At 49.8% G+C, this 263,374-nt stretch overlaps 3 protein-coding genes across 15 annotated transcripts; 1 reads left to right on the top strand and 2 right to left on the bottom strand.

Moving 5' to 3' along the window:
* Window positions 1–6,984: 6,984 nt before the first annotated feature.
* Window positions 6,985–12,223, bottom strand: RNF222 (ring finger protein 222). The gene is made up of 2 exons (XM_045797190.2): window positions 12,197–12,223; window positions 6,985–7,632 (listed from the first exon to the last, which is right to left on the bottom strand). The coding sequence occupies exons 1-2, from the start codon at window positions 12,221–12,223 to the stop codon at window positions 6,985–6,987; spliced, it is 675 nt and encodes a 224-aa protein (XP_045653146.2).
* Window positions 12,224–28,858: 16,635 nt separating this feature from the next.
* NDEL1 (nudE neurodevelopment protein 1 like 1) lies at window positions 28,859–73,432 on the top strand. Of its 5 annotated transcripts, none has more exons than XM_087867602.1 (11): window positions 28,859–28,993; window positions 51,849–51,946; window positions 53,505–53,658; window positions 54,537–54,685; window positions 56,364–56,500; window positions 58,300–58,473; window positions 62,384–62,475; window positions 65,802–65,953; window positions 68,865–68,899; window positions 69,811–69,919; window positions 72,200–73,432. In XM_087867602.1, the coding sequence occupies exons 2-11, from the start codon at window positions 51,861–51,863 to the stop codon at window positions 72,291–72,293; spliced, it is 1,182 nt and encodes a 393-aa protein (XP_087723728.1). In that variant the 5' UTR covers window positions 28,859–28,993; window positions 51,849–51,860; the 3' UTR covers window positions 72,294–73,432. The 5 variants fall into 5 exon arrangements, with proteins under 5 accessions (XP_087723728.1, XP_087723727.1, XP_045653241.1 ...); XM_087867601.1 differs by lacking the exon at window positions 28,859–28,993 and adding an exon at window positions 43,861–44,028; XM_087867603.1 differs by lacking the exon at window positions 28,859–28,993 and adding an exon at window positions 44,465–44,592.
* Window positions 73,433–79,357: 5,925 nt separating this feature from the next.
* On the bottom strand, window positions 79,358–203,321 carry MYH10 (myosin heavy chain 10). Of its 9 annotated transcripts, none has more exons than XM_045797284.2 (43): window positions 203,298–203,321; window positions 195,723–196,098; window positions 182,815–182,971; window positions 175,873–175,900; window positions 159,847–159,949; window positions 159,207–159,236; window positions 152,645–152,737; window positions 143,430–143,493; window positions 141,680–141,778; window positions 139,107–139,250; window positions 138,744–138,839; window positions 137,699–137,817; window positions 136,936–137,088; window positions 133,414–133,587; window positions 130,410–130,583; window positions 130,057–130,171; window positions 125,957–126,019; window positions 116,899–117,092; window positions 116,685–116,806; window positions 115,080–115,149; window positions 114,832–114,992; window positions 111,501–111,609; window positions 111,293–111,424; window positions 110,302–110,508; window positions 106,886–107,023; window positions 106,388–106,511; window positions 104,818–104,989; window positions 103,601–103,813; window positions 100,298–100,442; window positions 98,846–99,052; window positions 96,802–96,906; window positions 95,624–95,776; window positions 94,995–95,243; window positions 94,533–94,745; window positions 92,552–92,764; window positions 91,278–91,439; window positions 87,868–87,996; window positions 85,217–85,305; window positions 84,292–84,415; window positions 83,988–84,196; window positions 82,651–82,759; window positions 81,585–81,757; window positions 79,358–80,870 (listed from the first exon to the last, which is right to left on the bottom strand). In XM_045797284.2, the coding sequence occupies exons 2-43, from the start codon at window positions 196,065–196,067 to the stop codon at window positions 80,726–80,728; spliced, it is 6,024 nt and encodes a 2,007-aa protein (XP_045653240.2). In that variant the 5' UTR covers window positions 196,068–196,098; window positions 203,298–203,321; the 3' UTR covers window positions 79,358–80,725. The 9 variants fall into 9 exon arrangements, with proteins under 9 accessions (XP_045653240.2, XP_087723721.1, XP_087723723.1 ...); XM_087867595.1 differs by lacking the exon at window positions 203,298–203,321 and adding an exon at window positions 202,631–202,919; XM_087867597.1 differs by lacking the exon at window positions 203,298–203,321 and adding an exon at window positions 202,685–202,918.
* Window positions 203,322–263,374: the final 60,053 nt, after the last annotated feature.

Below are 263,374 nucleotides of genomic sequence, written 5' to 3' on the forward strand. Positions count from 1 at the left end.
AGGTCTTACTAGCGGCCGCCAGGTGACGCTGGGCCCGCGGCCGCGGGTCACCCCGGTACGGTGGACACCGCCAAGTCCGCCCCGGCTCGTGGCGCGGGCGTATCGAGAGCGCCCGTCTTTCGATGAGCTCCAGCGGACACCGGCTGCCTTCCCTCCCCGCAGCGTGTGCTGCCGGCGCCGCGGGGACCGCCCGAGACTCGGCTCCAGACGGCCACCCGCCTTGCGAGGTCTGGGACCCGCGATCCCTCCCTGCCCCGCGCCAGGAGGTCTGCACCTGCGTTTCTAACGAGCTCGCAGATGATGCCCGGGATGTGGGTCCGAGAACCACACTTGGAAGGAGGCCTTTGCAAGCGGAGAGCTGTGTGCCTTTCTGAATGTCACTGCCCGCTGTCCTTCGGTTCAGGGTCTGATGGAAGCGGGGCAGGGGGGATGAGCTCCCCCCAAAGGGATGCTGGGTCAGGCTGCAGTGCGGGGGTGGGGGGCGTGAGCTCCCGCTGCTTGCCCGGGCCGCGCACCTGGTGGGGGATCCCTTTCTGTCGAATGAATAATGCATTGTCATTGAATGAATGATGCGGTGTCATACTAACGGAAGACACATTTCATGATAATTCCTAAGACGTAGTGAGCTTGCTGAGTCCTGGGGACACTCTTCTACTCACTTTACGTTGTTAACTCCTTTAATCCACCAAATAGTCTTGTGATGCTGGTACAGTATTATTGTTCCCATTATACAGATGGGGTCATTGAGCCACAGAGAAGTGAGAGGAACTCTGCAAGTTATGTAGAACCCTTAGGTTATAGATGAACCCATGCAGGCTCTTCCCAGCCCCTTCCGTATATGGTCCCAATTTCTAGGACTCCATTGGGTCAAGTCAAAGAGTGAGAAACCATGTCCTTGAGGACCCAGAGAAGAGTCAGTAAAGAACATGGGTTTTCAGGGGTGCCTGGGTGGCTCAGTCGTTAAGCGTCTGCCTTTGGCTCAGGGCGTGATCCCAGAGTCTCAGGATCAAGCCCTACATTGGGCTCCCTGCTCAAGGGGGAGTGTGCTTCTCCCTCTGCCCCTCACCCCGCTCGTGCTCTCTCTTTCTCTCACTCTCTCTCAAATAAATAAATAAAATCTTTTTTAAAAATTCAGTGATAATATCTCTACTGCAATTTTTTTAAGTTTATTTTTTTTTATTTTTAAAGATTTTATTTATTTGACAGAGAGAGAGAGCCAGCGAGAGAGGGAACACAAGCAGGGGGAGTGCGAGAGGAAGAAGCAGGCTCCCAGCGAAGGAGCCTGATGTGGGGCTCAATCCCAGAACCCTGGGATCACACCCTGAGCCAAAGGCAGACGCTTAACGACTGAGCTACCCAGGCGCCCCTAAGTTTATTTTTTTAAATAAATTCTACACCCAATGTGGGGCCCAGACTCACCACCCTGAGATCAAGATCACTCTAGGACTGAGTGGCCCAGACGCCCCTGTAATTCTTTTCAACAAACGTTTATGCAGCATATTTTGCAAGCATCCCTGATCATCTGGACACTGGAGTCATAAAATGAAATTAGTTAAAGCTTCTGCCCGCTGGAAGCTGATTGTCTAAGAGGAGACATAAACAGCGAAACTGACAATCAGGGGCCCCCCAGGAAAAGTGCTTGATGAGCCCACTGCCCTTGGTGCTTTTTTTTTTTTTTAAGAGAGGGCGGGGGGGGGGGGAGAGGCAGAGAAACTTAAGCAGGCTCCATGCTGAGCCCATTGCTGGGCTTGATCTCATCACCCTGAGATCACGACCCTGAGATCATGACCTGAGCCGAAACCAAGAGGTGACCACTCAACCAACCGAGCCACCCAGACACCCTGTCCTTGGTGTTTCTCTGCTTCAGGAGTAGGAGGGAGCTCTGGGGTCAGGGAAGACTTCTGGGGTGAGATCACCCTTGGCTGAGTTTGGAAGAATGTTAAAATTAGCTCCATGAGGCAGTGGGAATCACTGGAGGGAAGGCTCAGAGGTGTAAAGCAGCATGACAGCATGACGTAGTGTCTCCAGGAGCCAGGTCCTTGTGGCTGGAGGGAGGGACCTTCAGGGAAAAGCCCATGGGGCTCCGGGCTGAGCTGAATTTGATTTGGTTACTGAAAGTTACAGGGAGCCACTGAATGCTCCTGCCTTCCTACTTGCCTTCCTTTCTGGTCTTTGCAGACTCACCCTCTCTCTTCTTGTTCTTACTAGTTCCCCCACACCCCTCTTTTCTTTCTTTTTTTTCCCCCAAGTTTTATTTATTTAAGTAATTTCTACACCCAATGTGGGGCTCGAACTCACAACCCCAAGCTCAAGAGTCAAGCGCTCTTCCGACTGAGCCAGCCGGGCACCTATGAATCCCCTCTTCTTCAGGTGTCCCCAGTCCTCTTCCTCTCTCTCCATAAAGGCCTTCTCTGTTCCCCCATACTGCCCATCATTCTCTGCTGTCGCCCATCCCTCCAGAGGCCTCCTGAGCTCCCTCCCCGCCGTGCAACACTGAGTCATTGAAATTAAACCTTCAGGCCACCATCTGGACAGCACAAGCACTTTGTACAGTGCGAAGATTGCCAGGGTACAAATTGTACACACAGATGCAAATCATGAGTAGCCTAGTTGTAGAGTCGGTTAACCTGCATCAGTGTCTTGGCTCTGCCCTGCGTGACCCTCGGGCCACCCAGCCTGGCTGCTCCATCTCTCTTCCTTACGTGCCTCTTACGTGGTTTGAAAAAGGTCCTTTTAAACAGACCCTTTGGGGTTGTTTCGAGGCTGGTCTTTGTGAAGCCCTAAGACAAACCGACTATCCACATTCCACACCCGAGTCCCTCGGACTCAACTTTTTTCCCAGACGCCAAACCACCCCATTTATTCCTTCCTTCCTTCCTCCTTGCCTGCCTTCGCGCGGGCATTCTTCAACTATTTCTCCGACTCTTACCCTTTACCAAATCCTAAGCCAGGCACTGAGATACGAAGATCAGTAGGATCTGGCCTCCCCTCAAGGAGCACAGTGTCTGTAAGGAAGAAATGGCCCTCTGAACAGACAGGTGTAACAAAGTGTCCCTGGGAAGGTGATGGGATGGGTCATTCTGACTGAGGTGGCGCCTGGGGAAATCTTCACAGGTAATCCTTGAACTGTTTCTGGAAAGCCAGGGAGGCGTTTTCCAGGCAGAGAGAGCCCCCCAAGCAAAGGCCCAGAGGTCGGCACCAGCATGACCTGCTGATCTACAAAGAGTTTGTGCTGAGAATTAGTTTGTACCAGGAGGATGAGGCCAAGTGAGGATGGGGCCAGGTTATTTTGTGCCACAATGGGACACCTGGGTGGGTCGCTTGGTTGGGCATCTGCCTTCGGCTCAGGTCATGATCCCAGGGTCCTTGGATCGAGTCCTGCATCGGGCTCCCCGCTCAGCAGAGAGCCTGCTTCTCCCTCTGCCTGCAGCTCCCCCTGCTTGTGCTCTCTCTCAAATAAAGAAATAAATCTTTAAAATAAAAAAAAAAAAAAGGTTATTGTGAGAGAAGGTAGCAAAGTGTGTGTGTGTGTGTGTGTGTGTGTGTGTGTGTGTGTGTAAGGGGGATGCCCTTGGACAAGGGGAGGAAGAGATGAGCAACAGTTCATGTTTAATCCCAGGCATCCATCTCTCTGTCTGTCTGTCTATCTATCTCCTTATCTGATGGTATCTTTCTGTGGTGCCTTGACCTCAGGGGGGGTTGCTTAAAGCAAAAGCTTTTACTTGACAAAGAAAAGGAAGGGTAGAGAAAAACCAAAACAAGCACATTAAATGATCAGGCCCAAAGATGTCCAGAGGAACTAAGAAACACTGAGTCAAATACTAAGCTTTTTACCTTCCTTCCTGGTATGCCTGTTAGGCAGAAGATGTCACATCTCTAACCAGACAAACCAGCCCCACTGAGCTGGTAGCCGACACTCTCAGGCTGCAGGACAGGTAGTCGGGCAGCTCTCGAATGTTCTTGGGGCCAGAGCCTCACGGGGTAACCGGCGTATACACTGAAGATATCTTAAGCATCTAATAGCATTTTTCAATTTAATTTTTAATTATTTATTTATTTGAGAGAGAGCAAGAGAGCACAGAAGGAGAGTGAGAGGGAGAAGCAGACTCCTTGCTGAGAAGAGAGCTGGACACGGGGCTCGACCCCAGGACCCTGAGATCATGACCTGAGCCGAAGGCAGATGCCTAACGGACTGAGCCACTGAAGCGCCCCTTTAATTTAATTTTTGAATAAGTAGTATGTTTGCTTGTTTCAAAAAGTATCAGAGGGAGGGCTGCCTGGGTGGCTCAGTGGGTTAAGGGTCTGCCTTTGGCTCAGGTCATGATCCTGGAGTCCTGGGATCAAGCTCCGTGTTGGGCTCCCTGCTCAGTGGGGAGTCTGCTTCTTCCTCTCCCTCTGACCTCCCCTTGCTAGTGCTCTTGCACTTTCTCTCTCTCTCAAATGAGTTTTTTAAAAAAAAGTATCAAAAGGAAAGGGAAAATCACCTCCATCCTGTCCCATCAGTTTATCATCCCCTTGCCCAGTTCATCACTATTATTAGTTTTTTGTGTTCTCGTTCCAATTTCTTGATGCACGAATAAGCACACCAGAATGTGAATTCTTATCCCCCCCTTCCACAATGTTCCACACCACGTTTATCGCATTGGCCATTGTGTCTTGGAGACATTCTCTGGGTGTATACACAGGTCTATCTAGAGGATACGTTTCTAGGACAGGACTTGCTGGGTCAGAATAGACATTTTGATAGCTAATGTCAAATTTCCCTTCCTACGGGTTTTACCCATATCTATCCGCACAACCTCACCTGCTTTCTCTCAGCTTTGGAAGCAGAGTACGTTTTGAATCTTTCAGCGTTTGACAGGCTAATAGGTGAAAAATGGCATAGCTGCAGAAATGTTAATTTGCATTTCTTTCACAAGCGCGACTACATGTTTGAGACCCATTTGCATTTGTCTTCTCGAGCTGTCTCTTTCATCTTATGTGAACTGTCTGGAAGGTCAGAGCTCAGAGCTTCCCACATGCATTGGCGATGTCTCTGGAATCTTTGAGAAAATAGAACCTTTATTTAAAAAATGGCCGTTTGGCATTCTTTGAAAATAAAAGAAGTGCCATCTACAAGTCACTGGCGAACAATATGAAAATGCTACAGGTATTTTGAAGTTAAAACAGACTCATTAGAGTCTTTGTAAATTTAACATTTTTAGTCCTATAATAAATATGTTTTCCACGAATCCACCTGTATCCCCCCAGATAGCACCCATGCTCTTCTCTAGTCTTGAAAAGAGCATAAAGAAACCCATAAGTTAAGTGTTTTAAATCAGCCCTCCCTGTGTCCCAAATATCCCCTGTAGGGTGGACCCCATTCCCCAGTTGTCCCCACATGGACACCACTATGGGAATTTGGGAACCAGATAAGAAGCAGGGTACTAGGGGCGCCTGGGTGGCACAGCGGTTAAGCGTCTGCCTTAGGCTCAGGGCGTGATCCCAGAGTCCTGGGATCGAGCCCCACATCGAGCCCCACATCGAGCCCCACATCGAGCCCCACATCGGGCTCCTCCGCTGGGAGCCTGCTTCTTCCTCTCCCACTCCCCCTGCTTGTGTTCCCTCTCTCACTGGCTGTCTCTATCTCTGTTGAATAAATAAATAAAATCTTAAAAAAAAAAAAAGCAGGGTGCTATTCTTTCCCCACAGATATCGAACTTCGCTGAGAGTTGTGTAGGTTGTGGGGGGCTTAGCTGCTGGCACGCCTGGGAGCTGGTGAGCAATAGCCTATTTGAGCGAGTAGCTGAATATTTTTGCTGTTTTTTAATCCAAAAATTAAGATTATGGGCCTAAAGGAACAGCAAATGGCTGTTGGCAAGTGACTCGCCCCACAGGCAAGACCCAGTCCGAGGCTTTTCGAGCGGCCCTCCACGCCGAGCCCCAGCACAGTCCAGGGAGGGGTCTGTGGGACCTGGGGTTCAGCATTTGTGGAGACAGTGGCGTCCCTGACAAGTGCGGCTGTTTTCTTCCCCACCCATCGTCGCCCAGCCCAGCTGGGAATCCGCCCCGGGGAAACTGGCCCAGCTGGTGTGGCCTCTAATGAGTGGTTGGGTCATGAGGAGGAGGACCTGGGCTGGGAGGGAGGCGGGAGCCCCCAGGGGTTAATTGTGCCCACATACTTCTCTGCTGACTCAAGTCTCGGCCATCAGGCTCCCCCTGCATGGCCTGCCTGCCGGTCCATCCTTGAGAACCCCAGGACTCAAACTCTGGATCATTCCTTGGGCCTTGGGGAGACCTCCGGCTCTGTCTGTGGGTCACTTTGCTAGCCTCAGCCCCTGTTCCCCAGGATCAGCCTTTTCTGTTACGTCCCCCAGAGATCCTGGGCCACAGCCTCTGAGATCAGCTGCTCCCCCAGCGAAGACCTTCCAGGCGGGTGACTCGGGGGTGGGAAGGCATACACCTGCCCAGCTGTGAGGGTCATGGATGGTTGCTGAGATCATGGGAAGGGTGCTTTTGGCCCCTGAGCCACCCGTTCTATTGGCTCCTGAGAGCAAGCTAGAGAAGCCTGGGTGGGAATTCTGACCTGGACGAGTCCTGCCGTGGGGTCCCCCTCCAGCCACGACGGAGCCCCACCTGCCTTCAGGTAGCTCACCTGGCAGACAGGGATGGCGCCTCGCGGCTGGTGACCCCACAGGAAGAGGGGACCACCCATCTTCCCACCTTGCTCAGTGCCAGCCTGGAAGAAGGCGCAGCATCTGCAAAGGGGCTGGCACAGCTGTTGCTTCCGGGGAGGGGAGGGCACCCCATTTTCCACCCTGGCCTGGAACGTGGAGTTGGGGTCTGGGCCCCGAGCTCGGCTCCAGCCGTGAGATCATCAGCCCCCCAGCCTCCCCCACGGACAGGGCGGGGGCGGAGCGGGAGGAGACGACGCGCGGTCCAGGCTGCCCGCCCCCGCCGGCCTCACCCCTCCCAGCCCTCCCCCACCCAGCTCAGCGGCGGTGCTCACGCCTGCTTCCTCACCAGCAGCACCCAGGGCAAGATGGCGGCCACCACGGCCACCACGGCGACCAGGGTGATGAGCAGCAGGGCCCGCGAGCGGCAGCAGAAGGCCCGGCCCGCGCTGGGGGCCGGCGAAGCCTCGGACAGCTCGGCCAGGCTGCGGCGCGGCAGCACGCTGTCCTGCGCCCCCAGGGGCATCCCGTGGCGGCTGATGACGAAGATCTGCGGCTCCCGGGCCAGGCCGGGCGGCGGGTCCAGGGGGAGCGGGGCGCCCTGGCCCGCAGCCGGCCTCCACGCCTGCTGGGCGGCGCCCAGGGGGTTCGCGTGGCCCAGGGCGTCGGGCAGGCCGGCGGGCACCGCCAGGGTCTGCGAGCTGCGGTCCAGCACCGAGGGCCAGCGGGAGCTCTTCTTGCTGAGGAAGGTGACGTAGCGGCAGACGGGGCAGACGATGGTCCTCTGCACCTGGCCGTCCACGCGCGTGGACAGCAGGTACTTGACCAGGCAGTCGTGGCAGAACACGTGGCCGCAGCTCAGCGTGCGGCTGGCGCCCTCCAGGTCGCGGAACTTCTCGTAGCACACGGGGCACTCGCTGCCCGAGCTGTCCTTGCTCTCGCCTTCCGACATGGCCACGCTGCGAAGGCAGGGCCTGAGCTGCGGGAGGGGAGGGCCGTGAGCCGCCGGGCCTTTCCCTCCTTCCCTACGCCCTCCCACACCTGCTGTCGGCTGCTTCCCTCTTTCTTTTCCACCTCTGCGGCTCCTCCCTGGGCGCCTCCCTGACTTGTATGAAGACCAGGACCTAGGGCCCAGGCCCCTTAGGAGGGGATGAGGGGAAACTTCTGGAAGGGGGATTGGGAGACCGATAAGGAGAAACCCCTGCCCCGCGAGACTCTGGTTAGAAGTGCATGGAATGTGCTGGAGGTGTAGCCTCCCTGATACCTCAACCTCAACCATGCCATGCACACGGGGTGAGGTCACCACTTCACCTCTTCCTCCTTTGACACCGGAAGTGAAGGCAGGAGGACCCAGCCGTGCCCGCCAACCCCCCATCCCCCCCATCAGCTAAGCAGAAGCTCCCCCAGACTCAGCCTGGTCTCCAGTGTGCGTCTCTACCCAGAGTGGTCGTCTTCCAGAAGATCGTCCTGCTGCTCAGGAATTGGCTGATGCATTGGATCGGATCCAGCCATTGGATTGCATTCCTCTGTGCTAAGCGAGGCCATAAAGCAATGACTGTTTTGAAAATAAAGCTCGGAACTTACACATCCAAATGCCTGCTGGCCCTCTGTGTCCTCACGGCCAGGAGCTGTGGGCTCGTACCTCCAGCTGCCACAGCTCACTCATTCTTCAGATTCTTACTGGGCTGCCTAAGGCAGTGAGAGAACCTTCTGATTAACCTTGATAAAGGCAGATTTTCATCCTTTGAAAGTATGTGTGGTAGGCTGGAAATGGCCGAAGCTGGGAGCCAAGCCTGGTGAGAAAGTCACTAGGTGAGTTTTAAACTTTATCTGAGAGCAAACGAGGGACCCCAAAGATGTTCTCAGCAAAGCCAGAGCCGTTGGATGAAGTCCACAGCTCCCCGAGATGTTGACTTTGAAGGCAGAGACCAGCTTGGGAGGTCCAAGCGTCCTCACTTAAAAGTCCCCCATATCACGACTGTGTAGCCTCAACTTCTCTGGATCAGCCTCTTTAGAAGGAACTGTGGTCACCTGTCACTGGTATTTTCTTCCATCAAGGATGTGGACAAAATCACCTGAACACAGGTAGAACTCTGTGCCAGCCCCCAGACCTGAGCAATGACCTAATGGGAACAGGATCAGTTACTAGAAAAGACTATAGTTTCTCAAATCATACATCTTTTGGGACCTCTCTCCTCTCTTGGCTTGGCTCTAAAAGCATTTTGCCAAGTTGAAAATGTCCCATAAGGAATAAGGAGCAAAAATATGGAAAGATGGGCATAGGGGTCCTGGGACCCTGGAGTCAGTACAAAAACCTTTTCAAGCTTTGGTCTCTGGGTGATTGATGTGGCCCCCCAGGCTGGCGGTGAGGGTTTCCAGTGTTGAGACTCTGGAACTGAGTTCAAATCCTTGATAACACCCATTATTGTCTGTATAACCTCAGGCGAATTGTTTAACCTGAGCCTGTTCCCCATCTGTAAGACGGGGTTGATAATACTGTCTTCCTCTCAGAGTTGTTCAGAGTATTTTTTAAAAGATTTTATTTATTTATTTGAGAGAGACAGCGAGCACACGAGCAAGGGGAGTAGCAGAGGGAGAGGGACAAGCAGACTCCCCGCTGAGCAGGGAGCCCAACACAGGTGGAGGGGGGAGGGTCTATCCAAGGACCTGGAGATCATGACCTGACCCAAAGGCAGATGCTTAACCGACGGAACCACCCAGGTGCCCCTGGAGTTGGTCAGAGCGTTAAGCGAGCTAGTGTGAGTGAAGAGTCTGGCACACGGTATGTGCTTGACAAATGGTAGATGTCATTGTTAAGGCCAGCTGAATCCTCTCCCCTCCTACCTTCCACTTCCTCTCCCTCCCTCTCCTTCCCAATTGTTCTTTATTATGCAGATGACTAAAAAAAAATAACACACACCCCTGGCAGAGGGCAGCTCCCCTCAAATTAGAATAACAGTACAAGATGATGAAGATCTGTGGCTCCTGGGGCAGACTGGGCAACAGGTCCAAGGAGAGATTAGGTAAGTGATGGGCAATAGATAACAATTAAGATGGTGTTTCCAATGCTTCTGTCATTTCTGTTTCATAACACACCTGCCGATGTGTAAACTAAACTGGGATTTTCTCAAGGATGACCATGATTCTCTTAAGCCACCTGCTAACATGTCCCCCTACATTTCACAGTGCCCCACAGGCGTATGGCAGCAATTCCATCCATCTATCCATCCATCCATCCATCCATCCATCCATCCATCCATCTATCCATCCATCCATCCATCCATCCGTCTATCCATCCATCCATTCATCCATCCATCCATCCATCCACCCATCCACCCATTCATCCATCCATCCATCCATCCATCCATCCATCCGTCCATCCGTCCATTCGTCCATCCATCTATCCATCCATCCATCCATCCATCCATCCATCCATCCATCCATTCATCCATCCATCCATCCATCCACCCATCCACCCATTCATCCATCCATCCATCCATCCACCCATCCACCCATTCATCCATCCGTCCATCTGTCCATCCGTCCATCCGTCCATCCGTCCATTCGTCCATCCATCTATCCATCCATCCATCCATCCATCCATCCATCCATCCACCCACCCACCCACCCATCCATCCACCCGTCCACCCAATTATTCAACAAATAATTATTGAGCTCCGGCTGTGTTCTAGCTACTGAACTTTGGCATTGGAGATAAGCAGGATCAGGAAGGTCCTTCATGAAACTTAAGAGCCTAAGAGACATGCATAGCTGTTTTTGAAAAAGACTTTTTTTTAAAGGAGGAATGATGATTACTAGCTGAAGTTATTTGGGTAACTGAGAAGTAGGTATCAAGGTAGGCAAGAGAATGAAAGCAGATAGTTAAGAGAATGCTAGGAGAAGGAAGGACTTTTGAGGTCATTTAGTTAAATCTAGTTTTATAGGGGAGAAGACCCACCCAGGTCCAGAGAAGGGGAAATGAGTTGGTGGAGGTCATCCGGGAAGGTGACAGAGAGGGAGATGGCAGAGAGAGAGAGGGAGGGAGGGAGGAGATTCCGCAGATGACACAGAGACATTAGCTGAGTTGTGAGTAGCTATTTAGCTGAGTCAGGAAGAACCATCCTCCTTGGGATGAGCAGGGGAGGGGGGAGGAGAGCCTCTAATTTTCATGGGAGTTTGAGGAAAAGTAAAAGGGATCCAGGCATGCAGAAGACATCCCAGGTCCCCACTGGTGGCCTCCCTGGGCAATCCTTTCTTCTTCCTGGGCTTCAGGGGAGGCACGTCACTCATACCTGGACAGTGCCGCCCTCCCCCACCTTCTACTCACCTTCCTTTCTCACCTCCTTTTCTCACCTCCCTTTCTCACCTCCCTTTCTCAGTCATTCCCTGCCCTCTCCCTCTGTGTGTCCGCCCATTTCTCTTGATTCCATTTCATTCTCGATCCTTGGGTTCTCCTCATGGGCCTGCCTCTGTCTGGAGTGCTAGGACCGGGGTGAGGGCAGCAGAGGAAATGCAAGGAACGTGCTCTGGCTTGGGCGCACTCAAGCTCAGTTACAACGTGAGACTTGACGTGCTGAAAGGCATCCCCACTGGTGCTTTAGGAACCTGTGGGAGAGGAGGCCTGGAAAGTCTTCCTAGGTGAGGTGGGACCCGTGTCGGGCTAATAATAAATAATTATAACAGCGGCCATTTATTGAACACTAATTATGTGCTTGGCCTGGTGCATCCCTTCCTCATGCAATCCTGACAACAACTCGGGGAGGTAGACATTATCCCCATTTTACAGATGAGGGAACTGAGGCTCAGGGCTTAAGTAACTTGTTCAAAGTCACTCGGCCTGGCACAGGGAGACCCAGGGTGCTGGGGACCACCGTCTCTAGTGAGGGTTTGCATGTGCCTCCATAGACGGCAGTCCAGACCTTGGTCAAAGGAGAGCAGGATGATGGGATAGGAGACCCCAGCCCTATGCCTGTGCAGAAACACTGATGTAGGAAACATCCACGGGTGAAAATACCTTGTGGGAGCTCCAGAATCCAGCAGGATGTGTAAATATGTATAGCTTACCTCGTACAGTGGTTTAAAAAAAAAAAAAGGAATACCTGAAACTCGTTCCATCTTGGTTAAGTCCCTCCTCAGAGTGACTCTAAGACTCTGAGCAGGGGTGTCACTCCAGCCACCTGTGAAGCAGGGGAGGACCAGGCTGGCCCAAGGGGGGGCTGACTCATGAAGCCCCAGTGCCCTGGTTCACCCAGCCCACTGTGGGGACTGGTTGGGGGGTATCATCAGCCCAGGCGATTCCCGCCTTCCCGCCTCCCCACCTTGGGACAGCGAGCCCTGCGAGGCAGAGAGACACTTCTAGGCAGCTGGGCTTCCCTCCTGGGTTCCCTAAGCAAGGCCCTAGAGCTTCAGCTGTGACCACTCCCCTAGACAGCACACACACACACTCCCACACCCCTGTCCCACTCCGGTTTCAGTGCAGAACCTTGCCAGGCTCTGGCTGGATCCCGCTCCCTCCCCGCCACCCGCCAGGCCCCCAGACTCACTTTGGCCGGGACCAGGGAGAGCAGCATTCACCTCTCCGCCCCGTCCTCCAGAGAAGATCTGAGCCACCCACAGGTGCTGGGCAGACAGCACGTCTTCCTGCTGCTGTCACCGTGACAGCCGCCGCTGAGGCATTTCCTAATGACTGAGCTGGTCGGGAGGACAACGCAGGGAAGTGAATGTCGCCCAACCCGTTTGAGGCCAGGAGGCTCTTGGCGTTGCCCAGGGGTTTGGCAGCTGCTGGAGTCAGGTGATCTTGACGGGGATGCTCGGAGGGGAGCCCCCCGTCTGAGGGGGAGCCCAGGGATGGGTCTCCCAATGGAGGCGGTGACCCAGGACCCCTCTGACTGAGACTCCCCACAGGGGGGTCTCCCCAGTCCAACAATAAGAAATTTATCCTCACGGTTCTTCACTCTCTGGGACCCATTTCAGTGATCCTTCCCGTGACATGCACAGGGTGGAGGGGGTCACATCAGCCTCAACGAGGCTACGACACCCAACGTCGTATACAAATATTTGGGTGTTCATATGCATTTGCCATTCATTGAACACTCAAAGGGGCTCAGAGCTCCCAAAGACCAAACACCATGGGGATAAAGAATGAGGCAGAGTAAAACCAACGAATTGGAAACACAAACCTGCCTGGAAAGAAATCCCTGACGTCATGGGAAATAGGGGTAAGTTCCCAAACAGTCTGTAAAATATGATTCTATTTATGGAGGTTATATAATTTTTTTATAGAGAAAAATCTGGAATAAGATACATCAAACTTGGTAGTAGTTATCTCTGGAGGGACTTTCTAACTTACATGTTTCTGTGATATTTGAATTCTTTTTTTTTTTTAAAGATTTTATTTATTTATTTGACAGAGAGACAGCCAGCGAGAGAGGGAACACAAGCAGGGGGAGTGGGAGAGGAAGAAGCAGGCTCCCAGTGGAGGAGCCTGATGTGGGGCTCGATCCCGTAACGCTGGGATCACGCCCTGAGCCAAAGGCAGACGCTTAACGACTGAGCCACCCAGGCGCCCCTGTGATATTTGAATTCTTACCCTGGATGTGTGCTTTTTTCTTTTTTCTTTTAAGATTTTATTTATGTATTTGAGAGAGAGAGAGAGCACACAAGTGGGGGAAGGGGCAGAGGGAGAAGGAGAAGCAGACTCCCCGATAAGCAGGGAGCCCGATGTGGGACTCGATCCCAGGACCCTGGGATCATGACCTGAGCCGAAGGCAGATGCTTAACCGACTGAGCTACCCAGGCGCCCCTTTGTGCTTCTTTTGTGATCAGAAAAAAATCAAGAATAAGGCAGGAACAAAGAGGGGGGAGGCGGGGGGACAAAGGGAAACCATTTGAGGGATTCCCTCCCAGTTTTCTCAGGACTAGAGGGTCAGTCCTCAAGAAGTTAGCTTTCTTCTTACAAAAAAAAAGGGGGGGGGGCGCCTGGGTGGCACCTGGGTGGCACAGCGGTTAAGTGTCTGCCTTTGGCTCAGGGCGTGATCCCGGCGTTATGGGATCGAGCCCCACATCGGGCTCTTCTGCTGGGAGCCTGCTTCTTCCTCTCCCACTCCCCCTGCTTGTGTTCCCTCTCTCACTGGCTGTCTCTATCTCTATCGAATAAATAAATAAATAAAATCTTTTTTTTTTTTTTTTTAAAGAGCTTCCTGGACCCAAGGCACAGTCAGGAATGAGGGTGACTCAGTAGGATGCCCCAGGACGGCCCCTCCTTGACCTGTCCCATCATGGCTTGTCCCATCACGGTCACCCTGAGGCTGGCTGGGGAGGGCAGTCAAGGCGGTGCACCCGGCCACCTCACCCAGCGACACGGACATGGCTGAGTGCCAACTGTCATGACAGTCTCTCGTGTTCTTTCCCCAGGAGCTGAAGAGGAGGAGTTCCAGGCAGTCCCAGATTGAGCAAATGGAAATGCAGACTGCCCGGGAGGAAACTTGTATTTCAGATAAATAACAAATACTTCTTCAAGTATAAGTATGCTCAGTCCAGTATTTGGGACCTTTACTTACACTAAAAAATGATTCATTCTTTATCTAAGACTCAAATTTCACTGGGCATTCTATATAGTTCATTCTGCAACTCCGGTCTCAGAGGTCTCCCCAGATTTCTCTCTTTCCATCAGCAATTCAAGGGGCCATTCCGTAGCTGGGCTCATGACTCTGCCTAGGCCTTTTGGGGGTTCTTGAAACAGAGATTCAAATACTCATCCTCCATGCCCTGGGTGTCCCTGGGGCAGGGGACTGATCCGGGCTGGGCTGTCTTTAGACTAATGCGATGTGACCCTGGGGTAACGTTTGGTTCCCGAGGCCCCCAAATCTCTCCGACCAGCCCTGCCATGAAGCTTGACTTTGCAGATTACTTTGCATGTGTAGATATTTATGACCATAGCCTGTCATGGTTTTGTTTCACAGGAAGAAATCAACTTTAAAAATTAGATATACATATGTGTGCATAAATATATGTGTGCACATGCACACACACGTACACACACACACTTACGAGAGTAAACATATCAGCGGGAGAAACCTTAGCTTTACTTGATCAGGTTGGCTCTAGCCATCTTGCCCCTGAGAGAGTGGGACATAGGGCTGTTGGGGTTTGACAGGCAGAGGGGAATTAGCCATCAGGAAAGGTTGAGATCACAGGTGTAGGAGCCCGAAGTATCTACACTATAGGACTGGATAGTAGGGAGCTCTGGGAACTGAAGACCGCTCACTGCACGAGCTCTGTGTTTATATAAAGAGAATGCACCATGTACCTTTGGTTAAATTACTTAATCCCTTGGTGCCTCAGTTGCTTCATCTGAAAAATGGGGATAATATTACCTACTCTATAGAATTGTGGCGATTAAATGAATGGGTGCAAATAATGTGCCTGGAACCACGCCTCTTACACGTTAAGGGCTCCATCAGCATCCCCTCCCACTATCATCGTTGTGATCATCGTAGCAAAAACAGAAGGCCAAAACAAAACAAAACAAAACAAAACAAAACAAAACAAAACAAAACAAAACAAGAGAGAAGGCTAAAGAGGGATAAGAGGACTTGAATACCTCCTACTTCAAGGGGCCTGGCCAATCTGGCCCTGCCAATCTCGCCAACCCAATTTATAGTGTCCTGTCCTTCTCAGCAGAGAGGATGAATGGAGGCTGAAGGGTGGAAAGCTAGTTTTCAGCTCAGGAAGGGATGGGACCAGTGGCCCTGCTCTGATCAGGCCATATTGGAGAGTTGTGTTTAGTTCTGGGGACACACTAGGAATGGTGTTGCTGAGGGACTGAAGGGTGTTCTGGGGAAGAGCCCAGCTGGATTGCGGATGGGTCTGGAGATCATTGTGGCCCCATAAGACCTTCCTTGGAGGGACCTCTCTGAGGGTAGGGAGCTTCCAGACATGGGAGAATCCCGGCTGAGGCCGGCTGACTTGCCGAACGACTGTAGGGATAGTTCGTGTGCGAGATGAATGGCTGGACCAGGACAGAAGTTCTCCAGGAGCAGAATCCCCTGGGGGGACTGATTAAACATACAGATTCCGAGGCCCTGCCTGGGACATAGCAGGTCTTGGGAGGGGCCTAGGAAACTAGAGTCTATATTAATTTTTTAATTGGATGGATAAATGAGTGGATAGGTAGAATGTAAGGATAGCGCTTGCTAAATGGTGGTATCTAAGTATCGCATGTATGGGCTCTCTGTGAAATTCTTTGCACTTTGCTGTATGTTTGGAAATTATCATAATAAATGCAGGAAAAACTATTTCATTTCTTGAATAAGTCATACATTCAGATGATTTAAAAAATGTGGGGGTGGCGCCTGGGTGGCACAGCGGTTAAGCGCCTGCCTTTGGCTCAGGGCGTGATCCCAGCGTTATGGGATCGAGCCCCGCATTGGGCTCCTCTGCTATGAGCCTGCTTCTTCCTCTCCCACTCGCCCTGCTTGTGTTCCCTCTCTCGCTGGCTGTCTCTATCTCTATCGAATAAATAAATAAAATCTTTAAAAAAAAATGTGGGGGGCCTGTGTGGCTCAGTTGGTTAAAGCATCCAACTCTTGGTTTCAGCTCAGGTCATGGTCTCATGGGTTGTGGGATCGAGCCCCGAGTCAGGCTCCACGCTCAGTGGGCAGTCTACTTGCAGATGCTCTCCCTCAGCCCCTCCCCCCTAAAAATGAATAAATAAGACTTAAAAAACGAAAGAGTGTAGGGGCGCCTGGGTGGCTCAGTTGGTTAAGTGTCCCACTCTTGGTTTCGGCTCAGGTAGTGATCTCATGGGTTGTGGGATTGAGCCCTACATCAGACTCTATGCTCGGCAGGGTGTCTGCTTGAGGATTTTCTCCCTTCTCTCCTCCCCCCCACTTGCTTGCACTCTCTTGCACTCACTCTCTCTCTGTTTCTCTAGAATAAATAAATAAATCTTAAAAAAAATTTTTTTTTAAAAAAGAAGGTTTAAAACCCTTTAAAAAAAAGAAGGGTTAAAAGTCCTACAGTAGAGATTTCCTCCCCTCCTTTTTCCTTCTCTGTCTGCCCATTTTCTGTGTATCCTGAAAGGTAACCACTAACTCATACACATTAGAGGCTATTACAAAAAATAAAACAAAATAAAACAGAACACCTGGAAAATAACCAGTGCTGGTGAGAATGTGGACCAATTCAAACTTTTGGCATTGCTGGTGGGAATGTAAAATGGTGCAGCCACTACGGAAAACATTGTGACATTTTCTTAAAAAATTAAATGTAGGATTACCATAGGATCCAGCAATCCCACTTGTGGGTCTATACCCAAAACCATTGAAGGCAGGGACTCAAACAGATATTTGCACACCTGTGTTTATAGTTCACAAAAGCTGAAAGATGAAAGCAACCTGTGTCCACCAGCAGGTGAGTGGAGAAACCCAACGTGGGATATACATGGAACGGAATATTACTCAGCCTTCAACAAGAAGAACATTCTGACACACACGCTCCCACTTGGGTCAATCTTGAGGACTCGATGCTGTGTGAAATAAGCTGGTCACAAAAGGACAAATACTGTAGGATTCCGTTTATATGAGGTTCCTAGAATTGCCAAATGCACAGAGACAGTAAGTAGAATGGTGTGGCCAGGGACCAGAGGAGGGGGAAGGGAGTGTCATTTCTTAATGCGTCCAGAGTTCCAGTTTGGGAAGAAGAACAATGTTCTGCAGACAGACAGTGGTGGTGGCTGCACGACGGTGGGAACGTGCTTCATGCCACTCGGAAGTGGTTAAGCTGGTCAATTTCATGTCCTATGTGTTTTACCACAGTTCTTAGAAGAGATAACCCCTGTCATGGGGGGTGATTCTTGTGTGTCCTCTTAGCTTTAGATCGACGCGAGCAAATACAGATATTGGTTCGTATTCCTTCCCCACTTTTTTTTTTTTTTTTTTTTTTTGCCAAAAGACCACATTGCATGCACGCCTCTGCATTGTGCCTGTCTTACTTGAATTTACATCTTGCAGCTTTCTCCACACTCATACCCGTACAGTGTGTTTTTGGACTCCAAGTTTTTAGCAACTTCCCCGAGGAATGTCTGGGACCTTCTGGCCTGGGAGATGGCTGGGGTCCTGGGCAGCTTGGAGGTGTGCTCCTTCCTCCAGCCTGGGTGGAGGAGGACCAGGAACGGAGGTGGCTTTCTCAGACAGAGGTGCTCCTCCCTCCCCATCATCCCTCTGTAGCACCCCCAGGGAAGTGGCTCTCTTGCTCCCCTGGAGAGACGCCGGGGGTCCAGCTATAGGGATGCACCACGCTCTCTGCTCCACCTTCTCTCCACCTGCTGTGGGGACGGGGTGGGGGGTTCAAGACAAGGGCCACCCCAAGAGGATGGGGTCACTCCTGCCATTCAGAACCTTATGCTGGGGCCAACACTTTAATCAGAAAAGCAAAGGTGAGTCACCCCAAATATGGAAAGCCAAAAGGGATGGGGGGCCCCGGGGGAGACACTTGGAGCCAGAAACTGCACCCCGAAGCTGTGGAGGGTGGAGGAGGTGGGGGAGGGGAAAGAAGAAGGTGATTAAGGTGAAGGCCAACCTGTGCAAGGGCAGAGACTCTTGGTCTTTGTAGCACTGCCATCCGTGAGAAGACACCTGACAAGGACCGTCCTCAGCTGGACATGCTCCAGGGGGCACACCTGGATCACTGCCCGGGGCCTGATCAGGGATCCCGAGGGCTGCGTTCCACGAGGAGACAGGAGGCCGTTGGACTGAATGTCTATATTCCAGCAATGGAGGCTCGCTCCGCCCTGGGTCTGGGTGAGGCTGGGGCAGGGTGGAGGATGGGGGGCAAGCTGGCTGTGGCCCTGTGCGTGCTCATGGGGGCTGCAATTAAATGATGCCCATGGGCCCAGAGGCGGGTATCTCTTTGCCTTGCTTGAGTGTGTGTGTGTGTGTGTGTGTGTGTGTGCAGGACCCTTGACCCTCCTCCTGCTCTGCCTCTACTCATCAGCATCTTGGTTGGCCTGAGGAATGTGGGCGGATGTGAAAGCCTAGCCAGGGAGGGCAGAAGACCCCAAAGTATGGAGCAGAGGAGCCTCTGGTGGGTGCAGCCCTGATGCAGTTGTCAGGCCCTGGCCCTGCCTCGTGCCAGCCAGCTCCGGGACCTGCTTCGGAGTTTCAGTTCACCCACACTCCTGTACATTTCCTGGGCTCACCTCCTCCCCCCAGGGCTGCCCGGGGCCTCTGAAATCTCTGTCTTCCCTGTTGCTTTCATTCCACCCCCTTGGGCTCTCCCCATTTACTACATAGCCTGGGGCTGCTGGTAGCACAGGCGAAACCTGGGGCCTTCGGACAGAAAACAAAGATGTCCCTTGTCCGGTCAAAGGCAGCCCTGCACCGGGCTTGGTAGGGGGAATAAGGGCCTCTTTGCATTCCCAGCTCCCCCCTCGGCCCTCAGCCCCCTTAGCCCAACTGTACCATGGTACGCAGCAGTGAGCGTTTTCACACTTCTCTGCCTATCCTTTCCTCCCTCCCTCTGAGGGCGTCCGTGGCTCCCCACTGCCCTCGGTGCAAAGCCCGCACTCAGCCAGCCCACAAGACCCTCACTGCCCTCCCCTTGGCTGTCTCACACCACGCAGCGTGGCCACGAGGTGGCTTTCAGTTCAGATCCCTTGAAGGCCGTGGGCTTTTGGGGCTCTGTGATCTTTTTCATGTTTTTTTCCTTTCTGGTGTGAATGTGTTTCTACTTCATCACCCCCTCCTCCCACCTGCATTTCTCTTAAGACCTTGAAGGTGGGGGTGCTAACTCATCTCTGTAGCCAAGGGGCCTGGTATCCTTTGAGCCCAATAAATCAACATTGGTTAAATGAATAAATCTACCCCACCAAGCCTAGCTCAAGGCTGGGGGGGCTGGGGGCTGGGGCAGTGCGCCGGGCAAGTTTGGGAAACGCGGTTGTTTCACTTTCTGCTCCACGCTCTTTTGGAATCCGCACAAAAGTTCCCTCCTCAAAATCATAATGGGCTGAGAACCTCCCATCTGGCTGGAGTCAGGTGAATGAGCCCGTCACGCAGGCTTACTTTAGCCGATGTTTGCCAATATTGTCTTTAAAAAATCGTGGTCTCAGGCAAGTTCTACAGGAGGTGAGTCTGAGAAGGGGAGGGAAGATGGTCTGGGGATGAGGGAGGAAGGCCTCACGTGACCTAACGGTTTGTCTTCAGTGATTTTTGCCATATCAAAGTGCCCCATGTACGACTGTTTACTTGATTTGTCTTGAGAAAAGAAATAGAATCACCTTCTATTTTATTTTTTTAAAGGATTTTATTTATTTATTTGACAGAGAGGGAGACAGCCAGCGAGAGAGGGAACACAGGCAGGGGGAGTGGGAGAGGAAGAAGCAGGCTCCCAGTGGAGGAGCCCGATGTGGGGCTTGATCCCAGAACTCTGGGATCACGCCCTGAGCCTAAGGCAGACGCTTAACGACTGAGCCACCCAGGTGCCCCTAGAATCATGTTTTAAACTTAAATATTGACTCTCGCCTCCTAAGCACCCATACCTGTGAAATCACACTTCTGATACTCTATCCTTTTTTTTTTTAAAGATTTTTTTTTAAAGATTTTTAAAATAATAATTTCTACACCCAGCATGGGGCTCAAACTCATGACCCCGAGATCCAGAGTTGCACAACCCACCAACTGAGCTAGCCAGGCGCCGCTAATTATACTTTTAATAGACGGCACATTTAATACCTATGGTTGAGTGAAAAAACTCACAAGGTTCTCCTTGTCTACCACCTGAAATTGTGCACACAGACCTTGACACCCTGAGATGAGACCTGGGAATGAGGGATGGTGGCCTGGGGGTGGGGGGAGACAGAGGCCTGGGATCTCAGAGCAGGAAACAGGCCACCTCAGGCCAAACCCAAGGCTGGGTTTAAATGCTTGAGAGCCCTTGGGCCCAGAAGCCACAGAAACCACAGAGTAGGATCAACTCAAAGAATCCTGAGAGAAGGAGACACCTAGCTTGGACGTGAGACTGAAACTGGAAAGGACAGGGGCGCGGGGTGCAGGGTGAGGGCGGAGGAGGAGAAGCAGGGGTGGGGCAGCGGGCGAGGCGAGCACGAAGGCTGGGAGGACTGCCCCAGCCGGCTGCGCCCCGCGCGTGCGGGGCGGTGCACCTGCCGCTCACCTGCTCTGAGAACGCCCCGCCCCCTTGCCTCTCGCGGGTGCGGAACTCACACAGCTACCGGGCGGGTCGCCGACCCCAGGTGCGCAGGCGCTCTGGGACAGGTGCGGGAAGGGCGCCTGATGAAGCGGGCCCGGAGGTCTGATCTCAGGGCCCTAAGTCGAAGAGAAACGTCTCCCCACTTCCTGGGGGCGGTGGCAAGAGAAAGGAGGCTTTGATGGACGATTTACAGAGCGTTCGCTCTTTACCCCAGAACTGACAGCTGAGAGTCCTCAGGGCTTGAGACAGGTAAGGCCAGAGTGGGGGACAGAGTCGGGAGGGAAAAATTTTTATTATTTTTTCTGATTATAAAAAGAGAACCACCGTTGGGGGAAAAAATGAAGAAACTTCATAAAAGCACACACGAAGAAGAAAAACATAAGCTCTACAACCACCTCTCCAGGTAGCTCCCACAAATATTTTGGTGTTGTTCTTCCAGCCTATTTGTGTATAATAATATATTTACCATATATGGTTATGTTAAAATAATTATGTAGTATCTAATATATGATTATCATAAGATAATAAGTGGGATCGCATTGTATACTTTTAGGGCTGATTTTTTTCCGTCGTTACCTTGCGGTCCCCAATAAACAGTTTTTTTTTTTTTTAAGATATTATTTATTTATTTGACAGAGAGACAGCCAATGAGAGAGGGAACACAAGCAGGGGGAGTGGGAGAGGAAGAAGCAGGCTCATAGCGGAGGAGCCTGATGTGGGGCTCGATCCCAGAACGCCGGGATCACGCCCTGAGCCGAAGGCAGACGCTTAACGACTGAGCCACCCAGGCGCCCCTTTAAACAGTTTTTTAAAGACCTCACTTTTTTTTTTTTTTAAGAGAGAGAGAGGGAAGGGGGTGGAGGGGCAGAGGGAGAGGGAGAGACCCTTAAGCAGACTCCGCACCCATGGTGGAGCCTGAGGCGGGACTTGAACTCACCATCCTGAGATCATGACCTGAGACAAAATCAAGAGTTGGGAGCTTAACTGACTAAGTCATCCAGGCACCCCTTGCCCTCATTTTTTAATAGGTGTAATCATTTATTTCATCTATTATCTAATAGATACCTAATCGATATCTAAGTTTTTTCGATTTCCCCCACTACAAAAAATTTCTGCAGGAAGTGTGGGTGGTGTTTTTTTTTTTTAAGGTTTATTTATTTGAGAGAGAGAGAGTGTGTATGCGTGAGCAGGGGTGGGGCGGAGGGAGAGGGAATGGGGAAGCAAACTCCCCAGTGATTGTAGAGCCCAACACCCGGCTCCATCCCACCACCCTAAGATCATGACCTGAGCTGAAACCAGGAGTGGTCACTCGACAGACTGAGCCACCCAGGTGCCCCAGGAAGTGTTCTTACTGCAAAATCTTGGTGTCGTTTCCTTAAAATAATTATTTGAAATGGAACTGATGAGTCAAAGTATAATATAATTTTAAATACTTGTGATAAATATTGTCAAATTTCCTTTTGTAAATGTACCAGTTTAGGCTCCCTCCAGCAGCATACAGAATTGCCTTGTTACCCTCACTCACCTTGCCTTGCCTCCTATATCTTTACCAAAACAAGAAAAATCTTGAAATCTGCTGCCTCCCTGTGATCGCTATCCATATCCTATCTCAAGACACTATCAGTAACTTCTTTGGAACACTGCAATATAGACTCTTCATTTTCCCTCCTGCTTCCCCTCCCCTCTCTCACTTAGCCCCCCATGGTCTGTCTTCCACAGAATAGTCCGAATTCTCCTTTTTTTTTTTTTTTTAAGTTGGCTTCCTGCCCAGCATGGAGCGCCATGCGGGGCCTGAACCCACAACCCTGAGATCAAGACCTGAGCCAATATCAAGAGTCAAAAGGACATTCAACTGACTAAGCCACCTTGGGTTCCCCTCAATTATCCTTTAAAAGAAGCATACTAGTTGACTTTTGCTTCTGGTCAGGACAGGGTGTTTGTATCAGAGCAGAATTCCTTTAGAGAACAATGTAAAAATTAGATCACGTGCAAAAGCGCCCACACCCACCCACATTCACACACTGTTGTTTTAAGGCTTCCGAAAGCTCTGTGGGCAGAGCTTAAGGAAGCAAGATCCTGGAGAGAAAGAAATCACTTTGAGGGGAGGGGCATCTTCTCTACTGCTTTTCTTAGAGAAATTCCTTAAGGAACTTGCTGGTTTGCTTGGGAGGCATGATGGCTGAGCAGAAAATGGTGGCCTAATGTCTTGGCGTCATCACAGTGCTCAAAAATTGGAGTTCAGGATCTGACAAGAAAGAAGAGTGTGGTTGACACTCAGGTTTCAGTTGAGACACCTGCAGGGCTATGACCTAGGAGTAAGGACCATCCAGACATTGACCAGTCCATACAAAGCGAGAAGTCTCAATCCTGATTGGATCAAATGCTTTGACCCTACTCTAACTGCCTGAAAAAATGCCAACCAGAAACTGGTATGTCTTCTGGAAAAATAACATCATCCAGAGCCTTTGCAATTTTTCATGCTACCCAGCAGCCAGCATTTAACAGATAAACTAGAAGACAAGACTATATAAAGAAAAACTGTGAGAAAAAAAAAATGATAGAAGCAGACCCCAAAGAAGAAAAAGACATTAGTACTATTGTGCATGGACTCTGATGCATTCAAGAAAGTAGAAGATTAACTAGAAATATTTTTAAAAAGTTTTAGGGACGCCTGGGTGGCTCAGTCAGTTAAGAGTTTGCTTTCGGCTCGGGTCATGGTCCCAGGGGTCCTGAGATTGAGCCCCACATCAGGCTCCTTGCTCGGCGGGGAGCCTGCTTCTCCCTCTGCCTGCTGCTTCTCCAGCTTGTGCGCACGCGTGCTCTCTCTCTCACAAATAAATAAATAAATAGATAAATAAATAAATAAATAAATATCTTTAAACATTTTTAAAAAGATTTTGAGATTGATTGATTGATTGATTGGCAGAGGGAGAGAGAGAATCCCAAGCAGTCTCCATGCTCAGTGCAGTGCCTGACGTGGGGCCCAATCTCACGATCCTGAGACTGTGACCTGAGCCAAGATCAAGAGGCAGACACTCAACCGACTGAACCACTCAGGTGCCCCTAATTTTTTTTTTTTTTGAGTATAGTTGACACACAATGCTTCATAAATTTCAGGGGTACCACATAATGACTCAACTTCTCTATAGGTTACGCTACTCACCACTGCTGTAGGTACCACCTGTCACTGTAGAACGCTATTGCAATGTCATTGACTCTATATTCCCTATGCTATGCTTTTTATTCCTATGACTTATTCACTCCATAATGGGAAGCCTGGACCTCCCATTCCCTTCACCCATTTTGCCCATCCCCCTACTCCTAGAAACAATTTTTAAAGAGAACTGAATGGAAATTCTTTTTTTTTTTTTTTTAAGATTTTATTTATTTATTTGACAGATAGAGACAGCCAGTGAGAGAGGGAACACAGGCAGGGGGAGTGGGAGAGGAAGAAGCAGGCTCATAGCGGAGGAGCCTGACATGGGGCTCGATCCCACAACGCCGGGATCACGCCCTGGGCCGAAGGCAGACGCTTAACCGCTGTGCCACCCAGGCGCCCCTGAATGGAAATTCTAAAACTGAAAAATACAATTACTGAAATTAAAAAAAAAAACCAAACTATAGATGGGTTTAACAGTGGGTTAGAAACAACAGAAGAGAGGTTTAGTAAACTGAAAGATAAGTCAGGAGAAAATAGACAATCTGAACCATGACACGGGGAAAAAAAAGATGGTAAGTAAGAAAAGAGCATCAGAAGATATGGAGTGTGGTGTGAAGGTCTAAATACATTTAACTGGAGTCATTCAAGTAAAAGAGAGAGAGTGACTGGTTCAGAAGCAATAATTGAAGAGTTAGTGATTACAAATTCTATGATATTAATGAAAGACATTAAATCACAAATTAAACAAATGACACATCTCCAGCAAAATAAATACAAAAAATCCCCATTAGGCACATTGTAGTAAAACTTCTGAAAACCAAAGACAAAGAGAATTTTAAAAAATTGGCTGAGAGGGTGCTCCAGTGGCTCAGTCGGTGAAGCGTCTGCCTTCAGCTCAGGTCATGATCCCGGGGTCCAGGGATGGAGTCCTGTGTCAGCATCCCTGGGGAGTCTGCTTCTCCCTCTCCCTCTGTCTCTCCCACCTGCTTGTGTGTGTGTGTGTGTGTGTGTGTGCGCGCGCGCGCACGCGCTCTCTCTCTCTTGAATAAAATCTTTAAAAAAATTTAAAAATTTAAAAAATTGGCTGAGAGAAAAAGACACATTACTTTTAGAGGAGCAAGAACAATAGTGACAGTTCATTTGCAAGTTAAGTGATGGGATCCAGGAAACGGTGGAAGTCAAGGCTACGTGTTATAACCTTTACATGATGGAAGGAAAACAACTGCCAATCTAGAATTTTTTTTAAAGATTTTTTTAATTTATTTATTTGACAGAGAGAGAGACAGCCAGCGAGAGAGGGAACACAAGCAGAGGGAGTGGGAGAGGAAGAAGCAGGCTCATAGCTGAGGAGCCCGATGTGGGGCTCGATCCCACAATGCTGGGATCACGCCTTGAGCCGAAGGCAGACGCTTAACCGCTGTGCCACCCAGGCGCCCCTAGAATTTTATATAGAGAAAAACATTCTCCAAAAATGAAGGTGAAACAAAGAGGTTTACAGATGAAAACAGAGAGAATTCATTGCCAAGAGAACGGCAATAAAAAATACTAAAGGACACTCTTTAGTCAGAAAAAAAATGATCCCAATGGCAGCAAAGAATGGAGGCATGAGTGAATGACCAGAGATAAATGTGTAGGAAAAGTACATGAATATTGACTGTGTGGAAAAATAATATCTTAGGAGTTTAAAAATATGTGAAATGTTAAAATACTTGACAATAAAAACCATAAGCGGGAGGGAGATAGGTAGAGTGAAATTACAAGGTTCTCGAGTTATCTGGGCAGTGGGAAAAGTACATGTGATAGTGGATTAGTAATTCAAAGATGCACATAATTTATTGCTAACTATTAGAAGAATAGTAAAAGAATGTATAATTATGAAGTTAATGGGGAGAAGAGAATAATTTTATTTATTTTTTATTTTTTTTAAAGATTTTATTTATTTATTTGACAGAGATAGAGAGAGCCAGCGGGAGAGGGAACACAAGCAGGGGGAGTGGGAGAGGAAGAAGCAGGCTCATAGCGGAGGAGCCTGATGTGGGGCTCGATCCCAGAACGCCGGGATCACGCCCTGAGCCGAAGGCAGACGCTTAACCGCTGTGCCACCCAGGCGCCCCAGAAGAGAATAATTTTAAAAATCAAATTTAAAAAGATGTAAGAAAAGCTTGGGGCGCCTGGCTGGCTCGGGTGGAAGAGTGTGCAATTCTTGATCTAGGGGTCGTGAGTTTGAGCCCCAAGTTGGGTGTAGAGATTACTTAAATAAGCAAATAAACTTAAGAAAAAAAGGATGTAAGAAAGGTTTAAAATAGAGACATTTCTTTAAAATGCCCCTGCCTATTTGTATTTCTCCCGCTATGACCTTATTTATACCCCTTGCCCAGTTTTCTAGCTGGATGCTTTCCTTTTCTTATTGATTTTAGATGGATATAAATATAGGTAAATAGAAATATGTGCATGTGAATGTTGTAAGTACTTTCTGGTAGGGATCAGTTTTAAATCTTGATGCCTCGTTTGGAACACTAAGCGCCCCCTTTGACCACTTGCTCTGATGTTAGTGCGAAGAGAAATGGTTGGTTGAAGTCTTATGCTTTGCACCCAGTAGAAGCTCAAGAATTGTCTATTGAACTGAACTGAATTGAGAAGATCATGGGGCTGATCAAACATGGGGTGCCGCATTATTATCACGTGTAGAGTAAGGAGTTATCTGAACCAGTGACAGGAATAGTGAATAGTGAATAGCGAATAAACCGGACTGGCAAGAACTAAGAGAATCCCAGAAACAGCTCAGCCCTCTCGGAGGGGATGCCTGCAGCAGAAACGTATGCTGCATACCTAAGAAAAACCAGCAGGTGGCGCTCTTAAGACGTGCCGTGGCCTTCCAGACTCGCGGGGGGCCGAGATCGGGTTTGAGCGCCTACGAAGTGGAAAGTGAGGCGTGGGGAGCCTTGAGCCTTAACTTTTTGGCTCTGTGCTTCCTCCAGAGGTGAAATCCCCAAGATCAAGAGTCCGGTGGGTTTTTGTTTTTTTTTTTTCTGTTTGCTTTCCCCGTGGGTCCCTGTATAACACCATCTATTAAATTCAACTCGGACCACTGTGGGTCCAAAACTTTGATGCGCAAACCAGTTACCTGGTTCTCCTGTGAAAATTCAAGTTCTGATTCGGTAGGACTGGGGTGGGGCCTGAGGGTCTGCATTTCGAACCAGCGCCCTGGTGATGACGCATGCTCAGTAGTTCCTACCTCTAGAACACACGGCCTGCACTGTCCCATTTCTGCGCACTATGGGAGGGGAGAGGGCTCTGCCCTCAGTTTGCAGCTTCCTGGAGTAAATTCTCGCGCGAATGTCTGCACTACAAGTGAGAGTGTGAGTCCACTTCCTGGGTGACCTTGGGCAAGCTGTGTGACCTCTTGGGGTCTCAGTTTCCTGATCTGTAAAACGGGAAGAGGGGTGCCTGGCTGGCTCAGCCGGAAGAGCTTGCAACTCTTGATCTCAGGGCTGTGAGTTCGAGCCCCACGTTGTGTGTAGAGATGACTTAAAAATAACAACTTAAAAAAATGGGAAGAGTAACAGCCTCTACCTTAGAGAGCGGTTTGAAGGTTAGAGCAGGACGTCCTAGGTCAAACATTTAATACAGTCCCTGGCACATAGGAAGTCTCGACAAGGCTTGGGGTGCGCTAGAAGAAGCAGCTAGATGGGCGCCCTGGGGGAGTGGTAAGTTGGAGGGAACAATCCTGAAGAAGGTGCTATTATCTGAAAAGGAGGAGGTCAGAGAGGTGAGGGCGGAGAGCCAGGAGGAGGGCAGGTCTCCTGATGGGGTGGTGGGCCCAAGGATTGCTTTTGAGGGAGATGCGAGCCTGCTGCAGGCTAAGCAGGGATCCTTCTGGAAATGGAGAGGGTAGGTGGGAGCTGCACTCCCAGGCACGTCGAGCTTTGGGTTGTTGCCACATTTCACATCTTTAGGGGTCTTAGGGGGTTGTGAGCAGAGCTAAGAGGAACCAAGGCTCACCCTGGCCCTGCCCTCATGCAAGGCTTTGCCAAAGCCCGTTCAGCCTCACCCCACTGCTATGGGGTCTTTAGCCCAGGCTCCCGAGTCTGCCTGCGTGCTTTAAATAGGGTGGTGTTGCCACAGCATCTGGAAGGCCCGTGGACATTTATGGACCCACGTGCAGCGCTCTGCTGAATGTTCTGGGAACACAGAGACAGAGCCACGCGGCCTCCACCCTCACTGGGTGACCCTGGGGAGGTCACACATCACCACGGGAAAGGAATGGTCAGTGCAGGGTCTCAGTAGCGGTTCTCGTAGATGGGGGGCCCTGCAACCACGCCAGGAGGAATCTCCAGACCAGGGAGGTCCGATCCGATAAAGATTGAGGCGTGGGTCCGATTCGCAGAGGCAGAGGGGAGGAGGGACTCATGGGACCCGTGTGAAGCCAGTTACACACATTATCTCATTCAAGCATCCACGGACCTGGGAGGCTGGTACTGGTATCACCTCCATTTCATCGAGGGGGGAAAGGAGACTCAGACCCCACGCAGCTCGTTCCAGGTCTCCCAGCTATAAAAGGGGTGGGCGGAGGCCCTCTGCCTTCAGTTCACGTGCTGTGCCAGGGTCTATGCAGCTCCTACCCTCAGTAAGTGCTAGCTTTGCCCTTGCCCTTCCCCTCCAAATACAAGGACAGGGGCATGCACGCACACAGGGACAGTGGGCAGCCTCGAAGGCCTGGCTGAGGAGTGAGGACCTGATTTCTCTCTTCCCTTGTTTGGCATTGAAGGAAGTGTTGCTTCACTCCAGCTGAGCGAGGAGGCTAGCAGGGTTGCCTCACTTCTAGATGACGGCCCCAGCCTTTGCGGCTGAACCCACTTCCTGTCCTTGGACCTCTTTTGTCATATGGTGATTCTCACGCTTCCTGTTGACTTCTGCTTGGTTTCCGTGTGCGCGGCTCTTGGTCTGATCGGTGAGGCCCGGGACACAGGAACAGGTACCTCGGGATGGTGGGGGGCAGGGGGGCGGGGGGTCTGATTGGAGAAAGTCTGGGCCAGGTGAGGGCCAGCCTGAGGCACCCCAGAGCGGGGGGCTCCCGGTGGTCTGCAGACCCTCTCCGTCCGTGTGGCTGGGGGCACTCTCAAAGGCTGAGGGCAGTTCTGTGAGGCTCGTTTTGTCTCTGTGGGGGTCACACCAGATGATTGCTCTGGTGGCTTCCAGAAACCACATCGTCTATCCCCATCTCTCCCTAAGATCCCATCGCCTTGATTTGTCTTTCTGTTACTGGGCTGCCTGGCTAGCATTTTCGAAGCTCATAGAGAGGGTTTCTTGGGTTCAGACAGGTTTCTCTCCATGTGATGTTTAACAGCGTGCTGAGCTGACCAAGTTAGGGGCTTGCCAGGAGTCCAGCTCCTTCTCTCACTCACGGGCAAGTCACTCCCCTCCGAACGTGTTTTCTCGTCTACAAAATGGCACAGTGTCTGTATTTTGTGGGATTTTTTGTGATGCTTAATCACGACAGTGATTATGAAAGTGTTTTGTAAACTGTAAGATGGTATCCTTCAGAATTTGACGTTACTTTTAATTCATTTTCTAAATGGGTCTTGACCTTTTTTTTCCCTGGTGCGATAGTTGATAAAACCCCCACAGTACAGAGAAAGCTTTTGCATGATTCCGTCCCCGAGGATTACCATGGACACTTCGGCGGATAGATTTCTAGACTTCAAAAAATTTTTTAAAAATGTATTTCGGTAAAATATACATAAAATTTACCATGGGTTTGGGTCCACAGTTCAGTGGCATCAAGTGCGTTCACATTGTTGGACACCCATCATCGCCACCCGTCGGCAGAACTCTTATCGTCTTGCAAAACTGAAACTCCGTCCCCACTAAATACCACGTCCCCACTCTCCTTTCCCCCAGCTTCTGGAAACCACCATTCTACTTTCTGTTTCTGAGTTTGACGACTCTAGACACCTCATTAAGTGGAATCATACAGTATTTGTCCTTTCGTGACTGGCTTCTTTCACTCAGCAAAATGGTCTCAAGGTTCATCCCTGTTGTCACAATTGCCTTCCTTTTTAAGGCTGAATAGGATTCTGTTGTGTGACTAGACCACGTTCTGTTAAGCCATTTGCATGTTGGTAGACACTTGAATTGCTTCCCCCTTCTGGCTGTTGTGAATAATTCTGTTACGACCATGAGTTCACCAATATCTGTTTGAGTCCCTGCTTTCAATTGTTTTGAGTATATGCCCCAAGTGGAATTGCTGGGATCATATGGCAATTCTATTTTTAAGTTTTTGAGGAATCGTCTTACTTCATACGTAGTGGCTGCGTCATTTAACAGCCCTACCGGTAGTGCACGGGGGTTCCAGTTTCTCCATGTTCTTGCCAACACATGCTACCTTCTGTGTTTTTGCTAGTCGCCATCCTAATGGGTGTGCAGTGGTGTCTTACTGCAGTTTTGACTGGCATTTCCCTAGTAATCAGTGGTGTGGAACATCATTCCATGTGCTTTTCGGCCATTTGTATACTTCTTTGGAGAAACGTCTACTCGAGTTCTTCACGCATTTTTCAATCACGTTGTTTTTGTTGTTGTTGAGTCGTAGGAGTGCTTTATATATTCTGGAAATTAACTAGACTTTTAAAACAAATATTTCTTATGTCAAACTCTGTCCTTTAACCTTTTTTCACTTAACAATATTATTTGAGTATCATCTCTGGTTAATTTATAAATATCTACCTTGTCTTTCTTTCTTTTTTTTTTTTAAGATTTTATTTATTTATTTGACAGAGATAGAGACAGCCAGCGAGAGAGGGAACACAAGTGGGGGGAGTGGGAGAGGAAGAAGCAGGCTCATAGCAGAAGAGCCTGATGTGGGGCTCGATCCCATAACGCCGGGATCACGCCCTGAGCCGAAGGCAGACGCTTAACCGCTGTGCCACCCAGGCGCCCCCCTACCTTGTCTTTCTTTTTAAAAAAGATTTTACTTATTTATTTGAGAGAGAGAGCGAGAGAGCATGCGTGTGCATGCAAGAGCACGAGTGGGAGGAGGGGTAGAGGGAATGGGAGAAGCAGACTCCCCTCTGAGCAGGGAGCCTGACACAGGGCTCCATACCAGGACCCCGGGTTCATGACCTGAGCCGAAGGCAGATGCTTCTCCAACTGAGCCACCGGGGTGTCCTTACCTTGTCTTTCTTAACAGCTATGTGGGATTCCAGTGTGTAGACATACCAGAAGTTATTGAACCAATCTCCTACTGATGGGTGTTTAGGCTGTTTCCAATTTATTGGTATAATAACAAGCAATGCTGCACTAAACGTCATTGAACACACATCTTTGCAAACTAACCCCCCATTATTTCCTTAGTATAAATCCTTACAAGTTTACTGCTGGGCAAATGTTATACATGTATTTACAGTCTTAGTCCATTTGTCTAAATTCCTCCAATAAATGTCATACTTTTTATTCATGTTAAATTTCATACCCACTTTTTTTTTTTTAAAGATTTTATTTATTTATTCGACAGAGATAGAGACAGCCAGCGAGAGAGGGTACACAAGCAGGGGGAGTGGGAGAGGAAGAAGCAGGCTCATAGCGGAGTAGCCTGATGTGGGGCTCGATCCCAGAACGTCGGGATCACGCCCTGAGCCGAAGGCAGACGCTTAACCGCTGTGCCACCCAGGTGCCCCCATACCCACTTTTATTAAAGGAACACAAAGCAACACAAAAATGAAAAATAGCAATTCCCCTTCCCATCTTCCCACTTCCAAGTTTTCCTTATCAGACACAAACACTTTTAATTATTTTACTTGTGTCTAAAGTGCCTGTGTAACTATTTTTTTCTATTTTAGTCATTATCTACTGACTTATTATGAAAAGTAAGGGTACATCACCCCATCTATATTAACGCTCCCCCATCTTCCTGATACGGTTATATTACAAATTGTGGTTAAATCAGTGTTCATGTTTATGTGATAAAAGTATGTTATGCTCAACTATGTAAGTATTGTTCTCTGAGCTATCTAATTTATTATTATTATTATTTCCTTCCTTTTGTCCAAGTTTTTCCCCCTGGAGTTGATGGTTGCCTCAGTTTTTCATTTTCTTAGTTTTCACATACATATCACTGTTTCGTCTCCAACAGGACTTTTAAATTTCTCTCAATAGGATCAGACACATCAGATAATCTCGTAGTTTCCATCTTTTTTTCAACTGCATATTTTAATTTCAACCCTCACTGAAAACAAAAAGGCTCTTGTCTCATTCCTTTTTGTAGCACCATGTTCTTGTTTTATGAATGTAGTGATATCTTTATTTCTCGGAAGATATTAAAGTTTTTCTTTTTCCAGTTTACTTCTGCTTCGTCCACTGTATCTACTACTCCTGAATTTCTTTTATGTGATTTTGTTCTGTCTTTCACACTGGAGGCTTTTTAAATGTTGCTGGTTCCTTGCTAAATGTTCATTTTTTATGATCAAGGAGCTAGAAGCTGATTGGAGGCTGTGTGTGTGGGGGGGGGGTGGGGCATCTTTTTGGCTGTTGGGCTGCTCTGTGAGGTAATCCAGACCAGGCCATGTGGTTGGGAGACCTCTCTAGAGCTAGTTGGCTTCTGTCGAGAAAAACTCTCTGATCTCCTGCCTGGAGGGTACAAGTCAGGCTATAGGCATTCTGGGAGGCTGTCAGGGGAAGGAACCTAGGATCTCATTTCAGTGTACAACCGTTGAAGGATCTGCCTTCCTTCTAACCCCCTTCTCTTTGTAGTATGGTGACTTAGCCTTGCCCTCTGGTGTGGCCCAGTGTGCCCTAGTCGGGAGCTTTTCTGGTTTAGTTTCTCCAGAGTAAACATCTTCCTCCTGCTGGGGTGGCAGAGAGGTGAATACCTTGGCTTGTCATTCACTGGGGCTGTGAAGTCAGCCTCTAAAATGCTTTGTAAACATACCGTAGTTTCAACAGACCTTCCTGTTTTTAGCCCCACCCCACCCGGCCTTCTGACGTAGCTGGCACCTCCAATTCCTGAGCCCGTGTGTCGGTCAGAGGCACGACCCTGCTTGTTTCCGGTTGGCATTCGGTTACCAGCCTTCTCTGATCCTCTCCATCAGCTTCCACTCGCCAACCTGCTTTCCATTTTCCAAGATTCTGTTGACACCTGCGTCATCATTGTCTTCTCTCCTGTACTCTGTCCTCGTGGATTTCTCCCTTTTAGAATTTTTGTCCGGTGTTTTTCGTGGTGTTTCAAGAGGAAGTGAAGATACAAGTATTCAACCCATCATGGTAACTGTGATGGTTATAACATTTGCACTCTGATCTGTGTTGTACGAGAGCAGTGACTTTCTCATACTTTTAACAGCATATTGAGCGTTACCGTTTATTTTAAACTTTGCTAGTCTGATAAGCAAAAAGTTATATCTCGTTGTTATTCTAATTTACATGTTCAAAACTTATTCATGATATGGCTGACTATCTTCCTACATATTTATTGGCCATTTTTTTTTGTTTTTTCCTATGAACCACTTATTTATATCCATTGCTCATTTTTCTAGTGGGGTAGGAAAATTGTTAAATTGTCGATCTATGGCCAGCTCTGTAAAGAGGTGTAGGGTCAATCTCTTATTTTCTTGTCTATTCGGTCTCAGAGCACAGGCTTCGGAAAACAGCAGATCTTAATGACTATGTCTATATTTTTTAATGATATTTTTCCCTTCCTTGGATTAAGAAAATAATCTGTAGGGGCGCCTGGGTGGCTCAGTTAATTAAGCGTCCAACTCTTGATCTAAACTCAGGTCTGGATCTCAGGGCTGTAAATTCAAGATGCTCTATGCTGGGTGTGGAGCCTACTTAAAAAAGAAAAAAAAAAAGAAAGTAATCTGCGTTCACCGTAGCATTTTTGGAAAACACAAATAAACACAAAAAAAGAAAATATAAATCACCTTTTCTGTAGTTATGTACTTATGAAAATAAGAGTCATTTTACTTGTATTATACATTGTCGTATGACATGATTATTCATTGTAACTTGGTAGTCCATTGTGTGGCCATCGGGTCATTTATTTTGGGGTTAAAATCTTCATTAACAAGTTCCCCTCTGGATCATGACCCCGTCTAACCTTGTTTCCACTCTGTTATCTGCTTAGCACCCTCTTTTTGGGGGGAGGGGAAAGGATAAAAAGCAAACTTTAATCCTTTTCTGGTTAAAGTGTTACGAATTTCAAATCAGTGACTACAGACTCAACAGAGATTTTCTAGCACTTTCTGTCTTTTTTTTTTTTTGTCTTCCTGTGGGTTGGAGGAAGAGACGGAGAAAGGTTGCTCTGGGGTTCTCCTTAGATTCCTCCATGGCTTTCAACCCCAGGGTGAAAAGGACGGAGAGCAAGAGCATCAGGGAGGAGGGATGTCTGTAACGAGGAGAAAACAGAAGCATATCAGGCAGGTGTCTGCAGAAGTCATCCCAGAAATACGAGCTTAAGTGAGAAAATGAGAAAGAATGAACTGTCCCTGAGTCTGCCATCAACTGTGTGTCCTCGGGCAGGTTGCTCAGCCTCTCTGGGATTCCCCACCCTCCTTCCTCATCTCAGGTGGATTTCTAAGTTCTCTCGTGTCTTCCAAGGCGCTATGAATACAGACTTTGTCACAGCTGCCGTGCGATCTGGACAAGCTGCTTAACTTCTCTGAGACTTGGTTTTCTCCTCTGTAAAGTGGGGACACGAAGAGCTACCTCATAGAGTTGCCGTGAATGGGTGTTTGGCAAGCACTTATCCCAGGGCCTGACCCACACTAAGTATCCAATAAACGAAAGCTATTTTTATTGCATGCCGATTGTTATGTAAGACGAGGATAATTATATCATCCCACACTATGTGTATGGAACAGAACTCTGTCTTCTCAAAAGTGGTTTTCAAAGCTCAGCCTGCAGCTGGGACAGATGCCAAGGAGCCCAGTACAAAGTCACCACTGGCCACTGACCTTCCTTTTCAGTTCATTCGTCCCTGGGGCTTGGACACCGTCCAGATGCGGGCCAAGTAAACACGCGACTGTTTAGCACAGATAAGTGGGATACACGAGGGCTGGTCGACAGGGGAAGCAATAGGAAACGCCACTTTCTAAATATAAAATACCCAGGAGCGTAACAGAAGGGGACCTGAGCACTAGATGATATGAATCTCCAATGTAGGGATGCTGTGAAGAAAAACTGACATGCTCTCAAGTTGTGACGAGTGAGGGTGGAGATGGGGAAGAAGCTGTGGGTGGAGCTGAAGTTTTGCTCTTTGTGGCTGTGCATTCTTGGACAAATTACCCTCTTCTGTAAAACCAGCAGGCTGCATTCTATTTCTGTCCCCCAAAGGATGACCTTGGTACTCCTGGTGGCGTGCAGAGTGATGTTACATGGTACAGGCAGCCGCACTTGCCATTTGAATAGCTATCTGTTTATTTTATGGAATATTAGGGAAAACAGGACTGACGGTTAATTCCAGGATTTCATAGTTATGGTTGTTTAGGGCTGTTTTGTAAAGTGAGTCAGTACAGGGGTGCCTGGGTGGCTCAGTTGGTTAAGCGTCTGACTCTTGATCTGGGCTCAGGTCTTGAGCTCCGGGTTGTGAGTTCAAGCCCCGAGCTGGGCTCCACACTGGGCATGGAGCTTACTTTAAAAAAAAGGGAGGAGGGGAATCAATTCAAAGAAAAGTTCAAAGATGATATGGAGAAATGGCAAATATTGTGAAGGTGGTAAAATGAGAACATCAGATGTGGTAGCAAGAATAATAACCCCCCAAAGATGCCCACATCCTAATCCCCAGAACCTTATATGGCAGAAAGGGCTTTGCGGAGGTGGTTAAGGCTTTTGAAGTGGGGAGATTATTCTGGGATATCAGGGTGGGCCTCGTGTAATCGAAAGCGTTCTCCTGAGAGGAAGGCAGGGGGTCAAAGTCAGACGAGGTCATGTGGTGGCAGAGGCGCTGCTGGAGAGAGGCAGCTCGGGCTAAGAAGTCCCGGGGCATCTGGAAGCTGGAAGCGGCCAAAAGCCTCCAGCAGGAACCAGCCCTGCCACCACCTTGATTTTACCCCTCTGAGTCTCATTTTGGACACCTGACCTACAGAGCTGGAGGAGGGTACCCTAGTGTTGTTTTAAGCCACTCAGCATGTGGTAATGTGTTACCAGCGGCCACAGGAGACGAATACACCGGACTTTACATGCCCTTGGAAGTGGCCCATTCTGCAAGTTCAGAGACTCCCCAGGGCAGAGCAAACGAACTTGGCCAGAATAAGATGGTCCTCAGTCACCTGCCCTCACCGACCGACCAAGGAGGGACCTGACCTTGCCATGACTTAGGGCAAACTGGCCCCGGAGAGCCAGGGACCTCAGCTCCCCCAGTGAGGGTGTTCAGCACCCAGAGGGCTGGATGGGTCCTGACTCATGGGAGCTGCTACCAACCTGCTCTTTTTATAGAGGAAGAAACCCAGACTCAGGGGAGGGAAGTGATGGGCAAAATCACCTGCTGATGCGGCCAGAAGAAATTCCTGAATTCTGAAGGCGGCAGGAGGGAAGGGCTCCAGGCCCAGGGAAGGGCTCCTGAGTGCACGCTCGCACCAGGGTGGGGAGCCCTGAGCAGGGGTGGGGCTCTGGCTGGGGGTGGAGGGTGGGTCCTGCCACCCTTTGATCAACTCTTCTGTGTGTCCTGGCCTCCTGCTCTCACAGAGCGGCCTCTGATATCTTTTTATCACGATTTTAATAACTGTCCAACTAATACATGAGTTTTGAAAATCGTTGAAACAGCAACAGGCTTGGAGAAGGGACTTCCTGCTCCCCCACCTTCCCTGGGGTCCTGCCACCAGCACTTAGATCCCTGTCTTCTTGTCGGCCTGGCCTGCTCCCCTCCAAAGGGATGCGTATTTCCTTTGTATGGAAGGGACATTTCTGCCATGATTCACACGAGCCCTGGGACGTTTTGTTTCTGCACGTCAGCCTTTATGAGTCAAAACTGGCCTCTGTGGAACACACACTCTTGAAAAAAGCCCGATCTGATTTCGAGCAGAGAAGGTTTCTCATGTACAGGCCACAAAGCCCCCTTCTGCTGTTTTCAAAGTGGACATCAGGACCCGCTCTGTATTATACAGTGTAAGAATTGACAAAGGCTCGTGTGTAGTTTCCCTGAGAGCGCCTGGACTCCGTAGGTTGTGAGCCCATCTTAGGGTACAGTTATAAGTGGTCAGGGTCTGGTTCCCCTTATTGAGACAACGTTCTCCACATGTGTGACCCCCTAGAAGAGCAATCCTCACATTCCAGGTTAGCTGTGGTTGACATCCGAGCTAGTGACACACAGCCCTCCCCCCGCCCTTCCTTGCTGTTCTATTTGGAATGTTTTTGATCAGGAGAAGGTGACTATGATATGTCTGTTAGTCACCTGTATTTTTAAATGCTGTCAGCTGCTGCTTCTTGCTCATTTTGTTTTACTGGAGAGTTCTTTTACTGGAGTTCTTTTTTTTTTTTTTTAAAGATTTTATTTATTTATTCGACAGAGATAGAGACAGCCAGCGAGAGAGGGAACACAAGCAGGGGGAGTGGGAGAGGAAGAAACAGGCTCATAGTGGAGGAGCCTGATGTGGGGCTCGATCCCAGAACGCCGGGATCACGCCCTGAGCCGAAGGCAGACGCTTAACCACTGTGCCACCCAGGCGCCCCTTTACTGGAGTTCTAAAAGGAAAAAGAGGGGGCGCCTGGGTGGCTCAGTCGGTTAAGCGTCCGACTCTTGATTTCGGCTCAGGTCATGATCTCGGGGTCATGAGATCCAGCCCTGCGTCGGGCTCTGAGGTCAGCAAGCAGTCCGTGTGAGATTCTCTCTCTCCCTCTGCTCCTCCTGCTGCTTGCGTGCCCTCTCTCTCCAATAAAGAAGTAAATAAATAAAATCTTTTAAAAATATTAAAAAAAAAAGAGGAGGAGCAGCTGAGAGCAAGGGAAATATCTCAGAACTTAAAAGCGTTCGTTGCAAGGTATTTGTCGTTCGAGCTATATGTCAGATGGTGCCCTCGAAATATAAAATATCGAACGGTTCTAGCCTCTTTGTTTCTCCTCGGTGCTTCCCACTACCTGCTGGGCTAATGTTTCCTTCTTTTCTGTTTCCTTTCTTCTCTGTGAGCTCGTGTCATTAACTGCTCTATTCCTGGAGCCTAGAACAGGCTGGGCACTCGAGACGGCTTGTTGAATGGTTGCGGGCACGGTCATTCAGTCCTGGTAACTCCGACTCCCCGGCTTTGCTGGTAATGGGGACTTGGCTGAAACTGCCCGGGAGCGCAGCTCAGCCTGGTAAGAAACGCTCCGTTTCTTTTGAGCCTCGGTCATTTCATTAGGATGGTTTGGGAGTGAGCAAAACCAGTGCCACCTTGCCTCTGCGAAGGTACGTGAGCAGATCTGGTCAAGGGACAGTCACACTGTTTACGGAGGTGTGACGCCAACAGCCTTGGGGTTGCCAGGTGTCAACCGAGCTAACAATTAACAGTGTCGTGCCTTCCTTTGCTGTGGAAGGAGCTGTCACTCTGGGGCGTGGGTAGTGACACAAGGGGCTGGGTGGGAGCCAGGGCTGACAGAGAAGACAGAAGCTTGGGGGAGTGGAAGCTCTGGATTCAGGAACACCACGAGGCTGCAGGGAGTTCCAGAACGGGAGGAAGCCCACAGTTCAGGTAGGTTGCTGGGGAAGAAATTGGGGCAGCTCCAAGAGATTCATGGGAGCGTGGCAGGATTATCAGATTCCATTAATAGGGAGGGGAAACAAAGAGTTAAGCAAAGACTGAACTTCAGTTTACTCCCCCAGATAAGGACAAGGAGGGCCCTTTCCTGCCAGGTACCAGAGCAGAACTCTGACAGGGAGGCCTGGGATAGCCTCAGCCTGAATTGTCCTCGTTCTCACCTGCAAGCTACCCTGGAAGCCTGCCGCGGGTGAGGGATCCAGAAGCAGGTGGCGTCCTCAGACAGACACGGTGGAAAGGGAAGGAACAGCAAGGAGGTTTGGAACCTACACTGGTCGTCACACCCAATTCCTGCCTTTCTGTTGACTTAGAGACAGCGGCGAGTTGGGAATTGAGGGGACAGAGATCCTGACAGAAGAGCTGGGGTTTAGAAGCCCGAATGGCTTTGAGTAGTTTGGTGATCTCGGTGTGTTCAAGGAGCCGCTGAGGATACAACAAAGACATCAAATGTGTCTACCTTTCTCTTTGAGGTGGTGCCGGGATCCGCCCAGCTGTTCACAGCTGCCTGGCCCCAAGGCTCAGGGACCAAGCGGAAGAGGGCAGTTTTGAATCATTGGAACCATTCCTTATCTCGGAAGGGGAATTTATCATCTGGTTGAAGGCTGGGCATGCCGTAGACCACTTAGCAAGTCCTTCATCCAGTTTATTTATGGAATGCCCACTCTATGCCCGGCACTGTGATGGAAAGTAAGATCAGCTTCCCTATCTAAGGCATTGGCCTATATTATTATGTTCTTGATTTCACATCTCTGTTGCATTTTATATAGCAGACCTTTATCTTATGGGTCCTGACAATTTTATGGAGGAAGACAATCGCTCCCATGACATTAAGCCCGATAGTCACTCAGGGAGCTGCTCCTGCCGTATTAGCCTCTTGCCCTGGGCAGGTTTCTTCCTAGCATCTGTCATGATCGGACAGAACGAAATTGTCTATTTGCTTATTATCTGTCTTCCCCATTAGAAGATAAGTTCCATGGCGCTGGGAGTGCTTTTGACAGTGATGGGCTTGAATCCCCAAGGCCGAGCACAGTGCCTAGCACAAAGCAAGCACTAAATTCATAGCTGATGAATGAAAGACGTGCCTCTCTCTAGAAAACTATGTCTCACCTCAAGGTCCAAGAGTATAATTTTTAAATAAAAAACTCTATTTTTATTATGACTATTCTTATTTATTTGACAGAGAGAGAGAGCACAAGCAGGGGGAGTGGCAGGCAGAGGGAGAGGGAGAAGCAGGCTCCCCGCTGAGCAAAGAGCTGGATATGGGGCTTGATCCCAGGACCCTGGGATCATGACCTGAGCCGAAAGCAGATGCTTAACCAACTGAGCCACCCAGGTGCCCCATGACTATTCTTTTTTAATACAAAAGCAAAAGATGTTGCCCTGGGGATTGTAGATGGTATAGTCTGGGATTTAAGATTTGGGCTACAGAAAAGCCGTAATTGCCCATGACCTGAATTCCAGGTCCGCCGTCACCTGGCATCACCTAAGTTCAGCCTTTCGAACTAGCGAAGATCTCTCTATGTGGTATTTTTTTCTCATAATTTGGGGCATTTTCCAGAAAGTGCTGTCAGTCTTGCGTTTGGAGTCATAGCCACCAAACTACGGATTCTTTCTTTCACTTTTAATTGAAGCACATTTAACTAACTGTTTGCTAAACACCTGTTGCTGGAGAATAGTGGGGCAATCAATATTATCCCTGTGCTCAGCGAGCTTTGGTTCCTTTGCGGGGAGCTCAGACACCTCCATGACCAAAAGGCTGTGTTCAGTAAGTTTCCTGTGAACTATATGGGGTTCTGCTTGAACTCAGAGAAAGGAACACTCGTTTTGGGGCTTTAGGTATCAGGGAGGGCTTCCTGGAGGAGGGAGCATATGAATGAGACTTCAGAAGGCAGAGAGGAAGGTGGGCTAGCGGGGCTTAGGGAGCAGCTGTAGGACACACGGCAGTGGGAGTCAATAAGAGGCCCAGAGAGGAAGGGAACTGTTTGGGGGATGCAGTGGAGGGTCTGGTCGGATCCACATAGCTGAATTATAGGAAGTAGATTGTAGAAGTGGGTTGGAGTTGCTTTGGGAGGGCCTTGAATGCTAGGCTTTGTAGCTTGTACGTTGTCACAAAGGCAACAGGATGCCGAAACAAGTTTTGGAGCCAGCGATGCTCTGTACACAGAGGGACCCTAGGAAGGTTAGTCTGATGGCTGTGTGGTCTGCTGGGCTGGACCAAGATGAAATTTAGGGGGAGAGAAGTTTGGGAAGGGAGGGACGGAGAGATAGGAGACTGTGAACTGGGAAAATGGATTTTTGGAAAGTTCATGATGGGAGGGTCTTTCGGGTTTGGTGACCTCGAGAGTAAAATGAAAGCTGGGGAAGGGGAAGATTAAGGGTGACTCGAGGAGGCTTTTGTGCCTTAATAACCAGGGGAGTGATGACGTCATTGCCAGAAACATGAAACTCATTTTGGAAATTTTAACTGGGGCAAAAGGAGGATTTGTTTGGGGTTCAGACGAGATGGAGGTGGCGGTAGGACATCTGGCAAATGTATCCAGCAGGCCATTAGTAACCAGCAGCTTTTGGGAGTCCCTTGGCCAGCCTGGGTACAGGAGATCTAGGCCCCTAAAGGTCAGCAGAAAATACTGGCCCAAAAGATATGGAGAGATTAGGCTGAATCAAACCTTTGATTATGAGGTCTCTGCTCACCTGATTCAACAGAGGGTTCCATGGACCCCATCTCCTCGGAATTTTCAAGGCAGGCCCATACATACCATGTTACCTTTAGTGTGTGATGTGGCTGGAGTCCTGCATTCTCATTAGCTAGAGTTTACATTAGTGTCCAAACTTCTCGTAGGGCAGCTGGTCAACCCCTACCTCCCCCACCCCTCCCCAGTGGAAACTGGCCTCTGTTTCCTGAGTCTCTCAGTGCATGGCAGGGAAGGTGGGATGCTTGTGTGTGCTCTCAGGGACTGTGATATTGACTCCTTCGGCTTGACCCATGTCTCAGGAAACCCCTAGTAAAGAGTTTATGGAGGCAGAAGGTGGCACAACCTCACTCATCATTTTTACGTTCACAAAGCCGATTTTGTAACTTCTGTTCCCCTTGAGGCTGCTTTCAATCTTCACTTCCACTTTGCTCTCCCTGGATGGGCAGACTGGAAGCAGGGAGTGGGGCAAAGGTTGTTCACTGTTACGGCACAGAGGAAGGAGGTCAGGGGCTTTGCTATTATTGAGAGCCTTGCCAGGCAAAGCCCATTCATTGCGATGGGGCCAACGCACGGAGCCTGACAAACACCAGTTCTGGGTCCAGACTGGGTGGGAGGGGAGGTGGCCTGCAAGATGACAACAAGATTTTCTGCAGGGCCTGGCCTGCCATTAGGTGACTCAGTGTATTTCCCAGGACTTCAGCCAGGAGGCGGGGACAAGAGTTGCAGACTTTGTTTTTTCCTCTGGGGTGGGACCGCTGGGTCTTGGCAGGAGGTCCACAGGAAGGCCTCCCTGCCTAATTACCTCTCTGCCTGTGATCTCATCGGCCAGAGCACAGCTTCAGGACAGGGAAGCAGAGCCCCAGATCCTGAAAGAGCTTCCTCTGTGTCCCCCAGGTCACTGGGCTTAGACAAAGACCTGCTTGGGTTTAAACTCTAGCTCCCCAGGGCCTTGGTTTTGCAATATATATATGGCTTGAGGTAATAATTCCAGGCTCACAAGCTGCTTGTGTGGGCTGAGGGAGGTAATTTTTTAAATGCACTTAGCACAGTGCTCTAGCCCAATAAATGGTAGTTATTATTAATAGACCCCCTAACTGAGTGGGTATAGTGTGGTTTCTGGAATTAAACAATCCAGACTGGCTGGGTTTGGATCTTGAGTCCTCTTTTTTTCCTAGTTGATTGACCTTGGACAACGTTATTTTGCTGACTCTCAGTTTCCTCACTGGTAAAATGGGAATTTTAACAGTGCCTATTTAATCCACTGTGTGGATTAAATTATGAAAACCAAGCATTCTGCAAAATTACTAGTGCATACACATGGCACAAGAAAAGGGCACTACTCTTCCTGTCATTATCATGATCTTTTCAACCCTCTATTTTTCAGAGTCTAGTTCAAGGTGCTATCCTTCCTGCAGACCCCATTCATCACGTCTCCAATTTTTATTGATTGGGACATCTCTTACAACCCATCTTGCATTGTTCCCATTTAGGTCCATTTCCTCAAAAACATAACTGGACCGCCCAACCTCACCTTGCTTTCACCTTGAGGCCTGCCTTTCACATGATTATCCCTTCCAAAACACCCACAGATCCAATCCCGATAGCACTGACATCAGAGATAATTACACTGCACATTATGCAGTAAAAATTCCTAGAGTTGCTTTTTAAAACAGCTCGGTTCACGTTTCTGCTCCCCAAGCACTTGCTCATCCTCATCTCTCCCCTTTCTGAGCTGAGTAACCCCTCAGGCCTCTTCCCTCTCGGGTCCCCTACGTTGCCAGGCTTCAGGGGCCCCAGGGGGATACACCCACAAATAAATATACGCTTAGATATGCAAAATACGTAAGTGATTGTATCTGTATTCCCCCCACGAATCCATTCATTCTGATCAACAAGTATTTGAGCGCCCACTTTATGTCCAAGCTCCCTGCTGGGATGAGAAAGACCTAGAAGGGTCCAGCTCTCACGGAATTTACAATCTCCCGGAGGAAGACAAATCCGGGCATACAATGTCAGCTGGAAAGAGTGCCGTAAACTCCACGCAGGTCTCAGGGGAATGACGAGGGGGACAAGGATACCCCTATTATTCTGCGGGGTGCTCTGGGGTGCCCTCCCAGGTGAGAACAGAGCCCTGAGACAGACACTAGAGGGACCTCGGTGGCTGAAAGACGGGGAGGCGAGAGGGTGTCACCTCCACCCCGCCGGGGGCGTCACTTCCCTGACCCGCTCAGCGCTTTTGGGGGAACCGCGGGGTCCGGGGGCGCCTGCGCAGAGGCCGCCGCCAGCCTGACGTCAGCGCGCCGGGCCCGGCCCGTCTCGTCCCCCTCACCCCGCGTGACGCCATCCCCGCCGCAGCCCCGCCCCGGCCGCGCGCCCGCTCGCGCGCATGCTCCGGGCCCCGCCCCCGTGCGTCACAGAATGGCCTCGGACACCCAGGCGGCCCCTGACGTGTCGGGGAGGAGCCGGGCGCCGAGGTGCGCGGAGTGGAGCTTTGGGCTGCGGAGGGGAGCGGAGCCGAGCGGCTGGGCGGGCCTGGCCAGGCCAGCGGAGCGGAGACGTCGGTCGAGCGGCGGCGAACATGCGCTTTTGACACATTGGAGGTAAGCCGGCGGTGCAGGGCCGCTCCCGAGGGGGCCGGGCCGGTTGGCGGCGCCGAGGCCTGTCCCCGGGGAACCCGCCGGGCCCGCGGGTCGGGTGCGAGGCCCCGCCGGGCCGGGCCGGGCCCGGGCTCTGGGGGCGACCAGTTCGGGGCGACTGTTCCAACCGCTCTAACTGCCCCCCCCCACCCCTGCCCGCCCGGGTCCGAGGTGTGGCCCACGGGAAGGAGGGGCTGCCGGAGGGGAGTGAGCCCCGCGGCCGGGGCTGGAGCCGGGGCGGGGGGTGCGCGGACGCAGGCCGGGACGTGGCACCGCGGACCGGGGCGCTGGTGGCAGCGGCGCGCCCAGCCCTCCCCCGCCTCCCCCGAGCGCCCTCGGCGGGCAGGGCTGTCGGCCGGCTCGGATTCCCAGCTCTCGGGGCCTCTCCCCGCTGGGGGCGGCGGCGGAAGCGGCCCACGTAGGGCTCCGGTGGCATCCCCGTGACTCCCCGCCCCTCCTGGAGTTCGCAAAAGTGTCCCCAGAAGGGTTCGGGTTGCCTGTGCTCGCCGTTTTCTTTCTTTTTTGCTGGTAAGCAACGAAGTAACCTCTTAAGTTTTGCCGAGGCAGTGAGGGTTCTTTCGGTGCTGATAATTACATTCCAATTCTGCGGCGCCTTGACGCATTTCAGAACACTCCTTGTTATCTCTTGAACCGCATCACCTGCGGTTGCGCTTGCTTCTGTTACCTCCATTTGACTGATGGGGAAGTTGAGCCCGGGTGGGGTGGGTGGGGGAGTGATTTATAGAGTACTTTGGATTCTACCAGTTGGTGAATGGCTTCGTTTGGATCAGAATTTACATCTCTAGCCTCGAAATTACGGTGTGTGTGTGTGTGTGTGTGTGTGTGATTTTTATACCCTTCACAGCTAGAAAGCACAGCAGAAAATTTGACTTGCCGAAAATATGCCAGAAGCTAGTAGAAAGAAGATGCATTTGAATATTTTTGAGCAGACTCACTTGAGATAAGAACTGCTACTCGGTCGTAAGGAAAATCCTACTCTGTCTGAAACGTTCATGGATCGCTGGCTAATTGTTCTGTCTCATAAATTGTGTTGCTCTTAATCCACTTCTGAAGTAGGGTAATGGCTTTGCTAAATCATGAGGTGTGGTACATGCAGCATTAAGTCATGGGTTGAAGAGAAGTAAAGGGGAGCAGAGGAAGATGTCTCTTCTGAATTTTCATTAAAACTAATATTTAAAGTTGAGAGATTATAAGTAACAAAGAAAACCTTGGGCTGGCCCTAGTTGGAGGTTGACCTGGTCCACATGGCAGTTGCTGAATCTTCCGGAGCTGTTCTTTCTCAGGTCACTGTAGACTTATTAAATAAATTGAAGTTGGATAAGGGAAATTCAGAATAAGTGGAAACCTCAGTAAAAACTTACATCTGGCTTTCCTGACATCTGCAAAACTTATTTTTATGCTCATTTTAAGTCATGCTGAGATAAAAGTGGTTACTAAAGCTTAAAATGACTTCTGACATAAGTTCCTGATCACTTCCTGAGGTAGAAGAAGAAATTTGATGGTCAGGACTGAAAGGGAGATCGTATTTATGATCAACTTTGAAAAGGAAAAAAATTCTGTAAATGTCACCTTTAGAAGTAGATGATTTTGGTTGAGAGGCACGTATCACCTACAGTGAGTTCCAGAAGGACTCTCTCAATCTCATTAGTCGATACTACAACTATTAATAGGTTGGCAATACCATTTGAGATGGATTTTCTTAACCATTGTGCAAAAAGTAGCTTCTACGTAAGTATAGCATTTTAGACAGTCTGTTTTACCCCCATATGAGTTGATTTGTCAGTTACCATCTGAAGGTCACATACAGTGTGATAATACCCCATGTGAAAGTTGTACGTTTGAGATCCATACTCCTATCTGTATGAGACATGGTATTGAGGGGAGATTTGGGTAGCAAGGGAGAGTACATAATTATCTGCTTTCATTTCAGCCTCAGAAGATTATCAATCTATCATAAAAGCTTTTTTAAAAAATTTTTTAGCAGTGAATTTTTCCATATTGGCTAACTTTCTGTAGCCTTAATATCTCCAGTTACATAGTTTCAAGTAACGCAGTGAACACATCCTCCCACTGTAACCTGAAGCAAACTGAACAGACTGTCTTCACAGCCGGGAGAAGATCTTTTTGAGTATCTGCAGTGGTAGCAAATTTTGGTCATTCGTAAAAATTCTGATTTTTGGAAAGGGCATTTCTGATGAATAAAATCAGAGTGATAAAGCTGAATAATACTAATTGGAAAGCAGTAAGGCTGCTTTTTTTTTTTTTTATTTTTAATCTGCCTCTTCAAGGCTATTCCAGAAGGTTTTAAAAAATGTTTTCAGGACTGGTGGTGTCACTGGACTATGCGTATAGCTTCTGGAAGAGATTAAGGAATCATTTGTATCTTCTAAATTCTGAAGCACATTTATTTTGTAGTCATGCTTGAGGTTCACTACTGAACTAATATATTTTTTCACAATTTAATAAAATTTACGCTGCATTTACTATGTGCCAGGCTCTGTACTAAGTACTTTACAAATATTAATTCCCCTAATCATAACAGCCCTGTTTTAATTATTATCCCCATTGTGCAGGTGAGGCGGGGGCACAGAGTGGTTTAGTAACTTGCCCAAGGTCATCCAGCCCGTGAGTAGAGGAGTCTGGCCCAGGGTTCTCCACTACTACAGCTGTGTTGCTTCTACCCCTTGTTTCCAGGTCAAATGTTTTTAATTGGTTTCTTCTGGAAAAGATGATGGTCATTTTAGTAAAAGGTTTCAGTTGTAGATTATACTGTTTGAGGGGCCGATAAACAAGTTGTAAAGTGGCCTGTTAATTGGAAAAATTGGAGTCAACATTCAGTTCGCATAAGATTCAGCAAGAATAGGAGATGCACGTGTGAAATAAAAACACATATTAAAGTAGTTTTCCTAGTGTTATTTGGTACTGAACTAAGTAATTGGATAGGGAGGGCACAAGAATAGAGCTAGATATTGAAAAAGTTTTGCAGGGAAGTCTATTTATAACCCAAGTCATCAGGGAATATTGATGGAAACGTTCGTGATTGTGTTAAGAATATGGCCCTATTTAGGCAACAAAAATCAAGGACAAATGGATACTTTATAGTACACCCGGAAGTGTAAACAGATTCCTCAGGGAATCTACTTAGCTAAGTGCTCTTCAATGTCGTAACTACTTACAAGTCTTCTGATACTGAATAAAGGGCCAATGTCAACAGAGCAGTCTCACGCAGAAAAGTTTCACATTGGGCATGTGAATGATAACGTTTTTAAATTAAAAACTGTGGAGCCAATCCTTCTACAAACAAACTCTATTTGTAGAAGGATTGGCTCCATGTTAAAATACATTCAAATAAATGTTAGATGCAAGGACGGCAGCGGATAGTTATTATGAACTTCCGTAAGGACTCTGGCCTGTGGACCACACAACCCACCACTAGCAGTTGCTGCCTAGTAACAGGAACAGTACTGCAAACGTTGAAAGTATCCTACCCGTGAACAGAATGTTGAAATACTGAAGAGGCTCCAGTCACCCAATTCCAGAAAGACATATGTAATCTAGAGAAGGTCCAAAGCATGAGAGCAACGTAGTTAAGGGACCAAGATGGCTGCCACTTGACTATAAGCTACAAAGACAACAAATATTCACTTTGAGAAGACCAAGGCTGCAAAGTATTATCATCGAAGTACAAAATTAGAGAGGCTTAAAAAATAATACAGACCTGTACACCAAATCCTAGAACCTGCGGAGGAGCAACATACGACAGTTATGGCAAATTTAAGGCCAAAAAGAGGAAATCCACTGATGGCTATAAAATATGGAACTTGTCTCAGATGCATAAAGTAATATAAAGTCAGCTAATTAAGAATTTTAGACTTGAGATATTTAAATTAAAAATGTTGTGTATAAGAAGGCCTTTTTTATACTGTTTTCATTTCTCTGGAGTTTTCACTTGCTGTTTTTCAAGATTTTATTTTTAAGTAATCTCTGTACCCAACATGGGGCTTGAACTCACAACCCTGAGATCAAGAGTCACACGCTCCCCTGACTGAGCCAGCCAGGTGCCCCCACTTGCTTTTTTCCTTATTGACCCAAGAGCGATGTGTTTTCATCGCAACCTCAGGTGTATCCAGCTTCCCAGACTGTTACACGGGACTCCTCGTTTTCGCTGGAGCCACCCATCTGGCTGAGGGTGGGCTGGGCTTCATCTGGGGACTTCTCTTCCTTGCAGTCTTAAGTTGGAGTCCCTGTTTCTTGCACCCCATGCTGCCCTGCCTTAGTTTTCTCGGCTTCTGTAACCATCTCAGGAAGTGTGTGGGAGGTCATCCTCCTGAGTTCTTGCAGGAGAAAAATCCTCTCATTGTGAATTACCTGTTCCCTCTCAGTGCAGTAGGTGCTAGGATTTTCTTATTCACACTCCTGGATTTTCTCATTTGTCTGCTGCTTCTTGGTTGCCCATTTATATTTAAGACCGAAGGGCTGGACGGTGATTATTTTAGGTAGCAAGTGTATGGTGGTGTCTCCAAGGCTCTCCCCAGTGAGTCCCATCCGCTCCCTGTTCTTTGGGGTGGAGCCTGTATGGCGCTTTTCACGTGACTGTGACTGTGGCTTGGCGTGCATCAGACTGATAATTTTGTCTAGCCGGAAATGATAGGCTTTGTAATCCTGATTTAATACGTGGTGGTGCGCTGTGAGGTAGAAATAAACTGCCCACGAGGTTTTCTTACGCCATTCCTGAAATAGGAATTAGATCTTAATAAAGGAAAGCAGTGCTTTGGAAAGTAAAGACGGAATAATGAAAGAAAGGTTATAAGTCGTTTCAAACATTTGTTGAATTTCTACCATGTTCCGTGTTTCTGGTGATGCAGAGGGATTTATAAATAAGACACTGGTCCAGCCCTCAAGGAACTAGCTGGAGAGACTTACCCTTTCATTTTTCTATAAATATTTCTCATTTGAACCAGAATCAGTAGCAGCAAACTTTGCTTCTTGTGTCCCTGGGATCTTCGTAACATTTTATAAAACCATAATTGATTGGATTGTGTATCAAAAACGGAGTATTTGAACGGCTCATTGATATGTGGTTGCCAGTGTTCAGATGGAGAGTGCATCTACCCAGGTGTGAGGACCTGTGCCCACGAGGTTCTTCAGGGCTGGATTCATAGATTTCAGATGGAACCGACATTTTCCGGTGGGGGGGGGCATTTTTGGGAAAGACCTTATTGAGAGCATTCAAGGGGCAGTGATTGTTGCCTCACCTTGCGATGCCTCTCTGTGCTGTAATTAGAACTTCATCTGGATTGTTGATATGAAATCTGCCCCTTCCCTCAAGGAGACTGAGGCAGAAACTCTCCAGAGTTATTGAAACCACGTGGCGATGCCTTTGGGGGGTTTTGGATATTCTTCTGAGATACAAATACTTCTACTGGACCAGCCTCATCCTCACTGACACCTTACTACAAATTGTAGCTATAAATAAAATTAGCTCTACAACTGGGGAAATAGAGTAGGAATTGGAAACTTTGATAAAGGGGTAGGATTGTAAAATTGATTTGTAATATTTAGTAGTCAGTACGCAGACTTGAAGAAACCTGTCATCTGGTCCAGTCTCTCTTTGTTTTTTTTTTTTTTAAAGATTTTATTTATTTATGTGACAGAGAGACAGCCAGCGAGAGAGGGAGCACAGCAGGGGGAGTGGGAGAGGAAGAAGCAGGCTCCCAGCGGAGGAGCCCGATGTGGGACTCGATCCGGGTACGCCGGGATCACGCCCTGAGCCGAAGGCAGACGCTTTAACGACTGCGCTACCCAGGCGCCCTGGTCTAGTCTCTCTTTGGATGAGAAAAAGGAGACCTTGAGAGGTTAAGCAGTGGCTTAAGGAGTTGAATGGCAGAACCGGAGCCCTAGAGCCCGGTCTGGGCGGGACTCCCCGCTCTGCGTTGGGCCTTGACGGCATGTCCAAGAGTAGAGTGGCACAGCCAGGAGTGTGCCAGTGGAGGGCTGACGGCATTGGAGGAGGGCCCACCTGGGCACCAAGTACTTGTCCAGTACTTAGCGTCTGACACGTAGCAGTTGCTCAGTAAATGCTGGATAGCATTAATACTTTCTCTGAGCCAGCTGTTAGCTTGGTGCCATAAGGGTTGCCAGGCATGTCAAGAATTCTTCTCTTTTCAGAGAACTCTTAGGCTGATTATTAATTTCAGATAATTGGAAGATTGACTAACATGCCGAAAATCAGAGAAGGTGGGGTGGTCAGGAAAGACTTGGATGAAACAGAACGCGGCAGTCAGCCTCAAACTAAGTGTATCAAGTTATATGTTAATATTATTCAGCGAGAAATCACTCTCGTGCCTCTTTGGCATATCCACCCTGAAGCTGGAGTTTCCGGTCTGTGACTTCTTGCTCAGCCTTTATGAGTGGATTGTGCCATGTGAACTCTGGTTTCTATTAATTTACTTGTAAAGCTGGTCTTTAGTTCTTGCTGCCCTGTATGGATTAGGTTGATTCAATTTTGGTTTAGCTTAGCTAATATTATTGAGTGTCTGCTGTTGTGCAGACACTGTGCTGGGTCGAAATCAGAATAATACACAGCCTCACGGGGATACAGGTCGAAGCAAAGCATCATGTGTGGTAAGTCTATTCAGGAAAGCAAGTGTGGGGTATAATGATAGGCAAGAGTGTGGGAGATTTCAGTGCTGTCTGGGTGAGGGCAGGAAAGGCTTTCTGGAAAAGATGACAGCTAGGTTTTAAAGGACAAGTAGGAGCTTTCCAAATGCTCAAGGAAGGGAGAGCCATTCCAGGTAGAGGAAACATCCAGACCTGAAACAGAATGTCGTGTTGAGACAATTTTAAACAGTATTGCTGGAATATAAAGTGGGATGCTTGGGGAGGGGGTTGTAGGAGGGAAGGCAGACGTTTTGCTCTAGGCATGAACGCAGAGTGAGCCCAGTGTCCTTGGTATTTCATTTTCCGGCCAGCCAATTGGGGTTTTTAGGTGGTCAGTCCAAATGTGAGGTCATAGGTACTCCACCCCCCTGCCACGCTTTGGGAGAGCAGCCACGATGAGAGAACATCGAAGTTGGGGATTAGTGACCTTACGGAGGAAGCTTTGGTCTTGTAATTAAGTTTTTAGAAATGTAATAATAACAGTCCATTATTGAGAGTGTGGTCCCCTGGCATGAAATGTTTCAGATAGGTCTTTTGAAGCAGTTGTACAGCAGGGAAGGACACGCAGTAGGAGCGTCAGCTCGGACAGTGAACTTGTTTCTGTGACTTGATTCCCAGAAGACCAGCTGGCTGTAACCCAGCTGCTGGGGCCCAGGGCGCGAGACGATTCTATGGGGCCAGTTCACTTAGAACCTAGTGCCTCATGTGCCTTTATAGCCGAGCACGTTGGGGAGCTCCTCTCCTGTCCTAACGTCCTCCACGGTCCTGGTGGTCCCTGAGGTTGGGGCGGTAAAGTGATGTATGTGTCTAGTTACCCACTCGCAGAATCTGTCATGTTTAACTCCCTCCAGAATGCTGATTTAATATCCCAGATTTTATACTTTTATAGATTCCTGTGTTCTCTCTTTGTTTTTAATTTTTTTTATTTCGTGTGGTTTATTTCGTTTTTAATAGCTGTCATTGAATGATTGATTGAGTGTAAGCTCTCTGCCTAGTGTGGGGCTTGAACTCAACGCCCCCCAAGGTCAAGAGTTGCACCCTCCACCGACAGAGACAGCCAGGTGCCCCTGTTGTCTATTTAACTTGTCTTTAATATTTCACAGGCTTTCTTGATCATGGATGGTGAAGATATACCAGATTTTTCGAGTTTAAAGGAGGAAACTGCTTACTGGAAGGAACTTTCCTTGAAGTATAAACAAAGGTAATATTGAAAAGCATCCTGAAAATGGGGGGGGGGGCATTTGGAATATACCAACTCTAGCAATTTTATTTATTTCGTTTTCTATCTATCTATTTATTTATTTACTATAAAGCTAAATTTAAAGTTTCAGATTTAGGTTTGGGAGTCTGGAAATAGTCATAGCATTGCTGTATTTAAATAGTATGAAAATGCCATAAATCTTTATTACTCAAATTATTAAAACAGTAAGAAAACGTCATGTTTGTGATTTCTTCTGGTAGTTTACCTCCTTTCATGCTTACTGCGTTTGGCCGTCCTTGGCCTGCTGTGTGTGCCCTCATTCCGCCTCCTCGTGTGGTCTTTGGAGATTCCGATGAGCTGTGTCGGGCACACACAGCCGTCTCTAGTTCTCTCCAGGCGAGTGCTGTCTGTCAGGAGCCAGCAGAGCTGTGGAGGGGGCGAGAAGAGTTTCAGGCGTTGTGGAACATTTTATAAGCTCTCACTTATTTTGATTAGTTGGGGAAGCTTTTACATAATAACCTTTGAGCACCAAAATTTGTCTCAGATTTCTTTTTGAAACATGCTCTAACATGCACACACATTTTCCTGCTTTGTTTTACAGAGCTTGTTATTAAACCTTCTATCACTGTTTCATTGTTACTGTTGAAGGCCGTTACTGTATTGTGCCCGTGGATCTAGAATGGGTCTGTCTGTGGCAGTAGTTCTTAATCTTTTTTGTGCCATAGATGCCTTAATAGGCTGGGGAAACCTGTGGACCCCTTCTCAGAATAACGCTTTTAAATGTATAAAATTAAATAATAGAGGGACTCCTGGGTGGCTCAGTCAGTTAAGTGTCCCGCTGTTGGTTTTGGCTCAGATCGTGACCAGGGTCCTGGGATTGAGCCCTGCCTCGGGCTCCCTGCTCAGTGGGGAGTCTGCCTGGGACTCTCTCTTTCTCTCTCTCTCTGCCCCTCCCCACCCTACTGTGTGTGCGCTCTCTCTCTCTCTCTTTCAAGTAGATAAAAATTAAAAAAAAAAAATAGAACTACAAAGGAAAGCAACTGTGTTGAAAAATACTTACCTAAATATTAAACTACTTTGTTTAAATGTATATGTGCTTTTTTATTTACACCTTAAATAAGAAGGATCTAGGGGTGAGTATATAAAATGTGAGTCCTTTAGGCCTTTTTAAAAAAAAAATAGATTTTTTTTAAAAGACTTTATTTGAGAGAGAGAAACTGAGCGAGCGAGCAGGAGCAGGGCAGAGGGAGAGGGACAAACAGACTCCCGGCTGAGCAGGGAGCCCAACTCGGGGCCTGGCCCCAGGATCGTGACCTGAGCTGAAAGCAGACATTTAACCGACTGAGCCACCCAGGTTCCCCCCTTTTGGGCCTTTTAACTCACTTTCACTGAACCCCGAATATCACGTACGAGCTGCAGGACAGACTGTCTTTATCGTGTAGTGTATTTTATGGCAGTGCCGGCATTCAGACAGAATTATTGAACCGCTAGGTAATGCTCTTCACGCTACCCCCGTGGTTCCTGCTCTAACTCCTCTTCCCACTTTGTCTCTGATCAGCTTCCAGGAAGCTCGGGATGAGCTAGTTGAATTCCAGGAGGGAAGCAGAGAATTAGAAGCAGAGCTGGAGGCACAGTTAGTACAGGCTGAACAAAGAAACAGAGACTTGCAAGCTGATAACCAAAGACTGAAGTATGAAGTGGAAGCGTTAAAGGTAACTCTGGCTTATAGTAAAAGGAGAAATAGTTTTTTTTTTTTTTTTTTTTTTTTTAGGTGGAGCTTAAGAGCAGCAGGCAGCCGGGCAGCAAAAACAAAATAGAAAAGGCTTAAAGTGATTTTTTGAAATAAACTTTCCTGGAACCAAGGGAAAGGGGGCGTAGAGTTTAGGAGTTCACTTAGAAACTCTGTAGCTGTCAGTTTCTTAGTGATACTCGTCCTGCAATGTCATATTGTAAGTCCTGTCATTTTTAAAAGCTGCCTGATTTGACAGATTTAAAATAATATTTATATGAAATATGCATTTGTTTTGTTGTTCATAGTCTCTTTAGTTTTGAAGTTTAGTTGGGGTTAAAAAAAACTCCTTTTTAAAAAGGGATTTCCAGGAGTAGAAGAAAATCAGCCCCTTTTGCTGCTTTTCAGCGCCTGCTTTAGCCAAGGGCTTGAGCCGCTTCTGTGCCCGGGGGAGCAGGGTTTGGGGAAGGCAGGTGCGAGGGAGGGCATTGGAACTCAGGGCGATAGTCTCCTTGTTTGTGCTTGCCCTGGTCTGCGTTTAGCCTGAGAACCCAGAGCTCCTCCACCACATGTGGGGTTTTGGAGGCAATGGTTTCGCTGTTTTAGTTCTTTTCAGAGAGAGGATTATTAGATTTCTTTCTGAGTGGAGAGTGGTTGACTCTGTAAATTTATGAGTTACGGTACTTGGAATGAGCGTGTGTGTGTGTGTTTATATCATAAGGAGGAGAGGGCTGCTACTACTCCCATCAGCTCAGATGGTGGGGGAATTCCTTGGGGACCCCCCATTTCTTGGGTTACTTCCTTTATTAAGGAGAACTGTGTATTCACAACACGCTCCCCTTCCCGTGCGCACGCGTTCAGGAGAAGCTAGAGCAGCAGTACGCACAGAGCTACAAGCAGGTGTCGGTGCTGGAAGATGACCTGAGTCAGACTCGGGCCATCAAGGAGCAGCTGCACAAGTACGTGAGAGAGCTGGAGCAGGCCAACGACGACCTGGAGCGCGCCAAGAGGTAAACGAGGGGTGCGTCTTTGCTGGAGTAGCCGCCGCTGGCCAGCAGTGCGGAAAATCCGGCTGTGCAGGCTCGGCCTGTCGCCCGGATCTTGGTCCCACGGCATCTCCTTTTGGGGTTTCACGCCCCCTTGTAACTCATCACATGGACACTAACCCCAGATCCTTATCTCCCCAGATCAAACCCTTCCAGATTTTTCTTCCCCTCTGTCCTTTTCCTCCCCTTCGGGTCCTGTGGTTGCTCCTATTGGTTTTTCTCTCAAGCCGGTGTCCTCCAGTCCTCTGTCTTTCCCTCCGTGCTCTCAGTCCTCCCACGCTTGTCGTGGGCCCCGAGTCTCCTACCTGCAGTCTGCAGTTTCTTCCTCCCCAGTCCATCTTTACAGCCCTACTCCTCTTCATCCTCTTCAGCTTTAACACAAACCAGTGGATTTTCCCAGAACACTGCCTCCCTCACGGTTGTGCGGTGCGGCCTAGAGCGGCTCCCCGTTACTGTTGCTAAGCTTCACTGTGATTATAATTCGTTGTTTCTTAACCATTCCGAACTGAATTCCTAGTATTTTACTATGATTAATGTGTGAGTGACTCTTCAGTGCCTGACTCGATGCTAGAGTTGAGGATACCTTGGGTGTGACAGGTGTGGACATTTCACACCAGAAATGCGCTGGTGAAGAGAGTGTACCCGCGCTCGGGGCGTTGCGGTGGGAGCAGCTAGAGTGCCCTGGGGGAATGGGGGAAGTTCGCTGGCGTTCTGCTGAGTCTGCAAGGAGGGACGAAGCCAGCCAGGTGAGGAGGGAATGTGAAGGCAGGGAGGCTTGGCCGGCAGGACTCTTTCACTTTGACTGAAGTGCGGAGAGAGTGGCTGAACAGGTTGAGCCTGGAAGGTGGGCGGGCCGGTTGGGGAGAACCTTGCGCGCTCTCTTTGAAAGCCATTCCGGAGGCAATGAGGGGCTCTTTAAGGATTTTTTAAATGAAGGAGTAACATCAGATTTTGGTTTGAAAGGATAATCCTGAGGGATTGGAAGTAGGGAGGAGGACCATTTAGGAGTGAAGCAGGCGATGGATAAAGAATTAAACCAGGGCAGGAGGTTGGAGGAGAACAGATGGGGTTGAGTGACATTTCGACAGTTGATAGGACTTGATAACATTGGCCAGGGCATTAAGAGTTCTAGCTTGAGGTTAGGGAGCGTTATTTCTCTAGCAGGTAGCACACAGTGGGCGGGGGGGCCCGTAGTAGGTGCATGTTAACCGTTTGTTGAATACATGAGTAAGATGAGAATGCAGAAAGAGGAGTTGGTAGGGACCTGGGGCTTGGTGTTTTAAACAAATTCTTAATTCTTAATGTACTCTAAAATTGTAAAGTTTTCTAATCTTGATTGTTCTCTGTTTAAAATCCAGTGGGGAGATATAATGTGTAGTAAATGGCCTTCCTCTTAAGGAACTGTAATGAATTTTGGTGGGAATTTAAGAGAATGTATTGAATGGCCAGAACTAATAGCAGAGATACTAAACGCCACCAGAGCTCAGAAGGGACTGGGATCATTCTCTTTCAGCTGAGCCAGGCTTTCTAGGTCAGGAAATGCCATGAGGTAGACCAACAGTTTCCCTTCGTATTGGCTATTTGCATGCTACTTATTTAATTCATGGACTCTCAATTTATTTTTTTCTTTTTTTATTTTTAGGGCAACAATAGTTTCACTGGAAGACTTTGAACAAAGGCTAAATCAGGCCATTGAACGCAATGCATTTTTAGAAAGCGAACTTGATGAAAAGGAATCTTTGTTGGTGTCCGTCCAACGGTTAAAGGATGAAGCAAGAGGTAAAACTGAAAACTGAAAGTTTATCCTTCACCTTACTATCCCCAAGCCCGAGTTCTAAGCTAGCTTCAGGATCCGCTTTTAAGCTGTGTACATTTATATGCTTTTGTCAGGCACTGCACTAAGTTCCTTTAGTTTCTTAATGCCTGCGGTGTAAGAGGTAGGTAGTATTATCCCCATTTTATAGGTCAGAAAACTGAGGCATGGAGAGTTTGAGTTTTGTCCAAAGTCTTAGAACTTTTCAGTTGGGGGGTGCCTGGGTAGTTCAGTTGGTTAAGCATCTGCCTTCGGCTCAGGTCATGATCTTGGGGTCCTGGGATCGACCCCCGCATTGGGCTCCCTGCTCAGAGGGAGTCTATTTCTCTCTCTCCTTCTGCTCCTCCCCCCCCCCCCCCCCGCTCGTGCTCTCTCTCTCAGATTAGAAAAAAAAAAAAAAAAAATTCTTAAAAAACTTTTCAGTTGGTATTCAGACCCTGGTCTGTTTTCCAAAACCTTAACTCTGCTACCACTGCGTGGGTCCTGCTTGGCTTCTTTAGGTTTTTTCCTGTTTGGTTTCATGTAAATAATTTTGTATTAGGCATATAGTGACACTGCAGATGTGCACGCGTTATAAAGTAGGGACTATTTTCTTCTTTATGATATTCTGCATTCTATCACGTACTAAAAAAGAGGGAAGAAGAATTTTTTATTTTTATTTCTAAGATTTTATTTGAGAGTGTAAGCAGGGGGGAGCAGCAGGCAGAGGGAGAGGGAGAGGGAGAAGTAGGCTCCCTACAGGGCAGGGAGCCTGATGGCGGGGCTCGATCCCAGAACCCTGGGATCATGACCTGAGCTGAAGGCAGACGCTTAACCAATGGAGCCACCCAGGCGCTCTGGGAAGAATTTTAAAGGAAAGTATATAATCACTATATGCATAATATGTATACAGCGGTCTAACTCCCCACCCCTCCCCCAGCCCCTGGAAACACCATTGTCCTTTCTGTGTCTATGAATCTGACAACTCTAGGAACCTCATGAACGTGGGGTCGTACAGTATCTGTCCTTCTGTGACGGGCTGATTTTCACTTAGTGTAATGTCCTGGAGTTCATCCATGTGGTAGCAGATGTCAGAGTGTCCTTCCTGTTTAAGGCCGAGTAAGATCACCTATGTGCACGTACCTCATTTTCTTTATTCATTACCCGTGGGTAGACGTTGGATACATACCCAGAGGTGGGATAACTTTGTATCCTTTTTAAACGCGTTCTGTAGGTCGGTTGTGTAACTGGAAAAGAAAATGTTAATTTTGGCTTAAAAATTCGGTATTTGAAAGCAAGAAAAAAATTACAACTATTTTGAATTACTTCCTTTCTAAAACAAAATAGTGCATTTTGATAATTAAAAATACATTTAAAATTACAAAAATGTACTTCATTGATTTTGCAGTAATCCCCAAAGTACATTATTTCAAAATAAAAGCAAATGAGTTGAAAAGTATTTATTTTTGTGTCAGGCTCACTGCGAGTTCTTCTTTGGAATTCGCCCCCCCCTCCTTTTTTTTTTTTTTACACGTGTGAGCATAGTTAGCTGTTCTCTTAGGTAAGAGCATTTATGTCAGTCCTTGCATTTTTAAATTATTCTCAAAGACCATTTAGACAATAGGGTTGTCATTTATATACCCCGAAAAATAAAAAGTGTTACATGGGAAACCGTTTTCGAGAAATCGTCACTTAGGAAGAATGGCTTTATGGCGTTTCACAGGTGACTTGGCCGCATGGATTTGCTTCCTCTGGTGAGTTTTATTGCCTGTGCCCCATTTTGCAGACTTAAGACAAGAACTGGCAGTTCGGGAAAGACAACAGGAAGTAACCAGAAAGTCGGCCCCCAGTTCTCCCACCCTCGATTGTGAAAAGATGGACTCGGCGGTCCAGGCCTCACTTTCTTTGCCGGCCACTCCTGTTGGCAAGGGCACGGAGAACAGTTTTCCTTCACCGAAAGGTTTGCGACGACTTTTCTTTCTGAGCCTGCGGGAGACAATGCAGCCGGGGAGGGTTCGCTGGGGAAGCAGAGCGAGGCGCGTGTAGCAGTGGCTTCGGCTTGGACGGCCGTGAGCTCACGCGCTCTGTGAGGCGCAAGAAGAGGTTGCACGGGGAGCGGGGCGACGGTGGCCACGTGTAAGATGAGCGGCTCAGTCCGTTGAGATGTTAAAAAGTTAAAGGTTTTCAGGCAAAGTCGATCTTTTGATGCTGGCAGTAATCCACGCTCAGGCCAGAAAATTGAAAAAGAAGAGAGTGGCCCGTCTGCCGTCTTACCCCTGAACGCCGACTGCTGCTAACCCCGACTCTCCACCACGTGTGCTCGTTTGCGTTTGCACGCACCTCCTTGTTGCACCCGCCTTTGGGGGTCATCTGTAAACACGGTTTATTTCTTTTGCCACTGAACCGATCCCGGAGGACTAGACGCCTTCACACGCCCACGGTACCGAGACTGGTCGAGCTGCCAGTGAGACTCGTGTAAGACTGGCTCCGGTGGACGCGGCCCTTCTCTTACACGCCCCCAGGGCTGCCGTTTTCAGAGGTGACATTTGGAGTCACCGATAACTAGTACTTAGAGAATGTTCTGTTGCCATCAGCAGAGGTGTTTTTTTTTGTTGTTGGTTTTTTTTTTTGTTTTTTTTTTAATCCAGATAAGCCGAAAAAGTGCTTAGCGGCCACTGCATAAAAGCTTGGAACAGAACCCAAAGCTCTTTATTTGGATTTGTTTAGTTTTTTACAGCTTATAGACAGTTCAGCAACTCCCACTCCTCCATACTTTTTTCTTCCCAAAATGAAGCTCTTTCTTCCCCTGTCTTTTTTAAAGAAAGGATTTTATCTTCCAGAGTGATAGGAGAAGGCTTTCTCTCTGGGCAGTTAGTGAAGGAAGCGTTCCGAGTCTGTGCCACCCAGTCCCGTAGCCACTAACCACGGGTGCCTGTTGACATTTTTATTAATGTGAGTTAAAATTTAAAATTCAGTGTCTCAGTTGCATTAGCCAAATTTCAGGTGCTCAGTAGCCCTTGAATAGAGAACTCGTCCTACCTTCACCTCGGTATAAGGTGAATTTGGTAGGAAGTATGAAAATGCCAGATAGTCATAGGTGTTGTTCTCTGTACTCGTGCTGGGTTCACTGCTGAGGCCCTAGAACAGGCCGGGGTGTAGATGGCAGCGCTCGTCCGGAACCCTCACTGTCCATGTTTCAGAATGGCTACCTGGGCATTTGAGCATCTCAGAATTACCAACATTCGAGAATTAACAAAGGTTTGCTTTTAGGTACTAATTAGAATTCTGCAGCTAAGCTCTGAAAATCCGTTAGTTGAGCACGAATCCGAATAGTCTGGAGCTTCAGTCGAGGTTAATACCCAGAGAGGTGCACGTCCTGTAATAGCTCATTAGGGTTTTAATTCAGGGACTTGGCTGCGGTGAGCCGGGTGAGGTCAGTGGGACACAGAGCTTGCTTTCTCTGCCACAGGATTAAGCTGTGTCAACCCCGAGGCAGGAATATCTGTCCAGGTAGACACATTTCTGGCCTGGACCTGATGGCATGAACTTTCACTAACCTGAAAGCCGCTGCGACCTGGCTCACAGCAGTGGCGTGACGGAGAAGTCAGCACAGGCCTGACGAGAAGCAGGAGATGAGAGAAACCAGTGCGAGATGGAGAGGGCTGAGCTCTGCGAAGTGGTCTGTCGCTAATTGCATTTTATTGATAACAGTGCCTGTTTCCAAAAAGCATTTAAGACAGCTTACCATAAAAGCCCAGATTTCATAATTTGAGAATAAGGGAAAGCGAGATCTGGAAGTCCCTGCTGAGAAAAGCGAAGCAGTTTATTTATATCCTGTCGCGCGCCTGTTGTACGCCGCGCATCCTGCTGGCTGCCGGGAGTCTCCTGGGGAATGAGGCGAAGTCCCTGCCTTCAGTGAGGTGATGGTCTGAAGGCCAAGGACCGCGACGAGCAGCAGGAGCCAAGCATTTACGTATTGATTAGCACTCTGTAGGAAGCAGATAAAAGAGTAGCAGCTAACATTTCGTGAGCACTTACTATGTGCTAGGTATTTAGAAAGTGCCTGAACTAATTTCAACTTGACAACGATTTTCTAAGTGCCGTTACCAGCACCACATACGGGCCCCCGACTAGAGCTCACACAGCGTCAGAACAGCAGAGACGGCTTTGCGTCTTGCTCAAGAGCTCTTAACCATCGTGTATATCACCTCAAAAATCAATTGAAGAAATGTGCCTGACTGAAACCTTTGCTGAGGGGCGTGCAAGAAGTTGTGACTGTCACCCCGGACAACTGCGATTCTGAACGGGAAGCCTGTGGCAGTAGCCGCTGTCCCCAAATCAGTCAGCAGTTTAAATTCCTAAAAAAAATCAACAGGGTTTTTTAAGTTGGCAAGTTGATTTTTAAAGTTACTCTGAAGAATAAACGTGGCAAGAAAAGTTCGAATTAGTAATAAGATTTCTCCTTCAGGATACCATAGCATTTTATTTATTTATTTATTTATTTATTTGTTTATTTATTTATTTATTTTAAAGATTTTATTTATTTATCCGACAGAGATAGAGACAGCCAGCGAGAGAGGGAACACAAGCAGGGGGAGTGGGAGAGGAAGAAGCAGGCTCATAGCAGAGGAGCCTGATGTGGGGCTCGATCCCATAAGGCCGGGATCATGCCCTGAGCTGAAGGCAGATGCTTAACCACTGTGCCACCCAGGCGCCCCTACCATAGCATTTTAACATTGTAATAATGAAACCAACATATTTCTGGTGGAACAGACTAGGAATTTAATGGAACTAAAATATATAGGGAATTCAGAATATGTAAAGTGCCGTTTCAGATGAGACGAGTCTTCACGGCATGGTATTAGGACAACTGGCTATCCATTTGGATGAAAAAAATTAAGATATTTGATGAATTAAATGATCTAAATGTAAAAAAAAGAAAAGGAAAACATCAGGAGGAGATGTGAGCAACATTTTTATAACACTGAGGTGAGGAAGCCAAAACTTCCCCACCAAAGCAGGAAGTTTGAAAGATAGATGCCACACCGTGAAATACAAGATTGAGGAGAGAAAGGGCGAATATCTGTGGTGTTTAGTGCCCTTGCCCATTGATTAAAGGAAAGACAAGCCAGTAGACAAAGTGCGGAGGATAAACATGATGTCCAGAAGAGGCTCAAATGTCTAGTTATTCAGGAAACAAAAGAGAAAACAAAATGACTATTAAATTGACCAAAAAAAAAAAAAAAGATAACGTCTAATATTATTAAGGCCGTAGCCACACAGATTGCTGACATTGGCACAACGTTTTCGGAGAGCATTTTGGCAGGATCTCTTAAGGTGAAAAAAGGGGCCTGTCCTCTGACCCGGCAGTTCTATTTTGAGGACTCTCTTCTCTGGAAATTCTTTTTTTTTTTTTTTTTAAAGATTTTATTTATTTATTTGACAGAGATAGAGACAGCCAGCGAGAGAGGGAACACAAGCAGGAGGAGTGGGAGAGGAAGAAGTAGGCTCATAGCGGAGGAGCCTGATGTGGGGCTCGATCCCAGAACGCCGGGATCACGCCCTGAGCCGAAGGCAGGTGCCTAACCGCTGTGCCACCCAGGCGCCCCTTCTCTGGAAATTCTTGTCTAGATGTTTTAAGGATACGTGTCCTTTTAGCATCATTCGTGATGTAAAATTGGATCTAGTCTCAATATCCATCAGTGGAAGGAGACAGTTCAGTGTATTTATGGTGTCTCCACTTGATAGCTTCCATCCCTAGTCTGGATACTGAACTGATTTGTCATCGAGCGTATGCCGCTCAGTGACACCCGGCAACAAAAGGGAAAGACACCTGCAAGTGTCATCACTCACCTTTTCTTTCTCTCTAGCAATACCAAACGGTTTTGGTGCCAGTCCGCTAACTCCCTCCGCGAGGATATCGGCACTCAACATCGTGGGGGATCTCTTACGGAAAGTAGGGGTAAGTAGTCAGTTATTTAGCCCTAGATACTTAACTGCCACAGTGTTGATTTCTGAATTTGGAGCGAGAGAAGGGGAAAGGGTTCCTTCTGTGGTACAGGCTGTGATGAGACAGTGATCAGCCGAGACGGCTCCAGATAAACACGCCAGGGCTCGGGCTCGCTGGGGCCTCTGCAGAAGGCCCTGTGCGCTGCGCTCTGGAGATCCCCCTGGGCATTCCTCGGTTTCCCTTTGGCCGTTTCTACATCATGACTCCTCCGTCTTTTCCTGAGATAACTGTTCTCGGGCCTGCTGTGTGTTTTATACCACTCTTGGATCCTGTTCTTGCCGTGGTCCGCCCTCCCTGTGGCCTCCCCCTGAGCTTTCTCCCCGGAGGACGTCAGCACTGGCCCTCAGACGGGACTTTGTGGTCTTAGTCCCACCCGTCTCCCTGCTCCTTGGCCACTTCAGCTTCTGTGCTGTCTCCTTGGCTCTAACCTTGGCTTCCGGAACATTGGCTTTTGAAATCTTACCCTTGTCTGTCTGCGTATTCAGTGTTTCGCTCTGTAGAATACCTGCTCTTTGACCTCACCAACAGCAGGGCTCTTGGGCTGAACTGAGTGAGAGCCGTCTCTTGCTTTCGTTTCTTTCCTGCTCACCGGTGATCCCACAGATGGCTTCTTCTGTCACTGCTGCCTCGTGGCTTTTAGGCCGTGGAGGAGACCTGCAGTCTGGCTCAGTGCAGCAGTCGCAGCTCTCCCCTGAATCTGGATCGCGGGAAGCAGTTAGATAACGGTGTGGATTGACGCCTCTGAGAAGTCAGCGTCTCGGGCGTGGGTTCCCTTTCCTGCTTCCCTGGGCCCCTTTTACCTCTCTTTTCAGTATTCTACCCTTGAAACTGCCCACTGTCCGTCACCCCTTCACTTGTTTGTGAGAGACATTTTCTGACAAAAGCAGAAACTGCATTGTACTTTACGTAACGGAGAAATGGGAGGCCTTTTCTGGCTCATAAAATTATTTTTTGACCATCAGATTAATTCTAAATCTGCATTTTAACATTGCTATAAAAAGCGATGTGCACAAATTGTTTCACACAGTCCATAGAGTAATTTTCCCTCCTAACATAACTTTTTAAAAATCCTGATTGTTGTAAGAGTGGTGGTGTTTGGCTCCATAGCTCAAAATAACGTGCTGATTTTTTGATGCCTCGACTTACCAACTTTAAGCAAAAAGATGACAAATTTAACTGCCACTTCCCACTTTTTAATTTTTTGTTCTTTTGGTAATTTTAAAACTTTAAATGGCATGCTTAAGCCTCTGTTTCTGGATTTATTAGACTGTATCTCAGCTCCCTGTTTTATGTGTGTGTCTTTCTTTCTGTCCCATCTTGAACTCTCCTATTAGTTGGTTCTGAAAATTGAAAATTAGCAGCTTCTCCAGTGTTCTGCCCATGTGTGGACTGTAGTCTGCAGAATCAGAGGAGGAGCGGGCTCCTGGGTTGCTTTCTCTCTGCCACTCAGCAGATGTTTCAGGCATTTTTTTTTTTTTTTATTTACTCAAAATCATACCAAGTGTCTTCATTTTTTTGTCAGAGCTGACTTGTATGCTTTTTCCTTTTCCTGGCGTTTTTATTTACTTTCTTTTTCTTGTGGGTAGAAGAAACCTATCCTTTCTTGGCTGCATCTTGTGTCTGCGGCTTCTCACTCGGCGCCCTCTCTGCCGGGCGCTCTGAGGGGCTTGCAGGCTGGCGCACGGCCCCATTTCTCTCCCCGGGTTACTCCTGCCTGTTCCTGGGCTTCACGTCCCCCGTTCTCTGGTCCCTGTTTGTTTTGCATATGATGTTACGTAATTTATTTAGAAGTGGTGCGGAAAGGTGACCTTGGGAGTCCTCGCGCGGTTTGTCCATCCGGCTGACCGTCCGCCTTCCAAGATGTCATCGGGACTCTGGGTCTGCGGTTATCTGCCAGCCCCCGCGTGCTCTTCGGAGTGTCTCCCTTTCTACCTCTTTGTCCTCCTTTGTCCACGGACTTGAACTGGAGGCTCCAGCCCCACCCCTGCACCCTCCTCCACTGAGAAAGCAAGGCCATCTGATTCCCACTGTCCGTTCTCTTCTCTGACCTCTGTTGCTACTCTCCTAATATCACCCCTGCTCGTAGCCATTCTTCCTCTTTATCTCAGTGGGCCAAGCGCCACGTTACTGCCCACGGCTAATTTTGTCCCTCTGGGCCTCGGATCCCATCCCTTCCAGCCCTCTCGCCGAGGTCTCCTGTGTTCTCAGCCTCTTACTGTATTTTAGTATTTGTACGTAATCTTTATGGATTACCCGTTAGGTTTCAGACACACACTTCCTATGTGACATTTGTGTATCACGTATTCTACAGGCTTTTAATCTTAAAAAGCAAAAGTAAAAGCAGCTACTCTTTAACCCCACGTCTGTCTTTGGCTGTCACCCTCCTTCTGTCTCCCTTTCCCAGCCGAGCTTTCTGAAAGCGTGTCTCCATTTATTGTTAGCGTTTTTGACCGCGCACCCGCTCCCCGCACACCCTGGTCTGACTCTCCTCCCCGCTCGCTCCGCCAGAATTGCTCGCCGATGAGCCTCGGCTGCCCAACCCGACGGATGCTATTCTGCCCTGCTTTTCCTTGGAACATTCAACACTGGGTTTTTTTAAATTTTTTTAGCTCTTTCCTCCCTTTGCTTCTCTGATGCTGTGTCAGGTCTGCTTCCTGCCTTCCCGCTCATTCCTCTTTGTCATCTGGTTGGGTCTTCATCTGCCCACCCTTCCAGGGTTGATTTGTTCAGAGCTCTGTCCTTGAATTCCTGATCTCATCCTTCCCAGCCTTGCCGTCTGCTACCCTCCGGCTCTGGAATCTTCTACCACACTCTTTCCCCTGGTGCCGGACCCAGTACTTGCCCTTGCGTCTGTCCCTCCGAGGCCTCAGACCAGCTTGTGTCTGCTCTGTGATCACATTCGGCAAGTGTGTGGATGGACGGATGTCTTGAATAAGGAAATTAATGACTCTCCAATAGTCCCCCCCCTCAGGAGGGAACACGGATGGGTCAGGAGACCTGGGATCTGCCTACTTTGCCTCAGTTTTCTTAGTTGTAAGGTCAGGAGTATGTCTGTATCCGTCAGTAATACCGAGAGGAATAACTGCATCATTCTGAGGTCATTAGGGGTCAGCGTAAACGTTCCCTCTTTCTGTCAGAGAGGTGACTGTGGCTTGAATGGCTACCGTTATCAACAAAGAGAGTGTAATTTTAGTCTTGAAATAGAAATGGTTTGAAATGCAGATTTTTATGTACAGCTACTGTTTTGACAAGCCAATCATTCCTCCTTCTTTCCGTAGGCTTTAGAATCCAAACTAGCAGCTTGCAGGAATTTTGCAAAGGACCAAGCATCACGAAAATCCTATATTTCAGGGAATGTGAACTGTGGGGGGATGAATAGCAGCAGTGCAAAGCTCTCTCGACCGGGACATACGTCTTTCTTTGACAAAGGGTAAGTCTTGGACTTTTTAAGTGATTTTTTTTTTGAGTAGTAAAGTCGCATGTTATTCAGTGAGCTTATTGAACTTTGAAAAGCTAAACTCGGTTTGGTGAACCTCCCTGAAGCAGTATCATTCAGGTCTTAGGGGACATAAGTCTGTCGTTGTCTTCTGGTCCCCGTGGAGTCTGTTGCCCCGAGAACTCTGACGCTTGTGTCTTGGGAAGCAGACTCTTGCAAGGGAGCAGTGCCTAGGCTCTGGGAATTAAAGACGACTGGTAACAGTTCTTGTTCTCCAGGCGCTTAAAGGCTGGTGGATTTTCTTGGCCGATAGTCGGTAAGGGTAGAAGAGAGCACCGTGGTCGTGTATGTGCAGACTCTGCAAGAACCCTGTTGTCTGAAGATTTTAGAAAAGTATGAAACCACTGGATCGAATACAGTTTAGGGGACACACATTTTGTATGACGTGAAGATGTATTTTGGGGAATTGACAGTTTTTAAAAAAGTGGCATAAGACTGAAATAGTGGTACGTCCTTAATGCAAAACCGTTTCAGTTGGTGCAGAGGTGTGTAAGGAGAGAGTAGGTGTTTTCTGTTTTCACACTATTTTTGCATCCTTCCACTTACTCTTAGGCATGTAAAATCATACTTTTATGCATCTGCTATACGCTTGTAAATTTAATGGCATTAGACTTTAAATACGGCTCTGCAACCCGCTCCCCGCTCCCGCCCCCCATCGTGACTAGTGGGGCCAGTATCCCTCCCTGTCAGTGCACGGTGTTCTCCCTCAGGTCAAAAACACCACTGCGTGGTCGTGCTTCCACTGGCTGTGCCTTCACTTAGCTACCAGCCGGTCGGCTCCGGTGGTCGGGCTGTGCGGACCGGGTCCCGTCAGGTAGCTGCTGTCGGAACGGCATCGGGCCACCTGCTCCCTTGCTCCCGTCGCTCTTTGGAGCTGGAGAGCCCGTTTGTTCTTGTTCTATGAAAACAGGACAGATAAAGTCCAGAGACGTTCACAGTTTCTTAAAAGAGCTTGTATTTTCTGCTTTCTTCAGTAACGGTGGCCCGTTCTGGAGGACTCGGCACACAGACCGCTCTGGAAAGCCTCTTTTTGTCGCCCCTGTGGATTAGAGTGTTCTGGTTTCTCTCTCTCCCTGAAGGGACTCCTACCCGAAGGGTACCTGTTCCATTAAGGAGCACATTCGAAAGTAGCAATATATAGATCAGAACTTCATTCTAACCACTGGGGTTCCTCAGGGGGAGTAAGTATAAAATTAACTGTCCTCAGGGTTAGGAGTTTCGGGCAACCTTGAGGAGCACCCATTTTATACTGTAACGGTGAGTGGAGTACACAGATATTTCACACGGAAGTTGCCGTTTCTCCCAAGTAATACAGGGAAAGTTTTGAGGGTAGTCTTCACGAGCGTTGAAAACAGTACAAGTATTTTGTCTAGCGTGTAATTAAGCTCCAGTAGAACAGTCATGGGTCTTTGTCTGGAATCCTGTTTCTTGCCTCAGATGCCCTGTGACGCGAGAACGGGCAGGAACCAGAAACGGGTGGTTTGGGGCGATGCCTCTGACGCAGGGAGTCTCAGAACAGTCAGATGAAGGAGGGGTCGCCGTCTGTGCGGGCTCACTGCTCCTGGCTTCCACGTGGCCCGGGCACGCGGCACCGGGGCGCTGCTGGCCCACAGAGGGACCCCCGTCTCAGGGAGCTGGAGACGATGCAGGGTCACCCGGAACCAGGAGTTTGGGCTCTGTCATGGAGCCCCTGTCCCCTGAGGAACATTCTGGATGCACGTGCAGGCTTTATTTCCTGAACCGAACCTGGAGACGTGCTTCCCGAGAGAGACAGTTACAGACGATACTTAGTTTTGCTCTGAGTAGTACAAATTTTTAACTGTACTGTTTCCGTTACGGATTAACCGTGCTTTTGTGGGCTGGCCTCAGTGTTTAGTCGATACACTCAACGGATTGTACGTCCACACTCCAGTATTAACCTGCTTCTTGAACCACGTGTGTCCCGTTGCCGTATTCCTGGAGCTAACTGTGCTTCCGCTGTTTGTACCTCCTCGCTGCTTTGCTCTGGTCCTGGCTTCCTTCTGCCCCGCCTGGCTTTGAACCCTGGCCTTTCCTCCTGCTGGCCTGCTGACTAGACAAAGTCATGATGGTGTGTACCAGCCGCGACAGGAAGGGGGGACGCGTCCCCACCCCCAGCTCCATTGTGGAGTCTGGCAGTTCAAAAATGCCATTTCGTACAGAAGTGTGCAAGTGGGGAGCTTGGAGTGGTAGCGTGGGAGAAAACTCCATTTTCAAAAGCCTTCAGCTCGAGCTTGCCTGCCCTCCTCCCACTGAGGAGTGTGTGCGCGGCACCGGCCCTGTGTCTCCCCGGCACTCCCAGAGACCTGCGGGGCGGGGGGGCTCAGCAGAGGAGGTGCGGGCGAACGCGCATGCGCCCGCCCCGCCCGCGAGGTCCTGTGATGCCGTGAGGCCTGCCCGCATGAAACCAGACGACACACCTTCTCATTAGGGGAGCGCATGTGGTTCGAAAATATTCTGTAAGTTCTGGTGGTTTGAGGGCTTCCTGGAAACAGGGTTTTATCTAGTCTGTGATGGCTTCTGCTAGGTTCTAGAATGTGGCTCTCTGGACCTCCTGCCTGGCCTTGCTCTGTGTCCTCCAACTACTGACAGCCCTTCGTGTCCCTCATCTGAACCTCACGTGTAGTACGCTCACTTGACTTGGCTCAAAAACGGTCTGTTTTCTCCATCGTTTTCATTCAGCCTCTTAAGTATCACTTGCCCCGATTTTGTAAGCGAGTGTGATCTCACTGGGGCTGTGTGTAGGTGGGCGTAGACCAATTGTAGGGCACGCTGTGAAAATAGTACTTGTATTACTGTTTAATGTTTTTTCCTTTTTTTTTATTAGGCAAGAAAAAGTCATATTTCCCACGTTGTTCATGGGTAACTGAATTTGTTTGCTGTGCTCTTTTCCTCCTTTCTCCATCTGGGTGTGTGGTGGGAGTGCAGTAACACGCTGGTTTTACTAACTGCATGGGGCTGACTCCGCTTTAACCAACTTACAGCCCGGGCGTGAGCGCGGCAGTTCCGGCCTGACCCGACTCCGGCCCCTTAGTACTGGTTCAGCTGCGCAGAGCTCAAGGAGCTCGTGGCCGTGGTCCCTGGGCGGTGGTGGCCAGCAGGCCTGGCGGCGCTCCTGGTGTGGGGTCGGCGCTGTGGCCGTGCTGCTGCCGCCGGGAGTCTGGGTGTGGGGGTCGCGTGTCGCTGTCAGGCCCCGGGGTCACATTTGACTTGAGTTCCTTTTGACCAGAGTCTTCTGTTTTCTCAAGGCGGGCACCAGTGGTAATGGAGCCTTGCTGCCTGGGGACTCTCCCCTCTCTGCTCACTCTTGGATTCCCCGCGTGCATCGGGACAGGAGATGGAGACGTGTGTGTGCGTGTGTGTGTGTGTGCGTGTGATCTGCCCTTTCAGGGAGGTGCATTTCCGTCTGCAGCGCTGGCTGGTGCTTGTCTGAGCGTCGGCTCCGTGGATCGCTGGCTGGTGCTTGTCTGAGCGTCGGCTCCGTGGATCGGGAGCGAGTCCACTCCGACGCCAGCTCTGGCGCGTCTCTCTCCTGCCCGCGGCCGCACTCGGGTGCCCCGGCCCTTGCTGCCGTCGGATTTGGTCTGCGTGCTCTGCTCTGTCACGATAGGCTTCTCGCCCTGCTGACCAGCTCCTCCCCTCTCTCCGCTTCTGCTGCTGCTGTTTCACCGCTGACCGGAGGCCCTGTGCTGAGCTCGATTCGCTATTTTTCACACTCTTGAGCCAGATGTTGGTGGTAAGACCATGACATTTCTGGAACCTTTTTTGGACAGACGATTCCCAGATCTGTCTCTGTCCCTGTGCGTTCCCTCTCCATTCAGTCCTGCGTTGTCCACTGGGACATTTCCCTGCGGCTCTTTTGCTGCTCCCGAAGCCCAAGTGGTGAGTACGCCTCTTGGAACCCTGCCCCCACGGCACGGCTTTGCCATCGCGGGAAGGGACCTCGCCAGACCGCTGCTTCCACCTGTGGGGTCCGCTTTCTTCTCCCTCTGGCCTTTTTCTGTCCCACTCCTCGCCTCAGAAGACAGTGCTAGGTGCGAGCCTGGCAGGTTATGCTCTCTGTGCTGCATCCAGCCTTCACGTCAAGGATTCTCATTTCTGTCCGCACAGGGAAATGGCCCGTCGAGTTTCTTGTTCTCCTTTTCTCTGCCGGTTGCCACTGCTTATTTTTCCCGTGAGAGCTGAGCTGCGTCGGGAGCACGAGAGTTGCTGCTCGCGGAGGGCCGTCAGGTGTCCTCCGGCCAGGAGGAGCCTGGGAAGGGGGACTGTGGCCTGGGCGCCCACTGACAGGTTCAGGGGGTGAGCTCAGGCTGGACTTTGCTTGCTTTGGTTTCTTCAGCAGAACAATAGGGATGAGTTTGCTGTTTTGTTGAAATGGTCTGTGTGGTTTGAGACTGTAAGAATCCCAGCCCGAAAACCTGCGCGTGGGGCCCTTGTCGTGGGGCTTCCACGTGTCCCTGTGGGATGGGGCCAGGTGGTCCTTGGCGCCCGGTGGGGCTTGTCCTGCGGCCGCCATGCTCGGAGAGGCCGGAGTGTGATGTTCGCATGTTGGAAGCTGAGGCTGTGTGTGAGGCCCGCCTGGTTCTCGCTGAGGTTCTGGAACTAGCCAGACACATGGCAGATGGGCTGATGCTGTGAAGGCTGCAGGGGCACGTGGGCTGTGGGCCCGGCCCCGAGAAGAGGCACGGGTGCAGGTAGCCGTGGGAGGATGGGGACGGGTGGTGGAGAGGCCCAGAAAGAAAAGGGAAGGTCCTGGAGCACATCACTGAGGGAGGAAGTGGCGTTCCTGAGGCTCTCCTGTTGCTCTTGGCCTGTGTGTGGGCGGCTTGCTTTCCAGCTCAACTACTGTACCGGGAGGTTAGTTACTTGGGACGTTAACTCTTTCTTCAAAGGGGTCAGGGATCGTTCCTCGTCTCTGTGTGCCTGCTTCTCTGAGATCACACTTCTTCAGTGTATGGAACGGTACCTTTGTAGCGAATGTGTGGCACCCCCCCCCCCCGCCTTTTTTAAGAGAACCTCTCTCCTTGAGCCTGTCCTCAAGTCCCGGGCCCCTCTGATGAGCAGGTGGGGGGACAGCGATGGCACGTATGGTGCACTGCAGCCCCCACAGTTGGCTGCACCTCCAAATTGCTACGGGACAAATCTTCCTGGGAAGGGCTTTGGTATGGAAGGGCTGGGCTGGCTTCCCGAGAGAGAGAGAGGTTCCAGGACTTGCGCTCCTTCTCTCGCTGCTTCTGGTGGCTGTGCGGCCCGGGGGCGGGGCCGGGGGCGGGGCCGGGGCGGGGCGGGGCCGGGTGCTCGCATCCCTGCGCCTGGGTGCTGGGCTGGCGCAGGCCCCGGCTGGGTTGGGGCGGGGCAGGGCACTCACACATCCGCAGAGACCCCTACCGATATTGCCAGACAATTTAACAGAGTTACTTTTCTCCCCTTTATGAAGATATTCGTGTACGTTGTAAGGAGATTTGGAAAACAATAAAAAAGTGGAAAGTAGTAAACAAAATTATCCACTACCCAGATGGAGGAAGAGTAACCATTGTTAAATTTTCTTTCTAGAACATATATGATTTTATATACATATATGTGTGTGGGTGTGTGTGTAGCTCCCCACAGTTTAGTTTTAGCTGCATAGACGTAAGGTCCACAGAAGAGGTTGGAGTTTAGAATCTGGAACGTATACCACTTTTTTTCCCTTCACATCATTGAACGTATACAGTTTGGTGACCTGCTCTTACGACCTAGCATTCGTTACATTCTGAGTATTTTCCCGTGCTGTTAAAGAACTCTGTGGAATGTGTTTTTAATGGCCGTGTAATCCTCATCGCTCAGTCGTACCGCTATTTCTTGAGCTAGTTCCCTACCGGCAGACACTTAGACCAGCTCTGGGGGGAAGTCAGGGCTGTGGTGGCAGCGGCTGGCAGGACGAAGTCGTGGGGAAGGGAGCACGTGAGCGCGTTGCTCTCCGTCCTCCGATTTCTCAGTCTCTGCTTCCCAGGCGCCGCCCTTCCTGGGGCCGCTGGGATTCCGCCCTGGGCAGGAAGAGGGGTAGTTAACAGAGAGCAAGTGCATTTCTTGTTGTGTCGAGTGACTTTAAATGACCGTCTCTCTCTCTCTCTCTCTCTTTTCTCCCCTCCCTTCCCCTCTCTGCTCTGGTCACCCCCACAGGGCAGTAAACGGCTTTGACCCAGCGCCGCCGCCTCCTGGTCTGGGCTCCTCGCGCCCGTCGTCAGCACCGGGTATGCTGCCTCTCAGTGTGTGAGTGCCCGGCCTCCCGGTGGGGGCTCCTGCCCTCCTCCAGCAGCCCAGGACACCCACGCCTCACCCCTCGGTGCCTGGGCCCAGCCTGGGCCCCTGCGTCTGCCTCCCCGTGGCCGGCAGAGGGCAGGCTGCATGCGGTGGCGGCTGCCGGGCCCTGCCCGGCCCCAGGACTCTGCGCGATATCAATGCTGGCTATTTTCTCTTCTCGCCGTGGTGCCGTTGGTTTCACATGATTGCACTTTTGTGGGTCACAAGGTGATACGTACGTGTACTCCTTGGTCACTGGATGCGGAAGTACCCATTCATCGCACCTGCCTCATAGCTCCCACCTGCTGTACCGATAGGACTTAGTTGTGTTTAAGACATTGCAGACCTTCTAGAAGTTTTCCCCCAGATCAGGTCAACCCGTGCCCTCCTCCTAAGCTCCCACCCAAGCATCTTCAGTGCTCATGATCATGTGTCGCCCAGCTCCACTCCCCACAGTTTGGCCTGTTGCTGGCACAGTCACGAAGGTCACTGAATTAGGGAACGTTTTCTGCACTTTCTGGTTTTACTTTAACAGTTATCATTCCATAGACTCGCCGCCCAGAGCAGCGAAATGCCCGTGTGAACCCCAGATCACAGGAGCCTCCGGGGCCGGGCGCACGCAGCGCGGAGCCTCTGTGCTGTGTCCCCGTCCTCCGCGTGGCTCCCGGTGGGGGGCGGGGCAGCCTCCTTGCCAGCTTTCTGGTCCTTCAGTTAAGTGACATCTTTCAGAGCATTGTGTTTGTCTTCCGGGGGCCTGTCCCGCTGTGTTAGGGTCGCGTGGCCTGAGTCGGGGGCTGGCGGGCGCCGGCTCCGGGGGCGGGCCGACCGCACGTGGGGTCCTGTGTCTCCTTTGATTCCTCTCATGCTGCATTGACTGTTTACATTTGTTTTATTGTACATAGGTTTGTAACATTATTGCCTAAGATATTTGTACATAACTTGGGCTTTGTAGCTTTTATTTATTCGGAATTCATACGGCATGTTAACGACCGAGGGCGTCCTACTCCGGGCGGCCGTCTGGGGTCATCATGTGGGTAAAGAGAAAACGAGAAAGTACTTCCCCTCAAAAAATCTTTTAATGTGGAAACAATAAATTTCACAGAAAACAAAGGACCGAGGTTGCTTTATTGGGTTTCTGCGGCCCGAGAGAGAAGACCCGGAGTTCCAAAGCCGGGTCCAGAGCGGGCCCTCGGGCTCCGACACGGGAGAAGCGGGCGACGGCCGGCGCGGGGACAAGCCCGGCGGCCTCTCGAGGAGGCGTCGGGTGCCCCCGCGGGCGTCCTCGAGCTGACTCCTGGGGCTGGTTTCCGCTCGTGGCTGCGCCGTCCGGGCCGGCCCCGCGGGCGGTGGGGGAGGAGGGAGCAGGCCGCCGGGGGAGGCCGGCTGCCGGGCTGTGGCTCCGGGAGCGGGTCGTCCGGCTGCGCTGCCGTTCACGACCCGCGTCCGTGTCTCGGGCCTGGACGTTCCTTGGGTCTGGGCTTCTCTCCTCCGCCCTCAGGGTGGTGGTGGCAAGTGAGGGGAGGTACCGGACGTGTGGTAGCAAAGACAGAGGGACTGGGCGCGAGGAACGGGTAAAGCGGGGCCCGTGCGAGCCTGTCGCGGTCCGCACGCTGCTTCTAGTGACGAGCGCGGGCAAAGAGCGCGGCCTGTAGTTTTAAAACTAGAAGGAAATGAAAAGTGAATCAAATTTGTAAGCGAATGAGAAACAATAAGGGTACGTTTTCAAAATTTTCTTCTGTTACCACGTGGGCAGGAATCGCTTCTGTTGGCTGTCCTGGAGGTTATGTCGTGAGCTGACCGTGCGAGAGACACTCGCGGCGGCCGGTGCGGGGCCCGGTTGCGCAGCCGGCCGAGCGGCTGCAGGGAAAATTCCAGTCTCGTGGACGGGCAGCAACTCCCACTTGCCTTCCGCACCAGGCCTGGAAGGACTGGATTCGGTCAGAGGTGTAGGTGCCCGGCGGTGCTCTCTGTTCGTACGGGAGCGCCGGTCTGTGACGGAGGCAGAGCTGCTGCAGGTAACGCGAGGGCCAGTTCGGGCCCTGAGTCCTCGGCCCTGGCTCCGCGGTGACTTCTCAGTGCCTTCCCAGCCCTGCGCTCCTGGCGTCGGCTCGTGCAGGCCGTGTGTCTGTCGGCTGGGGCAGGGCCCTGGCTGCGGGAGCCCGCGTGTCGTGGGCCGCGACGGTGTGGGCCAGGCCCCCGCGGGGGCAGCGGCGTGCGGCGGGCTCCTTCCCGGGCTCCTCGCGCAGAGACCCGCAGGTGTTGGGGTCTTGTAGCTGCAGCGGCCCCGGCATATTACGAGCCCCCGAGGCAGCTGGTTGACTTCTGGGCTCGCTGCAGCGTTCCGTTTGGATCGTGCGCTTCCAGGTGCTGCTTCGTCCTCGCTCCCGTGGAGCGTCGGGCCGCCTGCGTGAGTCCCGCCGGCTGTTTGCTGGTCAGCCTCCTGCCTCTGGTGGGTCCTCCCCCCACCCCGGGCTGCCTGACGCCCAGGTCAGCCTGGCTCTCGCTGAAACCTTCAGGAAGGAGCCCTCCCCGGAGCGGGGTCCCCATGCCGCTGTCCTCTGCATGGAGGGGCTCCTCTTCCAGGTGCTGAAGGACCACCTGTTGCCTCCAAGTGTTTCCATCTTGCCCCCCTGCCCCCGCCGTGCTCCCGAAAGGTCTTCCTGCAGGAGGGTAGGAGGCAGCGTGCCACTTCCTTTCAGCCCAGAGTGGCCGGAAACCTGCTCAGGCAAGAGCAGAAGCCGGAGGGGGGATGTTGAGTCTCAGGGAGGACGGGATACAGGGGGCCTGAGAGCGGGGAGAGCCGGCTCACCCGTTTACGGAAGGGAAGGCGGGCCCACAGTATAAGCGCCTGGCCTGAGCTCACCCGGCGAGTTCACGGAAGAGCCAGGATCGGAAACGAGCTTGGGCTTTTTTTTTCTGCTTTATGCTCCGCTTTTCCAAACCGGAGGCCTCGCTGGCCTGGCCTCTGTTTGCTGCCTCGGGAGATGAGCTGGTTTCGGACCCTGGGGAAGGATGAGCTTTGGGGCCGGCGCGACCTCTGTCGCCAGGGGCACAGGCTTCATCGGCCTTTGTCTCCTGCGTTGCCTCTGCTTCTCTCAGCTGTGCCAGGGCGCCGCTGGCCTCTCCCGGGAGCCCGGGGGACAGTGGCACCCCTGGGGAAGGAGAGGTGTCCCGGGCAGAGCCACGGCCCTGTCCTGCCTGGCTGGCCCCGTGAGCAGCTGTGCGAGCCCCGGTGGGAGCCAGGCCAGGAAGGGGGATGGTTCGAGAAGATGCTCAGAGCAGCCTTTTCCTTGTTCCAGCTTGACTTGCCGGCGGGCAGCTCTCGCGCCTGCAAAGCGGATTGAGAGCGCTCGCTTGACCTTACAGACGGAGGCCTGTTACTTGAGTCTGTCTGAAACACGGGGGCCGGGCCGGGAGGCGTCTTTGTAAACCGTTTTCCTGTGACGTAGAGCATCAGCTCTGAAAACTGGTCCCACGACTGTTACAGGTGTGATCTGGGGGAAGACAGTAGGCCTTTTTTTAATTTTAAGGAAGAACAGTCCTCTTGAGTAGCAATGTAGGGATTTCCTTGATGAGGTAACGGGCGTGCGAAGAGGCAAATTTGAAGACAGAACACAGCCTCCAGTGCTGGTGTGGGGGGACCGCGTGGGTTTGAGCCACGCGTGCTTACGATTCGGAGCCCGGCTTCAGCCGTCCGTCCACACCCACAGGAGTTACGTTAAGGCTTCCTGTCCGCTCTGAAGCCTTCCCCGGGGGAAACGAGATATAAACTGAACCGACATGTCACTTGCCTGTGGGGGGTGTTTTTCTAAGAGTCCAGTTTGCTGCCCCCGTTCTGCCTGGATCGCGATTCGCAGGTGGGAGGCCTGGGCCGTAGTGGGCTCCCCGGCACGTGCTTGGATTAACGGTCCGGTGAGAGGGGTCGGCATGAGCTCAGAGCCCCACTGCGCCCTGTACGTAGACGAGGGACTTAAGAAACACTGGTTTTTATTTCAAAGAGGATGACTGCTTTAGCTAGGAGGAAGAAATCAGCAAATTGCACCATCACCTAGAACTGAGGGGACTGGGTTCACTTTTACGTTATTGGTGTCACTAGATTATTCTCGGAGCCTTTGGTCAGCGTAACAATGTGATAAGCTACGAAAACTCTTCTCTTTCTCCTTTTGGTGAAATAGCCTGTGGTAGTAAGAACAAATAAAAGAATCTCGAGAGCAGTAACATGAATGTCTCGTGGCCGGGGAATGGCAGGATGACTTCCCCACAGAGCCGTGGTGAAGCAGGGGTGCAGACGTGCGGATACGTGGGCATAGGCGTGGCCAGCGGGAAATGGTGGGCACAGGTGAACAGCTTCATTAAAAAAAAAAATTAAGATGCAGATAGTTTGTGGGTTCTCTACATTTTTCTATAAAGTTGCCCCAATTCATTTTTTCCCCAAAATCATTTTTTAAAATGGAAGTAATGATACTGATTTTCTTTCATTGTCCAAGTTGGCCCAAAGACTGGGCCGAGAGAGCCGGAGATTCGAGCCAGCAGCATAGAGCAGGGGCTCTTGGGCCTGCTGGATGGCCAGCGGTCACCCTTGAGGAAGTTAAAAAGCCGGGTGCCCCCAGGCTCCACCCCTGTACCCGCCAAATTCCATAGAATTTCAGACCCTGCACTTCCAAGACTCACCTTTATTTTGTGAACCATTAAGAGAAATGTGCCAGTCGGAACTACTGAAACGCTTATCGTTGAGACTTCTTATATTTATTGAAAGAGCCTTTTTAGACTTTAGACTAAAATGTGAGAGAGATTCCTAAAACTTCACACCGTGATTCGACCCTCTGAGCGTTTGTGACCTGGAGTTGTCTGTGTTTTCCCAAACTCTCTGTCTTCTGTGCCATGGTGAGCGCTTGGGGGCGTAGCACTTCTGAAAACCGTCTTCCACTGTTGGCTCCAGAAGCTTCTTCTAAGCTGCTGGTACTCATTCTGTAGGATCTGATGTTGGGCTCTCTTGACCTTACAGGGAGGAGTCTGGCAATGACACCCATGTCACCGTTGCCCCTACTGATGGCAGTTGTGGGATGCGTGAGACTTCACACGTGTGCCAACGCGGGCATGCTAGAGCCGGCGCGGTGTGGTACTTTGAGGGAGGGAGTGTGTGGTGGGCTGTTCCGGTCCGACCTGGTGTGTCCTGGTCTGATTGTGTCACATGACATCGTTACCTGCGGTTCCTGGATGTCAGTGAGCAGGGGCGGAGCCATTAGGCTACTTTGAGAAAATAGAACTCACTGGCGTAGTGAAACAGACGTGAATTTCTAGTTTCGGTAAAGGGTGGAAGGACATGGTCCCACTTTTTGCGGACGGTACGCAGGCACCGTAATGTTGGCTTTGAAGACTGGCATCGTGTCAGTGCACCCTTATTGAGAGTTTGATCGCCGATTTCCAACAAGAATCACAGGGGACATGTCGCATGATTGGCTAGATTCCCAAATGACAGCCGGCTGCACCCGGAAGGGAGGGCCCGCCTGGCCCTTGCAGCCAACACAGAACACAGCATCCCAGAAACGTTTGGGAAGGCTGCCAGTGCAGATGTTGTCCCTTCCAGAGTGACGAGGAAGCCTGTGTGGGCAGGGACTCCCCTCTGGTCTCAGCCCCGCCTCTCCACGTTCCTAAAGGCTCCATCCCGTGGCCTGTTCCAGCATCGCTTTTGGTTTGGGGAGGTAGTCAGGTTCCACCGGGACAGGGCGTGGTGTTCCCTGGAGCGCGACAACTGTGAGCACTTTTCTTCCCCGCCAACACCGGCTTTGGGAGGAAGGGGCCACAGGTGAGACTCAGAGCCAGACGGAGGCCTGCTGGGGAGCCCAGGTTGGCCGTCTGGCTCCCGCTTCAGCTGGGGTGGGGTTTCCAGGGGTGGGCAGATCGGCGACAGGGCTCCAGTCTCTCCGACGGCAGGGTTTCAGAGGTGGACCCTCCAGCCAGCCTGGCTCGGAGTAGCTGCGTGATCCCCACAAGCCAATCCAGTCACCTCCGTCACGTCTGCCCTAGACGAGGGGGCGCCTGTGATGTGGCGGGGCAGACAGGGCGTGTAGTGTGGACCGCGAGTGAAAACCCCAGCACACCCTCGCCGCGTCCCCACTTCATCTCAGCAGAGGACAGGGCTTCCCTGTCTGGCCGGAGCCCTTCCGGATGATGGGCCCCAGCGCTGCTGGGCGGATGCCAGCTGGCCCCTCTGAGTCTCTGACACAGAGTCCAGCTCCCGGAAACCCTCTTCCTGGGGCTGCCAGCGCCCCGCCGTTCTATGAACTGCTTTTCCTTGGACAATGAAGCAGTGGTTTGTCGAGTGAGGGAAGGTTCTTTCTGATCAGCGTCTTTGTGGAATCAGGAACCACGACCAGCCCACGTAGGGTTCTCCCGGTTAGGCTGGCACGGGGCAGCTGAGCTGTCGGGGACAGTGTGGACGTTAACACCAGTGAGACCAGCCGACAGGGAGGAATTCATACTTTTTTGAGAAAAGCCTCTGAATTCCAGATCCTTGGGGACCTGAATGCCAGGGTGAGGACACGTGCGTGAAACGCGATCCTGCATTTTGTGCCTGTTTGTTTTCATATCCCCACCGCGGCCAAGCAGCCTGGCCAGGCAGAGCCAGGCTGGCCCGAGCTGCGCTGACTGGTGACCGGAACCCTCCCGGAGGGTCCGTCTTGCTGCCCTGAATCGCGCCGTTGTCCATTCACAGTTGGGTGTCCAGCCCCAGCGGCCCTTCCCCTCCCCACACGTCTACACGCTGAGGCCGCTGCGAGAGCAGGACTTGGAGCCCAGACGGCCCAGGGAGCTAGCCCGTCAACCGCCTGTTTCTGGGAGCACAGCACCCTCCGAAACCGTGGGCCTGGCTGTCCCCATTTTCAGTCTGGGGGTTCCCAGCCTCCAACCAGGTCACAGGTGGGCCGAGAACAGAAGGTGAGAAGACAGATTCCATGTTCACGTGATTATTCTTGTTTATTGAGGTCTGTTTATTGTCAACGGGTGCTTTTTCCTCCAAGTAAACAGAGCAGGCGTAAATATCTATAATGAATAAATTTATTGTCTTACAAAAATCATTGTCTAGAAATATGGGAATACAAGAAAAAAGATATTTGCAGTCAGGTGTCTGGTGGTCAACAGCCAGTAGAATTCATAAAGGGGGAAAACTGAAGATTCCAACCCACATGACAAATTCTTCCTAACAGATGTTAAAGCTTTTAACCCCAAAGGTTTGTGTTTTCAAGCACGCTGCAGAGGATCAAGGTGTCTAATGAACACTGATTCGTTGTCACCGAACGTCCGTAAAACCACTTCGACTAGAGGTACTGATACGAACAGTCGGAACGGAGACGTTACATCGTTACAGAGGCAAGTCAGAGTTAACGTTGTCTTAGTACTGCAGTGTCTAAGGCACTTTCTGTAATGTCAGTTTGCTCACCTATCAACCGAAACCAGAATGCTAGATGTTCACTGTGACACTGTCCGAGGGGAGGGGGACAAAGGAACAGGGACTCACACCCACTGGCATGTCAACGTTCAGGCAGATGGTATTGGTTCCGGGGGCTCCGTCAGCCTCCCGGGCAAACCTGGACTAAGTCTGGGACACAAAACCAAGATTTCCATTTTGGGCTCAAAGCGGCGGCTGAATTTGCAAGGTCAGCATGCGAGCCTGGCTAGAGAGGGAGGGCTCCCCTCCGTCCCCCGCGAGGCTCAGCCAGACCGGAGGGTGCAGAGTCCGCGTAACGGCGGCGGCCTTGTGGCCGCTGTCCCTTCTGTGCACAGACCAGCCGAGGACAGTTCACGGGAAGAGATGCGGGGACACCACCAACTAACTCAAGGGAGAGGGGCACGGTAACCCCATATGGACGTGGCTTCCCCCGCTGCCACCCACCCCTCCTCATCTTGCCGAAGCCCCTTTCACAGTTTGCTCACTGAAATAGTGTTGATCGTTATTGGGGAGATAAGTGCAGTTTAGGGTCCACAATGTTCTAAGAGACTCGACGTGGCTGAGGAGTCGGGGGCCACACGAACACAGGACGAAGTTACCTGTCTGGAGAGAGCATGCAGAGCGGTGGGGCGGCTGCCCCGGTAACCCAGCCACGGGCAACGAGGCTCTGGACTTGGTCTGAAAAATGGTTCTCGTCTTAACGTGAGGAGTTAGAAAATGGTCTCTCGAGGAATATATGGAAAATAGATGCAATGAGGAGACTCTGTTTAATAGGTGTGTTTCGTGTGTGTATATATAGAAAACGGGGAGCAGTTGTTAAATCTGAAGTGGGGTACAGTATGGCCGGCCGGAAAGCCGTAAGACACGGTTGATCTTGCCTAAGGAATCCCAGCGCTGCCAACAACTTCCTAGACGGGGCGGGGGGCCGGGGGATCCCGTGGGCTTCGCTTCCTGGGGTGCTACTCGGACTGGGGCGGCTGCGTCTCGTTGACATCGCTGGTCTTGCTCTCCGTGTCGTCGTCTGACAGCTCCAGGGAGGCCCCCTCGAGGTGCAGCTGGCGCCGGCCAGAGCGGCTCGACGAGAAGCTGATGGGGCCGCCCCGCCTGGGGAGAAGGGGGAGCGCATGCGTGGGGGTGAAGCCGGGAACGTTCGGCCGCCCGGGCACACCACCCTTGCACTCCTTCCGCGGGGCACGGCTGGGGGGCATGATTCCGAAAGGCTCTGTCCCCGTCCTCCAGCCCTGCCTGGCCGGCACCCGGTGGACCCCGAGCGGGGGGCCCTCAGAGGACCAAGACGGTCCGATGCGGCTGCGGCAGCTGCCCCAGGAACAGGCAGGGGGCTGGACCGAGGCCGGGGTCACCTGCTCCCCGAGGGGCAGCTCATCCTTATGTAATGGAGGCTTTGCGGGACACACACTGTGGCCAAAGGGCCGCCGACGCCCGTGCTAACCTGTTCTGGGGAGAGTCTAGCTTTCGGCCCCGCCTGTTCCGTCCTCTCCCTGGGGCGCCCCGGGTCCAGTGTGTGGACGAGCCGGGGGAGGGCTGCGGGCACCGGGGCCCGCACCTGCGCACTGCAGACGTCTGCACAGGGACAGACGCCAGGCGGCCGTGTGTCTGGCGGGCCGCCCGTTCCTCTGTTCTGAGGGACCGCTGCCCGTGGGGCAGCCTGAGTGCGAGAGCGCACCACGACTCAGGAGCGTGAGCGGGGAGCCCTGCAGGAGTCAGAGGCATCCTCGGGACCAAACGCTAAGCCGACAAACGCAGCTGTTCTCACAAGCTCTGGGTGTAAACGGACACCCAGCCCCCAGGGTCGCTCACCTCAGCCGGTTCTTGAGCGTGCTGACCTCGCGGCTCAGGCCCTCGTTGGCCTCCGTGGCATCGTCCAGTTCCCGCTGGAGCTTCCGCCGAGACGCGTTGGCACGTGTGGCCTCCTCTTCGGCCTCCTCCAGCTGCCGCTTGAGCTGCTTCATCCTGGCGTTGGCCTTCTCCATCTGGGGGGGGTCACACGAGCCGGGTCACACCAAACTGGGGAATTGGGTTTCGGCACGGCCGCGTCCTGAGCGTGGGGAACGGCTCAGGGCCCCGACAGCTGCGTGAGCACACGCACATACGGACGAGTGCATTTACACGCGCGCGCGACGGGGGGCCGGTCCAAGGCCTTTGATCAGCCTGCCGTTCTCAGCAAAGCCAATGTCTACAAAGCAAACTTTGCCAAAGGAGACCTAACGGTCAAGTCCTATTTTCACCCTTGAGTTTTCTGTAGGAGAAACGACACCATTCATTCGGTAGCTTCCCCGAGTGACCTAGGGGAGGACGGAAAGGAATGGCCGTTCTGCAGAATACAGAAGAGCCAACCATGTGGACCGTCTCTAGCCCCAGAGATGGGACGGCTGGTCTTGTTCCTGCATTCAGTACGGCCGTCTCGGATGTTATGCTGTGATTCAAGTACAAAGCCACTCCGGAAGAGCGGCCACGAGAACACCGCCGTGCGGACGCTGGCCAGCGCCTTGCAGGTCCAGAGCTGCCCTCGGTGGCGCTCAGTCCTGGGGGTGGCGGTAGGGAGAGCCGGGTGCCTGACCGAGCCCGGGAAATCTCCTTCCCTCCCAGGGTCTGCAGTGGCAAGGCTCAGGCCTCGGGGGGCGGGGACAGAGGGAGAGCCCTGAGGGGCAGGGGCCACATCTGAATCACCTGTGTCCCCAGCACCCCAGCGTCTGATGCGGACGAGGAACAGCCCTTGGTTGTTGGAACACGCTTAAGAAAATACTATTTGAAACATTCGATGTCACTGTCAACTGGTAACACGGGGCTCATCCTGGCCCGGCGTCCTTGCTAAGTGAGTACTTCTAGGGCAGATGTAGTGACCCTGCTCGTCTTCTCCCCCTACCTGTTCTTTATACTGATCTGCATGTCGACGTTCATCTTCCACCTGCATGAAGATCTCTTTCAGCTTCTTCTCTGTGCGACGGACGAGTTTGTTGGCGGCAGCTCGTTCCCTGTTAGGACGACCAAGGCGTTAGTTTGAGCAACTCTGGAAATGACGGACTGGGAAAGGATTTAAGTCCTTTTCCTCTGGAAGAGGACACATGCTGGAGTGCCTTCCAAGAGCTCTCTGACCAGAGTAATTTAATTAACATGACCAGAAACTTTCCCCCTTCTGATTAAAATATGGATTACCTGTAACGTATCCTAACGCTGAGAGGTAGAAAAAGTGCCTTCATTATTCCTTCACGCACAGACAGTGGTCACTTCAGTGATCTTCCGAAGATCAAAGCTACCTGCCCCACGGGCGCCTTCCACTCAGGGTCCCGGGATGGAGTCCCGTGGGCTCCCTGCTCGTTGGGGAGTCTGCTTCTGCCTCTGCCCCTCCCCCGCCCCACTCGTGCTCTCTCACTTGTTCTAATAAATAAAATCTTAAAAAAAAAGCTACACCTGCCCTGTATATTCAGTTCAAACTTTTTAAGGACAAAAACCTTAGCTGGTTACTCTGATTACCTAACTTTTCAGCCTGGAAAACAAAACAAACCAAGACCTAATTTACGAAGTGGCTGTTTTCAATGTAAAAGTATCGGATGCTGGGGCTGTCGCAGCCGCCGGTGACACAGACAGAAGAACCCCACACTCCCCCTGCGGTTAAAGCCAAGCAGGTCACAGTGCTTCTAGACCAGCCCACACCGGCCCTGCTGCTGGAGAGGGAACTCAGCTGCACTGAGAACAGAAAACGTGCTTTTGTTCCTTCACAAATGCGATGCAAAACGGGCAGCCCCGGAGTTCACTGAAAAGGGCAAGTCATGTTAATTACAACCCCCAGCGAATAAGCCCTTTTCTTTAAGCGCACTGGGGTCTGGGGAGTGGGAGGTCCGGGGAAGCTGGGTCCGGGGTGGGAGGTCCGGGGAAGCTGGGTCCGGGGCGGGGGCGGTGGTGCTGGGCTGAGTGCGGGCCTGCGTGTCTGGGCCCCGGGCCCCCGTCAGGCCCGAGTATTGCAGCACCACGGAGATGCTGAGCTGCCCTCTGCTCTGAGAAGGGAAGCTTTGGTCCCCACATCAACTCTGGGGGGAGAGGCTGTAAACTACGGCACCTGGGAAGTCGCCAGCCGTCCCCGGGGGCTCGCACCACCTCTGTCTCCCACTCCGGTCCCGTGTGCTCATGTCCTCGGCTTCCGAGCCACATCAGCTATAGCCAAGACGCAGGAAGTCTGGGTTAGTGGCAACAAAACCCTCTTACTTGGCTTCCTGCTCAAGCTGCTCCTCCAGCTGCCCGATCTTGGCTTCCAGGGCGGAGATGGTGGCCTTGAACTTGGACTTGACGGCGCCCTCCAGTTCCTGCAGCTTGGCCTTCAGCTCCTTGTTCTGCCGTTCCAGCTGCTGGCGCGCGTTGTCGCTCTTCTGGGCGGCGCTGCGCTCGGCCGCCAGCTCGGCGTTCAGCGTGTCCACCTGCAGAGGAGAGCCGGGCTGAGTGGCTCGGGCCCCGGGCCCCAGGCCCCAGGGGCGGCGCGGCCCCTCCCCGAGCCAGGCCGCCGCGCGGGCACCTGCAGCGTGGTCTTGCGGAAGCGGTCGTTGAGCAGCTCCATGTTGCTCTGCTCCTCCTCCAGCTCCTCCTCCAGCTGCGCGATCCGCGCCTCCAGACGCCGCTTCTCATCCAGCAGCGCAGACCTGGCCGGGCAGAGGAGGAGACCGCTCAGCACTGGGGTCGCGTGGCCCCGAGAAACACAAGGGGGGGCTGTCCCCCCCACCCCCCCGCGGCGTTCCTGATTGTTCGCGTTCTCTGGCTCCCATCCCCCAGTCTGTCAGCAAGTCCTGCCAGTGACACTTCCACACCTGCCACCCTAGCCCGGGCCCCCGTCCCTTCTCGCTGGACCGCTGTGGTCACCTTCCAGCGGGCCCGAAGAGCGGCCGGGGTCCCCTTCCGAAAAGGCAAGATGACCCTGGCACGCCCTAGCTTAGATGGCGCGGGTTTTCCGGCGCACTGTGATAAAATGCCACGTCCTCACCAGGACCTGCCCCAAGGCGCAGAAAGCACCGTAAAAAAGCGGGAAAAAAGCGGGACTTCGTGAAAAAGGCAGAGGAAAGCAGGTCTTAAGGGATCCACTTGCCCAACGGAATGAATGTGGACGTCAAGACTCGCATTGCAAGGCTGCGTGCGGTCTGTGGAAATTGGGTGAGTTCCAGACATCGTGCCTTCACACCTAGTCCACATGGGAGTGACTGACACGGGGAGGTGTGACCTGCGGGGTGGTGTGGCCAGCCAGCAGCAAGGCGGGTTGGAGGCCCAGATCTTGTGCTCGTCTTCCCAGACTTGGAACAGATGAGCAAATCCGCTCCTGACTTCTAGGTGCCGGACAGCGTGGCCTTCCCGGGGTGGTGGGAGAGCCCCAAGGGGCACAGACCACGGGTGCCCGAGAAGACAGGTGGTCTCTAGCCCCCCACAGGCCCCCCCGCAGCCGGGAGACTCACTTGCCAGAGGCGCTGTTGGCGATCTCGTCCGCCAGCTCGTCTCTCTCCTGCTCAGCATGGCGGCGTGCTCGCTCGGACGAGGCCAGTTCCTGAGGAAGAGGAGACTGGGATTAATCGGACTGTCCTGTCGGCTGCAGCCGCCTGGCGTGTCCCATAGACAGTCTGGGGACGGGGGAGCATCGAGGCCCGGGAAACACGGCAGCTGTGTGGACAGTCGGGGTCACAGCTCCTGTGGGGGTTGGGGGGGCGAGAGTGAGCCCTTGGGCTTGGGCTAGCTAAACAGGGCCTCTTTCTTGAAGGGAGTCAGGCTCCGCGGCTGGGCGGGTGGCACCAGCACACCGGGCAGGGCGAGGGGACGGCTCCGGGCTGGCCAGTCCTCTGTGGGAAGAACTGCCTGTGGCAGCTTTTCCACACATTTCTTCAGGAAGAGGACTTGCCACGGGAAGCAGGCAGGGCGCATTTCTCACCCCACCTGGTGAAGACGGAGAGGACAGAGTGTAAGGGCCGCACCCCTGCCCGCAGGGTAGGGGGGGAGGTGACCTGCCAAGTCCTAAGGCTGCTCGACAGCAGAGAACCAGGCTTCTGACTCCTCCCTGTCCGGCCGGCCCTTCCGAGATCGGCCGGTGGAACAGGGCTGCGCACAGAGCTCGCCCGGGTGCCTGGCACGTGCGTGCACGTCTCACGCTAGTGCGCGGGATGCAGGCGAGAGGCCCAGGTTCCAGCACACACAGCCCTCACGTGGGGGACAGAGCGAGCCCAACTGCCAGGGCGGCCGGCAGAATGCTCTGGGCCGGACCCAAGGGCCTCTGCCTAACAAGCACCGTGTGAGCGTCAGCTCGACCCTCTGGCCTCCGGTGCCCCATCGTCCTGCGCCCAGCCAGGGGCCCTTCGTGTCCACTGCTGGGTGTGCTGCACAGGCTGGGGGCCCCACGGGAGAGAGGGGGGAGCCTGGGGCCTACGAGTCAAAGAACAGAGGGGCCTGAAGGGAGGACAAAGAGAGAGATGGAGAGAAGGGCAGGGCTCGCTTTCCGGGGGCCGGGGGAGGTCTGTTCTCCCTAATGCAACAGTCCCTTGTCTGAGGCCTGAAATGAACACTGTCTGACGAGGCTGGGAGGGCGCCGGGCTGCAGGGAGCACACTTGGGTAGGTGGGTAGCACCCTGGCTCCCAGAGCCCCGACACCTTTGGGCGTAGTCCCGTCAGCTGCACGAACCACACGGGTTCTTTTAAGCACATGTGGAGCATTTTTAAAGACTGACTACATTCCAGGCCCTGAAGCTGCTCTGCTCTCAGCATTCCTACCCATGATGCAAAACAGAAATCAACGACAAAAAACAAAAAACCTCCCCAAAACCAAACTTCACACATTTGGAAACTTAAACTATACTTTTAAAATTATTTATGGAATAATGAAGAAAGCATCATCGAGACTAGAAAAATTAAAAACTAGGGGTCTGGGTGGCTCAGTCGGTGGAGTGGCCGACTCTTGGTTTCACGTCAGGTCATGAGCTCAGGCCCTGTCGGGCTCCACACTCAGCAGAAGTCTGCTTAAGAGTCTCTCCCTCTGCCCCTCGCCCCTCTCGAGTGCTCTCTAGAATAAATAAAATCCTTAAAAAAAAATTTAGAACTTAAATGGCAACGAGAGCCCAGAATTTTTGCCGGACACAGTGAACAGGACTTTGAGGGGACTTCATCGTGTTCTCAGAGCAGAATCAGACGAGAGAAAAGCCTGAAGATCAATGAGTGTGCAACTCAAACAGTCAGAAAAAAATCCGAAGGAAATAAAAACCGGAGCAAAAACAGTCCACGAAACAGAAAAGGATCCACAGCAAGAGCTGCCTCTGGGGTCTGCTCAGTGTTACTCGCCTGGTCTTCAGTTCCTTCTCCATTCCTGACACCAAGTGCATTCCCTCCCTCCTCGCAAGCTCTACCCCCCCATCTGTAGCTGTCTTTGCTAACACCGAAGCCAGCATTTCTAGGTGGGGGTCTGGGAGTTTCCTTTTTTCATATTAACTGGTAATAACTTTAACTGAAGTTGGCCCTGTCTTTCTAGGTTGCAGTAAGTTTTGATCGCCGTTCATGCAGCGATGTGTGCGCACCGAGCACGTGCCGTTCCTGTGGGGCACGCTAAAGCCGTTAACACAGAGTACGTATTCAGGTGTGCCCCCTGCTGCTAGAACCCCAGACCCTAGGTAACCATTCATCAGCCCCTCTTCCGGAGAACTTGCAGAAGAGAAATGAAAGAATGGATCGCAAGATGATTCACTGAGGAACTCGATGAAACCTACATCTCTCCTTGTAAGTATCACACGCGTGGTGCTTCTGTATAAAACAAGGCACCCTGAGAACGCTACCATCGGAGCTAAATGCTCCTGACGCTTGCCAACATTATTAAACACCACTGCCTTTTCTCACACATGGAACGAGGCTGACCCGCCCCTCGGCCTCTGGCCAGGCAGAGGGATATACACACAGCAGCGTCGAATGTGACCAGCGAGCCCTGCTGCTGTACCGAGGCAGTAAGATGGTCCAGCGCCTTATCTAAAAATGGGTCGTGAAGTTATTCTAGGCCACCAAGACAGTAAGATACATTTCTTTGAGAGATTTCAAGGGCCAATATTTCTTGAACAAATGGATGAATAAGTAGACACACCTCCTGCAATTGAAGGATTTCTGCTTCTAGACTCTTCAGTTTCTTTTCACTCTCTTTGGATTGAGCAAAAATTTCATCCCGGGATGCACGAGCTTCTTCTAATTCACGTTGGTAATCCTTCATCTGCGCCTAAGATTAAATAGGGAGAAGGTTTTAGAGTGGTTTTCATTATTAGTTTTTAAACCTATCTTTTCCAGATCTTAATAGTAATGTCCAGCCATTGAGAATAGAAATATACATGGAAATGACAAAGGTATCACATGAAAACATTTAGAACAATATCTCTTATGAACACGGATGCAAAAATCCTCAAGAAATCCAACAGATTATGAACACAGGGGCAAAGTGAATCCCTCAGCATATAACAAGAATTATACCCGCTGTGCCTTTATACGTCATTCTACCCAACACCCAGTGGGTGCGTCTGAGGAATGCAGGGTTAATCTGAAACCCGAAAATGAATTAATGTAGCCACAGGATCATCTCGATAAATGCAGAAGGAGCACTGGATAAAACCTAACGCCCTTTCATTATAAAAACATTTAAGAAAATGAATGAGAGGAGACTCCCTCAACTCTGGTAAAGGCAGCCGTGAAAAACCAATAGCTAACATCCTAGTTAAGGTCAGAAGGTTGAATGCTTTCCCCCTAAGACCAGCGACGAAGCAGGAATGTCTGACTTTGCCACTTCTGTTTAACGCGGGCGTGGAGATTCTAGTCAGAGCAATTACACCAAGACAAGAACAAAAACAGGACATCCAGATTAGAAAGGCTTTAAGCAAAAATAACCAGCTTTTTCTGCTGCTGCTATGACCTGGTATATTGAACACCTTAAGGGATCTACCTTAAGAATAAACGAGTTCAGCAAGGTTATAAGATACAAAAATCAATTGTTTCCATACACGATAAACATCCCCCAAATTAGGAAAGCAATCACCCTTATAAGCATCAAAAACAATAAAACATTTAGGCATAAATTTATACATGACTTGTATACCCAAACTACCAACTATCACATCGCTGGGAAGAGAGCTGCTAAATAAATGGAGACCCCGTCCTGTTCATGCACTGGAAAACAACACCGTTAAGACGGTGGTCCTCTCCAACTGGTCTAAGTCCACACATTATCAAAATTCAAGCTGGCTTCCCCTCCCCCTCATTACAGAAATTGACAAGTTGATCCTAAAATTCATATGGAATTGTAAGGAACCCAGAATAGTAAACAATCTTGAAAAAGAAGAAAAAAGCTAGAGATGTCACACTTCCCAATTACAAAACTTATAAAGCCACAGCAATCAAGAGTGTGATACTGGCATAAGAAAAGACCTATAGATCAATGGACTAGAACAGAGTCCAGAAACAAACACAGACATTGATGGTCAGCTGATTTTTAACAGGAGTGCCCAGACAATTCAATGGGGGAAAGAAAGGACAACAAGATTTCCATACCTAAAAGAATGAGGCTGGGTTTAAAAATCAAAAACCATACCATAAAAATTAACTCAATGGACTTAATCCCAAAATATAAAATTCTTAGGAATATATCTTTTCATGATCTCGGATTAGGCAATAGTTCACACAGATCTGATAACAAAAGCACCAGAAACATAAGAAGAAATAAGCTGGACTCCCATCAAAATTAGAAAATTTGTACCGTACACCATACCACCGAGCGAATGAACAGACCAGACTAGAAAATGGAAGAAAATATTTGGAAATCCTCTATCTTACAAGAAGCATCCGGAATACATACAGAAATGTCACAACTCCATTATTAAAGAGAACTTCGTTAGCCGAGGATTGAAAGAGATGTTTCCTGGATAAGATAACAGCCAATCAGCAAATGGAAAGATGTTCATCACTAGTCATCAGGGAAATGCAGTTCAAAGCTACAGTGAAATGCCACTTCCCACCCACGGGGATGACTGTAAAAGATGGCTGATGGCAGATACTGGTGAGGACGCAGAGAAACTGGAATCCTCACGCACAGCAAAACGGGACCATCGCTGTGGAACAGGCTGGAGTTCCTCAGAGTTAAACAGAATTACCACAGAGCCTGCACTTCCACCCTAGGTACGTATATACCTAAGAACTGAAAGCACATGTCCACACAAACGTTCGTGAACGTTCATAGCAGCGTGATCCGCAGTAGCTGAGAAGTACTAATTCAGGCTACGGCACGAGGAACCTTGAAAACACGGAAAGGGGAAGGAAGGCAGCTGTAAGCCACATAGGTTACGATTCCATTTACAAGACGTGTCCAGCAGACGCAAATCTATAGACACGGAAAGTAGACTCGTGGGTGATGAGCGCTGGACGTGGCAGATAGCGGGGAGTGATGGCTAACAGGTGCGTGGTTCCTTTTAGAGGGAACCCAAGTGTCCGAACGTAGTGGTGATGTTTGTACAACCCTGTGAATACACTAAAAAACACTGAAAATACTTTAAATCGGTTAAGCTGCGTGGCCTGTGAATCCCATCTCCATGCAGCTGGTACGTAAATAAAATCAATGTCGCGTATGTTCTCTACAATGTGCTTCGTAACTTGTGTAATTAACGCGTCAAAATAAGGGCCTTGTACTTAGCGTTTTAGAAAAGTCTAAGGAAGCACATAAGTTACTCCTAAACCTGTCGCCCAGGATTGACTTTTCCTCTTAACCTTTTCCTGAGTATGTCTGTCCGTCTACCTGTCTTGTACACGGACATCTACCCACGTGTGTGGCCGTGAACGAAGCTGCCTGCGCTGTCTTCCTCCTTCCGGCCCCATCACTGCGTCGTCATCCCCAGCGTCACACTTCAGCTACGATCTTTGTGTACAAATAGTTCTTCTCATGGCGGTATTTTGTTAGCACACATTCTTGAGATGTGGAATCATCACGGTCAAAAGAATGGACATTTCCTAGAGCTTTTACCCTAACCGACTGATCCCCACCCCCAGAGAAGTGGGAGAGGGCCCAAGAACCCGGAGTTCTAGAAATCCCCTTGACACGGTGATGGTGACAACTGGCACATCGTTTGAGCAGAAGTGCGGATTAAATCAGACCGGGAGGAGGACTAAAGCCCACGGCCCCGGAGGGGGGCGACCAACGCCGCCTTCCTCTTGGCTGACTCCAGGCTAAGCTAAGCGTCACCAGAGGCTGTCAGAGCCCTGAGAGCGTGATCGCTCTGGCGGATGCTCCCCCTGTTGACCACGCCAGCACCGTCCAAGACTTGCTGGGGGGGGGGGGGGGCACATCCCTGCAGACACAGGGACGCACTGCCGCGTTCCTGCCTACTGACCCACAGTGCAGCCCAGGGCGACAACCGCACTGCGCTCCCGGGACCCGCGGCCTGTGAGCGCGGCCGGCCGGCAGGGGGTGCCGTGCACCCCACATGGGCGCCCCATGTCCGGCAGAGACGCGGCCGTACCTACCTGAAGCTTGCGGAGCTGCTTGATCACCTCGTCCCGCGCCTTGTTCGCCGCCTCAATCTGGGCTTCGAGGTCCTTCAGGTCTATTTCCAGTTTCTTCTTAGAAGCCACTGCCAGCGCCCGCTGCTTCCGCTCGTCCTCCAGCTCTGCCTCCAGCTCCCGCACCTGGTGGACGGCATCGGGTTAGGCCTGGCCAGACCCACGTGTGCCCTCGCAGGGACAGGCGGCCTGGCATCGGAGGCAGTGACGCTGTGGCAGCTGTCTGCTGCAGAAAACCACAGGAGCTGAAGTGTGGTCAGAGAGGTCTCTAACATAACGCCTCGCATGCACCATTCCCACGGGCTACCATGGGGGCACGCGGGAAGGCGGAGTCCTTGACCTCAGGCTCATAGCCAAGGTGACGGACACAGGTCACAGCCAGGTGACAATTCTTGCAGGGATACTCAAGGGCCTGTGGAGAGGCCCTGCGGCAAGGAGCCGAGGTCTTGGGCCAGGACCCCGGGCTGGGGGGGGGGGGCGGGGGGGCGGGGGGGCAGCCAGCCTGGTCATGGGTCCTCTGGCCCAAGTCAGGCTCTCAGACGACGCACCCCGCACATCGATTCAGAATTCCAGGCCCACAGAAACTGGGAGTTAAGTGCCGTTGTAAGTCACTAAGTCTGAGGTCATTAGTTACCTAGCAAGAAATGGCTAATATATTAAATACTCGTGCCACGAAAATAACAAAATAAAACAGATCCCGGGTCCAACACTTGATACCACCAACTCCAAGGGACTGTCACAATACCCACAATTAGTTTTGAAAGTGAACTTATAAATTAGAAATCGGACATACATTCAGGAAAGTATACAAATCTTAAATGCCTGGCAACTTTTTAAAACCAAAAAAAGAATCGTCTGGCTTTTTTCCCTTTGAGGACTGGCTCCGTGAGGAGTTGTGATCTGAACTTCAGAAATGGCGAGTCCCCTCGTCAGCTGCGGATGGCTTCTCTCCCTCACCCACACGTTCAAGACTCCCTGAACTTGAACCTGCGTGTTCTCTGGAGATCCCACCAAAGGCTATCTAATTACTGACAAGTTTCCTGCCTCGTCAGCAATAGTGGGTTTGAGAAACCGGAAGTCAGACACGAGGGCACTGAATTGTGAAGAACAAACGACCGACCGCACTGGTGTTACTCCCACTAACATGTGGTGCCATGAACGAGCAGGGCGCTGCCCCACAACCGGACTTCGAGAACAGGCAGGTTCCTGTTCCCGAGGCCGCGCTCCCTCCGACCCACCTGTTTCACCAGGAGCCGCTTCTTTTCCTCGTTCTGCTCGTCTCTGGTCTGCAGGTCCCTCTCAAACTGCGCCTTCATGGCCTGCATGTTGACCTCGAGGCGAAGCTTGGCGTCTTCCGTGGCCTGAAGTTCATCCTCCAGCTCTTCCAGCTGGGTCCGCATCTCCTCCACCTGCTGCTCCAGGGCCCGCTTGGACTTCTCCAGTTCGTGCACCTACAGCAAGCAGCAGCGGAGCTGACCCGGCAGAGGCACGGACAAGGACGGCCATCTGGGTCCTCTCCCGTCGGAGGCCCCCACGCGGCTCGAAGGCCACTCTGGTCCCTCCCGGGCGGCTTCCCCCACACGTCACACACACCCTAACCTCCCTTGCTGCGGTCTCTGCCACTCCTCATTTTGGAGTGTGCCGTTTGGAGGACAGAACGGAGCTCTTGATTGACACGCTCCATTAATCACTAAGTTGGTCTCCGATACCCCTGAGCTGAACGAGTTTTACAAGCCAAAGAACAATGAAACGAGCACAGTGTCAGAGGAACTCGTCTGCTGACTGGCCATCTGCCCGCTGTCTGTGTGTCAAAGGTCCTCCAGGACATCCCGTCTTGCTGTGGAGAAGATGGCCGGGGCCAAAGATGCACGTGGAAACTTCTAAATACTAAGGTGTTAGGTCTGGGAAGCAGGGTGCAGGAGAACAGAGACCTAACCCTTCTCTGGACAAAGATCCCCATCACAGAGATCTACCAGGGTCTCTGGGCCAAGTGCCTCCACCCCACGTCCCCTCCGATCCACCCTGAGACACCCTTCAGGCAGCGGGCGCCGTATTTCCCCTTTGGGGCTCACAGGGGCAGCGGGAGGCAGGGCGTGAGGAGGCCCTGGTGTCTGCGCAGCGTCTGGTGCTTCTTAGGCACAAAAGAAATGTCTGTGGAACGAATGTGTGACTGTTGATCATTCTAGCGAATGACTGCTACGAACAAGAAAGCAACGGGGCACCTGGCTGGCACAGCTGGGGGAGCGTTTGACTCTCGATCTCGGGGTCGTGGCTTCGAGCCCCATGTTGGGCGGAGAGCTTACTTGATTAAAAAAAAACACCCCCAAACAACGAACGCAACTGTGGCGTTCTTGCTCTGCATTTCCCTGTGTAATCATGGCTGTCTCTGCTCTGGGTGGCCTCCTGCCTGTGGTGCTGGGGCCCTGGGCACCAGGTTGCTGGAGACCCAACAGGAAGGTAGGATGGTCTTCCCTCCTTTGTGAGGGGGCCAGAGCACCCACATCTACGAAAATGAGACTTCAGCTTTTCAAAGTGCATGTGCCATAGCTTCATGAAACGGGGGCCGTGTCCTGTCCATCGGGCAGATGACAGAACGTGGGCTGGAGAGGAGGTAAAGTGGCTTCTCCTGCTGAGAACGGAGGCTGGGGGAAGAGCTGAGCCCCAGGCCTGGCTTTGCCATCCCCCACACCTCATGCACCTAAGGGAGGGGCGTGGGGCACATAAAAATCATCACAGTTCTCGAGGACTGTGTATGCGGTGAAAGGACCGTATCGCAGAAATCTCCAGACCGTGAATGACTCCACAGAGCGTCTGAAGCCTTCAGAGAAAACGAAGGGTCTCAACCAGGAAAGCTGGGGTCAGGGAGAGCTGCAGGTGCCTCCGGCCCCCCATCTGAGCAGCCCTCGCGGTACTTGTGTTTGGTGACTACTTGCGACTCGGGCCGAGGACATCCCTTCTTCAGCGTCCCCCACCAGGACGCAGGGGAGGGCGGGGAGGGCCCGTGAAGGCCTCAAGGCCTCCCCACCTGTCAGTGCTGCCATGAGAACTACGAGAACCGACAACCGCAGAGAATCTGACAGCTTCTCCCCGGAGACGTCACCCCCCACCCCCACCCAGCACTTCGCGGTTGGGTGAGGCCTCCCCGGGTCCCTCAGGCGCTTGTGGGCAGTCGCCTGCCCCCCCGCCCCCCGCCCCGGAATGGTCCCCGGGGCTACTCACGTTCTTCCCCACGTCATCCTTGGAGCTCATCAGGTCTTCCATGTCTGCCCGCAGCTGCTTGTTCTGTCTCTCAAACTCCTCCTTGGCCTCCAGCGCCTCCTCCAGGGCCCGCGCCAGGGACAGGGCTTTGGTCTCCTTCTCTCTGGCCTCGGCTTCCGCGCGGTCTCGCTCTTCCGCGTAGCGGGCGGAGATGTTCTTCTCTTCCGCTAACAGCTACGGGGCGGGAGGCGCCAGGTTACTACGAACGATGGAGAACCACGTCTCCCCGCGGTGTGTCTGACTCGCTGCTAAGCACAGCACCGGGACATGAGGGGCGTTCTCTTTCTTTTTTCTCCTTTTCTAACTTTTTATAGATACATGCGGCTTTCAACTGAGATTATTGTAACCCAAAAACCACCAAAGCCAGGAGACGGGATGTGTTGCCAGACCTGAGCCTGGGACACAGGGACGCGGAGGACCCACCTGGTCAAACTTCTTCTGCTTCTTCTCCAGGTTGGAGGCGATCTGGCGCTGGTGGTCCAGGTCCACCGTCAGGTCATCGAGCTCCTGCTGCAGGCGGTTCTTGGTCTTCTCCAGCTTGTCGTAGGCCAGAGCCTTCTCCTCTAGGCGCTGGCCCAGCGCCTCCACGTCCTTCAGGAGCTTCTTTCTGGCTTCTTCCAGACTCTCGATTGTTCCTAAGTCGTCATCTACCTTCTTCTTGGTATCCGTGAGCTAGGTTTTACAGGAAGAGAGATCCGCGTCAAACAACCCCATTGATGTTTACAGGGGAGGAATAAAGAGGAAAGTGAGTTCGAGATCAACACTGTGTGATTTTGAGCAAATGAACCTGAGACTGAAACTGAATTTCTCAGCCAATAATCCACAAAGGGATGATTGGTTTGAATAGTGGACACGGTCCTAGGGCTTTATTTTAAACGCTTCCGGTACCCTAAGAGCCCACGTAGCATCAGCATGTGGCTGGGTCAAGGGAAAAACCTGACTTCACGAGCTCAGTTTAGTTCGACCCAGTTAACTCTCCCCAGTGCGGCTGAGACGACGCAGCGCCGCAGGGCCATCCAGGCCGATGCGGCTTCCGGGGGGGGCACGCGCACCTGGGACTGCAGGGCCAGCACTTGTTTCTCCAGATTCTTCCTGGCCTCCTCCTCCTCCTCCTGCTGCTCCTGGAGACCATTCTTCTCCTCCTCCAGCTGCCGGATGCGGCTGCTCAGGTTCAGCTTCTGACGAGTCTCCTCCTGGAGAAGCTCCTGTTTGCATGCACGACAGGTCAACGCTGGGTTACATCAGGCGCCAAAACAAAACCACTTACACACACAGCAGGGCACCTCGGCGTGTGAGCAATACCCAGGGACGTTAAGCAGCGGAAAAGACTCAGAAACACACACGATACTTTTACAAACGCTCCTAACAGATACTGCTTTACGCTGGTCGTCGAGGAATGGCAGCCCCGTCCACGCAGGGGCCCAGCCTGCCGCCCTTCCTGCATCTCCACACTTCGGCAGGCCTTCCTCTCTGCTCCCCTGGCCCCCACTTAGTTCAGGCACTTGGCATTTCTCATCATGATCCCTGCAGGGATCAGGCCACCCATCCACGGTCTGTCCTTTATACTTTCTGCCAGACTCATTTTTCTAAAGTGTCAATGCAAACGTGTCTTTCCTGTCAGACTTGAAAGTTTTCAAAGGCATGCAGGGGGCTTTCTGTGCTGACCACGATGTGCCTTGCACAGTGAAAGCCCCAATTACGCCGACCTTGTTTGTATCCCCAGCACCTAGGAAATGCACGTTCCCATAAAGTTAGAAAATTTAATACAAAGATGTAAAAGTCCAAGAAAAAAAGCACTACACTATTTTCACATTGGAGTCCTCATCCTGACTTCTCTTGGACTTGAAGACATTCCCAAGGAAGGTTTCGATACGAGATTTAACAAGCTTCAACCTATCCTTTTACGGTAGAGACTCTTTGTGAGGTCAGGGTCATGGAATTTCAGCCAAAACAATCTCAGTGCAAACGGCCAGCGACGCTTGAGCGCACGGTAGGACGGCTGCTTGAGCCGCATCCCAGGCTGCCCGCATGCCCGCCGACAGGGACCAAGGGCTCTGCGTCCAGGCACGAGCTTCAGAGTTCCTGAGCAGCGAGGCCCGCCACAGAGCAAGACGGTTCAAAATAAGAGCACAGCATAAAATCAGAGATGACCAGAAAGCCATCCTGGGACCAGCTTGAAGATTCGAGACACGGCAGAGCTGCCATCAGGGGACCTCACCCCCCCGATTACCTGTGTGTCCTGTAGCTGAGACTCGAGACTAGCTGCGTCCTTAGCAAACTTAATACCCTTCTTCTCTGCTTCTTCCAGAAGACTTGAGACATTGTCCAGTTCATTCTGCGAGGAGTTCAAGATTCAGACTCACCACTCTTAAACGCACACAAACAGAGCAGTACTCGGGGGCGGGGGGTGATCCTGCAACTGCCAAACCCAATTAAGGAAGACTCCCATCACGGAGGGTCTGCCGCCCCTCAACAGCCCCAGCCGCCATGGGACAACTTCAGAGTCTCTACTGAAAGGATGGGGGCGATGAGAACGGTGGAGCCCACACGCGCAGTGGGGTTCTCCTAACTCCGGTTTACCATCTTGTTTTATCCTGAAGGGACAGAAAGAACACTCAATCCTCCCAGGAATTGCTGTGTTGCCTGGAGAGGCTCTAAGATCAGGTGTTGTGTTTTGGTCCTTTTCCACACTAAGACGCATTAACCCTGTGCTGGGGCAGGGGCAGTACGTTCATATTCTCGTAGAACTTGAAAACTTTATTACAGAGATTCAAAGAAGTTCACCTCCTAGTATTTAGTTTAAGAGCTTAAAAAATCTGGTGGTGTATATTTATCATGAATGTTCAGCTATTTCCTATGGTCAGATTTCATGACTAATGTGGTAACCCCCCCCCCCAACCCCCATGGTATAAGACCTTTTGTAATCTTTCCTCAGGGACAGTGGGGCCCCCTTCACTCTGGTTTGTCCCCCGGTCATATTAGCAAAGGGGAGGCGCACAGAGGACACATTTATACACGTGACTCCAGCCAATGACATTCTGTGTCTACTCATTTTGGCAACAGCTTCTGGAGAGCCCACGGCTCCGTGGTCTTGGCAACAGCGTGATGGTGAAGGGCTCTGGACGGAGACCTCCAGCCTTCAGCTCTGGCTCCGAGAGCCGCCAGGGGGCGCCAGAGGGCAGCAAGCGCCTCAGCTTCTTTGAGGCTCCCAGACTCACCCAGGGGGCGGTGTGAGGATGGACAGGGAGAACGCCCGCAGGGAGCCGGATGTAGGCTCAGCTCATCTCCCCGCCACACATACGGTAACGCGTGATGACAGTTACTAATACCGTTTATCACCTTCTCTTTTGAGAACACACACGTTACTGCAGGACGCATGTGCAGGAAAGAGTTAACAGAGGAGGCTGGAGACTGCTCTCCTTAGAAGGGCCTGCTTGCTAAGTTGGCTCGTGGCAGGCATCCGGGAACTTAGATTTCCAGAAAGCACCCACCTTTCCCTAAAATAGAAAGGCTCACTGTGCCGAGGTGGCTTGTGCAGACACGGTGCGTTACGCTGAACACCTGCTTCCCTTCTGGGATCTGAAACTCTGGCGTGTGTCAGGCGGAGGGTCCTACGGAAGCAGCCCCCCACCAAACCGCTGGGCAGGCTCCACGAGCTTCCCCGGGAGACCGCACTCCTCGCGGACTGTTGCAACTCGCTCCTGGAGGAACGGGGCGCTGGGAAGGCCTGCCTGCGAGAGGACTGCTGGGAGCTCGCACCCGGCGTCCTCAGGGGCCCCACCTTTCCCCTTTATCCTTTCACTGTCAGAACTACGGCCGGGAGCAGGACCGCGCTGCGTCCTGGGAGTGGGCGCAGTGAGTCACTGAACCGCGGGGCGGTTCTGGGTGTCTGACAGCGCAGCAATACAGAACGTACATCTCTCCCCACCCACAAATCTTCATCTGCTGGATCGCTTTTCCTGGCTGTATACAAGTCCATCCTGACCTGAGCTGAAATCAAGAGTTGGATGTTTAACCCACTGAGCCTCTCAGGTGCCCCTAATTTTTACTGTTTTTAAAAATGGTATTTCTTTAAGTTCTCTCTACACCCAGCGTGGGGCTTGAACTCACGACCCCGCGATCAAGAGTCCCGTGCTCCTCTGGCCGAGCGGCCTGGTGCCCTCATGCCGTCTACTCTTCACGTAAGCGTTACTGAACGAGCCAGGGATTCTGGAAGGGCGTGCTCACCGCAGGGGCCCCGTCCAGGGCCCAGTGCCACGCTGCCCGGGGCTTACCTGGAGCTTGTTTGCTTTCTCGGCCAGCTCCACGCGGAGTCTGTCTCCTTCCGACACCTTGGCGTGGAGCTCCTGCACCTGCGCGTCGAGCTTCTTGCGCTTGTGCTCGGACTCGGCCTTGACCTGCTGCAGCACCTTCACCTCGCACGCCAGCTCCTTGTTGTCCGTCTCCAGGCCCTGCTTGTTCTTCTCCAGATTCGCTTTGAACTAGGAGGCAAGGGAAGAGATGTGCTGCTATTTTTAGAACACTCCATACAAGGCACTGCTTTTCTATCAGTGGGATCGCGCCAGATACGTGGTCTGCCTTCAGCGTCTGGATGAGAACCTCTGTTCTCCTTGGAGGGTGAAGTTCCTACAGCGGAGCACCCCGGCACACGCTGCCTTGGGGAGGAGACCCAGGTACATAGGGGCTCACTGCACCGTGGACTTTATCCTTGTCAGTGCAGCATGGGGGTGACACATGGGAGGGGGGCATATCCACGTTACCCTTGGTGTAAGACACGTTCTGTTAATTAAGAGAATTATTTTTAATAAGGAGCTGTGAGTCTTGTTGCTGGGGCGAGACTAACACGGGTGCATCAGACGAGGGCACACATGTTGGTGCAAGGGGATCACAGCAGGCTGGCCGGCTGCAGGGGTCACCCCGGGAGGACCGAGGCCTGGGGACGGGCCTTTGAGGCTGTGCAGTTGGGGGTTCCGTGGGGGCTCCGGGGCCAGACTCCCTGGCTTCTCTCTCCCTTGCCGCTTACTGGCTGTGCGACCCTTCGGTACTCTCCAAACCCCGGGGGCAGAATCCACCCCACAAAGTTGTAGTAAAAGCCAAAGGTAACACATGTCGAATACTCGGCGTGGTGACGGATGCACATGGATATCAACGTCCCGTCAGGGCTGCTTTGTGAGTGCACGAATCAGAAGGTGGCTCGTGGCTGGGTGGGGGAGCAAGAGCAGAATGCACGGGGGAGGAGGACGGGGAATAACGAGGAAGACGACTTGTCTGCTCAGGGCTCAGAGGGTGGACGAGATGAAGCACGGTCAGGACGGGAAGCCAGGGTGAGACGGGAGGGGACAGGCACAGTGACACTGCACACAGTGGCCTGAGACAGACCGGGGCGGGGAGGGACGAGGAGGGATGAAGACAGATGGGGGAGGCTAAGGGGCATGGGAACAACCAGCAGGACTCGGGGACTGGCTGGCAGCACGAAAGAGACTTCAGACCCTTCGAGGTTTCTGAGCTCAGTCATCAGAAGGGGACACTGTGGAGGGACACCCTGGGAGAACGTGGGATTTGAGACGGCAGCCGGACCCACCACTTAACACACACACACAAAACCAAGGGCATGCAGCTTTTGGCGGTTTGCAGCGCACTTCCTGAAGGGGGGCCCCCCGGAGCTGTGGGCGAGTCGCCCGCGAACACGGACACGTCAGACCCAGGGCGGCCTGTCCCTCACTCACCCGCTTGGCCTGCTCCAGCTGCTCCGACAGCTCCTCCAGGGCCGTGGAGTGCCTCTGTCGCATGTCCTGGATCTGAGCTTCATGGTTCCTCGTCTCCTCCTCCAGAGCCTTCTTCAGCTCTGCCACTTCCTGTTCACGTTTGGTGCTGGACAAACATATTTTTAGAGAAAGAAGCTCAGAATTAGTTGACCGACTAAATCAAATGTACATTTTTAAGGTGCTGTTCTGGTTTTAAATATGCTATCAGCTTTCCCCAGAGTTGACAGACGTGGGCTCAGTTACGGCTCTCATGTTTGCCAATTCTGGGACCTTAAGTTCTTCATCCGCACACGAGAGTCACAGGAGCACCGGTCTCGGAGGCCGCTGTGAGGCTCGCACGTGGGAAGCACTCGGCACAGGGCCTGGCCTGTAACAGCCCTCCGTACATTTGGGATGTCGTTACGGTCACGGAAAATATATTACGTTAATTCCCTTGAGAATTATTTGGCCTGTTATGTTCCAGAAGGCTGCGCGTCCGTTACTGTGATATCGGGAATCCTTCCAGAACAAGCGTGCCTCCCGTTCCCCATGTGACGATCAAACAGTGTAAGGTCTCTACGGGCCTTCAGACTGGTCTGGGCAGCCTGGTTGCCTGGCAGGCCGGGAATCACTTAACACGAGATACCAAAGCGCCCACCACAGAGCCAGCTCACATCTCAGTGAAACTGGAAAAGGTGAATCCCAGAGAGGTTTCAAAAGCTAAGGGGTGGCAAAGGCCCCAGGAGTCAGGACGCTGCGTCCGGATCAAGGCAGGACTCTGACCGTCCTGGGAAGTAGCCGCAGCTCATGAACAGCCTCCGAAAACTCCAGCAGGAGACAGCTGAAGGCTGGGAGGAGGGACGGGAAGCCAGAGGCGGGCAGAGGGGCTGCACTCCTGGCTTAGAAGGTCTCCAGAGTTTGGAGGGACAAGAGCCTGAGCTCTGAACGTCCTGAGATGAACGGAGGTCTCCTCTAACCTAAATCTGGGGACTGAAGATCACGTGAGTGTTAAGCGGCTTTCCAGTACTTTTATAATTTGCCGTAACACACGTAGGCTAACCCGAAAGACCGAGGTGGTTTTGCTAAGAAGAGACTTCACAGATCTGTCCATCTGAGCACACAGCTTGGTAAAGACGGAAACCAGCCAGGCAAACCCACGCCGGCTCGGAGCTGTAGGACATCAGGAGTCGGAGGAGGATAGCGACGTGGGGGTGGACCCTGTGCACACATTTTCCTCCCTTTCCCAATGGATGGGGGCCCCGGGGGCTGAGGTCCGCTGTGCCGAGGGGCCCAGCGGCTGCTGGCTCTGGGCTCACAGGCAGCTGGACAGAAGGGATCAGCAAAGATTCTCTGGCTTAGCCGGGCGCAGCCACAAGCTTGCGGGTCAGGCCCCGTTGTCGCAGTCTCCTTGAGAGGAAGGCATCGGTGGGGGGGTGGACACTGGATGCGAGCGCCGGCCCAGACAGATGGACACCCTCCATCTCGTGACTTTAGCTCGCTCCAGAGAATGACTAGTACTTTGGTGGATGCGACTGCAACTCTCTCTCCTGCTGTCAGAGCGTCGTCTCTCTGGTGAAGAGTTCCGCTCCCAACTCCTACTTGGAACCACGAGTCCTAGGAGCCCTTCCCCTTCCCTCCTCCAGGCTGATCAGCCCAACTGCCTCTCGGCTCTCACGGCAAGTCCTACACAGAGTTACGTGCTGAGTCCACCGAAGGTGTCGGACGTGCCGTGGACGGTTACTTTCCCACGAGCCCTGGGACCCCCCGCCCAGGGGAGAGCCGGCGGGGAGGCAGGGGTCCTTAGCGAAAATGGTGCGCACGGCGCTAACACAGCGGAGCCGCGGGCCGTCGGAAGTCTTCGCACAACAGCATCTGTGAGCGCTGTGCTTGTGCAGCCGTGGTTTTAATAAATATGCACGTCGTTTTTTTCTTTTTTTTGGGCAAAAGTGAACTCTTGGAAGAAATGATCAGACCTTTTTTTCTATTGTGGCTGAAAGTCCAGCTGAGAACAGATAGTTCAACAAAGTCTAGCTCAGTGGTTTCCAGGGTTTGAAAAGCACGTACATTTTACAGAGAAGACCAGGACTCAACGTTGCTGGAAGCAGAGCTGCTCTGCTGGGCGGGGGAGGGGAGGAAGGCCTGCCTTGGCTCAGACGGGCTCCAGCAGAGGCCCGGCTGTCTCAGGGGATGCGACCTCCGTGTGCAGCTCCAGCCGGGTGCGTTCACGGGCCGAGTCCCTGGCATACTGCTTCTTCACCACTGTTCGCTCCCCCGGCGCCCACAACCTGACCTCCGCCTCCTGGGCAGACCCGTGACGTCACTCTGGCCACACCCCGGGTGAGCTCACCCTTGTCTACAGAGAATGGCACCCCTGGATTTCCCTCCTGATGGCTCCGGGGCGTCTCCTACCTCTCTGCCCACACCTGTCTTCATAAGGGATTCCCCTTCTGCCCCTGTTTTATTCCAGGCCTTTCCTGAGCTGCCACCTCAGAGCGAGGATAGCCTGGCAGCCGCTGCAGGTGCGTGTACGTGTGTGCGTGCCCGCCTATGCATGCACGCAGCCAGCCACATACAGCAGCCGACCGTGGAAGCTGGAGCCTCGGGGAGGGAGCAGACGGTCAGAAGAGAGCCACGTAGCAACATGGGGGATCCCCAGTAAGTGGCTCACGTGAGCCCCTCTGCCCGGCCTGCTCCCCTGCTTGCTGCTCTAGCTCTCCTGTGACCTCCGGGGGGCTGGTGAGCGGAGGCTTCAGTCCGGGAATCTTCTCTGGCCGCGCGCATCGGTGCCTGGCGGTCGGCTCACTGGTCACACAGCACATGCCTCTGCCCAATGAGCACTTCTGTCTGGGTACCTGCCCTCACCCTTCTTTCCGTCTCTGCAAGCGTGACCGCGTACCTCCCTTCTCATTGGTCTGCCCACCACGGTTTACACCTGCTGGCTCTGCCGGCAGCAGCCCGAGCACGCCTGGCTCTCCCGTCCCTGGAATCCCCTCTCTCTAGGCCTCTCGGTCTGCGTACAAGTCCGCTCCGAGCTCTGTGCACCTGCCCCGTGGGATCCCACCCCGCGCTGCACACCTCCGTCTGCTGGTTCACCGCCCACCCCGGACGCGGATTTGTTTCTGACCATGGCTCTTTTGTTCCCGTTCCACCTGCCAGTATTTCTGGAAGGGAGAGAAATGTCCAAAATGACAACAGAAAGGAAACCCCCCACCTCCCAGGGAAGGCCAGCAGGCCCGGAGCATTCCTGCCCGATGCAAGGTGACGCGCCTGCCTCCGGCCACTCACCGGAGCTCCTGCTGAGCCGCGGTGGTGTCCAGGGTGTCCTCCAGCTCAGTTTTCAGAGCCTCCAGCTCCTCACTCAGGTCCCTCTTCTGCTTTTCGGCCTTGTTCCGCGATGCCTTCTCGGACTCGAAGTCTTCCTGCAGCTCGGCGATTTGGGCCTGCAGCTCCCGCACCACCTTGAGAGCGTTGTTCTTGAGCAGCGCCTCGTCGTCCCCCCTGCGAAGACATCCAGAGGGACTGTGTCCGGGCGAACCCCCGCCAAGAGCCAGAGCGGCAGAGCCCCCCCAGAATCGAGCCCCACCCCCTCTCCCAAGGGCACCAATTCTCTGTTAAAAGGAAGGACAGGGTCATTTTCACGACGAGGATATAAGAAAATTTCCTCTCAAGTGAAATGTCAGAAGAACACGGCTCAAAGGTGGCATCCGACACAAACTGTCTGGCCGACGGTGAATCCAGAGACGTTCCTGGAACGTAGGGGAGCCGGAGACACGCCACCCTGACGCCCGGTTCCCCCTCTCCTTCTTGCAGCGCCTCCCTCGGCCCAGTGCTGGCAGAGCTTCTGCCTGGAGTAGCTGGGATATTTGGGGTGAGGGAAGGAGCGCTGGGGGATAGGACAGCCTATGTGGACAGCTATGTTCCTGGATTCTAAGCTCTCACCTCTAAGAGAAAAAGCAGAAAGTCTGCCCAAAGTAAGACCTAACTGTGATAGAGAACTGGAAAGAATTTGTTACGAGATTTACTCGATCATAATAAATCATAAATGGAACTCTTAAGTTCTCTGACCACATAGCCAAGTGGTTATAAATATATTCACTATCCGTGATTTCCATTCTAAAACGGGATGCTTTAGAACTGGAGAACAAATCACACTCTAAGCGTGGGGGTCATCTCTGAAAAGGGATTTGCTCTCTACCTCTAAAACACTCCATGAAATTTATCTCTACTGTACAAAAACCCAAACGTTTGGCATGGTAAAATAATTTCTTCTGGGGTGGATCTCCAGGGACTTCGTGACATGACTCCGGACTCTACCGTGCGAAGGCCCAGGCTGGTTTACGCGAGCTTCCTGCTGCCCTGACACAAATCAGGACTCCTGGGTTCTCCAGGCACCTCCGTCACACCCACAACGAGACTACATGCCCCCCGCCCGGGTTTCTGTCCCCCCAGATGCGAGACGCTCGGCAGACAGCACGGCCCAGGGTGACGGGCCGGGGGCAGACCTGGCCAGCGCGCCCTGCAGCTCCTCCTCCTTCTTGGCCAGCTGGACCTTGAGCTCGTCGATCTGCGCCTGGAGCTCGGCGATCTGGTCCTGCAGGTCGGTGGTCTCCCCGTCCAGTTTTCTCTTGGCCTTTTCCAGCTCCTGCCGCGTCTTCTCTTCCTTCTTTAAGCGTTCTGTAAGGCAAGAACCAAGAACCTCTTCAACACCGACGAACAGTGCACAGGACGAACAAATTCAAAATATAAATACCGACTGAAGTTGAAAATCGGCCGTTTGACTCAAAAGCAGGCCGCCACCTTGACACCCCTGTGCCAACAGCCCAGTCATCCGACACACATTAACATCAAATCAGGGTGAGAGAAATCAATGGGAAGATGGAACTTCAGAAAGAAACTGGGGGGGGGGGGTGGTTCTAAGGATGTGTCTTTGTGGGAAGTGAGCCCACACGCCTGGAACGGAAGTGACCCGGGCCCTCTCACCCCGCACCCATTGCTGGGCCCACGTTTGCAGAGGGTTCAGCAGAGGCAAAGGCAGCGTGTGTGACTGCCCGTCACCCCACGTCCCTTGCCCGGGAATCCCTGGCTAGAAACAGGACCGCAGCTCCCAGGCCCTGAGGGAGGGGATGGAGCGTAGGCAGAGGGTCCTGTGATTCCCGCCCTCCCCACCACAGCTCTGTAGGGACTCCTTAACCATGCCAGGGATCCTTCCCTCCCCACGGAGGTCCTCCTAACATTGCGCCCTGTCTGCCTTGGTGTTCTCCTGCACGACCAGCACACACAGAGGAGGGGACCGAGCATCACAGGCTGATCAGAGCAGGTGCATGTGTTGGGTCCTTCCCTAGTGGAAGAACCCCGTACCGGCAAAATTGGCTTATGAAGACCTCTCACTGGCATCCTCTCCCGTCTGTACTAAACAACAAGACAACAAAACCCTGAGTATGTTCTTAAACGACCCCTTTCTCCCCACCAGGAAAGGAACGCATTGAGAAAGCACGGTTGGGGCCCCGCGGGCACCACGCAGACCCTCACACAGCACCCGGGCATCGAGGGCCGCGCTCCTCCTCCTGCAGTGTAGACACCAGGGTCTCGCTGCCCGACCCAACAGGGGCTTCCGTGCTCTCCCTGAGTCCCACCCTCTCTGTTTCTTTTGCACAAAGCTAGGCTTCATTTTGTAAACATTCCCTTTGCCGTCACCATGCGATGTGGCCGCCCTCAGCAGTCGCTCCTGTCGCTGCCAGGCTTTGTGGCAGGAGAACTACGCACACTCAGGCTGCTCTCAGATTCAATGCACATGCAGTCCAGCAGCCGCTCCGACTCAGCACTTGGCCGGGTCGGCTCCGGGGAGCGCGTCTCACCCTGGGAGCTAACTTAAATACAATCAAATTGGCGCCAGCCCATCACGAATGCTGGGAGACGAGGCAGGAAATGCTAGCTCCAACAGGCCTGCTGTCGTAACTGAATCCAAACGGATTACCTGGCGTGTGCGCCTTCTGCCATGGCCCACTCTGCTGTCCGTCACACGTAAACACCCACAGGTCCCCGGCCTACATTTCTCCGACCCCAAACACTAACCTTCTAAATCCGAGATCATCACTTCCTGCTTATTCCTGATCTTGGCCAAGTTTTTGGCCTTTTCTTCCTCCTCAGCCAGCTGAGAGGAGCACTCTGCGATGCGGTCTTCCATGAGTTTCTTTTCCTGAAGAGAAAGAAGCGACTGCTTCGGAGAAGGCCTTCCAAACCACACTGGGGGCCTGGTCTTGCTCAGAAAACGGGTGCTCGCCACCCCCCAGCCCCCCAGCAGGTCCCACAGCTCCACGGAGGGGGAGTCCTACGGCTGATGCCGGGGGAAGCTGGGCCTGCGAGGACGGGGCCCGGTCACTGAGCAGGGATTGGTGCGTGCGAGATGCGCACGTCCAACATCTGGAAGATTACAAGGCTGTCTGGTGGATTTAAATAATTAAACATTCTCTGTCTTTCGAGAGAAAAGGAAACGAACCCCCATTCTTGAGAATTTCCCGCCGGACGCCCCTTCCAGCGAGTGCATCCACTTTGTAATGGAAACACTCTTACTTTGATAAATTTGGAATTCTGGTCCTCAAGAAGCAGGATCTCCTCTTCCATCTTCTTGATTTTAGCCTCTGCCGTCACCTTTTCCAGCTGGAGCTTCTGGCGAGCGCCTTCCTCCTCGTCCAGTTGCTCTTCCAGGTCCTTGGGAAGCAGAGCACACGGTCAGCGCCCACCTGCCCCACGACGTTCTGGCGCCCCCCGGTCGGAGGCACGCACGGCAAGTGCAAACGCCGACTTCTGGTTTTCAGAACGGCAGGGACATCCTGACTGTCACGACGGGAGCCCGTCACCACGCTGGGTGGGCTTCCAGTGTTTTCAGCCGATGAGGTAACACACACCTGCCTCGTTGTCTGTACTGAACAGACGCAACGGAACAGGGTTGTCCGTATAGACGACGTACGGTCAATTTCAGAAACTTATCCTGGTTGATTCTGGAACGAGACCTGTGTAAATGATCAACGTGCTATTGTGAAAAGCCGCCAACAGACGAGCCAGAGCGTGGAGCAGCGCACGGAGCCTGGTGCCGACGCAGCCATTGGCTCTGCCAGAACGAGCACCAACTCCCCCCACATCCCCCAGGGCATCTTGAGTCAGCAAATCCCAAACTTCCTATTTTCTCTGTAAAACCTTCCAGCTGTCTCTCTAAAAGATCCAAGACCACTTACAAATACATTTGTTCGTTTGCACTGGAATCCAAGTAAGGTTCACACGGTGACTGAGAAGCCTCTAGAGACGCCTTCATTCTCTAGGCTCCCGTGTCTCTTCCTCCCTCGTCGTTTGTTTTTTAAACAAAATAGGTCATTTGCCCTACAGTTTCCCACAGTCTGCTTTCTGTCAGGTGCCCCCCTGCACCCAGTCTCCTAACTTTACAAAAGCAGTGAACGTGGGTGTGTTCAGTAATGTCTTTTCTTTTTAAAGATTTAAGAGAGAGAGAGAGGGAACGAGCAAGGGGAGGGTCAGAGGGAGAGGGAGAATCCCAAGCAGACTCCCGCTGAGCACAGAGCTGGATGGGGGCTCCATCTCACGACCCTGAGATCATGACCTGAGCCAAAGTCAAGGTTTGGATGCTTAACTGAGCCACCCAGGAGCCCCTATAATTTCAATTAATAAATGAATCCACATAAGCTGCTTAGAAATCTTAGGGGCGCCTGGGTGGCTCAGTCATTAAGCGTCTGCCTTCGGCTCAGGGCATGATCCCGGCGTCCTGGGATTGAGCCCCACATCAGGCTCCTCCGCTAGGAGCCTGCTTCTTCCTCTCCCACTCCCCCTGCTTGTGTTCACTCTCTCGATGGCTGTCTCTCCCTCTGTCAAGTAAATAAATAAAATCTTAAAAAAAAAAAGAAAGAAATCTATGCGAGCGACATAACAGCAGTAATGGTGGTGATGGGAGTGAGGAGACTAGGAGTGCTGGGTTCACTAGGTTCCCTACAGTAATCCTTCATCGATAATGTCATCAGGAAATTCATCTTAAAAACAAAATCACATCAAAACCAGCTCCAGTAGTTTTGGCTGCAAAGGGAACAGATCAGAAGCCCCTCAAAGCCTCACAGGTCAATGAAAGGACAGAAGAGGGACCAACGAGGTCAAGTTATCCCGGGGCCGTGCACGGACCATGGGGCCTGGGAGATCCTGACTTCTGAAACATCTACTTTCCTCGGATGGAAGAAAAAGGAAAAAAAAAAAAAAATCACCCAACTAGTTTTAGAATGTGTCTGAAAAAATTTACATGTCACAGAAGGAGATAATAAATTCAGATAGCAATGCCAAAAATGAGAGCTTAAAAAGGAGTCTAGTAAAGAATGAGATAGAACGTACTGGAAAAGCAAAACACAATGTAAACTCTGCTGTTCTACAAGGACATGCTCGCTTCCCTAAATAGACTAAAGAAATGCAAGCACTTTGGGGCACCTGGGTAGCTCAGTCAGTTAAGCATCCAACTCTTGATTTTTGGCTCGGGTCATGATCTCGGGGTCGTGAGATCGAGCCCTGCGTTGGGCTCTGGGATCAGTGCTCTGTGTGCCGTCTGCTGATTGTCTCTCTCCCTCTGACCCTCCTCCCACTTGTTCTCTCTCAAATCAATAAATCTTAAAAAACAAAACAGAACAAAAAAAATGCAAGCATTTGACGTGGGGGTATTGAAATCTGGAATATAAGAAACGAGGCTGAGGACAGTGGAGGGGACTTTGGGTGTCCTTCTCCCATACGAGTCAAATGTTATTTCTGAGATGAGCCCATGCGCTTCAAGAGGAAAGAAAATCAAAACCGTTGGTAATGCCACTAAGGAGAGCTCAGGACTGATGGTGAATATTCTAGATCTCTGTACACTAGGATATAAAATCACGCGTACGAATTTGTAAGTTACAGAAACGTATTTTTAGCTGGATCTCACTGTGTATGCTCCTTTGCAACGATACAGTAACGGCTCACCCCAAAAATAAACCTCTTTTTACTTACAACTGGATGGTCCTACCAGGACTTAACAATCACCAACTGTTAAGATAATTAGAGGCTCCTGTCGATTTATGCTTAGAATAAAGTCTTAGGACTAGAACTGCTGGATGAATGTGCACTTTTTACAGGTTTGGCGATACTCTGCTCACCTATTAGGAGGTGTGCTGGAAAGCGTCTGGGGTGAATTGCAGGTCTCCAGATGAGACAGTGCGTGGGATATTTGCCAAGGAAGTCACGTGGTATCTTTTGTGCTTTTGAGACATGTCCGAATGTCTGTACTTTGCCAACATAAGCTACTGGGTGAGAAAAATTCAAGGAGAGACCTGGAAGGAAGTTTGGTGCTGGACCCATGAAGGGATGGTGGCCATGGGGGCGCCCGGACACTCAAGAACGTGTTTGAGAGGTTGCGTGTGGGAGAGCAAGAGAGGACGATGGTGCATCCCGGGGCACGGGCAGGGCAAGAACGGTGTGCACTGTGTGTCCGGGCATTCGGCCACAGGTATGGCTGTGCTTCACGAGGGGAGAGCCTGTGTCCTGGTAAGACAGCCCGGGAAGGGCTGCTTTATTCTGACTCCTGGCCTCCTCCCGTTGTCAGAGCCGAGCACATCTCATGAACCAAACCACTTGACAGAGGCCTTCTAGTGAACGGAGCGAGCAGTGCCATGATGCAGGACAACCCAGGACAAACGCGGTCCCAGCGTGCTACAGCCCCCATGCTGTTCCTACTCTGAATCCCTCCGTGTGCCGTAAGATGCTACCTCAGGACGTAAAAATAACAGATCTGTGCTCAAAAACAATCTGTTACGGTGCACTTCCAGCGATGGTCCTCTGTGGAGGGCCGGGACTGTGACTTGGACTCTGGCAGCTCCTCCCTGGACGTGACCCAGATCCACTGCTTCTCCTCATTCATCCAACAGATCTGCCTGGAAGGCCCAGAATATAACCTAAATAAAGACCATCACACACACCTGAATATGGGATTGCATCTTCTTCTTTTCATTCTGGAGGATTTGGTTTCTTTCTTCTTCTTCTTCGACCCTGGATTCCAAGTCATGGAGAATCTCCTCAAGCTCCTGCTTCTTGGCGGCAAGCCTGGCTCTCATCTCTTCGGCCTCGGCGAAGAGCTCCGTCTCGGCTTGAAGCTGCTCCGTGAGGATGTTCTTCTCTTCCAGGAGCTGCAATCACAGTGAGTACCCGGCACGGTCATTTGCTGCCCCCGTGCCCTCACCAGACACCATCACCATGACTTCAGGGGCCAGGGCTCGACACCGAAGAAACCGAGGGTTAAAAATACATAACAACACTGGCGGAACTTTCGGATTTTCTGTAGCTACAGCAAGATGCAAGACAAGCTAGAGGAAATGTTTTTGGTTGCTTCTGTGGTCTCAGGCTATCCTGAGCAACACTGACTAAATTCATGCTAGTTTACGAACTCCCGTTCTCCTATAAGGTAACTGACAAAGGAAAAGGGAAACTATGATTCAAATGCGTTCATGGTGACGACTGAAAGGGTCTGGTATCAAGAGTCTCGGCCTTCATCGTTCACCTTTCTGGCCCCGACACTACTATTCTGGGACAGTCACCTACAAACGCGTCCCGAGGCTCGGCTTTGCCGGTGAAGCGTAACTGCCTGGGAGAGGACGGCAACTCAGGACCCACGGTGGCTGCAGGTGGTCTCATCCTCTCTTTCCTCGGGGTCCCTCGCGAGCAGTCCCGTGAAGGGGACGCTGCTGGGAGCCTCAGGGCAAACAGGTGTCAGACACCCGCCCGACGGCAAACGTGTCCAGGAAAGACCAAGGTGGAAACGCACGGGGGCAGGTGTCTGACTTTAGTTTCTACAAACCCAAAAGCGTGGGGCGGCATGTCCATCACTTCTCTTCCCAAATGCCTGTGCTTTGGGGAGCAGTGACGCCGCCGCGCAGGGGAGGGCGCCATGGCGGCCGCGGGATGGGCACGCACCTGCTGGTGCTTCCTCTCCATCTCCTCCAGCTCGCCCTCCACCTTTGTCTGCCTCTCCTTCACCTTCAGCAGCTCCTCGTCTTTGGCCTGCAGCTCCTCCTCCTGGCGGGTCACCTGCAAGAGCGGCTTCACCTGCGACAGAACCGGACCGTGAGGGGGTGCGGGTTGCGCCCTTGCCGGGGCCCGCCGCTGCTCCCCCGGGGCCCACCTTCGTGAAGACACGCCACCACTGCCAGTGCCGGAGTTTCAGGTACGCGGCGCAGTTGCGCTGCAGGACCTTCAGGGCGCTCAGCTGCTGCTGCTTCTTGGCGAAGGCCCTGCGGAACCGGCAACAGCTCAGCGCGCAGAGAAGTGAGTGCGGCCCGCTCAGCCCGCCTCCCACCGCCACGTACCCGCTCCGCACGCGACTGTGCGCTCCTGACACCAGGAAGCCCCTACCTGCCCGAGGCGGTGAAGACCCGGAGACCCGACCCTCCCCATCCTCCCCTTGCTGGCGCTCCGTATCGTTCACGAGCTACTGCCTTTTCTTGGGACCTGGCGCAGACAAAGCATTGGCCCCCTTTCCAAGGTGCTTTCCCTCCTCCTCTCCCCACTTCGCAGCCCCGCAGATGGTTAGGTTAATGCCTCATCCTTTACAGACGAGGGCCCAGGAAGTCAAGACACGGAGATGCTTCTCGAAACCCAGTCTCCTTGTCGCCAAGTCTGGGCTTTCCCACCTCCCCATGCTGCCTTCTCAGGCTGCACGACCCAAGACCTACTTGCTAACTGTCGTGACTCGAATATTTTCAACTTCTCACTGGTCTTCAAGAACAGAGCTCCCTTTCTGAAGCCCCACCCCTCTCTTGCTAAAACAAGTCCCCAACCAAGTTCGCTGTGCTGTTCCTCCTCCTAGGAGACCACTAGTCTGTCTATGCACAATGGCACTCCCAGGGGACACAGGCTCCGGGGGTCCTGCCCCTCGCTCCCTGCCCAGCAGTCTGGCTCTGCCCCGCCACCTCTGGAACCTGCGTTTTGGACACCGTTGACAGGCTTCCTAGACTTGAGCTTTCCCCTCAGCCAGGTCTGTGCTGCCCCTGTGGACCACCCACCACTTAAAAACATTCGGATCCCCGGGGTTTCAGTGCGCTGGGGTGACCTGCGGCCTCCTTCACTCCGTTGCGTACTAAACTCCTGTGCACGAATGCGGCCAGTTCCCACCCAGGTGCGGCTCCCTGGGAGCGGAGAGCACAGCCCAGTTACTCTGTGGTCCCAGCATCCAAGCCAGTGAGTGATGTACCCAGGGCCTCTCAGAATAGGGCCGCCAGGCAAATGAACGAACATCCGGGCACCTCTAGACCTGTGACTGTTCCTCTTGCTACCTTTCCTTAACTCTTTGCAAGACTGGCGATAGGGTTCTCCTGGGAAGAGAAGCACTTGGAGGAAACGGAAAAGACAGTAAGAAACATTTACAATTGTTCCTTCGTGGCAGCAATGACCAGTATGCACTGGAGTCATGTAGGACAGTCTTCGGTGCGGGAAGTTCTAGATCTAGGGCACAACTGGTGACTTTTGCCCTTCTGCTGCCCTGAGGGTCACATTTCCTTTCAGGAGTCCCAGAACTTCCGTATCGCCACCTTGCTGGTTAGAATGTCCTCCGGCCCGCAGCTCTCCTCCCTACAAAGCCTTCCTCCTTCTCATTTATGCCGACCAGCCAAGCACGTTCAGCCAAGCCTTAACTGTAATAGTTTCTATTATAAGAACAATAAGTTTTAAGTATGTTTTTTGAGACTACAAAATAGCATCTGCCTTCCAGTTCTCGCAGTTTCCTTTAAGACTGCTGTCCAAGTCCCCTAGTCTCCTCATTGAGAACCGTTGCCCTGCTGCATCCGTGGGCCTCGGGGAGAAGACGGTCAGAACGGGTCAAGATCATGCCAGTCGCTCGTCTGAACGAGGCAAATGGTTTTCCTTCCCAGCAACCCTCAACTGAACTTGAACGCCGGCCGGGCGCGGTCCCACTCTCTTCGCAGGGGTTCGGTAACCTGCGTCTGAAGCACGCGGTCCTGTCCTCAGGTGCCAGGAAGCCGAAGCGTCAAAGCCACCTGTTTCTTCCCCCTTTGTATGCTTCTCCCAGCGTCTCCCGGGCGCTCCGACCTCTTCTCGGACTCCCAGGCACACGCCTATCTCTTTGCCTACTGTCAGCACTACTCTGCCTCGTTCCAAGCTCTCCTCTGGCTCTTGTGAGGACATGCCTTCATCCACTGACGTGCCCGAATCCTGAGTCCAGCCCCGCACATACTTCGCGTGACTGACGGGGCTCCAAGGGACCGGGCCGCTCCTTCTGTAGCGGTCACAAAGGCGTGTCCACTGTTAGTCCTTAAGATGAGATCTTTGATTCCTGATCTCAACGTGAGTTTGCAGGGTTTAGATTTCAGTGAAGAGGCCGCACATACTTTCACAACGTACGTAGTTCATTCTGGGCGTTTCTGACAGTTCCGTGTTTCTGGTCGCTGTGGAAGTGTTACCAACTCCAGGCACTATGAAGGCAGCCAGCTGTGCTCACTCCCGTCCCCTCAGGCGCCCATGGGCCGGTGGCTATGGTGACAGTTAACATGGTGTGAGCAACAACGACATATAAAAATTCAAGTCTTTTGCTCCTTCTTGCCCACCGTGTCCTGGTGAGAATCACCAAAGATGTCATATTCTTCTTTGAGTTTCCATGCCTCCTCCCTAGCTCGGGATCCTGTTACGTGGGGGCAAAGACTCACAAATACCGCCTCCACCTCATTTGGCTGAAAATCCTCGTGACAGCGTCAGGCAGGCACCTGAGCCCCACGCTGCGGACCAAAGCAGCCAGAGCAGGTGTCGTAGGCCACAGGGCCCTGGACAGCAGACCATACCCTCCTTCCCAAGCACTGGCCTCCTGTGGGAGGAGGTGAAGGAAACCCCACCACTGCCACTGGTTCCGCACCAGTCCTAAGCCCTTCTGATCGGATCTCGAGTCCGGCAACCACTCTGGGTCTCCGTCACCACTACGGGGCAGGGATGGCCGTCCCCTAAAATCACTGCAGCCCGCCCGATTGCTCTCTGGCTGCCACGGCAGCCGGGTGACCTGGAAATTCTGGCTGCATGTAACTCCCGCCGCGCTCCCCACACTCACCACGCTCCTGCCACATGGGGCTGCTACACCTGCTCAGGGGATGCCGAGCTTTCCACAACCGCGCCGTGCTCCCCTCCCCGGAAGGCTGCTCTGCCCCACCCCTGCCCAGGCCAGCGCCTTCTCGTCCTGCAGGTGTCACGGCCTCAGAGAAACCTTTGCTGAGACCCACACTGAAGCGAGCCCCCGAGCCCTTGACTGTCTGCCTCGGCCCCTTGTCTCTTTCCTCACGGCGACATGTCCTCAGGGGGGACGTCCATCTGCACACCTGGACGCCTGTGCCACAAGAACACGATTCCCATGCGACAGGGACCTCCTGTCCTGCGCTCTTGCGTCTCCAGCGCAAACACAACACGTGGCACAAGTATGCGCTTAGGGAGCATCTCATTCGTGATTTCCCACTTACTTCCTGGCCAGGTAACCTCTGCAGACAGCCTGGAAGAAGATAATGATGTCGGTAATTTTTAGATCCCTTTCTTCCTCTAAGTGCGCCAAAACGCCCGCTCTGAAAAATATCTTGCTCTGTCCGATTCTGTACAAGTTTGGGTCCAATTCTAACGCCCGGATCTGAAAAGAGAGACAGCCCGCTTACTGTTGGCTACAGGACAGACTCTCCTCGTAGTCCGCAAAGCAGAGGAGTCAAGGAAAGCTTACCATTCGTTCACAAGCCTGTTTGCCGTCCATGAAACCCTTAGGAATAGCATTCGGAGTTAGGATCTCGTATCTGTAAGAAAACCAGCCCAAAAATTTTCTGTAAAAATCTGTGGGAACGTCTCCCTACTAGCCGCGAGTTCCGTTTCTCTAAGAGGCCAGAATGGGATAGGTCATCACGTCGCAGCAAGAGTCAAGACATGAGGGGGTTCTGATCTGAGGTGGGGGTGACGGTCTGAGATTTTCTGCAGATCTAGCTTCTCTTTGTTCAAACAGGAGGCAAACTGAATAAGAGCTTCGTTCGCCAAGGACAAACACTAGGTTTAAGAACTTGTGGTCAAGAGTAAAAGCCTGGTATTTGAAAAAAAAAAAAAAAAAAAAAAGTTTTGTTTTTCCCCCCAAATGTTCACAGGACAAAAATCCAGGGAGAATCTGGCCCTGTGTGATTTGTAGGCATTTATTATGTAACAGAAAGGGCCGGAGGCCTCCACTTCCCCCAGAAAGTACCAGCGTGACGTTCAACACAGCACTGCTAGCTAGGCGTGCATGTGCTCGCTGGGCTGTAATTCAAGATATGGGCACTTTAGGTGGGTTCTACCGCTAGAAAAACACATTTTAGCAAAAAGACAGTGGCTATGTTAAAGGATGAGTCCTGGCTAGATCACTCAGTTTTGTATTCTGGATGCCAGTTTAAGTGCTTTTCCTCCTACCAACAAAAAGTAAAATTCTACCGTGTTTTTCAGACAGTGGGGCCACGGTAAGGCCTCCCCCAGACCCCTAAAGACTAGAATCATTTCTCGGCTGGAGTCCATCGGGAACGGTGGCAGAAAGCAGACGTGTTTATATTACGGAACAGCCAATGCTGTCATAATTGGAAATCTGATTTCCAAGAGAAAAATGAAAAAAGGCAAATGATGCAAATACCCAATGATACATAAATTACACGATGTTTTAAAAAGAACAGTTTCTCATGTTTTCATCCATTTCTACTGCATCCACTTGTTGATCTTCTGCCTTTCTTCCTTCATCCTTCTCTAATCTATCCGATTCCCTCCCCTATGTTGGTAAAAGGACGGTGGTGTCCACGTGCGTGCGCACACTGTGGAAAACGGACACACATGTCTGCACATAAACACACCTACACAGATATATTCACTGAAAGATGGAGAAAAATATCCCCAAATGTCTTTAAGAGTCACTCCTGAATGGTTTTTGTTTACTCTTGACTTCTCTTGAATTTGTAAATTTCCCTAAAGGAACACACACATTACTCATATTTAAAACACTCGGTTAGGAAATAATCACGTGTGAATCCGGGTGGAACCACGTGTGTGAAGGCATGGCGGGCTCCCAGCCTGACATCCACCTCCCACCGCCAGGAGCTCGCCTTTCAGGCACCCACAGCGGCCACTGGCACGTGACCTCTATATAAAGACGGCACTCGATATTCTTGGCCAGTCACAAGGTATAATAATCCCTTTCCTATGTGGAAAGGCAAGTGAAACTATCCAGGAAACAAGGAAAAATTTTTCCTCATCAGCTCCCTGTTCTGATGTGTATCAAGATAGGCTCCGAAACACACAGGAAGAAGGTCAAGGTTAGCAATACCTCTGTCTGAATTCCTGGAAAACTATCCGGTTGGGGAAACCCTGGCGACAGATCCTGATTCCTTCCAGAACGCCGTTGCAGCGAAGCTGATCCAGCACCAGGTGTGGGTCCAGTTTTCCAGCCTAAGCAAGCAAACGACAGTTGGACGCTTTCATCTTGGTGGCCTGACCCGGGTCAGCTGTGAACACCGGCACACGTTCCACACGACACGTACCCGCTTCTCGTGATTTGGAATGATGCAGCGCACGAAGTTAGGGTTGGTGTTCCGGAGAGTCGCCATCAGCTTGGTGAGCGACTCTTTGTAGAGCTGCCCAACAGTCCGAAACATGCCCTTCTTGGTTTTATACGCAGAGCCAAAGGCGGTCTCCGTCATGCCCGTCACCTGATCCAGACCCACAATACGGTCCACTGGGGAAAGTAAAAAAGGAAAGGCATATAAACCCACGCGAACTATTCAAGCGCGGGCGCAGGAAAGACACAGTGATAGTCAGCAGCACAAGCTTTGTGGGACAGATGATAGGAGATGCCGTAGAGAGGTAAGGCAGTCAGCGTATTAGACACCGCACAAGCCGTGGAACCAACAGCCACACACTCCCAGGGCAGGATCCCGGGTGCGCGCACAGCTCCATACCACATACCAGCAGATGCCTTCCGCGGCGCTACGCTCGGGAATGCACGGGCTCTGGGAACATCTTGCCTGTCTCACGTACCAGCACGTGGTAAGTGCGGGGTCGCCGCCGGCATGATTGATACACAAATGGACACTGTGACAAGTCTCAGAGTAGGAAGCAGCTTATGAAAATACACACCTGCGCCAAGCAGATCCCTGTAAGGTCTATGCTGGGGGGGGGGGGGGGGGCGGGGCAGAGTCCTCTACTCTTCGTCCTCAGACTTTCCGTTAAAATCATTTAAGTTTCAGGAACAAAGTCAGGAAGACTGGATCAGGGACGAGCGAGCACCAGCTCCTTGCAGGAGTGATGCTTACTATGGGAAGAGCGCGCCGCGCAGGAAGGGGCGTCAAGGGAGTCCAGGTCTCAGCTCTGCGCGGCGGGGGCGAGGCTGTTCAGACGCCTCACTCTGGTGGCAGCAGCGGACGTGGCCCGCGACCCATGCGGACCTGACCTTCTGAGCGGGACCACGAATGTAGCCACTGGTGGGGTATTCTGCGTGTAAAGTGCCCTTGCTTAAAACAGTCGTGAAATAACCGAAACACAGTACCAGGATATTTGAAAAGCACCCAAGATGTCCACTGAACTCTCCCGGTTGATGTCCTATCAGTCCTAACCACCACCTCTGTGTCTGGGTTTGTCCCCTGGACAGGTAGCGTGTGGGGACCCGGCACTGCGGGAAGCGCTTTATAAGCAAGACCTCGCTCACATCTCCATTTCCAGTGGGGCTCTGACGGAACAGGAAACTCCGACCCCGGAGGGGAGGTCGCTGTTCCCATCATGTAGGCCTTGAATGGAAGTTGGGGAAGGGCAGACAGATGGGATTCACCTCCAGGCCCGTGCACGCGCCCTGTCCTACAACGTCTGCGAGGCAGAAACACCAGACTTGAGGGATGGGGTCAAGGCTACTCCTGCCGGTGCCCCCAAGTCAGTCCACCATCCACCTCAGAAGCTGCCACCTGCCATTCTTTCCTGTCCCTCCTCACTTGTTCCGGCAGAAGGCAGTGTGCAGCCCCACCGCTGCACGTACCACCAACCGTGACCTTCCCTTGACTCTGCGTCCACCCACTTCTCTGTCTCCTCAGTGCCAAACTCCTTTCGAGAGTAGTTCACACACCTGGCACTCTTCACACCGTCCACGAGTCCCCACTCCCCGGGCAGCCAACTGACTTCCAGTGTGCCCTCCTCTGCCTGACCGATGCCGCTCAGGCAGGGACAGGTCAGTCGCTAGCAGCAGACACCGTCCACCGTCGAGCTGACCTGGGCGCGTCTGCTCGTGGGCCATCCTGACTGCATTCTGAGAACTCTCTCCACCCCTGGCTTCTCCGCTGGACCTCGTCTACCTCTGTGGCTACTCTGGGCTCCCTGACGACTTCTCTAATTTCCCTGAGAGCGTGGCACTTGCTGGCGGTCCAGACTCCACTCAGCCCTGAAACCCTTCCACACTAAGCCAGCCACACGGAGAGCCAACCACCACCTGAGCTGCTTCTCTCAAGGCACGTCCGCGTCCTGGGGGCTCTCATCTGTGACTCGAGCTGGCTCTACCTGACTGCCCAGCACCAGTCACCAGACACCGGCTTCTCCTGCCTGCTCACCAGTCACAAAGGCGCCTCTGCCTTCCACAAATTCTTAAGTGCCCAGCGTCTGGCCTGTCACAGGCTTGACATGTATGTTACTGAATAAACGAAGGAAACACTGAAAACATTTATAATTACCGAGAGCGAGAAAAGCACTGAAAGAAAAGATGGTATGAGAGAGACAGTGGATTGGAGATCTCTCCGGAGAAATTCTATTTAATGCCCAATGGGTAAGACTGAGCTAGCAGAGAGCAGACCATTCCAGGTGGCGGGAAGAGCACGGAAGGACCAGAGGCAGGTGTGACAGCAACCCGTGCCAAGGAAGCCTGCCACACGAGGGCGATTTGGGGCACCGACGCTGGCTGCTGCGCACAGAACGGGCTGCGGAGGGGTCACCGGAGAGGGGACTGTGCCAGTCCAGGCTCGGAGCAAGATGAGGGGAGCGGAACGAGTGACCGCAGAGAAGAGGGAGAGAGAAGGATGCGAGACGTCTTTCGGTGGGAGGGCTGACTTACTCTGGTGATTAAGCTGATGTGGAAAATAGGACAGACATGTCAAGAATCAGTCCCAGCGTTTTGGCTTGAGCAGCTGAGTGGCTGGTGGTGCCACTGCAAGATGGGGGAGAAGAGAAGTGGTTTTGTGAGCGGGAAGACAGGCTCCAAATACTCTAAGTTCGGGGCTCCCGAGAGACCAGAACATTGCGGCCTGCTGCTAAGAAGAAAGGCCTAGACTAGGAAGGTGGATGGGGGGCTGTCGACTCGGGGAGTAGTCACAGGACCGGATGGCACAGCTCAGGGTGAATGGCGAGGGAAGGGGGCCTGAGACCAAGCTGGGGAAAGAAGAAGAGCCAGACAGGAGGAGGGAGAGAAGCGGCCGGAAGCAGGAGGGGCAGGAGGTCAAAATCCTACAGGGGAGAGCACGTCCTCTGCTGCACCGTCCACCCTGGTCCTCCCTCCTGTGACTGCCCTGCAGAAGGGACCTCCAGGTACGGAGCCCAGGGACCAGGAGGAAGTCCCCTCGACTGCCCTCATACCAGCCGCCACCAAAACTGGTCAAGCCAAACCTCGAAATGTCTTCCATCCGTCCCTCCGTTCCACGGCCCTCATTTTGGCTCACTCCTCCCCTGGAATCCCCCCTGCAGCACCCTCCTACCTGCGCCTTCCTTCTCTCCCCGAGCCACCACACGTTCCTTTCATGGAGGCCTCTGGTCCCAGGGTCGTGATTAACAGGTTTTTCTAAAAGACCCAACTGAACAAGTTCTTTATTCCTATACTTCAAACCCTTCTAGGTCTCCTGCAGTGTGTAGGGCCTGGTCCAAATCACCAAGCCCTGGAGTGTAGCCAGTGCTGCAGAACTCAGTCCTGAGCCAGAAACACCTGCCCCTCACGAGCTGTGTGACTGCAGTCAAGTCACCCGGCTGCTCCAAGTCTCAGTCGCTTCCTCTGTAAACGGAGCTAACGAGACTGACCTCAGACAAGTGTGAGGTGCCTGGAAACATTTCAGGGCTCGATGAAGGGACCTCCAGCCACTTTCCCCGCACCTGAAGCTCCAACTATAAACCAGGTGCATCTTCTCAGACGAGGCCCTCGGGTCTCGTCCTTTTCCGTCTGCCTGGAATGCCCACCCCTCTTCTCAGTAGGCCCCTCCCTCCCCTAGGCTTTAAATCGCTTAGGCCAGATCCCGGGACAAGGTCCACTGTATTCTGTGTATCTTCCCACAGCACGGGGCTCCCCCAGGGACATCTCTCCCGCACCTGGCACACGCACACGGCCTAAAAGCTGTGGACTGGAGTCTCTGGACCCCTCCGACCACCAGCTCAGACGATGTCCTCTGCTCTCCAACGCTGGCCTCAAACTGTGCCGGGAACACAGGAGCCGCACGGTCAATATCTCCTCGGTAAGCGTGGTTACCTGCAAGAACAAGTCACCGCCATGGCCAAGGACGGGGGTGCCATGTTTACTTTGCGGGGACTCGGCCATGTCCAAGCACACAGTCCTGAGCTAGGGCTGCTTTTTACACTGAAAATGGAAAACCAATCACAACGAACCTGATTCTCAGATAAAGGTCACCCAAAGCTAAATACTTGGATTTTTAAAACACTAATGCTTTGGACTTTCCAGCTTTTTTTTTTTTATTAAAAAATTTAAACGAGGGTTCTCGTTCTAACAATGAGCACAATTATCTCATGAGTAAAAGACTTTGAGAACTTCATTAAGTGATCGGGGCCCCACTACTGATACAGGATCTTACTCCAAAATCAAGGCCCAGAAAAACATCTATTTAAAGAGAATATTTTCCTGGGGCTCCTCAGTGGCTCAGGCACTTAAGCTTTCAACTTCTGATTTGGGCTCAGGTCATGATCTCAGGGTTGTGAGATCGAGCCCCGCCGTGGGCTTGGCGCGCACCATGGAGCCTGCTTGAGACTCTCCTTCTCCCCTCCACTCGTTCTAAAATAAATAAGTAAATAAAAAGAATGTTTTCTTGTTGAGGGGCACCTGGCTGGCTCAGTTGGCAACTCTTCATCTTGGGGTCCTGAGTTCGAGTCCCACATGGGTATAGGATTAAATAAATCTTAAAAAAATGAAATAAAAATAATATTTCCTTGTTGAAAGTGGCAAAGGCAGTCACCAGAGAAAGGCGGAAAATGCAAAGATGAGATTCCAGCAGCTCCTATGAAATGAGACCTGTTACGGCTGCTTCCGCCTCCCAGCGTCTCAGAGCCGGATAATGGAGGGCTTGGTTTATGCCCCTCTGCCGACTCCCCCATCTGCAGGGTCAGGAAAGCCTGGTGAGGGCTGCTGGTGGGCATCGTTCGTTACTGGGTCGCCCACTAGCCTGAAAAGAATTTGAGTGTTTTACCTTAACAATTTATTCATCTATAAAAACTTAAATGGACAATGAGAAGTCAGATGAGCCCCTACCTACCGTCTGTAAGGGCACAGTTAGAATTTAGAAGAAAAATACAATTTACAATCATCAGTCTCATAAAACGGCTATCGACGGTGTTTCTTAATAAGAACGCTGTTTAGCGCCAGAATGCTTGGCGGCCTTCCTCTCGGGCACAGGCACAGGCTCAGGACACAAGACGTCCGCGAGATTTTTTTCACGTTCCTCACACTGCACGGGCCCAAACACTAGTGCTACTAAATTTAATTTCAGTATTTAAGCCATTTCTTTAGACGTTTTTTGGTAGGAACCAAAAAAGGGGGAGAAACTTATTTTAATGTTAATTTTTAATAGATGATGAATAAGAACTCTATCGAATACTCCTACAAAAGGCTCGAGTACCTGGCACTGTGCTAGACACATAGCACGTTCTCAACACTCAAGGCAAATGACGACAATTCTACTCTAACATATGACAAATTGTCACTAATAGGTACGTACAGACTCGGAAAGAAATATGTAAGTGCTACGAAGGCCCGTATGTCCCCATTACGTAGTAATAACACGTGTATGCTGGTTCCTTTCCTGGGCGGTGGAACCAATCTGGTAATTGTTCTGGAGTATCTGGAAATTTTTAGAAAAATCCAAGCAAGTCCACATGTTGACAGGGAGCATGTGATTCTAAGTGTCCTCCTCCGCCCATGCACTGCTGTTCATCTGACCTTGAGTTTTTCTCCTTGCCGTCCCTTGCCTGTCCTTTCCCACCCCTGGCGGGGGGCGGGGGCAGTCTGGGCAGATGGGAAGTCCCCGTCCTTCCTGCAGCTTCCCCCACACAACTGCTCTTGCTCTCTCGCTGTGATGGGTCCCGTGTACTTAGTTCCCGTACAGCACACCTGCCCCCTGCTTAGCCCTGGTGCACGGTGAGTACGGGGGACTTGCGTTAACTCATCGCCAAGAACGCAGACAGTCACGGATTTTGTTTTTCACATTCAGAGCAGCAGCTGCACAGCTCCAGGCAGAGGCAGGCTCACAGCCCCTCACGTGTGACGCTCACATAACCCTGGGAGCAAAGTGTCCCTGTCCCCACGTGACCCCAGGCATGCACGTTGTAAAACCCGAAAGCTGCTTCTCCAGGAGCTCCCAGCTCTTGTTAAGACTCAAGATTAAAACAAACAAAAACAACCAGGACAAGAGTATTCTGCACCACACCAAAAAAATCCTCCATGCACCACAAGACCTCCACCCACAGTTTAACTCCACACACAGACCGAGTCAGGCCCGACGCACAGGTTCTAAACCGGCACTGACCACAGAGATCATGACCGATGGGCAGAACTTACAAGATTAAACGATTGCCATCTTAGCAGTCATGCTACTCGATTTTAAGTGGAACCTCCTTAAATGACTTCCTGGACCCAGAAGGACCAGGTCAGCGTTTTTGAAGCCAGAACATCATCATCCGGTTGGAAGCATGACTAAGGGGGAAGCTTCCCCCTGAATTACAACAAGAAGGAAGGGAGGCGTTCAGTGGCTATCAGAGATGACAGGAGACCCCCAGGAGCCTGTGACAGACGCGAGGCCCTCCTGCAGTGCCGGCCAGCGTCTCCTGGGTGAGTCCATCCAAGTGAACTGGGCTCCCGCGTTCAAGGGCTGCTTCTATGGAAGACTGGAAAGGAGAGGGGCTGGCAGGAGGGGGGGTCTCTAGCAACAGCTGAAACTTGCTCCGTGCACTTCTCACGCTTTCTCTGGTGCAGCCCAGCCGTCCAGAGCTGTCAGCGGCCACCTGGCACTCGTGGAGGTTCGGAAGGACATGGCAGGTGCCGAGCTGGGGTCACGACCAATGACACACAGCCGCCCTGTGGCGCGGACACAGCCCCTGCCGTCCCACGCCCTGGTAGTCCAAACACACTGCCTACAATGTTGAGATTAAAATCCCTCTTCGCTGGCTCATTGCTGGTTTAGCTCAGAAGGTCTGGGCTTTCAAAGCAGATTTGGAAGAAAACAGACCTTTGGTTTACAGCAGAAGCTTGTATGACCGCCTTATCCCGCCTCTGGGAATTCTGCTCCTTCCTCTTGCACACACTTGTCCTTCGATACTTCTGAAATCCGGTCTCTACTGCCACCTCTCACCTTTCTCCTCCGCGCCTGCGTTCTCCCTGCTCCTTCCCTAAGACTCCAGCGGTGCTTAGAAGCACGGGGTCACGCGAGCTCCGTGTCCTCGCGTTCAAAGGAACGCGCTACGTTGTTAGCGCATCAAAGACAACTGGATCACAGTCTGGACACCTAGAAACCCCTTCGTCCGTTGTTTTCTGAGGATTCACTGGAGATACTAAAGCCCCATGTTTTCATTTAACACCAGCTACCCCTCCCTGGGGTGGAATCCACAAACACACATTGGAGAGGAAGACATTTTGGTGTAGAAAAGACGACACCTGACTTCCAAGACCAGATTTAGCCATGGCGGATAGAAGACCTTCTAAGGAGGACAGATGGAGCCCAGACACTTGATTCAGCCAAATAACTCAACCAGAGGACACCTCCAGCAAGGTGAGGTGACTGAGCTGGCTGCCGGCCCGAATGACGTCATGCAGGAGTGGCTCGTATGTGCCGCTGGAGCAGAAACGCACCTGCTCCCCACGCCGTGAGGATCACGCTATCCCAGGAAACAGCGCTTGCGCTGTGGGGGAGGGGAGGGCCACCGTGGGAATGACGGACAAAGCTGCTGCATGTGAGAACTGGCTGTGCAATGCCCACCCTTCGGGTCCCTGACTCAACTTCCTTATGGCGTGCCAACTTTGTGCCAGGTGCGGGGAAATGACGGTGAGCTAAACCAGCACTGTCCCTGCTCTCCAAGAGCTCCGTCTGGAACACTTTGAAGAGATCATTCAGAAGTTACAGGGGATTAGTTTAAAGAAGGCACTCTATTTTGGGAGACAGTCCAAAAGAGCCAGTGCTAACCTTTTAACAAAGCACACGTCTCTGGCAGCCCCTTCGCTTAGAACGCCCTCCTGGTTCTCTGTCCCTCTCCCACGTCCTCGACCCAGGCAGGACTCCCCACGGCCACGGGGGACTACCAGAAGTTCTTCCTCTGGGCAGCGTTTATTCCAGCTCATGGGCCCCCTTCGGCATAATCCTGCCTGCATCCCAGCCCCCAGAGCTCCCGCCGTGCCTCCCGCCCAGGATTAGGACCAGAACTGAGGGCAGGGACTCGGGTTAGGATGGGCGTGCTCCTCTAACTTATTCACAGGAAACTCTCTGGATGGATTTAGGTCAAACATTAACGTGTTCCAAAAACCAGAAAGGACATTTTGTAAGATGGATCTGACTATCTGAGTGTCACGCCCTGACAATTTCACTACATGATTACGAGGCTGGCTGATACTTTTTTTTTTTAGATCGGGCTTTTGGGGGGGCCTCTAGCCGTGCGTAGCCTGTATTTAAAAACAGGGCGAAGGCTTTAAACCACAACGCTCAGTCATGTGGAGCTCAATTTCAGGTTCAGGGTACAAATTCAACCAACACTGAGCTCTGAGTCTCAAACTCGCACCATCGAGCCTTGTGGATCATCTCACGATCTCATGTTCCAAAGAAAAAGCCACGTAGCTCGAGACGCACCTAAGCTCCAAACAAAAGGTACAATGATGAGACCAACACGTGAAAGAAACATGGAATTATCTGTTCTTGACTTAATGTTCATGACTTAAAGAAAGAAACCATCCCTCTCTGGAATTCCTTGGCAAAAATGTAAAGGTGACCCAGAGACAAAGGAGACCTTCTTTCGCACATCCATTCCCAGCATTCCCTTCGAGGCCTGTGTATCGAAACGGCACTATTGGAAAAGGCAGTGACATACCTTTTAATATGCAGTGCTGTAAGTGCTATGCATAGAGTAAGAAGCAATGTGTATGCGGTAGCAATTCAATTGTTTATGCACTCAAACACTTGCCTTGAAGGATAATAAAAGTGAGCGTGAAATGAAAGGTTCATGCAGGTCTATGAGCAAAACAAAAACAGAAACCCAGGACCCGGCCCCCACCCCAGCCTACCCTGCCCTCCCGGCCACCCTGCCAGCCCCCCACGAGTTCTTCCTGGGGGCTGAACACCCTTCTGTTTGGAAGACCTACAGGCTTCATACATTCACCTGGTGGCTCATGAAGACCAGAAACACTGTCATAGAAAGATGCTCTCTGAATATTCTGAATCTCTAAAGCAGAGAAACAGCAAAAACAGGAGGACAGAAGAGCAAATACACAAACACTTTAGTTAGTGTGAGAGACATTTGACATCACAAGTCAGTTTTGAAATCGGGCTGCGACCGTAGCTAGTCCGGGGCAGAACCCGGGCAACAGTACTGCGCAGAGAACGTGCACGTTCGGGCACAGTTCTTTATAAAATAACTTATGCTGAATCGAGAGAGCCCCTCCCCACAGCGAGTGTGAGCATGGCTTCGTATCCACGCCACATGACTACCCCCCTGAAAACGCAGGGGGACGTGTACGAGTACGAACATACTCTTGGAGTTGTCCTTCATAAAATTATCTCGCCATTAGCACACGAGGAGGAGACTGTGTAAGTTCGAGCACTCTGGTGAGCGTGCACATTAGTGGTTTTTACTGTCCAAAATTCACACTGCTGTCTACTTGGGCTTCCAATCCAGATTGTGGCAATATAATTTACTTCCAATAGAAATTAGTAACAGATAGGTAACTACTATTAAGGAAAATAAAATTCAAGTTCCGTTGTAGCAAAATGTTAAGACAACTTTAAGTCATAAGGTGACACTTGTTGACCATACTGTTACCCATGAACATACCCGAGGAAGCACATTTACATGAAAATGCAATTGTTAGCTCTTCCCCCCCACCGTATATAAGTCCCAAGAAGTAGCAAGGAGTCTGTGCAGCTGGCAGAGAAATCCCAGAACATCGTCTAGCAGGAAGTAGGGCACTATGGATCTCTAGGGCAGGGCTGCCACCAAAAATCTCAATGTTCCTGGTTCGACCTCGAGAAAACCCCATGAAAACCCTGAAAGTCTATTTTAACACAAAATGTTTTCTACCCTGGGGACTGTGCCTTCACAGGCAAATTATATTCATGCACCCTACTTTCCTGGTCAACTTGTCATTTTCTGCTTCTGCATTGCTGTGGCTACAAAACGAGAAAAAGAAGATGTTTTTCTAGGGCTATTTTCTTTTCTTGCAGAAAAGCTCCCCTTATTCCAAGAGATGGCTACATCCAGACTGAGCAGTGGAGAATTTTCCACCCTAGAACCCTCACCACGCTCCGTGCCTGCCGCTGACTCTCCATATGAAACATGCAGTCCTTAAAACCCGACAGATTGCCCTAGGCCCTGATGGTCCCCCTTCTTCACAGTCCTGTCACTCAGATGAAGGAACTGATTACCTAAGCTGATGGGCGACAGGACTTCTGCTCATGGTGGCTGTATCAGGGCAGCAAACACATGGGACTTTTCCAGAGCAGACGCTAGTGTGGCCAAATCACCCTGGGGGCAGATAGGACTGCTATTAGCCTCTTCTGATACACTGGCTTCCCAGCGGCTAGCTCTGAAAGTCCAGGCCTGTGCAAACGCTACTGTGCGGGGTCCGAGCCGTGGACTAAGTTCAGAGGCATGGGGCTGCAAGGCTCCTAGTGTTTCTGTAAACAAGTCAGTAACGTCTCTGAGGATACGGAAAGCTCAGAAAGGCAGATAAGGACGCTCCAGACGTGGTCCTACCTGTCAGACACCTCACCTGGGCTACACAGTGTGCGTGGACCCCTGTGGCACGTGCCCGCCACATCTCACCCTCCTAACACTGCCGACCCACCACTGCCACAGGCTCCCCCCAGCCTAGGGCCGGCGAGGCGCAGAGGCAAAGGAGAAGAATGGAAGGAGGAAGCCCAGGAAGGAAGCCGGGGGCCAAGACAGAGGCGTCTGTGTGTGTCCTGAGTCTCCCGCTGGACTGCCAGCTCTGGGGGAGCAGGGGCATGTCCCGCATCGTCCCCGGATGGACCACCACACATCACGACCATGGCAAGCCCATGGAAAGATCATCTTGTATGAATGGGTCAGGGGTTTCCCACAGTATCGTTTTTGGTTAAGAAATTAAAAAATGAGTCAAAAGTGGTTCACCATATCAGAACCAGTATGCTAGTCCAGGACCTAATCCCTTTTGCAATATGGTCATTTTTCCCCCAGTACCTGCTTCTCCTTTCATTCACAATGAAGACAGAGTCAGTTTTTGAGGCTTCGGCAGTAAAGAGCCGGCTTCATCTGTCCCCTGCTCCATGGGCGTTCCTTCCACACCCACTGCCTCCTCCTCAGCCACCTGGCACTCGGCTCCCCACCCTGGGCCCTTCGCCCCGATCCAGCCCACAGACCGCATCCTGTCCTTACCCTCCGCCCGGGGCACCGGCCCAGCTCACACACCCGCTGGAGTGTGACCGGCGGTGGGCGTCTCTGTGGCCTGGCCTGGAGGGACCCCCTGCACTGGGCTCCCCGCCTCCACACTGGGTTCACTCATCCTGCCAGCTCGGTCCCTCCTCCCGACCATCTTTGCTTCAGAAAACGCTCCCACCTCTGCAGCAGCTCGTTCGTGTCCACCTGCTCCCCCTCAGGCCACGCGCACTCACAAGTCAGCGCCGGGCACCCGCCTAGCACCCAGGACGTGCTCAGTAAACACCAGCCTTCGAGACTCAACAGACCGTTATCCTTCAAGGACCAGGGCAACTGCCTCCAACTCCACGACCAGCTGCCTCGGCACCCGGGGCAAGAGGGACACCCTTCCTCTAACACACGTCTCTAAATGCTCGTTCTGTACCACCCGTGGGGCATTTGCCACGGCTGCTGCCTGCACTCAACAGTTTGTGCGCATCTCTCCCCTTCCTGTGCTCCGAAGTCTGATGAGAGCGCCAGGAAGAGGGGAGGGCCCAGAGCTCCACGAGCGGCACGGCACCCGGCAGCATCGCAGCTGAGGGGACCTGTCCCTTGTGCTTTCCCCTCACCAGTGCTGAGCAGCGCTGGCCTTCCTGGAACTGTGCGCCCTGTGACAACTGGCACTCGGAGTGGTTCTGTCCACTCTGGTTCCGGCGTCTCATGTCCCCGTGCTACTGCTTCCTAGTGACGGGGCTGGGGGGCCCTCGTCTGTCCGCTGCCACCAGCTCCACGCTAGGCTCCCACTGCTCTCCCCAGGGCTCAGGCAGCCCCCTCGACTGCCTGGGTCATCATGCTGACAGGGGACACGCAGCATCTGGTCAGAGACCCTCATCCGAAAGCACAAAGATTACTTAACCTTCCCCCAAGTCCCTCCTTTTAGGGTCTCAGGCGGACCATCTCTCCCAGGACCCCCGTGTGCCGGGCCACCACCCCCCCGCAGGCCCCCCACACGCACTCCGGCGGATGCACGTGACCACTCTTGACTCGAGCAGCCCTTTGCCCTCCTCACGTGCTCAGCGTTCATTCTGCTCTGTCCTTCTGCCTTCACAGCCCTAACCCTCTCTTTTTTGCTTCCTGGGCTTCTTTCTACCTCTGAGAAGATGGCTAGGTCACAAGGTCTGCAGATGCTGCAGAAAAAGTAGAAGTGAGCCAGGTTCCTGAAGAGGCCTGGCCTGGGGTCAAGGCAGGGGCAGATCCAGGGCTGAGGGCCTGCGTGGCCTGAGGCCACGTGAAGAGCGGGGGACAGCACCGAGGTGACGCAGCAGCAAGCGTCAAGCTGTGGAAGACCCTGGCTCCCACTGCGCACAGACTCACGGATGTTGATTTTTTGGTCCTACTACAACCTTCTCGTCTATGACCAAACAGCCAAACCCTGTACATGAGGCTCAGAGAAATAAAACAACTATGGGGACTGATGGAAAGAAAAACTGATCTCTAGGCAGGGTTCTCGAATTTATTCAGCAGCTGCTTTGTGTGTGTGCATGGAGGGCCGCCCCTGGAGCAGACGTGCGACACAGAGAGCACGTGCGGGGCTTCTCTGGTCTTGTGTCCAGTAGCCCTAGATTACAGCCCAACTGGGCCCTAGAATGTTCCACACCTCCCACAGCATCTGACCAAGAAGGCAGATGCCCTGTTACCCAGGGACGGGTACCAGTGTGGGTAACTTCGGTCTAGCGGCAGCCCTGCTCTAGGGAGAGCGAGTTTTACAGTAAAATCTATGCACAGAGATCTACGTAGACGAACTGTATAGAAGTCTTAACTGGAAAAGCTTCGGGCCGAGCATCATGCAAACGTGATCGCGTCCTTACCGTCCTTCCAAAGCTCTGCCACGAATCTGTCCGAGGACTGGTGCAGGAGGGTGGCCACGTTGTCGTTCAGGGGGTCCATGTTCTTCATCAGCCACTCGTCGGCCTTGTAGTCCACCTGGCCCGTGACGGGCCACCCAGGGGAGACGCGGAAACACACACAAACACAGGGAACACGTTCAGCCTTTCCCCCAGAACGTCTGCAGCACCACCGGACGAACAGGCAGCCTCGGGGGCCACGCACCACGCACGTGCACGACATGGAGGGCTCACGCACACGTCTCCGCACATTTGTTAGTGGCGTCATGGAACGCAGCAGGATTTCCAAGTCTGGGTAGCAGCCGCTCGGCCCTTACCTTGCCCGCGTAATGTATAATGCAGAAGTCCGCTTTGTCCTTCAGCTGCCGGGGCTTCTGAAACTTGGAGTGAGAGCCTTGCTCCTGAACCAGTTTCTCCACAAAGGTTTTGTCTGTGGCCTTCGGGAACCAGCACTCTTCATCCAAAAGAGCCAGCACGCCGGGTGGGTTCGCCTGGTAACAAGAGCCAGCGAGAATGGACAAGTGGAGCCCCCGGGATGCGCTTGTCCGCCGCACCGGGTGGTTTAACTTCTGAAATGATTAAGAGCTTTACAAAGATCTCTGGAAACCAAACTTCCAGGGCAGCAGTTAACGGACCAGACCCAGAGCGCAGGCCGAGGTCTTGAGCTGCTGACCGAGGCGCTTATTCTGGGAAACGGACAAACCTATAAACTGTAAGTGAACTCATTCCACGTGGACACCCCCAAAAGCAGCCACTGAGAGACCCTAGCAAAGCCGGGAGGTGGAGGTACGAAGTGGGATGCTTCCATTCAGGGCCTGGCTGGGGAAAGGACCCTAAAACCTCCACCAGAACAACTGGGGAGGGGGGTGGCTCAAAAGGCGAATCTTTAAAAATTAAAGGAATCAGAACAAAACAAACTAGGTGGATGCTTCCGACATCACACATCCTAACTGATTTCTGTTCCTGTTTAAGGGATGATGAAATAAAATGTGTCCCTTCATGGGGCGCCTGGGTGGCACAGCGGTTAAGCGTCTGCCTTCGGCTCAGAGCGTGATCCCGGCGTTATGGGATTGAGCCCCACATCAGGCTCCTCCGCTATGAGCTGCTTCTTCCTCTCCCACTCCCCCTGCTTGTGTTCCCTCTCTCGCTGGCTGTCTCTATCTCTGTCGAATAAATAAATAAAATCTTTAAAAAAAAAAAAAAAATGTGTCCCTTCATGCTTGGCGCAACAGCAGAACCAGAACACGGCAGAGAATATAAAAGGTGGGGTAACAATGTATCACTTATCGTATGGATTTACTTCAGCCATCCCTTGCGAGGCTGTTATTTCACTCGGCTAAGTCAGTGCAGAAAGGCGCAGAAAGCACGAGAGAAAGTGGATTCGTGCAGCGGGGGGGCTGGGGAGGACCTGACGTCTCTCCGGGACGATGAGAACGTGTGAGCAGGGAGCAGACTTTGAGAGCACGCTGGAACCACTGAGCTCATCCTGTTAGAGTGGATTGTAGGGCACGCGAGTTATGGCTCGACACGGAAAGAGCACAAAGCCCGTGCATGGGCTTCCCTTTCGGAGGCAAGTGGAAGGTGCATGGAAGCAACATGAAGACTTAAATTGTGAAGGCCTAGGTCGCTGCGTCTGGGTCATCCCTCACGGGCACCCTGCAAGTACGGCGAGTCTGTGAGACAAGACTCAGGGCAGTGACTCCAGGGAGCACCTACGAAATCGGTCGTTTTAACTCACGCGGCCTTTACGTCCACTGGGAAAGAGCCGGCTCTGTACAAATTACTGCTTAAAGCGCCCAGGAGCCGCATGACCATTGGTGGCCACACAAAACGCCCGCAGGCAGAAGCTGGTGGGGGGGGTCCTGCGATGAGCCCCCGGGGGGGGGCTGGTCTAGGGCTCCTCCGCCTACAAGAACCCACAGGACTCAGAGCAGCTCAAAGAGCGATAATCAAAGGCGGGTAGGATCAGGTGCTCTTGAAGCCAAGGTCAGGGAGGCAGGTAACTCGCCTGACTCTGAAGATCCGTGTTAACATTAATGAGGGCACATCCACCTTTCTAGCATAATTCTTACAATTTAATCCCTTTCAATGAAACTATTCCTAAGTTCCGAAATAGGATCCCGAATACAATTTAATCTTTTCTAAACGCCTCGGAGACAGCGTGATTATGGAGGTCCCCAGTTAGGTCTTTTTACTTTTGCTACTTCATCCTTCAGTGTCAAGCTCTGTGTTATCACTTCTTTCACTGGGGATTTCTACAGAGCTTAAGTCTGGGAGACGGTTTCCATCGGAGGCTGGAGGGAGCACGGGCAGGGGGAGGGTTCTTCCTGACCGCCTGCGAGTACAGCCAAGTCATGAATATTTGCTTGGGATCTGAAGTGAATGAGTTCTACATGGTCCTGGGTATTTCTTTTTAAGTTTTTACTTATTTATTTGAGAGAAAGAGAGAGAGGGAGAAGCAGGCTCCCCGCTGAGCAGGGAGCCCGATGTGGAATGCAATCCCAGGATCATGACCTGAACCGAAGGCAGATGCTTCACTGACTTAGCCCCCCAGACGCCCCAATCCCATGTATTTCTGCGTTAACACTAAACCAAAAGGGAAAGAATGTCTGATGCTTGCTAAGAATGCTGTAAAAAATACATCTGCCCAGGGCGTCTGGGGGGCTCAGTTGGCGAAGTGTCTGCCTTCGGCTCAGGTCATGATCCCGGTGTCCTGGGACTGAGTCCCGCATCAGGCTCCCTGCTCAGTGGGGAGTCTGCTGCTCCCTCTCCCTCTGCTGTTCCCCGTGCTTGTGCTCTCTCTCTCTCTCAAATACGTAAAAGAACAAAAACACGTGCCCAAAAAACCCGAAACTTCAAATTAGGAAAAAAACACTGCCAAAATAAGATCAGCTCGATGCTCACGAGGATGAGCTTTAGTTATGTGACAAGTGTGTCTGGATGCCGTGTCCCGCTCCCAGCTGAGCACAGCGGCCCCTGTGGCCCTGGCAAGTGCGGGAGGGGGGCCTGGGGAGAGTGCCTCGGACGGTGGTCTTCGAGCAGCGGGCTCACACATGAGAGGGCTGAGGGAGGGCCTGCCCGCCTGGCTGATTGCTTTTTAAATACTTATTTTATCAAAGTATCACCTTCCTACATCATTTATGTTAGAAAATTGTCTTAAGACTAATTAGGCTGGGGGAGGGGGGGCTGGCTTTGTTGGTGGAGGAAGTGACTCTTAATCTCACGGTGGTGAGTTCGAGCCCCACGATGGGCGTGGAGCCTACCAGGGGGGTATGTGCCAGAAAGGCCCGGAAGCCCCGCCCGCGCAGGAAGGCGGCTTACGGGTCTCTCAATGAGGTCGATGCAGGGCTGCAGGTCGAGGCCGAAGTCAATGAAGCTCCACTCGATGCCCTCGCGCTGGTACTCCTCCTGCTCCAGGATGAACATGGTGTGGTTGAAGAGCTGCTGCAGCTTCTCGTTGGTGTAGTTGATGCACAGCTGCTCGAAGGAGTTCAGCTGCGGCGGGCGGCCAGGTTCCAAACATGGGGGGGGGAGGGGGGGAGAACAGGACCCATCAGTCACCTTCTGGGAACCGACACGACTCAGGCAACACACCCCGCTAGGGGCCAGCAACAGCACCGACCCCACGTGACCAGGGTGACGGAGCCCAGCGCCCTTGGCCAGTCCCCACATCTGTCCCCCGCGGCACAGGCCGGGTGACTTCAGCGACACGCTCCGAGGAAGAAAACTGAAAATCCTCAACTCGGCGCGTGATCTACACACACAACCCCTCTGTTCTACTGCTCAGCGGTTCACGGACACAAGTGAAGGAAGCAGCAAGGAAGGAAGAGGGAAAACGAGGGAAAACCAAGAGGCCATGTGGGGCGTGCCCCCCTCAGCCATGAAGGGGGGACCCTGTAGATGGGCCCCTGTTCCCCCTTGTCCTCAGCCACCGACTCCGGGGCAGCTTCAGAAAAGTCCTCTTGGCTTCAGAGGGCCGTTGAGGTCCTGGTCAGGCCTGACACAAGCCCTCCGTACGTGGGAGGCTCCAGGCTGCCTCTCCGCACATTCCCTTCCCCTAGCAGTTCCATGCTGGGCGGTGACAGAGGGTGACCACAGAGCAGTGTGTATGCAGTGTCTCCCGATTCAGCCTTGTGTGTTCATGACACTTCAGCAGAAACCGTGCTCGTGTGTCGCCCTTCCCCGTGTTACAGACACTGCTGCCGCCTCCTGTCATCTCTGCCCACTTCTCTCCTAGGCTGCTGATGGGGTGGAGGGCTGGAGGGGTGGAAGGGTCTAACTTTTACAAGCAATCACCTTACATATTAGAAGTTCTCAACCTTTGTTCCTGCCTCCATGCTGTTGACGAGTAGCATGTGCCCATAAATAACCTCTTTCATTAGAAAAAGGGATCTTCAATTAGGGAATGCCTAATCCATCTCCGAGGAACAGATTTACAGTCTGAAAAAGCCATTCCAATCCTCTTCCGCCCCGGGGTTTTCTATTTCAGAATGAGGTCGTGCTTGGAGGGCAGGGGCCATGTTTGCCTTGCTCGGCACCGATTTCCAGCAAACAGCATCAGTATTTGCAGACGGAGGCCTGCCCCATGGTGCTTATTCACGTTTAGGTAAATGCATCTTGTTTTGCCTTAGGATTAGGAGATCTTACTGTTCTATTTAGCCTGGGCAGCTCGGTGGCATGGCATCCTGTAAAAAAGGAGCTTTTGGGGCACCTGGGTGGCTTAGTTGGTGAAACGTCTGCCTTCAGCTCAGGTCCTGATCTCAGGGTCCTGGGATCGAGCCCCATGTCGGGCTCCCTGCTCAACGGAGAGCCTGCTTCTCCCTCTCCCTCTGCTGCTCCCCATTTGTGCTCACTCTCACTCAGTGTATCAGATAAAATCTTAAAAAAAATGAGATTTCTACTTCTTTTCCAGACTAAAGCTACCAACTATATTTTTATATCATCCATTCTGACAATGGTGACGCAGAACACACAAACGGACAAAGAGCTGTGCTGAGAAGTTGCAGGTCACTTGCTCACAACTGTGGTCAGCCACGGTCGCCTGCTTCTTGTGACCCTTCCAGAGGGTCTGTGCGCTCAGATGTGTGTGTGTGTTACCTTGACTTTCTTTTAAACAATGCATCTTGGGGCGCCTGGGTGGCGCAGTCGTTAAGCGTCTGCCTTCGGCTCAGGGCGTGACCCCAGTGTTCTGGGATCGAGCCCCACATCAGGCTCCTCTGCTAAGAGCCTGCTTCTTCCTCTCCTGCTCCCCCTGCTTGTGGTCCCTCTCTCGTTGGCTGTCTCTCTAATAAATAAAATCTTAAAAATAATAAATAAATAAACAATGCATCTTGATGTCTTTCCATAGGAGTAAATCAAGCCACCTCCTTTATAACGGGTGCGCAGTACTCCACTGTCTGGAGATGCTGTAATTCCACAAACCAATTTCCTAATGGTGGACATGTAGGCTTTTTCCTAAGTTCTTTCCCCCGAGACAAATAACGCTTGCTAAACAATCCTGCATTCTTAGCTTTCTATATTTTTCTACTGTCTGTATATTCATAGGTCAGAACCATACTTCAAGTCCTATAGCTTTATCATGTTTCACGTCTTTTTAACATCCTTTTCATTTTCCAGAATTTTACTATTATTTTTCATTAATTCAATTTTCAAGTTAGTTTTAGAGGAAGATTGCCTCATCCTCCCCCCACCCCTTAAAATTCCCATCCACAGGTTTTGACCACATACGTTCGATTTAGAGATAATGTGGGGAAGATTCACGCCTTTACGATGTGGGATTTTCCCATCCGAGAACAAGGTACGTTTTCCCGTCTGTTCTTTTGTTTCTCACGGTAGCACTGGCGGGGGAGGGGGTTCAACTAAATCGTGCCTGTTTCTTCTTAAACTGATTCTTCGGAATCTCACGTTGTTGTTGCAGTTGGAACAGGGGATCTTTTCTTTCGTTTCTCCCAACTGTTTGTGTAGAGGTTGTGACACGTAGCCACCACCTTCCATGATTTTTCAAGTTTTTACAAATCAGTATATATTAGCTCAGTCTCTCACGGTGGCAGCTCAGTAGATAAGACTGCTTGGAGCGCTGACAGTTCAGATCTTGTAAGCAGAGACTGAGCATTTTACAGCAGTTCCTTTTACAGCAAGGCAGTTCGTCACCCAGTCATGGCCAAGGGGTAACACTGATCTCAAGAGCGTGTAATTTAGGATTTCTGCCTGACCCTACGGTCGGTCCATCAAAGACACACGTTTTTAGGAGATCAAAACTGTATCGTCTTTCTTGCAAAACCATAACAGACGTTGTGTCTACACACGTGTGAGGGACGGATGCAGCGTGTGTGGACAAATCCAGTCAGAGTGACGGTAAGATACACGGAAATCATCATCAGGTGCTGCGGCCGGATCTTCGGGACACAGAGCACCACCTCTCCCCAGTTCCCCGTCCGTGTCTGCTACTCCTCTCCCTTCTGGCAGGGGAGTCTTAGCCACACTGGCTTTCTAGCAGTTTCTAACACCTGACAAATTCTCTCCCGTATAAGACCACTGGGCTTGTTCTCATTATGCTGGGAAAACCTACTGGGGCTGGGGGCTTCTCCTGGATGCTCACCTGTTAGTGCTGCAGAGACCCCTCCTGTGACTCCCCTTCTAAAGCTGCCCCCCCCCCCAGTTCTTCCTCACAGCGCCCGTGTTGGACTCTGCTAGAAAGGCTGCACCTGCTTATCTGCCATTACGGCCCTTGTGCCTGGGACTGCACCTGGTACACAGGGAGCCGGCATTAGTACTGATTCAAAGAATAATAAGTAGGAGAGCAGGGGGAGGGGAGGAAAGAGTGAGAGAGACAGAGACACATACCTCAAATATTTCAAATCCAGCAATATCCAGGATTCCGATGAAAGATGCTCCCTGACGCTTGGTCCTATCCAGAGCCTTGTTGATCCGATGAACGAGCCAGCGAAAGAGCCGCTCGTATGTGGCTTTTGCCAACGCCTCTACAGCAAAATCTGCCTATAATTAGACGATATCAACCTTTTATTCTGGAAACAATCTCAACAAAGCATTACTAGGTGTTACCTGGAGTTTAATGTGCTCCCAGAACCTAAAAGAGCATTTGCTACTTAATCTCTTTCGTACAGTGTCGGAGGGTGTTAGTACAATTAAATCTAAACTGGTAATAACTGGTTTAGGGAAAAGGTGGAGATGCCCAGGAAAAATAAAGCCCTCACTACGCCTCTGGGCCTCTGCGCAGCATGTCGGCCCGTCCGAAAGGAGTCTGCCACGAAATGGGTGGCTCTGACTCCTACAGTCTTGGTGCCAGGCCACCCCCACAGGGACCAGCGAGCAGCATGCCCCACTGCGGGTGGGCTTCTGAGGTAGACAGCTTTGACCTCCTAGGTGACCTATTTACCTGGGGAAACCCGAAGGTGACATTTCACATTTTTTAAACAGTCACCTTTAAAATTTTTCTGAGAAAGCGAAAACGATACAAGAGCAGAATACACGGTACCAAAAAACACCTGTTATAAGGAGCCTCTATTAATGTTTGTTACGTGTCAAGCAAAGGTCTCGGGATGACGGTTTGTCATTCAAACAAACATACTAACAACACTGAACTTACCTGCTCTTTGGTCTGGGCTTTCTGCACGTAGTCTCGACCGACCTTGATCCGGGGGGTGAGGATGGCCCGAGTGAACTCCATCACGTTCATCCCAAGGAGATGGCAGAGTTTCTGTGCAACTAGAGCGTGAAAAGTCTCCTGAGTACCAGAGTGTGATCTAGCCACGGCAAAGGCAGTAAGAGACCTCATCAAGAAACAGTAGGTCTTCAAGAAGGACAAGTTTCAGGTCTTCACCCTTTCAAGTAAATGCTGCTCATTCTCAGAGAACTTGAGCCAGGCAGCGGATCCTCACTCTGGGCAGTTTAACATCAGTCCTGGAGGCTGGGAACCCACGGACGATGCCCAGGAGGAGGCTCACGTCCGTGCTCCACATTTCAGAGCTGATAATTTCATATTAAAATCTAGATTTCCTTGAAAAATATCAACAGTATTTGGCAACATGGGGCCTATAATACCAGCAAGGGAACAACTGCCTAAAACCTGTACCTAGAGCCCCGTTCAGATGAGCCACGTGGTCTCTGTGGGGTATGCCCTCCTGGCCCCAATTCCCAACACCCCCCAGCGCTGGGGCAGAGTCTCCTCTAACACCCCGGCTCGTCCCCCAGTTTCCAATACCGCCCAGCGCTGGGGCAGGGTCTCCACAAACACCCCAGCTCGTCCCCCAGTTCCCAGCACCCCCCAGCGCTGGGGCAGAGTCTCCACCAACACCCCGTCCCCCAGTTTCCAACCCCCCAGTTTCCAACCCCGCCCCCAGCACTGGGGCAGGGTCTCCACCACCGCCCCTGCTTGTTCCCCAGTTCCCCACGCCCCCCAGCGCTGGGGCAGAGTGTTCACCGCCCCCCGGCTTGTCCCTCACTCAGGGACTTGGCCCCAACACAGGCTCACAGGGCAGCCACTCTACTCCAGACAGCTCCGAGGAAAGCTTCAGGGGCCCTTTTCCACGCACACCGCACCAGGCGCTTGGAGAACAGCATGACAGATCGCATGACACAGCGCCACCACAGCAACACAACAACACACGTAAAACCCGCACTGGTCCGTGTACCTGTATTTTCTGGCATGGACGCTTGATCTGTATTTCGCTCCTTTTTGAAAGAAATATTTCCGAACTGTAGCACTGAAGACACTACTTTAAGCATTGCTTTATATGGATGTAAAAAGAAAAAAAAAAAAAAACCACAAAATTACTGCCTCAAGATGTAGCAGAGACATATCCTCATTTATTTTGTGCTAAAAATCAGCTACACAGAACTTTTCGGTAACACGGGTCCTGGGAATCCGTATGACCAGGGGCGGTTCCCATGATTTGCTTGGTCATTTTCTGGCTCACGTTCCCTTACCCCCCCCCCCCCCGGTGCATAAGTCTTATCTAAGCGAGCAGCAGAGCTGCAGGGAAAGCCCCACATACACAGAATCTCCTCGTGAGAGAAGCCCATGATGTGCATTGCCTCCATGGTCTCCTGGAAGTTATCTTTGTCCTGCTGTCCTGGGATGGGGATGTAGCCATTGGAGAGGAACCTGTAGTTATTAAACCCTTCGAGGAGCAAATCCGCTGGAAGAAAAGAGAACAGGATACAGTGTGACGTCCCCCGTGGACAAAGCCCGCCCACCGGCGCCCAGGGCTGATCGCAGGGGAGCGGTGGCTCGCGTCCTCCCCAACACACACGCTTCCTGCCATACTTTTCCTTTCTTCATTGATGCATTTCAAAACCACACCTAGCTTTCCATCATCCGCGTCAGTGAGGGAAAACGAGGGGGTCGGCTGCAAACACTGCAACTGGAGTTTTGGGGACAGTGGTTTACTGGCTGCATGAAATCAGTAGCCGAGAAATGATGGATATGCATTTTCCAGGTTACTCAGCCTTACTGTTTTCAGATTTAAATATTTTAGCCATCTTTTGAGGGAAAGTTTTTAAGCCCTAGAGCCAGTAATCCTATCTTGGCAAAGCAGTCGAGAGCAGACATCATGGGATCAGTATGACGAGGACGGGAACACAAAGACTGGACGTGGAAGGTACAACTACCAGCCCAGCCAACGCCCCGAAACCCTTTCTCGGAGCCAGTCTGTTCGGCGGTGGGTGTGCATTTGCGAGGGATGCTCAACCCGTATTTACGACGGGCTACTCTAATAGCCGCCCCATCGATTACTTGGGTTTTGGGGGCCGTGAGTTAGAACCGAACATTCCCTTTCGAGATGTGTGTTCTTCTGCAGGATGTTTCTCAGGGGGGGTCAGAACAGACAGGGCTACTGATCCCCACACTAGATGTAATCAGGTGCTCGCCCGCAGAGACTTCCTGCCGAGCACGCCGATCCCTCGATCCTTCCCTCCCTTGCATCTCACCCACACTGGGCACTGACTGCTTCTCTCTTTCTACCGCCTTCTTGTAACACTTTCATCTCATTCTTTGATTCGTGACTAGCGCAGAGTTACTGCCAGTCTGAAAGCCTGGGGTTTCCCTCCTCTCGAGCACCACATACTGCCGTCAGCTTGGACGCTTAGTTTCTCAGGACAGTGACTCTATCTACGTGCGGCTCGTTTTTTTCCTTGCATGTCTCGCTCTCATTTCTGGGCTCAATGCAAGAGCCCGGGCCCTGGGTAACAGAAGGAGTACGAGGCCCGTGTCTCTTGGGATCTCTGGATAACACACGTCATGGTCACATCGAAGCAGCACTGCATTCCAGACTCAGAAAAAAATCAGGAGGTTGTACATCCTCCCCTCGCCCTCAAACAGCTCTGATCCAGCAAACTTCTGACCAGGAACTCTGCCCCCACCCGGTCCCTAAGCTTCCAGTCCTCGGGATTCACGACAAAATAAATAAAAGTTCACTACAAGCTTCTTCTAGTGCTTGTGGAAACACAGCACACATACTCAGTTGTAAACCTGGGAGTAAAAATATTTACAGAACACAATTTTATTAATTTATTTTTTCTTACTTTTTATCCTTAAAAATGTTGAAACAGACTTGTATAAAAATCCATCATTTGTCTTCTAATTTAAAACTTCTACATTTATCTTTATTTGAGAGAGAAAACGTGGGCACACATGAGCGAAGGGAGGGGGAGAAGCAGAGAGAGAGAGAGGGAGAAGCAGACTCCCCAAAGAGCAGGGAGCCCGACGTGGGACTCGATCCCAGGACCCCGAGACCATGACCTGAGCTGCAGTTAGACACTTCACCCACTGAGCCACCCAGGTGCCCCTAACATTTTTTGAAGAAAAGAAAGAAACGTACAGAAGATAATGTAACACGGTCCATATAACTGCCACTTAAAATCAAGTATTTCTCCCACGGCATGGAGGTTCAATTTCATTTCCATTTTGATGTGTGTACGAAATGACAGTGAACCCCAGAACAAGACAGGTCTGAACCGCATGGTCACCCACACACGGGTTTTTCCGGCAGAGTCCGGTTCTGTGAGTGCGTGCTCTCTTCCTCAGGATTTTCTTTTTCTTTTTTTTTTTTTTTTTAAAGATTTTATTTATTTATTTGACAGAGAGAGAGACAGCCAGCGAGAGAGGGAACACAAGCAGGGGGAGTGGGAGAGGAAGAAGCAGGCTCATAGCGGAGGAGCCTGATGTGGGGCTCGATCCCATAACGCCGGGATCACGCCCTGAGCCAAAGGCAGACGCTTAACCGCTGTGCCACCCAGGCGCCCCGTCCTCAGGATTTTCTTAGCATTTCTCTCCTCTAGTTTGCTTTATTGTAAGAATACAGCATATAACACACAGAAGGTACAAGATACACGTTAACGGACTGGCTGTCGGTAAGCCTTCTAGCCCACAGCCGGCTGTCGGTAGTTAGGTTGTGGGGAGTCACAAGTTATCCGCAGATTTGTGACCGTGTGGGGTGTGGTGCCTCCGGCCCCATATTGTTCAAGGGTCGACTGTACCGTTTCCCCAAAACATTCTGTTTCAGAAAAACTTAATACTGGAACACCATATCCCAATAAGTAGACAATAGTAAGAAACTTCGTAACTTACACTTTAGGTGTTCTCCTGCTCCGGACAACAACTGGTAAAAAATATGAAAAGTACGCTCGTCTTTTGCTTGACGAACAGCACGAGATTTTTCCAGAAGGTCTGAGCAAAGGTGGTTAAGGATCAAACTGGAAAGGTGGCCGGCCCTCTCTGAGTGTCTACACAAACTTAAGTTGTAAAACATTTTCTCTCTCGGATATCTATTAGCCCTCCTGTGATGAACCATTCTGAATGATTAAAACTTGTAAGTGAAACAGGAAAATTATGCACTTATGTCCCTCACTAACCAGAGGCTCTTGGGTGGAAGGGAGCTCAAAGATCAGGGTGCTGCCCTTGCCCCGCTCTGCCCCACTTGCCCCAATCAGGGTTATAGTCAAAGGGCACAGCACCAAACCAGGAACTCGAAGAAGCTGTAAAAAGGAAGCTGAGCTGCTGAAGGCCGGAAAAGCCTTACAGCAGTTTATCAGTCTCACAAATAAGGAAACCAAGGCACAAAGGGAATTAAAATCACCAACTAGTAAGTGGCAGAGTCAGGAATCAAAGCTCGGGGGGGGGGGGCACAGCCCATGCGCGTGGCTCCCCCATGCTCCCGAGAGCCCCTCGTGGAAAGCCTCACGCAGGTGGAGCCGGCCCCTCAACACCCGCAGTCCTGCGCGAACTTTCCAAATGCCCGAGATGGCGCTGACAAGACCCACCGCCAGCCTGCTCTTGCTGCTGCTGCAGAGCCGGCTGTGAGCCCCCACCCGGGCTTCCCACACGCCACCAGCTCACCCCCAGCCCGCTCCTGCCTCCCAGACCACGGCACACCTGCCTGGGCGCCTGGGCCGTGGATCTGGGGCTTCGCCAAGCTGAATTAATTTTGTACGTGCCACACAGCTTAGATTTTCAGTTAGATCACCCCAAAATTTGGTGGAAAACACGTTCACACGAATGCCATAGCAGACCAACGTGAAGAAACTCTAGATCCTTCCCTGTCCTTCTCAAGTGATTCTTGTGTTTTCCGGCTCTGAGCACATTCAGAGACATAAGACACAATTCTGAATAGGAAAATTTTGATCTCTCCCTTACCTGAGGGATAGAAACGTTGTATTTCTGTCACTGAATCTCTGATACTTGTCAGAAGTAGCAGAGAATTGTTGCCTGTATCCTTCCTAGTTGGCATACCGCCATTCAGAATCATTTCTATCATCTCTTTAATCAAACAGATTCTATCTGGACTTATTCCGAAAGGCCACTCTACACGTGTGACATTTCCTCGATTCTATATAGTTGACATTTGTTTTTCCTCTAGTTTTATCTCCGGAACACCAACTGAAACGACCTGAACTCTGTACTTCCACAAGGCTTGTTTTGGGGGGCACACGCCCATCCGACTAATACCGGGAGCAGATGGTAGAAAGGCGCTAACCCAACACCCAGCTGAAGAGTGGTTCCATAGCATGGTATTCACCCGAAGGTTCTTCTACCACATCGACATTTCCTGGTTCACGTGCAGGCGATCCTCACCTCGGCGGGAGTCTCCACGGCCCCAGCCACGTGAACAGTGCAGGACCTGGTGTTAAACACCACCACCAACACAACACTTAGGGAGGGGTAACGTTCAGTAGCTGGAAGCGTCTGACCGAGTCACAATCTCTCTGGGCTTCAGTCCGATCATCTGGGTGATGGGAGTGATATCACAGAGGGTCACCTCAAGGCTGGCCAGAGAGGAAATCACTCTTTAGTTTGGATTATGCCGTTACAAAAAGGATACACGTTTCAATGTTGGCCCCTACGATATAGCCAGTTACATCAAAGTTGATCCGAATAAACTTGCCCTGGAAATAAATCACAAGAAAATTACAAATAAAGTAAGGACATAGAGGATATGAACAAATAAAGTGATAAACCAACGTGACCTGCCAAGTATCTGTGAGTTGGTTACAAAAATGGTTCTTAAATATTGCCTCAAACAGAAAGGGAAGGAAAAAGCCTCTGTAAATTACCCCAAAGCAGCAATAGAACAGGCTAACCTCACGGGTTGTAACATAATAAAAATGAGACCCTCATCGTTTAGAACTTTGAAAACACTCTTCTGCATAATCTGAGGTAAGGGATTTCACAGTATTAAAGGAACACAGTATCTGGCCCTATAATGACAGGCTTGAAAAACGGAATAATACAATTTTCTAGGAAAACAGAAATCCGTTCAAGAAAAAAGAAAACTTGAATAGATCATTAAAAATGAAATATAAAAATGAAATATAATTACTTCTTCAAAAATGAGGGATTGGTCTGATGAAACATTTTTGCAAATTCCTAAGGAATATTTAATGGCCCGACTACACATAACTGTTCTAAGGAAATAGAAAATAGTGATTATTTCATGATTCATTTCATAAAGTTATCATAATACTGAATACCAAAACTGGTAAAGTGATCATAAAAATGAGAAAGCAAAAATAAAAGCAAGTTATCTCACAAATTAAACCCTTTGCAAAACAAAGAAACCTGACAAATGGCGATAAATGGTTTATTCCATGACCTCTATGCTCATTCATCACGTGGACGGTCAAGGGATTGGAGGGCTTTCCTTGGGGGAAATGGACGAGCTGATTCCAAGGCTTACAGGGAAATGGAAAGGACCTAAAAAAGTCACAATGATGTTGAGAAAGAGAAGCAGAGCCTCAACAATTCACATTACTAGATTTCAAAAAGCTGTAAGTTTATTAAGACAGGTTGGTTTTGGTGGGAGGACAGAGATACAGAGCAATCTATCAGAACAGAGTCCACAAACAGACCACATGTATACGGTCAATTCATCTTCAACAAAAAGTGCCAAGATAATTTAATAGAGGAAGGACCAATCTTTCCAAAAAATGGTGCCAGAAAAATACATAAAAAGAAACCAGAAGAACCTAGACCCTTCCTCACACCATATAAAGAAGTTAACTGTAAAGAGATCATACACCTAGAAGCATGGGCTAAAACCGTAAAGCTTCTACAAGAAAAGAGGAGAAAATCTTTATGACCTTAAAGTAAAAAAAGACTTCTCAGAAAGAATGCAAAGAGCATGAAACTTTAGAGTTTATCAACCAAAAACTGATAAACTGGATTTTATCAGAATCTAAAGCTTCTGTTCTTCAAAAGACACTAAAGAAAATGAAAACAGTAAACACAGACTAGCAGAGAATATTTCAAAATACCTACCAGGTAAAAGACTTATTCCCAGAACATACAAAAAAAAGACTCTTACAATTCAGTAACAAGACAACCCAAGAAAAACACTGGGTAAAATATCTGAACAGATTATGCACTGGGTGTTATACGCAAGTAATGAATCATGGAACTTTACATCAAAAACTAGGGATGTACGGTATGGGGACTAACATGATATAATAAAAAATATTAAAAAAAGATTATTTCATTAAAGAAGATATGTAAACGGTCAATAGTACATGAAAGGGTGCTCGATGTCATGAGTTACTAGAGAAATGCAAAATAAAATGAGCATAAAGAGATACCAGTACATATCCACTAAAATGGCTAATATTTTGAAGAAAGGCCAGCAAGGAGACAGAACAGCTAGAACTGTCCTACGACCCTGGTAAGAATACAAAATAGCACAGCCACTATGGAAAAGTCTGCTAGTTTCGTATAAGTGAAACGTAAGTTACCATATGCGCGAGCAATCTCACTTCTGGGTAGTCACCCAAGAGAAACAAAAGCACGTGTCCCCATCAAGACTTGCACGTGAATGTTCAAAACCACTTTATTCGTAATGGCCCTCCAATGGAAACAACCCAAATGTCCATCGAGTGGTGAATAAAGAGATTGTGGTATAGTCACAGTGGAATATTACCAAGCAATAAAAAGGAACAAACTAGTGAACACCCAACAACGTGGATGGATTCCAAAAAAAAGCACGATGTTGTATAAAAAGAAACTAGACATAAAACACTAAGTATTATAGGATTCCATTTACCTGACCTTTTTTTTTTTTTTCCCCATTTACCTGACATTCTAAAGAAAACAGATCACAGAGACAAAACAGATCAGTGGTTCCCAGGGCTGGGGTAGGAGGAGGGAAAGGACAGCACAAAGGCGAAAGGAAGCTTCCTGGAGTAAAGGAAATATTCTCTCTCTGGGCCACAGTGCTGGCTTCACTACGATACACATTTGTCTAACCCCGTCTAACTGTACGCTGAAACAGGGTGAATTTTATCGGATGCAAGATATAATTCAGCCTAATTTTTATGCATAGTCAAGGGAGATACCTTAGGACTCCTTAGATAAATGCCAATTAAAAAATATAATTAAACATCCATTCCTTCTATTTCCGACGGATTACACATTGTCCTACACTCTCTACTAGGTGTCCAGTCCACTCCCCCATCCTCTTGCCCACTGGGCCCCTTCTTATGCCATTCCTACATTTATTGCATAAAAATTTGCTTTAAGTACAAAAAATGAGTAGTACTGGGATGCCACCACAAATTTTGAACATTATATGCAAATTATGCCACAGTAATACTGACTTTTGAAATTGAAAACAAGGGGAGAATTCGCTAAAATCAATACTTATATTTTTTGTTCGGTATTATGAGCATTAATGAAGAACTCACCCAATTTTCCAATTTCAAAAACTGCAAACTGAGCTAGGAAAACAAGGTGAAATGGGAATGCACATGGGGCTCTTGGGGGGAAATTTCTAACACGATTTCCTGCTTGCAAGTATCCTACCTCACACGATCCGAAAGCCTCACTCTGCCCAGGAGTTGCATGGCTGGTAACCACTTTCCACAAATCCTACAATCATGGCCTTGAGAGAGGCTGACCTAATGCCCACCCCCACCCTGAACGGAAGCAGACTCATGAGGTCGTGCTCCTTCGACGCCTGAAGGATGCCGTAGTAGGGCACCTCCAAAGGACCAACAGGTGCTATGGGGACACAGAGGAAGGCTCTGAGGAGGAGTGCCATTTGAGCTGAGTGACCTTACAGCTTATATTAGTCTGCTTCTGAATGGTAATGAAAGGGCTTGTTTACTTTACGCTCTTGGAAATAAAACCACTACAAGTGGCAGGAGTTGGTGACACATCACAATCAGATTTGACCTTGCAGCCACAAGAGAAACCACTCCATAATTTTCAAGAAATAGAACCTTCTGGCTGATGGCGACCCAAAGTGGCCACTTAGGCCCCTCTATACTCCTCTGCCAACAGGCTGTCTTCAAATGTTACGTGAAGAAACTCGTCGTCACACTGCCCGCCCCACATCAGATTTCCGCACAGGTCAGACTATTAAAATCGTCACCGTATCTGGAATCTACTTTCAAACCCTGCAGCATCAAGGGCACGCTCTGTACGTGTGTGAGTTCCCGCCACTAAAATTCTCCACTCTAGGGGCAGCTTTTGCCCTAAATGGGAAAACCCATTCTGGGATGCGCAGGATTTAACCTGAGACCAGATGATGGTGCTCATCTCCAAACTGTACCAGAAACTTCGCTCATTAGTAAAACAGGTTAAGTAAGTGGTCTCGTTACGTAGTGTAACAGATGTGAGGATTCCTGGGGTAACGTGGATGGACTGGAAGTTCACAGACACCCCCAGTCTGGTGTGAACAAGGCGCTAAGACTCCAGGAAGGTCCGGAGGCCGAGGGGTTTGTTGGGAAGGCTGCCTCGGGCTCTGTGCGGAAATGGCCGCACTGGTTTCCTGGTGCAGGCCACGCTCTCTGTCCCTGACACGGTCACATCTGTCCCCAAAAGTCTTCAGTGGGAGGGGCAGAGAACTAACGGGACAGAGCAGGGGCTGCATTCAATTCACTTACAAAACTTATTTTTATTTATTTTTTAAACATTTATCTGACACAGAGAGAGAGCACAAGTAGGCAGAGTGGCAGGCAGAGGGAGAGGGAGAAGCAGGCTCCCTGCTGAGCAGAGAGCCTGACGCGGGACTCGATCCCAGGACGCTGGGATCCTGACCTGAGACGAAGGCAGATGCCCAACTGACTGAGCCACCCAGGCCGCCCTCAAAACTGTTTTTAAGTGTCTGCTTGCTAATAAATACCAGTGAGGACACATGACTCTGCTAGCCCAACAGTGGGGAGGGCACTGGAGACTTTACTGAGCTCCGCTGACGCTAAGTATCTACCACAAGGCACCTAACATTGCGGATTGCCAAAGTGGCTCAATTCCGTTTGGAGGGGGGAAAAAAGAAAAAAAAAGATTTGCACAAATACAGAGAGTGATTCCTACCAAACCTTCCTGCTTTCTGAGAGAAGATGTATCTGCTGATACAAGTCAGAAATTGAAGACCCCGTTTTAAAAGTTTCATTACAAGAGATTCATTTGATGTAAATCTCCTCCATCTGGAATGCGTTTGGCTTCTCCGTAAACAGAACGGGCCTAACTGTGAACGATTATTTTCATAATGGTAATGCTCTCCTCAAAGAATCCCCTTTAATACAAGCCAGATGCTAGCATCTTTGAAAGAAAAGATATTCTTCAGGAAATGATTCGTCTATATCAGATCAAAGAAATGGAAACAAATGGATTCTAAAAGCTTGTGGAGTTTATGGTTTCAAATATTTTCACTGCCAGCCCGTGTCCTGTACATAACGACTCCATGCGGCTCCCCTGTACACACAGCGCGCTTCTCAGCATCACAGCGGGACGTGGGACGCCGCTCCTGGCCCGGGGCCTGGCCTGGCCAAACCCTCGGCTCCCAAAGGACCTGGCACACGCAATACACCCCCTGAGCTCAACTGTACACTGAAGTTAAGACCCAGATGAAGGCAGGCTCCATGAGGCTGAGGACTCTTGCTGTGTAGACAACCACCCATAACATAAATATGCACCTACTGTGTACTTCCGTGTGCAAGGCACGGTGTCCAGAACTAAGGATCTGGAGAGCAGGGAGACAGGCCCAACTGGCAGCAGGACAAGGGAGCCCTCACCCACAGACTGGGAGGAAGCGCTGTGAGGAAAGTCAAGAGTACGCCGTGCGGAGGGAGACAGAGGAGTTACCTCGGATGGGCTTTCAGACCAGTTGGGTGTTGAGGAGAGGCAGAAGGAGAACTGTGGACAGATCTGAAATGCGTTCTGGAAGCATGGCCGACAGGATTCGCTCCAGTCTGGACACGAGCTGTGAGGAGAGGCTGAGTCCAGAAGGATTTCTAGCTATTTTATTTTTCTGGGTTTTTGTTGTTTTATTTTGTTTCATGCGTACCCAACTGGGTGATCTGCTGGGACCATGTCCTGACAGAAGACGTGAGGAACAGATTTTGAATAGGAAAGGTTCCAGTTGGAACATGTGAAATCTGAGCGATTGAGACATCCAAATGGAAAGAACATGTGAATACCACAGTGCCTGGCAAAGGACAGCCGCTCAATAACTAACTGAAGGGCAACAGCAAAATCTAAATTCTAGAAGATGTGATTGAAAGATGAGCCCACACCGGCTACCCGTGAACTCGCAAAGCGTTGGCCACACCCACAGGGAACTGCCAAAGGGACGCCTGCAGCTGACTGAGCTCCTGTCCCCCAGCGCAACCAATTACTTCACCGTTTTTTATGGAACCACTAAAATCAACTACTTGTGGCTTTGTGCTGTTCATGCCTTAGGATGGGTTAGAAGCTAGCTACTGCTATTTCTCTAAAAAATCCTATACGGTGATATAAAGTTGACTTTCTAAGAATTACAGCCCAAAGCCAACAATGTAAAGACACCCTTGCCTCTCCGTTGAACGACTAGCTATGTGTGAGAACATTGCCTTAGTGAAAAATCTTCTCTTAAAAAAGATTCGCTTTTAATAGACTAGACTGAGTATACGCCAAGATTATAATCCAGAAGCACAAGCGCTTTGGGAAGTGTCGTGGGATGGCATCCAGCTGAAACTGGGTTTATCGAGGATTGAGATTAGATGGGTGATCCTTGCTGGAATCAATCCTGCTAGAAAACTAAGAAATTCTTCCTGCCAGTGCGACGTAACACAAGTTCCTACCAGAATTATTTACATAAACCTTTGGAATAAGATGCATAAATAATAAGCTTGAAGGAGACTCGTGCATAGTACTTACTTCACAAATACGTTTCAGAAGGTGATTACCTTGATTTAGGCTCCAGTTTCAAGAAATAAGCTCGACCGGGGTTTCTCAACCTCGACATACCTGACATCTTGGGCTGGGTAATTCTTGGCTGTGGAGCCTATCCCGTACACTGCTGGATGTTCAGCAGCGTCCCGGCCTCTACCCACCAGATGCTGGAGGCACACCACTACCTGTCACCCGAACGAACAACCAAAAATGCCTCCAGACACTACCAAACGTCCCTTGAGGGCCCCCAACTGAGAGTCACTGATCTACAGTAGTGCAAATTACAGATCACAGCCTACGTGTGTCAGTATGGAAATCTCTCTAACGATGTGTGGTAACCAACTTCCAAGATGGCGCCAGTAATCCCCAACGTGTGGTGCTCCGTCATTGTGCATTTATGCAGCCCCCTCCCACAGTGTATCAGGGCTGGTCCGTGTGACCAGTAGAATACATGAAAGGGTTGGTACGGGACTTCCAAGGTCGTGAAGAACACCACGTGGCTTCTGTCTTACTCTCTTGGATCACCTGCTCTGGGGGAACGCCAGCTGCCAGATAATGAGTGGGCATCTCTCCAGAGAAGCCTTTGAGGTGAGGAACCAAGGCTTCCCACCAAAAGCTGCCCAAGTCAGCTCGAAAGAAGATCCTCCAGCCTCATCAAGCCTCCTGAGAATTGTAGCCCCAGCCAACACCACCCTAGTGACACCTTCATGAGAGGCCTCAAGTCAGAACCACCCATCCCGCAGACACTCTGAGGTGATACAGGTTTCAAGTCACTAGGCTTAGGGCAATCTGTTACATAGCAACAGGGAACCAGTACGGAATTATACGACCATCTGTCCCAAACACAACATCGCTGGCAGGTAGATCCTGACCACTTAGAAACAGACTCACTACATTCTTTACCAAAGGACTGGCTGGCTGCAATTTATCTTTTCCGGGCTAAGAGGAGACCGTCACAAAATGGTTTCTCCTGAATTTAAAGTGTGCGTTGGGGGAGGGGGAATCAGAACAGACTGGTAACTTGATTTACGTGGTAAAATAAAACATTTTCCACTCAGAAATCCTTGTAAATCTTCATGGAGATTTACATACCAAAGCTGGTAGCTCACTGTGTCTTCAATCCCATGATACAGCCACTAAACATAGGGCTTTCAGTGGCAAGAATTTAAGATTTAAATGTGGCTGAGGCTCAATGCTGATGATCCAGGGGATGATAAAAACTCTACAAACAAAGCTTACCATCCCCAGATCTTTTATAAACCCCAAGGTCACAACCACGCTTCCTCCTGATACAGGTATATTTGTCATTCCACTCTGTATGTAAAAAGCTAAAATAATTACCTAATGAACTTGGGTTAAATCAATCTTCAAAATTCATCTTACTAGGAATACACAATATTCCAAACAAATAGATCCCTATTTTGTGAATAACTTGGAGAGCCTCTTGTGCTTAAAACTACCTGAGGGTGCCATGGGCTGAGTCATGTCCCACCCCAAATTCTTACGTGAGTCCTAGGCTCCACTGCCTCAGAACATGACTATATTTGGAGACAGGGCCTTTGAAAGATAATTAAGTTAAAACGAGGTCACTAGGGCCCTAGTCCCACATGACTGGTGTCCTTACAAGAAGAGAACAGGACACAGGCAGACACAGAGGGAGGCCCATGTGGCCGTCTACAAGCCAAGGAGAGAGGCACAGAAGAAACCAACCCTGCCGCTACCTTGGTCGAGGACTTCCAGCCTCCAAGAGAGAGAAAATCAATCTCTACTCTTTAGGGCCCCCAGTCTGGGGTGCTCTTTAGGGCAGTCCTAGCAGACTCAAACAGAGAGTTATCTGGCTACCTTTGGGTTCACTGGTCCTCTGTGAGCCCATTTTCAGGTAGCTCCCACTAAACACCCATTTCGTGCTGTCAGAAAGTCAACGTGAACACCATGACTTCACACTCTCAAAGTAAAACCGTACGTCCCAATGGTACTAGATTCCCCCAAAACTACCCATCAAGGAGTCATCAGAACTGAAGTCTCTGGACTTCTACAAATACTTTTAATATCAGGAAGGAGGAAAAACACAGAATTAACTCTCAACAATTTAAGTAGAAATAACTGAAATCGAAGACCCTCTCCAGTCTCACTGTGGAAATGGTTATTGCATCTGGAGGACTATATAATTCAGGGCGAAAGATGGACGGCAGGCGGCCCCCATTTTGCTGCATATGGTTCTAGAGGAGATTGGCCACCAACATGTCAACTGTGAGTAGCCAGACGGGGAGCGCAGGGCCCCTGCAGAAAGGCCAATCTGGCCATCACCAAGGAGGACAGCCTCAGACACTCTGGGATAAATGGTCCAATGGATGGAGAGAGGGAAGCTCTCCAGGAACTAACAAAGCTGAACAGCTGAGAAGAATTTTTACAGAGAAGGCACAGTATTGACCTATTATTCTGACGTCTGCATCCCAGAGAAACAGCGAGCATGAACAGGACAAGTGACTACACTGAATACCAACTGTGTTTGTGGAGCAGGGACACTCCCAGTGCTGCATGCTAAGTCCCACGTGCACCTAGCTTTATCGCCACACCGGGCCCGCAACAAGTATTACAGATCAGCCCAAAGATGAAGGAGGAGTCACCTACCCGTACCGTATAATTACATCCAATAAATACATCATTACATTCACTTTCACATTTTTCCCCTTTTTAAGATGCAGCTACTAGAAAGTTTAAAATTAAAAATTACATGAGACTCATCACGTTTCTACCGGGCAGTTTTGTTCTATACTACAACTATTAGCCTCTCCCTAAAATCCAAGAAGGAAGGTACTGTAGCTGCTTCATCATGGTAGACATTTAACTAGACATCGGAGAAATGAAAAAAGTTTCTGGTACTTTCAAACTTACGAAGCGAGATGAATTATCATTTTTCACAGTCTTCGCATTTCCAAATGATTCCAGAATTGGATTTGCTTGCAAAAGCTGCCGTTCAAGTTCCCCCTAAAAGACATTACACATACGCACACATACGCACACACACAAAGCAGATGTACGTTAATCTCATGTCTTCGCTCCAATCCTCGGGGGAGAATACAAAACAAAAACACGTCCTCTTTCTCTCCGTGTTTTCGTTTTGTGTGCCACCCCGTAACCTTCTTGGCTTTACTCTTGGTCCCAGGAGGTTCTGCTAAAGGAAAACAATTAGTGTTTATAAAGTGATCAGAAGGAGAAGGAAAGGTTGCATTGGGCACAGGAGAGAACTCTGAGCGCACGGCACATAAATTAAGCGGAGAATTTTGAAAATAAAGCAAATGGGTTTTCACGAGATGAAATCTAGCAGGACGCTGCGATGAACATATTAATACTTACACTTCTATTTATTTCTACTGTGCCTTCTTCCAGTAAGTTCAGGCAGCCAATTCTAATGATAACCACTAGGGGCGCCTGGGTGGCTCACTCAGTTCAGTGTCTGCCTTCAGCTCAGGTCATGATCTCAGGGTCCTGGGATCGAGTCCCGCCTCCGGCTTCGCAGGGAGCCTGCTTCTCCCTCTCCCTCTGCCCCCCACCCCTGCCCCGCTCACTCTCTCAAATAAAATCTTTAAAAAAAACAATAACCACGAGACTGGTGGAAGACATGCCGTTTTTCCAAGGGCTTCATCCAATTTCTTAAAACGAGGCAGACAGAGCAATGTCCTCACCTCCATTCTCAAAGGGGACAGAGACGGGCATGCGCTGGAGACTTCTGCTCAGATTTAAAAGGCTAAGTATAGAGTCTGTGATAGACTCTACGCTTGACTCCGTGTCTTTAATCATGTGCAAATTTGGCTATAAGACAGATTTTTACAAACAAAAGACGTAAGAATATGTGCCTTGATCATGACACATGACAGGAAGCTGTAGGAGAAGCCTGATGCCAGTTCTGGCCACAAAAAGCACGAGAAAGTGACGCTGTGTTCCCGGAACATAACGTTAGAATTATACCGTATGGCTTAGAGAAATCTGCTTTTTCCAAACACAGATCTTACCCCTGTGTTTTGAGATACCACAGTATTCTAGACCTGAAGAAAGAATTACAAACCACTAGCAAATGAGATTCTCTAAGCAAAAGAGGGATACAAGGCCCCTCCCATGAGATTTTTTTTTTAATATTTTATTTTATTTATTCGACAGAGATAGAGACAGCCAGCGAGAGAGGGAACACAAGCAGGGGGAGTGGGAGAGGAAGAAGCAGGCTCCCAGCGGAGGAGCCTGATGTGGGGCTCGATCCCACAACGCCGGGATCACGCCCTGAGCCGAAGGCAGACACTTAACCGCTGTGCCACCCAGGTGCCCCCCTCCCATGAGATTCTTAAATGGATGGCCAGCTGCTATGTGATGCACTCTATTAGCAGATCCAGAAAGAACGACAAACGTTTGCTACACTCACACAGTCTGGGTTGGACTCCTTCATGCAGCGGAAAGGGTGGGAAGTGCTCTGGGGGCACAGGACACAGTGAAAAATGCTCCTCTCAGGACTACCCTCTAGTGTTTATCTGCATTGTCTAGGTCACAACAGGGCTCAAGTCTAGTCCACGACTGTGGTATAAACTTCCTTTCTGGGCATTAGAAAATATGCTCCCCGTACAGGGAATCCTCCAGTTTATGGACTTCAAAACACCAGATTATTTCTGATGTAAATCTTTCTGAACATTACAGGCTCCCCAGACTTTTTTTTTTCTTAAAGATTTTATTTGACAGAGAGAGAGCACAAGCAGGTGGAGTGACAGGCAGAGGGAGAGGGAGAAGCAGACTCCCCACTGAGCAAAGAGACCAACTTGGGACTTGATCCCAGGACCCCGGGATCATGACCTGAGCTGAAGACAGACGCTTGCTTTACCAACTGAGCCACCCAGATGCCCCCACTCCCCAGATTTCTTAAACATGATATCCTGGTAACCAATTTTAACAACTGAGAGGCATCATTAAAGAATGGTAGTTATCAGGGCATCTGACTTCAGCTCAGGTCATGATCCCGGGGTCCTGGGATCCAGCCCTGAACTGGGATCCCTGCTCAGCAGGGAACCTGCTTAAGTTTCTCTCCCTTTCCCTCTGCCCCCCCCCCAAAATCTTAAAAAAAAAAAAAGTTATCATTCTGTAATCTAACGGGGCAGGGGGGGCTTTCCCCTGGAGGTCAGCACTTGCCTCCATCAGTGTGGCCATGACCAACACCTTACAAGGCCCTTGGTGTCCTAGCTCTGCAAAAATTGGGCTCTAGAATCCTTCTTACCTCAGTCTGTGTGATCAGAATGCAGAACCTGTCAGGAAAATACTGAATTTTCATAAATGGGGCATTACCTTTACACTAAACATCGACTGTTAGCTCACGATCATCCTGTCCAATCATAATAAAAATACTTGAATGTTTTACCTTTCAAATGTTTTCCTAACTTGGAGGTAAAACGAGTATTACGTACCCCATTTTAATATTCTCTAGACGTGGCTACAAGGATTCTTTGCTTCTATGTGCAAGTGTACGTGGGTGTGCTTACGTATGTGGTCTCTGATTCTATTCTTTCTTCCGCTGGTTTACAATAACTGGTATATTCCCTAGACCTAGCTCAGTCAGTGTGAGGTCAGAAGGGTGCTCCATGAGTGTTTGCTGAATGAATGTACAATCAGAGGTCCCCAAACCTGCTAGCAGTGTTTGGGGAGGTGCTGATGTGAGCCAAAGGCAGCAGTAAGAATTGAGTGAAGGGTCCTTGCTTCACCATAACCTGCCGACTGGGGCCCTCCCAGGCCTCTGCTGTTGGGCCACTATGTTAACAGGGTCGTGGTATTAACTTTTCTCCTAATGGACTGGTGATATCACTGACACCAAGTAAAGATCTCAGTAACTCAAAAATGAATCATAAAAAGCTTGACACAACGCTAACCTCAGAAAACACACAAAAAGGGACTTAAATTAAGAAATTACCATGAAATTTGACCATTTTGGTGTCGTACAATTTCACATCTTGATTGAACAGCACTAACATCGCTCAATGAAATTATGAAGGCATTTATAAACCCTCAGGGGACTGAGTGCTAACCTTCCCACTAGAATCAGATGGGCAATGTCCCGTTTCTATTCTACAGGACAATGAAAAATGTCTTTTGGGAATGTAGGGGGAAAATTAGCATTAGCTATTGAAATTATTTTTAAAGTTTTAAGTATTTAGAATTACATGATGCTTTCAAGGATGACCAGTCATGATGAAAACTATACCCTTGCGTCTACTCTATAGTATATTAGTATACACTTGCTATGTGATAGATATAAGAGGAGTCTGAAATTGGTAAACCTCCATTTCAGCCAGCAATGGGACGTGGGCTGGGATCGTGCTGGGCTTTGCAGGCCTGGCTGGGTAGAGCTGCAGGTGTCCCCACCACCCACAAGACGGTTGAAAATCGGTGGCAGTCACTCAGCAACAGTACTGAGAACCAGACTTAATCTCCACTGGCAGGCTCTCATTTCTGTGCTTGCTACTTGCCATCTGTCACAGCCTGTCTTAGTTCAAGGCAGTGTAGTAGACGGGAAGTCATCCCGAAACTGCCATCCAGATGTGGAGGAGTCCAAAGTGGGCAGGGCAGGTGGGCTGGCCTGAAGGAGAGTCATTCTTAGGGGATGGTCAAGTTACAGAAATCAGCTGTTTTCAGATCTGCTCTGAACTTGGCTTGGGTTCAGGCTCTGGAGTGGCCCTGGACTCCGTGCCAGACTTTGAGGGTCTGTGACAGCAATCTACGGTGAGGGAGCATGTCACTGAAACCACTTCCAGCTGCCTGGGGGACAAAGCCAAGCAAGACTTAATTCTGTTAGAAGTACGCCACACATTCACAGGTAAACGCTTACCATTTACTGCTTAAATACTGTGACCTTCATTTTGAAAACTGATTTATATTTGTATTTCCATAATGAGGATTAAGTTTCAAAAGCAAGCACAAAGGCCTGCGGGGATGGCTCAAATAGAACGAGGAGGCCAAACATGGTGACGAGATGGGGAAACTGGCATCCTCGTAAATTTGGGGGGGGGGGGCGCGTGCTGAACTGCACCGTCGCTCTGAAGATCAGTGGGGTGGGGCGATCCCTCAAAATGTGAAACAGAACACTCCCACGACCCAGCAATGCCACTCCCAGGCGCACGGCCAGGAGAGCGGGAAACACAGGTCCACACAAACACTGTACACAAATGTTCACTGAGCCATTATTCAAAGTGGCCCCCAAATGGAAACAATGCAAAGGCCTATCAGCTGTTGGACGCATAAACGAAACGTGGCCGAATTAATAGATTTAATAGAACGGGGTACCATTCGGCCAGGGAAAGGAATGGAGTATTTATACACACTACCACACAGACAAACCGTGCAAACATCATGCTGAGGGGGAAGAACAGCCTAGAGAGCCACACACTCCAGGGTTCCGTTCATATAAAATATGCACAGTGGGCAGATTCATAAAGACAGAAAGTAGGTGAATGGTTTCCGGGGGCTGGAGGGACATGCAAGGGGATGCCTAATGGGTTTCTTTTTGGGGTGATGAGAATCAGTTCCTCAAGTTTACTGCAGGGATGACTACGCAACTCAGTATACTGAAAACAACAACGCTGAACTGTAGGAATGTGTGAATTTGATGGCATGTGAATTAAATCTCAATAAAGCGGTTAAAAAAAAAAGAAGACTGAGCAAAGAGACAAAGGAGCCCGGAAATGTCTTCCCCTTTGTCCTGACGATTCATGCTACTGTCTAGTGACAAAACAGCAGAAACATATCCAAATGGCTCCTGGGACCCTGAATGAGTTTTGCCCATAAAGTTCAGTGTAAATTCACAACCCAGGGATATCAAACCAAAGGAAACACCTCGCCAAGTACAGACTCGCGACATGACGGCTGCTTTACGGCAGTCATTCTCAGAATGGGGTGAAGGAGTCCCCGGGGACAGGAAGGGAGCGTGGGCAGAGACGGAATTTCTTGACGCCACCCCCTCCGGGGTCACTACCACTCAGGAGTACCTCCTATTCCTCAAGCGGGCTGGGGACGCAAAGTTGAGAACAGTTGGTCTTCTCAGGTTTCTAGAAACAGACGCACAGCCAGCGCTAGACTAGACGACTGCGAAAATAAACGTGGGGAAGAGCAGCACCGAGGATTCTGCGCTGTGAGTTCATGCAGCAAGACATGCACACCGACGACGCAGGGAAGCACGGCAGAGAAGCTGCAGGAAACCCAGCTCCCCAGGGACTCCTGCGACCCAAAGTGAAACCTCAGGGTCGGCATGCGACTCACACACAACGGGGATCCGCACTGTGGTTTAAAATGACATCGAAACAAAATGTTAGCGATCACCATGTACGTCATTCCACACCGTGGATTTGGAAAACCCGAATCTGTCCGTCGATTATTTCACAGTGGTATCACAGGTCATTTTGGCGTGTACCTCTAGGGCACAAAGAAAAGCTAATTTCGGGTCTAGAGGTTCCTTCTGAAGTTGGCAAAAAAGCCTTTAAGTATCCTCTAGGATAACAATTATTTCATTAATCCTTCCAATTTCGATGAGTGATCTGCTCTACAGCTAAAGGAGCAAAAGAACATCAGAGGCCCTCACAGGTAGAGGACAGCTTTGCTGTCCGACAACTAAAGAATTTTAATAAAGATATCTGAAAATCCTGCTATCCAAGACTACTATTCCTGTAGATACTTATGATCATTTCTTTATATTAATAAATCATTTCTATAATATTATCCTTCCCTGCTTTCTATTCCCTCGAAACCATTCCAGTGCCGGGGAAAGGTTTAAGCACAGGACAGACGTCCCTTTCTGTCTGAGGCATCTGGCTTGGCGCTGCCCTCCTTCTCCTCCTGGGTGGCAGGAAATGCTCTGGCTGGTGGTCTGTCCGTTGCTGTGCTCTGGGGAGCCAGAAGGAGGGGTGTTCTCTAAGCAGGAAGACGAATAGTCCTCCACTACCTGCCCTGGATAAAGAAAATGTAACTTTATATATTAAATCATTAAAACTTTTAAGGCTAAAACACACAGGGGCCATAAAACGTTAATAGACTAGAAATGTGTTCCCCAAAAGGTACAACTTTTCGAGTTGCAGCCCCAGACTCAAAATGTAACGTCTGGCCCAACACCGGCCTTCTGTGCATTTAAGAAGAATCAAAACAATTCCACCTGGTCTTCGACATTCGAGACCCTGAGGGTTCAGGCTTCATAAACATGTGATTCAATGTCATGATAAAAGGGTAAATAAATATTAAAACTCATCTAGAAAACAAATTTAAAGCAAGAGGGCATGCTGCTGGCAAAAGAATACGTCTCTAAGCGACAAATTTCCAAAATTAAGTTTTCACAGGGGAGGTCACTCAGAACCAACCGTATTTGCTTCTAACAGAGACTCGATCTAGAGACAGAAATTAGTGCGAGCATTCAGGACTAAGAAGCATAGAGAAAAGCACTTGCCTGATGTTTCACTGGTTTAGGTGATTCCTGCTGTTTGTTACAAACAGATAAACGCAAACGTTAGCGAGTCGGGCTCTTTCCCTGAGCAGGGAGCCACATCCAAAGCACCAGGTCAACGTGCAGCTCAGAACCATGAAAGCAGGTGTGGCTGGGTCACCTGCCACTTCTGCAGATCTATAAGTTTAAGGATAGCGGACTCTCCTGTTCTTACCCCTCTTCTATCATCAACTGTCCCCAAATTTCTACCCCTGCCTCAAACTGCGGTGGGCAGTAGAAACAGGCTGCGGTCCACTTTCAGGAAGAACTGCTAACGATACTTGAGGATCTTCCTTTGGTGGAAATAAGAAATCTTCACCAGCACTGCTCATCGATCGTGAACAGTTCTTCCCAAAGCTTCTCAAGGAATTAGGCTTCAAGCTATAACCGTCAATTCCAGTTGGCCTGTGCAAATACCTAGCTCATGGAAATTTCCTGGTCACCTTGCTCCCTCCAGAGCGGAGGAAGCTTCTGGGTGGGGGTGGGGTGGGAGCAGACAAGGGAGCTGTCAGTTCCAGCAGTATGCTGTGCTTCCTGATGCTTGCTTCTGAAATTACCAAAGAATAAGCCTGAGACGTATACAAACAACAGAAGGAAAACTTACAGGAATATTATGGTCCTTCCGTCCTTTATGCGAAGAAGCAACATGAGCAAGGTACTGAATGACCTTCTTAGTATTTTCTGTCTTCCCAGCACCCGATTCACCCCTGAAAGAGACAGTAGCACAGGCCACCTTAAAGAAAGCAGAGCACACACGTTCCCAAATTACAACCGACAAAATTAAATGGAGTTGGAACAAGACTTGGTAGAAAGTAAAAAGAGTGTCAGTAGGGAAAAAAACCTTACCAGCTGAAGTTAGAAAATTATTTTTTTTAAATGGTATTAAATTAACCCAAACTTTTTTTGGGGGGAGGGGGGAAGATGCAAGACCCAAGATAAGGTTCACAATGCTGTTTTTTCTTGTAGTTTGGGGGTTCCACCAGAGAAGTGACATTTACTACAAAAAAGTTCATGAAAACAATTCCTCGGCCCCAGAAATCCAGCGAACACTGGAAACAGGACTCCTCAAACAGTGAAGATGATTTAATCTGAAGATGCTGAAAGGACTCTGGGGTGCCCACTGATGCTCAACTTCAAGTCCAGACAAGGTTTTCTCAGCACACACACCCGCCCCCCAGCTGATAAATGTTCCTTCCCCCGTGCTACGACACAGAACCTTGTACACACCTCGTCAAACCTCCTCCCAAGGACTGCTGGCCTCACATCCCAGGCTGCCCGAGGCAGAGAGCAGGACCTCGCGCAAGTGTTTACTGTGCATGTGTGTTTGTCAGATTCTTTTTAATCCACATAATCGTGTGCAGTGTCGACACGGAGCCAGTACGCAATTTGTACAGAAAATGAACACTGTGACTTTTGTTACAAACTGGGACAAATGCCACCGCTTTATATGCTTTATGTTTAAAAACAAGGCTGGCACATTTCAAAGGCTGTTTTTTTATTTCTACTCAAGGACTAATCTTGAAATTCAGGTAAGCTGCTAGGCACAGGGATACCTAAGTTATGGCCTTTCTGTTCAAATATTGAAGGCTCCCTAAGATCTGATGAAAGTGAACCTATCTTACCAATTGAGGAGATCTCAATTTGGATTAAAAGAAAATTATCTAATTAGATTTTTCATTAAAAAAAAAAAAAGCCCCAGATAAAAAAAAAACAAAACACCCAAAACCCAGAAAACAGAAGAAAAGCACCAGAAACCCGAAGCTATTATGATATACATGGCTGCCTAATAATCCTCTAAGCTTATTTTATCTAAGGCTTCAAAGTCTAATTTTTCTAATATACTCTGACCCGTCCTTGAAAGTATACTCAGAATTGTACCACGAACTGGCCACAACTTTAATTTTTCAGGTTTACTGATTGCATTACCTTAATTCTCTGCGCCCAGATACCTCCAATCTCAACTACAGAGGGTTTGGGCAAAGGGAGCCAAATGACCAACCAGTCGTACATACGGCTTTGAGTAAGGAAGCGATCTTCTTCGGGCCCTCACGCCACCATTTGTACAATGTAGGAACTGTATTAGAGCCTTTCTAGCTACAAGATGTGATGACTCTAGAAACAACCCACTTACTGGTTTATAAACATATTTTATATATGAAGCTCCTTAACCACTATCCATTGTTACATGAAAAATAGTCCCCTTGTGTGTTTTACCATCTAGAAGTTCTGAACTGTAGGTACTCAGATAGACCAAATTTTCTCTTAAGGGTCTTCTGCCTGCTGTTCGTGCTTAAAAAGGCCTTTCCTGCACCAAGATTATATCCATCTGTGCTCTCTTTTTTATAAGATCTATTATTAAATCCATCTGTATTTTTTTCCAGAACTTTGATGGTCTCACTTTTTACAACGAAATCTTTAATCCATCTGGAAAAAAAAATTAATAGTTTGGGGTAAAAACATAATCTCATTTTGTCCCCAAATGATTCAGCCCACATCCTAGTATCAGCGGTTGGCAAAGACGCTCATTACCCTGTGATCTGAAATATTATATTTACTTCTTATACACACAACTTATGTAAGGCCAGAACCATATTGCAGTAGTTTGTTTTGTTTAAAATTTTTATTTATTTATTTGCCAGAGAGAGAGAGAGAGACGGCCAGCGAGAGAGGGAACACAAGCAGGGGGAGTGAGAGAGGAAGAAGCAGGCTCCCAGCAGAGCAGGGAGCCCAATGCGGGGCTCGATCCCAGGACCCTGGGATCACGCCCTGAGCTGAAGGCAGACGCTTAATGACTGAGCCTCCCAGGCGCCCCTGCAGTAGTTTTGAAATAGGACTAACCAGAGCATCCAGCACTGTTCTTTAAAAAAAAAAAAAAAAAAAAAAAAGTAGTCTCTGAAGTTTATTTTCTCTGGTAAACTTCAAATAATTTTGTTCTGCTATGCCTCCCCCACAAATAAACAAGAGGCGGCATTCTGAAGTAATATTAATATGCAGGCTATTATTATTATTATTTAGGAGAGATGAGGTTTTCCTCTCTACCTCTCGGGTACTTTTGTGTTTTCTATGTTCACGAAGCAAGGACCGTGTTTGTCTTACACATCTTTGAAATCCCAGTGCCCAGCTCAGCAGGTGCTGGATATATGAATACAGGTCCTACCGCACATGTTTTACTAAGTTTACTCCTAGGCTCTGTTTTATATTTTTTATTCCTGCCATTAACGCCCTTTGATTTTCTACCTGGCCTCCACCGGTGCCTGGATAAGGTAATAATTTCATTCACTCAACAAATACTTACAAATCGACCACTGTGGGTTGGTCATTCTCCTGAGTACAAGAGCCAGAGCAGTGAACCTTTGTCTCGGTCCTCATGGAGCTCAAGTTCAGGAGAAAAGAGAGAAGATAAACCACAAAAACAAGAGGAGTGCAAGACGAGAGGACTGCCTTTAAGACAACAAGGAGGTGGCTGGGGGGGGGGGTGGGGGGGGGGCCGAGCAGACAGGAGTGGAGGACACCTCCCTGGAGACGGTCCGGGGACAGCCTCCCAAAGAGGAAGAACGGGCCAGTGAAATCGGGGGCACCACGATCAAGTGGATGGAGAGACGAACGCAAATGTCTTTGCCAGGAACCAGGGTAGGTGCAAATGTGGGATCTGACCACCACCAGCGAGGCAGAGAGCTGCAGGGGCTCCGGGGGCAGCAGGAAGCTTCTCGAGTCCCTGGAGAGAATCCAGATCTTATTTAAGCGTCATTCCTCAAGAGCTAGGATAGTGGTTTCTCTATGTTTTGTTAACTTTATTCAAAATACTTAGTGTTTCAAGGCTAATCATGATGTTGGCGGCTGGCTTCAAACAAATAATTTTTCTGTTACGCGAAGAAACGAGCCTCTCATTTAGACTGATGATGACTTGTCTCGAAAATAGTTGATTGTTCCCTTTCTGCTTAGTTGTGCCTCTGTGGTTTCTCCACTAACTCCTCTCAATTGGACATGCTTCAGTGTGTCCTGAACACGTTTTTTCCCCTCCCTGTCACACTCACTGGGCGGTGCTTCAACAGCTGCTTAGAATCTCGGCGACATTTTTGTATACTTCAGGTCTAAGGGGACCTTGACACAGAAGACGTTGCGGCAAAGATAGATATTACTAGCGAGCTCCTGAGAGGGGAGATGGGGAACTGCATAGTCCCCGTCTTTAAATGTGGACAGTAGCTTCTAACACAGAAGACTGTGGTGAAGAAAGAACACAGGCCATCCAAGGCACATCGTCAGCGGCCAGGGAACATCACCCATTACTGTCCACTCAGCTGCTCACCTACCGCTCAGGGGGTAATTTGGGTTACTAAGCCCTGAACTACTTTATGAATCTACAGCGCCCTCGTTAATGGTTAAGAATGTGGGTTATGGTGTCAAGATGACCCACCTAGATTGAAATCCTGTCCCCTGCTTTCTAGCTCTGGGGCTTTGGGCGAGTGACTCAGCTCTCTGGGCTTCATTTTATACTCCGTTCAATGAGAAACTCGGTACATCATAGGCCCGGGAACACACACGTAAGAAGCCTAGCACTGCCCCCGGCCAAAAGGCTCTCGGTAAACGGCAACAGTGCTAGTAAGTAGGTATGAGGAGGATGGAGGTATTAACAGAAGTAAAAAACAAAAAACCAAAAAAACAAACAACCAAAAAACAAAAAACAAATTATCCCAGATAATCCCCGATGTGTATATGAAAGAGGTGGCACAATCAAAGGCATAGAATTAGAATTCTCGGAAACAATTTTTTAAAAAGGAAAATGGCACATCTGTCCCAGACAGAGGCAGAGAAATAAAAGCAGTTTGGACAGGAGTAAAGACGTGAGGGAGCCAAACAGAAAGCTCAGCAGAAGTCTCCCCGAGTTTGGAGAATCCTCAGAGAGGCGAGCAACAGAACAAGACCTCAGAGCCAGGATGATAAAGGATCTGTTCTCGTTTCCACCAACAAAACCAGATCCCCCGAAGAAGTCGCTCTACACTGGAGATGCTGCTGGCTTCCATGCTGGTCCACGCAGTGAAGTGTGAGCTCAACGAGAGGGTGCAGGACAGCAGGACAGATCAGGGGTTTCTAGCTGGAGGTACTCCAGTTTTCTAGAGAGGTCTATGGCCCTCAGTGGTTTCTCAAAGAGGTGCACGATCCAAAACAAAATGTAAAAACCAACAGCACTAAGGAGGGGGGAAGCAAATCGTTGACACGTGATCAATTCTGGGATCTTTCTTGGACTCCCTTCTGGACCATGGGTACATTTCCCCAACGAGAAACTCCTCACCCAGATCTTAACTGCTTCTGTTTTTCTTTTCTGGATACATCAACTTCACTCTAGTTTCAAAAACACCCTCGGCCTGAACGTCTCCCTTCAGATGACGACCTCCATTTGAAAACCAACCACGCGAATCCCACAGGCGACATTAGCTGTTGATTTCCTACAGTCTCAAAACTCTGTTCTGTTAGAAAGCGGCTTATTAGCAAGAGCAGAGGTTTTGTGGTCAAGACGGTGTGGGTTCAGTCCTCCATCCCACTAACATTAGGGTCAGCCTTGGCTACCGGGACCTGTAATCGGAGCTAAGAGAGCTACTGCATGATTCATGCAGGGACCACCTGCAAAGAGGTTAGTCCCTTTCGGGGCATATTTGCCGAGAACATTTTAAATTTCATTCACAGGCTGACTTGCATACTTCCTTCTCCCCTGTAACTTAGCTATCATTGAGATGCACCTACAATAATCTAAAAATTCCCCCAGTTTTAAGACTGGAGCACTTCTAAAGCAAAGGATCATCCAAAAAGCAAACTGTGGTCTAGAGAAAGCTGCTGACGGTCTGACCTGGGGTCACCGAGCTAGCTCAGGGTGGATGAGAAAGAACACCAGACAGCTACTGGACAACATGATGGCTTTCCCACTGCGCCACACTATGGCCTTGCATGTGGGTTTTAAGTATTTTTTAAAAGCAATTTTAAAGACTGAGAAGAAGGTAGAGGCTTCCCATATACCCTCTGTGGCCACACATGCGCAGTCTCCTCCATTATCAACATCACTAAAATGGGACAGTTTTTACTAAGGATGATGCTATATCATGATCGCCTAAGGTCCAAAGTTTCATTAGGATTCACTCCGGGTGTCGTACACTCTGTGGGTTTAGACAAATATGTAACAACTCATATCTACTATTGTAATATCATATGGGATATTTTCACTGCCCTAAAAATCCTCTGCGCTCTGCCTGTTCACCTCCCCTCCCTCCCACACCCCTTGCACTGTCTCTATGACTGGAATCAGTCCGGATCCTTCTCAGATTGGCTTCTTTCACATACTAATACACATTCAGGGTTCCTCCAGGACTTTTTATGGGTTGAGAGCTCATTTGTTTTTAGTGCTGAGTAAGGCTCTTGTCATCTGGACGTACCACAGTTTATTCATGCACCTGAACATCCTGGTTGCTTCCTAGTTTGGGTAATTATGTACAAAGCAGGTTTTTGCGTAGGCATAACTTTAACTCCAATGGGTAAATACTAAGGAGTGGGATTGGTGGGTCATGGTAAGAATATGCTTAGTTTTGGGGCACCTATGTGGCTCAGTCGGTAAAATGTCCAACTCTTGATTTTGCTCAGGTCATGATCTCAGGGTCGTGAGATCAAGCCCCACATTGGGCTTCATGCTGGGAGTGGAGCCTGCTTAAGATTCTCTTTCTCACAAATAAACAAATCATAAAATGGGCAGAAGATATGAACAGACACTTTTCCAATGATGACATACAAATGGCTAACAGATACATGAAAAAATGTTCAAAATCATTAGCCATCAGGGAAATTCAAATCAAAACCACACTAAGATACCACCTTACGCCAGTTAGAATGGCAAAAATTGACAAGGCAAGAAACAATTGCTGGAGAGGATGTGGAGAAAGGGGATCCCTCCTACATTGTTGGTGGGAATGCAAGTTGGTACAGCCACTCTGGAAAACAGTATGGAGGTCCCTTAAGAAGTTAAAAATTGAGGGGTGCCTGGGTGGCACAGCGGTTAAGCGTCTGCCTTCGGCTCAGGGCGTGATCCCAGTGTTATGGGATCGAGCCCCACATCAGGGTCTTCCGCTATGAGCCTGCTTCTTCCTCTCCCACTCCCCCTGCTTGTGTTCCCTCTCTCGCTGGCTGTCTCGATCTCTGTCGAATAAATAAAATCTTAAAAAAAAAAAAAAAGAAGTTAAAAATTGAGCTACCCTATGACCCAGTCATTGCACTACTGGGTATTTACCCCAAAGATACAGACATAGTGAAGAGAAGGGCCATATGCACCCCAATGTTCATAGCAGCATTGTCCACAATAGCCAAATCATGGAAACAACCGAGATGCCCTTCAACAGATGAATGGATTAAGAAGTTGTGGTCCATATATACAATGGAATATTACTCAGCTATCAGAAAGAACGAGTTCTCAACATTAGGAGCAACATGGACGGGACTGGAGGAGATTATGCTAAGTGAAATAAGTCAAGCAGAGAAAGACAACTATGATTTCTCTCATCTATGGAACATAAGAACTAGGAAGATAGGTTGGGGAAGAAAGGGATAAAGAAGGGGGGGTAATCAGAAGGGGGAATGAAGCATGAGAGACTATGGACTCTGAGAAACAAACTGAGGGCTTCAGAGGGGAGGGGGATGGGGGAATGGGATGGACTGGTGATGAGCAGTGAGGAGGGCACGTGTTGCATGGTGCACTGGGTGTTATATGCAAGTAATGAAGCATCGAGCTTTACATCGGAAACCAGGGATGTACTGTATGGTGACTAACATAATAAAAAAACATTAAAAAAAAAAATTCTTTCTCCCTGCACACCGACACCCTCACTCACTCTCAAAAAAGAGTATGCTTAGTTTTGTAAGAAACCCACAAATGGTCTTCCAGAGTGGCTGCACCATTCTGCATTCCCACCAGCAACGAATGAGCGAGCGTTCTTGTTCCTCCACATCGTCATCAGCATTTGGGGTTGTCAAGGTTCTAGATGCTGGCCACTCTAGGTGTCTAGAGAGGACACGTGGCGTGGAACATCTTTTCATAGGCTCTTTGGCCATCTGTGTTATGTTCTTCAGTGAGATGTCTGCTAAGGTCTTTGGTCCACTTTTCAAATAAGGTTGTTTGCTTTCTTACTAAGTTTTAAGAGGTTTTTTTGTTTTGGATAACAATCCTCTTTGTCAGATGTGTCCTTTGAAAATATATTTTCCCAGGGGCGCCTGGGTGGTGCAGTCGTTAAGCGTCTGCCTTAGGCTCAGGGCGTGATCCCAGAGTACTGGGATCGAGCCCCACATCGGGCTCCTCCACTGGGAGCCTGCTTCTTCCTCTCCCACTCCCCCTGCTTGTGTTCCCTTTCGTGCTGCCTCTCTGTCAAATAAATAAATAAAATCTTAAAGAAAAAAAGAAAATATTTTCTCCTAATCAGTGGCTTATATTTTCATTATCTGGACATTGTCTTTAGCAGACAAGTTTTTAATATTAATGAAGTCCAGATTATTTCTTTCATCGATCACATCCATTGTGTTGTATCCAAAAAAGCATCACCACCCCCAAGATCATCCACATTTCCTCCTCTGTTATCTTTAAGTAGGCTCCATGCCTTGTGTGGAGCCCAACACGGGGCTTGGACTCACTACCCTGAGATCAAGACTTGAGCTGAGATCAAGAGTTGGACATTTAACCTACTGAGCCACCCAGGTGCCCCTCCTCCTATGTTGTCTTATAGGAGCATTACGGTTTGGGTTTTACATTTAGGTCTGTGATCCATGTTTTAGTTCATTTCTGTGAATGGTGTAAGGCCGGCACTTAGATGCTCCCCCCCTTTTTTAACCATATGGATGTCCAGCTGTCCCAGCACCATTTGTTAAAGGGCCTCCCTTTGCTTCAAGATGTTACCTTTGATCCTCTGTCAAAAATCTGTCGACTGCATTCATGGGGCCTATTTCGGGGTTTTCACTAGTTAATCAATTGTACTGATTCGGTTATCTTAGAACTTTCAATGCAGGTTACTCAGAGCAAGAACTAACGGTTCTAAATCCAGGCTGGCTCGGTCAGCGCCACTTAATGTATTTGTACAGGATAAAATTCCTTCACAAGAAAAGACCTCATCACGTCCCGATAGAAGACTAATGTGAAGCAACCACTGTTTTCCAATTGTTACATCATCAAGTATACTTAAAAGAAGAAAAACTTGAGTTAACCAGCAGTGAGAGTGTCATAAATGTAAACACATTCTTTAAAAAGGGAGCTTAGAGAACAGAATCATTTCCTTACCAAGGTGACTGCTCTGTGAATTTTAATTCTAAGGAGAGGAAAAATCAACACGATGATATGCTCTTAATAGGATTTCACTGCCGATGACATGGAATCAAGTGTGGGGAACACAGCTTTCTCATGACAAAGGAAACCCTGAGAGTCTTCACCAGGGACCTTGGCAGGACATGAGAACAAGGACCAGGGCGCTGGACCAGTAAGTGGGGACCCGCACTGCCTGGCCTGGGTCTGCAGAGGGAAAGCCTGGCTGGGTAGTAGTAGGCAGAGGAGGCCAGAGGGGAAATGAAGATGTTCATTCTTTTGGAGGAAAAGTAGAGAATAAGTGATTAAAATAGTAAAGCTTAGAGAGAGGCTATCAAACTACCTAAGTGTATTTAAAAAAAAAAAAAAAACAAAAAAAACATTGCTTCTGGGGTGCCCGGGTGGCCCAGGTAGTGGAGTGTACGACTCTTGGTGTCAGCTCAGGTCATAATCTCAGGGTTATGTATCGTATACAAAGATTCTATTAATAGAAAATAAAATTGACTAAATAATTAATCTCACCCAGGAAACTTAAGTAGCTTGGCTGTGTGCTAAGTTTTAAAAGATCCCAGTTATACATCCTTGGATTTCCTAATTTGACGAGTACTCAGAGGCACCACAGAGTAGAGCCTATTCTCTCAAATCTAAGATACATTGTTTCACATTTTCACATTTCTCAAGTCACAATGTAGCTTATAACAGATATGAACAAGAAAAATATTATTAAATATCATAACCAGGAGCATCCAAGAATTAAGAAAGTGTGCTGAGGCGAAAAGAGGTGAGGGTAGGGTTCTGCTGGGGAACTTTCTTCCAGGGCGTCGGTAATGTTCTCTATCTCAACAGAGGTTCAGGTTATACAAAGAGCTCTGTAAACATATTATTTAAGAGTTGTGCATTTCATTATACACAAATTTTAGCTCCAAAGATAAAGATGTAAATACTGGACTTCAGTTATAATATTATGGACACTGAGGTGTTTAAGGGGAAGTGTACTGATGTCTGCAATTGAACTTGAAATAAATTAAATGAAGGGACTGATAACTCATCAAAGTGGTATAAAAATTACTAAGCTGAAGATATCTATCAGCAGCCACACAAGGAAACATTACCTAACCTTAAGAAGAGCCTCCTGAAAATACAGCTGTCAATCATCCCAGTTAATGTCCTGACTGGGAAAAGACACACCCAGGAGGTACAAAGTCAGCAGTCTGTCAGCATGGTAAAGCCCAACAGAACCCTCCGTACTTTCTCCTTGAAGCCCTAATCTTTTTTTTTTTTTTTAATCAAGTTTAGCATAGAAGTCTTTTATTTCTGGTTACTCGGCAAGACGCTCATCACTGAGTATTCCCATGTGCGTGTGTAGGTAAATGTAGCCTTTTCTCCTATTAATCTATGGCCAGTTAACTTGCAAAGCCCCAGGTGCAGGACACAAGCTGGAAAAAGAAAAATTTTCCTCCTGACACAAAAGATAAAATGTTCAATGGACGGGTAGGAGATGAACAGATCAATCTATCATACAGCAAATACACTAAATTATTAATGGTAGAATCTAGGTTGAGGGATATATGGGCCTTGGCTCAAAATTCTTTCAACTATATGTTTGAAAATATACAATAAGACACTTGGACAAGTTAAAAGGAAGAAAAAAGGGAAGGTACTTGCCGACTGCTACTCTGTGCTCAAGAAGAGAGAACCAGAAGCTATGAGACTCACCCCAGAAATCCAACCTATTGAGGACAAAGGAGTCTAAAATGACCCCAATTACAAATGCCTGCAGAGGTCACTTCTGGTGACAAAAGTAAATTAGTGTTCACGAACCTTTCATCCTATCAACAGCAATCATTCTCTCCCTGAGTGTTTCCTGCTTCCAGTCCTCATCAAAAATGGTCACGCAGGGGCGCCTGGTGGCTCAGTTGGTTGAGTGTCTGACTCTTGATTTCAGCTCAGGTCATGATCTCAGAGTCGTGAGTCTGAGCCCCGTATTGGCTCCATGCTGAGCGCAGAGGCTGCTTGCGATTCTTTCTCTCTCTCCCCATCTGCCCCTCCCCCCAACTCGTGCTTGCTTGCTCACTCACCCACTCTCTCTCAAATAAATGAATGAAATGGTCACCCCAGCTCCCAAACTGCCCACTCGAGCTGGCTCCCAGCTTACTGTATGTGGAGTTACGCTCACCAGACACTGCGGACAGGAAACACACAAATTCTCTTCTGCTCTAGCTCATGAGCAGAACGTAGCTCATTTATTCTACTCATTTCATGGAGAGTTCCAGTGCCTAGATTCTTGTGTGACTATTAACTGACAGATGAAATGAAGAATGTGCCTGGTCTTTGTCCCTGGTTCCTGGGAGGGAGCTGCGTTAAGTCCCTGGAAAGTCTCTGTCATTCACGGTGGGCCCTGAGATCTTGTGTCAATGAGGTGCCTCATGGCAGGCCCCTGGATAGTTCCAGGATGGGCACTGGCCACGCTGGAAGACCAGTCGAGTGCTCAGAGGTTTGGGCATCGAGCCATGGCAATCACCCCAATATCCCGGGAAGGGAGAGGGGCTGGAGACTGAATTCAAGTACATGGCCAATGATTCAATCAATCCTGCCTGCTTAACAAAAGCCCCTTAAAAACTCTAGACTCTGAAGCTTGGGTGAGCTTCCTGGTTGGTGACAAACATCGATGTGCCAGGAGGGGAAGTGTCCAGAGGATATGGATGGTTTACATTTGGGACCCTCCCAGGCCTCACCCTGGCGGTCTCTCCTTCTGGATGGCTCTGATATGTCATCCTAGTGAACTATCAAACCCAAGGGGGTAGCAACCCCCCAAATCTGTAGCTGGTTGGTCAGAAGTGCAGGTGTCCTGGGACCCCCTAAGCTTATGGCTGGGGTCCACAGTGCCAGCACTGGGCAGAGGAGTAGGCCCTGGGTGGTCCATGTCAAAACTGCATTGCAACAAATAATCTTTAAAAGACACTGCAGATCAGGTTCTAAATAATGGACTTTTTTGAAGAACACGAGCCAGTGAAATAAAAAACAAAAGAAAACAAAAAGTGAGAACACTATTCTAGAATACAGAATTGAAATGAAGAGACCTAAGGCAAGGACCACAGATTTTAAAAGTTATAAAAAAATGTGTTGAGAACCATTACTGAAAACTGGATCCTATATTAGATATTATGGAACCAATATTGACCTTTGAAGTGTGATGACAGTCTGAGGTTACGTGGGAATGCCCTCGTCCTTGGGAGACACCTGCTGAAGAATCTCAGGGTGTCAGGAGGTCTGCAATCAACTTGAAAATGGCAAGAAAAAAAAAGTGCTGGTGTGTATAGAGAGAAAACTGACAAAGCGAAGGGTATATAGCCATTGAAAGTATTATTTTGTCAACTTAAAGTAGGTTTGAATTTTTAAAAAATAAAAACTTGGGGAAACGTATCAGCAAAAGTTTTAAAAAGGGAAAAATGTGGTAAAAAAAATTTTAAATCAAGGAAGCTGGGTGATGGACATATGGGGGTCCCATACCATTCTACTTCTGTGTAGGTTTTAAGTTTCAAACTAAAATGCCTTTTAAAAACGCTATCAGTTGGGGCGCCTGGGTGGCACAGCGGTTAAGCGTCTGCCTTCGGCTCAGGGCGTGATCCCGGCGTTGTGGGATCGAGCCCCACATCAGGCTCTTCCGCTATGAGCCTGCTTCTTCCTCTCCCACTCCCCCTGCTTGCGTTCCCTCTCTCGCTGGCTGTCTCTATCTCTGTTGAATAAATAAATAAAAAATCTTTAAAAAATAAAAAAATAAAAAAATAAAAAAATAAACGCTATCATAAAGGTTTTCCCTTGAAAACATACAGTATCACCAGTAATCTGTACTTTAGCCTGTTGTCTCGGTTCCCTCTTCATTAAGTGATTCATTCTTTCATTTGACATTTTATCTGTTTCCGAAGTACATTCTATGTTCAAAACAGGGTGCCAGGGTATCCAGGGTTATTAAGGAGCAATCGAGGTAAGTCACAGTTCCCACCTTTCCATCTAGTTGTAAAACACGGTCTGAGTGACCCAAATACAGAACCAAGAATGGCCCCGGATATAAAAAAAGGGCCCCAGGAGAGAAAAATCGATGTGCGGAACCTGTCATGTAGGTGGGATTCAATTTGAGGAGATTTCCTCCCCGGAGGGAAGGAGAGGCTAAAGGCATGAAGCCAGCTGGGATCCAGACCAGAGCTATGGGGGACCGGATCGGACAAGACAGAAATGCCCGGCAGTGCGGTCAGAAATGGGGGCCAGCAGACGGAGTCGTCAGAGGGCACCCTGACATGTTGGGCCTGGAGTCCTGAAACACAGGAGCGGATGGCCAAAATCAGGAAACCGGGTGATGCACCGTGTGTGTGTGTGAGAGATGCACGGGAATGTAGGTCAATTTTTCGGCATGTTGAGTTCAAGCCGACGTTTGTTCCCTACTTCACACCATATGTTCCAGTTACACGAAAATCCTTGAAAACTGCCTGGTGCCACTCCTCACCTGCTGTCCTCCACACCTGCAGGCTTCATGGGGCCTCCCTTGTCCACTCTGCACACGGATTCTTCCGGAAGCCACCAGGGAGCGTGAGAAACGCATCCGGTTGCGAGCCTGCCCACCCGAGCTAGCAATGCACTGAAAGCCATAAGCACCAGCCACCGCTGCCGCCCCCAGAGGCCCAAGCTGCTCCCCCCACCCCCCGCCCCCAACTCTTGGGAATCTTTCAGGCTCATGGCCCTGCCATCCTTGTCCCTGTTCAGTGCCCAAGACATCGGCTCCTCGGGTCACTCTGCATTCTTACAGTCTGCTCCCACACTGTCCTCTCTCCCAAGCCCCACTATCCTCCCTCCCCGTTTCCCCTGCACACTCTGGGATCCCCATTCCAGAGTGAGCAAAGTCACCCACATTCTCCGCCTCTTCACTGATTGCTCCCTAGACACCCCCCCCCCCCCGTGAGGACCACCCCTTCTCTCCCCTCCCCCCAGACCTGAGTCAGGAGCAAAGTCCTGCTTACTCACCCTTAGGCTGTTTCCAGACCTTCGCAGGGGAAAGAGCCCCACCCCCACCCCCTGCCGCCCCACCTCTGGATTGCTCTCACCCAGGAAGATTACTAAAAACAAAAACCTCTACTCGTTTCAAAAAAGCAAGCACTTTTTATTCCAAAAAGAGTGGGAAGGATATTATCTGGGAACGAAGGACACTCCTCTAGGTGAATTCATTCAGCTTTACGAAGGGCTGATACTTCAGCACATGTGTGTGCGTGTTGCGCGCGCGCGTGTGTGTGCATGCGTGATGTGCGTGCGCGCGTGTGCGAGGCCAAGCCCCTCCTCTCCGCATATGCTGGACATATCCTAGACCCCGCCCCTAGGCGCCCTCAATTCCAGTGAGCACCTCGGGCCTCTCCAGCCACTCACTCCCGTAGCCGCACCGCCCACTCTTCTGCTCTGACACCAGTACCCCCAACATCATTTGTTCTATTCCGTCAAGACCCCTAGGGCTCTGTTCCGACCCGTCTACTTCCTCCCAACACCCCACTCCCCTTTGCCCGCACCCCACTGCGACAGCTTCTCCCAATGTTCTCCGTTCTCTTGCTCCGCGGTCCCCCACCTGCAGAGACCGCACTTGCTCCATGTTCTGAGCACTGGGTGTGGTTCCACCCCACCGCTCTCCTGGCGGAGGGCTGCCTACAGCAACGGCCCCAACCGTCTCCCGCCTGCTCTGGCTGCTCCCTGTGGCAGCCCTTCCCACAGCCAGCCCGGCCTTGGCCGTGTGTCCCGCTTGGGACTGGGAAGACAGCAAACGTGGCAGGAGCAGGAACTCGAACAAGGCTCACGCGCTGGAGCTCCCCGTCTTGCTGCTCCTGGAACCTTGCCACGGTGTAAAAAGCCGGGGGCAGCCCGCAGGAGAAAGCGAGGATACGCAGACGTGAAGGCAAGGCACCCCAGCCCGCACCTGGCCGCAGGTGCAGGAGTAGGCCCAGGTCCGCGGAACCGCCCACCTGAGCCCGACCCAACTGCCCAGAGAAGTATCTGAAGCCATGAAGTTTCAGGGTGGTTGGCTGCTCGGGAAAAGCTAACTTGTACAACCCCAAGGCGAAACGACACTAGGAGAAAACGTATACAACAAGCAGACCGGGCCGCTATTTCTACCTCTCCTCTCCTCTCTTGTATCAGATACCGGAGTTGCGACATCATCAAAAAGAGAAGCCATAGACAAGAAGTTTCCAGCCCCCTATTTAAACTCGCCCACGGTAAACACTCCACTGCTAACAGCAAAACTCAGTCTCCGACCACCGCCTTTTGCGCTCTCCCACTATTTGAGAGTAGCAGGCCTACACCTGGGGTTTGGGGTTTTAATTTTTCCACTTCCCCATCGTTTCCCAAGTGTTATCTGACCTCCGCGTGGGGCTCGCTCTGCCTCCAGGCTTCTGCTGTGCTGGCCGTGGCCACGGACATATACCCTCCTGCCTCTTTGGCCTCCCTCACCTCTGCCTGACCCCTGAATGTGCCTTTCATCAGGGCTCCACACTCAGCCTTCTCCCTCCCCTCCTCCTGAGGTTAGCCTTTCTCACTGGCCTGCACTGACAGTCAGGTCTCAGCGCCTGGGGCAGCCCTCTCCTGGGCTCCACATCCAGGCAGGCAGCGTGGCAGCTCGCCCGGCTGAGAGGGGCTTGCAGACTCCACAGCCAGTGTCCTCACCCACACCCACGGTCTCCACTCAGGGCAGACACCTCGGCCCCTCCAGTAACTCCCCCTGCACATTCGGCAGGTCTCCTTGCTCCCCTCCAGGCGCAGTCACACCTCTGCCTGAAGTCACCACCAGCTCTTGCCTGCAATGCCAGACGGACTTCGCATCGGTCTTCCGATCCATTTTCCAACCACACTGCAGCCGGGCTGGTCTAACGAGCCTTTTCTAAGGCATTCTAATGGCGTCTTGCCGTGGATATGGTTTCATTCACTCCCCCACGCTCTAGCACTCAGCACACGAGACACATGACCGTCGGTCACGGGTACCAGGTAATGTGGACACGCTGCTGAAATGTCCAGGAGGCCACCAGGTGCACATGTAAACTAAAGACGTAGTTTCACAGAGAAACACTGAGAAATGTGGGAGATGCCCGGTGTGACGGCCAAACAGTGACCCCCAATTTAAGCAACCCGTATCATCTTAGTCTTAAAATGATAACTGCAAGGTTCACATCAAATTCTTAAAATTACTGCTCTATTTTCCCCCTCCCCCAATCCAAAAAACAAAAAACAATTGGCTTTAGTTTCCAACAGAATCAAAAACAAGTCCAAACGTTATTTACTTACGTGCAAAGAATTGACTGGTCCTCACGATCTATAAAACAAAACAAAACAAACAAAAAAACAAGGTGACCATTTGCCTGCTTTTTTAGACTTAATATAATAAAGTTGCAGTCACGGCCCACATCACGTTAGGAACTCTGCTCCTCTCCCACAACGCCTCCCCACCCCCTTATATATTCCTAAATCAAGTCCCGTGCTCATGATAATGCCAGGTTCTTGTGGGGTAAACAACGGCCTAGGCTTCGAAGGCTTTCTGTGCCTCATCAACCTTGATGCTCACGCCCTGCTGCGCATCAGCTTCACCTGAAAAGTCCTACAAAGATGCGTCCCCAGGGCTCCTCCCTCACTGAATCATTTTCAAGGGGGGTAGGGACTGAAACGCCCTCTATAAATAAGCTCCCCAGGTGATTCTGATGCAGGGTCAGGTTTGGAAACCACTGCCTTTCAGAACAGCTTCTTCTAGAACACCTACAACCGGAGAGGAACTGTTATTAACTTGACCTTAAAGGACAAAAAAATAATAATCATAATCACACGCTAAATGGAGAAGGTTGAAGGGGGACAAACACCTGCATGAAGTTTAACCACCTTCTCGAGTTCAAGCCGTATACATTTCAAAACCACAAAAGAACATGCCATAGGAAAAAAGCAAACATGATTTTAAAGTGATGAACGATTTGAGTCTTCAGCTCCATTTTTCAGAGAAAAAGGTAAAATTCAACCCCACGTCCAGCCCACGGACGAACCCCCAGTGTGGGATGTAGGACTTGCAATCACTCATGAGCCTGAATATCTTTTTAACAGGTGAGAAATGTTCCTGGAGGGGGTTGGGGAATCCACCCAAGTCCCGCAGCTGCTGAGGGGCAAGGGCTGGGGCCTGTCTGCCTCTGGCACCTGTGTTGTCAACACCACTAACCAAGCTGACCGCTGCTTAGATGGGGACTGTGCTCACAGGGCCTGGCCCAGCGAGGTCTTTGGTCACTGCTGTGCCTGCTTTCCCTCAGGTGACTGCCATCGGGGACCCGATAAGGGTCTCACAGTGGTTCAGGCGTAAACAGTCGTTATCAAAGAAAAATCAAGAGTTCATTCACTCTGTCAGAATATTAAAATAAACAAATGCACGCGTATATTCTGTGTATACACTAAGTTCTACAAAGTGCCATCTTTACCTCTGACTAGCTGCTAACCACCATTGTATCCCTCCCTCCGGCTGCACAGGCACCATTCCCAGAACCAGGCTGACCCCTGCCTCCTTTACTGGGGTTCCTGGTTCACTTTCCCAGGGGCCACACCATGCTCTTCCTTCCACATGCTCTCCCCAGACCCACGGCCACTGTGTCTCCCCACGTGTCCTTCTGCGTTCAGCTCAGCTGGGGCCCCTCTGGGGACGCTTCCCAGACCTCCTCCTCCTGGTTTCTCACTGTGTCCTTTTTTTAACCCTATTCTGGAGTTAGACAATACCGCCAATTGCCTGCCCCCTAGAACAGCCTGAGATCAAGCTGTCTTCTGTTCTCACCCACTCTGGCAGTTAGCCTTCGTGAGGGTGGCTGAGCGCTGGGCACTGGTGAGACCGTGGGCACTGGGCTCCTGTGTGCTCGTCCCCCCCCCCCCCCGCTGCTGCACTCACTTCATCTATACATGCAGTACCAATACCTTGCTGGCCTCAGTTTCCTCACCTAGGATACCAGGATTTTATCAAGTCCTTGCTTATTCACTGTAAATAGGAGCCCCCAGGCCCCTATGTTCTCCAGCAACTTCTATAGAACTCCAGTACACCAAGTTTTTTATGGCTTTTCCAAACTAGTTCACACATTAGAAACATCAAAATGCATACGAATTAACCAAAATTCAACTGCCTCCTAATTAGTTCAGAATGGCTTTCTTCCTGCCTCTCTACGGGCTCATTACCATTGAAGTCGGAGACCCACACAACCACCGCCTACCCTTGAGTTCTGCTCCATACTTCACTCCCCATGCTTCCCCCCGCCAGCCCAATCAAAACCAGAACAACTCTGCTAGCCACACTTATTGATCCTCCATGTTTGTCTGCCTGGTCTTATATGGCTTTGGGCCTCAGTTTCCCTATCCATGCAATAAAGGTATGGGCTTGATCACCTTCAAGGTTCTCTCCAATGGTGATCCCACCACTCCTCCTTTGCTTCATGAATCCTCGTCATCCTTCAAGGGCCAACTAAAGCAGTATAACAATGCACAATGACCTTAATCTCTAAAAACCTGTAAATAGAACCAAAGCCTCATACTGATATTTAAGGGAAACAATTATACTTTCAAAAATGCAACTAGCCTTCTGAAGACTACAGACTCCTTTCCTAGCTCAGTGTTTTCCAAAGCACCTCCCAAGAATCCCATACAGCAGGTCCTCAATAAATCCACGCCGAGTTAAATCATATTCCAGCAGTGTAGATGGTTTCAAGTCAATGACCTCGGCTCCTACCTTAAAAAACTAAAAAACAGCAAATGGAATTCAAGTTACATAGATGCAAAGAAATGAGAAAGAACAGAAATCAATGAAATGGCCAACAGGGAAAAGAAAAAAAAAAGGAACCAAGTTCTGGTTCTTCAACAAAAATCATACAGTTGATAAACCTCTAAGCAAACTGACACGAAAAAGACACAAATTACCAATATCTGAGAATAACTACCCTAAAGCCCAGACTGATGACTAAGATGAAAGGGACAACTTTTTAAAAAGACATAAACTGTTAAAGCTCATTCGAGAAGAAATAACCTGATTGGCCCCCTATCTATTAAAGAAATTGAGTTTGTGGAACTCACAAAATGTCAATGATACCTCAGTTAAAAAACAACTGAATTTGTAATTAAAAAATCTTCCCACAGAGAAAACATACTTCACCGGTGAATTCTACACAACATTTAAGGGGAAAAAAAAAATCATACCAAGCTTTTCAGAAAACTGAAAAGGACTATCTCCCAGCACATTCTCAGAGACAAGCCTTACCCTGACACTGTGACTACAGAGATGTTACGGTACGAGAAAATGGCAGACAAACATCTGTCATCAGCAAGGACACAAAAATTCTTAATGACGTGCCTAGCAGACCCACTCCAGCAATATATACAGATGGGGACACGTGACGAGCAGGTGGTATTTATCCCGCGAGGCAAGGCTCATTCAGCGTCCAAAGGCAAACAATCTAAGTCACCGTATCTACAAAGAACATCCCCTAGTCATCTCATAGATGGAGAAAAAGCATTCGACAGAACTCAACATCCATTCAGGGTTTAAAAACACCTGAGCAAACCTGGAATACAAGAGAATTTCGTGAATCTGGTAAACAGCCTGTACAAACAACTCATACAGTGACACCATCCTTAATGGCAGAAAACCAAACGCTGTCCCCGAGACCAGGAATGAGGTGAGGACGTCTGCTGTCACCACACCTATTCAACAGTACAAGGCCAGAAAAAAATCCAAAGCATAAGATGGGAAGGACAGAACGAAGTCTCTATTTGCAGAGGACATGATGGTCTCCACAGAAAATCCCGAACATTCGACCAAAAAAACCTTCTAGAATGAGTTTTGCGAGGTTGTAAGATACAATGCCAATACATATACTTTAAAAATGTTTCCATACATCGACAGTGCGCGACTGGAAATTTTTAAATTTAAAATTTCATTTAATCCTAAAAACGTGGAACACTTACTTACATTAAGGTATGTATTTTACTTAGGTATAAATCTAACGAGAATGGAGTTTGCGATTTTTGCCATCAAGTTTATGTCCAAGAACTCTACTCTCATTCATTTGTTCAATGAATGTTTCTGAGCACCTACTACGTGCCAGACACACTCTGCATTTCACTTATATGGAATCCCCTTAGAATCCAAACTTAGGGAAAAAGGTCAGCTTTCTTCTGTTTTATGCATTAAAGAAGCAAACTCCGTTCAGTGGGACCTTATGCTCTGAATTCTCCTCTGGTCCCTTCTCCAGCTACAGATCTCTTCACAGGCCCAGTGGCGTTTAGCTGCTTTGCTCACACTGGTAACTGAAAACCTACATGGAGCAGCTCTGGTAGGTAGTGTAAGCCATACATTGACCATCTTAGCTCGCGTGTCCCAACCCAACTGTGTCGTGTGGGACATCAGCACGTAGCCCCTGACCTATAGAGCAGAATGCAATGGAATTGTTTAGAGGGGGGTTTTTTGTATTTTGTGTCATACTTTCAATTATTATGTAATCAAAACTATCAACTAATTCTTTTTAATTTTTAAGATTTTATTTATTTGACAGAGAGAGAGCGAGCGAGCACAAACAGGGGGAGCGGGAGAGGGAGAAACAGGCTCCCCGCTGAGCAGGGAGCCGGATGCGGGACTCAATCCCAGGACCCTGAGACCATGACTTGAGCCGATGGCAGATACTTAACCAAATGAGCCACCCAGGCGCCCCTCTTTTTAGTTTTCCTATGGAATTTTATTACTGTGGAAAAGAACGTGTCACACCGCCTTCATTTTGAATCCTAGTTCATAAACTCTTACTATCTACATTTTCTTGGGTCAAGTTTTTAACTTTTTGTGCCTAGTTAAATACGGACAATTCTTTTGACTTTATAGGATTGTTGCTGTAGATTACATCATACACATGAAAGATTCAGCTGAGTGCCTGGTACACAATAATATTCAATACATGCTCCTTCTACCACTAATGATGATACTGGTGACAATACGATATGCTGGTAAACCATATCCTCCCGCTCCGGACGCATTTAGCTGGTCTGGCAACCCAGTAATGGGACCTTAACATTTAATCACTGATAACTATTTTGTTAGATTCAATTTTTCCATTCAACCTGCCGAGATAATTTAAACAATTCTGTTTCTTTTCATCAAATGTATTTACTGCATTGAAGTTTCACATCATCTATACGTTTTATGGGCACGCGTCAAGCATCTCCAAGTATGCTGACAAAAATGTCCCAACGGGATACCCGCTGGGGGACACCCTGACAAACCTGGACAGCCCCCCCTCACCAACCAGCACCTCCCAGCACCTTTTCCACAAACGGCCACGAGGACCTCACGGAAGACCGTGGAAGGGCACGGCGAAGTCCTGATTCTCTGTTAACACCATCCGCTGTAATTTCCCTTCCCACTGAGCGAAAGGAACGCGGGCCATATTTTCGTGTTGTCCTCAGACTGTTAACAACAGATTCTAGACTCTTTCCCGGCAGGTATGTGAAGCTCAGCGGCCTGAAGCCTCTTCCCCTTTTGAAAAGTTAGACTTGGGCGTGTGGCTCTGCCCCCGCCTTCTGGAAACGCCCCTTCTAGGCAACACTTCAGGGACCAGAGAGGGTCAACATCTCGACTGGGAGAAGGCACTCGTTTTGATGAGGAAATACGGACTCCGCTGCAGAAGGAGTACACTTCCTCCAATTTCCCCTCCCACATAAGGCAGAGTTTGCTCATTCACACAAACGCTTTTCTGCACATACATAGCTTACTCTTCCTCGCAGAGACACAGAACCGAGAGCAAAGAAGCCGACCGTCCTCTCCCCACGACCAGCAACTCACCACAGCTGGAGCTGTTGCGTAGGAGTCTCCGGCTCTGAAACTAAGGAAGGGTATTAAACTGCATCTTTTTTCCAGCCTGAACGGACGCTGGATATTCACCTGTCCTTTCCCATCGAGGACGCTCGTCTAGGTCTGAAGTACTTCCGGTTTGCCAAGGGATCTGGTCTAATGCACGTCTGAACAGACTACAAGTGGGGGATGGGCACTGCACTTGGTGAACGCGCTCACGCTGCCCTCACGCTGCCCCCACGCAGCGCTCACGCTGCCCCCACGCGGCGTTCACGCTGCCCCCACGCTGCCCTCACGCTGCCCCCACGCTGCCCTCACGCTGCCCCCACGCGGCGTTCACGCTGCCCCCACGCTGCCCTCACGCTGCCCCGACGCTAACCTCACGCTGCGCTTCAAATTCAGACCCAGACTCCGAGAGCGGCCGGTGTAGGGTATCCCGTTCCTTGGAGACCCCCCAACTATTTTATAAGAACCGATAGATCTGGGGCGCCTGGGAGCCTCAGTCTGTGAAGGTCTGCTTTCGATTCAGGTCATGATCCCAGGGTGCTGGGATCGAGTCCTGCATGGGGTTCCCTGCTCCGCGGGGAGCCTGCTTCTCCCTCTGCCTCTACCCCCACTCTCTCAATCTCTCTCTCAAATGAATTAAGAAAAAATCTTAAAAGAAAAAAAAAAAAAAAGAACCGATAGGTCTTGTCCTACTTCATCCAGTTTCTTTTTTAAAAGATGAAAGGAGAGGGAGCGTTATTACAGGAGATCTCACACGGCACCAGGAAGGCCCACATTTAATGGTCTTTCCGAGCAAAAATGCGAAATGGGTTCAAACCCGCTACGTTCTGGTTTTCAGGAAAACGTCCCTCCATAAACCGTGGTGTCTAAAGTCATGATGTAAAGGAATGACTCTTCCAATTTATATTTCATCCTACGTCCAAAGGGGAACAGTCGAGATCAACCAGCTTGCTCTGTGCTTTCCAACTTTTGTTGTTTTAAGACAAATATTTTATGACCTTTTTTCCCCGGCAGAGCTGCTACCCTTTCTATTGTCCCTCCCGTGGCTCTTCCTGTGGGCTCTAATACCTAGTGCAGGAGAGCTTTCATCACACTGGCTTGTGGTGCAGAGCAAATATGGATAAAAACTAGATGCTTTTTAATGAAGAAATGAACGTGAAGTAGTTATGAAGGCAATCATACCTTCCTCCAGAAAATGACCACACTGCCCATTCTCATCGTAAGAATTCAAAATTCTCCCACAATAAACATTTACTACTTTTCTTTTTAATCTTTTTTTTTTTTAAGCTTAAAGCCCTTTGGAGAACAGATTGAGGCACATACAAAAACACTAACCTAGGTTTAAGAAACTGCGTATTTAGGATCCTAACACGAGTTACCTTGAAGCATGCATCTGTAAGCAGATTCAGAGATCGCGTAGATGTGCGGAGGCATCTCGTGGCGTTTCTTCCCTCTGTACATCTCAATAATATTCTCAGAGTAAATTGGAAGGTTCTTGTAAGGATTTATGACTACACAGAAGAGTCCAGAGTAAGTCTAGAAAAAAAATAAAATACAGTGTTAAAAAAAAAACCCTGAATATATCACACAGCCAGAAACCACACAGTGCCTGGAACAGGGGCCTTCAATGATCTGAAGAGGTGGTTATTAGAGAGATTGGCAAAAATGTAAAACTTCTCTAAATTTTTTGCCTTGGAAAATATAGTTTTTTTTTTTAACATAAGATAATTTATTTACATTACCTTGTTATACATTTATTTTAAATGAATTCATTTAAAGAATCAATGGTTTATTATTTTTAAGTGAATTCATAAATATTTTTTAACTTTGCTATCATTTCAAATACAGTGAGTTCTGATAAATATAACCCACACAAAAGCTCTTCGGGGAGAAGCCTCAATAATTTTTTTTAAAGGTTTTGTTTTCAAGTCATCTCCACACCCAAGGTGGGGCTCGAACTCACAACTCCGAGATCAGAGTCGTGTGCTCCACCCACTGACCCAGCTGGGCACCTCATGTGTCCCCGATAATTTTTAAGAGCCATTAGTCCAGAACACACAAACCTTTCCTGATCAGAACTGATACTGAGAGCACTTTTGATTTGGAGGGGTTTTCTCAGTTCACTAAGAATGATTTCTGAGAACAGGGTGCAAAACTGCCCCTGAGGATCGTGGCAGGAGGGCCCGAGGCATCTGGAAAGGGCAACCCTGTGGCACCGTGATTCAGGCCTTCTACTCAAGGGGACCTGGGTGACCACATCTCCAGGCAGGAGGACACTAAAGAGGTTGGGGACTGATGGTGTCCAGCGCCAGGGACACGAGGGGCTTCTCAGCAACAGCTGTGTTCTTAAAGGCGGGAACCCTGGGCAGCTGCCACCAGAAGGCACTCGAGAGACCGCTCGACTCTGAACACAGCGGTTGTTAACGCTCAAACAAGGGAACGCAGGCCTGCCAGAAGAAGTTAAGTGGTCAAAACCACGTCCTGAGCTGTTCCCCCTGCAGTCTCCCTAGAGATCACGCCTCCCACGGGGGGGGGGGGGCGGGGAGGACAAAAGGCGAAAGGCTCTGCACCCCTCCCCTCACTGATAGGGGGTGTCTGCCTTAGTTCTGAGCTGACACCAGGCCTGAGAGCAGAGTCACTGCTTGCCCATCCCTCGCTGACCACTGGGGGCTTCAGACTGTCGGCCCTCCAGTCCCAGCTCTCCAGTCCCGGCAGCTCAGGGCGCAGAGAACCCTGGCCTCCTCCAGGCCTCCCCGCCTTGGTATATGCTCCCAGGCCAGCCTCCCTCTGCCACCACATGACAAAAAGGCAATAGGAGGCAGAAACACAGGGGTCTTAGTAAGGGGGAGGAAACCAAGGCCAGGCAATCTCGATTTCACATTTTATCGAGTTTAATTTGTATACAGTCAAGTAGACAAGTCATAAGTATGCACCTCAATGAATTTTTAGATCTACCTCGCTTTTCCGTTCAAAAATGAGATCACAGGCCGTCACGAAGCTACACATTTTACGCTTCCCTTTTGTAAGAGGTAAATGACGTGCCGGCCGAAAAGAAGAAACCAAAAACCGAAACAAAACCAAAACAAACGCACAAACAAAAAACCCCAGGAAAGTCCAAACGCGGAAGTTCAGTTTAGCATCCCACAGCAAGTACAGCAGGGTAGCAGGTCATAACAACGCCACTTCAATCAGAAATCATTCCAACGTTATGTGTCTCCCATGGGGTGGGTGCTTTTCTGAGGTCTGGGGTTACAAAGATGACTCAGTCTCACAAACATGACTATCTCATCTAAAAACAAGGTTCAGTCATCATCAGGACCCTGTGCCTGCCAAAGATGGGGAATCAAAAATGTTTACGTGCAATACATTATTCAATTTCAGTGCTTCAAGAGCTCACTTCGAACTGTCTGGAAACTGGCTCCCATACCGGGTTCCTGTGGAACTGATAATGGGAGCGATACTGTGTCACCTTTATCTTCCCCAAGGCACATGGCAGGAGGGTGAAATGTTAAAGTAGGTCTCTGAGATCCTGACGTTCCAATTAGACTTCATTCAGTGTTTGAACACATGCGCAAGACATTACGTACCTTCAGGAAACAGGTACAAAGACAATAAATATGCACTAAACAAACAAGACACAAAATAAGGCACTAAAAAGAAAGCGGTACAAAAAGAAAAGGAGAAAGATGCACAGGATTATAAACAGGACAGAAACTCTGGAGCAGAACACGTAACCAACCCCAGGCCCTGAAAGTCACGGCCATCGCGTCAGAAACCGTAAAACGAGGTATGAAATTCAGACCTCGATGGTCTCTGATGTTCTTTTAAAGACTATTTAAAGGTCAAAAGGAGGGATAAAGAAATTCCTATTAAAACATAAAACCGGGTGACAGGATATAGCCAAGGCAGACCAGACCAAGAAGCTCAGCCTCACTGAAAGTAGTTTGTACCACGGAATATGTGCGGCGGGAGCTCAGAAAGACTGACTCAATGACTTAGAGTGTGTCCTGAACAGGTGATCAGCTAGCAGAGGTTCAGGGGAGAAGAGCAAAGGGAAGAAGCATGTTTGTAAAGTATACATCTGGCAGCTCCGTGGAAAAGACACTGAAGGGCAAGAGGTGAGGAGCTGGGTGTGGAGACTACTGCACCAGTCCCAGCACAGGGACGGGGCCTAGATGAGAGCGAAGCGGCGGGTCACGAGAACACTGCGGGGAGGGAGACTCAAAGGCACTCAGAACCTCTGAGTATAAAAACCACCAAAGACACAAGCTAAGGACAGCCCCACGTTTTCAAGCTTGAGAGTATGGAAATGTTACTGCCGGACGGGAAGAATGATTAGATGTGTGGGGAAGATAACGAACCCCCTTGGAGCATACTGAGATGGTGGGATGCTGAAAGGGGGTTCGCTGCAGCAGGCAAGTCCAGGAGAACGCCCAGTGAGAGCCGGACGCACTGACTGCTGAGGCCATGAGAACATTCTGACGAGCCGCAAAGGCCTGAGGGGTGTCTGCACAGCCTTTAAGACACCAGCTAATGCGGCTGCATAGCTTACCTAAGGGAGACAGACAAACACATTTGCACAAAAGCCTGCCATTTTTGAAACATGCTAGGCTGAGTTCCACCTCCAGGCTTCTGTGTGCATGGATCTCTCTGCCTGGAATGCCCATCTCCTGTCCAGTATCGGGAGATTCTGCTCACCCTGTCAGCTCCAGGCCTCTGTTTAAGACAGAACGTGCGTACACCTCATTTCAAGGTCCAAAGGATGCGGAACCAGGGAACAAGCGAATGCAGAGGTCAAGGCCAGGGCACAGAGCGGATGTGGGACTGAACTGGGGGCCTCACACACGCTGCTCCCCCCTGGAGCTCTCGGGGGGCATCAGGCCACCACCCAGAAAGAGAGGTCGCCCACACCATTTGCAAACACTGCACCGACATAAATTCACATGTGTGTTTAAAAAAAGCCAAACCAAAACCTGATATAAGAAGGAAAACATCATCCAGAGGTTTCAGAGACAGAACTCACCTATGGAAATTACCGATAAAATAAGCTGAAAGAATACTTTTGGAAACATATTTAGGGCAGGGGCTCCACATACTGGAACAGGAATGCATATGGGGAAAGAAGTGGCAAAGGCGAGCAAGGAAGAGCTGTAAGGAACCATCTGAAATAAAGAACCAAAAATCCACAGCGGAGCAAATAAGGAGCAGAATGGATATGCGGAAATGCGGTGACAGAGCGGGCACATTTATCCTGAGAGGTTCCTTCTTAATGAAAAGTAGGACAAGGGTACAATAATACGAGAAAGCAAGCACGAGGGTAAAACAAGAAAAATACTTCAAGGAGAGATGAAGACAGCAAAGCAAAGATCACTAAAATAGTAATCGTTGTTGCTTCTTTGGGGGAAGAAGGACCAAAATTCTGTAAAAAGAGCAATCGTCAAAAACACACTTGAAACTGTCGTGTGCGTGCGGGGTGGTGTGTAACACACACTCAAAAACAGAATCCATCGAGCCGCCCAACCTGGGGGGGGGGCTCTAATGAGATGATGTATGTGTTCAGTGCCCCCCACTGGCGGCCAGACCTTCAGATGAATGGCACACAACGACACTCCTAACGCACAAATCCGGCCAACGGAACCCCAGACTCAGACCGACCCGCCCCCCAACCTCAACATCACAACGTGAGAGACCCTGGCATGACGTGTCCCCTGAATCCGCATCTGATCGAGGCCCTGGACGCGAATGAGTGAATGCAATCAACAAAATCCAGAATATGGGAGGTTCTAGGCACAACGGACTCTGTTTCTTCAAAAAAGAAAAAAAAGAAAAAACAAGGAGGGGAAACATATAGATTACAAGAGACAGAACAACTAATTACAGTATGCTGACTATGCCTGGACGTTGATGCCAACAGACCAAACCAACTATGACAAACATTTAGGAGAAAGAAGGACCTTGTGAAAGTGACTATTTGACGATACAGATTATTCTTTTCTTCTTCCTCAGATGGTAGTTACAAACCCCAAACACTGTGGCCCAGAAGGAAGAGGCTGAGCAGAGTGATAAGCAGTGTGCAAGGCCAGGAGGTGGGTGAACACCCTCTGGCTTAACCCCCCCCAAGACTGATGGCTACACGGAGAGTCAGGCGTGGACCAGGAACACCAGCCCCGGCACAGCCCAAAGCCCAGCCAGGAAGGATGTCAACCCCTGATGAGCTATGCGCGCTCGTCCCCTTCGTCTGACTGCCTGCCCAGAGCAAAACTCTAGAACGAGCCTCGTGTCCCCGAGAGCTGCAAAGCACCTCCCGGTTTCTCACGTATGATAACCGGCACAGGAGGCAGCACCTGCGACTGTAACGCAAGGTAATACTCGCATCCCGTGAGTCCGTTTGTGTCGCCCTGTGTTATCATCTTGGACACGCTCAAGTGATTAAAAAACGTGATCGAGAATTCTGCCGGAGAACTGGGAACCATTAAAAGAAAAACCATAAAGAAGAAGCTGTACAAAGAAAAAAAAAACACACACCATAAAAAGCTTTTAAAAAATCATAAAAAGAAAACACCAAATGAAAACGGCAACACAAAGTAACTGAAATTAGAAAGGCACCGGATGTGTTTAATGGCCAATTAGACACAGCTGAAGAGGGAAATCAGTTACTCCACATTTTATCAGGAGCAAATATCCGGGCTGAAGCACAGCGGGGAAAACGGGATTAAAATACAGGAGGCTCCATGGGACACGGTGAGGAGGTGACTCGAGGCGTTTGAGTCCAAGGAGGAGGACAGAGGGCATGGGGCAGAAGCAGTCTCTGAAGAGACAAGGGCGCAGAATGTTCCGAAACTGACCAAAGGCATCAAGCCACAGACAAAAATGCTCCAAGCTCCAAGCCGCATCTGGAGAACACTCGACCCAAGCACGTGGGAGTAGAGCTCGCTGGCCCAGTAGTGGAGCGTGCGACTTGTGATCTCGGGGTTGTGGGATCGAGCCCCCCTCGGGCTCCGCGCTCAGCGGGGAGACGGCTGGCGATGCTCTCCCCCCAGCGCCGTCCCTCCCTCTCCTCTCTCTAAAAAACCAGAGAGAGAGAGAGACATAAATGAATGTGCGTACACGGGGCAGCACCAGCAGCACGCGGGCCGGGAGGCAGAGCATGCGCAGTTGGAGAGCTCAGGGCCGGCCCTCACCCGCGGCAGGTGCCCCCGTGCGTCAGGGCTGCAGGCAGAGCTGGGGACCACCAAGGGAACAACGAAGAGAGGGGCCAAAACACATCACAGGGGAAGAGGTAAGAAGCTACAACAATAACGATAAATATGACGTAATCAGGAAAGGAAGTAAAAGGAAGGGAGGAAAAACACAGAACAGGCAGGACCAAGAGGAAGCAAGGAGTCAGACGGTCCATTTCAGTCACTACTTCACATGTACAGAAGCCAAATGTTCTGATTAAAACGTTAATACTATCAGGTTAGGGACCAAAATAACAACTACGGGCTGCTTATTAGAAGAGACCTACCATCTTACAGAGCAAGACACAGGAAAGCAGAACATAAAAGTTTGGAAAACAACAAACCGAGCAAACACTAAGAAAAAAAAAAGCTAATCCTTTGCGAGAGGCATCACTGTTTTGTTTTTTTTTTTTTAATATTTTATTTATTTGTCAGAGAGATAGCGAGAGAGAGCATGAGCATGGGGGGAGAGGGAGAAGCAGACTCCCTGCTGAGCGGGGAGCCTGACCCGGGACTTGATCCCAGGATCCTGAGATCATGACCTGAGCTGAAGGCAGATGCTTCACCGACTGAGCCACTCAGGCACCCTGAGAAGCATCACCGTTAAACAAAGAGCATTTCACGAAGATTCACCAAAAAGAAAAATCCTACATTTACATGTGATAACATGGCCTTAACACATATACAGCAAAAATGACGGTCCCCAATAAAGGTCAAGCGAAAAACAATGGAAAACCGTGATTATATACAAGACCGATAAAGAAAAAGAATACCTGGGTCCTTGCCAGGTCAGTTAAACACTCAAAAATATAGGTAATTGACCACAATAACAAAATAGCCAGAAAAATCACACTATCATCTCACTCGATGCTGGAAAAACATTTGCTAAATTCACATCCATTCAGGATTTAAAAAATTCATCCATTCAGGATGAAAACTAGGAACAGAAGGAAATTTCCTTTTATCTGATAAAGAAGATTAAAAACAGAACAAAACAGAAGCAACTATCATTCTTAATGGAGAAATGTTGAAGCTTTCTCTCCGCGATCAGCGAAGATACAAATAACGCCTGCAATCACGACTTCTCGCAACCAGTATTTACTGAGGGTCCTAGACAACGCAATAAAGGAAGAAAAAGAAATGTGTAAGAACTGGAAAGGGAAAAATAAAACTGTCATTATTTGTAGACAACGTAAGTGTGTTCACAGAAAATCCAAAAGAATCTTCAGCCAAACTGTTATAACCAATAAGTAACCTTAGTAAGATTTTATTTGTAAAAAACATGACAACTGGGTGTGCCCGGCTGGCTCAGCTGGAGGACCATGTGACTCTTGATCTCAGGGTTGAGTTTGAGCCCTGTGTTGGGCAGGGAGATTACTTAAAAATAAAATCTTAAAAAGAAAAAAAAAATGACAACTGTATTTCTACATAATGGCATCAATCAGGAAACAACGCTGGGGCACCTGGGTGGCTCAGTTGGTGAAGCGTCTGCCTTCAGCTCAGGTCATGATCCCAGAGTCCTGGGCTCGAGCCCCACATCGGGCTCCCTGCTCAGCGGGGAATCTGCTTCTCCCTCTCCCTCTGCCCCTGCTCGTGCTCTCTCTCTCAAATAAGTAAATAAAATCTTAAAGAAAAGAAAAAAGAAAACACCACTGAAGCCACCATTTAAATAGCACCCAAAAAATCGAATACCCCAAAATAAATCCAACAAAAGATATACAGAGAAAACCATTAAAACACATTGTGAAAAATTAAAAAGTGGGTATACCCACTTACTAGAACATCAAATATTGTGAAGCTCTCATTTCTCTCCCAAAGTGATCTCCAGAATCAGCAAAATCCCAAACAAAATTCCAGCAAGGGTGAGAGAGTGCACAAAAACTGACAAGCGGGTTCTAAAATTATATCGAAAAACAGTTGTAACAACTATAGCGACCGTAAAGAATAACGAAAATGAGAGCGCTTACCACACTGGATACCAGGACTTAGTAGAAAGCCATAATGACTGGGAAAGTGGGATCTCGCCCGGACACGGGCACATGGACCCATACACACAACAGTGAGTTGAGCTCGAACTTAGGATCACCCGACACACGCAGTGGGGAAAGGGCTGTTTCAGGAAAAGGCACTGGGTCACCTGGACCCAGTCTGGGGAAAAGATGAATCTTGTCCCCATCTTTCCCCCTACAGAGAATCCAATTCCAAGTGGAACTGAGGCTAACCCCAAGCAAGACACCATCACTTTCCCCTCTCAGACCAAGGGCAGGAGGAGAGTGAAGTCAGGACCTTTGTCCCCCCACCCAGGCCCCTCCAAGTGGGCGGTCAGGAGGCCCTAGCATTTATGGGAAAGGCCTCCCCACACAGCCACCCTGCCCCAGCTGAGACAGAAGCTTGGGCCCATCTTGCCTTTAAAGACGGAGGCGGTAGCGAGGACCCAGCCATCGCCATGCCAGGACAGTGCCCTAGCCCGCACCTGTTTGCTGGACTCCGCCCATGTGTTTGCAAACTGTCCCCTAGTTAAGCTCTCAAAACACCCGGTTTCAGGGCTTTCTGTTTCCTGCTGGAACATGACGACATCAGGCTTTACCTAGAAAAGCTGAATGCGGGGGTTAGAGAGATGCGTACGCTACCACCCAGGATTCCCACTCCTTACCCACCATACAGAGAGGCGTGCCTGTGTGCACCAGGGACTAGCCCCGAACTGGAAAACACAAATGCCCAAAAGCAGTTGAGTGGGTAAAGGGGATCAAGACTTTCAGCGGAACAGTACACTGTAACAAGAGGAACGATATACCTCAACTTTTTAAATTTCAGGGCCCTTTGACCCTCTTAGAAAAGATTTAAAGACCCCAAAGACATTTTGCTTTATGTAACTGTATGTATATAATCAAGTTTTTACAAATGTATATCTGTTCATTTTAAAATAACAATACACGTTAACATAAATAACATTTCTTATGAAAAATAACCATTTGTTTTCTGAAACAAAAGCGAGAAGGGTGGTGGTGTTTTATATTTTTGCAAATCTTTTTTATTATCTGGCTTAACAAAAATAGCTCAATGTTCATGTCTGTTTCCACAGTCAGTCTGTTGTGCTAGGTTGTTTTGGGTTGAAGCATATGATGAAAATTAGCCTTACACAGATATTTAGTTGGAAAAGGAAGGTGGAGATTAACTGCCTTCCCAAGTGATCATGGATATACCTCTTGATGATATACCCAAATCTGACAAGTGACAACTTCTTAAAGATCTGATGCAATGTGGCATCTGAAATCCTATCAATGGCCTTTCACACTGTTATGTACATCAAAATCCACTGGCTTATCTTGCATGTGGAAAAAATCTTTTACCCATGTGTGATTTTGTAACAATGTACACATCATTGGGAAAACATTGGCTCAATGAATTATGCAAGTCTTCCAAATGATGACATTTCACTATATGACATTTAAAAAAAAAAATCAGTCATTAATGTCACCATTTATCTCGATCAGACAGGGTTTCAAGTGCTGACAAGCTGTCACGTGCACAGTGGTAAATCAAATTTCCCCAAATCCTAATTTTCTTTTTTTTTTAAGATTTTTTTTTTTTTTAAGATTTATTTGAGAGAGAGTGCACACAAGTAGAGGGAGGGGCAGAGGGAGAAGCAGACTCCCCACGGAGCAGGGAGCCCGATGTGGGGCTCGATCCCAGGACCCTGGGATCATGATCTGAGCCAAAGGCAGACGCTTCACCGACTGAGCCACCCAGGCGCCTCTCACACAGCATATTAAAAAGACGTGTACTCAAGGGTTGACATTTAACAAAACCAATCACTTCTGCTGCTTTCTCCAGGACATTCTCACACGGAATGATTAAAATGCCCTCTAGTACAGTCTGGGGTCACTGCCTTTACTCACAGTAAGATGCACGCAGTTTTCCCCACGTGCTGTCAGGACCAACACCAACAGTGGAAAGGGCAAATCGTGTCTTCAAATCATCATGAGAACAGCTGTAACCTCACAGAGCCCCTGGAAGAGTCTTAGGGAAACCCTGAGGGTCCGTAGGCCACACTTTGACAACTTCTCAATTATACCAACACAAAGCAATACAGACGAACCTTAAAATGGCATGCTGGGTGAAAAAGCAGACGTGAAGGCGATATACATACCATGCGATTCATTCAAATGAAAGTTCATAAACAGGAAAAACTAAACCGTATCGGTAAGGGGTGCATACTTAGTCGATAAAACACACCGGGGGATTTTAAGACATTTCTCGATAATTAATAGACCAAGCAGACAAAAATTAGTGAGGAAGATTTAAACAGAATCAAAACGCTTACTCTAATGGCCACAGACAGAACCCCATAACCCACAACAGAATTAATGCTCTTTCCAGACACACAGAATGCTCACCAAAACGGACGATACGCTGCACACAGCAAGTCTCAACAAAAACAAGGAACGATATTATGTGAACTGTATTCTTTGACTGCAATGCAATTCATTTAAAAATCAGGAATAAGGGGCGCCTGGGTGGCCCAGTCAGTTGAGCGTCCGACTCTTGGTTTCGGCTCAGGTCATGATCTCGGGGTGGTGGGATCAAGCCCGGTGTCAGCTCCACACTCAGCGGGGACTCTGCTTGTCCCTCTGCCTTTCCCCCTGCTCTCACTCACTCTCTCTCAGAAATCAATAAATAAAATCTTTAAAAAGAAAATCACTAATAAAAAGATAACTTAAAAACACACATTTTGAAATTTTTAAAATATCCTTTTAAATGGCTCATAGGTTAAAGAAGAAATCATAACAGAAAATAGAAAATAGTTAGGACCAAGTCATAAAAAACATCATGCATCCAAATGTGTGAGGTGAGCTAAAATCATATTAGAGGAGACATTTACAGTTTTCAAATGCTTTTATTAGGAAAGAGGATGAAAATTAATGACCTGAGAAGTTGGGAGGCCGGGGAGAATCCATCCAAAGAAAATATGAGGAACTAACGTGAGTAAACCTGTCAATGAACTAACTTACTTAAATGAACATACGTCAGAGCTTATCTCCAGAAATGTGTCCAAAGTTCCCCCCTAAGTTGCTGTGGCGTCTACACCATGGCACCTCAACTGTTCTACTTCACCTGACGGGTGAATCCCAACACGCAGTACACAGCCCTCTCGACTGTGGCTCCCTGGGGCCCCACTTTCCTACTAGGATTCTTTAAATCAAGTTCTTCAACTCCAGTCTCGGGTGGGAACCCTTCCTCCACCCCACTAACGGCACACACCACTGCCCCAGATTCCCAGCTCTGCTGGGACCTTAATGCTTCGAGAAGAACTCAGATTGCCCTTCTGTAAAGAGTACGGAGGGGGCCATGCTTTGAAGAGAACCTCAGACATCATTCGGGGTCCCCGAGTTCAGCTGGAAAAAAAAAACCAAACTCAATAAAAGATACTTGCAAAGTCTTAGAATCATTGTGAGGAATGGCTACAAATGAACTTTTTCTTTTCTTCGATTCCTTCTCTTTTGCCCGCAATCTCCTTCCCCTTTGTATTTCCCTTCTCTCTCCTACTTGCAGGAACCCGCAAGGTCCAAAGTGGGGGGTCAAGGTGAAGACACTGGCAGAAAAAGCGGCTGGCTCCCTTTCACACTGCAGTTCCCCACAACTCGGGCAGTGTCCATCTCCAGCACCAGACGGCACCCCAAACTGACCCTCCCCCCCCAAATCTGAGATGTGAGCTCGTGATCGGACCCATCACGCTCCCTCACTCCACAGCCGGGGCTAGACGCGGTAGCCCCACACGTTCTGTTGTGCAGCCCCGGCCGGATTCTCGAGGCTGCTCCCCTGCGATGTCCTTACTAGTGGCTTCTCCTCCCCCAACCTTTCCCTTTCTCCAGCCACCTTCCTAACGCTGGCGCCTCTTACACACTTTGCACCTTCCCTCGGAAGAAAAACAAAGATGAGAGGCCATCAGGCTTGACTGTGCCTACCCTGGCAAAGGTCATGGAAGAACTATTCGGTTCTCAGATCTTCCCCTGGCTAGCTCCCTCCTATCAGAAAGATTCCGGCTCTAACGATACCGTCTCGAAGAGCCCTTCACGGACCCTCTGCGGAGAGCCTTTCCCCTACGTAATCTATTCCAGAGTCCAGCTTCATTTCCTTATAGGATGTACCAGGAAGGCAGGGACCTGGCCTGTCCCATTCACCACCGTCTCCCCAGCACCTAGAACACAGTACGTGTTCAGTAAATATAGTCGCTAAGTACGCTAATTTCTATGGGAAAACTGGTTCTGATTTGCAGAAGTTCTGAATGATCAGCGGCCCCAACACCCCTTCATAAAATCCAACCGCTCTTTTCCAAATTCAGACCAGTACAAGGTCAACTCTTCTCTCTGCTGCTTCTCATCCTACACCGACGTTCTCTATGGGCCCCTTTAAATCACTGCCGCCTGGGTGTATGATCCCCTCAAACCCAGTCCGCCGTTCTAGAGTTTTCCCGTATCTGGCTTGCGATTTTCCGCACTCCCTCGTCCCCCGGTGTTTTCAATAACTTCTTCCACAAAGTCAGCGGCATCATCGGTGACACCACCACACGTGTCAACCGCTAACCACAGGGTAACCCCAGCCTCAATCCCACTCTGAACGGTCTCCTCTGAAAAACCTCAGCGTCCGTGTTTCCCACTTTCCCACACCCGGGGAACCCGATGCTCTTGCTCCTTGCAGCCCCTCCACTCCACACTCCTGCACATACGCGTGCGGGCTGTATCCTATTCGTGCAACTCTTACCCCACACCCAGCTCCCCGGTCTTTCTGCCACACGCTCTCCCCATCTTATCACGCACGCTCCAGCGAACCGCCACAGAAGCCTTCAACCACCACGTCCGCGTGTTTAATTGCAGATTAGATTACGTAAAATTACGTGTTAAGATGTAAAGTGGGGCAAGACCCGGGTAAGCAAGAGACAATCTTTCTATCTTTAACACAAACGGTAATGTTAAATAGAGAAGGTGGGTATTGCCCGGTCCCACTTGACTCTGACGGTATGTGTAATTTACATTAATTCTCACGAGTATTCAGCAGGAAGTACTCACATAGATCAGTCCTGAATAGTAGCGGTCCTTCAGGTTATGTAAGACAGAAGCTTCGTTCAAGCATGTCAATTCTGCCATATCCTCCACCTTGGAAAACTTAGGCGGGTTCATCTTCTGAATATCGTCTTTGTTGACCATCGCCTTCTTTCCGTTCTCTGCCAACTCCACCATAACCTCATCTCCCCGCTCTTCTTTGATACTGGCTGCCTCAAAGCCATGGCGCTCGGATGGAATCCACACTAGCTTTTTAGCCGTCCAATCGGCCTGGGTGGCAGGGTTGTAGATGACCGCCCTGTCCACAAAGAGGTACCTCTCTGGGTCTTCGAGTCCAGTTCTCTGGGCCATTGTAAACAGGAGGATCCAAGAGCAATTGCCTCTAGGAGAGGAGGAGGTGGAAGAGGAGGAGGACAGGGTTAGATGTTTAAAAACATACAATGATGTACAGATTTTTACCCTCATCAGGAACTTAAGACGAGACCTCTGGTAAACAGAAAGCATGACCTTTAGTCCAGGAGCCGGGGCAGTGCTCTTCACGGCCATACTAACCGAGCGTCCAGGGTAAATTTCAGGGGTGACCACAAATTATGCCCCTGGCTGTCTGAAGACCACTCAAGACATGCCCGCAGTTACTGGTGCTGAAAATCAAGCAGGGGGGAGAGGCAGGGTTCCAGGTGAGACTTTTTTTTCCCTCTTCATCCCCTCTTGCACCCTCACCACAAATTAAACAGAGAGCTAAGAAGGCAAAGGGGATTGAGGGCAAAGAAAACAAAGATTCATAATAAAAGGTCCGGGAGGTGGAACGGGAATCAGCATGGCCCCAAGGATGTAGCCATGAAATGCATGGCCAGAGCCAGGAGAGTAAAGCCTCAGGTCTACACGGGCCTCCCGGTCTGCCTTCAGACCAGAGACTCAAAGTTCGTCCGGACAAACACCCCCGACTCGGTCCCCAGGAGCTTCTCTGTGGCCCGTGCAGTCTTAATGCAATCAGACGATGCCACGGACAAGCGTGACTTGGCTTTCCGGGACAGCTACGCAAGCATGCAACGGGAGCTCTCGAGGCCTCCCCCCACCCCTGCAGCTGCTCCCGTTCCCCAGCTCCTCTTCAGTGCACCATCATTCATCAAGCCTCACTCTCTCTCACCACAGAACAGACTCCAGTGTGCCCACATGTGCCCCTGCAGGCCGGGGGGGCTGGAAGCAAACACAGTGTTCCAGATATGGTCTGACCCGGGCAGAAGGAAGAGAGCCACTAACCTAGGCCACGCTGAGAAAAGCACTGTTTCTGGGATGTTCCCAATTAACGTATCTTAAGACCTACTTCATTTACTCGTCACCCATTTGCCAGTGGCTCATAGTGAACCATCGGCTACGGCCCCATACACGCTACTCTCAGCTACGTCTCATCCTATACTTGTGCAAATGACTTTCTGGATCAAATGACAGGATTTTACAGTCACCACTCACCTTTCCCATGTGACTCATCACTCCTGCCTGACAATACCTTTTTGGAATCCGATACCATCATTAAACACTTTTGTTATCACCCCAAATTCCAGGTTATTACAAATCTCAGAAGCATGGTCTCCATGACCTCACCCAGGGCAACGCAAGAAGCCAACTCTACCACATCCTCCCAGCTTTGCCTCTCTCCCAGAATGATGGGGATTCTTCGTAGGCAAAAGACAGAAGGCTCCGAGGCTCACCAAAGAACAGCTCAGGGGTGCCTGGCTGGCTCGGTCAAAAGGGCCTGTGACTCTTGATCTCAGGGTCATGAGGTCGAGCCCCCCGTCAGGTGTAGAGATTACTTAAAAATAAAATCTTTTAAAAAAAATAATCCGAAGTTGTTACGAGGCTCTTAGCCTCGAGCCCACAGACAAATGTCAAGCTCCATGAAGTCACTGAAATGGCATAAAAATGTAACTTCAGAAATTGTTATAATGTAATGCATTATAAACATGCATGCCCTAGGGCATGGTTCTCAAACTTTGGTGTGTGCATGGACACCACGTAGGACGCTTATAAAAGCACTTATAGAAGCCCCATCCCCAGAGTTTCCAATTCAGTAGGGTCTGGGGCAAAGCCTGGTAATCTGCATTCCTAATAAGTTCCCAGATGCAGCTGAGGCTGCTGGTCCTGGGACCACACTTTGAGAACCATTACTCTGCCGTCTCTGGTTGCCATGGTGACCCAATGTCATTAACAGGTATGCTGGGATAGGGGAAAAAAAGGCTGAAAACCAATGTTCTAGACTAATTCCTAACCTGATTTAAAGGATATGTTAATGTTTTTAAAATGGACTTGAATAAAACAAAAATCACAAAACAAAACGAAACCCCCCCCCCCAAAATCAAAGAGGTAACATTAAGCCTTCTACAAATAAAATGGCTAACACGTTTTCGAACTAAACTTGTATTTGCCTTCTTGGACATTCAAGTGGTGGGGGGGAGGTGATTCAGAAAATATTCCCGGGGCACAGGTACATTCTGGAGAATGGTTTCCAAAGCCCATCATTACCTCTAGAGACTAGCTTTCGTAAGACTATTAACACACTTTCTGTCTTTCCAGCTTACACTTCGCAAACTGCTCAGAGGAAGGGAGGCGTGGCTCTGAGGTGAGAATCGTCCTAGATAAATCTGGACACGGACAACAGGACACACATTCTGCCTTTATGAGTGACAGCCCTTTAAAAGAGAAAATATCCTACCATATATAACAACATGTGGTAACAAGTTACTCTTGTCATTAACAGGTAGGAACTGTGTATCTCACACGACACCTCGGAAGAGGTCTTGCTGCCAGCTGGTGTGCGTGCACACATTTCTTTAATTTTACATTGGGCATGTAATTATACGCTTAAATTCAGTGGATGGCTATAAATTAGAGTAGCTCAACAGGTCATTTCTGCATCAGGCCTTTAAAAAAAAAAGTAAATGATATATTTAAAAATTAGTTCACTAAATTGGCACATTTAAAATTTATCAGTATTTTTTCTAGGTGAGGAAATTCTTGTGATTTAAGGGAAAGAAACCAATGGGTCACAAAAACGTAATTGCAAAATGCTCCTGACTTTGGGGGGGGGGGGAGCAGGAATTACATATGCACGTGTGTTTGGGTTTTTTTTAAAGGAACAGATAAAAGAAGTAAATAAATAAATATAAAAAAAGGAACAGATATTCATTGGGTCTTCACTGGGTAGTGAGATTACAAATTAGTTTTACTTTTTACTTTTCCAGAGTTTCTACGACTAATCAGACACTGAGAGGACAGTTTCCTGCCCCTGGCTAGCTGGTGAGCACCTAGCCGGGCTCCGGGTCCACATGGGGGGGATCTCCACCTCCTGACCAAACCTCGCATTCGTGGTCCCCACCCCCACAGTGAGCCTCAACTTCTCCACAACCAAACACCTAGCACTCCTTCCAATCCTGACCCAAATGCCACCCTCTGAGAAGTTCTTTTCAGGTCAATCTGGCAACTTAATCCTCCCCCTCTGAACATTTTTAACTGCTCTTCTGGGATTCTTCTTGCCCTCCCCTGCACAGTACCAGAGGGCTTAACAGGTCGTGGGGATTCCAACTGCTGTTTGGTTTGACAGAGGTCGGGAGGCCAGTGGAGGTTTTGTTCGCTTTAACTCTTCACGTGTGATCGCCAAATATGTTGTATTTTTTCCATTACCATTGTACACGTGGTCCCCGATCTTGATAATGCTGGTATTTAACAGTGAACCACTCCCAAATGCCTTGCTTTATGGCATGGGGGAATACCACAATTTTAAAAATAGCAAATACTGTTCTGTATCATTAATTATGGGCAGGCACTATTCTAAGCAGTTTACCTTTATCAGCTCAAGTCCTCACAACAGCCCTGTGAGGTACGTACTATTAATATCTCTATTGTACAGATGAGGAACCCAAGGTAGAGAGAAAGCCAATAACCAGCCCAAGGTCACGGAGCTCACCAGTAGCAGAGCTGGGGCTAACCCCAGAGTTCCTGCAGGAATGCATGCAACAATGGCAGGGGGGGGGGGTTTGAAGGGCGTGGAGCACACCCCATGCTGCCTCTCCACTAAATAAAAATCCTATGGATGATGGTTTCAAGAATGTAGGCTCAGCATTGAACACACAGCACAATCTGGCAAGGGCTTTACCTTTCATAGAAAAAACACCTCTATATCGGAAGAAAGGGAATCAAGAGCAAGCTCTTTGCCACAGACAGATCAAGATAATCTGAAGGTTTTTGGTGTCATTTGAAATGAGTGCCTAATTATAGCTAAGTCATTTATCTGTATATGAAGGAGCCCCCCCCCCACAGGGCCAGAGCCCCACCCCCTTCATTGGTTTTAGACACACACACCCCTGGGGCTCTGTTCCCCCCCCCCCCATAGCCATTTTTTACTTCAAGCGAAATGTCACCAGGCAAACTTCTCGGCTCCCTCCCAGCAACTTCTATGGTACAGAGACAGGAAAACAACTCAATTTTTCGAATATCTTGTGTATAACAAGCCAAACAAAAACGATGGATAAATTGTCCTTGACGGCACCTCCCTCTATGACAGATCCACGACAAATGAATTGTCCCACTTGGTTTAACACCACCACTGCGGTCACTTGATGACAGGGATGTGCAAACCTACTAATTTACCAAAATTCATCTCAGCCAAACGAGCACAAACACACACCAAACGCAAAAAGGCGCTACCCCTCTGTATGGCCTGCACCATCTCTCAGTGAACATCTTCAGGCTGCGTTAAAATTTTTCGAAAATGTGGCCATAAGGCCAGGAATTTCCATCCCTGCTACAGGATGAGAAAGTGCATAGCCCGCCGAGGCACTGGGTCCTCCCCCGCGCAACGTGCCCTTCAGAATTTCGCTCATCTGCTCTCCCATCCCGTTTGTCTTCATTGTGATGATTTCCCTAAGGAGCCCAAATAAAAAGCCACCCTCTGGGGTCACATCCCTTCGCTGCCAAAGCTCGCGCTATACATCCCACGATTACACCATATGCTGTCTCCAGATAAGGACGGGGAAGAGCCGAATTCAAGACGCCCAAGTCGAGAGACGCATCAAATAAAATGGCCACTTTTTCAGAATCCGAGACAGGCAGGGCATACTTCAACGTCAAAAGCATGGGACCACAAGAATACTTGGTCAGGGCAGACCGAGGAAAGAAATAAAACAATAAATAGATTAAAGTTTTCCAGACTGAGAGACTATGCAGAATGATGAAGCCTGACTCAAAAGAATCCTCACTTGTAGCGTTAAAAAAACCAAAATCTCGGCAAAGCCCAAGTATTACATTTAGTATATTATATTATTCAGCGAAAACAGCAGCCTTTGTTTCGTTGGCAGGCTGGATTTACCCCGCCTGCTCTCCCCTACCCCACCCCACCCCACCCCCTTGCATCCACCGCAGTGGGCTCGCAGGGAGCCGCAGAGGCCCGAAGACACAGATAACGGTCACAGGCAGAGGCCACGCCACCCCAGCCTCCCCGGCGGAGCCCAGACCCGCCGAGTCGCCGGCCTCCCTCCCCAGGCCCCGGCTCCCAGGCCGGCCAGGCTGGGGGCCTCCCGGGTCTCTGGGCCGCACCCGCCCACCGCGGGCCCACAAAGCGCCCGCCAACGCCACGACTCCGCCGCTCCCACTTCGCCCCGACCCCATTCCAGTGCCATTTCACGGGATCAGGGTGTGACCCCAGCTGCAGAAGGCCAGCAAGGGAGTCCGCGGCGAGCCGTGCCCGGATCGCTTACACAATAAAGGGATCCCGAGGCGAGGGCTGACCCTCCCCCCGGCCGCCCTGCCGCAGCGCGCCCCCGCCACATTTCCCGCCTCGCCCCCCACCCCGCCCGGGCCTCGCCGGGCGTCCGGCCCCGGCCCCCAGCGGCCCCCGCCCGCCCTCCCGCGCCCAGCTCCTCCGGAGCCCACCCTCCGCGCGCCGGCGGCCAGCTCAGACCCTAGCCCGCCGCGCGCTGCCCCGGCTGTGCGGAGGAGCCCCTGTCCTCGGGTACCCCCCACCCCACGGGGCCGCGAGCGCCGCCCGCCTTGCGAGCCCTGCGAAGCCCCGACCGCACCCGGGCTGCCCCGCCGGCCTAACCCGCCCGGGAATCCACCCAGGGGCCGGCCCTTCCCGTCCGGCGCCCCCAACCCACACCCGGGTCGCGCTTCCCAGCCCGCCCCAGGGCTCCCTCCCCTCCCGGGAGCCCCAAGACACCCACAGGGCACTAGGCCTTCCCACCCCCACCCCCGCCCCACGGAACCCACACACCGAGGATCAGGTCCCTGCATCCCCACCTCCCGATCTCCATCCCCAGCCCCCCAGGGGTCTTCCCCCAGCACACCCAGGCCCCGATCCCTGCAGGGGTCTCAAGCTCCAGGACCCCATTCCCCGCCCTTCCAGAGGTCTCTCCACCCACTGGGGTCGGTTACCTACCTCCCTTCCCTCCCCAGGGTCGGTCCCCGCAGGAACCTACGGCCCCGCAGTACAAGCCCTCCACCCAGAGCCCCCTCGGGCGTCCCCGTGCTTCCGCTTCGGCTCCGCTCCTGCCCTCCAGAGTCCTCCCAACCCCAGCCCGGGACCCTTCCCTCCCCCACCGTCGTCCCCCCGCCAGCGTCCGCCGCGCTCGAACCCGGGCAGCCGCACCTCTCACCTTCAGCCGAAGATGGTGGCGCCGGCGCACGTCCCCACCCGCGACCACAGATCCGGCCCCTCAGTCCCAAACCCACCGCTGCCTCCGCCGGGCTCCTTTAGCACTGCTGCTCGGGGCTGCCCCACCCACTCCCACCCTCATTGGGCCAGCTCCACGCCCGTCACCGCCGCCCCCAGACCCACTGGTCCGTTTGCGCGCCCATCTCCAAGGGAAGACGTTAGCAACCCGAACGAAGCTACCTTCCAGAGGTCCGCTCCCTCCACCCACCTGGAAGGACGCTCATTGGCTCCCGCTCCCCGCCCAGGCCGCCGGAGCCCCAACCTCATAGGCCGCTCCGCACGCCCGTCATGGATTCCGGGAGGTGCGGCCGGGGCAGTGGCGGGCGATTGGCTAGCGCCCGCGGAGATGGACAGCCGAGGCCGGCCGGGCGCTTGCGAGCCCGCGGGGCAGCGGCTGCGGACTCCGTGGGGGCCTGTGCCGTCCGGCCGCTGGGGCAGGTGTGCGGCGGCGGGAGCCCCGAGCTGCGCCCGGACGCGCCTCTACCGGCGTCGGGCCGCTGCGGCAGCCCATTCGGGCGCCTCGCCGCCCCCCCTCCCTGCCGCAGCCGGCGTGTCCCGCAGCGGCACCGGCTGCCACCGCCGAGTCGCGGGCCCCCCGGCGCAGCCCGCAGGGGCGGGGCCGGAGCGCGGTCCAGAGGCCTTACGTCACCCCCGGAGCTGCGGGGGGCGGGGGCCGCGGCTCTGCGGCTCACCTGCAGTGGGGGAGGGGGCGGGGCTCTCCGCGGCTCTGCCCATGCGCAAGGGCTCTGCGGGGGCCCCAGGCGCGCTCCCAGGCCGCCGGGCTGACCCTGTCGCGGTCGGCGGAGCGCCGGGCGCCGACCCCCCTTCCTCCGCGGCTGCAGTTTTGGTGTTTGCGAGGGGAGGGGCCTCCTTACCCAGGCTCCTGGCTGCGCTGAGATTCCAGAACGAGAGGCGAGCCTGCCTGGGAGAGAAGATTTGGGGAAAGGACTTCGTTCACTTCATTCATTCGTTCCTTCTTTCATTCATTCGTTCATCACGCGGAGCTCCCTACGTGGGAGGGGCTTGTGAGGTTTTGCAGAGCTGTCGTAGCCCCTGGGGCCTATGAGCTCCTTGAAGGCCTTAGAAAATGTTTGAGAACTGGGGGCGGGGTTGGAGGGGAGGTTCCAAAATAAGGAAAGGAAACTGGAAAAATTGAAGTTAATAAATATTTAATGAAATATCTGCAGATCTAGTCAACTGCAGCAGGATTCGTACATGATTACATATAAATATAATAAAGGTTAAGTCACAAGATCAAAATGAATTATTCTCACAAAAACTGCACATCATCAGAAACGCTTTCAAAAATTTTTACAGTAAAATGCAATTTTTAATGTGGGAAATGGGTGCGCTTTAATGAGTGTGATATAAGTGGGTTAAGCCTCGGAAATTTCAGTCTGGTAAAAAGTGAATAAAGCAAAAAAAAAAAAAAAAGGCAGGAAATGATAAGGAAGGGCTGGTGGAATCCAGAGAAGGCTCCAAGAGGCAGCTGAGTGCAGAGTCCTTCCTGGGGAAGTCGGAATCAGGTCCTGTGTCTGTGTCCTTTGTCCTAGTAGAGTGCATCTGGTCTCCCACCCCCACCAGCCGGCTGCCCCTTGTCCAGGTGTCTTGTGACTTGGCTCCATGAAGAGGTCTGCTCTTAATGCAGTCTGCACATAGAGTACAAGTGAAATGTACAAAATACGGAAGCGATATTCCTCTTCTGAATTCCTCTTCTGATATTCCTCTTCTGAATCTTTAAGTGTGTTCAGAGAGGGCCAAAGACTCCATCTGTAATCCATCTCAGCTTTGTCAGCCACTGGGCATTTCACCATGCGGTGTTCCATGCCTACAGCAGCCATCCACACAGAGACAGCCCTGTTAGCCACCAACTCTGTGGTTTCTCACAATTTGAAAACAGACTCAGTGGATCATCAGAAGGAGAGGGCGGGAAGCTCATCAGAATTAATCATCACAAAGATGTTAGTCTTAATGAGAAATCAGTCATAAAGAGAATGTCCCCAAATGTATGTCTCGTCCCTGTGACTCTCCCAACACTTGGGCCCAATGTTTTTAAAAGCTTGCTGGAAATCTCTACCTGGATGAAAGGGAAATTGCAAAGCAATAAAGCCTCGTATCTCTTTTCTTCCCATTTTCACTTCATCCCACCGCCCAAACTCACCCTCTCCCCAGCTTCCTTTGTCTGTTAATGAAGCCAGCCTTGAAACCCCTGATTCCTTCCTCTCCAATGGCTCCAATATCCTGTCCCTCCCTCATCCAGGCTCCTCTGAGTCGAGTCTCACCCCATGGAGCTCTATCCTAGAATCTGCTGCCGTTTGGATGAGGATTTTGAACCAAGGAGACCTGGCTTTGAATCCGTCTCTGCCATTACTAGGTGTTTAAACTTTGATCAATTCCTTAATGTCATCTTTAGAAAGGGGATATGAATGGATACTTCAAAGACTCATTCAGTGGATATGTAACAGGATATGTAACAGGATGTACTTGGGGGGGAAGACGCATTATGAAATATAGTAGATTGAAATTGTTTCTTAGTCTACAAGTTCATTATGAGTGAAAGAGATCTTTCCACTCTTTCTCCATAGTAATTTTTGCTGACAGTCTAGGCTGCTTTGCCCCCAAAAGAGAAAGTTCACAGACCATTGTTTTGCACAGTCTAGGTCATAAGTCCAAACTCATTCCCTCACGGTGGTTACAGCCCACGAACCTGTTTTGTTCTAAACTGTTTTGTTCCATCTGCACAAGGCTGATATGAAGCATTTTTTTTTTAATTTGAATGAATTCCAACATTTACAAATCAAGAGCTATCCAACTCCATTAGCCAGTAGGGAAATGCAAACCAAAGTCATAATGAGATACCATTTCCTACCCCCCCCCCATGACTAGAATCAAAAAGACAGACAACAACAAATATTGGTGAGGACACAGAGACACAGGGATCCTCAGTCACTTCTGGGAGGACTGTAAAATGGTGCAGCGACTCTGAGAAATCATTTGCCACTTCCTTAAAAAGTTAAATACGGGGCGCCTGGGTGGCTCAACTGGTTAAGTGCCAGACTCTTGATTTAGGCTCAGATCTTGAGCTCAGGGTCGTGAGTTCAAGCCCTGAGTTGGGCTCTGCACTGGGCATGGAGCCTACTTAGAAAAAAAAGGAGCACAACAACATGGGTGAAACTTGAAGACACTACCCTCAGACACAGAGACCACATTTTGTATGATCCCATTTATATGAAATATCTGTAAAGGGCAAAACAGAAAGTAGAACAGTAGTTGCCTGGGTGAGGGCCAGGGTGGGGAGAGGAGGGACAGCACAGGGATTAGCAGAAAATAGACATGAGGGATCCTACCGGGATGATGAAAATGTTCTAAAATTGATTCACCATGATGATTGCCCAACTTGGTAAACTTACTAAAAAAAAAATCACTGCATTTTATACTGTGAATGACATGATTTGCAAAGTACACCTTATTAAAGTGCTTTTTTAAAAATAGGGGAAAAAAGAGCTATCGCATGAAAATCCAGATTTCTGGTTTCCCTTGAAAAATTGGAAGATCTGGAAATTTGACCACAGTTTGGTGGTGCCTGGGCTGCCACTCCTTCTTAGACCAAGCATGTGCCCCAGAGTCCCTCAGCTACCACTAACCCCCATGGTCTGTCAGAGCCGAACTGCTTCATTCAGTGCCGTTCTTTGCCTGGTCTTTTTAGGCATTTATTTGAGGTTTTCAGTCCTTGTTATGCCTGTTGAGGAATTTCAAGCCAGATCACCCGAGAGAGATAGAAGGGTGGTATTTTTGAGTTGAAGAACTGTTTCCCTGGGGTTCTAGCTGGCTCAGTCGGGGGAGCACTGGATTCTTGATCTCAGGGTCCTGAGTTCGAGCCCCACGCTGGGCGTGGAGCCTACATACATACATACATGCATACATACATACATACATACATACATACATACATACATAAATAAATAAATAAATAAATAAATAAATAAATAAAAAGAACTGTTTCCCTCACGGTAGTGAAGGTGTCAGAGGTTTAGTGTAGAGTGCCCATGAGAAGTACAGAGAGGAGTCCCCTTTCAACATGATTCCTGGGCATGGGAGTACCTTGGGGGCACAAACTATTAAAGTGACCACCTCACAGCCCTCCTGGGGCAATAATGTCTGACCTGAAAGATCAATGCTCACCTATGGACATCTTCAATCAGCAGAAGTAATGGGAGAAACAGAGACTCTGATGAGCTGAAAAAGAAAAAATCTTCTAGACTTTTCTTGGGCTCCTTAAACTCTGGAGTTCTGGGGTGGTGGGGGGGAACAAACGAGCCTGAAATTTCCTAATGTAAGACTTCTTACCAACCATGAAGGATAAGGTTAAGTCAGATTTAATGTGATTTAGAAAAATGAAAGCGCGAGAGTCCCTACATCCTAATGTCTTAGAGCAAGTCATACCTGTGGCAAATACTTTTTTTTTTTTTTGAAATGCCGATGGAGTGTCTTGTGTGTCTAGGGATGGTGCCAGATGTCAAGGAAATACTTATGTCAACATAAGCATGGTCCCTAACCCTAAGGAGCATACAGTCTAGCAGGAAATATAAGCAAATAGGCAGATAATTATAATTATAGATAACTATATAATTACAGAGCAGGGGTTCCTAATCCGGGATCCATGGAAACCTAAAGAATTTTAGTTCTATAAAACCTTTGAATCATATGCAAAATTTATTGTGTGTTTTTCTTTTTTCTCCCCCCCCCCCCCACCGGTTAGAAGATCTACAGGTCTTTGCAGATTCCCAGAGAGGCCTCTGATCCAAAAATGTTGAGGGAATGCAATATAGTATGGTAAGTACTATACCATGGGAAACACAGCAAGATCCAGGGACCCCTAAGAGGGACAATTAACTCAGAATGGTGGCAGGGGTGGGGATGGAGAAAGTTCCAGAAAGTCTCCTTAGAGAAATTTTTTATTTTGAAAATATAATCTGAATAAGGCATTCACCAGACAAAGACAGGAGCAAAATTCTCTCAGAGAAAACAGCAGGGAACCACGGGGGAGTTTTAATTTGAAGAGTAACAAGACCCATGACCGGGTTTGTGTTTTGGAAGGATCACTCTGGTTACAACGTGGATGATGGATTGAAGCAGGGTACAAGGTCACAGCAGCAAAGAGTCCAGCTCAGGGATGCTGGTGAGCTGGTCCCAGCAGGCTGGAAGGATGGTGATTACTGGTGCAAGGATTAAGCAAGGTATTTTAAATGCCCAGCTGATGCATGAAGATATGACAGTGCCCCGCATGGTGCATAAGCATATCTTCAGTGCCTAGCACAATGCTTGACATGTCATAAATAGATTCCCTTCCTCGTCATCTCCTGGCCTCCTGAACTAAAGACACACCTTCCCTGAATCCTGCACACACATTTTTATAGAAGGACCAATCTAAAACTCCTTACACATTTTTGCCTCCGACCCTGTACCCTCCTTCAAGACCAGTGCCGTCCCATAGATGTGAAGGTTAGCCACCAATGCGTACCCCATCAGTCACTTTAAACATTCTAGGAGCTATATTCTAAAACTACATGAAATAACTGAAATTAATGAATTTTTTTTTAAGTAGGCTCCACACCCAACATGGGGCTTGAACTCACAACCCTGAAATCAAGAGTCACACGCTCTACCCATTGAGCCAGCCAGGTGCCCCTGGAATTAATTTTAATAATGTATTAGCCCAATATGGAGAGAATATGACATTTCCACATGTAATCAATTAAAAATCATTAATAGGATGTTACACATTGTTTTCCTTGTGCTAAGTGTTCAAAATCCAATGTGTGTTTTAGACCCACAGCACATTTTATTTCGGACCTGCCACACTTTAAATGCTCAAGAGTTGGGGTGCCTGGGTGGCTCCATTGGTTAAGCATCTGACTTCGGCTCAGGTCATGATCTTGGGGTCCTGCGATAGAGCCCCACATGGGGCTCCACGTTCAGCAGGATGTCTGCTTGTCCCTCTCCCTCTCCCTCTCCCCCTCATGCTCTGTCTTTTGCTCAAATAAATATTTTTAAATAATGCTCAAGAGTTCCATGTGACTGGTGGTTACCAGAGAAGACAGAGCACAGAGCTAGATGGTAAACTCCTTGCAGGCAAGCCCAGTGTGTTCAACTGGTATCCCCAGGAACTAGCTCAGTGCTTGATACATAGTCAATGCCCAGTAACTGCCTGTTGGATAGAAAGATGGAAGGATGGGTAGATGAACGGATGGATGGATGAGGAGATCCCTTCCAGCTTTCCAGATGTCATTTCAGCTGAGTCGGAAAAGGTGAGCAAGATCTCAGCAGTTAAGGATGGTGGGCTCCCAGAGCCAGGATGCAAGGGACCAAAGCAGAGGCAAGCAAACGTTATATGGGGAAACAGTGGGAAGTAACAGCATTTGACTCAAGTATGTGCAGCACGTACTTTTTACCAGAACAGAAGGTGGAAAGTGATCTTGGAGCTTGCTGAAAGCTGACACCCGACTCTACACATCTGGAGATTCCCAGGCTTCCAGAGTCATTTCCAATCAGTAAACATTTAAGGAACAAATGAATAGAGCATGAGATGGAGAAGTAGCAGAAAAGGATAACAGGAGAAAGGAAAATGCTAGCTAAGTGATTAAGAACTGCTAGAGCTCCTGTCGGCAAGAAACAAACCATAGGAAAGCCTATTCAAGAATCTAGGTTGTCATCATCGTGATGGAAAGAGGAATGGGTCCTTGGAGGCAAACCACCAGAGAAGCCGGAAGTCTGGTCACTGGTTCGAGGTGAAAACAAGGTTGTTGGTCTCAGAGTGTCTGCTGGTCCCTGGCAGATGGGGCCTGGAGGGAACGTGGAGTCATGTGTTGGTGTAGAAGGTCCAAGCTTGATTCGAGCGTGACTCTTGCCATACGACACGGCATTATTGCCACCCGGTCCTTGAGGAGCCAGGTCGGCATCCGTCCTGCTCACCAGGTGTAGAGAAAATCAAGAAATTGCCCTGAATTTGATGAAGATGGATATGGTCCTTCAGGCAAAAAAAAGTGTGTGGGCATCTCATTGGAGATTGTTGGAAAATCCAAATCAGTCTATTTTTGAAAGATATTTTTTTTTATCCAAGGCGTGTTTTGTTTAAAATATCCTGTCCGGGGTGCCTGTGTGGCACGGTCAGTTAAGCGTCCGATTCTTGGTTTCAGCTCAGGTTGTAACCTCAGGGTCGTGAGATGGAGCCCAGCGTGGAGCTCCGCGCTCGCAGGGGAGTCTGCTGGAGATTCTCTCTCTCCCTCTGCCCCTTCCACTTGTGCTCTCTCTCTCTCGTTAAAATAATAAATAAATCTTTTTTAAAAATTTAAAAAATGAAATAAGGGCGCCTGGGTAGCTCAGTCGGTTTAGCGTCTGCCCTCGGCTCAGGTCATGATCCCAGGGTCCTGGGATCGAGTCCTGCATCAGCCTCCCTGCTCAGCGGGGCTCCTGCTTCTCCCGCTGCCTGCTGCGCCCCCTGCTTGTGCTCTCTCTCTCTCTGACAAATAAATAAATAAAATCTTGAAAAAAAAAAAAATAGGGGCACCTGGGTGAGTCAGTCATTAAGCATCTGCCTTTCGCTCAGGGCGTGATCCTGGCGTTCTGGGATCGAGCCCTGCATCAGGCTCCTCTGCTGGGAGCCTGCTTCTTCCTCTCCCACTCCCCCTGCTTGTGTTCCCTCTCTCGCTGGCTGTCTCTCTGTCAAATAAATAAATAAAATCTTAAAATAAATACATAAATAAATAAAAAATAAATAAAATATCCCGGCTGATACAGGGCAAATCCTGAATCTCTCTGAGCCTTCATTTACTTGTGTGCAAAACAAGGATAACAACACCCTCTTCCTAGGGTTGCAGGAGGATTAAGCACAACATGGTAGCACTTGTGAAGCTCTCAGTGCAAATTAGCAGACAGTGGTAGTACTCTTTATTGTTACAATTACATTCGTCAACAGTATCAGATCCCTTTCGAAAGGACTTAGACACAGCCTTTCACTGGGAGTTTACAGTGTTCTTCCATGATTCTCTACAGACGTATGTTAAAACAGACCCACGATGGGGCCGCCTGGGTGGCTCAGCTGGTTATGTTTCCGATGACTCTTAATTTCAGCTCAGGGCATGATCTCAGGGTTGTGAGACTGAGCCCCACGTTGGGCTCTGCGCTTAGCAGGGAGTCTACTTAAGATTTTCTCTCTCCCTCTGCCCCTCCCCCCCCTGCGCTCGCTCGCTCTCTCTCTCTCTCTCTCTCTCTCTCTCTCGGAAAAAAAAAAAGATACATGATGAATACATAACCAGCAGGAAAAAAAACTATCTAAATCTATTAAAGTTCTTACAAAAGGTAAATAAAGAATATAAGATAGAAAAACATGCCAACTGGGAGCAATACACACACGCACAGACCACACCCACAGCTGCTGCATAAAAGCCCGCTCGGATAGACCCGCAAATACCTGTACACACTTAGCAGCGTTTGCTCTGCTACTTAAGCAAGAGAAATGTGAAGGGGGGAAGGGTAACCCCAATATTCACCTTGACGATGCATGGGGTCTTCCACAGCGGGTAGAATGACACAGTGGGAGACTGTCTGGACTCAGCGATCAGTTGATTTGGCTTTACCACTGGCAACTACGTGACCTTGGCCAAGTGACCCGGCCTCTCAAGCCCTCAGTTTTTCATCTGTAAAATGGTGAGGATGATAGCACAAAACCCACAGGATTGTTTGAAGGGTTAAATCAGACAATGTTTGCAAAGTCTTGGCTAAGCACTGACTACTAGAAAGTCCTCTCAATTCGGGGCGCCTGGGTGGCTCAGTTGGTGAAGTGTCTGCCTTCAGCTCAGGTCACGATCTCGGGGTCCTGGGATCCAGCCCTGCGTCTGGCTCCCTGCTCCGCGGGGAGTCTGCCTCTCCCTCTGCCTGCAGCTCCTTCCTGCTCTGTTCTCTCTTTCTCTCAAATAAATAAATAATCTTTAAATAAAAGAAAAGAATCTAGCTATTCTTCAGTACTTAAACTGGGATCTGATCAAGCCTCTGGACCCAACCACCAATTTACAGAAAATACAGGGGACAGAGGAACAGGTTAAACCACGGCAGAGGAATGCAGTCAGCAAAAGCCAGACTGTGGGAAATGCCACAGGACAACCCAGCTGGGTTTTCTTCAACAAATAAACTGCAAGGAAAAAAAATACGCAACAACAAAAGAATGAGGCTTTGCTCCAGATTAAAAGAGCTTTAAAAGGCATATCAACCAATCAAAACATGTAAACCTTTTCTGGATCCTGATTCAAGCAATCAAACAAACTCTAACATATGTATGTGTGTGTATACACACACACACATATAAAATTTATGTATATATATAATATAAAATTTATGAAACAAGTGGAAATTTTACTGTTGACTGAATATAGGATGATTATGAATTATTAATTTTTTTACGTGTGGTGGTGGTATTACGGTCATGTAAAAATAAAGAGTTCTTTTCTTTTAGAGATGTACATGGAAATATTTACAGATGAAAGAAGATGGTGTCTGGGATTTCCTTTAAAATGGCAAAGGTGGGGAGACACCTGGCTGGCTCAGTTGGAAGAGCTCAGGACTCTAGATCTAGGGAATGTAAGTTCGAGCCCCACGTTGAGTGCAGAGATTACTTAAAAACAAAAAATAAAAAAATCTAAAAAAGAAAGCGGCGGGGCGCCTGGGTGGCGCAGTCGTTAAGTGTCTGCCTTTGGCTCAGGGCGTGATCCCAGCGCTCTGGGATCAAGCCCCGCGTCAGGCTCCTCCGCTGAGAGCCTGCTTCTTCCTCTCCCACTCCCCCTGCTTGTGTTCCCTCTCTCGCTGGCTGTCTCTATCTCTGTCAAATAAATAAATAAAATCTTTAAAAAAAAAAAAAGTGGCAAAGGGACAGAAGAGAGGGTATAGATGAGTTTTTCTATGAGTTGCTGAGTGGGGTGCTGGGCGGAGGGGTTCGTGATTACCTGTCTTAGTCCGGTCAGGCTACTATAAAAGAATTCTATACAACTGATGGTTTATAAACAACAGAAATTCATTTCTCACGGTCTGGAGGCTGGAAGTCCAAGATCAAATGCTGGCAGATTTGGGGTCTGGTGAGGGCCACTTTCTGGTTTGTGGACACCGTTTTCTGGCTGTGTCCTCACATGGTTGGAAGGGCAAAGGAGCTCTCCAGAGTCTTAACAAGGGCACCAGTCCCATTCACAAGGGCTTCATCCTCATGACCTACTCACCTCCCAAAGGACCACCTCCTAACATTACCACATTACGGGCTATGATTTCAACATAGCAGGGAGGACCTAAACATTCATTGCATTGCATTACTGGTCTCTCTACTTTTGCATATATCTGAAATCCTCCATAACAGAACGTTTAAAAATCATTGTTTAAAAGATTTTTTTTTTAAGTAATCTCTACACCCAACATGGGCCTCGAACTCACAACCCTGAGATCAAGAGCTGCATGCTCCGCGGACTGAACCAGCCAGGCGCCCCCCCCCCAAAATCATTTTTGTTGATATGATTTATACCAGGAGGGCTGGATTTTAGGGGAAAGGAAATGAGATCCTAGAGAAAATAAGAAATTCCTCAGCATACCGCTCACAACCCCACACAATGTGGTCTCAACTTACCTGTCCAAATTCTTGTCTCTTGCCCTTTCAACACAGTGGTTTCTCCCCATAACGGCCTCTCCTCGGTCTTCCCCACCTGCCTTGCTTCTTTCTGGCCATTTCCTCTCCTTTGCTGGTGCTGTTTTCCACTGGAAAGGCCCCTTCTCTACTAAGCCACCCGGCCAGGTTCTCCCCACCATGCAGGCTGAGCCAACTCACCGCCTGCCTGAAGCTTCCCTCAACACTCCGACTAACACTTCTTTGAGTTCCTGTTGTCCTTAAACCTACTTTGTTTCTTTCCTGCTCACACCTCCTCCTCTTAATTAAAATATAAGCTTCTTCAGGGCAGAGAGCATCCCACCCTGAAGGCGGGGCACAGAGCAGACCCCAAATACGTAATCAATAGCAAATAATCAGTTCAGCTTGTGACCCCAAATCCCCCTGTGTGGCTTTGGTACCCTCAACTCGTCCTTGTCCTGATGACTTAGCAAACTGGATTAATCCTAATTCTTTTTTTTTTTTTAAGATTTTATTTATTTATTCATTCGACAGAGATAGAGACAGCCAGCGAGAGAGGGAACACAAGCAGGGGGAGTGGGAGAGGAAGAAGCAGGCTCATAGCAGAGGAGCCTGATGTGGGGCTTGATCCCACAACGCCGGGATCACACCCTGAGCCGAAGGCAGACGCTTAACCGCTGTGCCACCCAGGCGCCCCAATCCTAATTCTTTGAACACACTTGCAGGCTTTGCCACCACCCCGATTTGGTTGCAATGCTTTCTCTTTTTTCCAGGGCCTTCCCCAGATCTGTACCTACTGGAATTCTGTCTGTTCTTGGAAGCTTGGCTCGTGTACCTCCTTCCCCAAAAGGTCCCACCTCTGCTCCCTATCCCCTCTCCAGCCCAACCAAATGTAATTCTTTTCTTCTTTTCGTTTCTAGAAGGTTTTAATTCTGCAACAGTTTTGGCAGGAGAAAATCACCACACACTTTGCGAATCTCCTGGGAGCTGTGGAAACTCCTCACCTTGAAGGCACAGGTGCACCCACAATGTCATAGTTAATCTTGCGAGGGAGCCTCATGGAACCAGGTTACCTCCCTGCCCAGGTCCCTTCCTTATAACATTGATCATTCTCTTTCCGGTGCTCAGATTATTCGAGACAATTTTTCTTCTAGATTATGAGCCTCTTCAGGGGGGGAAAAACACACCTTGCTTAACTTCATATCCCTATGGCACATAGCAGGTTGCTTGAAAGATATTTGTTGGCCAGTCTCTCCAGGATCCCATTTGTATACGACCGAGACTATGCCAGTCAAGTTAACTCATTTTTTTCTCGAAAGACGTCTGGCCAGAAGTGGCTGGGAAGCCATCAATGGGATCACCCCGGGGAAGCATGGTGGAGAGCACTGCGGAAACTCTCCAGGGTGAGAAACACCACTGGGGAGCTCACGCAAAGGCCCTCACTCCCCCCTATGTTAAAATCAAGTGTTCATAGTTGTGCAGCATTTTTGGCCCATTAGGAAATGGCAGTTCCTGCTCTGCCCTTAGATGTGCTCATAAAAGGAGATTTCCCAATTTCCTTCTATTGAGAACATCGATGGCTGTGAGTGAGCCCACTGATAACAACCCGACTTTCCATAGAAGGTTTGTAAAAGTTGGTTGGCAAGTGGGAAACACAGAGGCCCTGCCCAGGAATCCAGCTTCTGCAAAGGAGTTCCAGACCCTGCACCTGCCCTTCGGAAGGGCATGTGGGCATCACGGAATCTAGACCTGTACAGGTGGAAGAAGCCTTAGGAGGCACCCGGTGCCGGGTTCATAGATGCGGTGCCGAGTCAGAGACTTGCCCGAGAACACACAGCAGATCAGGCAGAGCCAGGACTTCCCTAAGTCGCTTGCCCACTCTCCCTCCAGGGTTCCCTGCACATCAGCATCGTCGGCTGCAGCAATTCTGTGGTGCACCTACTGTGTGCAGAGCTCCTACTGTATGCAGAGAAAAACAGTGCAGAGCATCTCAGGAAGGGTCACAGAATTCCAAAGATGCTAATGTGTTGAGGTGGGGGTTGGGGAGGGATGGGAAAGAACTCAGGGGAACAGGGCTTGCGCTCAGGTTGGACAGAAGTACAGAGAGGTGGGCAAAGGACATCAAGATAATGGGGAGCCACACCTAGAAGCCCGAGGAAGACTCAAATAGAAGGATGAACATACTTCTCCCCAGTGTCTATCTATGAATCATGGAGACCTTAGGTTATCCTCTGTTCCCTACGAGGCCCGACAGCCTGTGAACATGCCTAAAACTTTTTCCAGGTCCCCACCTGGAGGGCCAGAGGCTAGGTTTGTGCTAGAAGCAGGTAATAGCCAGGTAATGTTTAGCATATTTGTTAAACAGAGACACTTTGGAGACACAGCCCGAGTTCAAATTCCAGCTCCGGAGTGACTTGACCTTGGACAAGTCAATTAGCCTCTCCGGGTCTGCATCTCCTTCCTACACATCAGGGTCACGATGTAGGTTCAGGGGCTGCCGTCTATACGGCCGTAAGCGCGGTGCCTGGCATGCAGGTAGCCCTTCATAAATGATAGCTATTATCGTTCTGGTACCTTGCTCCCCCGTCTCCCTCGTCCTGGCTCCTGAGTCAGCAGGAAGCTGGCCTTGAGACAGATGAGCTCCCCCGGGACATACCTGGAGTCAAGATCTATTAAAAGTTCCTCTATCTCTCTTCATAGCCACATCTTTCATTGCGGGGGGAAAATTTGGAAGAGCTAAATTGGGAACGGAAAATTTGCATCTGACAAAAGGTATGTGCAAACACATGTTTGCGAGTGAGGTCAAGGTTTCAAAATACTCCTTCTCTGACAGATGAGTCAAGCCCCACACAGTGGTCTTACTATTTACCACGCATGACGGCACATTCTCTCAGCGACGGATGGGGTCGCTTGCCAGGAGTTATATTGGATGGGGTTACTCATTGGAAAATGTGGCTGCATGGCTCCGACTGTGATCTGAACTTGGACGTCCAGGGATCTCGCCCAAAATAAGCTGAATTCCTCGGTTATAATTGTCAAAGAAACACAGCCAAGGACTCTGGGTGCCAGACTGGCACCGGCCGGTTCCTACTGGGGAAAGTGTGGGTCCAGGCGGGGGGTGCTCATGGCTTTCAGCCGGAGGGTAGGGGGCACTGGGCTCGCCTGACCCTCCTCATAGCGCTTACCACGACTGCCAAGGGCTGTTGCCAATGGGTTTGTCATTTGTCCTTTGATTCCGTTATTCACTCCCTCCCTCGGCAACTATTTTATGATCCCGTAACAATGACGGCTGGCACGTGTTAGGGACTTATGAGCCGGGCACCATGCTGAGCAGCTCGTATGTATCACCTCCTGTCATCCGTCTGACAGCCCTATGAGATGCTAATAGTATATAGCTGGGCTGCTGTTTTTAGCTCTACGGCCACGGAGAAGCATAGTGAAGATGGAAATGTGTTGTTTTGTCCATAACGAACCAGGTCTTCTTCCTGAGTCCCCTGCCCACTCCACTCACCTGTGATGGGGGTGAAGTGAACTAATCCAGTGGACTCTCTGTCTGATCTGTTTAAATAGTCCTTTTTAGGGGGCACCTGGTTGGCTCAGTCAGTAGAGCGTGTAACACTTGATCTTGGGATCTTGAGTTTGAGCCCCGCATTGGTGGGGGGTCATTATATCTGGCAATGAATTCCATTCTCCTTTGAGATGTCTCTTTCCTTATTGTTTCATAAAATTGCTTATATCTTTTGTTGTTATTTAATTGTGTAAGCTCCTCTGGGGGGGCACAGGTGGTGCCTTATATTTTGTTGAATTCCCCAAACTGAATCCGGAGTCTAGTCTAGAGAAGGATGGCAGGTGTTTGCAGACAAAACGGTTCATACCCCTAGCCTATAGGAGCTTCTAAAAATAGAGAAGAAAATAATCAGTAACACCGCAGAAAAACGGGCTAGGGATCGAATATATAATTCACAGAGAAGGAAATTCAATGCTCCTTAATCCTATGAAAAAGAACACTCAAACTCGTTCATAAGAATGATACAAAATTCAAACTGCACCGATATTCTTTCCAACCTATCAGACTGGCCCAAACCCAGACGTTTTACAACATACTCTTGGCGAAGTGGTAGAGAAAGAGGCACCCTCTGGAACTCTATTATGCAAAGGCTGCCCGCATTTGCGCTGGGGGGATCTGATGAGATAGTTTCTGTCTTTGCTCGAACGTGAGCCCTTACTTTGCTCACATCGTTTCCATACTTCAAAGCTGTGTCCACATCCCCCCCATGCAGGCAGGAGCACAGCCCACAGGTATCCAAGGCGTTAGACGCAGACACTGTCATTTCAAGGCCATAGGGCCAGAGGCAAGGAAAAGCAGCTCCCTGGGGCTTGCTTGCACCCTGTTAGCTTTGACAGAGGACGTGTGGGGCCCTCCGTTGCACTACATTGTGCCGGACCTGAGTGGTGGGGCCCCTGGGGATCTTCAATAAGTGTGTTGCTTGTGTTTGTGAAATGGGGGGAGGGGGAGCCTCTAAAGCACGGGTTCTGCAGCCGGGTCCCAGGGTAGGAACTTGTTCTGCCAGGTTCTAAGGAAAATTCTGCTTTGGAGTCACCTCCGATGAAAAGAGCAAGGTGGAGAAATGCGTGTTAAGAATGGAAGAAAAGGTGTAGCTTTAAAAAAAAAATTTTTTTTTAAGATTTTATTTATTTCAGAGAGAGGGAGTGTGTGCTCAAGAATGAGCAGGAGGAGAGGGGCGCCTGGGTGCTCACCCATTAAGCATCGGCCTTTGGCTCAGGCCATGATCCCAGGGTCCTGGGATCGAGCCCCGCATTGGGCTCCCCGCTCAACAGGAAGCCTGCTTCTACCTCTCACATTCCCCTTGCTTGTGTTCCCTCTCTTGCTGTCTCTGTCAAATAAATAAATAAAATCTTTAAAAAAAAAAAAAAAAAAAAAGAATGAGCAGGGGGAGGGACAGAGGGAGAAGCAGACTCCCTCCTGAGTAGGGAGCCTGAATTGGTGGGGGGGGGGGGGCGCTCCATATATCTATATCTATATCTATCTATCTATCTATCTATCTATCTATCTATCTATCTATCTATCTATCTATATTTAAGTACCCAGAGGGGGAGAGAGGGATTGGGTAGAGAGACAAGGATAGAAGTTGGACCTCTCTAAATGTACTTTGTTTTGTAGGCATGACTTTGGAACCTGGTAAATACTTTATAGAATTATAACAAAATGGAAGTTTTAAGAAAGGGTCGTCACTACAAATCTAAAGTACATAAAGGAAATTAACCTAATTCTCTGTCCAGGGCATAACCACATAGAGAAAAGCTATTCCAAGTGCTTTGAAAGCATAGAAACTTGAATGTATATTCCTAGAGGGCTAGCCCAAGGACAAAAGAACTCTCAAGAAGGAGGAGGAGGGGGGGGGAGGAGGCAGAAGAGAAAGAAGAGGAATAAGGGGAAGCAGGAGAAGCAGAAGGAGAAGGAAGGAAGGACGGGTGGAAGGAAGGATGGATGGAACTGAGGGAGGCAGGCAGGCAGGAAGGGAAGGAAAGGAATCTTTTTTTTTTTTTTTAAGATTTTTTATTTATTTATTCGACAGAGATAGAGACAGCCAGCGAGAGAGAGAACACAAGCAGGGGGAGTGGGAGAGGAAGAAGCAGGCTCATAGTGGAGGAGCCTGATGTGGGGCTCGATCCCATAACACTGGGATCACGCCCTGAGCCGAAGGCAGACGCTTAACCGCTGTGCCACCCAGGCACCCCGGAAAGGGAAGGAATCTTGAACCATTTTCAGCAATCGCAGGTGGTTGTGTTGATGCTGTCGTTTGTGATGTATGTGCCGTGGGATAAAGCAAACGAGCAACTCTGTTACATTATCCCAAACCAGGATTTCTGTGTAGGAGAAAGCAGGTTCGTAATCCAAGACAGACAAGCGTAAGGAAAAACTTCGCAATATTGACTTTGATTCAGACGTTTTAGCAAGAATTGATGATAATATCCTGTCATTAAAAAAATACAGCTGACCCTTGAACCACGCAGGTTTGAACTGCAGGGATCCACTTATATGTGGAATTTTGTGATCAACTCAGTACAGTTCAGTAAATGCATTTTCTCTTATGATTTTCTTCACATTTCCTTTTCTCTAGCTTACGTGATCATAAGAATACAGCGGATAATACACAGAACATACAAAATATGTGTTAACGACTCTTTGTTATTGGTAAGGCTTCCGGTTAACAGTAGGTTAGTCGACTGTTACTTTTCTGGGGAGTCAAAAGTTATATATGTGGATTTTCAACTGCAAGGGGGTTGGGTGCCCCTAACCCCTGCATTGTACAAGGGTCAAGTGTATTTCCTGGCTCTGCCCATCAGAAAGGCCTAGAAACAATGAGCACCCCCAAGGGCTACAAATTGCGGTAAACAAATACTGTTTCCCATTAACGAAAGCAGGGCTCCTTGGAGAAACAGCCCCCTCCAGGTCTGAGGCAGGAAGACGCAAGATGAGTTTGGAAACAAAATATCAACGACCAAGCTATGACCAAAGGCCTCAGAAGCTAACTGGCAGGGGCTCCCTCCAGCCAAAGAGGGGAGACGCAATTTAATTTATCAGGCACGCTGATAATCATGGCAATGAATTGAAACATGGTAAACACAGATTTAGATACATGAGTTCGTAGTGATTAAAACCGCCAAAAAAGGGAACTCGTTGGTTAACTGTGAAAAGGTAAGCAAACGATGCCATGATTTTGAAAACAGGCAAATAGGGGTAAAAAAAAAAAAAAATCAATGTTTATCTTGCCTTTCCTTATACGAACTGCACACCTCGAGATATGGCCCAAGAATCGAGGAGGGAGAAGTTTTCTCTTTATAGAAGTATGGCGGTGAATAAATGACAAAGACATGATAGAATTGGGGGCGCCTGGGTGGCACAGCGGTTGGGCGTCTGCCTTCGGCTCAGGGCGTGATCCCAGCGTTATGGGATCGAGCCCCACATCAGGCTCCTCCGCTATGAGCCTGCTTCTTCCTCTCCCACTCCCCCTGTTTGTGTTCCCTCTCTCGCTGGCTGTCTCTATCTCTGTCGAATAAATAAATAAAAATCTTAAAAAAAAAAAAAGACATGGTAGAATTGGACACTGCTTTACAACCCCTGAAAATATTGGGTCGAGGCAGTCATCATCCATGATGCTAAGCCACAAAAAGTAAACCAACCCGCCTGTGTCTTGTGGTGGAATTACACAGTCCAACATAATATGCACGCACAGAATGTAATACGTACATAACCGGACCTAAATCCAATCAAGCCTCTAGATCTCACTACCAGTTTCCCAGAAATACAAAGAACAGACATACATGTTAAACATCACCACAGGAAAGCAATCTGCAAGATTCGTGAAATCTTATAGGACGGGGAACCCGATTTCTCCAACAACAAATTGCAAGGACATTAAAGAGAAGGGAGAAAGATGGTAAGAGAGATCTGTAGGTCAAGATCAAGAGACGGAACCTGTCAGCAAACATAACATACAGGCCTTATTTAGAACTTGAGTCAAACAAACTGTAAGAAATATTTATATATATAAATATGTGTTAAAAAACGTATGTGTACGTATTTACATTATATATATAAAACTGGGAAAAACTGAACACTGATTGGATATTTGATGATATTAAGGAATTATTGTTAATTTTTTTTAAAGATTTCACTCATTTATTTGACAGAGAGAGAGAGCCAGCCAGTGAGAGAGGGAACACAAGCAGGGGGAGTGGGAGAGGAAGAAGCAGGCTCCCAGTGCGGCAGGGAGCCCAATGCGGGGCTCGATCCCAGGACCCTGGGATCACACCCTGAGCCGAAGGCAGACGCTTAATGACTGAGCCACCCAGGCGCCCCTATTGTTAATTTTTTAGGCATGATTATTTTTACAAAGAATCAAGAGATACATACTTAAATATTTAAGACAAAGCAATATGATGTTGGGACTTATTCAAAATAATCTGGGAGGAGTGGATAGTGGCTGTTGAAGCAAGACTGTCTATGAGTTAAGAATGTTGGAAGCTGGGTGACTGCTAGGTCATGGGGGGCGGTGCTCATTATACTATCCTCTCTGCTTGTGCCCGTGTTTGAATTTTTCCGCCATAAAAAGCCAAAAGTAAATAAGGTATCAAAAAGGTATTTTGAATTATACAAACAGCGCATGCCTTTGGAAAGACACTGAAATCCCGCGGAAGCGTAGAAAGTGACGAGCCACATTTCCTTCACCCCCCTGCACCGTGACCTCGGGAGTAATGACCGCGGCTCGATGGCTTCTGCGGTAGTATTTTGAATTACCGCCCACACAGCGTCACCCTGCTGCTCTGAGGAGGGCATCCACGCCCACGCCCTACTGATGTCAGGCTTAGCCACGGACTTGTCTGATCAAGGAACGATGAGCTGAAGTGACCAGAGTCCCTCCCGAGGAGACCCTTTAAGAACCAGCACGTGGCTCTCTCTTCTCCCCATCACCACAGGAGCGATGCTTTTGCTGAATCAGAAGGTGGAATCCCAGAGCTAAGACAGCAGAGCCACAACCCGCCCACGAGACACAGTGATACACGAGTAAACCTTCGCTCAGATTTTTGTGGCCATTTATGGCTGGGTCATACCCTCACCTCTCCTGGTTGATACAGTATCCTTCCATACCTTCTGCTATGCAGCTATGCATACAACGTTCCCCACAAAGGTTATAAATGTTGCTCTTTCATCTACTTTTATTTTTTTAAGCTCAATAATGTATCACGGGCGGGGCGCCTGGGTGGCACAGTGGTTAAGTGTCTGCCTTTGGCTCAGGGCGTGATCCCGGCGTTATGGGATCGAGCCCCACATCAGGCTCCTCCGCTATGAGCCTGCTTCTTCCTCTCCCACTCCCCCTGCTTGTGTTCCCTCTCTCGCTGGCTGTCTCTATCTCTGTCAAATAAATAAATAAAATCTTAAAAAAAAAATGTATCACAGGCATTTGAGTCTACCTTGAAATAAAACTAATCTGAATTCTCAAAGGCCCCCAAACAGTTTCTTAATGCCAAAAATTTCTGTTTCTTTAAAACGGGTCAGCGGGGCGCCTGGGCGGCTCAGTCAGTTAAGCGTCCGACTCTTGATTTCAACTCAGGTCATGATCTCAGGGTCGTGAGATCAAGCCCCGCGTCAGGCTCCTCTCTGGGTGTGGAGCCTGCTTAAGATTGTCTCCTTCTCTCTCCCTCTTTGGCCCCCACCTCTGGCTCGTGTGCGTGCACTCTTTCTCTCTCTGAAAAAAATGAAAAAATAAAAAAATAAATAAAAATTTTAAATAAAAAATAAACTAAAAAATAAGATTTTAAAAATTAAAAATAAATAAATAGAAATGCATCATCTTTAAAAAAATAAAATAAAATAAAGTAATAAAATAAAATAAAATAAAATAAAATAAAATAAAATAAAATAAGGGTCAGTGGAGAGGTTCTCCAGCAAACACCCATGCGGGAAGCAAGCTGAGTGTGTCAGACTGTGAATTCTGACATCAGAGGCCTCCGTGTCGGTGATATAGCTGGAAGTGGACTGTGGCTTTGCAGGATTCCACATGCTTTTCCTGCCCAAGGAAGGCCGGAAACCTACGAGGCTGATCGAGTTCCCGCCTTTCTCTTTGTCATCTTGCAGGCATGGCCCGTGGTCGGAAGCCAAATCCTGGATTTCCTCAAGAGCTCGGAGTCGGATGTTGCTGTGTGATGGCCACAGCTGAAGGGCTGGGAGACTCCCGCCACCCAGCTTCACAGCGATGCTGTCAAACCCGGGTCCACACCGGCCTGCCGGGCTCGTCTATCTGACAGGGGCACCACCGTCCTGCCAGGTACCCACAGCAAGAACGTCAGTGCCGAGTCCACCTTACACATCACCAGCATATGAGCTCGGGGGGGCAGGGATTTTTATATGTTTACTGCAGTGTTGTCCGTGACTGCAGAGTGGCCCGACACATGGGAGAGGTGCAATGAATATTTCACGAATGGCTAAGCACTTGACAGAGTCCTGCGACTTCTCCCCCTATGATATATCTTCGATCTGTCATCTCTCATTCCCACTGTTATTGCCCATGGTGATTAAAGATAGCCACATTTTTTTAAAAAAAGATTTACTTATTTATCTGAGAGACAGAGAGAGAATGAGCAGGGGAGGGACAGAAGGAGAGGGAGAGAGAATCTCAGCAGACTCTGCACTCAGCACAGAGCCCAACGTGGGGCTCGATCTCACGACCCTGACATCATGACCTGAGCCGAAAGCAAGAGTTGGACTTAACCGACTGAGCCATCCAGGTGTCCCAGAGATGGCCACATTTTTGACAATGCTCCCATCGAGATGCAAAGTATATGCCCCCACTCTTGAATCAGGGTGGACCTTGTGCTTCCTCAACCAACAGAGTACACTAGAAGGGATATTGTGCTACTCTCCAGGCCCGGGATTTAAGACGTAGGCAATGTCAACTCCCTGTATTTTTTTTTTTTTAAGATTTTATTTATTTATTTGACAGACAGAGAGACAGCCAGTGAGAGAAGGAACACAAGCAGGGGGAGTAGGAGAGGAAGAAGCAGGCTCCCAGCAGAGAAGCCCGATGTGGGGCTCGATCCCAGGACCCTGAGATCAGGCCCTGGGCCAAAGGCAGACGCTTAACGACTGAGCCACCCAGGTGCCCCAACTTCCTGTCTCTTAAAACTCTCTTAAAACTGTGGACTGTGGGACAGACCCTGAGACCTCATGAAGAGGCAGAGGGGCCCCACTGAGATGAGCCTTCCAGCCATTCCTGCCAAAGAGCCAAACCTAAGAGTGAAGCTATCTGGGACGCTCCAGACCTTCCAAGCCTATTAGCTCAATCCCCCTCAGTGACTCGCGCTGGTGTTATGCGGGACAGATAGATCCTCCAGCTGAGCCCTGGGCTGACTTATGCAACTGCAGCTGAGCCCGAATTCCTGATCTATACAACTGTAAGATATAATAAAACCGTTATCTTTAGCCATTAAGTGTTGGGGTGACTTGGTAATGCAGCAATTAATAACCAGGAACATTCCCCTACTCGAGATCTTTCAACTTCTTACCTGCAACACTGCTCCCTGTGTTCGGGCTCCTGCCCTTCCAGCCACGCTCTACACTGTGTTTGCTTTCGTGGAAACACTGTGCAGGGCTCCTGCTTTAAAAGAAAAATTTAAAAGAAAAATCACCTCTTCTGCCAGCCCCCGCTGGCCTTCCATGACCTGTCTCTGAGCCTAACCTTCAAGGCTGTCTGATTTCCCCCTCAGGTAGATAGATTTCTTTCTTTCTTTCTTTCCTCTCTTTTTTTCTTTCTTCCTTTCTTCTTCTTTTTTTTTTTTTTAAGATTTTATTTATTTATTTGACATTGATAGAGAGAGAGAGAGAGAAAGACAGAATCCCAGGCAGGCTCCACACCCAGTGCAGAGCCCAACACAGGGCTCGATCCCAGAACCCTGAGATCATGACCAAGAGTCAGATGCTTAAGGAATTGAGCCACCCAGGTGCCCCCTTACTTACTTATTTTAAAGATTTATTTATTTATTTATCCGACAGAGATAGAGACAGCCAGCGAGAGAGGGAACACAGCAGGGGGAGTGGGAGAGGAAGAAGCAGGCTCACAACAGAGGAGCCCGATGTGGGTCTCGATTCCACAACGCCGGGATCACGCTCTGAGCCGAAGGCAGACGCTTAACCGCTGTGCCACCCAGGCGCCCCATCTTACTTACTTATTTTAAACTCATTATCGAAATCAGTGAGAACAATGATAAAAAGGAAAGAAAATAAAAAGAAACTAGGAAAGAACCTGGCTCTGGATAGATCCTTCATAAGTCTTTGTTGGGCAGGCAAGTGGATTAATGGATGACTGGGGTCTGGTCTCATTCTGTTGTCACGCACCCCTGTAAACTACTGCTTCCCCTCCCCCAGCCTTGGCAGGGCCAGATCCATTTTTCCCCAAGCATGTTGCCAGGCCTCGGGTTCTCTCCCAGTTTCTCAGCCCCCTTTTCCTCTGTCTTGGTTTCTTTCAGAGGCAGGCGCTCCCAGGTGGTGGCCCAGATGGTCCCCGGCAGCCTCACACTTACACCCTCCCAGTTTAGCAACCCCCGCGGAAAAGAACGCTTCTCTGTACCAGGAGTTCCAGAAAAAGTCTAGGGATGAGGACCCACCAGACACACAGGAGGCCTTTCCTGGAGCCAATCACGGTGGCCGAGGGGATGCCGGACTGCGCTGCTTGCCCTAGTCTGGGGTTTTCAGGGGACCTCCTGGAGCTGGAGCGAGGCAGTAGTGGGGGGATTACCCTAAAGGGGAATGATGGGGTGGGTACCGAGAGAATGGGGAATGGAAGTGGGGGAGGGAAAACAGCAGATTCCACCCCACCTCGCTGGGTCTGGAAGGGGATACCAAGCTTTACAGAAAGAGAGTGATTTTCCTTCAGACTGGCATTGGGCACCTGCTTTTTTTTTTTTTTTTAAATCACTGAAGTATAGGTAACAGACAATGTTATATTAGGCACCTGTTCTTTACTGGACCCTTTAACAAGAGCTGCCCCCTAACCAGGTAACAGGGTGTCCAGGGCCTGTGACAGCTCTCCACTGGCCCCGCCCACCTCCTCCTTCCCTGCTCCTTATCCAAACTATCTTTAATTTGTCTCTGATTTACACTTGTACACAAAACATACTTTGATTTCATCTTTCCTGGCTCATTATCCCTCTTCGCATCTCTGAGCATGGAACACTGGAGCGGTTTACTGCCTCTTCCCTGCCCGAGCCTCCGAGCTTCTGTGTCCCTTCCCCGCATGCTCACACCCTTGGGCAGAGAGCCTATCTGAGCAGTCAAGAGAGCCCTATGACCTTGCTGGGCCCCTCAAGACAGCCGTACTTGAAGCAGCTCTGTTGTGGGTGGACTTGTGTTCTCCAAAAAGATACGATGAAGCCCTAACTCCCGGCACGTGTGAGTGTGACTTTATGTGGACACAGGGTCTTTGCAGATGTAATCGAGTTCATCGGGGGCCCTCGGGTGTCCTTATAAGAAGCATAGAGACAGACACTTAGGGAGAACGCCACGTGCAATTGGAGGGACGTGTCCACAAGCCAAGGATGGCCGGCGCCACCAGCAGCTGAGAAAGGAATGGGACATAATCCGCCCTTGAGCCTCCAGACAGATTGCCTTTGGAAGGAGCTCATCCTGCTGACACCTTAACTTCGGACTTCTAACCCTGAGGACTGCGAGAGAATAAGTGTGTGCTGTTTGATGCCCCCAGATCTGCAGTCATTCATTCGGGCTTCTGCGGAGGAAACCTACACCACTCCTGTGTCTCCCTTTCAGTCTCGCACAACTAGCACACGCTCCCTTCTGACACCAGACATGGGGTTCTCGCACACCAAGGGACTCTCAAGGCATCAACTGGGCATCTTAAAATTCAGCTCAGTTCCAGCACCATCCACCCAGAGACCACGTCAGACCCCCCAAGTATGGGGTAAGGGCTCAGCTCCCCAAGTCTGCCCTTCAGACGGTGCTTCTGATGGACCCGCTGGAGATCAGGGGCTCCAGCGACCTCTCTTTGGGTTCAAACAATTTGCTAGAGAGGCTCACAGAACTAGAGAAACCTTTTATTTACTCGATTACTGGTTCATGGTAAAAGGACAGAACTCAGGAACAGCCAGATGGAAGGGACGCAGAGGGAGAGGTGTGGGAGAGGGGCTCAGAGATCCCATGTCCTCTCTAGGCACCTGCCTCTCCCAGAATCTCCGCGTGTTCACCCGTGGGGAAGCTCTCCGAAGCCCCTCCTTTTGGATTTTAATGGAGGCTTCATCATAGGCACGATTGATGAAATCTTTGGTCTCTAGCAGCTGATTCAAGGTCAGGGTGTGGGGGGGACTAAAAGTTCTGATCCTCTAATCACGTGGTGGGGTGCCCTGGCAACCAGCCCCCACCCTCAGGTGACCCAGGGGCTTCCAAAAATTACCTCTTGAACGTAACAAGACACCTTTTATGGCTCTCATCACTTAGGTTTTAGGAGCTTTGTGCCGGGAACTGGGACGAAGACCAAATGTATATTTCTTATTGTGAATCACAATTTCACAGCGGCCCTAGCAAACTAATACACCCTCTCATTTTCTCCCCCTGTCTTGAGAGCCAGTGAATTCCCTGGTTACTTAAGCAAGCTTCTGTTACTTAGCGCTGACGTCCTAAGTAATACAACATGTTACTTCCTCTACGTGACGGGGATGAAGAGACAAATTAGACCCTGTCCCCTACCTTTGACAAATTAGACCCTGTCCCCTACCCTGCGGCACTCAGCCCAGCACCATCTAAGAATCCTGGGGCCAAAACTAGTGAGGAGGATGAAGGCCATTTCTTACCCCTGATTCATGAAAGTAATTCACTAGGGACAGCTCAGACTCCGATCAAAAATGTTAATGGCTTCCTGTCCCATATGGGACAAAGGGCAAACTTCGTATCCTGGCGCTCGAGGCCCCGGGCTGTATTTCCACCATCTCCTACTATACTTGGCTCCCTCTGCTCCACTGCCTCTGTTCCGGCCACATCCAATTACTAATTATTCCGTAAGGACACCATCTGCGTTCAAAAGTCGTTCTCTTCACTCACAGCATCTCTGTCCGCAGTGATGAATCCTTCCTGCACCTCGGAGCCCTACCCGTCCATCCACACTGGTTTCCTCGGGCTGCTGATAAATTACCACAAGCTGGGTGGCTTACAAGGACAGAAATTTGTCCTCTCGTGGTTATGCAGGCTACGTGTCTGAAACCGGGGTATCAGCAGAGCTGTGCTCCCTCGCCCTGAACGCTCTAGGGGACGATCCTTCTGTCCCTCTTCATAGCTTCTGGCGGCTACCTGTAATTGTTGGAGTTCCTTAGCTGGTAGACATATCATTCCAGTCTCTGCCTCTGTTGTCACATGCCTTCCCCCTGCATATCTGTGTTGGTGTCCAGATTTCCCAGTCACTGGATGGGGGTCCATCCTAATTCAGTATGACCCCACATCTTAACTTGATCACACACGTGCAGGGACCCGACATTCACAGGTATGGCGGTTAGGACTTGAGCAAAGCTTTTTGGGGGCAACAGCACCCTACAAAGCCCAGCTGGCATGCCACCACCTGGGAAGCTCTCAGCACCTGCCTGAGGCTCAAACATCGGGGGTGCCACCCCGAGGAGCCCCGTTGCAGCCTTGTCTCGCTGGTCCCGCAGTACCGGCACTTGTGAACGTCTTTGCTCTCGTGAACCACAGGACAAGAACTCAAACCTCCTTTGGTTTCTCCAAAGCCCTTGGCTAGTGCCTTTTTTTACGAGCCAGCAAAGCACTGAGAAATGTTTGTCATTTCCAATTGAGCTGATAAGGAGAACAGCGGTAAGATGAGAGACAAGAGCGGCTGTACAGGGCAGGCTGGGACAGCTCTGAAGCCATCGGAAGGGAATAAAGTTAAAGCTGTCCTAATAAGAACGGAAATGCTGTCAGTTTCTCTCACCCTCTTTTGCACGCAGCTCCTCTGCCCCAGTCCCCCACTTGCACCCTCTAGATGGGAGGGTTTTGAAATGCTCTGAGGGCCTGAGAAGGGTCTTTGAAACCCAAGAGGGGGCCCTCTCTCCAGGGGCCCTATGGGCCTGGAGGCTCAAGAACAGTGAACCCCCCCCTTCCCTATGACTCCGGGACAGCCTCCAGCCCCAGACTCTGACAGCCCAGTCGCAAACCCAAGATCAAACACACAGCAGGAAGACCTCTGTGTCAGGCTGCCCGTGGGAGGGGGGAGGGTAGGGAGTGGGGGTCCCATGACGCCTCACGGGAAACCTGGGGCAGGTGACTGGGCCCAGATAGGGCTGCTCCCAGAAGAAGGCTGCTCCTTCCCGCCCCAGAGCTATTGCCGTCTGCCTGGAGACCAGAATAACACTGCGGAGACCTACTCATCCTGAAATAGCTGAGAAATCATCGCCCAGTTCCTTGACGCCTGTCTTTCAGGGGGAGACTTGCAGAGAGTGGTCCAGGAAAACACAGCTTTGTTTATTTCTCTTCATTAGAATGTTACAGTTAGACCCCAAATCAGGCTGGGGGTGGCGGTGCCGGGGGGGGGGGTAGGTTCCAGCAACCTCTCGGTTAGGGTTCCTCTCTGGTCTTTTGGATGGTTCTTGCTCAATTGGGCAGTTGATGTAGGGACTGATCCTAAATCAGAGTCTGAGAGCGCCAGGGCTCCTTAGGAAAACTACCAAAATATTCAAGAGGAAAAGGAAATATTAATAGCAATCTCTATATAGCACTTACGTGACCTTATCAAGAACTATTTTAAGCATTTTGCATAGGTGGGTACTGTGGCAGACTGGTTGGATCATCTCAAATATTCTCTGTCCTTCCTTGTAGGAGAATTCTATCTCCCCCACCATGTTGACATCAAGCTTAGCGAAGGAAATGTAAACAGAAGCGACATATGTCATTCTTTTTTTTTTTTTTAAGATTTTATTTATTTATTCGACAGAGATAGAGACAGCCAGCGAGAGAGGGAACACAAGCAGGGGGAGTGGGAGAGAAAGAAGCAGGCTCCCAGCGGAGGAGCCTAATGTGGGGCTCGATCCCATAACGCTGGGATCACGCCCTGAGCCGAAGGCAGACGCTTAACCGCTGTGCCACCCAGTCGCCCCGACATATGTCATTCTTAAGGACAAGCCTAAGAGTCATTATGTGGATCCACCATCGACCGCCTTTCCCCACTGCCCTAACACCAGCAATGTTCCCAATAAAAGCTGCCCCTTCAATCCGCTTCCGGGGCAACAGCCAAAGCCAACCTGTAATGCATCATGTGATAGGAGCAAGAAATAAATCTTTGTTTCTTTTTGTAAGCCAGGGAGTGTTCAGAGCTGTTTGTTACTGTAGCACAATTTAGCCTAAGGATTTAGCATCATCCCCACTCCACCAAGGAGAGAACCAAGGCACCCAGAGATTATGCAATTTGTCTGAAGTTGCAACCAGGATTGAAATCCAGACAGCCTGGCCTCAGAGTCCATGCTCTTGACCACTTCCCCACGTCGTCACCTCTGAAAACATCTTGTTGGTTTCCTGCAAGACTCCTTTATCTGGCAGGATCCCCATGCACACTCTGTTTTTCTTCATTTCCCAGGGAGGTGATAAAGAATAATCAGCAGATCATTGGGTCCTCAGGGGGGGTTTAGAATAGACCAGGTAGACAGACTCTGAGCAATAGAACACAAGTCATTCTTGAGTGAGCCAGACTCACTGGTATAGAAACAGGAAACAACTCGATTTTTTCCACACCAGAGTCTCTCAGGAATTAAGAAACGATTTCATCATTGGAGATTTAAAATCTGAAATCAAATTTTGCGTAAGAACTCTGATCTCTCAGCCATTTAAAAGCTTCTCTCCTGCCCCAGGTTTGGGAATTCGCAACGAGGAGGGGGTCACGAGGTGGGGTCCTCCTGATTTCCTCAGGCTCTTAAAGAATTAGGATTCGGGGTGGCATGGAGAATGAGAGGCAGGGAGAGTCTTTCTTGGTTTTGGTGTCCTCTGCATGTGGCAGGTGGTCAAAGGCTCGCTTTTTGTGACAAGGGCCTCTTGTATGAATTCCCCCAGAGAGTCTCCCACTGGGCACAGCCCACAGCGAGACTTTCTGGCCCTGATAATGATCCACCTGGTTAACTACTAAGGACTTAGGCCTCTTCCCCGCCAGCTTCTGTATCCAACCTCTGTCTGCTGGGGCAGGCTGGCTCTCCACAGAAGACCCTCCTACCCAGAGTCCTTTTTTAGTTAAACAGCTTCATTGGGACGCACCCCGGCTCTCGAAGTAGATCTTGAAGATCCATTTCACTTGGCTCAAGGAAGGGAAAGACACGCTCTCGCATGCTTTGCACCCCATCCTGGTGACTCTGGTGAAACGCTCCCCATCCAGTGTCCTGTGCAAATCTCAATTCCCGTTCCACAACCTCGAGCGGGGTCCCCCAGCCAGTTTCCTGGATCCCTTTAGTGAGTTCTGCGTAAATGGTTTGGAGTCTTTCTTTAGCGGATGTGGGCACCTGATATCCTATGTTCTCAGCTTGGGGGGCTCAGCTGAACCAGAGACAACAGGATAAATTGCATGTTAATATCCCGGGTGATAACTTGGAGGTTAAAGGACGCCCTTGTGTAGAAATGCCCTATAAGAGTTCTGCACCTAATTCTGACATCAGTTGGGGGGGGGAGGGGGACCCCACACTAATAAGCAATTCTCAGACACCAACTGGGTATCCTACAATCCAATTCAATTCAGACACTAGCCACAAGACTGCCCCGTCCCCTGTGACTTGAGACACCGACTGCAAGTCCCAGTTATCATCTGCTTGTGACTAACCTGCTGGAGACCCGAGGTTCCAATGATCCCCTCCTTGGGTTCAATAACTTGGCTAGAGTGGCTCGTAGAACTCAGAGGAATGTTTTATTTACTAGATTACCGGTTTATTATAAAATGACAGAATGCAGGAACAGCCTGATGGAAGAGATGTGGGTGGGGTAAGGTGTGTGGGAAGGGGCTCAGAGCTTCTGTGTCCTCTCTGGGCACCTCCCTCTCCGTCGAATCTCCTGCACCTGTTCATCGGCTGAGAAACTCTCCAAAGCCTGCCCTTTCGGGATTTTATGGAGACTTCATTAGAGTCATGTTTGATTAAATTATTGGCCTTTGGCGATTGATTCAAGCTCCAGCCCTTCTTCCCTCCCCAGAGGTGGGGTTGGGACTGACAGTTCCAACCCCCTAATCACACGGTTGGTTGTCCTGGCAACCACCCCCCCAGGTGTAGTCCCAGAGTCGCCTTATTAACATAACAAAAGACACCTTTTTACGGCTCTCTTCACTTAGGATATTCCTAGAGACCAAATACCTATTTTATTATAAATCACAGTATCACAGCCTTTAACCCTGATGCCTCAAGCTGGGCTTGAAACTCAAGTAGGACAGACTTCACCTGCTCAGGAGGTCATATTACATTTTAACACCCAAATTCCAATAGCCCCGGGCCCCTGCCACTCTGACCACAGACTTTTACCATGTTCCCCTCTGCAAATTTTCTAGGACTCCAGAAGCAATGCTCACAAGAGCTACAAGTCTGCCATGACCCACACTTTCATCCCAACCAGCCCTGTGACTCGGGGTCACTCCCTCACTCCCTTCTCCCCAGGACAGCACCCCCACCCCCCCACCCCCACCCGTACAGCTTCACCCAAAGCATGGCATAGACCCCTCCCTCAAGTGCCCCCAGCAAGGCTGCGCCAGACTTCTTTAAAATTTAACACCGAAAACTTGGAATCCCTTCTTAGGATTGCCAGATTTAACAAATAAAAATGCAGGACCCCCAGTCAAATTTCAACTTCAAATAAACAACAAATGATTTTTTTTTTTAGTGTAAGTATGTCCTGTGCAATCTTAGGAACCATGTGATATTTGGGATGTACTTATGCTGAAATATTATTTGTTATTTATCTGAAATTCAAATTTAACCGAGTACCCAGCATTTTATCTGGGAACCCTGTCCCCTCCCGATGTCTTTCTCTGGGCCTTGTTTCTGTCCCCCACTGCCGATTTCAACTTAACCTCCCACAGTGGGAGTAAACGGGAGAAACCCTCTCTCCCCAGGGCCCAGGCTTTTCAGCCCACAAGGCTCCAAGAACAAGAAACGGTTTTCCCCTTGGAGAGCCTAAGGCTGTCCTTCCAAGTTCGCAGTTTGATCCCCCGGGACCGGGATCGTGACTGATCGTGGGAACACCCATTCCTTTTAGGGGAAACCCCATCCACACCCACAAGAATGGGCTCTTGCCCTTTGTTCCCAAAGGGCATCGGACCAATATTCTGGAATCAGCACATTTCCTAATGTCTAGATGGCACAATTGTTCTAGAATAATCCAGCCTGGGGGAATTATAAGGGTTGCCTCAGGCCATGTCTGTCTGCTTGCCTTTAGGGGACCTCTGTCAGCAGGCAGTGAAGATAAGCCTCTAGGCATCCTTCCTGGACCCTCTGATAACTGTCCCCAGGCTGGGACAAGACGGCACCACACATCTTCCCAGAAGAAACAATTTCAGACCTGCCTTGCTACAGCTCTGCCCCTGGGAGAATTCACTGGTTTAGAGGATCATGCAGAGAACTGAAACTCCCCATTCCCTTACAGATGACACGTTCACAGCCTCAAAGACCCATTAGAGCGTTTTCCCCTCACCAACGCAGCAAGTTGCCCTGGCGTTAAAATCCCAGCTTCAACCTACACTAGAGGACAAACCTGTGCCTTTGAAATGTTGGTTTTCCCTACAAGAACCATCAAACTTTCTTCCAATCTAGGAGTTAGTCTTACCCAAGACTTTACCCGCTCCCCCACCCCCGTAGACAGACACCACTGGTGATTCATCCAATTGATAGATTTTTTTAAATCTTTGAACGCCTTGCTAGGTTTTTTGATTCAAAACTTAAGGGTGCTTTGCTTATACAGCTCTGTTGGCACCCAAAATTCTTTAAAAACAGCTAAGTTTTCCAGATAACTGAGGCTCATCTTTACAAAAACCAACACTTCGTTCATTTTCATTTCGTTTTGATTGGGGTCTGTCAAAAATGCCACAGCACAGTGCTACGTGGCTTTTAAAGTTTTTCCATCTCCTTTATCCCCAGGCAACCAGATGGTTTAGTACTGCTGCTAACTGGGCTGTCTTTAGCAGCCCCCACTCCGTCACCCTGTCGAGAAGGATGCGTTAAAAAAAAAAAAAAAAAAAAGGTAAATAGAATTTCCAGGGCTCCTAAACACTTTTCTCACAAACCAAGCTCTGGTCTTTAGCACGGGACTTTGTGAAGGTTATTCTAGGGGCCCCAAGAGTTTTGTTTTGCTCTGTGGCTTAATTTTAGATTTCCATCATTTTGAAAGGTTAACGTTTCTTCCCTTCCGGATCAGGGAGATGTTATTATCATGAAATCTGCAAGTTCCTTCAGAATGAGCTTGGGCAGGCTATAAAAGTTAGAGCCGTTGCTAAGGGAACCAGGGAAAGCTTGCTTCGTGTATAAACCTGGGTATTACATTTAAAATTCAAGTAGCAGCCAGAGATTCCCAACCAGGAGAGGGAAAACACTGCTTTTGAAGAAGAAAGTGGGAAATCATTCCTGTCTCAGAGGACAGGACAGTCCCTGAGGCTCATCATTTGTGGCCTCGAGACAAACGTAGGTGACTGCTCTTTCCTTTGTGCTTCTAATAGTGGAAGAAAAGGCAAGCCACCCTTCCAAAAGGGACCAGGGAGAGGGAATACCAGTGCCCTTGTCTTCTCTACTGGCCCTTTGCTGGCTGGGGAGGGAGAGGCAGTCTGCAAGCGTGACACCAGCTCTTGAGGTTTACAGGACAACCCTGAGAAAGAGAGAACGGTCCTAGGAGCGTTTGGATCCCAAAGCATGAAGGTCAGGAAAGAGCCAAATATTGTTTTCCCCCTTAAAAGGAAATAGGTCTTTAAAAAATTAAGATATTGAGATTGAAGGAAAACAACACAAAGTTGCCCCTACTTGCATGCTGCTATCTTCTTCCCAGACTGTCCCCCTTCCCCTCCATCAGGCTCCATCCTGATGCCACATCGTGTGAGAAGGGGACCACACCACGTCTGAGAATCTCAGATTGCAGAAGATCCTCTGGTTTATCACTGTTAATTAACCGCTGCAGAAACTAAGGACCACAGAGGTCCTGGTCAGGCAGGAATGTGAGTTCTAACTCCTAACCTGAGATGCTTTTCCACCGAATGATTTAAGGCAGGACTATCCCTGGAGAATTTTCTCGCTTCTTAGCTCTCCGTCGGAGCTATAAAGACCCCTGTGTCCACTGTTCCCACAGAACACTAGCCCAAGAGATGCTCCAACAATCACTTCTGGGTATATGCCCCAAAGGACTGAAAGCAGGGACTCAAACAGACCCTCGCACGCCGGTGTTCACAACAGTGTTATTCGCAACGGCCAAAAGGTGGAAACAAGCCGAGGGTCCACGGATGGATGAATGGATCCACGAAATGTGGTACGTGCATGTAATGGATATGATGCCTTCCTCCTTAAAAAGGAGGAAAATTCAGACACAGATGAACGTCAGGGACATTCTGCTGAGCGAAAGAAGCCAGTCACAGAAAGACAAATACTGGGGCGCCTGGGTGGCGCAGTCGTTAGGCGTCTGCCTTCGGCTCAGGGCGTGATCCCGGCGTTATGGGATCGAGCCCCACATCAGGCTCCTCTGCTATGAGCCTGCTTCTTCCTCTCCCACTCCCCCTGCTTGTGTTCCCTCTCTCGCTGGCTGTCTCTATCTCTGTCGAATAAATAAATATAATCTTAAAAAAAAAAAAGAAAGAAAGACAAATACTGTAGGATTCCACTTATAGGAGGTTCCCAGAGGACGCAGATTTATAAACGCAGAAAGGAGAATGGTATTGCCACAGGCTGGGAGGGGGATGGGGAGTTGCTCTTTCATGAGTAGAGTTTCCATCTGGGGAGATGAAACAGTTCTGGAAAGGGATGGTGGCCATCGTTATACAATGTGAACGCACTTAATGCCCCTTTTTTGTTGTGTCTACCTTACCGCACACATACAGAAAGAGACGCTCCCCTACTTCGTGGTATCACCAAACCAACCAGCCCGAGGAGCTCTGCATCCTCCCCCCTGCAACCCCTTCGCCCACGGCCTCAGCCCTGGCGAGGCACAGCGCATTCATAAGGGACTCAGAGAGGTCCTAAATCAAAGACTGTTTAATTCAATTTAATCAAGCATTTCCTCAACCGAATACAGACCCTTTTATTTTCCCGGGACGCTGTTTATAGCCCGCACGATGGTGTATACTCCAGGAAATGCTGGGAAAGAGCTTCATAACCACTCCAAGTACTTCTCTTGCTGCCAGCAAGCCCTACAGACAGTCCCTAACAGTGAGACCTCAGTAACACTTACTGAGTATGGTACAGTCAATGAGCCTATGCACTGTCCCCACTTCACTGCTGCAGAAACCAAGGCTCAGCGAAGTCCAGTCCTGGCTCGAAGCCACACAAAGCTACTCTGCCAAGATCGGTGGCAGAGACGAGCCAGAACCCCTGTTTCTTAAACCCTGGTCTGGAGTGTGTCCCCCAACCCCTGTGCCGAACCTGCTATTCCTTCTGGGTGCCCGGATGTGCGAGCAATTTCACCGAAGAGCTGCTCATCAGCAGGTGCGAGACACCACGGGGGACGGAAAGACCCCAGCATCGCAAGCTCCCATTCCCGACATCATGGAGCCCCGAAAGGCTGATGCTCTCAGCCTCTCCTCCCCTCTTCCTTTCTCCAAAACGGGGCAGGGGGAGTTTGGGGACGTCCCATCCCCTCCAGCAATTCCTGAACTTTCCTGAGATAAGACTCATCGGGGTGCTGACGAAAATACAGAGTCCAGTGAACCAAGTCAAACAGAAAAACACTGCACGATCTCACTTCTATGGGGGAATCTAAAAAAACCCACCAAACTCCTCAGAACAGAGATCAGATTTGGGGCTGCCGGAGGTGGGGGCGGGAAGTGGAGGAATTGGGTGAAGGTGTCCAAAGGGACAAACTTCCAGCTAGAAGACGGATAAGTTCTGGGGATGTCGTGGACGGTGGGACTGTAGTTAACCGCGCTATAGACAGTAGATCCTAAAATTTCTCATCACAAGGAAAACAGAAGTTTTTTGGTAACTATTTAAAGTGACAGGTATTAACCTATTGCGATAATCATTTTGCAACTTATACGTACATAGCGTCCTTACGCCGTACCCCTTAAACTTATACCCTGTTGTATTCCAATTGTATCTCAATAAAATGGGGTAAATAAATAAATGGTGCTTCAGTATCCTTATCTGTTAAAAAGTTAGATAAATAATAAAATAAGACACAGATTCTCAGGCCCCTTCCCTGGAGACTCTGACTCAGTAAGTCCGGGGCAGGACTTGGGAAGGTTTGAGCATCCCTGACCTTAACACTAAAAGCGATCTCAGCAGAATCTTCTTTGGCTTAGTCCTCAGCTATGAGTTTCCACACAGCTAAAGTGATTGTCCAGATCCACACAGTTACATTTTCTAGCTGCTTTTAAAACAGACACAGAAGCAGAATACTCCTTTCCTCGAGGAAAGATACAGGCTCGTCAGTTTCTGGATAAAAAAAATCCATCCCTACGCTCCCCTCTATCCGTCCGAGCAACCCGACCCCGTCCCATCCCTCCCGGCCCAGGGGAGACCATCCTTCTCCCTAGGTTTCCCTGGGAGGTCCAGCCACCCCAGGAAATGTCCCGGCTGCCATCGTCCTTGCTGCAGACCCAATTCTGCCTGCAGCGTTGACCCAATGTGCTTCCTGCACGCTGATGGAGACCACATGGTGTTCGGCTCTGCTCGCCCACCCCACTTCCTTCTGAGCACACAACTATCTCAGGCTCTAACTATGCTGCAAGAGAGAGCTGGCAGCCTGGAGTTCTCCCTCCCCTAGGAGCTCACCCCCACCCACCCCGGCTGCGGAACCTGAGCCCCAGCCCGACGCAGGACGCAGGAGATGGATGCCGCGACGAGCCCGGGCACACGCACAACATTCCGTGGTCACTTGGCAGAGCCTCCTCGGAGAGCAGATGGAAAAGTCTGAGGACACTCAATTCTCCAAATTCCTTTTCTGAGAGCTCTACCCCGGCTCAGCCTCAACAAATGAGAGTCTTTTCGAATGAGTTTCAACCCGGCTCCTCCCCGCCCATACCGCCACCAATTTTCTTTACTCCAGCTTGCTGGACGGGGGTAGGGAAGAGATCCATAGATCACTGGGTGTGCTGTCTGCCTGTCTTCGCTGGCGGGGTCCCTGCTGCAGATCGGGAGAGCCCAGGGTCAGAGCTTCCCTGTTTGCGGGGTCTTCCCTGAGCAGGCTCACCCCACGGGGACCTCGATGCTGCACGGGGTCCTGGAGTCCTGGCCAGGAAGAGGAACGAAGCTAGGAGCCACAGCCCTGGCTTTCAACCCTGGCTTTCTGGCTGCCCGGGGACAGCACTGAACCCTGCCTGGGGTGTTTTCCTATCTGTAAAATGGGGATAATGGTCTGTGGTTCAGGAGGTGAGTATTAAAGGAGAGGCTGCATGTCCCGCACTTGGCTCCCGCTGAATGCTCAGTGGTTGGCAGCGACGAGTGTTTCCCTGAGCTCTCAGGACACGTCTCACTTTTCCACGGCTCCCCTTTGCCACAAGGAATGCCACCAAGTACACTGAGACAGGACCTGGACTCAGCCATCACAGAGCCTAAATAATCCCGAAATATTCGATTCAATTAAATAAAAATTTACTGCGCGCACACACACACACACACACACACACAGAGGTCATCAGGGGGTCTTAATTTGCAGGTTTTTCCCGTAAAAAAAAAAGGGGGGGGATATACAAATACCTAGAATTTGACCCAAGAATGTGTAATTTGATCTGTGTTGCTAAATTACTTTCCAGAAAGGTTGCATGAACTTACACTTGGACATAAACCTAGGAGAGCGCCTGCTTCTCTACTCCCTCTTCAATATTGCTTACGGGAGGGGCGCTTGGCTGGCTGTCAGCGCCAAGTCTTGATCTCGAGGTCGTGAGTTCGAGGGCCATGATGGTTGTGGGGGTTACTTAAAAATTAAAAAATGAGCTTAAAAAAAGAATGCCTACACCAACATTTTTAAAGGCATCACCAGTTTGGCAAAGTATCTCAGTTGCCCTGATTGCCGAATCTGTGATTATTGGTGTGGTTGAAGGTTTTTCATATTTACCAGGCTTTTGTATTTCTTCTTCTGCGATTTTTTTTTATTCATACCCTTTTTTTTTTAAGGCTTCTTCAATTTTATCAAATTACAATATTGGGGCACTTGGGTGGCTCAGAGCATTAAATGTCTGCCTTCAGCTCAGGTCATGATCCTGGGGTCCTGGGACTGAGCCCCACACCGGGCTCCTTGCTCAGCGGGGAGCCTGCTTCTCCCTCTGCCTCTACTGCTCCCCCTGCTTGTGCTCTCTTGCTCATGCTCTTTCTCTCTCAAATACATGAATAAAATCTTTTTAAAAATCTAAAAAAATTACAATATTAATTTACAACTGATTTATTAATTTATAATCATGTATCAAAAAATGAACCCTTTATCTGTCATATACGAGGTAAATTATGTTGTCTTTTAACTCGTTCTAGTATATTTCATGTATTCCGATGTGCAATGTTTTTAGGTAGTTAATGCCATGTTTTCTTTTATGATGTCTGCTTTGGATACGATACCAAAGAAGATCATACCCCAAGATCATATAACTATTTACTTATATTTTATTCTAGTGCTTTATTTTCTTTCCTATATTTATACGTTTAGTCCATCTAGAACGGTACTCCTCAGTATGGCAGCCGCGAGCCCACAAATGGCTATTTAAATTTCCACCAATTAAAAGTAGCAGTTCAGGGGGTGCCTGGGTGGCGCAGTCGTTAAGCGTCTGCCTTCGGCTCAGGGTGTGATCCCAGCGTTCTGGGATCGAGCCCCACATCGGGCTCCTCTGCTGGGAGACTGCTTCTTCCTCTCCCACTCCCCTGCTTGTGTTCCCTCTCTCACTGGCTGTCTCTCTCTGTGTCAAATAAATAAATAAAATCTTTAAAAAAAAATAATAAAATAAAAGTAGCAGTTCAGGGGGCGCCTGGCCGGCTCCGTCGGTGGAGCACATGACTCTCGATCTCGGGGTTGTGAGTTCAAGCCCCACGTCGGGTGTCGAGATTACTTAAACATAAAATCTTAAAAAATAAAACAAAATAAAACAAAACAAAATAAAATCAGCAGTTCAGCTCCTCAGTGCACTAGCCCCATTTCAAGTGCTCAATACACGTGTGGCCAGTGGCTACCACAGATATACATTATTTCTGTTGTCACAGAAAGTTCGATCGGACAGGGCGGATCTAGAAGTTATTTTGTGAATGATGGAGAAGCATAGGAAACCAACTTTCAAAATAGTTCAGGTAGTTGTCCCAACACGTCCTGAGAAACTCATGACTTTGATCCTGACTTGAGACATCACATTCACGCTATCTGAACGTCTGGTAATGAACACTTGGACCCGTTTCTCTATTTCTTGTTCTATTCCTTCCCCTTCCTCATCTTCGCCAGGGCCACACAATTCCAACCACTGTGATGCTATATTTTAATATTCAGCGAAGCAATATTTCTTCTTTCCTCGTTCTCCTCCTTTAGAAAGGGTTCTTGGCAATCCTCGCACTTATTTTCCCAGACGAACTCTGGAATCCATTCGTAGTTTGCAGCTGGGCTTACATCTGCACATCACGAAAGGCTCTTATCTGGCTCCTGTCTTCTCAACTTCCTCCATTTCTCATCAAACCCTATGCTCTCACTCGGCTTAGCTACTTGTCCTTCCACAAACACACTCACACTCTGCTCCCCGTCCCTGGGCCCTGTGTCCTCCACCTGCAACTTGTCCTTCTGGTCCACTCGGGACTGTGGCTCGTTTTTCCAGCTCAAAGCTCCCTGCCTGGGAAGCCCTCTGTGATGGCCCCGGGCAGATGTATTTTATACATTCCTAGGATTATGATTGTGCATCTGTTTACAAATTCATCCTCTCGCTACGAAAAAGAATTTGAGGACAAGCACTGTGACCTTCCAATTCTTATTTCCCATCACCTACCATTGTATTTTGGCTCACGGTCATTCCTCCAAAAAAAAAAAAAAAAAAAAAGCATAGAGTCAAAGAGCATCACCTGGGCAATGCTGGAAAAATTGACTGGAGGATGCCGTGGAAGGCATCGAACATAGAGATCAGTGGGCTGTGAGCCGGGCAGGGCCAGGCCAGAGCTGTACTGTGTTCGTTCCATCTGGCAGAGAAGCGTGACTTAGTCGGAGCACAGAAGCAACAGAACGCCAGGAGAGCAGTGAAGAGGCCATTCCAAGATTTCAGGGCAGACGGAGTCAGGCCTGAATAAGGGTGGGTGGCTGGAGCTTGGAAAGGAGGGGACATTGTTGAGGGATGACGCAGGGTTAGAAATAACCAGGAGACTGAGGATAGAAAAGGCCAGAACTGTGACCAGGAGCCGAAAATTCTCATGGAATTTTCAATGCTTTTAAGTATTTTGTGTCATTTGCAAACTTTACAATGAATTTTCCTATAAAATATAAGTGAATTATTACCGTGTTACCGATGATGGTTCTGGAACCAGCTGGGTTACCCCAGTCAAGTCTTTGTAACTGTTTCCCGGCCTGTGAAATGGGAATCATCATGGCGCCTCCCCTACAAGAATAAGGGACCTTGGGATGCACTTAGACCAATGCCTTGCACACAGTAAGCGCTCCATAACTGCTGGCTATTTTAAAAATTATTATTCATACATTTCCATCCCAGGAGGCACCCATTCATCCCTGCACCTAAGTAGCCCCCTACTTGTGACAAAAAGCGTTAGTCATCCAGTGGCTCATGGAGGCTCATGTGGGGCAACACATCAAAGGCTTTCTGAAGGGTATGATTAGGGGACTAAGGGCCACATAGAGAGGGACGGAAGGTCACCCCAAGCAAGACCCACTCATGTCCCAGGAGCTGGCGGGATGGTATTTTCCCACGTGGCTCCCAATGTCCATGGGGAAAATGTGTGTTGAATGGGAGAAATGGGAACTTGAAGCTTTCTTGTTCTTCCTACCCACGGAGACGGGTGTGGGTGGAGCTGTGATACCCGGTTAGTTAGAAACTGCTGACGTCAGCAGACTTTACAAGCGCCAGTGTTCGGGTCACAGGTGCTTTCTGGACTCCTCAGAGCCGGTGCAGTATTGGTTGGTTGGCTTCTTTTCATCCTACCCAATGTACCATTCATTCTGCCATCTTGCCCACAGAGAAAGCAGGACGTAGCTCTGTGCTTATTAGAGCTCCTATCATCTTGCGAGTAGAACACAAACCATCCCAGGAGATGTCTGTTAGAGATTCCATCTTGCTCGGGACGGAAATGAACGTGGTGCAGTGTTTGGATTCTGTCCTCTTGCCCAGAACAAGGGTGAGAAGTGCCCCCACGGTCTGTATCCAAGCTTCCATTGGTCCTCGTTGTGAATGGAGGTTGGAACAGCTCCTATCATCTTGCGAGTAGAACGCAAACCATCCCAGGAGATGTCTGTTAGAGATTCCATCTTGCTCAGGACGGAAATGAACGTGGTGCAGTGTTTGGATTCTGTCCTCTTGCCCAGAACAAGGGTGAGAAGTGCCCCCACGGTCTGTATCCAAGCTTCCATTGGTCCTCGTTGTGAATGGAGGTTGGAACGGCAACGAGTCTGCAGAGCTGTTCTGGAACTCTCTCTGCCTCCGTTCTGCCCTTGCCTTCACACTTGCCGGCCTCAGTTCTCCGGGACGGGGATCCTGACCCGTTAAGGCCTTTGGTTAGCGCTGCCATGTTTGCAAGGGGTCACACTCACAGTTAATGCCTTTGTGTTGGAACAAGGTCTCCACTGTGCCTCTCTGGGTGAAAACAAAATCCCTGAGACACAGAGCTGACTTCCAGAAAAGGCTCCCGTGCTCAGTCAGCCAACAGACTCCTCAGCTAATTGGAACCAGATGTGAGTACTTTCGCTGAAATATATTGCAGGTCACAGATTTATTTTTTGAGAGTACCTATAATAACAATTAAAATCATAAAATGTGTTTTCCCTAGATATTTTCTCCTAGTCAACCAAGCAATATAGTCTGATAAGTTGGGGCTAACCTACGCCAAAACCAACATATTTGCTTTGTTAGAAATCTGCAGAATGTGTCTGTCTGCGGAGGTGTGCTCTGGTCAGGCTAGGGACAGCTGCCAACATGCAAACAGTTTCCTAAAATATCCGTGCACGGAGGAATGATAAGCAGACTCCATGGATTTGTGGCTGAGAGGTGGGGAGAGAAAAGCCTGGGGGAGAGGCACAGAGTAAGTGGCATTAAGCATAACTCATGTCATGTGGCAGATACTTCCTGCGTTTAAAAAAATGGGGTCTCCAAAGAGCCCCGAGGCCGACAACGCTCTCCACACCAGCCTCTCCGCCAAGGTCGGAGGCTGGGCTGATGGTCACCTCTGGGCTAGCACAGGGGCTGTTCCGTCAGGGAAAGTCTTGTACCAAGACACAGGTTTGCTTTTTTTTTTTTTTTTTTTTTTGAAGACACTGTCTGGCTTTCCCAGGATCTGATCCTCTGCCCACGAACAGCCCCCCTCGGCCAGTCAGGGCCAGTTGGCCCCACTAGGGTCCCCACTTCACGGAAAGTGGCCCAGTGTGTGACCCCAAACACCAGCAGGCAGGCCCTCCCCGCCCTGAGCACCCTCTTGTTGCTTGACTTGCTGGCACTCGTTTCTGTTCCAATATCTCCCCCATTTCCCAACACCAGCCCCCCCCAGTCATCGCCCGTTGTCTGTGCTTTGTTGTTTTTATACCCAATTTTGTTTCTTCGATGGCCACTTTCCATTCTCCCTGCTTCTGGTAACAGCTACCCACCGCCACGTGGGGAGACACCCCTCCCCGCTTTCAGCCCTGGGTCCCACTGGGGTTGATGACACACTCACCCCTACCCTACACACATGCTCAGGCACCTTTGGGGGGGGGGCGCATTCCCTAAGCCTGGCCAAAGGATAATGACGGATTCGAAGAGGGCACACGGTCCGTGGAAGTTTTAGAATTCAGGTCCTTTCTTTTAAAAAAGTTAGCTTTTATTTTCTTTCCTTTTTGAAGACTTGGTTTATTTATTTGAGAGAGAGCACAAGCAGGGGGAGGGGCAGAGGGAGAGGGAGAAGCAGACTCCCCACTGAGCAGGGAGCCCGATACAGGACTCGATCCCAGGGTCCTGAGATCATGACCCGAGCCAAAAGCAGACGCTTAACTAACTGAGCCACCCAGGCGCCCCAAGAGTTAGCTTTCAAATAGTTATACGCAAGTAATGAATCATGGAACTTTACATCAAAAACTAGGGATGTACTGTATGGTGACTAACATAATTAAAAATTATTATAAAAAAATAAAATAGTTAATAGATTCAAATGGTTCCCAAAAAAGTAACGTTTAAGAAGCTAAATAGTAATAAAATAGGAAACTCCGAGTCTATATGTGAAAAAATGAATACATTGACAATTTGAGAGGGCACAGGACATTTACATAGTCTCAGAGGATGTCCCCACAAAATATTCATTATGAAGGGATAAAGAGTAAGTTTACGGAGGAGAATCCTGGCAGATGCCGCCTTAACGAAGTGATTCAAGTTAACGACGACATCAGTAATAGGACAAATCAAAATCATATGCCACCCGGTATGAACGCAATGACGAGAAGATCACACATCCCTTCGGTGATGGTCCTGCGTGAGATTCAGAACCCCGATCTGCTCGCGGGGAGCATCAGATGCGCCCACGTCTGTAGACCTTCTGTAGGACAACTGGCCTGGAATCTTTATGACCGCGAGGGCTGAGGAGACCTGAGCGGATTGCTCCAGACGGAAGGAGACCAAAGGCACATGACAACTAAAAGCCACACGTGATTATGGACTGGGTTCTTTCATTTTTAGGAAGGACGCTGTTGGGTGAAACGTGAATGGTGGAAACGTACGCAATGTTAATTTCCTGATTGTGTTGATGGGGGTGCGGCTATGCCGGAGAAGGTCCTAGTTGTAGGGAATCCACATGGAAGTATCCGGGGATGATGAGGCATTCTATCAGCAACATTCTTGCCAAAAAAAAGAATTTTTTTTACCCTACTTGCAGCTTTTGTGTATATTTGAGATTGTGGCAAAATCAAACCCTTTGAAATTACCTAGTAAAAATTTTGCCTCTGATCCCTGACCCCCACCCCCTCCCTAATAAGAGGTGACCATATACCCTGGTGAATTCTTTAGCAATTCTCTTCCTCCTGGACATTGAAGAATGAAAAAGCCAATGCCCACAACATAAGAGGCACCGTTCACTACCAGGGTCTCTGAACTGCAATCCTCTAGAAGATCTTAAAGCTTGGCCAGGGCTCAAGACCCAGTTCTGGGCACCTTGTCCCTCATGCCGTGGCCCTGGGGGATTCCCAGTGTGGGGTGTGGAGCACCCAGTTCACAGCTGACCCGATCCAGGTCACATTGTACTCGCCCTCAGTCCTTGTTCTCTCTTCCATCATTGAAAGTCACACAGCTTTGCAGAAATAAAAGAGATCCCCGCTCAAAGAGCTCATCCGTCCAAGGCCACCAACCCATGGGAAACATAGAATACGAGAGAACTTCCTTTGGGGACACGGAGGGACAGTTAGATTTTTTTTGAGAGTGATATTTCAAAAAGGTTGTATTGTATCCAACCCGTTGATCGTACCCAAACTTTGATTAACATTAGGTTACCGCAAACAGAATCACCGACGAAGACGGTTCTGTCTAAGTGATGATAGAGACAAGGAAGGACATGGGGCTGAGAGAGAAAGACGCGGAGAGACTATTTCCCACACGTGCCCTGGCGGGTGGCCCTGTCCGGCTCGCCTGACCAGACTGGCTTCCAGTTAACTCTTTGTGCCTAACCTGGGTGTGGGAGGAAGGGATTTCTCAGAGACCTTTCCCACAGCCTCTCCCACAGCAGAGCTTTCTCCACACCTCATCTGTGGTGTTTCCTCATCGAAGCTCAGTTCCAGAGCTGGATGACTATTCCTCAGGAAGGAATCGCTCGTGAGCACCATCTCTCCCATCATGACACAATTTATGTTTTTATTTTATTATTATTTTTTTAGAGAGGGGGAGGGGCAGAAGGAGGGAGAGAATCTTAAGCAGGCTCCACACCCAGCGTGGAGCCTGACGTGGGGCTCGATCCCATGACTCTGAGATCATGACCTGAGCTGAGACCAAGAGTTGGATGCTTAACCCACTGAGCCACCCAGGTGCCCCAACAGATCATTCTTTTTTTTTTTTTTAATATTTTATTTATTTATTTGACAGAGAGAGAGAGACAGCCAGTGAGAGAGGGAACACAGCAGGGGGAGTGGGAGAGGAAGAAGCAGGTTCCCAGCGGAGGAGCCTGATGTGGGGCTCGATCCCAGAACGCCGGGATCACGCCCTGAGCCGAAGGCAGACACTTAACGACTGCGCCACCCAGGCACCCCCCAACAGATCATTCTTAATAAGAAGATAACCCAATTTTTAAAATGAGCAAGAGATTTAAGTAGACACTTCCCTGAAGAAGATATTTGGATGGCACATGAGCATAAGAAGGGATGCTCAACATTATTAGACATTAGGAAAATACATATTAAAGCAGCAGTGACATGTTCCATCAGAATGGCAATGATCCAACATTTGACTGATGATACTAAGTGCTGACGAGCACGTGAAGGAACTAGAACCCTCCGCCATTGCTTGTGGGAATCGAAATGACGCGACCGCTTAGAAAGCAGTTTGGAGATTCTTAAACATCTTAAACTCACCAGATGACTCAACAATTCTACTCTCAGGTGTACACCCAAGACAAATTAAAGCATACGGTCATATCAAGACCTGTACCAGAAGTTAATAAGCAACGATTTTCATTAACAGTCAAAACCTGGAAACACCCCAAATGTTGATCAGTTGATGAATGGATAAACAGAATGTGGTCTGTCCACGCCGTGGAAAACCACTCATTAATAGTACAAACACGACGTCAGGGTGAAGTACTGATGTATTCCACGACACAGAGGGGCCGCAGAAATATTATGCCAGCTGAAGGAAGCCACACTATATAGGCTTACATAGAATCTGATTACACTGATATGAAATTTCCAGAAAAGACACAACTAGAGAGCCAGAAAGCAGATCAGTGGTTGCCTGGAGCTGACAGTGGGAGCAAGGACTGACTGCAAAAAATAGGCACAAAATAAATCTTGGGGGTGATGGAAAAATTCCAAAACTGGACACTGGTGATGGCTGTACAACTTTATCAATTTTACTAAAACTCGTCTGACTGTACCTTTAAGTTGGGTGAATTCTATGGTAGGTGAATTATGCCTTAATATAGCTACTTATTTATTTTTGAAGATTTTATCCTTTATTTTAGAGGAAGAGAGAGACAGCATGAGAGGGAGTGTCAGAGGGAGGTGGGGAGAGAGAGAGAGAGAGAGAGAATCTCAAGCAGAGTCCACACTGAGCACGGAGCAGCCCGACATGGGGCTCGATCCCAGAACCCTGAGATCATAACTTGAGCTGAAACCAAGAGTCAGATACTTAACCGACTGCACAACCCAGGCGCCCCTTAATAAAGCTATTTAAAAAGAGAGAAGTCATTCACTGGGGGGACAAGGTTAAAGATAGAAGACTCCTTAGAAATCTCCGAGTACCTTCTCTGGTGCTTTGTTCCTTCGACTCTCATTTCCAGAAGTCAATCTCCCTTAAAAATAAACACAAAACCACCCCTCCATAGAAAAGCCCAGGGTAGTGGCCCAACCTTACACGTCTGATTCAGCAGACACGCAGTGCGGCTCGAGGAAACCACCACAATTAGCAAATGCATTCAGGTTGTGTGGACCGCTCAGTTTGCAGAAGAAGAGTGGCCAGGCACCTGCTTGATACTCGCATGACAGAGCATCAATCCTAGCATGGTTTGCCAAGACAAACAATGACAAAAAGCCGTTGGCCTCAAAGAGAAATTGCAAGCTCCCTCCTTAGTAACAGAAAAGTTGTGCCTAATTTTTAAATTGCAGTCCCCACTGCCACCCCCTCAAAGTATCTAAATTCATAGGGTCTCTCCTCCACCCCTCCTTACCCTGGTACTCCTCACCCCATCTAGCAGAGGGAAGGCCATGGCCATAGATCAAGGACCAAGCTGCAGGTCCCCCCACGCCCACCCCATTCTTCTCTCCCTACACCAGCTCCATCCTACACCACGAGGCTCCTGTGCACAGCTGCGGATGCCCCCACCCTCACACCCAAGGTCTGCCTTACTACACTGCCATCCCCCACAAACAACCTCACCTTGGCCATCCCTCAGGCGCACCCGCAGGCCATCCCTTGGGGCACGGACCACTCTGGAGGCCAGATCCACCCTCAAGGGCAGGGAATCAGGGAAGACGCTGGTGTAGACCCTGGAAATGGACTTGGGGACATCTGGGCAGGGCTGGCGTAGACCCTGGAAATGGACTCAGGGCCATGTGGTCAGGTACTTTTGGAGTCCTGGTACCGAAAGTGTGGTCTAACAGGACGGAGGAACACAGGACAAGTCTTCCTGGCTGAGAGGAATCCTTTACCCTTTGGGAGCAGGGCTGGAGGTGGTCAGGGTGGGGGGCTCTGATGCCGTGGCCCGAGGCTGGTCCTGATTGTCTTGATAGATTGTATGAATAGACTTCCTGACATTCATCCATCCTGGTGATTCTGGAAGGAACCCTGCTTAGTCATGCTTTTTTATATACTGCTGGCTTCCATTCGCTAATGTTGTACGTAGGAATTTTCCATAAGTGACATTGATCTCTAGTCTTCTTTATTCGTGCTAACGTTGTTGGGTTTTGATATCAGGGTTATGCTAGTCTTGTTAATTGAATTGGGAAGCTTTCCATCTTTTTCTATGTTCTGTAACGGTTATTTTGTTCCTTCTAATATGCTACACGTTTATAAAAACATTCCCACTGTAAAAAATGCAAACCATACAGAAAAAGCAAAAAATTCTCCTTGGCTCTCCCTTCATAGCCTAAGCCCCTGCCGAGAAGTGACCACAGTATGCATTTGCTGTGTGTTTTCTTCATTTCCATACATACGTGTATCTATATATAACATGGCACCTTTTTTTTTTTTTTACATAAATGGGATTAAATTCTACTTTCCGAATTGCGAATTTTTAGGTTTTACGGATTTTGTTTGTTTGTTTTTTGGTGTTTTTTTTTTTTAAGGATTTTATTTATTCATTTATTTGACAGAGAGAGAGAGAGACAGCCAGCGAGAGAGGGAACACAAGCAGGGGGAGTGGGAGAGGAAGAAGCGGGCTTCCAGCAGAGCAGGGAGCCCAATGCGGGGCTCGATCCCAGGACCCTGGGATCACGCCCTGAGCCGAAGGTAGACGCTTAACGACTGCGCCACCCAGGCGCCCCCTACGTTTTTTGTTTTTACTTAACACCTTTACATCTTGGAGAACTCACCGTCATGTCTGTACATACAGACCCATTTCATCCTTTTAGAATTCTATATAATAGTTTATGGTATGGACATATTTAAAACTATTTCCTGTTTGAAGGACACTTAAGTGGGTTGGAGCTCCTTCCATGAGTAATACCCGAGACAATTCACTTCCTCTCTGGCCAACACCTGCCATGAACACACTGAACTTTTTGCTCCATTTAGGAGTGAAAAAATTGCCTCTTATGGCCGTTCTAGTTTGTACTTCTTCTTACGGCCGATCGCGTGTTTATTCGTTGGCCCACGTGGAAATCCTTACCTGTGAATTACTTGCTCCCATTTTTCCCACTTACTTGCTTGTACTTTTCTTATCGGTCTGGAGATTTTTCTTTATTTTGGAAAAAACCGTGGCCAACGTCTTCTCCTAAACCTGTTGCCTTTGCCTTCATTTTGTTTCAAGGCCGCACTAAATCCATTATATTTAATGAGTCGAACTTGTGCGTTTTTCCTTTATGCTTCCCCCCCCCCGCAATTTGAATCTTGTCTACTATCAGACTCACCTCTGTGAATAATGAGAAATTTTCATACTCAGTCATCAAGAGCACCCTTCCAAAATGCTATTCTTTAAATACTTATTGGCCTTTTATTTAAGAGGGCAGAAGGAAGCTATTTTTCTTTTCTTTTCTTTTTTTTTAAAGATTTTATTTATTTATTCCACAGAGATAGAGACAGCCAGCGAGAGAGGGAACACAGCAGGGGGAGTGGGAGAGGAAGAAGCAGGCTCCTAGCGGAGGAGCCTGATGTGGGGCTCGATCCCACAACGCCGGGATCACGCCCTGAGCCGAAGGCAGATGCTTAACCGCTGTGCCACCCAGGCGCCCCTATTTTTCTTTTCTTTTGCTTAGAGCGGAACACGGCTTTCTTTATATACCACGTAAGGGACTCGGCCTGTGTGCCGAATGTCACAGAGAGTCTTGGCTCATTAGCATTATCTGTCCGTTAGTTCTCTCTAGCTCACAGACAGACTCGCACAGGGTGAACATGGCCTACAGGATTACGTGAAAGCCAGCTTCAGGGCAGGGGACCCAGTATCCGAGGAAGATGGGCCCCTACTGGACCCATGGAAGTGCAGACCCCCAATGTGGGGAGACGTTTGGACTCCCCACTCTTCCTTATTCCCACCATAACCTGGTATCTCCCAGATTATGTTTGCTTGGGGGACAGAGCACTGAAACATGGGTTAGGTCTTGGACTTGAAGTCCGTTGCTTTATTACAATCCGAGTTTGGGTTCCCTGGTCTAAACTTTAAAAGCCAGCAAGTTGAACTTCTTTTATTTTTCCCTCAATAATGCCATCCCAATCTAAGTCAGCCTGAGGTGCTCAGTAGCTATCCGGCAACAGCTCTTCCTCCCCCTTCCTTCCCCTCCCCCTCCCCCTCTCCCTCCTCCCTTCCCTCCTCTCTCTCTCCCTTGGAGATAATGAGCAGCCCTTTTGAGAAAAGTCAGTGGTTCTCAGCCAGGGGATGCATCACAGAATCAACTGAACAGCTTAAAAAAAAAAAGAAAAGAAAAGAGGCTCCTGGGCTCTACCCTACATTTGCTGATTCAGAATACCCAGGGGAGAGGGCATGAATTCTGGAATGTTTAACATCTCCCCAGGTGACAGTGCTGTGCAGCCCGGGTTGGGAACACCCAGGCTTTGAATCTGAACTTATGATATTATCCTTGAAGACCAGTTAAACCACTAAACGGGGATGCAGTCAGCCCACGTGTCAAATTCTGTAGGACAGATGACCCAGTTTCTTCAACAGCAAAACGAAATGAAAACCAGAGCAGGAGAGCAGAAAGTGTTCTAAGCGAAAAAACTCGAGACGTGTCACTCTGATGTTGAGTGCAGAACTTGTTTGGACCCCGGATTCGAACCAACCCCAAACAGGCATTTTTTGGAGACAGCTGGAGGAAACGGAACGCAGATCGTTCCACAGGAAGGAATTGTTACTTTTGTTGGATGTGATATGATGCTTGTGTTAAGAAAAAACCCCACAAAAGTCCTTATCTGCTAGAGATAAATACTGACGTATTTAGGGATGAAATAATGTATCTGAAATTTCCTTTAAATATTCCAGGAAAAAAAAAAAGCAACAACAAAGCACGTATGGAGTGGAATGACGAGCAAGAGCCCCCAGAGTGTTGCTAACTATTGAGACGGGATGGCAGGTACGAGGGGGTTCTCTGTACTATTTTCTCCACTTTTGTAGATGTTCGAAAATTTCAATAATGAAAACGTTTTGATTTTTTTGCTTATTGTTTTTTTTAAGTTTTATTTAAGTCATCTCTACACCCCACATGGGGCTCGAACTCACAGCCTTGAGATCAAGAGTCTCATGCTTCTTCTTTTTTTTTTTTTTTTATTTGACAGAGATAGAGACAGCCAGTGAGAGAGGGAACACAAGCAGGGGGAGTGGGAGAGGAAGAAGCAGGCTCATAGCGGAAGAGCCTGATGTGGGGCTTGATCCCACAACGCCGGGATCACGCCCTGAGCCGAAGGCAGACGCTTAACCGCTGTGCCACCCAGGCGCCCCTCAATTTTTAACTTCTTTTTCTTTTTTCTTTTTTAAAGATTTTATTTATTTATTCGACAGAGATAGAGACAGCCAGCAAGAGAGGGAACACAGCAGGGGGAGTGGGAGAGGAAGAAGCAGGCTCATAGCAGAGGAGCCTGATGTGGGGCTCGATCCCATAATGCTGGGATCACGCCCTGAGCCGAAGGCAGACGCTTAACCGCTGTGCCACCCAGGCGCCCCAAGAGTCTCTTGCTTCTTCTGAGCCCGCCAGGCGCCCTGTGAAGACATTTTAAATGACGGGGCGGGGGGGGGGGGACACACATGCCTGGCTGGCTCAGCAGTTAAGTATCTGTCTTCGGCTCAGGTCAAGATATCGGGGTCCTGGGATGGAGCCCTGAGTCAGGCTCCCTGCTTCTCCCACTCCCTCTGCCCCCGACCTCCCCCCCCGCCAATGTGCTCTCTCTCTCAAATAAATAAATTAAATTAAAAAAAAAAAAAGGACCAGCGTATATGGAGACTGAGCCACTCCCAGGCCTGGTATTCCTGACCCTGCCTCACCTGGGCCTCGCCAACACCTCCCTTCTCTGGGTGAACCTGGTTCCAGAAGCTTCATAGGAGTTCTTCTCGAGGTTCCGTTTCTACCTTCTCGGAGGGAAGTAGGGAACGAAGTCCAGGGGGCGCTTTGTGGCTGACATTTCCCATCCTCCATAATGGACTGTGACCCTCGTCCGCCCTGGAGCGAGAAGCCCCACGGTCAGAACCAGGGCGAGCACTGCCCCTTTGACCTTCAGGCCTGACCTTCAGACCTAGCCTATGGTGTCCCCAGGGCTGCCTCCATGGCCCCGCCATCAGCTCCTTCGGGGGCGCTGCAGAAAGTGTTGGAATTGAACGCCGGGATGCGAGTCCAGGGCTGGCTGTAGAGCCGAGCTGGGTTCCTGGGAGGGGAAGGGGGAGTGTGGCCAGCAGATGAAGCTGGTGGAGCAAAAAAGCAAGGTTGCCTCGAGCTGGAATCACCGCAGGGGCAGAAGCACAAGAACCCTGGGAGTCTGGCCTTCGTAAAACTGGCTGCTCTGTATCTTGCCTTGTACAGGTATTGTTTTTCAAACTCGGGTTTCTTGATTTTTCACTCGTACGTTGTACGTTCATATGCTCCCTAAAAACAGTGAGAAGCAAGGGTGCTGGATTTGCAGGCAGACTGCGGACGCCCCGACACAGGTCCGGCTGGGGCTGCCCGCCCTCCTTGCAGGCAGGGTACCTCCAAGGCAATCATCCTCCCTCCAACTCCCACCTCTCACGTCCAAGTCCGTTCGGTCAACAGATGACACTGGAGCGAAAGCGTCCTCCGGCCTCCCTCACCTGGCCGCTTGCCTTTCCCTGGGCTCGCTCATCCCAGTGCCCACACCCCGGCTCGCTGCGTCTGCCCTCACTCCCTCGTGACACTAACCTCACCACCAACCCTCTTCCAAGCTCTGATTCCTCCTCCTTCTGGTTTTGCTGGAAAGCAGATAGAGAGAGGAGTGGCAGGACGCAGAGAGACTGCACCCACACGCTCCCAACTTTCTGGGTTGGCGACAAGCCCCTGTGCACTCGGCCATCGTCCTTTGGTTTTTTTTTTTCTTTCCTTTCTGCTGGGCAGAGAGGGTCGCTGTCCTCTCTCAGCTGGCCGATGTCACCTCATCTTTGGACCCACCACTATTTATTAAGCGGCGAAGCAAGCTTTGAAACCCACCTGGCTGGCAACAAACGGCGGAGGGCGGGGGGAGACACCATGCCGCGTGTGCCAAAACCGAGGAGCGTGCCCACGGCATTTCTCTGCACGACCTCGAGCATCCTCCCAGAGCGGGTTTTGTCTGGGTTAGCCTTGACTTCCCCGAAAAGACAACGAGCAACAAGTCTAGCGCTTACACCGATGGTGGGGCTTAGGCATGTAAGCTCTTGAATTATATTCCTGTTCCAGCACGTAGGTAGTGTTGGTGGGAACTTGGCCAAGTGATTTCGCTTCCCTCCGCCTCAGTTCTCTCATCTTTAAAGTGGGCAGATTAGAACATGACATGACACGTCTTCAGCAGCCAGCATCGTGTGGGGGCGCAGTAATTGTTCAGCAGCATTACCACTATGTAAATCATCCCACTGGTCTTTAGAAAACTTCTCCAGCTCCAGATTCTGTGGTTGAAGAGACGGGGGTTTTAAGAAATTAGGAGTGCTGAGGAGGGGGCTCTGGAAATTCAGGGCAGAGATGGGTGGGAGTCAGGATTCTAACTCCCAGACCAGGGCTCATCCTTCCTGGCTTTGCTTGGGGGACCTGAGGCTGGTCCAGGCTGGGGGATCAGGAGCGGGTGGGCTCGAGTCAGATGCCCCAGGAAGAGCCAGCTTGCTCTGTAGCCGTGCACACATCCGATCACCCGGGAAGCTTGGGGGGGGGGATAGATAGAGATCGCAGCCCGGGCCTGAGACCTACCCCAGACTGTTACGTTGGAAGGTGCAGGGCTTGGACACCAGCAGTTTATAACACTTGCCTTGGCTTTCTCATGTCAGCAGGACTGAGCACCCCCTGTTACCCAAGGCTCAGGACATGCGGTCCTGGAAGAACCAGTCTTTATTACTTGGAGCAAATTAGGAGGCAAGGGGCACCAAAGCCACCCTTTACCTAGAGCGTGCTCTGAGGCTGGCCTCTGGACACTAGAGGGGCTGGACACCGTGCGAGGGGCTGTCTTCCTCGCCCTTCGCGTTGAAGGTTCAGCTGCTCCCGTGAACACCCTCCAGCTTGTGCCCACCACTCAAGGGCTGGTCTGACCTTGGTCCGTGCGTCTTCACTTTAGGCTTGGGCCATCACCCTGGCCGGTAAACACGCCCCCTGTGACCTGACCCTGGGGCTCCGGAGATCCGGGCTGGCGGTGTGAACCTCAGAAATCCTGCCACCTTGGGCTGGAAGGAGAAAGTGAAGTCCCCACGGTGGCTCTGGGGGATCCCCGATATTCATTCGAGTCTCTTGGAATCCCGGGGGGTTGGCTCTCTGTTCTGCCCCTGTAACTACCTGATTCAGGTCCTTGGGAGGCCTGGGCAACATCTCTTGCTCGGGAAGATGGATCTCCAACCTCAGGCCAGGACAGGTTCTGGGAGCTCGGGGATCGTGTCTGCGGCGGCTGCCCACTTTGAATCCTGGCCAGCCTCACCTGGGCTGGAGGGGTGCAGGGAAGAAGGGGATTCTGGCCAGGGCACAAACTGAGGAGAGCCAGCAGAGGGATGGGAAAGATTTCAGGGGGCTATGAGGGAAGAAGGGGAGAGGAGGCGGGAGGGGGGAGGGTCACGGGATCAAGGAAGGGAAATAGCCAGCGGATCTCTTCCCCCACATTCCTCCTGGAATTTTTTTCGTTCCCTTGGTTATAGAAGAATAGCAATTAGCAAATTCAGTAAAAAGAGCCAGAAATGGAGATTGTTTGCGCATTTGGGGGCCAACATGCGTTAGCGAAGGAATGTGACCAGAACTATATATAACCCCTCTCTCAGCCCACCCACCTGTCCGGCGGAGTGAGCGATGGTCTGTTTGTTCTGGGCTGGTATGTAGCTCATTTCACTCTGGGAGCCCACCATCTGGGCCCGAGCCTCGCAGCCAGTAGCTCTCGGTGACCATATATGGCAAAATGATATATGTGATAAAAAGAAGCCAAATTCTCCAATTGCGTCAGCCCCCGGAGCATGCAGCCTGCCTGGCTGGAAACCCCTCCCAGGCCGACTCCCTGCCTCCCGCCCCCCACCCTGGCTCCGGAAACCCCAGCAGCTCAGCGATTGGCTGGGGATGCGGAGGGGGCTCAGGGGGCGGGGCCTCCGCGTGTTTGGGGTGGGGAGGATGATTAGGGGAGGCTCGGAGCTGCTGCGGGGTGTTTGATACTGGCCCTAAACCAGGAAGATTAGAAGTTGAGTGATAAACCCACATTCTTTCCGGAAAACAGCCTAGTGTGGTGTCAGTGCGTATGTGGGTAACGGGGCGGGGGATACAGTCACCCCCAATTCCAAGAATATCGTGAACCCTCATTCCTCAAGACATCTCTACAATTCCCTTGACCTTAACCCACCAGGAGAAAGTTTAGGCTCGACTGTTTAGCTGGGGGAAAGAAAAAAAATTTTTTTTAACCTTCTCTAATTCTTTCTTTCCCTCTGCCCTGTCTGCAGCAGCCAAACCGCGTGGCTGGGCTTAGCCCGGTGCACCGAGGTCCCGCTCTGGGCCAGACGCTAGTGCTGGGTGCTGGGGGAAGGTGACCAGTTCAGGGGAGGGCGTGGCCCCCAGCAGTTCACCCGGGGGCAGAGATGAGTCCTCGGGCATTGCTGTCAGGGGACACACAGCCCAGGGGCCCGAGGAGGGTCCTGGGAGGAGGACAAACACTAGTTTGCTTAACAGTGGCTGGGGACTGAGAGCAGAAAGTCCAGGCTAAGGAGAAAGAGCAAGAGCCCTGCGAGTGTGGGGAGATGTGGGCAGAGGCCAGAGCAGGGAGCCTTTTCCAGGAGGTGCTAAAGGGTCTGGACCTCTGCCTACCTCCCAGCCTCCTGTCGCATCTGCGCCCACGCCCCAGATCCAGTACACCGCGCACACGCACACCCGCGCACACAGGAATATGCGCAGAGACGCATGCTCGTGCCTACTCGTTGGACCGTCACAACCCCAAGCACATGTAGCGGAAGGGAAGAAGGGGACAAGGAAGTACAAATGAGAACCAGGGAGAGAAGCAGGCCTGGGGAAGGCACTCTGCCAGGACGCCGGGCGCGTGGGCGGGAGAGCCGAGGTTGTTGGAAGGGGACCGACATTCTAGCAGGCTCCTGCGGGCTCCCCCTTTGGGGCAGGCACAGACAGGAATGGAGACAGCTGGTCAGCAGAGGTGGGGTGGGGGTGGGGGGCCTGAGCAGAGGCTACTAGCTCAGCCTCCCGCCACTGACCAGCTCAGCTCAGGATGTGTGTGTCTGTGTGCAGGGTGGTGTTGTGTGTGTGTGTGTGGGGGGGGAGTCAACACCCACTTTCTGACAGTCTTCACTCCTGGCCCCTCCTTTAGCTCCCCTTCTCCGAGCGACCACAGAGGCTGGGACACTGGCCACCAGAGGTCCCTGAGAAGCTGCTCTGGCATGGCCCTACAGGAAAATAGGGTCTGGGAGCCCTGCCCGGCTTTCTGCCCTCCAGGGTGCATACACTGACCAGATGTGTCCCTGGACATCCTAGAAGGCATGAAAGCCTGTCCTGAGGGGTGAGTGTCATCACCGACCATGCCTTCAGAGACCCGAGACCCCTGAGCAGTCAAAGAGGAGAATAAGATTTTAGGGTATGGTTCAAATTGTTGCTTCCTCCAGGAAGCCCTCCTTGGCTGCCCAGGGGTAGGCCGGGCCCCCTCCTCTGTGTTCATTTGGGATATGCCCAGCGGGAACAAGGGGCAAAGGTCAGCGTCTCTTATGACCCAGACTGGAAGTCACACATCATCACCTCCACCGTATTCTGCTGGCCTCACCGAGCAACCTTGATAGGATATGGGAGGGGACTACACAGGCCATGATTACCAGGAAGCGAGGGTCTTTAAGGGCCATCTTAGAGGCTGGTTACCATGGTCACCAAGTCTGGGGTAATTTGGTATGCAGCCATAGATAACGAAGCGAAGCCATGGATGCCCTTGCAAGGGTGCTTGGGCCCAGGGTGACAGGCAGATAAGGTTGGGCGGGACTAAACTCTGGGTCTTTGTATTAGACAGGATTCTTCCCATTGCCAGAAGGAAAAAAAATTCACTTTGAAATGAAGTACGGAAGGAAATTTGTTGGCTCACGTAACAGAAAAGCCCAGAGAAATAGTACTGGTTTCAGGAATAGCCGAAACCAAGATTTTACAAGAAAGAGCAGGACGAGTAGGCAGAGGGCAGGCGCGGGCAGGTCAGAGGAGTTTGGGGGAGAAAGAGGTCAGTCTGAGAGAGAACGATGGGTCTTGGAGGTTCACTGCACTATTCTGTCCCTTTCTGCATGTGTGTGTTCAAATGTCTACAACGAAAGTGGAAAACAGCCACAATAAATCGGAACGGGCATGCCTCTTACAAGGGTGTCACTTTGTTGGTCTGTCTGTCTTTGCACACGCACGGTCAACCACACTCACGGTACACATCACAACATGCTCAAAGCCCAGAGTGATTCTCCGCATCGAGTTGCCCCAGAGACATAACTGGACACACACCCTCTTTCCCCCAAAGTCCCCAAGACTTTCCTGATGACTGACCCTGTGCCATTGTCCTCTTCCTGTTACGGGAAGTCCATTTCCCTCTGTCCCCCCACAGCTGTTATGTCTACTTGCCGCTATCTCGTCGGTTCCGATCGAGGGCACCTGCCTTGCCGAAGGGGTTGGGCCACTTGGCTTCTTTGGATTCGGGAAGAGATTCTGAGGACAAGGCTGGTGTCTGTCCTGTTGACTGCTCATTGTGCAATGCTCAGGGCCAGGCTTGGCACACAGCAGATGCCCCATGAAGATTTGCGGAACGAATGAAATATTTTCAAGAAAAATAGAGTTGGAAGGACACAGAAGGACCAGAGGCAGAAGGGAAGCCACCCCAGGGACCACCAAGGTGGAGCTGCAGACTTTCTCCCTCCCACTGCTGCTCTCCATGCGTTCCCTCCATCCTCAGCCTCTCCCCTGCTTCCTCTGCTGGCTTGTCTCCCCTCGCGGCATCCTCCACTGCCCATCCTCAAGCCCCGCCTTCCAGGAACCCCATGGCGCATCCCCAACCCCCTTCTCTTGTGTATTTAACCACTTCTTCCAGACTAGACTCTTCCCATCAACATTTGAACATTCTCTGGGTTCTCCCGTTGAAATAACAAATCCTCTCTGAACACACGTTCTCTTCCAGGGACTGCTCCCCTTCCCTTCCCAGCCAGCGTCTTCAAAGGGTGTCCAAAGTTATTCTGTGTTCACTTCTCCACCTCACACTCAGTTCTTATTTCACTCTGGCTTCTCCCATCATCACTCCACTGGCATACCAGTGACGTCTTAGAGGTCCACACCCTCATCGTACACGACCCCTCAGTCACCTTAGACGCAGTTGACCCATCTGCTCATGAACTCATCTGGTCCCTCATGAACCATCTGCTCCTTCATCTCAGCCTCTTTCACAGGCTCATCCCCTCGCTCAGGCTGGTGGCATTTCTCAAGGCCAGGCCCCAAGGCCCCCGTGTGGTCCACGCTGTCCTCTCTCCCTGCGCAGGTCATTCACATTAGGTTATTAGGCTCTTCCATTGCTATGTATACGCCTATGACTCCTGGGATGGTCACCGTCCCTTCTCCTCCCCTGCAGAGAACATGTTAGGACTTGCCCATCTCCTTGGGACATGGTCGTGAGTACGAACACAAGTGAAATATGTTATTTCAGAAGAGAAGCTTTAAGAATCAGTATGCAGGGGCACCTGGCTGGCTCAGTCCATTGAGTGTCTGACTCTTGATTTTGGCTCAGGTCATGATCCCAGGGTTATGAGATCAAGCCCCACATTGGGCTCCGTGCTGGGTGTGGAGTCTGCTTAAGATTCTCTCTCCCTTACCCTCTGCCTCTCCCCCACCCAGACCTGCTCACATGCTCTCTTAAAAAAAAATAATAAGCATGCCATTTACCATGTCTCATTTCTCTGTCTTGATCCTAGTGAAAGCACGTGTTGAGATGGATGTTTCATTGGCCCGGTCCCTGAGAGTCTACGATAAGCAAAGCCTTCCTGATGATCTATTTTGGATATATGGCATAGTAAGAAATAAATCTTACTGAATTGAGATACGTACGGAGATCTGGATTCTATCCACCCATCTACCCATCTACCCATCCATCCGTCCGTCCATCCGTCCATCCATCTATCTACTTATAATGTCTTAAGTTTTGGTGTCAGGGAATTGCTAGCCTCATAAAATGAATTGGAAAGTGTCCCCTCCTGTTTTATATTTTTCTGACAGTTAGCGTAAGTTTAGTGTTTATTTCTTCCTTAAATATTTGATAGAATTCACCAGTAAAACTATCTGGGCTTAAAGGTGTTTGGTTGGTTGGTTGGTTTGGTTTGTTTTTGTGGGAAGGGTTTTGACAATGAATTCGGTTTCTTTAACAGATAGAACCATTTGGATTTTCAATTTCATCTTGTATCAATTTTGGCAAATTGTAAACGGTTAAGCCATTTGTCCACTTATCTATGTTGTCAAATTTATTGGTGTGAAATTGTTCACAATGCTTATTGTTCTGCTTATTTTTATTATAGGCTCTGGGGTGATATCTTCTTTTATTTCTTATATGCATAATTCTCCCTCTCTGTCCTTAATCTAGTTAGGAATTTACCAATTTTCTTGATATTTTCGATGACTCAACTTTTGACTTTCTTTCTTTCTTTTTTTTTTTTTTAAGATTTTATTTATTTATTCGACAGGATAGAGACAGCCAGCGAGAGAGGGAACACAAGCAGGGGGAGTGGGAGAGGAAGAAGCAGGCTCCTAGCGGAGGAGCCCGATGTGGGGCTCGATCCCAGAATGCTGGGATCAAGCCCTGAGCCGAAGGCAGACGCTTAACCACTGTGCCACCCAGGTGCCCCCAACTTTTGGCTTTCTTACTTTTCTGTTTATCTGTTTTCTGTGTCACAAATATTTGCACTTATCATTATGTCCTTCCTTCCTTCTACTGACTGTGGGTTGACTTTGCTCTTCTTCCTCTAGCTTGAAGTGGGATCTCAGACCATTGATTTTATATCTTTCATCTTTTCTAATAAAGCTAAATATTCTCCCTTAAGAACTCCTTGAGCTGTATACCACAAATTATGATAGATTATATTTTCATTTATCATTCAGCTCCAAAATATTTATTTCCTAATTTTCCTTGTCTTAAAAACAAGAGGCTCCAAATGGAGTCGTTTATGCTAAGCCCCACGTCATCAAACCAAGATTTAACTTAATTACAGTCTTGGTTCTCCCAGAAATGGAATCTTGAACCAGTCAAGAATCACCCGACTGGCACTAGTTGGGTCATCGGCCTGGTAGACCCCATCCATCTGTTAAAAAGCGACCTTGAAATAACCAACCTGCTGTTTTGCCAGCAGAACTTCCTTTCTCCTGCTCTCCTCCGCGCATAAAAGTCTTTCCTTTTGTACAGCAACTCGGAGCTCCTTTCTATCTGCGAAATGGGATGCTGCCTGACTCATAAATTGTTGACTAAAGCCAATAAGATCTTTCAAATATACTCGGTTCAATTATGTTTTTCAACAAGAAGCAGGTGCCCAAATGATGTGAAGGGGGCAAGGTGAAGGTAGGGAGGAGAGAGGGAGGGACCAGCTTCGGACCACACTGCAGCCTCGAGAGTGTCCCTGCCAGCAGGCTGGCCCAGCCTCAGTGTCCCCACTGTGCTCGGTCATTGGCTAGGAGCTACCCAGGGAGGGAGTAGTTATGGTGTGTGAACACTGGGGCTGATCTGAAGGTGTGGCAGCCAACTATGTTCTTTGCAAGAGAGCCTCCTGAAGGGACGGGTGACTAGTCTCCCTCCAGGGACACATGTCTCCCTAAACTGGGTCACGTTCCTTTGTTTTTTTGTTTCTAAATTTAATTTTATGTAAATTCAATTAATTAACAGATAGTGTAACATTCGTTTCAGGGGTAGAGTTTAGTGATTCATCAGTTCCACATAACACCCGGTGCTCATTACATCACATTCCCTCCTCAATGCCCAACACCCAGTAACCCCATCCCCCCACCTCCTCCCTTCCAGCAACCCTCAGTGTGTTCCCTGTGATTAAGAGTCTCTTATGGTTTGTCTCTCTCTGATTTCATCTGATTTTATTTTTCCCTCTCTTGCCCTGTGCTCCTCTGTTTTGTTTCTTAAATTCCACATGAGTGAGATCATATGGTATTTGTCTTTCTCTGACTGACTTATTTCGCTCAGCATAATACCCTCTAGTTCCATCTACGTCATTGCAAATGGCAAGATTCCACTCTTTTTGATGGCTGAATAATATTCCATTCCATATATACCATATCCATGGTATATATGTACCACCTCTTCTTTATCCCTTCATCTGTCGATGGACATCTGAGCTCTTTCCATAGTTTGGCTGGGATCACGTTCTTTGCTACATACATAGAACCACGTTCTTTCCCTTCAGAGAACTTACTTCGGTTGTAACTCAACCACTTGTGAGCATTATTTTCGTTCCGTCTCTCCTTGAGAACCAGAGCGATAGATCCTCTTGCTACTGTGTCTCTCGTGCAGGGCGCTCTCTTCGATCAGTGCCTCGTAGGGAAATGGAAGCATGAACAAGTGATGAATATTCCAGTCTTTCAGAATTCCCACGGAGCGGACCGGCCGCCCAGGGGCTCTGTCGGGGAGGGCTGATGTGCGGTACAAATCTGCATGCACAACGCATGTTCCTGGAACGGACATCTCGGAACCTCCACGAGTCTTTGTGTATCTTCCTTGTGAAGAGGACCTCCACCTGACTGCTCCAGGGACCGGTCCCCGTGGTGAGGAGCATTGTAGACGTCTGTGAGTCCCCAGGCCCCGGAACCAGCCACAGGCCCTTATACCTGATTTTACATACACATAACGTGTCCCCTTACGGTCCCCTCTCCTTCCCCCAAACCTGCCCTTTGTTCTGTTTTCTCTGAGATGTGTCAGCTGGGACAAAGGCAGCCTTCTGGGGCCAGTAACTTCCTTCTGGAACTTACTCACATGGGATGAAAATGTAATCGTGTGTTAGGAACGTGGGCTCTAGATTCAGATCCCAACTCCTTCCACTTCCAAGCTGTGGGACCCTGGGCAAGTCACTTAACCTCTCTGAGCCTCATTTTCTGATCCATAAAACGGAAATAGCAAAATGGCAGAAACAAACGCTGCTATGAAGGGTAAGCGGAATGTCTGTGGCTCTCTAGTCGGGGCCCATCAGACTTTGAAAGCCTCTGAGCAATCCTGCAGAGTAAAGAAATCCAGCTTCCCCCAAACTTACTGGACAACAGGCTGACGAAGGCCAAGGCCACCTGCGATCCTATGTTCCATGGAGAGCGATGCAGGAAACACTGCTCTAGAGGGGTTAGCTTTCGTCTCTAGGATTCTGTGGACCCTCAGAAAGATTGCAGATGAGATCCAGATGGGTTTGGCCTCCTGCAGAATCATTCCGAGTTGAGTCTGGGGGGTTATGGCCTCTGGGTTTCATCGAGGGATGCTGGAACTCTAATATGTCCCGTGACCGTTGTTCTCAGGGTTGTGAGGATGACACTGGGTGACGCTCCTCTCTTTAATGCAAACAGGACCATGTCTCTGGCAAAAATGGTCACGTTCACAGAGGCATGGGTTGTTTTAAGTGGGGTGCACTGTGGGGTTAGACGCCCACTCATTCCACTCTGCATTTTAAATGGGGCAAAACAGGCTCAGCTATGAAGTCAAGTGACTTGCCCAAAGACGTGTGGAGGTGCGGTATGGTGGTGAGGGCACAGCCCAGAGCCCAGAACCAGCCGCCTGCTGCGTATCACAGGGACGGCGCTGGGCTCTGAGGAAGATGGCGCCTCCTTGGCTAGAACGGGCCAAGTGAAAGGCCGCCGGCTGGGGATTAGGAGGTCCCTTGGCTCCATCTCCCAATGTGGCCACGTGGAAGGAGGTGACAGGAAGGGTTATGGCTGAAGGTCGGGGGTTAATAGGCCTG

Source organism: Ursus americanus, chromosome 14, assembly GCF_024610735.1.
Source record: "Ursus americanus isolate L20-20 chromosome 14, mUrsAme1.1.p, whole genome shotgun sequence".
Taxonomy (NCBI): Eukaryota; Metazoa; Chordata; class Mammalia; order Carnivora; family Ursidae; genus Ursus; species Ursus americanus.

Coding starts and splice junctions, on each gene's coding strand:
- RNF222 (XM_045797190.2), bottom strand. CDS start 12,223: ATGCTGCTCTCCCTGGTCCCGGCCAAA. Junction 7,633..12,196: donor TCTCCCTGGTCCCGGCCAAA/GTGAGTCTGGGG, acceptor CCCCTCCCGCAG/CTCAGGCCCTGCCTTCGCAG.
- NDEL1 (XM_087867602.1), top strand. CDS start 51,861: ATGGATGGTGAAGATATACCAGATTTTTCGAGTTTAAAGGAGGAAACT. Junction 62,476..65,801: donor ATCTCTTACGGAAAGTAGGG/GTAAGTAGTCAG, acceptor TTCTTTCCGTAG/GCTTTAGAATCCAAACTAGC. Junction 69,920..72,199: donor CTGCTCCCGAAGCCCAAGTG/GTGAGTACGCCT, acceptor TCACCCCCACAG/GGCAGTAAACGGCTTTGACC.
- MYH10 (XM_087867595.1), bottom strand. CDS start 202,689: ATGAGGTTGGGGCTCCGGCGGCCTGGGCGGGGAGCGGGAGCCAATGAG. Junction 137,089..137,698: donor AAGCCCAGACCAAAGAGCAG/GTAAGTTCAGTG, acceptor GTCTAATTATAG/GCAGATTTTGCTGTAGAGGC. Junction 92,765..94,532: donor AGGATGACGTGGGGAAGAAC/GTGAGTAGCCCC, acceptor TGCTTGCTGTAG/GTGCACGAACTGGAGAAGTC.